This window comes from Schistocerca piceifrons, unplaced genomic scaffold (genome assembly GCF_021461385.2).
Source record: "Schistocerca piceifrons isolate TAMUIC-IGC-003096 unplaced genomic scaffold, iqSchPice1.1 HiC_scaffold_538, whole genome shotgun sequence".
Lineage (NCBI taxonomy): Eukaryota > Metazoa > Arthropoda > Insecta > Orthoptera > Acrididae > Schistocerca > Schistocerca piceifrons.
In genome coordinates this window covers 1-216,532 of record NW_025728775.1, presented here as the reverse complement: position 1 = coordinate 216,532, position 216,532 = coordinate 1, and the positions used below count along the sequence as shown (strand labels likewise).

At 50.3% G+C, this 216,532-nt stretch overlaps 2 protein-coding genes and 323 non-coding genes across 325 annotated transcripts; 91 read left to right on the top strand and 234 right to left on the bottom strand.

Moving 5' to 3' along the window:
* Positions 1–1,020: 1,020 nt before the first annotated feature.
* Positions 1,021–1,093, bottom strand: Trnav-aac. Its single transcript has one exon. It is a non-coding gene; the product is annotated as a tRNA-Val (tRNA).
* A 158-nt stretch (positions 1,094–1,251) lies between these two features.
* Trnav-cac lies at positions 1,252–1,324 on the bottom strand. The gene has a single exon. It is a non-coding gene; the product is annotated as a tRNA-Val (tRNA).
* Positions 1,325–7,448: 6,124 nt separating this feature from the next.
* Positions 7,449–7,521, bottom strand: Trnav-aac. Its single transcript has one exon. It is a non-coding gene; the product is annotated as a tRNA-Val (tRNA).
* Positions 7,522–7,679: 158 nt separating this feature from the next.
* Trnav-cac lies at positions 7,680–7,752 on the bottom strand. Its single transcript has one exon. It is a non-coding gene; the product is annotated as a tRNA-Val (tRNA).
* A 6,142-nt stretch (positions 7,753–13,894) lies between these two features.
* On the bottom strand, positions 13,895–13,967 carry Trnav-aac. Its single transcript has one exon. It is a non-coding gene; the product is annotated as a tRNA-Val (tRNA).
* A 158-nt stretch (positions 13,968–14,125) lies between these two features.
* Trnav-cac lies at positions 14,126–14,198 on the bottom strand. The gene has a single exon. It is a non-coding gene; the product is annotated as a tRNA-Val (tRNA).
* An 8,295-nt stretch (positions 14,199–22,493) lies between these two features.
* Positions 22,494–22,566, bottom strand: Trnav-aac. Its single transcript has one exon. It is a non-coding gene; the product is annotated as a tRNA-Val (tRNA).
* Positions 22,567–22,724: 158 nt separating this feature from the next.
* Trnav-cac lies at positions 22,725–22,797 on the bottom strand. Its single transcript has one exon. It is a non-coding gene; the product is annotated as a tRNA-Val (tRNA).
* A 6,497-nt stretch (positions 22,798–29,294) lies between these two features.
* Trnav-aac lies at positions 29,295–29,367 on the bottom strand. Its single transcript has one exon. It is a non-coding gene; the product is annotated as a tRNA-Val (tRNA).
* A 158-nt stretch (positions 29,368–29,525) lies between these two features.
* Positions 29,526–29,598, bottom strand: Trnav-cac. The gene has a single exon. It is a non-coding gene; the product is annotated as a tRNA-Val (tRNA).
* A 6,014-nt stretch (positions 29,599–35,612) lies between these two features.
* Trnav-aac lies at positions 35,613–35,685 on the bottom strand. Its single transcript has one exon. It is a non-coding gene; the product is annotated as a tRNA-Val (tRNA).
* Positions 35,686–35,843: 158 nt separating this feature from the next.
* On the bottom strand, positions 35,844–35,916 carry Trnav-cac. The gene has a single exon. It is a non-coding gene; the product is annotated as a tRNA-Val (tRNA).
* A 469-nt stretch (positions 35,917–36,385) lies between these two features.
* Positions 36,386–36,457, top strand: Trnap-agg. The gene has a single exon. It is a non-coding gene; the product is annotated as a tRNA-Pro (tRNA).
* A 185-nt stretch (positions 36,458–36,642) lies between these two features.
* On the bottom strand, positions 36,643–36,715 carry Trnav-cac. The gene has a single exon. It is a non-coding gene; the product is annotated as a tRNA-Val (tRNA).
* A 366-nt stretch (positions 36,716–37,081) lies between these two features.
* Trnav-aac lies at positions 37,082–37,154 on the bottom strand. Its single transcript has one exon. It is a non-coding gene; the product is annotated as a tRNA-Val (tRNA).
* A 732-nt stretch (positions 37,155–37,886) lies between these two features.
* On the top strand, positions 37,887–37,959 carry Trnav-cac. The gene has a single exon. It is a non-coding gene; the product is annotated as a tRNA-Val (tRNA).
* Positions 37,960–43,280: 5,321 nt separating this feature from the next.
* Positions 43,281–43,353, bottom strand: Trnav-aac. Its single transcript has one exon. It is a non-coding gene; the product is annotated as a tRNA-Val (tRNA).
* A 158-nt stretch (positions 43,354–43,511) lies between these two features.
* Trnav-cac lies at positions 43,512–43,584 on the bottom strand. The gene has a single exon. It is a non-coding gene; the product is annotated as a tRNA-Val (tRNA).
* A 366-nt stretch (positions 43,585–43,950) lies between these two features.
* Trnav-aac lies at positions 43,951–44,023 on the bottom strand. The gene has a single exon. It is a non-coding gene; the product is annotated as a tRNA-Val (tRNA).
* A 708-nt stretch (positions 44,024–44,731) lies between these two features.
* On the top strand, positions 44,732–44,803 carry Trnap-agg. The gene has a single exon. It is a non-coding gene; the product is annotated as a tRNA-Pro (tRNA).
* A 193-nt stretch (positions 44,804–44,996) lies between these two features.
* On the bottom strand, positions 44,997–45,069 carry Trnav-aac. Its single transcript has one exon. It is a non-coding gene; the product is annotated as a tRNA-Val (tRNA).
* Positions 45,070–45,227: 158 nt separating this feature from the next.
* Positions 45,228–45,300, bottom strand: Trnav-cac. Its single transcript has one exon. It is a non-coding gene; the product is annotated as a tRNA-Val (tRNA).
* Positions 45,301–45,666: 366 nt separating this feature from the next.
* Positions 45,667–45,739, bottom strand: Trnav-aac. The gene has a single exon. It is a non-coding gene; the product is annotated as a tRNA-Val (tRNA).
* Positions 45,740–47,819: 2,080 nt separating this feature from the next.
* Trnav-aac lies at positions 47,820–47,892 on the bottom strand. The gene has a single exon. It is a non-coding gene; the product is annotated as a tRNA-Val (tRNA).
* A 158-nt stretch (positions 47,893–48,050) lies between these two features.
* Positions 48,051–48,123, bottom strand: Trnav-cac. Its single transcript has one exon. It is a non-coding gene; the product is annotated as a tRNA-Val (tRNA).
* A 469-nt stretch (positions 48,124–48,592) lies between these two features.
* On the top strand, positions 48,593–48,664 carry Trnap-agg. The gene has a single exon. It is a non-coding gene; the product is annotated as a tRNA-Pro (tRNA).
* Positions 48,665–48,857: 193 nt separating this feature from the next.
* Trnav-aac lies at positions 48,858–48,930 on the bottom strand. Its single transcript has one exon. It is a non-coding gene; the product is annotated as a tRNA-Val (tRNA).
* A 158-nt stretch (positions 48,931–49,088) lies between these two features.
* On the bottom strand, positions 49,089–49,161 carry Trnav-cac. The gene has a single exon. It is a non-coding gene; the product is annotated as a tRNA-Val (tRNA).
* A 469-nt stretch (positions 49,162–49,630) lies between these two features.
* On the top strand, positions 49,631–49,702 carry Trnap-agg. Its single transcript has one exon. It is a non-coding gene; the product is annotated as a tRNA-Pro (tRNA).
* A 193-nt stretch (positions 49,703–49,895) lies between these two features.
* Positions 49,896–49,968, bottom strand: Trnav-aac. Its single transcript has one exon. It is a non-coding gene; the product is annotated as a tRNA-Val (tRNA).
* Positions 49,969–50,126: 158 nt separating this feature from the next.
* Positions 50,127–50,199, bottom strand: Trnav-cac. Its single transcript has one exon. It is a non-coding gene; the product is annotated as a tRNA-Val (tRNA).
* A 488-nt stretch (positions 50,200–50,687) lies between these two features.
* Trnap-agg lies at positions 50,688–50,759 on the top strand. The gene has a single exon. It is a non-coding gene; the product is annotated as a tRNA-Pro (tRNA).
* A 193-nt stretch (positions 50,760–50,952) lies between these two features.
* Positions 50,953–51,025, bottom strand: Trnav-aac. The gene has a single exon. It is a non-coding gene; the product is annotated as a tRNA-Val (tRNA).
* Positions 51,026–51,183: 158 nt separating this feature from the next.
* Trnav-cac lies at positions 51,184–51,256 on the bottom strand. The gene has a single exon. It is a non-coding gene; the product is annotated as a tRNA-Val (tRNA).
* Positions 51,257–52,373: 1,117 nt separating this feature from the next.
* Trnap-agg lies at positions 52,374–52,445 on the top strand. Its single transcript has one exon. It is a non-coding gene; the product is annotated as a tRNA-Pro (tRNA).
* Positions 52,446–52,638: 193 nt separating this feature from the next.
* Positions 52,639–52,711, bottom strand: Trnav-aac. Its single transcript has one exon. It is a non-coding gene; the product is annotated as a tRNA-Val (tRNA).
* Positions 52,712–52,869: 158 nt separating this feature from the next.
* Positions 52,870–52,942, bottom strand: Trnav-cac. The gene has a single exon. It is a non-coding gene; the product is annotated as a tRNA-Val (tRNA).
* A 488-nt stretch (positions 52,943–53,430) lies between these two features.
* Positions 53,431–53,502, top strand: Trnap-agg. Its single transcript has one exon. It is a non-coding gene; the product is annotated as a tRNA-Pro (tRNA).
* Positions 53,503–53,695: 193 nt separating this feature from the next.
* Trnav-aac lies at positions 53,696–53,768 on the bottom strand. The gene has a single exon. It is a non-coding gene; the product is annotated as a tRNA-Val (tRNA).
* A 158-nt stretch (positions 53,769–53,926) lies between these two features.
* Positions 53,927–53,999, bottom strand: Trnav-cac. Its single transcript has one exon. It is a non-coding gene; the product is annotated as a tRNA-Val (tRNA).
* Positions 54,000–55,135: 1,136 nt separating this feature from the next.
* Positions 55,136–55,207, top strand: Trnap-agg. The gene has a single exon. It is a non-coding gene; the product is annotated as a tRNA-Pro (tRNA).
* Positions 55,208–55,400: 193 nt separating this feature from the next.
* Positions 55,401–55,473, bottom strand: Trnav-aac. Its single transcript has one exon. It is a non-coding gene; the product is annotated as a tRNA-Val (tRNA).
* Positions 55,474–55,631: 158 nt separating this feature from the next.
* On the bottom strand, positions 55,632–55,704 carry Trnav-cac. Its single transcript has one exon. It is a non-coding gene; the product is annotated as a tRNA-Val (tRNA).
* Positions 55,705–56,070: 366 nt separating this feature from the next.
* Positions 56,071–56,143, bottom strand: Trnav-aac. Its single transcript has one exon. It is a non-coding gene; the product is annotated as a tRNA-Val (tRNA).
* Positions 56,144–58,223: 2,080 nt separating this feature from the next.
* Positions 58,224–58,296, bottom strand: Trnav-aac. Its single transcript has one exon. It is a non-coding gene; the product is annotated as a tRNA-Val (tRNA).
* A 158-nt stretch (positions 58,297–58,454) lies between these two features.
* Trnav-cac lies at positions 58,455–58,527 on the bottom strand. The gene has a single exon. It is a non-coding gene; the product is annotated as a tRNA-Val (tRNA).
* A 469-nt stretch (positions 58,528–58,996) lies between these two features.
* On the top strand, positions 58,997–59,068 carry Trnap-agg. Its single transcript has one exon. It is a non-coding gene; the product is annotated as a tRNA-Pro (tRNA).
* A 193-nt stretch (positions 59,069–59,261) lies between these two features.
* Trnav-aac lies at positions 59,262–59,334 on the bottom strand. Its single transcript has one exon. It is a non-coding gene; the product is annotated as a tRNA-Val (tRNA).
* Positions 59,335–59,492: 158 nt separating this feature from the next.
* Positions 59,493–59,565, bottom strand: Trnav-cac. Its single transcript has one exon. It is a non-coding gene; the product is annotated as a tRNA-Val (tRNA).
* A 488-nt stretch (positions 59,566–60,053) lies between these two features.
* Trnap-agg lies at positions 60,054–60,125 on the top strand. The gene has a single exon. It is a non-coding gene; the product is annotated as a tRNA-Pro (tRNA).
* A 193-nt stretch (positions 60,126–60,318) lies between these two features.
* On the bottom strand, positions 60,319–60,391 carry Trnav-aac. Its single transcript has one exon. It is a non-coding gene; the product is annotated as a tRNA-Val (tRNA).
* A 158-nt stretch (positions 60,392–60,549) lies between these two features.
* Positions 60,550–60,622, bottom strand: Trnav-cac. The gene has a single exon. It is a non-coding gene; the product is annotated as a tRNA-Val (tRNA).
* Positions 60,623–60,988: 366 nt separating this feature from the next.
* Trnav-aac lies at positions 60,989–61,061 on the bottom strand. The gene has a single exon. It is a non-coding gene; the product is annotated as a tRNA-Val (tRNA).
* A 2,080-nt stretch (positions 61,062–63,141) lies between these two features.
* Positions 63,142–63,214, bottom strand: Trnav-aac. The gene has a single exon. It is a non-coding gene; the product is annotated as a tRNA-Val (tRNA).
* A 158-nt stretch (positions 63,215–63,372) lies between these two features.
* On the bottom strand, positions 63,373–63,445 carry Trnav-cac. The gene has a single exon. It is a non-coding gene; the product is annotated as a tRNA-Val (tRNA).
* A 469-nt stretch (positions 63,446–63,914) lies between these two features.
* Positions 63,915–63,986, top strand: Trnap-agg. Its single transcript has one exon. It is a non-coding gene; the product is annotated as a tRNA-Pro (tRNA).
* Positions 63,987–64,179: 193 nt separating this feature from the next.
* Positions 64,180–64,252, bottom strand: Trnav-aac. The gene has a single exon. It is a non-coding gene; the product is annotated as a tRNA-Val (tRNA).
* A 158-nt stretch (positions 64,253–64,410) lies between these two features.
* Trnav-cac lies at positions 64,411–64,483 on the bottom strand. Its single transcript has one exon. It is a non-coding gene; the product is annotated as a tRNA-Val (tRNA).
* A 469-nt stretch (positions 64,484–64,952) lies between these two features.
* Positions 64,953–65,024, top strand: Trnap-agg. The gene has a single exon. It is a non-coding gene; the product is annotated as a tRNA-Pro (tRNA).
* A 193-nt stretch (positions 65,025–65,217) lies between these two features.
* Positions 65,218–65,290, bottom strand: Trnav-aac. Its single transcript has one exon. It is a non-coding gene; the product is annotated as a tRNA-Val (tRNA).
* A 158-nt stretch (positions 65,291–65,448) lies between these two features.
* Positions 65,449–65,521, bottom strand: Trnav-cac. Its single transcript has one exon. It is a non-coding gene; the product is annotated as a tRNA-Val (tRNA).
* A 488-nt stretch (positions 65,522–66,009) lies between these two features.
* Trnap-agg lies at positions 66,010–66,081 on the top strand. The gene has a single exon. It is a non-coding gene; the product is annotated as a tRNA-Pro (tRNA).
* Positions 66,082–66,274: 193 nt separating this feature from the next.
* On the bottom strand, positions 66,275–66,347 carry Trnav-aac. Its single transcript has one exon. It is a non-coding gene; the product is annotated as a tRNA-Val (tRNA).
* Positions 66,348–66,505: 158 nt separating this feature from the next.
* Positions 66,506–66,578, bottom strand: Trnav-cac. The gene has a single exon. It is a non-coding gene; the product is annotated as a tRNA-Val (tRNA).
* A 1,136-nt stretch (positions 66,579–67,714) lies between these two features.
* On the top strand, positions 67,715–67,787 carry Trnap-agg. Its single transcript has one exon. It is a non-coding gene; the product is annotated as a tRNA-Pro (tRNA).
* A 192-nt stretch (positions 67,788–67,979) lies between these two features.
* Positions 67,980–68,052, bottom strand: Trnav-aac. The gene has a single exon. It is a non-coding gene; the product is annotated as a tRNA-Val (tRNA).
* Positions 68,053–68,210: 158 nt separating this feature from the next.
* On the bottom strand, positions 68,211–68,283 carry Trnav-cac. Its single transcript has one exon. It is a non-coding gene; the product is annotated as a tRNA-Val (tRNA).
* A 488-nt stretch (positions 68,284–68,771) lies between these two features.
* Positions 68,772–68,843, top strand: Trnap-agg. Its single transcript has one exon. It is a non-coding gene; the product is annotated as a tRNA-Pro (tRNA).
* A 193-nt stretch (positions 68,844–69,036) lies between these two features.
* Positions 69,037–69,109, bottom strand: Trnav-aac. Its single transcript has one exon. It is a non-coding gene; the product is annotated as a tRNA-Val (tRNA).
* Positions 69,110–69,267: 158 nt separating this feature from the next.
* On the bottom strand, positions 69,268–69,340 carry Trnav-cac. The gene has a single exon. It is a non-coding gene; the product is annotated as a tRNA-Val (tRNA).
* A 366-nt stretch (positions 69,341–69,706) lies between these two features.
* Trnav-aac lies at positions 69,707–69,779 on the bottom strand. Its single transcript has one exon. It is a non-coding gene; the product is annotated as a tRNA-Val (tRNA).
* Positions 69,780–71,862: 2,083 nt separating this feature from the next.
* Trnav-aac lies at positions 71,863–71,935 on the bottom strand. The gene has a single exon. It is a non-coding gene; the product is annotated as a tRNA-Val (tRNA).
* Positions 71,936–72,093: 158 nt separating this feature from the next.
* Trnav-cac lies at positions 72,094–72,166 on the bottom strand. Its single transcript has one exon. It is a non-coding gene; the product is annotated as a tRNA-Val (tRNA).
* Positions 72,167–72,532: 366 nt separating this feature from the next.
* Trnav-aac lies at positions 72,533–72,605 on the bottom strand. The gene has a single exon. It is a non-coding gene; the product is annotated as a tRNA-Val (tRNA).
* A 913-nt stretch (positions 72,606–73,518) lies between these two features.
* LOC124754856 lies at positions 73,519–74,404 on the top strand. Its single transcript, XM_047249035.1, is given in 1 exon segment — positions 73,519–74,404. A coding segment is annotated over 1 exon segment (546 nt). The 3' UTR covers positions 74,065–74,404.
* A 281-nt stretch (positions 74,405–74,685) lies between these two features.
* Positions 74,686–74,758, bottom strand: Trnav-aac. The gene has a single exon. It is a non-coding gene; the product is annotated as a tRNA-Val (tRNA).
* A 158-nt stretch (positions 74,759–74,916) lies between these two features.
* On the bottom strand, positions 74,917–74,989 carry Trnav-cac. The gene has a single exon. It is a non-coding gene; the product is annotated as a tRNA-Val (tRNA).
* Positions 74,990–75,477: 488 nt separating this feature from the next.
* Trnap-agg lies at positions 75,478–75,549 on the top strand. Its single transcript has one exon. It is a non-coding gene; the product is annotated as a tRNA-Pro (tRNA).
* A 193-nt stretch (positions 75,550–75,742) lies between these two features.
* On the bottom strand, positions 75,743–75,815 carry Trnav-aac. Its single transcript has one exon. It is a non-coding gene; the product is annotated as a tRNA-Val (tRNA).
* A 158-nt stretch (positions 75,816–75,973) lies between these two features.
* On the bottom strand, positions 75,974–76,046 carry Trnav-cac. Its single transcript has one exon. It is a non-coding gene; the product is annotated as a tRNA-Val (tRNA).
* A 488-nt stretch (positions 76,047–76,534) lies between these two features.
* Positions 76,535–76,606, top strand: Trnap-agg. The gene has a single exon. It is a non-coding gene; the product is annotated as a tRNA-Pro (tRNA).
* A 193-nt stretch (positions 76,607–76,799) lies between these two features.
* On the bottom strand, positions 76,800–76,872 carry Trnav-aac. Its single transcript has one exon. It is a non-coding gene; the product is annotated as a tRNA-Val (tRNA).
* A 158-nt stretch (positions 76,873–77,030) lies between these two features.
* Trnav-cac lies at positions 77,031–77,103 on the bottom strand. The gene has a single exon. It is a non-coding gene; the product is annotated as a tRNA-Val (tRNA).
* A 469-nt stretch (positions 77,104–77,572) lies between these two features.
* On the top strand, positions 77,573–77,644 carry Trnap-agg. The gene has a single exon. It is a non-coding gene; the product is annotated as a tRNA-Pro (tRNA).
* A 193-nt stretch (positions 77,645–77,837) lies between these two features.
* On the bottom strand, positions 77,838–77,910 carry Trnav-aac. Its single transcript has one exon. It is a non-coding gene; the product is annotated as a tRNA-Val (tRNA).
* Positions 77,911–78,068: 158 nt separating this feature from the next.
* On the bottom strand, positions 78,069–78,141 carry Trnav-cac. The gene has a single exon. It is a non-coding gene; the product is annotated as a tRNA-Val (tRNA).
* A 366-nt stretch (positions 78,142–78,507) lies between these two features.
* On the bottom strand, positions 78,508–78,580 carry Trnav-aac. Its single transcript has one exon. It is a non-coding gene; the product is annotated as a tRNA-Val (tRNA).
* A 158-nt stretch (positions 78,581–78,738) lies between these two features.
* Trnav-cac lies at positions 78,739–78,811 on the bottom strand. Its single transcript has one exon. It is a non-coding gene; the product is annotated as a tRNA-Val (tRNA).
* Positions 78,812–79,177: 366 nt separating this feature from the next.
* On the bottom strand, positions 79,178–79,250 carry Trnav-aac. The gene has a single exon. It is a non-coding gene; the product is annotated as a tRNA-Val (tRNA).
* Positions 79,251–79,408: 158 nt separating this feature from the next.
* On the bottom strand, positions 79,409–79,481 carry Trnav-cac. Its single transcript has one exon. It is a non-coding gene; the product is annotated as a tRNA-Val (tRNA).
* Positions 79,482–79,847: 366 nt separating this feature from the next.
* Trnav-aac lies at positions 79,848–79,920 on the bottom strand. Its single transcript has one exon. It is a non-coding gene; the product is annotated as a tRNA-Val (tRNA).
* A 158-nt stretch (positions 79,921–80,078) lies between these two features.
* Positions 80,079–80,151, bottom strand: Trnav-cac. The gene has a single exon. It is a non-coding gene; the product is annotated as a tRNA-Val (tRNA).
* Positions 80,152–80,814: 663 nt separating this feature from the next.
* Positions 80,815–83,244, top strand: LOC124754852 (vacuolar protein sorting-associated protein 26B-like). The gene has a single exon (XM_047249030.1). The coding sequence runs from the start codon at positions 80,854–80,856 to the stop codon at positions 81,940–81,942; it is 1,089 nt and encodes a 362-aa protein (XP_047104986.1). The 5' UTR covers positions 80,815–80,853; the 3' UTR covers positions 81,943–83,244.
* Positions 83,245–83,518: 274 nt separating this feature from the next.
* Trnav-aac lies at positions 83,519–83,591 on the bottom strand. The gene has a single exon. It is a non-coding gene; the product is annotated as a tRNA-Val (tRNA).
* Positions 83,592–83,749: 158 nt separating this feature from the next.
* Trnav-cac lies at positions 83,750–83,822 on the bottom strand. Its single transcript has one exon. It is a non-coding gene; the product is annotated as a tRNA-Val (tRNA).
* A 366-nt stretch (positions 83,823–84,188) lies between these two features.
* Trnav-aac lies at positions 84,189–84,261 on the bottom strand. Its single transcript has one exon. It is a non-coding gene; the product is annotated as a tRNA-Val (tRNA).
* A 158-nt stretch (positions 84,262–84,419) lies between these two features.
* Positions 84,420–84,492, bottom strand: Trnav-cac. Its single transcript has one exon. It is a non-coding gene; the product is annotated as a tRNA-Val (tRNA).
* A 6,755-nt stretch (positions 84,493–91,247) lies between these two features.
* Positions 91,248–91,320, bottom strand: Trnav-aac. The gene has a single exon. It is a non-coding gene; the product is annotated as a tRNA-Val (tRNA).
* A 158-nt stretch (positions 91,321–91,478) lies between these two features.
* Positions 91,479–91,551, bottom strand: Trnav-cac. Its single transcript has one exon. It is a non-coding gene; the product is annotated as a tRNA-Val (tRNA).
* A 488-nt stretch (positions 91,552–92,039) lies between these two features.
* On the top strand, positions 92,040–92,111 carry Trnap-agg. The gene has a single exon. It is a non-coding gene; the product is annotated as a tRNA-Pro (tRNA).
* A 193-nt stretch (positions 92,112–92,304) lies between these two features.
* On the bottom strand, positions 92,305–92,377 carry Trnav-aac. Its single transcript has one exon. It is a non-coding gene; the product is annotated as a tRNA-Val (tRNA).
* Positions 92,378–92,535: 158 nt separating this feature from the next.
* Trnav-cac lies at positions 92,536–92,608 on the bottom strand. Its single transcript has one exon. It is a non-coding gene; the product is annotated as a tRNA-Val (tRNA).
* Positions 92,609–93,096: 488 nt separating this feature from the next.
* Positions 93,097–93,168, top strand: Trnap-agg. Its single transcript has one exon. It is a non-coding gene; the product is annotated as a tRNA-Pro (tRNA).
* A 193-nt stretch (positions 93,169–93,361) lies between these two features.
* Positions 93,362–93,434, bottom strand: Trnav-aac. The gene has a single exon. It is a non-coding gene; the product is annotated as a tRNA-Val (tRNA).
* Positions 93,435–93,592: 158 nt separating this feature from the next.
* On the bottom strand, positions 93,593–93,665 carry Trnav-cac. Its single transcript has one exon. It is a non-coding gene; the product is annotated as a tRNA-Val (tRNA).
* A 488-nt stretch (positions 93,666–94,153) lies between these two features.
* Positions 94,154–94,225, top strand: Trnap-agg. Its single transcript has one exon. It is a non-coding gene; the product is annotated as a tRNA-Pro (tRNA).
* Positions 94,226–94,418: 193 nt separating this feature from the next.
* Positions 94,419–94,491, bottom strand: Trnav-aac. The gene has a single exon. It is a non-coding gene; the product is annotated as a tRNA-Val (tRNA).
* Positions 94,492–94,649: 158 nt separating this feature from the next.
* Trnav-cac lies at positions 94,650–94,722 on the bottom strand. The gene has a single exon. It is a non-coding gene; the product is annotated as a tRNA-Val (tRNA).
* Positions 94,723–95,210: 488 nt separating this feature from the next.
* On the top strand, positions 95,211–95,282 carry Trnap-agg. Its single transcript has one exon. It is a non-coding gene; the product is annotated as a tRNA-Pro (tRNA).
* Positions 95,283–95,475: 193 nt separating this feature from the next.
* On the bottom strand, positions 95,476–95,548 carry Trnav-aac. Its single transcript has one exon. It is a non-coding gene; the product is annotated as a tRNA-Val (tRNA).
* Positions 95,549–95,706: 158 nt separating this feature from the next.
* Trnav-cac lies at positions 95,707–95,779 on the bottom strand. Its single transcript has one exon. It is a non-coding gene; the product is annotated as a tRNA-Val (tRNA).
* Positions 95,780–101,735: 5,956 nt separating this feature from the next.
* Trnav-aac lies at positions 101,736–101,808 on the bottom strand. The gene has a single exon. It is a non-coding gene; the product is annotated as a tRNA-Val (tRNA).
* Positions 101,809–101,966: 158 nt separating this feature from the next.
* Trnav-cac lies at positions 101,967–102,039 on the bottom strand. Its single transcript has one exon. It is a non-coding gene; the product is annotated as a tRNA-Val (tRNA).
* A 402-nt stretch (positions 102,040–102,441) lies between these two features.
* Positions 102,442–102,513, top strand: Trnap-agg. Its single transcript has one exon. It is a non-coding gene; the product is annotated as a tRNA-Pro (tRNA).
* Positions 102,514–102,707: 194 nt separating this feature from the next.
* Positions 102,708–102,780, bottom strand: Trnav-aac. Its single transcript has one exon. It is a non-coding gene; the product is annotated as a tRNA-Val (tRNA).
* A 158-nt stretch (positions 102,781–102,938) lies between these two features.
* Trnav-cac lies at positions 102,939–103,011 on the bottom strand. Its single transcript has one exon. It is a non-coding gene; the product is annotated as a tRNA-Val (tRNA).
* Positions 103,012–103,413: 402 nt separating this feature from the next.
* On the top strand, positions 103,414–103,485 carry Trnap-agg. The gene has a single exon. It is a non-coding gene; the product is annotated as a tRNA-Pro (tRNA).
* A 194-nt stretch (positions 103,486–103,679) lies between these two features.
* Positions 103,680–103,752, bottom strand: Trnav-aac. Its single transcript has one exon. It is a non-coding gene; the product is annotated as a tRNA-Val (tRNA).
* A 158-nt stretch (positions 103,753–103,910) lies between these two features.
* Positions 103,911–103,983, bottom strand: Trnav-cac. The gene has a single exon. It is a non-coding gene; the product is annotated as a tRNA-Val (tRNA).
* Positions 103,984–104,385: 402 nt separating this feature from the next.
* Positions 104,386–104,457, top strand: Trnap-agg. The gene has a single exon. It is a non-coding gene; the product is annotated as a tRNA-Pro (tRNA).
* A 194-nt stretch (positions 104,458–104,651) lies between these two features.
* Trnav-aac lies at positions 104,652–104,724 on the bottom strand. Its single transcript has one exon. It is a non-coding gene; the product is annotated as a tRNA-Val (tRNA).
* A 158-nt stretch (positions 104,725–104,882) lies between these two features.
* Trnav-cac lies at positions 104,883–104,955 on the bottom strand. Its single transcript has one exon. It is a non-coding gene; the product is annotated as a tRNA-Val (tRNA).
* Positions 104,956–105,357: 402 nt separating this feature from the next.
* On the top strand, positions 105,358–105,429 carry Trnap-agg. The gene has a single exon. It is a non-coding gene; the product is annotated as a tRNA-Pro (tRNA).
* A 194-nt stretch (positions 105,430–105,623) lies between these two features.
* Trnav-aac lies at positions 105,624–105,696 on the bottom strand. The gene has a single exon. It is a non-coding gene; the product is annotated as a tRNA-Val (tRNA).
* Positions 105,697–105,854: 158 nt separating this feature from the next.
* Positions 105,855–105,927, bottom strand: Trnav-cac. The gene has a single exon. It is a non-coding gene; the product is annotated as a tRNA-Val (tRNA).
* Positions 105,928–106,329: 402 nt separating this feature from the next.
* On the top strand, positions 106,330–106,401 carry Trnap-agg. Its single transcript has one exon. It is a non-coding gene; the product is annotated as a tRNA-Pro (tRNA).
* Positions 106,402–106,595: 194 nt separating this feature from the next.
* Positions 106,596–106,668, bottom strand: Trnav-aac. The gene has a single exon. It is a non-coding gene; the product is annotated as a tRNA-Val (tRNA).
* Positions 106,669–106,826: 158 nt separating this feature from the next.
* On the bottom strand, positions 106,827–106,899 carry Trnav-cac. Its single transcript has one exon. It is a non-coding gene; the product is annotated as a tRNA-Val (tRNA).
* Positions 106,900–107,301: 402 nt separating this feature from the next.
* Positions 107,302–107,373, top strand: Trnap-agg. Its single transcript has one exon. It is a non-coding gene; the product is annotated as a tRNA-Pro (tRNA).
* Positions 107,374–107,567: 194 nt separating this feature from the next.
* On the bottom strand, positions 107,568–107,640 carry Trnav-aac. Its single transcript has one exon. It is a non-coding gene; the product is annotated as a tRNA-Val (tRNA).
* A 158-nt stretch (positions 107,641–107,798) lies between these two features.
* Positions 107,799–107,871, bottom strand: Trnav-cac. The gene has a single exon. It is a non-coding gene; the product is annotated as a tRNA-Val (tRNA).
* Positions 107,872–108,240: 369 nt separating this feature from the next.
* Positions 108,241–108,313, bottom strand: Trnav-aac. The gene has a single exon. It is a non-coding gene; the product is annotated as a tRNA-Val (tRNA).
* A 158-nt stretch (positions 108,314–108,471) lies between these two features.
* On the bottom strand, positions 108,472–108,544 carry Trnav-cac. Its single transcript has one exon. It is a non-coding gene; the product is annotated as a tRNA-Val (tRNA).
* A 402-nt stretch (positions 108,545–108,946) lies between these two features.
* On the top strand, positions 108,947–109,018 carry Trnap-agg. Its single transcript has one exon. It is a non-coding gene; the product is annotated as a tRNA-Pro (tRNA).
* Positions 109,019–109,212: 194 nt separating this feature from the next.
* Trnav-aac lies at positions 109,213–109,285 on the bottom strand. Its single transcript has one exon. It is a non-coding gene; the product is annotated as a tRNA-Val (tRNA).
* A 158-nt stretch (positions 109,286–109,443) lies between these two features.
* Trnav-cac lies at positions 109,444–109,516 on the bottom strand. Its single transcript has one exon. It is a non-coding gene; the product is annotated as a tRNA-Val (tRNA).
* Positions 109,517–109,918: 402 nt separating this feature from the next.
* Trnap-agg lies at positions 109,919–109,990 on the top strand. Its single transcript has one exon. It is a non-coding gene; the product is annotated as a tRNA-Pro (tRNA).
* A 194-nt stretch (positions 109,991–110,184) lies between these two features.
* On the bottom strand, positions 110,185–110,257 carry Trnav-aac. The gene has a single exon. It is a non-coding gene; the product is annotated as a tRNA-Val (tRNA).
* A 158-nt stretch (positions 110,258–110,415) lies between these two features.
* Positions 110,416–110,488, bottom strand: Trnav-cac. The gene has a single exon. It is a non-coding gene; the product is annotated as a tRNA-Val (tRNA).
* Positions 110,489–116,839: 6,351 nt separating this feature from the next.
* Positions 116,840–116,912, bottom strand: Trnav-aac. Its single transcript has one exon. It is a non-coding gene; the product is annotated as a tRNA-Val (tRNA).
* A 158-nt stretch (positions 116,913–117,070) lies between these two features.
* On the bottom strand, positions 117,071–117,143 carry Trnav-cac. Its single transcript has one exon. It is a non-coding gene; the product is annotated as a tRNA-Val (tRNA).
* Positions 117,144–117,545: 402 nt separating this feature from the next.
* Trnap-agg lies at positions 117,546–117,617 on the top strand. The gene has a single exon. It is a non-coding gene; the product is annotated as a tRNA-Pro (tRNA).
* A 194-nt stretch (positions 117,618–117,811) lies between these two features.
* Trnav-aac lies at positions 117,812–117,884 on the bottom strand. The gene has a single exon. It is a non-coding gene; the product is annotated as a tRNA-Val (tRNA).
* Positions 117,885–118,042: 158 nt separating this feature from the next.
* Positions 118,043–118,115, bottom strand: Trnav-cac. Its single transcript has one exon. It is a non-coding gene; the product is annotated as a tRNA-Val (tRNA).
* Positions 118,116–123,983: 5,868 nt separating this feature from the next.
* Trnav-aac lies at positions 123,984–124,056 on the bottom strand. Its single transcript has one exon. It is a non-coding gene; the product is annotated as a tRNA-Val (tRNA).
* A 158-nt stretch (positions 124,057–124,214) lies between these two features.
* Trnav-cac lies at positions 124,215–124,287 on the bottom strand. The gene has a single exon. It is a non-coding gene; the product is annotated as a tRNA-Val (tRNA).
* Positions 124,288–124,690: 403 nt separating this feature from the next.
* Positions 124,691–124,762, top strand: Trnap-agg. Its single transcript has one exon. It is a non-coding gene; the product is annotated as a tRNA-Pro (tRNA).
* A 194-nt stretch (positions 124,763–124,956) lies between these two features.
* Positions 124,957–125,029, bottom strand: Trnav-aac. Its single transcript has one exon. It is a non-coding gene; the product is annotated as a tRNA-Val (tRNA).
* Positions 125,030–125,187: 158 nt separating this feature from the next.
* Positions 125,188–125,260, bottom strand: Trnav-cac. The gene has a single exon. It is a non-coding gene; the product is annotated as a tRNA-Val (tRNA).
* Positions 125,261–125,640: 380 nt separating this feature from the next.
* Trnaa-agc lies at positions 125,641–125,712 on the top strand. The gene has a single exon. It is a non-coding gene; the product is annotated as a tRNA-Ala (tRNA).
* A 724-nt stretch (positions 125,713–126,436) lies between these two features.
* Positions 126,437–126,509, bottom strand: Trnav-aac. Its single transcript has one exon. It is a non-coding gene; the product is annotated as a tRNA-Val (tRNA).
* A 158-nt stretch (positions 126,510–126,667) lies between these two features.
* On the bottom strand, positions 126,668–126,740 carry Trnav-cac. Its single transcript has one exon. It is a non-coding gene; the product is annotated as a tRNA-Val (tRNA).
* Positions 126,741–127,120: 380 nt separating this feature from the next.
* Positions 127,121–127,192, top strand: Trnaa-agc. Its single transcript has one exon. It is a non-coding gene; the product is annotated as a tRNA-Ala (tRNA).
* Positions 127,193–127,909: 717 nt separating this feature from the next.
* Positions 127,910–127,982, bottom strand: Trnav-aac. Its single transcript has one exon. It is a non-coding gene; the product is annotated as a tRNA-Val (tRNA).
* Positions 127,983–128,140: 158 nt separating this feature from the next.
* Trnav-cac lies at positions 128,141–128,213 on the bottom strand. Its single transcript has one exon. It is a non-coding gene; the product is annotated as a tRNA-Val (tRNA).
* A 402-nt stretch (positions 128,214–128,615) lies between these two features.
* Trnap-agg lies at positions 128,616–128,687 on the top strand. The gene has a single exon. It is a non-coding gene; the product is annotated as a tRNA-Pro (tRNA).
* Positions 128,688–128,881: 194 nt separating this feature from the next.
* Positions 128,882–128,954, bottom strand: Trnav-aac. The gene has a single exon. It is a non-coding gene; the product is annotated as a tRNA-Val (tRNA).
* Positions 128,955–129,112: 158 nt separating this feature from the next.
* Positions 129,113–129,185, bottom strand: Trnav-cac. Its single transcript has one exon. It is a non-coding gene; the product is annotated as a tRNA-Val (tRNA).
* Positions 129,186–129,587: 402 nt separating this feature from the next.
* Trnaa-agc lies at positions 129,588–129,659 on the top strand. Its single transcript has one exon. It is a non-coding gene; the product is annotated as a tRNA-Ala (tRNA).
* A 723-nt stretch (positions 129,660–130,382) lies between these two features.
* On the bottom strand, positions 130,383–130,455 carry Trnav-aac. Its single transcript has one exon. It is a non-coding gene; the product is annotated as a tRNA-Val (tRNA).
* Positions 130,456–130,613: 158 nt separating this feature from the next.
* Trnav-cac lies at positions 130,614–130,686 on the bottom strand. Its single transcript has one exon. It is a non-coding gene; the product is annotated as a tRNA-Val (tRNA).
* A 402-nt stretch (positions 130,687–131,088) lies between these two features.
* Positions 131,089–131,160, top strand: Trnap-agg. The gene has a single exon. It is a non-coding gene; the product is annotated as a tRNA-Pro (tRNA).
* Positions 131,161–131,354: 194 nt separating this feature from the next.
* Trnav-aac lies at positions 131,355–131,427 on the bottom strand. Its single transcript has one exon. It is a non-coding gene; the product is annotated as a tRNA-Val (tRNA).
* Positions 131,428–131,585: 158 nt separating this feature from the next.
* Trnav-cac lies at positions 131,586–131,658 on the bottom strand. The gene has a single exon. It is a non-coding gene; the product is annotated as a tRNA-Val (tRNA).
* A 380-nt stretch (positions 131,659–132,038) lies between these two features.
* On the top strand, positions 132,039–132,110 carry Trnaa-agc. The gene has a single exon. It is a non-coding gene; the product is annotated as a tRNA-Ala (tRNA).
* A 726-nt stretch (positions 132,111–132,836) lies between these two features.
* Trnav-aac lies at positions 132,837–132,909 on the bottom strand. The gene has a single exon. It is a non-coding gene; the product is annotated as a tRNA-Val (tRNA).
* A 158-nt stretch (positions 132,910–133,067) lies between these two features.
* Trnav-cac lies at positions 133,068–133,140 on the bottom strand. The gene has a single exon. It is a non-coding gene; the product is annotated as a tRNA-Val (tRNA).
* Positions 133,141–133,520: 380 nt separating this feature from the next.
* On the top strand, positions 133,521–133,592 carry Trnaa-agc. The gene has a single exon. It is a non-coding gene; the product is annotated as a tRNA-Ala (tRNA).
* A 742-nt stretch (positions 133,593–134,334) lies between these two features.
* On the bottom strand, positions 134,335–134,407 carry Trnav-aac. Its single transcript has one exon. It is a non-coding gene; the product is annotated as a tRNA-Val (tRNA).
* A 158-nt stretch (positions 134,408–134,565) lies between these two features.
* On the bottom strand, positions 134,566–134,638 carry Trnav-cac. Its single transcript has one exon. It is a non-coding gene; the product is annotated as a tRNA-Val (tRNA).
* Positions 134,639–135,040: 402 nt separating this feature from the next.
* Trnap-agg lies at positions 135,041–135,112 on the top strand. Its single transcript has one exon. It is a non-coding gene; the product is annotated as a tRNA-Pro (tRNA).
* A 194-nt stretch (positions 135,113–135,306) lies between these two features.
* Positions 135,307–135,379, bottom strand: Trnav-aac. Its single transcript has one exon. It is a non-coding gene; the product is annotated as a tRNA-Val (tRNA).
* Positions 135,380–135,537: 158 nt separating this feature from the next.
* Positions 135,538–135,610, bottom strand: Trnav-cac. Its single transcript has one exon. It is a non-coding gene; the product is annotated as a tRNA-Val (tRNA).
* Positions 135,611–136,012: 402 nt separating this feature from the next.
* Positions 136,013–136,084, top strand: Trnap-agg. The gene has a single exon. It is a non-coding gene; the product is annotated as a tRNA-Pro (tRNA).
* Positions 136,085–136,278: 194 nt separating this feature from the next.
* Trnav-aac lies at positions 136,279–136,351 on the bottom strand. The gene has a single exon. It is a non-coding gene; the product is annotated as a tRNA-Val (tRNA).
* Positions 136,352–136,509: 158 nt separating this feature from the next.
* On the bottom strand, positions 136,510–136,582 carry Trnav-cac. Its single transcript has one exon. It is a non-coding gene; the product is annotated as a tRNA-Val (tRNA).
* A 380-nt stretch (positions 136,583–136,962) lies between these two features.
* Trnaa-agc lies at positions 136,963–137,034 on the top strand. The gene has a single exon. It is a non-coding gene; the product is annotated as a tRNA-Ala (tRNA).
* Positions 137,035–137,769: 735 nt separating this feature from the next.
* Trnav-aac lies at positions 137,770–137,842 on the bottom strand. Its single transcript has one exon. It is a non-coding gene; the product is annotated as a tRNA-Val (tRNA).
* A 158-nt stretch (positions 137,843–138,000) lies between these two features.
* On the bottom strand, positions 138,001–138,073 carry Trnav-cac. The gene has a single exon. It is a non-coding gene; the product is annotated as a tRNA-Val (tRNA).
* A 402-nt stretch (positions 138,074–138,475) lies between these two features.
* Trnap-agg lies at positions 138,476–138,547 on the top strand. Its single transcript has one exon. It is a non-coding gene; the product is annotated as a tRNA-Pro (tRNA).
* A 194-nt stretch (positions 138,548–138,741) lies between these two features.
* On the bottom strand, positions 138,742–138,814 carry Trnav-aac. Its single transcript has one exon. It is a non-coding gene; the product is annotated as a tRNA-Val (tRNA).
* A 158-nt stretch (positions 138,815–138,972) lies between these two features.
* On the bottom strand, positions 138,973–139,045 carry Trnav-cac. Its single transcript has one exon. It is a non-coding gene; the product is annotated as a tRNA-Val (tRNA).
* Positions 139,046–139,447: 402 nt separating this feature from the next.
* Positions 139,448–139,519, top strand: Trnap-agg. The gene has a single exon. It is a non-coding gene; the product is annotated as a tRNA-Pro (tRNA).
* A 194-nt stretch (positions 139,520–139,713) lies between these two features.
* Positions 139,714–139,786, bottom strand: Trnav-aac. The gene has a single exon. It is a non-coding gene; the product is annotated as a tRNA-Val (tRNA).
* A 158-nt stretch (positions 139,787–139,944) lies between these two features.
* Positions 139,945–140,017, bottom strand: Trnav-cac. Its single transcript has one exon. It is a non-coding gene; the product is annotated as a tRNA-Val (tRNA).
* A 402-nt stretch (positions 140,018–140,419) lies between these two features.
* On the top strand, positions 140,420–140,491 carry Trnap-agg. Its single transcript has one exon. It is a non-coding gene; the product is annotated as a tRNA-Pro (tRNA).
* A 194-nt stretch (positions 140,492–140,685) lies between these two features.
* Trnav-aac lies at positions 140,686–140,758 on the bottom strand. Its single transcript has one exon. It is a non-coding gene; the product is annotated as a tRNA-Val (tRNA).
* Positions 140,759–140,916: 158 nt separating this feature from the next.
* Positions 140,917–140,989, bottom strand: Trnav-cac. Its single transcript has one exon. It is a non-coding gene; the product is annotated as a tRNA-Val (tRNA).
* A 380-nt stretch (positions 140,990–141,369) lies between these two features.
* Positions 141,370–141,441, top strand: Trnaa-agc. Its single transcript has one exon. It is a non-coding gene; the product is annotated as a tRNA-Ala (tRNA).
* Positions 141,442–142,170: 729 nt separating this feature from the next.
* Trnav-aac lies at positions 142,171–142,243 on the bottom strand. Its single transcript has one exon. It is a non-coding gene; the product is annotated as a tRNA-Val (tRNA).
* A 158-nt stretch (positions 142,244–142,401) lies between these two features.
* Positions 142,402–142,474, bottom strand: Trnav-cac. The gene has a single exon. It is a non-coding gene; the product is annotated as a tRNA-Val (tRNA).
* A 380-nt stretch (positions 142,475–142,854) lies between these two features.
* On the top strand, positions 142,855–142,926 carry Trnaa-agc. Its single transcript has one exon. It is a non-coding gene; the product is annotated as a tRNA-Ala (tRNA).
* Positions 142,927–143,649: 723 nt separating this feature from the next.
* On the bottom strand, positions 143,650–143,722 carry Trnav-aac. The gene has a single exon. It is a non-coding gene; the product is annotated as a tRNA-Val (tRNA).
* A 158-nt stretch (positions 143,723–143,880) lies between these two features.
* On the bottom strand, positions 143,881–143,953 carry Trnav-cac. The gene has a single exon. It is a non-coding gene; the product is annotated as a tRNA-Val (tRNA).
* Positions 143,954–144,355: 402 nt separating this feature from the next.
* Positions 144,356–144,427, top strand: Trnap-agg. Its single transcript has one exon. It is a non-coding gene; the product is annotated as a tRNA-Pro (tRNA).
* A 194-nt stretch (positions 144,428–144,621) lies between these two features.
* Trnav-aac lies at positions 144,622–144,694 on the bottom strand. The gene has a single exon. It is a non-coding gene; the product is annotated as a tRNA-Val (tRNA).
* Positions 144,695–144,852: 158 nt separating this feature from the next.
* Trnav-cac lies at positions 144,853–144,925 on the bottom strand. Its single transcript has one exon. It is a non-coding gene; the product is annotated as a tRNA-Val (tRNA).
* Positions 144,926–145,305: 380 nt separating this feature from the next.
* Positions 145,306–145,377, top strand: Trnaa-agc. The gene has a single exon. It is a non-coding gene; the product is annotated as a tRNA-Ala (tRNA).
* Positions 145,378–146,115: 738 nt separating this feature from the next.
* Positions 146,116–146,188, bottom strand: Trnav-aac. Its single transcript has one exon. It is a non-coding gene; the product is annotated as a tRNA-Val (tRNA).
* Positions 146,189–146,346: 158 nt separating this feature from the next.
* Trnav-cac lies at positions 146,347–146,419 on the bottom strand. The gene has a single exon. It is a non-coding gene; the product is annotated as a tRNA-Val (tRNA).
* Positions 146,420–146,821: 402 nt separating this feature from the next.
* Trnap-agg lies at positions 146,822–146,893 on the top strand. The gene has a single exon. It is a non-coding gene; the product is annotated as a tRNA-Pro (tRNA).
* Positions 146,894–147,087: 194 nt separating this feature from the next.
* On the bottom strand, positions 147,088–147,160 carry Trnav-aac. Its single transcript has one exon. It is a non-coding gene; the product is annotated as a tRNA-Val (tRNA).
* A 158-nt stretch (positions 147,161–147,318) lies between these two features.
* Trnav-cac lies at positions 147,319–147,391 on the bottom strand. The gene has a single exon. It is a non-coding gene; the product is annotated as a tRNA-Val (tRNA).
* A 380-nt stretch (positions 147,392–147,771) lies between these two features.
* On the top strand, positions 147,772–147,843 carry Trnaa-agc. Its single transcript has one exon. It is a non-coding gene; the product is annotated as a tRNA-Ala (tRNA).
* A 722-nt stretch (positions 147,844–148,565) lies between these two features.
* On the bottom strand, positions 148,566–148,638 carry Trnav-aac. Its single transcript has one exon. It is a non-coding gene; the product is annotated as a tRNA-Val (tRNA).
* Positions 148,639–148,796: 158 nt separating this feature from the next.
* Trnav-cac lies at positions 148,797–148,869 on the bottom strand. Its single transcript has one exon. It is a non-coding gene; the product is annotated as a tRNA-Val (tRNA).
* Positions 148,870–149,271: 402 nt separating this feature from the next.
* Trnap-agg lies at positions 149,272–149,343 on the top strand. The gene has a single exon. It is a non-coding gene; the product is annotated as a tRNA-Pro (tRNA).
* Positions 149,344–149,537: 194 nt separating this feature from the next.
* On the bottom strand, positions 149,538–149,610 carry Trnav-aac. The gene has a single exon. It is a non-coding gene; the product is annotated as a tRNA-Val (tRNA).
* Positions 149,611–149,768: 158 nt separating this feature from the next.
* Positions 149,769–149,841, bottom strand: Trnav-cac. Its single transcript has one exon. It is a non-coding gene; the product is annotated as a tRNA-Val (tRNA).
* A 380-nt stretch (positions 149,842–150,221) lies between these two features.
* Trnaa-agc lies at positions 150,222–150,293 on the top strand. The gene has a single exon. It is a non-coding gene; the product is annotated as a tRNA-Ala (tRNA).
* A 743-nt stretch (positions 150,294–151,036) lies between these two features.
* Positions 151,037–151,109, bottom strand: Trnav-aac. Its single transcript has one exon. It is a non-coding gene; the product is annotated as a tRNA-Val (tRNA).
* Positions 151,110–151,267: 158 nt separating this feature from the next.
* On the bottom strand, positions 151,268–151,340 carry Trnav-cac. Its single transcript has one exon. It is a non-coding gene; the product is annotated as a tRNA-Val (tRNA).
* A 380-nt stretch (positions 151,341–151,720) lies between these two features.
* Trnaa-agc lies at positions 151,721–151,792 on the top strand. The gene has a single exon. It is a non-coding gene; the product is annotated as a tRNA-Ala (tRNA).
* Positions 151,793–152,524: 732 nt separating this feature from the next.
* Trnav-aac lies at positions 152,525–152,597 on the bottom strand. Its single transcript has one exon. It is a non-coding gene; the product is annotated as a tRNA-Val (tRNA).
* A 158-nt stretch (positions 152,598–152,755) lies between these two features.
* Positions 152,756–152,828, bottom strand: Trnav-cac. The gene has a single exon. It is a non-coding gene; the product is annotated as a tRNA-Val (tRNA).
* A 1,182-nt stretch (positions 152,829–154,010) lies between these two features.
* Trnav-aac lies at positions 154,011–154,083 on the bottom strand. Its single transcript has one exon. It is a non-coding gene; the product is annotated as a tRNA-Val (tRNA).
* Positions 154,084–154,241: 158 nt separating this feature from the next.
* Positions 154,242–154,314, bottom strand: Trnav-cac. Its single transcript has one exon. It is a non-coding gene; the product is annotated as a tRNA-Val (tRNA).
* Positions 154,315–161,391: 7,077 nt separating this feature from the next.
* On the bottom strand, positions 161,392–161,464 carry Trnav-aac. Its single transcript has one exon. It is a non-coding gene; the product is annotated as a tRNA-Val (tRNA).
* Positions 161,465–161,622: 158 nt separating this feature from the next.
* Trnav-cac lies at positions 161,623–161,695 on the bottom strand. The gene has a single exon. It is a non-coding gene; the product is annotated as a tRNA-Val (tRNA).
* A 1,182-nt stretch (positions 161,696–162,877) lies between these two features.
* On the bottom strand, positions 162,878–162,950 carry Trnav-aac. Its single transcript has one exon. It is a non-coding gene; the product is annotated as a tRNA-Val (tRNA).
* Positions 162,951–163,108: 158 nt separating this feature from the next.
* Positions 163,109–163,181, bottom strand: Trnav-cac. Its single transcript has one exon. It is a non-coding gene; the product is annotated as a tRNA-Val (tRNA).
* Positions 163,182–163,561: 380 nt separating this feature from the next.
* On the top strand, positions 163,562–163,633 carry Trnaa-agc. Its single transcript has one exon. It is a non-coding gene; the product is annotated as a tRNA-Ala (tRNA).
* A 728-nt stretch (positions 163,634–164,361) lies between these two features.
* On the bottom strand, positions 164,362–164,434 carry Trnav-aac. The gene has a single exon. It is a non-coding gene; the product is annotated as a tRNA-Val (tRNA).
* Positions 164,435–164,592: 158 nt separating this feature from the next.
* On the bottom strand, positions 164,593–164,665 carry Trnav-cac. The gene has a single exon. It is a non-coding gene; the product is annotated as a tRNA-Val (tRNA).
* A 380-nt stretch (positions 164,666–165,045) lies between these two features.
* Trnaa-agc lies at positions 165,046–165,117 on the top strand. The gene has a single exon. It is a non-coding gene; the product is annotated as a tRNA-Ala (tRNA).
* A 732-nt stretch (positions 165,118–165,849) lies between these two features.
* On the bottom strand, positions 165,850–165,922 carry Trnav-aac. The gene has a single exon. It is a non-coding gene; the product is annotated as a tRNA-Val (tRNA).
* A 158-nt stretch (positions 165,923–166,080) lies between these two features.
* Trnav-cac lies at positions 166,081–166,153 on the bottom strand. Its single transcript has one exon. It is a non-coding gene; the product is annotated as a tRNA-Val (tRNA).
* Positions 166,154–166,533: 380 nt separating this feature from the next.
* On the top strand, positions 166,534–166,605 carry Trnaa-agc. Its single transcript has one exon. It is a non-coding gene; the product is annotated as a tRNA-Ala (tRNA).
* A 726-nt stretch (positions 166,606–167,331) lies between these two features.
* Positions 167,332–167,404, bottom strand: Trnav-aac. The gene has a single exon. It is a non-coding gene; the product is annotated as a tRNA-Val (tRNA).
* Positions 167,405–167,562: 158 nt separating this feature from the next.
* On the bottom strand, positions 167,563–167,635 carry Trnav-cac. Its single transcript has one exon. It is a non-coding gene; the product is annotated as a tRNA-Val (tRNA).
* Positions 167,636–168,015: 380 nt separating this feature from the next.
* On the top strand, positions 168,016–168,087 carry Trnaa-agc. Its single transcript has one exon. It is a non-coding gene; the product is annotated as a tRNA-Ala (tRNA).
* Positions 168,088–168,814: 727 nt separating this feature from the next.
* Positions 168,815–168,887, bottom strand: Trnav-aac. The gene has a single exon. It is a non-coding gene; the product is annotated as a tRNA-Val (tRNA).
* Positions 168,888–169,045: 158 nt separating this feature from the next.
* On the bottom strand, positions 169,046–169,118 carry Trnav-cac. Its single transcript has one exon. It is a non-coding gene; the product is annotated as a tRNA-Val (tRNA).
* A 380-nt stretch (positions 169,119–169,498) lies between these two features.
* On the top strand, positions 169,499–169,570 carry Trnaa-agc. The gene has a single exon. It is a non-coding gene; the product is annotated as a tRNA-Ala (tRNA).
* A 729-nt stretch (positions 169,571–170,299) lies between these two features.
* Positions 170,300–170,372, bottom strand: Trnav-aac. Its single transcript has one exon. It is a non-coding gene; the product is annotated as a tRNA-Val (tRNA).
* A 158-nt stretch (positions 170,373–170,530) lies between these two features.
* Trnav-cac lies at positions 170,531–170,603 on the bottom strand. Its single transcript has one exon. It is a non-coding gene; the product is annotated as a tRNA-Val (tRNA).
* A 1,183-nt stretch (positions 170,604–171,786) lies between these two features.
* Trnav-aac lies at positions 171,787–171,859 on the bottom strand. The gene has a single exon. It is a non-coding gene; the product is annotated as a tRNA-Val (tRNA).
* A 158-nt stretch (positions 171,860–172,017) lies between these two features.
* On the bottom strand, positions 172,018–172,090 carry Trnav-cac. The gene has a single exon. It is a non-coding gene; the product is annotated as a tRNA-Val (tRNA).
* A 380-nt stretch (positions 172,091–172,470) lies between these two features.
* Positions 172,471–172,542, top strand: Trnaa-agc. The gene has a single exon. It is a non-coding gene; the product is annotated as a tRNA-Ala (tRNA).
* Positions 172,543–173,271: 729 nt separating this feature from the next.
* On the bottom strand, positions 173,272–173,344 carry Trnav-aac. The gene has a single exon. It is a non-coding gene; the product is annotated as a tRNA-Val (tRNA).
* A 158-nt stretch (positions 173,345–173,502) lies between these two features.
* Trnav-cac lies at positions 173,503–173,575 on the bottom strand. Its single transcript has one exon. It is a non-coding gene; the product is annotated as a tRNA-Val (tRNA).
* Positions 173,576–173,955: 380 nt separating this feature from the next.
* On the top strand, positions 173,956–174,027 carry Trnaa-agc. Its single transcript has one exon. It is a non-coding gene; the product is annotated as a tRNA-Ala (tRNA).
* A 734-nt stretch (positions 174,028–174,761) lies between these two features.
* On the bottom strand, positions 174,762–174,834 carry Trnav-aac. The gene has a single exon. It is a non-coding gene; the product is annotated as a tRNA-Val (tRNA).
* Positions 174,835–174,992: 158 nt separating this feature from the next.
* Trnav-cac lies at positions 174,993–175,065 on the bottom strand. Its single transcript has one exon. It is a non-coding gene; the product is annotated as a tRNA-Val (tRNA).
* A 380-nt stretch (positions 175,066–175,445) lies between these two features.
* On the top strand, positions 175,446–175,517 carry Trnaa-agc. The gene has a single exon. It is a non-coding gene; the product is annotated as a tRNA-Ala (tRNA).
* Positions 175,518–176,250: 733 nt separating this feature from the next.
* Positions 176,251–176,323, bottom strand: Trnav-aac. The gene has a single exon. It is a non-coding gene; the product is annotated as a tRNA-Val (tRNA).
* Positions 176,324–176,481: 158 nt separating this feature from the next.
* Trnav-cac lies at positions 176,482–176,554 on the bottom strand. The gene has a single exon. It is a non-coding gene; the product is annotated as a tRNA-Val (tRNA).
* A 380-nt stretch (positions 176,555–176,934) lies between these two features.
* Trnaa-agc lies at positions 176,935–177,006 on the top strand. The gene has a single exon. It is a non-coding gene; the product is annotated as a tRNA-Ala (tRNA).
* A 732-nt stretch (positions 177,007–177,738) lies between these two features.
* Positions 177,739–177,811, bottom strand: Trnav-aac. The gene has a single exon. It is a non-coding gene; the product is annotated as a tRNA-Val (tRNA).
* A 158-nt stretch (positions 177,812–177,969) lies between these two features.
* Trnav-cac lies at positions 177,970–178,042 on the bottom strand. Its single transcript has one exon. It is a non-coding gene; the product is annotated as a tRNA-Val (tRNA).
* A 380-nt stretch (positions 178,043–178,422) lies between these two features.
* On the top strand, positions 178,423–178,494 carry Trnaa-agc. The gene has a single exon. It is a non-coding gene; the product is annotated as a tRNA-Ala (tRNA).
* Positions 178,495–179,246: 752 nt separating this feature from the next.
* Trnav-aac lies at positions 179,247–179,319 on the bottom strand. Its single transcript has one exon. It is a non-coding gene; the product is annotated as a tRNA-Val (tRNA).
* Positions 179,320–179,477: 158 nt separating this feature from the next.
* Positions 179,478–179,550, bottom strand: Trnav-cac. The gene has a single exon. It is a non-coding gene; the product is annotated as a tRNA-Val (tRNA).
* Positions 179,551–179,930: 380 nt separating this feature from the next.
* Trnaa-agc lies at positions 179,931–180,002 on the top strand. Its single transcript has one exon. It is a non-coding gene; the product is annotated as a tRNA-Ala (tRNA).
* Positions 180,003–180,755: 753 nt separating this feature from the next.
* On the bottom strand, positions 180,756–180,828 carry Trnav-aac. The gene has a single exon. It is a non-coding gene; the product is annotated as a tRNA-Val (tRNA).
* A 158-nt stretch (positions 180,829–180,986) lies between these two features.
* Positions 180,987–181,059, bottom strand: Trnav-cac. The gene has a single exon. It is a non-coding gene; the product is annotated as a tRNA-Val (tRNA).
* A 380-nt stretch (positions 181,060–181,439) lies between these two features.
* On the top strand, positions 181,440–181,511 carry Trnaa-agc. Its single transcript has one exon. It is a non-coding gene; the product is annotated as a tRNA-Ala (tRNA).
* A 735-nt stretch (positions 181,512–182,246) lies between these two features.
* Positions 182,247–182,319, bottom strand: Trnav-aac. Its single transcript has one exon. It is a non-coding gene; the product is annotated as a tRNA-Val (tRNA).
* Positions 182,320–182,477: 158 nt separating this feature from the next.
* Positions 182,478–182,550, bottom strand: Trnav-cac. The gene has a single exon. It is a non-coding gene; the product is annotated as a tRNA-Val (tRNA).
* A 380-nt stretch (positions 182,551–182,930) lies between these two features.
* Positions 182,931–183,002, top strand: Trnaa-agc. Its single transcript has one exon. It is a non-coding gene; the product is annotated as a tRNA-Ala (tRNA).
* Positions 183,003–183,737: 735 nt separating this feature from the next.
* Trnav-aac lies at positions 183,738–183,810 on the bottom strand. Its single transcript has one exon. It is a non-coding gene; the product is annotated as a tRNA-Val (tRNA).
* Positions 183,811–183,968: 158 nt separating this feature from the next.
* Trnav-cac lies at positions 183,969–184,041 on the bottom strand. Its single transcript has one exon. It is a non-coding gene; the product is annotated as a tRNA-Val (tRNA).
* A 380-nt stretch (positions 184,042–184,421) lies between these two features.
* Trnaa-agc lies at positions 184,422–184,493 on the top strand. Its single transcript has one exon. It is a non-coding gene; the product is annotated as a tRNA-Ala (tRNA).
* Positions 184,494–185,226: 733 nt separating this feature from the next.
* Trnav-aac lies at positions 185,227–185,299 on the bottom strand. Its single transcript has one exon. It is a non-coding gene; the product is annotated as a tRNA-Val (tRNA).
* A 158-nt stretch (positions 185,300–185,457) lies between these two features.
* Trnav-cac lies at positions 185,458–185,530 on the bottom strand. Its single transcript has one exon. It is a non-coding gene; the product is annotated as a tRNA-Val (tRNA).
* Positions 185,531–185,910: 380 nt separating this feature from the next.
* On the top strand, positions 185,911–185,982 carry Trnaa-agc. The gene has a single exon. It is a non-coding gene; the product is annotated as a tRNA-Ala (tRNA).
* A 733-nt stretch (positions 185,983–186,715) lies between these two features.
* On the bottom strand, positions 186,716–186,788 carry Trnav-aac. Its single transcript has one exon. It is a non-coding gene; the product is annotated as a tRNA-Val (tRNA).
* A 158-nt stretch (positions 186,789–186,946) lies between these two features.
* On the bottom strand, positions 186,947–187,019 carry Trnav-cac. Its single transcript has one exon. It is a non-coding gene; the product is annotated as a tRNA-Val (tRNA).
* Positions 187,020–187,399: 380 nt separating this feature from the next.
* On the top strand, positions 187,400–187,471 carry Trnaa-agc. Its single transcript has one exon. It is a non-coding gene; the product is annotated as a tRNA-Ala (tRNA).
* A 733-nt stretch (positions 187,472–188,204) lies between these two features.
* Positions 188,205–188,277, bottom strand: Trnav-aac. The gene has a single exon. It is a non-coding gene; the product is annotated as a tRNA-Val (tRNA).
* A 158-nt stretch (positions 188,278–188,435) lies between these two features.
* On the bottom strand, positions 188,436–188,508 carry Trnav-cac. The gene has a single exon. It is a non-coding gene; the product is annotated as a tRNA-Val (tRNA).
* A 380-nt stretch (positions 188,509–188,888) lies between these two features.
* Positions 188,889–188,960, top strand: Trnaa-agc. The gene has a single exon. It is a non-coding gene; the product is annotated as a tRNA-Ala (tRNA).
* A 733-nt stretch (positions 188,961–189,693) lies between these two features.
* Trnav-aac lies at positions 189,694–189,766 on the bottom strand. Its single transcript has one exon. It is a non-coding gene; the product is annotated as a tRNA-Val (tRNA).
* Positions 189,767–189,924: 158 nt separating this feature from the next.
* On the bottom strand, positions 189,925–189,997 carry Trnav-cac. Its single transcript has one exon. It is a non-coding gene; the product is annotated as a tRNA-Val (tRNA).
* A 380-nt stretch (positions 189,998–190,377) lies between these two features.
* Trnaa-agc lies at positions 190,378–190,449 on the top strand. The gene has a single exon. It is a non-coding gene; the product is annotated as a tRNA-Ala (tRNA).
* Positions 190,450–191,194: 745 nt separating this feature from the next.
* On the bottom strand, positions 191,195–191,267 carry Trnav-aac. The gene has a single exon. It is a non-coding gene; the product is annotated as a tRNA-Val (tRNA).
* A 158-nt stretch (positions 191,268–191,425) lies between these two features.
* On the bottom strand, positions 191,426–191,498 carry Trnav-cac. Its single transcript has one exon. It is a non-coding gene; the product is annotated as a tRNA-Val (tRNA).
* A 380-nt stretch (positions 191,499–191,878) lies between these two features.
* Trnaa-agc lies at positions 191,879–191,950 on the top strand. Its single transcript has one exon. It is a non-coding gene; the product is annotated as a tRNA-Ala (tRNA).
* A 742-nt stretch (positions 191,951–192,692) lies between these two features.
* Positions 192,693–192,765, bottom strand: Trnav-aac. The gene has a single exon. It is a non-coding gene; the product is annotated as a tRNA-Val (tRNA).
* A 158-nt stretch (positions 192,766–192,923) lies between these two features.
* On the bottom strand, positions 192,924–192,996 carry Trnav-cac. The gene has a single exon. It is a non-coding gene; the product is annotated as a tRNA-Val (tRNA).
* A 380-nt stretch (positions 192,997–193,376) lies between these two features.
* Positions 193,377–193,448, top strand: Trnaa-agc. The gene has a single exon. It is a non-coding gene; the product is annotated as a tRNA-Ala (tRNA).
* A 734-nt stretch (positions 193,449–194,182) lies between these two features.
* On the bottom strand, positions 194,183–194,255 carry Trnav-aac. The gene has a single exon. It is a non-coding gene; the product is annotated as a tRNA-Val (tRNA).
* Positions 194,256–194,413: 158 nt separating this feature from the next.
* On the bottom strand, positions 194,414–194,486 carry Trnav-cac. The gene has a single exon. It is a non-coding gene; the product is annotated as a tRNA-Val (tRNA).
* A 380-nt stretch (positions 194,487–194,866) lies between these two features.
* Positions 194,867–194,938, top strand: Trnaa-agc. The gene has a single exon. It is a non-coding gene; the product is annotated as a tRNA-Ala (tRNA).
* A 733-nt stretch (positions 194,939–195,671) lies between these two features.
* Trnav-aac lies at positions 195,672–195,744 on the bottom strand. Its single transcript has one exon. It is a non-coding gene; the product is annotated as a tRNA-Val (tRNA).
* Positions 195,745–195,902: 158 nt separating this feature from the next.
* On the bottom strand, positions 195,903–195,975 carry Trnav-cac. The gene has a single exon. It is a non-coding gene; the product is annotated as a tRNA-Val (tRNA).
* A 380-nt stretch (positions 195,976–196,355) lies between these two features.
* On the top strand, positions 196,356–196,427 carry Trnaa-agc. The gene has a single exon. It is a non-coding gene; the product is annotated as a tRNA-Ala (tRNA).
* Positions 196,428–197,160: 733 nt separating this feature from the next.
* Trnav-aac lies at positions 197,161–197,233 on the bottom strand. The gene has a single exon. It is a non-coding gene; the product is annotated as a tRNA-Val (tRNA).
* A 158-nt stretch (positions 197,234–197,391) lies between these two features.
* On the bottom strand, positions 197,392–197,464 carry Trnav-cac. The gene has a single exon. It is a non-coding gene; the product is annotated as a tRNA-Val (tRNA).
* Positions 197,465–197,844: 380 nt separating this feature from the next.
* On the top strand, positions 197,845–197,916 carry Trnaa-agc. The gene has a single exon. It is a non-coding gene; the product is annotated as a tRNA-Ala (tRNA).
* Positions 197,917–198,661: 745 nt separating this feature from the next.
* On the bottom strand, positions 198,662–198,734 carry Trnav-aac. The gene has a single exon. It is a non-coding gene; the product is annotated as a tRNA-Val (tRNA).
* A 158-nt stretch (positions 198,735–198,892) lies between these two features.
* On the bottom strand, positions 198,893–198,965 carry Trnav-cac. Its single transcript has one exon. It is a non-coding gene; the product is annotated as a tRNA-Val (tRNA).
* A 380-nt stretch (positions 198,966–199,345) lies between these two features.
* Trnaa-agc lies at positions 199,346–199,417 on the top strand. The gene has a single exon. It is a non-coding gene; the product is annotated as a tRNA-Ala (tRNA).
* A 742-nt stretch (positions 199,418–200,159) lies between these two features.
* Positions 200,160–200,232, bottom strand: Trnav-aac. The gene has a single exon. It is a non-coding gene; the product is annotated as a tRNA-Val (tRNA).
* A 158-nt stretch (positions 200,233–200,390) lies between these two features.
* Trnav-cac lies at positions 200,391–200,463 on the bottom strand. Its single transcript has one exon. It is a non-coding gene; the product is annotated as a tRNA-Val (tRNA).
* Positions 200,464–200,843: 380 nt separating this feature from the next.
* On the top strand, positions 200,844–200,915 carry Trnaa-agc. Its single transcript has one exon. It is a non-coding gene; the product is annotated as a tRNA-Ala (tRNA).
* Positions 200,916–201,649: 734 nt separating this feature from the next.
* Positions 201,650–201,722, bottom strand: Trnav-aac. The gene has a single exon. It is a non-coding gene; the product is annotated as a tRNA-Val (tRNA).
* A 158-nt stretch (positions 201,723–201,880) lies between these two features.
* On the bottom strand, positions 201,881–201,953 carry Trnav-cac. The gene has a single exon. It is a non-coding gene; the product is annotated as a tRNA-Val (tRNA).
* Positions 201,954–202,333: 380 nt separating this feature from the next.
* On the top strand, positions 202,334–202,405 carry Trnaa-agc. The gene has a single exon. It is a non-coding gene; the product is annotated as a tRNA-Ala (tRNA).
* A 733-nt stretch (positions 202,406–203,138) lies between these two features.
* Positions 203,139–203,211, bottom strand: Trnav-aac. Its single transcript has one exon. It is a non-coding gene; the product is annotated as a tRNA-Val (tRNA).
* Positions 203,212–203,369: 158 nt separating this feature from the next.
* On the bottom strand, positions 203,370–203,442 carry Trnav-cac. The gene has a single exon. It is a non-coding gene; the product is annotated as a tRNA-Val (tRNA).
* Positions 203,443–203,822: 380 nt separating this feature from the next.
* Positions 203,823–203,894, top strand: Trnaa-agc. The gene has a single exon. It is a non-coding gene; the product is annotated as a tRNA-Ala (tRNA).
* A 741-nt stretch (positions 203,895–204,635) lies between these two features.
* Positions 204,636–204,708, bottom strand: Trnav-aac. The gene has a single exon. It is a non-coding gene; the product is annotated as a tRNA-Val (tRNA).
* A 158-nt stretch (positions 204,709–204,866) lies between these two features.
* Trnav-cac lies at positions 204,867–204,939 on the bottom strand. The gene has a single exon. It is a non-coding gene; the product is annotated as a tRNA-Val (tRNA).
* Positions 204,940–205,319: 380 nt separating this feature from the next.
* Positions 205,320–205,391, top strand: Trnaa-agc. Its single transcript has one exon. It is a non-coding gene; the product is annotated as a tRNA-Ala (tRNA).
* Positions 205,392–206,132: 741 nt separating this feature from the next.
* On the bottom strand, positions 206,133–206,205 carry Trnav-aac. Its single transcript has one exon. It is a non-coding gene; the product is annotated as a tRNA-Val (tRNA).
* A 158-nt stretch (positions 206,206–206,363) lies between these two features.
* On the bottom strand, positions 206,364–206,436 carry Trnav-cac. The gene has a single exon. It is a non-coding gene; the product is annotated as a tRNA-Val (tRNA).
* A 380-nt stretch (positions 206,437–206,816) lies between these two features.
* Trnaa-agc lies at positions 206,817–206,888 on the top strand. Its single transcript has one exon. It is a non-coding gene; the product is annotated as a tRNA-Ala (tRNA).
* A 734-nt stretch (positions 206,889–207,622) lies between these two features.
* Trnav-aac lies at positions 207,623–207,695 on the bottom strand. Its single transcript has one exon. It is a non-coding gene; the product is annotated as a tRNA-Val (tRNA).
* A 158-nt stretch (positions 207,696–207,853) lies between these two features.
* Trnav-cac lies at positions 207,854–207,926 on the bottom strand. The gene has a single exon. It is a non-coding gene; the product is annotated as a tRNA-Val (tRNA).
* A 380-nt stretch (positions 207,927–208,306) lies between these two features.
* On the top strand, positions 208,307–208,378 carry Trnaa-agc. Its single transcript has one exon. It is a non-coding gene; the product is annotated as a tRNA-Ala (tRNA).
* Positions 208,379–209,118: 740 nt separating this feature from the next.
* Trnav-aac lies at positions 209,119–209,191 on the bottom strand. Its single transcript has one exon. It is a non-coding gene; the product is annotated as a tRNA-Val (tRNA).
* Positions 209,192–209,349: 158 nt separating this feature from the next.
* On the bottom strand, positions 209,350–209,422 carry Trnav-cac. Its single transcript has one exon. It is a non-coding gene; the product is annotated as a tRNA-Val (tRNA).
* A 380-nt stretch (positions 209,423–209,802) lies between these two features.
* Trnaa-agc lies at positions 209,803–209,874 on the top strand. Its single transcript has one exon. It is a non-coding gene; the product is annotated as a tRNA-Ala (tRNA).
* Positions 209,875–210,613: 739 nt separating this feature from the next.
* Trnav-aac lies at positions 210,614–210,686 on the bottom strand. Its single transcript has one exon. It is a non-coding gene; the product is annotated as a tRNA-Val (tRNA).
* A 158-nt stretch (positions 210,687–210,844) lies between these two features.
* Positions 210,845–210,917, bottom strand: Trnav-cac. Its single transcript has one exon. It is a non-coding gene; the product is annotated as a tRNA-Val (tRNA).
* A 380-nt stretch (positions 210,918–211,297) lies between these two features.
* Trnaa-agc lies at positions 211,298–211,369 on the top strand. Its single transcript has one exon. It is a non-coding gene; the product is annotated as a tRNA-Ala (tRNA).
* A 736-nt stretch (positions 211,370–212,105) lies between these two features.
* Trnav-aac lies at positions 212,106–212,178 on the bottom strand. The gene has a single exon. It is a non-coding gene; the product is annotated as a tRNA-Val (tRNA).
* Positions 212,179–212,336: 158 nt separating this feature from the next.
* On the bottom strand, positions 212,337–212,409 carry Trnav-cac. The gene has a single exon. It is a non-coding gene; the product is annotated as a tRNA-Val (tRNA).
* A 380-nt stretch (positions 212,410–212,789) lies between these two features.
* Positions 212,790–212,861, top strand: Trnaa-agc. Its single transcript has one exon. It is a non-coding gene; the product is annotated as a tRNA-Ala (tRNA).
* A 733-nt stretch (positions 212,862–213,594) lies between these two features.
* Trnav-aac lies at positions 213,595–213,667 on the bottom strand. The gene has a single exon. It is a non-coding gene; the product is annotated as a tRNA-Val (tRNA).
* A 158-nt stretch (positions 213,668–213,825) lies between these two features.
* Positions 213,826–213,898, bottom strand: Trnav-cac. The gene has a single exon. It is a non-coding gene; the product is annotated as a tRNA-Val (tRNA).
* A 380-nt stretch (positions 213,899–214,278) lies between these two features.
* Trnaa-agc lies at positions 214,279–214,350 on the top strand. The gene has a single exon. It is a non-coding gene; the product is annotated as a tRNA-Ala (tRNA).
* Positions 214,351–215,097: 747 nt separating this feature from the next.
* Trnav-aac lies at positions 215,098–215,170 on the bottom strand. The gene has a single exon. It is a non-coding gene; the product is annotated as a tRNA-Val (tRNA).
* Positions 215,171–215,328: 158 nt separating this feature from the next.
* Trnav-cac lies at positions 215,329–215,401 on the bottom strand. The gene has a single exon. It is a non-coding gene; the product is annotated as a tRNA-Val (tRNA).
* Between the last annotated feature and the right edge of the window lie 1,131 nt (positions 215,402–216,532).

The following is a 216,532-nucleotide window of genomic DNA, read 5'->3' as shown; positions in this document are numbered from 1 at the left end:
TAAATAATTTGGTTCCCACCAATGTACGACTGCACCGTATTGGTCTTTCTGACACGGACACCTGTACTCGGTGTGGTCTCGTGGATACCCTTGAACATCGATTCACCTGCTGTGGGCACCTTGCTAATTGGCGTTGGCTCAGGAAACAACTTGCCTTTGTCACTACGTCTGCTGAAGCCGCTTATACTATTGACATCATCGTCCGGCCCGATTCTTCCTTTTTTCCGCGAACGAAGCTCCATACCGTCATGTGGTTGATTGGCCATTTCGTACATTTTGTCAACAGTTGTCATGAAGAGGATGGACACCTAGCGTTTCGGCAGTACATGCTTACTGCTTACTGGCAGCGCTTGCGATTGCCAGGCCTCCGAGATGATTTTGCCAATATGCTTAGCCTGACATTTGAAAGAGAGGGTGTTGGCTAAGGTCACCTGTGTGAGCCATTTTCTTTTATACTGTTTCTGGATTTGCCGCCTTTATGTATGTTTCTTCTCTACACCAGGACTGAAGTTTCCGTGTTTTTTTTTTTTTTTTTTTTAATCTTTATTTCACAAAGCAGTCTACATTATATAGTCATGTTTTAGGATTTTAATTTCAGTAGTGTACTTCTTTTGAAGTGGCTGTGTTGTGGATGTTCCTTAATATTTTTTTTTCAATAGATATATTTGTTAGAGGAATAATAATTACGCTTTCATTTGCTCATAGTGAGTTGAAACTGAATTGCAAGCATTAAAAAAAAAAAAAAAAAAAAAAAAAAAAAAAAAAAAAAGGGGTATGATTCCTGCTTAGGGTGCAGGAGGTCCCGGGTTCAAATCCCGGACGAGCCCTAGCGTTTTGTGCAAACTGGTCGCACGTAGGTGGCTGAGTCAGCGCAAAAAGCTGCCCGTCAGTGTAAAGTGAATTTCATACTTGGTGTAAAGAAATGACCGTCTGGTCCGACGTATGAAGGTGATTGCCAAGCTTTAGGTACAGAACGTGGCAAATGCTTGTCGGTATGTCTTGTTTAAAGTGATGAAAAAGTGTTTCCGCCCGGGATCGAACCGGGGACCTTCTGCGTGTTAGGCAGACGTGATAACCGCTACACCACGGAAACTACTGCTTTCGTTCTTGCTTCTCAGAGAACTTGTAGCAAGGTTGCCATCGTAACTTAAAAATTTAGTAAATGCGGCACTTGCATGACGAAGGTACATGTAGCAGATCCACACACGACGTGGCTCACTCGAGTAATATGCGTCATAGGCAGGAAAATACTGTTCCCGCCCGGGATCGAACCGGGGACCTTCTGCGTGTGAAGCAGACGTGATAACCGCTACACTACGGAAACGACGGATACGCTCTGTCCATCCTTGTACACTCGAAGACGCCTCAGCCTTTCTCCCGTCCGCGCATGCACACACCATAGTTCATTTGACAGCCTGAAACCCATCGTAGCCGAGGGCTCAACAAGTATTCGGGGTGCTCGAGAGGGTGTATGTCGTAGCATCCCCAACGAGATAGCGGCGTTTCGCGCAGTCGTTATTGCAAGTCACATCAGCGAAAACAATCACCTCCTTAGCAGCAGGCAGTGCGCACCCGGCGGCAGCTCTACATGAAGATGCCAATAGCCCTGGAAGGCCGCCGACCGCGGGCCACGGCACCTCCGAGAACGGTGCTGCCCGTGACCCACGGTGTCGCCACACAGTCTGTCGAAGAACAGCACTGCCGGCAGAAAGCACCTTCCCCATCCCGCCAGCCGCACCAGATTCAAAGAGCACCCTGGACGACTTCGAGGGATGCAGTTTGCTGAAATAATTGGCGTTCACGCTGTCACAGGGCTCGTTGGTCTAGGGGTACGCAGTTCCGCTTTAGACGCCGTGCAGTGTGGACGTGCCTAGTCTTCCGTTCCGCCGTAGCGTTACGTATAGTGGACTATAGCTTTTGTTTACGTGTTGTGTTGCAACTTCTGTGAGTGTTTCTCCGTCGTTGTTTAGTACCTTGTGTTACTTTCTGTCCTTATTTCAGTGTGTTGTGTGTAGCGGTTTCGACCGCATATTTTGAAAATGTCGTCCCAGGTTATTCCTCGTCAGGCTACAGTTAGTTTTACTTTTGACAAGTCAACCCGCCATGTGCAACCTAGTTCCCTTGAGATTCATGATTGGTTGGTAGATACCTTTGGTGTTCATTCGGATCAGGTGCATACTGCTTATTTTGATACAGAACTGTATGTTTTCTTTGTTAAGTTTATGGACCCACTTCAGGTTGATAAAATTCTTTCTAAATATGGTCATCAAGTTCTCTTTCGGCATCAGGATGATTCTGTAAGTACCGTGCTGCTTTCCAATGCTTCCATCACGTATACCAATGTTCGTGTTTACAACCTTCCACCGGAGGTGGATAATGTCTATCTTAAGGAGGGTCTACAAAAGTATGGTGATGTAAAGAGCATTCGCCTTGAACGCTGGTCAAGCCAACATCGCCTGCAATGTTACAGTGGTATTCGTTCAGTCGAAATGCACGTTAAGCAGAATATTCCATCTCACCTGCAGATCGGTGGATATCGTGTCCATGTAACATATAGTGGTCAGGTTGGCACCTGTTTTTTGTGCAATGAAAGTGGTCACGTGCGTACCGACTGTCCGCGGAGGGTTTTCGTTTTAAAAAATTCTCTCGAACAGCGTCGCAAGTTAACGGTCGCTGACCTCGTTGCAGGTGGTTCTGCTCTTGGTGTAGCACAGTCCAGTGGTAGTAGCGCTCCGCCACAGGTTTTGCGCACCCCTGACACAGAATTTCCTCCTTTGCGTGCTAAATCTGATGTTGTTCCGTCTGTCCCTCAGGTGGGTGTGCCACTTTTGAATAATAAGAGGCGTCGCCCACACGATGGAAATAGTACGGATGAGGATCTCCCTGAGATGCCCCAGTCCGAGCGACCGGCATCCTCCGAGCCACTGTGTACTGTAGCTGCTCCCTGCTCTCCTGAGGTAACGGTTACGGTGGCGGCTGCTGGCGCCCCTCCGGCCTCCGACGCAGCTTCTCTCGAGTCGGATCGTCGGTCGGGCCTGTTGGCGCCGTCTTCCGAACCGACTTCGATGTCACAACAAGTGGAGCCGCGACAACTTCCTGCTTCGCTGCCCCATACCTCTGCCAGCGGAGCTGCTCCGCTTCCGTCCAACTTTGCGGCCTCGGACCTTCCTGCTCACGATTCGCCTCCGTGCAGTCCATGTTTGCCGGAAGCTAGTGTAAGTGTTGACCATTCCGTTTTGTCGGAGTTTCCCCCCGCGACCCCGGATCCCGCATGTGGACCGGCGCGGGTGGTGTCGGATACAGAACTTGACCCTCCTACGTCACCGGCGGCTGAAGCCTCCTTGCCCGTCAGCCGACGCAAGTTACGCGTTCAGCCGAACGTTAATGCTGTTCGTAAAAAACCGAAGCGTAAGGGATCCGCGGAACGGGGTACCAGTCCCCCTCCCTCGGATGCCTCCGTCTCCTCTGCTATGGACTGTGACGTTGGTGCGTCGGTGTAGGTGATTTCCTTTCTCGCTTTTCTCTCTATGGTTCAAGCATACACCTTTCTTACCTTAAATCTTAACCGTATTGAGTCCGACGTTCGCATTGCCTCTTTGCGGCAGTTTATTTACGACGCCTGTGCGGACGTAGTGTTCTTGCAGGAAGTGTTGTTTTCTGATCTCTCTCTACCTGGATTTCAAACTGTTTTTAATGTCGCGCCGGAATATTCAACAGGAACTGCTCTTTTCTTTCGAGAGGGCATTCCTATTACTGACATTGAATTCCTTGACTCTGGCCGTGGGATTGGTTGTCGTCTTTTTGATCTCCGCCTCGTTATTTTGTATGCCCCCTCTGGTTCGGGTCACGCTGTGGCTCGCTCGCGCTTTTATAAAGAAGAGCTTATTTATCTTTTGCGCCAGAGTCCTCGGAGTCTCCTGCTCGGAGGCGATTTTAACTGTGTTTTACGCCCTGAAGACCAGTCCCCCAATTTTAATTATTGCCGTGATTTACATGACTTAGTTCGTACGATGCATCTGCGTGATGTTTGGGAACACAAATATCCAACCCTGGTGAAATATACGTTTTTTACCGCGTCCTCATGCAGTAGACTCGACAGATTCTATTTATCTGATTTTTTATGTGATAAAATTCTTTCTGTCGATGTTATTCCTACTAGTTTTTCTGACCATTGTGCTTTTACTGCAACTGTAAATCTTAGTCACCAACCTGCAAAACTTTATCGTTCCCAGTGGATGTTAAATGTTTCCCACCTTGCCGACAGTGCTATGGATGATGTTATAAGTGGCGTGTGGGAGCGATGTCTTCGCTCTGTCCCGCGATACCCCTCCTTGCTGGTTTGGTGGACTGCGTTTGCCAAGCCCAAGATTCGTCAGACTTTGATTTTTTACTGTGCTGCAAGGGCGCGTGATTTTAAGAACACGTATGAATATTACTACTCTGTCCTGCGTGAACTATATGACGCAGCGGGTACCTCTCCTCTGCGGATCCATGATGTTCGTCGTATTAAAGCCAAGCTCTTGAGCCTTAAACGACGACAGATGGATGGTCTGCGAGTTAAGTCGAAACCTCACTCTCTTGTTGAAGGAGAACTGACATCCTTGTACCACCTGCTACGGCATCACACTCGTCGTCGTCGCTCCTTCATCTCTTCTCTTACGGTGGATGATGGACGGCAGCTTATTGCACAGGAGGAAATGATCTGTGCTCTTCACCAGTATTACACTAGTCTCTATTCTGCCGATGATTCTGGTGAGTCTCTTTCGGATGATGTCTTTGGGGATCTAACTGCGACGATCGCGCCTGACGCGAACGGCGAATTTCTCCGGGAGTTCCAGGTAGATGAGGTTTTCGATTTTATTGCTCGCTCTCCGTCCAGTAAATCGCCGGGTCCAGACGGCCTGCCTAAAGAATTTTATCTCCGTTTTTGGCCTCTTTTGGGTGGCATTTTTACGCAGATTTTAAATGAGATTGTCAGGGGGATGGATGTGCCTGCCGATTTTAAAGTAGGGAAAATTGTTTTAATTCCGAAGTCTTCTGGTCGTTTATCTGCTGCCAATCTTCGTCCGCTCACATTGCTGAATTTTGACTACAAGACAGCTGCTAGAGCGCTCAATAGCCGGTTGTCCTCTCTGCTTCGGGGTGTGATTGGTGCACATCAATGTTGTTTTCATGATAGATGTATTCTGACACCAGTAGCCGAATATCGGGATGTTGTCTCGGTTGCGGCGGTTACAAACGTACATTGTGCCTTTGCCTTCCTTGATTTTCATAAGGCTTTTGATCACGTCAGTCATGTGTTTTTAGATCGTGTTTTAGGTACAATAGGTTTTAACGCTTCATCACGTGGTGTTCTTGGCAATTTGTATAGGGGAATAACAGCTAGGGTGTCAGTCAATGGGCAGCTGACGCCGCCCATTGCTATCCGCCGCGGAGTGCCTCAGGGTAGTCCGCTCTCTATGTCTTTATTCGTATTGTCCCTGGAACCGCTGCTTCGGACTATCGCTCTCAAGCTTCAGGGTATGTCCCTCTCTGGTGGGAAGCTCTCGGTTAAGGCATATGCGGATGATGTCGTTGTTCTCCTCCGTCAACGTGATGATATCCCGTTGTTGAAAGGGGCAGTTGATGCATACTGTCGTGTCTCTGGAGCGCGTCTCAATCAGGGTAAATGTAAGTTCCTTGATATTCGAGGATTTCGCGATGCTGACGTCCCTTGGGCCACTGTTGTCGATCGCCATACGTCCTTGGGGATTATCATTGATCGGTGTCCTCTAAAAATGGCGGCTCTCAATTGGAAGTCGGTCACCGAGAAGATACAGGGGGCTCTGATGGTCCATGAGCAGCGCTCTGCTACCATTTTGCAAAAAGTCAGAATTTTAGACACCTACGTTCTATGTAAAGCTTATTATGTTGCTCAGCTGTTCCCACTTCCCATGATGGTGGCGAAAAGGTTGCGCCAATTGTCTAGCAGGTTTATATGGAAGGGCCATCTATTCAAGTTACGTTACGAGGTAATGACGAAGCCGCGTATCTCCGGAGGCTTGGGCCTCTCTGACATTACTCGCAAGGCGTCTGCTTTGTACGTCCGCCGAACGACTCTAATTGTTACGCAAGAAGTGACTTCGATTACATCCAGGCTTTTTACTGTTGTGCGTCCGGCGAGCCTTGCTCCACCTGTCGATGTCGGACGCCTAAATTTTAAGTTGAAACACATTCGGGAATTTTACATTGCGGTGAGTTACCTCGGTGACGTCTTCTTGCGGCGACCGGTGCCAACGACCAAGGGCTTGATTGCCCGCTGGGAGGGGCTGGCCGGTCCCAATCCAATAGAACTGGCGTCTCCATCTGTGTCCTGGAGGAACGTCTGGAAGAATGTTAGTCTGCCGATCCACTCTATGGCCGTGGCGTCCACGTGGTATAGGGTAATAAATAATTTGGTTCCCACCAATGTACGACTGCACCGTATTGGTCTTTCTGACACGGACACCTGTACTCGGTGTGGTCTCGTGGATACCCTTGAACATCGATTCACCTGCTGTGGGCACCTTGCTAATTGGCGTTGGCTCAGGAAACAACTTGCCTTTGTCACTACGTCTGCTGAAGCCGCTTATACTATTGACATCATCGTCCGGCCCGATTCTTCCTTTTTTCCGCGAACGAAGCTCCATACCGTCATGTGGTTGATTGGCCATTTCGTACATTTTGTCAACAGTTGTCATGAAGAGGATGGACACCTAGCGTTTCGGCAGTACATGCTTACTGCTTACTGGCAGCGCTTGCGATTGCCAGGCCTCCGAGATGATTTTGCCAATATGCTTAGCCTGACATTTGAAAGAGAGGGTGTTGGCTAAGGTCACCTGTGTGAGCCATTTTCTTTTATACTGTTTCTGGATTTGCCGCCTTTATGTATGTTTCTTCTCTACACCAGGACTGAAGTTTCCGTGTTTTTTTTTTTTTTTTTTTTAATCTTTATTTCACAAAGCAGTCTACATTATATAGTCATGTTTTAGGATTTTAATTTCAGTAGTGTACTTCTTTTGAAGTGGCTGTGTTGTGGATGTTCCTTAATATTTTTTTTTCAATAGATATATTTGTTAGAGGAATAATAATTACGCTTTCATTTGCTCATAGTGAGTTGAAACTGAATTGCAAGCATTAAAAAAAAAAAAAAAAAAAAAAAAAAAAAAAAAAAAAAAAGGGGTATGATTCCTGCTTAGGGTGCAGGAGGTCCCGGGTTCAAATCCCGGACGAGCCCTAGCGTTTTGTGCAAACTGGTCGCACGTAGGTGGCTGAGTCAGCGCAAAAAGCTGCCCGTCAGTGTAAAGTGAATTTCATACTTGGTGTAAAGAAATGACCGTCTGGTCCGACGTATGAAGGTGATTGCCAAGCTTTAGGTACAGAACGTGGCAAATGCTTGTCGGTATGTCTTGTTTAAAGTGATGAAAAAGTGTTTCCGCCCGGGATCGAACCGGGGACCTTCTGCGTGTTAGGCAGACGTGATAACCGCTACACCACGGAAACTACTGCTTTCGTTCTTGCTTCTCAGAGAACTTGTAGCAAGGTTGCCATCGTAACTTAAAAATTTAGTAAATGCGGCACTTGCATGACGAAGGTACATGTAGCAGATCCACACACGACGTGGCTCACTCGAGTAATATGCGCCATAGGCAGGAAAATACTGTTCCCGCCCGGGATCGAACCGGGGACCTTCTGCGTGTGAAGCAGACGTGATAACCGCTACACTACGGAAACGACGGATACGCTCTGTCCATCCTTGTACACTCGAAGACGCCTCAGCCTTTCTCCCGTCCGCGCATGCACACACCATAGTTCATTTGACAGCCTGAAACCCATCGTAGCCGAGGGCTCAACAAGTATTCGGGGTGCTCGAGAGGGTGTATGTCGTAGCATCCCCAACGAGATAGCGGCGTTTCGCGCAGTCGTTATTGCAAGTCACATCAGCGAAAACAATCACCTCCTTAGCAGCAGGCAGTGCGCACCCGGCGGCAGCTCTACATGAAGATGCCAATAGCCCTGGAAGGCCGCCGACCGCGGGCCACGGCACCTCCGAGAACGGTGCTGCCCGTGACCCACGGTGTCGCCACACAGTCTGTCGAAGAACAGCACTGCCGGCAGAAAGCACCTTCCCCATCCCGCCAGCCGCACCAGATTCAAAGAGCACCCTGGACGACTTCGAGGGATGCAGTTTGCTGAAATAATTGGCGTTCACGCTGTCACAGGGCTCGTTGGTCTAGGGGTACGCAGTTCCGCTTTAGACGCCGTGCAGTGTGGACGTGCCTAGTCTTCCGTTCCGCCGTAGCGTTACGTATAGTGGACTATAGCTTTTGTTTACGTGTTGTGTTGCAACTTCTGTGAGTGTTTCTCCGTCGTTGTTTAGTACCTTGTGTTACTTTCTGTCCTTATTTCAGTGTGTTGTGTGTAGCGGTTTCGACCGCATATTTTGAAAATGTCGTCCCAGGTTATTCCTCGTCAGGCTACAGTTAGTTTTACTTTTGACAAGTCAACCCGCCATGTGCAACCTAGTTGCCTTGAGATTCATGATTGGTTGGTAGATACCTTTGGTGTTCATTCGGATCAGGTGCATACTGCTTATTTTGATACAGAACTGTATGTTTTCTTTGTTAAGTTTATGGACCCACTTCAGGTTGATAAAATTCTTTCTAAATATGGTCATCAAGTTCTCTTTCGGCATCAGGATGATTCTGTAAGTACCGTGCTGCTTTCCAATGCTTCCATCACGTATACCAATGTTCGTGTTTACAACCTTCCACCGGAGGTGGATAATGTCTATCTTAAGGAGGGTCTACAAAAGTATGGTGATGTAAAGAGCATTCGCCTTGAACGCTGGTCAAGCCAACATCGCCTGCAATGTTACAGTGGTATTCGTTCAGTCGAAATGCACGTTAAGCAGAATATTCCATCTCACCTGCAGATCGGTGGATATCGTGTCCATGTAACATATAGTGGTCAGGTTGGCACCTGTTTTTTGTGCAATGAAAGTGGTCACGTGCGTACCGACTGTCCGCGGAGGGTTTTCGTTTTAAAAAATTCTCTCGAACAGCGTCGCAAGTTAACGGTCGCTGACCTCGTTGCAGGTGGTTCTGCTCTTGGTGTAGCACAGTCCAGTGGTAGTAGCGCTCCGCCACAGGTTTTGCGCACCCCTGACACAGAATTTCCTCCTTTGCGTGCTAAATCTGATGTTGTTCCGTCTGTCCCTCAGGTGGGTGTGCCACTTTTGAATAATAAGAGGCGTCGCCCACACGATGGAAATAGTACGGATGAGGATCTCCCTGAGATGCCCCAGTCCGAGCGACCGGCATCCTCCGAGCCACTGTGTACTGTAGCTGCTCCCTGCTCTCCTGAGGTAACGGTTACGGTGGCGGCTGCTGGCGCCCCTCCGGCCTCCGACGCAGCTTCTCTCGAGTCGGATCGTCGGTCGGGCCTGTTGGCGCCGTCTTCCGAACCGACTTCGATGTCACAACAAGTGGAGCCGCGACAACTTCCTGCTTCGCTGCCCCATACCTCTGCCAGCGGAGCTGCTCCGCTTCCGTCCAACTTTGCGGCCTCGGACCTTCCTGCTCACGATTCGCCTCCGTGCAGTCCATGTTTGCCGGAAGCTAGTGTAAGTGTTGACCATTCCGTTTTGTCGGAGTTTCCCCCCGCGACCCCGGATCCCGCATGTGGACCGGCGCGGGTGGTGTCGGATACAGAACTTGACCCTCCTACGTCACCGGCGGCTGAAGCCTCCTTGCCCGTCAGCCGACGCAAGTTACGCGTTCAGCCGAACGTTAATGCTGTTCGTAAAAAACCGAAGCGTAAGGGATCCGCGGAACGGGGTACCAGACCCCCTCCCTCGGATGCCTCCGTCTCCCCTGCTATGGACTGTGACGTTGGTGCGTCGGTGTAGGTGATTTCCTTTCTCGCTTTTCTCTCTATGGTTCAAGCATACACCTTTCTTACCTTAAATCTTAACCGTATTGAGTCCGACGTTCGCATTGCCTCTTTGCGGCAGTTTATTTACGACGCCTGTGCGGACGTAGTGTTCTTGCAGGAAGTGTTGTTTTCTGATCTCTCTCTACCTGGATTTCAAACTGTTTTTAATGTCGCGCCGGAATATTCAACAGGAACTGCTCTTTTCTTTCGAGAGGGCATTCCTATTACTGACATTGAATTCCTTGACTCTGGCCGTGGGATTGGTTGTCGTCTTTTTGATCTCCGCCTCGTTATTTTGTATGCCCCCTCTGGTTCGGGTCACGCTGTGGCTCGCTCGCGCTTTTATAAAGAAGAGCTTATTTATCTTTTGCGCCAGAGTCCTCGGAGTCTCCTGCTCGGAGGCGATTTTAATTGTGTTTTACGCCCTGAAGACCAGTCCCCCAATTTTAATTATTGCCGTGATTTACATGACTTAGTTCGTACGATGCATCTGCGTGATGTTTGGGAACACAAATATCCAACCCTGGTGAAATATACGTTTTTTACCGCGTCCTCATGCAGTAGACTCGACAGATTCTATTTATCTGATTTTTTATGTGATAAAATTCTTTCTGTCGATGTTATTCCTACTAGTTTTTCTGACCATTGTGGTTTTACTGCAACTGTAAATCTTAGTCACCAACCTGCAAAACTTTATCGTTCCCAGTGGATGTTAAATGTTTCCCACCTTGCCGACAGTGCTATGGATGATGTTATAAGTGGCGTGTGGGAGCGATGTCTTCGCTCTGTCCCGCGATACCCCTCCTTGCTGGTTTGGTGGACTGCGTTTGCCAAGCCCAAGATTCGTCAGACTTTGATTTTTTACTGTGCTGCAAGGGCGCGTGATTTTAAGAACACGTATGAATATTACTACTCTGTCCTGCGTGAACTATATGACGCAGCGGGTACCTCTCCTCTGCGGATCCATGATGTTCGTCGTATTAAAGCCAAGCTCTTGAGCCTTAAACGACGACAGATGGATGGTCTGCGAGTTAAGTCGAAACCTCACTCTCTTGTTGAAGGAGAACTGACATCCTTGTACCACCTGCTACGGCATCACACTCGTCGTCGTCGCTCCTTCATCTCTTCTCTTACGGTGGATGATGGACGGCAGCTTATTGCACAGGAGGAAATGATCTGTGCTCTTCACCAGTATTACACTAGTCTCTATTCTGCCGATGATTCTGGTGAGTCTCTTTCGGATGATGTCTTTGGGGATCTAACTGCGACGATCGCGCCTGACGCGAACGGCGAATTTCTCCGGGAGTTCCAGGTAGATGAGGTTTTCGATTTTATTGCTCGCTCTCCGTCCAGTAAATCGCCGGGTCCAGACGGCCTGCCTAAAGAATTTTATCTCCGTTTTTGGCCTCTTTTGGGTGGCATTTTTACGCAGATTTTAAATGAGATTGTCAGGGGGATGGATGTGCCTGCCGATTTTAAAGTAGGGAAAATTGTTTTAATTCCGAAGTCTTCTGGTCGTTTATCTGCTGCCAATCTTCGTCTGCTCACATTGCTGAATTTTGACTACAAGACAGCTGCTAGAGCGCTCAATAGCCGGTTGTCCTCTCTGCTTCGGGGTGTGATTGGTGCACATCAATGTTGTTTTCATGATAGATGTATTCTGACACCAGTAGCCGAATATCGGGATGTTGTCTCGGTTGCGGCGGTTACAAACGTACATTGTGCCTTTGCCTTCCTTGATTTTCATAAGGCTTTTGATCACGTCAGTCATGTGTTTTTAGATCGTGTTTTAGGTACAATAGGTTTTAACGCTTCATCACGTGGTGTTCTTGGCAATTTGTATAGGGGAATAACAGCTAGGGTGTCAGTCAATGGGCAGCTGACGCCGCCCATTGCTATCCGCCGCGGAGTGCCTCAGGGTAGTCCGCTCTCTATGTCTTTATTCGTATTGTCCCTGGAACCGCTGCTTCGGACTATCGCTCTCAAGCTTCAGGGTATGTCCCTCTCTGGTGGGAAGCTCTCGGTTAAGGCATATGCGGATGATGTCGTTGTTCTCCTCCGTCAACGTGATGATATCCCGTTGTTGAAAGGGGCAGTTGATGCATACTGTCGTGTCTCTGGAGCGCGTCTCAATCAGGGTAAATGTAAGTTCCTTGATATTCGAGGATTTCGCGATGCTGACGTCCCTTGGGCCACTGTTGTCGATCGCCATACGTCCTTGGGGATTATCATTGATCGGTGTCCTCTAAAAATGGCGGCTCTCAATTGGAAGTCGGTCACCGAGAAGATACAGGGGGCTCTGATGGTCCATGAGCAGCGCTCTGCTACCATTTTGCAAAAAGTCAGAATTTTAGACACCTACGTTCTATGTAAAGCTTATTATGTTGCTCAGCTGTTCCCACTTCCCATGATGGTGGCGAAAAGGTTGCGCCAATTGTCTAGCAGGTTTATATGGAAGGGCCATCTATTCAAGTTACGTTACGAGGTAATGACGAAGCCGCGTATCTCCGGAGGCTTGGGCCTCTCTGACATTACTCGCAAGGCGTCTGCTTTGTACGTCCGCCGAACGACTCTAATTGTTACGCAAGAAGTGACTTCGATTACATCCAGGCTTTTTACTGTTGTGCGTCCGGCGAGCCTTGCTCCACCTGTCGATGTCGGACGCCTAAATTTTAAGTTGAAACACATTCGGGAATTTTACATTGCGGTGAGTTACCTCGGTGACGTCTTCTTGCGGCGACCGGTGCCAACGACCAAGGGCTTGATTGCCCGCTGGGAGGGGCTGGCCGGTCCCAATCCAATAGAACTGGCGTCTCCATCTGTGTCCTGGAGGAACGTCTGGAAGAATGTTAGTCTGCCGATCCACTCTATGGCCGTGGCGTCCACGTGGTATAGGGTAATAAATAATTTGGTTCCCACCAATGTACGACTGCACCGTATTGGTCTTTCTGACACGGACACCTGTACTCGGTGTGGTCTCGTGGATACCCTTGAACATCGATTCACCTGCTGTGGGCACCTTGCTAATTGGCGTTGGCTCAGGAAACAACTTGCCTTTGTCACTACGTCTGCTGAAGCCGCTTATACTATTGACATCATCGTCCGGCCCGATTCTTCCTTTTTTCCGCGAACGAAGCTCCATACCGTCATGTGGTTGATTGGCCATTTCGTACATTTTGTCAACAGTTGTCATGAAGAGGATGGACACCTAGCGTTTCGGCAGTACATGCTTACTGCTTACTGGCAGCGCTTGCGATTGCCAGGCCTCCGAAATGATTTTGCCAATATGCTTAGCCTGACATTTGAAAGAGAGGGTGTTGGCTAAGGTCACCTGTGTGAGCCATTTTCTTTTATACTGTTTCTGGATTTGCCGCCTTTATGTATGTTTCTTCTCTACACCAGGACTGAAGTTTCCGTGTTTTTTTTTTTTTTTTTTTTTAATCTTTATTTCACAAAGCAGTCTACATTATATAGTCATGTTTTAGGATTTTAATTTCAGTAGTGTACTTCTTTTGAAGTGGCTGTGTTGTGGATGTTCCTTAATATTTTTTTTTCAATAGATATATTTGTTAGAGGAATAATAATTACGCTTTCATTTGCTCATAGTGAGTTGAAACTGAATTGCAAGCATTAAAAAAAAAAAAAAAAAAAAAAAAAAAAAAAAAAAAAAAAAAAAAAAAAAAAAAAAAGGGGTATGATTCCTGCTTAGGGTGCAGGAGGTCCCGGGTTCAAATCCCGGACGAGCCCTAGCGTTTTGTGCAAACTGGTCGCACGTAGGTGGCTGAGTCAGCGCAAAAAGCTGCCCGTCAGTGTAAAGTGAATTTCATACTTGGTGTAAAGAAATGACCGTCTGGTCCGACGTATGAAGGTGATTGCCAAGCTTTAGGTACAGAACGTGGCAAATGCTTGTCGGTATGTCTTGTTTAAAGTGATGAAAAAGTGTTTCCGCCCGGGATCGAACCGGGGACCTTCTGCGTGTTAGGCAGACGTGATAACCGCTACACCACGGAAACTACTGCTTTCGTTCTTGCTTCTCAGAGAACTTGTAGCAAGGTTGCCATCGTAACTTAAAAATTTAGTAAATGCGGCACTTGCATGACGAAGGTACATGTAGCAGATCCACACACGACGTGGCTCACTCGAGTAATATGCGTCATAGGCAGGAAAATACTGTTCCCGCCCGGGATCGAACCGGGGACCTTCTGCGTGTGAAGCAGACGTGATAACCGCTACACTACGGAAACGACGGATACGCTCTGTCCATCCTTGTACACTCGAAGACGCCTCAGCCTTTCTCCCGTCCGCGCATGCACACACCATAGTTCATTTGACAGCCTGAAACCCATCGTAGCCGAGGGCTCAACAAGTATTCGGGGTGCTCGAGAGGGTGTATGTCGTAGCATCCCCAACGAGATAGCGGCGTTTCGCGCAGTCGTTATTGCAAGTCACATCAGCGAAAACAATCACCTCCTTAGCAGCAGGCAGTGCGCACCCGGCGGCAGCTCTACATGAAGATGCCAATAGCCCTGGAAGGCCGCCGACCGCGGGCCACGGCACCTCCGAGAACGGTGCTGCCCGTGACCCACGGTGTCGCCACACAGTCTGTCGAAGAACAGCACTGCCGGCAGAAAGCACCTTCCCCATCCCGCCAGCCGCACCAGATTCAAAGAGCACCCTGGACGACTTCGAGGGATGCAGTTTGCTGAAATAATTGGCGTTCACGCTGTCACAGGGCTCGTTGGTCTAGGGGTACGCAGTTCCGCTTTAGACGCCGTGCAGTGTGGACGTGCCTAGTCTTCCGTTCCGCCGTAGCGTTACGTATAGTGGACTATAGCTTTTGTTTACGTGTTGTGTTGCAACTTCTGTGAGTGTTTCTCCGTCGTTGTTTAGTACCTTGTGTTACTTTCTGTCCTTATTTCAGTGTGTTGTGTGTAGCGGTTTCGACCGCATATTTTGAAAATGTCGTCCCAGGTTATTCCTCGTCAGGCTACAGTTAGTTTTACTTTTGACAAGTCAACCCGCCATGTGCAACCTAGTTCCCTTGAGATTCATGATTGGTTGGTAGATACCTTTGGTGTTCATTCGGATCAGGTGCATACTGCTTATTTTGATACAGAACTGTATGTTTTCTTTGTTAAGTTTATGGACCCACTTCAGGTTGATAAAATTCTTTCTAAATATGGTCATCAAGTTCTCTTTCGGCATCAGGATGATTCTGTAAGTACCGTGCTGCTTTCCAATGCTTCCATCACGTATACCAATGTTCGTGTTTACAACCTTCCACCGGAGGTGGATAATGTCTATCTTAAGGAGGGTCTACAAAAGTATGGTGATGTAAAGAGCATTCGCCTTGAACGCTGGTCAAGCCAACATCGCCTGCAATGTTACAGTGGTATTCGTTCAGTCGAAATGCACGTTAAGCAGAATATTCCATCTCACCTGCAGATCGGTGGATATCGTGTCCATGTAACATATAGTGGTCAGGTTGGCACCTGTTTTTTGTGCAATGAAAGTGGTCACGTGCGTACCGACTGTCCGCGGAGGGTTTTCGTTTTAAAAAATTCTCTCGAACAGCGTCGCAAGTTAACGGTCGCTGACCTCGTTGCAGGTGGTTCTGCTCTTGGTGTAGCACAGTCCAGTGGTAGTAGCGCTCCGCCACAGGTTTTGCGCACCCCTGACACAGAATTTCCTCCTTTGCGTGCTAAATCTGATGTTGTTCCGTCTGTCCCTCAGGTGGGTGTGCCACTTTTGAATAATAAGAGGCGTCGCCCACACGATGGAAATAGTACGGATGAGGATCTCCCTGAGATGCCCCAGTCCGAGCGACCGGCATCCTCCGAGCCACTGTGTACTGTAGCTGCTCCCTGCTCTCCTGAGGTAACGGTTACGGTGGCGGCTGCTGGCGCCCCTCCGGCCTCCGACGCAGCTTCTCTCGAGTCGGATCGTCGGTCGGGCCTGTTGGCGCCGTCTTCCGAACCGACTTCGATGTCACAACAAGTGGAGCCGCGACAACTTCCTGCTTCGCTGCCCCATACCTCTGCCAGCGGAGCTGCTCCGCTTCCGTCCAACTTTGCGGCCTCGGACCTTCCTGCTCACGATTCGCCTCCGTGCAGTCCATGTTTGCCGGAAGCTAGTGTAAGTGTTGACCATTCCGTTTTGTCGGAGTTTCCCCCCGCGACCCCGGATCCCGCATGTGGACCGGCGCGGGTGGTGTCGGATACAGAACTTGACCCTCCTACGTCACCGGCGGCTGAAGCCTCCTTGCCCGTCAGCCGACGCAAGTTACGCGTTCAGCCGAACGTTAATGCTGTTCGTAAAAAACCGAAGCGTAAGGGATCCGCGGAACGGGGTACCAGTCCCCTCCCTCGGATGCCTCCGTCTCCCCTGCTATGGACTGTGACGTTGGTGCGTCGGTGTAGGTGATTTCCTTTCTCGCTTTTCTCTCTATGGTTCAAGCATACACCTTTCTTACCTTAAATCTTAACCGTATTGAGTCCGACGTTCGCATTGCCTCTTTGCGGCAGTTTATTTACGACGCCTGTGCGGACGTAGTGTTCTTGCAGGAAGTGTTGTTTTCTGATCTCTCTCTACCTGGATTTCAAACTGTTTTTAATGTCGCGCCGGAATATTCAACAGGAACTGCTCTTTTCTTTCGAGAGGGCATTCCTATTACTGACATTGAATTCCTTGACTCTGGCCGTGGGATTGGTTGTCGTCTTTTTGATCTCCGCCTCGTTATTTTGTATGCCCCCTCTGGTTCGGGTCACACTGTGGCTCGATTGCGCTTTTATAAAGAAGAGCTTATTTATCTTTTGCGCCAGAGTCCTCGGAGTCTCCTGCTCGGAGGCGATTTTAATTGTGTTTTACGCCCTGCAGACCAGTCCCCCAATTTTAATTATTGCCGTGATTTACATGACTTAGTTCGTACGATGCATCTACGTGATGTTTGGGAACACAAATATCCAACCCTGGTGAAATATACGTTTTTTACCGCGTCCTCATGCAGTAGACTCGACAGATTCTATTTATCTGATTTTTTATGTGATAAAATTCTTTCTGTCGATGTTATTCCTACTAGTTTTTCTGACCATTGTGGTTTTACTGCAACTGTAAATCTTAGTCACCAACCTGCAAAACTTTATCGTTCCCAGTGGATGTTAAATGTTTCCCACCTTGCCGACAGTGCTATGGATGATGTTATAAGTGGCGTGTGGGAGCGATGTCTTCGCTCTGTCCCGCGATACCCCTCCTTGCTGGTTTGGTGGACTGCGTTTGCCAAGCCCAAGATTCGTCAGACTTTGATTTTTTACTGTGCTGCAAGGGCGCGTGATTTTAAGAACACGTATGAATATTACTACTCTGTCCTGCGTGAACTATATGACGCAGCGGGTACCTCTCCTCTGCGGATCCATGATGTTCGTCGTATTAAAGCCAAGCTCTTGAGCCTTAAACGACGACAGATGGATGGTCTGCGAGTTAAGTCGAAACCTCACTCTCTTGTTGAAGGAGAACTGACATCCTTGTACCACCTGCTACGGCATCACACTCGTCGTCGTCGCTCCTTCATCTCTTCTCTTACGGTGGATGATGGACGGCAGCTTATTGCACAGGAGGAAATGATCTGTGCTCTTCACCAGTATTACACTAGTCTCTATTCTGCCGATGATTCTGGTGAGTCTCTTTCGGATGATGTCTTTGGGGATCTAACTGCGACGATCGCGCCTGACGCGAACGGCGAATTTCTCCGGGAGTTCCAGGTAGATGAGGTTTTCGATTTTATTGCTCGCTCTCCGTCCAGTAAATCGCCGGGTCCAGACGGCCTGCCTAAAGAATTTTATCTCCGTTTTTGGCCTCTTTTGGGTGGCATTTTTACGCAGATTTTAAATGAGATTGTCAGGGGGATGGATGTGCCTGCCGATTTTAAAGTAGGGAAAATTGTTTTAATTCCGAAGTCTTCTGGTCGTTTATCTGCTGCCAATCTTCGTCCGCTCACATTGCTGAATTTTGACTACAAGACAGCTGCTAGAGCGCTCAATAGCCGGTTGTCCTCTCTGCTTCGGGGTGTGATTGGTGCACATCAATGTTGTTTTCATGATAGATGTATTCTGACACCAGTAGCCGAATATCGGGATGTTGTCTCGGTTGCGGCGGTTACAAACGTACATTGTGCCTTTGCCTTCCTTGATTTTCATAAGGCTTTTGATCACGTCAGTCATGTGTTTTTAGATCGTGTTTTAGGTACAATAGGTTTTAACGCTTCATCACGTGGTGTTCTTGGCAATTTGTATAGGGGAATAACAGCTAGGGTGTCAGTCAATGGGCAGCTGACGCCGCCCATTGCTATCCGCCGCGGAGTGCCTCAGGGTAGTCCGCTCTCTATGTCTTTATTCGTATTGTCCCTGGAACCGCTGCTTCGGACTATCGCTCTCAAGCTTCAGGGTATGTCCCTCTCTGGTGGGAAGCTCTCGGTTAAGGCATATGCGGATGATGTCGTTGTTCTCCTCCGTCAACGTGATGATATCCCGTTGTTGAAAGGGGCAGTTGATGCATACTGTCGTGTCTCTGGAGCGCGTCTCAATCAGGGTAAATGTAAGTTCCTTGATATTCGAGGATTTCGCGATGCTGACGTCCCTTGGGCCACTGTTGTCGATCGCCATACGTCCTTGGGGATTATCATTGATCGGTGTCCTCTAAAAATGGCGGCTCTCAATTGGAAGTCGGTCACCGAGAAGATACAGGGGGCTCTGATGGTCCATGAGCAGCGCTCTGCTACCATTTTGCAAAAAGTCAGAATTTTAGACACCTACGTTCTATGTAAAGCTTATTATGTTGCTCAGCTGTTCCCACTTCCCATGATGGTGGCGAAAAGGTTGCGCCAATTGTCTAGCAGGTTTATATGGAAGGGCCATCTATTCAAGTTACGTTACGAGGTAATGACGAAGCCGCGTATCTCCGGAGGCTTGGGCCTCTCTGACATTACTCGCAAGGCGTCTGCTTTGTACGTCCGCCGAACGACTCTAATTGTTACGCAAGAAGTGACTTCGATTACATCCAGGCTTTTTACTGTTGTGCGTCCGGCGAGCCTTGCTCCACCTGTCGATGTCGGACGCCTAAATTTTAAGTTGAAACACATTCGGGAATTTTACATTGCGGTGAGTTACCTCGGTGACGTCTTCTTGCGGCGACCGGTGCCAACGACCAAGGGCTTGATTGCCCGCTGGGAGGGGCTGGCCGGTCCCAATCCAATAGAACTGGCGTCTCCATCTGTGTCCTGGAGGAACGTCTGGAAGAATGTTAGTCTGCCGATCCACTCTATGGCCGTGGCGTCCACGTGGTATAGGGTAATAAATAATTTGGTTCCCACCAATGTACGACTGCACCGTATTGGTCTTTCTGACACGGACACCTGTACTCGGTGTGGTCTCGTGGATACCCTTGAACATCGATTCACCTGCTGTGGGCACCTTGCTAATTGGCGTTGGCTCAGGAAACAACTTGCCTTTGTCACTACGTCTGCTGAAGCCGCTTATACTATTGACATCATCGTCCGGCCCGATTCTTCCTTTTTTCCGCGAACGAAGCTCCATACCGTCATGTGGTTGATTGGCCATTTCGTACATTTTGTCAACAGTTGTCATGAAGAGGATGGACACCTAGCGTTTCGGCAGTACATGCTTACTGCTTACTGGCAGCGCTTGCGATTGCCAGGCCTCCGAGATGATTTTGCCAATATGCTTAGCCTGACATTTGAAAGAGAGGGTGTTGGCTAAGGTCACCTGTGTGAGCCATTTTCTTTTATACTGTTTCTGGATTTGCCGCCTTTATGTATGTTTCTTCTCTACACCAGGACTGAAGTTTCCGTGTTTTTTTTTTTTTTTTTTTTTAATCTTTATTTCACAAAGCAGTCTACATTATATAGTCATGTTTTAGGATTTTAATTTCAGTAGTGTACTTCTTTTGAAGTGGCTGTGTTGTGGATGTTCCTTAATATTTTTTTTTCAATAGATATATTTGTTAGAGGAATAATAATTACGCTTTCATTTGCTCATAGTGAGTTGAAACTGAATTGCAAGCATTAAAAAAAAAAAAAAAAAAAAAAAAAAAAAAAAAAAAATGCATTGTCAGGGGGATGGATGTGCCTGCCGATTTTAAAGTAGGGAAAATTGTTTTAATCCCGAAGTCCTCTGGTCGTTTATCTGCTGCCAATCTTCGTCCGCTCACATTGCTGAATTTTGACTATAAGGCAGCTGCTAGAGCGCTCAATAGCCGGTTGTCTTCTCTGCTTCGGGGTGTGATTGGTGCACATCAATGTTGTTTTCATGATAGATCTATTCTGACACCAGTAGCCGAATATCGGGATGTTGTCTCGGTTGCGGCGGTTACAAACGTACATTGTGCCTTTGCCTTCCTTGATTTTTATAAGGCTTTTGATCACGTCAGTCATGTGTTTTTAGATCGTGTTTTAGGTACAATAGGTTTTAACGCTTCATCACGTGGTGTTCTTGGCAATTTGTATAGGGGAATAACAGCTCGGGTGTCAGTCAATGGGCAGCTGACGCCGCCCATTGCTATCCGCCGCGGAGTGCCTCAGGGTAGTCCGCTCTCTATGTCTTTATTCGTACTGTCCCTGGAACCGCTGCTTCGGACTATTGCTCTCAAGCTTCAGGGTATGTCCCTCTCTGGTGGGAAGCTCTCTGTTAAGGCATATGCGGATAATGTCGTTGTTCTCCTCCGTCAACGTGATGATATCCCGTTGTTGAAAGGGGCAGTTGATGCATACTGTCGTGTCTCTGGAGCGCGTCTCAATCAGGGTAAATGTAAGTTCCTTGATATTCGAGGATTTCGCGATGCTGACGTCCCTTGGGCCACTTTTGTCGATCGCCATACGTCCTTGGGGATTATCATTGATCGGTGTCCTCTAAAAATGGCGGCTCTCAATTGGAAATCTGTCACCGAGAAGATACAGGGGGCTCTGATGGTCCATGAGCAGCGCTCTGCTACCATTTTGCAAAAAGTCAGAATTTTAGACACCTACGTTCTATGTAAAGCTTATTATGTTGCTCAGCTGTTCCCACTTCCCATGATGGTGGCGAAAAGGTTGCGCCAATTGTCTAGCAGGTTTATATGGAAGGGCCATCTATTCAAGTTACGTTACGAGGTAATGACGAAACCGCGTCTCTCCGGAGGCTTGGGCCTCTCTGACATTACTCGCAAGGCGTCTGCTTTGTACGTCCGCCGAACGACTCTAATTGTTACGCAAGAAGTGACTTCAATTACATCCAGGCTTTTTACTGTTGTGCGTCCGGCGAGCCTTGCTCCACCTGTCGATGTCGGACGCCTAAATTTTAAGTTGAAACACATTCGGGAATTTTACATTGCGGTGAGTTACCTCGGTGACGTCTTCTTGCGGCGACCGGTCCCAACGACCAAGGGCTTGATTGCCCGCTGGGAGGGGCTGGCCGGTCCCAATCCAATAGAACTGGCGTCTCCATCTGTGTCCTGGAGGAACGTCTGGAAGAACGTTAGTCTGCCGATCCACTCTATGGCCGTGGCGTCCACGTGGTATAGGGTAATAAATAATTTGGTTCCCACCAATGTACGACTGCACCGTATTGGTCTTTCTGACACGGACACCTGTACTCGGTGTGGTCTCCTGGATACCCTTGAACATCGATTCACCTGCTGTGGGCACCTTGCTAATTGGCGTTGGCTCAGGAAACAACTTGCTTTTGTCACTAGGTCTGCTGAAGCCGCTTATACTATTGACATCATCGTCCGGCCCGATTCTTCCTTTTTTCCGCGGACGAAGCTCCATACCGTCATGTGGTTGATTGGCCATTTCGTACATTTTGTCAACAGTTGTCATGAAGAGGATGGACACCTAGCGTTTCGGTAGTACATGCTTACTGCTTACTGGCAGCGCTTGCGATTGCCAGGCCTCCGAGATGATTTTGCCAATATGCTTAGCCTGACATTTGAGAGAGAGGGTGTTGGCTAAGGTCACCTGTGTGAGCCATTTTCTTTTATACTGTTTCTGGATTTGCCGCCTTTATATATGTTTCTTCTCTACACCAGGACTGAAGTTTTCGTGTTTTAATCTTTATTTCAGTCAGCAGTCTACATTATATAGTCATGTTTTAGGATTTTAATTTCAGTACTGTAAAAAAAAAAAAAAAAAAAAAAAGTGGCTAGGATACCTGGCTCTCACCCAGGAGGCCCGGGTTCGATTCCCGGTACCGGAAAAGCGCGTTTTTGTTGCTCAAAAAAAAAAAAAAAAAAAAAAAAAAATGGGTATGATTCCTGCTTAGGGTGCAGGAGGTCCCGGGTTCAAATCCCGGACGAGCCCTAGCGTTTTGTGCAAACTGGTCGCACGTAGGTGGCTGAGTCAGCGCATAAAGCTGCCCGTCAGTGTAAAGTGAATTTCATACTTGGTGTAAAGAAATGACCGTCTGGTCCGACGTATGAAGGTGATTGCCAAGCTTTAGGTACAGAACGTGGCAAATGCTTGTCGGTATGTCTTGTTTAAAGTGATGAAAAAGTGTTTCCGCCCGGGATCGAACCGGGGACCTTCTGCGTGTTAGGCAGACGTGATAACCGCTACACCACGGAAACTACTGCTTTCGTTCTTGCTTCTCAGAGAACTTGTAGCAAGGTTGCCATCGTAACTTAAAAATTCAGTAAATGCGGCACTTGCATGACGAAGGTACATGTAGCAGGTCCACACACGACGTGGCTCACTCGAGTAGTATGCGACATAGGCAGGAAAATACTGTTCCCGCCCGGGATCGAACCGGGGACCTTCTGCGTGTGAAGCAGACGTGATAACCGCTACACTACGGAAACGACGGATACGCTTTGTCCATCCTTGTACACTCGAAGACGCCTCAGCCTTTCTCCCGTCCGCGCATGCACACACCATAGTTCATTTGACAGCCTGAAACCCATCGTAGCCGAGGGCTCAACAAGTATTCGGGGTGCTCGAGAGGGTGTATGTCGTAGCATCCCCAACGAGATAGCGGCGTTTCGCGCAGTCGTTATTGCAAGTCACATCAGCAAAAACAATCACCTCCTTAGCAGCAGGCAGTGCGCACCCGGCGGCAGCTCTACATGAAGATGCCAATAGCCCTGGAAGGCCGCCGACCGCGGGCCACGGCACCTCCGAGAACGGTGCTGCCCGTGACCCACGGTGTCGCCACACAGTCTGTCGAAGAACAGCACTGCCGGCAGAAAGCACCTTCCCCATCCCGCCAGCCGCACCAGATTCAAAGAGCACCCTGGACGACTTCGAGGGATGCAGTTTGCTGAAATAATTGGCGTTCACGCTGTCACAGGGCTCGTTGGTCTAGGGAGTTCCGCTTGAGACGCGACAGCGATCGCACGTGCTGTGTATTCGATCCGCCGTTTCCCTCGGGTTGTGACTATTTACTTTCTGTGTGTGACGTTTCTTTGTCTTCTTTTCTTCGTTGTTTCGTCGCCTTAGTGTTTGTGTTGTGTCTTGTGTTGTATAGCGGCTCTTGCCGCATTAAAGTGTTATGGCTTCCCGGTTGTTTCCGCGGAAGTGTGCTCTCAGTTTTCAGTTTAACAAGGCTACCAGGAATGTTCAACCAACTTCGTTGGAAATTCACGAATGGATTGTGGATACGATTGGCATTACATCGGACCAGGTACATACGGCGTATTTTGACACAGAACTTTACTGCTTTTTTGTGAAATTGTTGAACCCGGTTTTGCTAGATAAGATTTTACTTAAACATGGTGAGCAAGTGTCGTTCCGTCATAGAGATGGTTCTGTTAGCAGTGTTACTGTTTCAAATGCTGAAATTACGTATACCACAGTTCGGGTTTATAATTTACCCCCTGAAGTTGAAAACAGTTACCTCAAGGAAGCTTTGCTTGGTTATGGTACCGTTCGGTCAATTCGAAATGAACGTTGGTCTGCACAACATAAGCTGCAATGTTATAATGGTGTCAGATCGGTTGAAATGCATATTAAGTCGAACATACCGTCCCATCTGGTTGTATGTGGTTATCGTGTTCATCTTACTTATGAGGGGCAAGTTGGTACGTGTTTTCTATGTAATGAAAATGGTCATGTTCGTGCTAATTGCCCTAAGCGGGTGTTTGTGCTTAAAAATGGGCTAGCACAACGCCGCAAATTAACGGTTGCCGATCTTGTGCCAGCAGCTTCCTCCACTGTCTCGTGTCAGCCTCCTGCAGTAGATTCTTCACAACGGGTGACACCTTCCTCTGATGCAGGTTTTCCCCCGTTACCCACTCGCCCAGATGTATCGGCTGCTTCTACACCGATCCCGTCTGTTTCCAATAACAAACGCCGTCGTGCTAGTGATACCGGTAGCACTGATGACGAAGCTGCTGTTTCGCAGCCGGTTTGCGGATCTGACGAGAGACTTCCGGAATCTCCCATGCTTGTTTTGGATTCTGTTCCCACTGTGTCTCCTGCTTTGCCTGATGACGTCAAACTTGCTGCCACGCCGTCGGCGCAAGAGTCCCAACATTCGGTCGAGGTGGTGTTGACATCCCCCCCGACACAGGCATCACCACATGTTGACGACACTTCGGTGCAGACAGCTGTTTGTCGGAAAATCGCTTCTAGAACTGCGCGCTCCGCTTCAGCGGATTCCAACCCTATCTCTCCACCTCCTACACTTCCAATACCTACACCTTCTGATGCCGGTGCCGATGTTCCTGATGCATTTTTCCCCTTGCTTGCTCCTTCTTCTGATTCCTCTCGCCCTGCTAATCCTTCGGATGCCTTGGTTGACGTGCCTGATCTCGAACCCCCCACTCCACCTGCTCTTGAATCTGGTGTGCATCAGATACGCCGTCGGGTGAAAGTGCCCCCCAATCTTCACGCGGTGCGGAAAAAACACAAGCATGCAAAGGATGACTCTGATTCCGTTGATTCCGGGCAATCACCCTCTGCCATGTCTGATGTTGATGATCTGGATGTCGTTGCTTCTAATGTGGTGTAATTAGGGTTCATTTTCCCTTTTGTTTTGTTGATGTTGCAGGCGTACACGTTTATTACCTTAAATATAAATAGCATTCAATCTGCTCTGAAGTTAGCGTCTCTGCAGCAGTTCATTTATGACTCTGCAGCTGATGTTGTTTTCCTGCAGGAAGTCTCCGTTGCACACCTGTTTGTTCCTGGCTTTCGCACTATTCTAAATTTTGCGCCTGAGTTTTCCACAGGTACTGCCTTACTAATTCGTGACGGTATCCCCGTTACCGAAATTGAGCTCTTAGACTCGGGAAGGGGTATTGGTTGTCGGTTATTTGACACAACCTTGGTTAATATTTACGCCCCCTCTGGTTCCAGCAAACGGCAGGAAAGGTCTCGTTTTTATAAAGAGGATCTGATTTATCTTTTACGCAAAAATCCTGCGACTTTGATATTGGGGGGTGATTTTAATTGTGTATTACAAGCTAAGGACCAATCGCCTCATTTTAATTATTGTTTCGAGCTACATTCTCTTGTACGTCAACTACGACTACGCGATGCGTGGGAGGTTAAACACCCCACTTTAGTTAAATTTACATTTTTTACTGCCACGTCAAGTAGTCGACTGGACCGATTGTATATTTCTGATCCCCTTAGTGTTTCTGTTTTAAATGTAGATGTTATTCCAGCCAGTTTTACGGATCATTGTGCCCTTGCGGTTATAATTAATTTGGAGCGTCAGCCTCTTAAACTTTATCGGCCGCTGTGGAAATTAAATGTCTCCTTGCTCGATGACCCTGACATCGAACCTCTAATACAGACGGCGTGGGACATGTGTTTACGTTCTCTGCGATACTATCCGTCTAAGCTTCACTGGTGGATCCACTGTGCGAAGCCAAAACTACGTCGCACTTTAATGTCCTACAGTTATAATAGAGCGCGAGATCTGAAACCGACTTTTGAGTATTATTATTCGGTGCTTCGCGAACTTTATGATACTTCTCGAATGACAGGTGCCCACCTTTCTGAGATTCGGAAAATTAAAGCCAAGCTCCTTAGTATTAAACGGCTTCAGATGGAAGGATTGAAGATTAAATCTAAACCGCCGTCCACCTTAGCACATGAAATGACTTCCATGTACCACCTGTTTCGTCACCACAAGAACCGTCGACGTGTATTGATTGACGGCCTTATGGCAGCTGATGGTTGCCGGCTTACCTTACAGAATCAAATAACCCATGAACTTACCTGCTACTATGAGACCTTATATGCTGTGGCTGATTCTGATCCGCTTGATGTTGATGAGATTTTAACTGCTATCCCATCAGTTTTAACAGAGGACCATAATGTGGAATTTTTAGCTCCTTTTACTGCAGACGAAATTTCAGCTTTCATTGCTTGTTCACCATCTCACAAATCTCCTGGTCCGGATGGCCTTCCTAAGGAATTTTTTGTTCGCTTTTGGACTATTATAGGGCCTGTTTTTACGGATATTGTAAATGAAATCTTGAATGGTGGCACAATTCCAGCCGATTTCAAGAGAGGTACGGTTGTCCTGATACCAAAATCTGCTGGTTTGAAGACAGCTAGTGACTTTCGTCCTTTAACCCTTTTAAATTTTGATTATAAGACGGCTGCTAGGGCTGTTAATGCACGTCTATCCCTCTTGCTTACACCTGTGATAACTCCTTGTCAAAGCTGCTTTCCAGGGCGCTCCATATTGACTCCTCTGGCGGGGTATCGTGATGTCGTGTCGATTGTCGCTGTCACCAATATTTCCTGTGCGCTTTTATTTGTTGATTTTAGTAAGGCTTTTGATCGTGTGTCCCATTCGTTTTTAGAGCTTCTGCTGCGCCGACTCGGTTTTAATGAAAAGGCGCTGCTGGTACTTAAGAATATGACGACTGTTATTTCTGCTAAGATTGACATTAATGGCCAGCTAACGAAGGTCATTGATATTAAACGTGGCGTCCCGCAAGGTAGCCCTTTATCCATGACCCTTTATGCTCTCTCCCTTCAACCACTCCTCTCTCGTCTCAACTCGACACTTCGTGGTCTTACGATTTCTGGGGTTACCCTGACAGCAACAGCTTATGCTGATGATTTGGTTGTTTTGCTTCGTTCCGCCGCCGAAGTGCCGCAGTTGAAAATGGAACTAGATAAATTTTCTGCGGCCTCCGGCTCTCGTCTCAACCCCCGTAAAAGCAAACTTCTGAATTTGCGGGGCTTTGAAAATGTGGTTGTTCCGTGGGTTACGGCTGTTGAACACCATACACATTTAGGCATCTATCTTGAACGGTGTCCTCTTCGTATGGCTGCAAAAAATTGGCAAGTGGCCATTTCCAAGCTTCAAGGTGTTTTATTCGAACACTCATGGCGTTCGATACCGCTACTGCAAAAAAAGCGTGTATTAGACACTTATGTTTTATGTAAAGTATTTTACGTTGCTCAGTTGTTTCCGCTTCCAAGAATGCAGGGTGCAAAAATGGTCCAGCTTATCATCAGATATATTTGGCGGGGGCACATTTTTAAATTACGTTGTGATGTTCTTACGAAGCCGCGTCTTGCGGGCGGCTTGTCGTTCACCGATGTCCGTGTCAAGGCTGCGGCCCTTTATGTTAAGTGCACCCTCCATCTTTTATTTTCTGAGTCCCCGACTGTTACTTCGCGATTATTCCATGTCGTTCGTCCTGCGAGCTTGTCACCGCCTATTAACGTAGGGCCTCTAAATGCGAAGCTACGGCATGTTCGGGACTTCTACATTGAGATTAGTTATCTGGATCTCCACATCCAACGTCGTCCTGTTTTTACTATGCGAACACTGCTTGACAAATGGCACAGGTCTTCTTCTTCCATCCCGATTGTTTTGCAATATCCCCGTTTTAATTGGCGTCACATATGGACGAATATTAGCTTACCCGTTCATTCAGCACCTGTTGCCTCCCTATGGTATAAGGTAGTTCACCAGCTGATTCCTACGAATGAACGACTTCATCGCATAGGTTTAAGTGTCTCTCCGCTTTGTCAAACGTGTGGTTGTGTTGATACACTCCAACACCGATTTACCTGCGCTGACCGTCTTCGCATGTGGTACTGGCTGCGCCGACGATTGGCGTTACTCACCAGGAGCTCGGAATCGGCATTTACAACTGATATTCTCTGCTGGCCGGACACGGTTTTTTATCCCGGGACAAAGAACAATACCATTATGTGGCTTCTTGGCCGTTACATTTTTGCAGTGGTTGATGGTGATGGTATTTCCGATTTTATTTCGTTTATTGGTTACATGCTTCATGAGTACTGGACGCAACAATCTTTCCCACATCTTAAGAGGGACTTTGCGAATATGCTTAGTATTGTCTTCGAAAAGCAGGGGATTGGTTAAGTTTCCACTTCTCTTGATCGCTCCTGCGCCAGTTACATTAATGGCACCGGTATCGGGGCATACTGATCTCACTTCACGATAGGGAAAGCATTCTCGCTAGCTCTTACTTATTTTGCTTTCCTGCCAAGCTTTTACCTGTTTGGATAGACACTGCATCACAAGCCCCGTGTCCACATATAAGTATCATAAGACTCTGAACCAAGGGAAATTACTACGTATTGGTGCCACTGTGCTTCAGTGCAGGGAGGAGGAGACGTCATGGCCAGGCCTCGGATTTCGACCCCTGCCCAACGCGCCTCCCCCGAGCTGCAATGGGTCAACACAGTGAAAGAAATACAAAAAGAAAAAAAATGGATAAAGCATAAAAAAAATGGATAAGGCGTCGGACTTCGTACAAAAAAAAAAAAAAATGGATAAGGCATCGGTCTCCTAAACCGGGGATTGTGGGTTCGAGTCCCACCAGAGGTAAAAAAAAAAAAAAAAAAAAAAAAAAAAAAAAAAAAAAAAAAAAAAAAAAGGGGTATGATTCCTGCTTAGGCTGCAGGAGGTCCCGGGTTCAAATCCCGGACGAGCCCTAGCGTTTTGTGCAAACTGATCGCACGTCAAAAAAAAAAAAAAATAAAAAAAAAGGGGTATGATTCCTGCTTAGGGTGCAGGAGGTCCCGGGTTCAAATCCCGGACGAGCCCTAGCGTTTTGTGCAAACTGATCGCACGTCAAAAAAAAAAAAAAAATAAAAAAAAAGGGGTATGATTCCTGCTTAGGGTGCAGGAGGTCCCGGGTTCAAATCCCGGACGAGCCCTAGCGTTTTGTGCAAACTGGTCGCACGTAGGTGGCTGAGTCAGCGCAAAAAGCTGCCCGTCAGTGTAAAGTGAATTTCATACTTGGTGTAAAGAAATGACCGTCTGGTCCGACGTATGAAGGTGATTGCCAAGCTTTAGGTACAGAACGTGGCAAATGCTTGTCGGTATGTCTTGTTTAAAGTGATGAAAAAGTGTTTCCGCCCGGGATCGAACCGGGGACCTTCTGCGTGTTAGGCAGACGTGATAACCGCTACACCACGGAAACTACTGCTTTCGTTCTTGCTTCTCAGAGAACTTGTAGCAAGGTTGCCATCGTAACTTAAAAATTCAGTAAATGCGGCACTTGCATGACGAAGGTACATGTAGCAGATCCACACGCGACGTGGCTCACTCGAGTAGTATGCGACATAGGCAGGAAAATACTGTTCCCGCCCGGGATCGAACCGGGGACCTTCTGCGTGTGAAGCAGACGTGATAACCGCTACACTACGGAAACGACGGATACGCTCTGTCCATCCTTGTACACTCGAAGACGCCTCAGCCTTTCTCCCGTCCGCGCATGCACACACCATAGTTCATTTGACAGCCTGAAACCCATCGTAGCCGAGGGCTCAACAAGTATTCGGGGTGCTCGAGAGGGTGTATGTCGTAGCATCCCCAACGAGATAGCGGCGTTTCGCGCAGTCGTTATTGCAAGTCACATCAGCAAAAACAATCACCTCCTTAGCAGCAGGCAGTGCGCACCCGGCGGCAGCTCTACATGAAGATGCCAATAGCCCTGGAAGGCCGCCGACCGCGGGCCACGGCACCTCCGAGAACGGTGCTGCCCGTGACCCACGGTGTCGCCACACAGTCTGTCGAAGAACAGCACTGCCGGCAGAAAGCACCTTCCCCATCCCGCCAGCCGCACCAGATTCAAAGAGCACCCTGGACGACTTCGAGGGATGCAGTTTGCTGAAATAATTGGCGTTCACGCTGTCACAGGGCTCGTTGGTCTAGGGGTACAAGTTCCGCTTTAGACGCCGTGCAGTGTGGACGTGCCTAGTCTTCCGCTCCGCCGTAGCGTTACGTATAGTGGACTATCGTTTTTGTTACGTGTTGTGTTGCAACTTCTGAGAGTGTTTCTCCGTCGTTGTTTCGTACCTTGTGTTACTTTCTGTCCTTATTTCAGTGTTTTTTGTGTAGCGGTTTCGACCGCATATTTTGAAAATGTCGTCCCAGGTTATTCCTCGTCAGGCTACAGTTAGTTTTGCTTTTGACAAGTCAACCCGCCATGTGCAACCTAGTTCTCTTGAGATTCATGATTGGTTGGTAGATACCTTTGGTGTTCATTCGGATCAGGTGCACACTGCTTATTTTGATACCGAACTGTATGTTTTCTTTGTTAAGTTTATGGACCCACTTCAGGTTGATAAAATTCTTTCTAAATATGGTCATCAAGTTCTCTTTCGGCATCGGGATGATTCTGTAAGTACCGTGCTGCTTTCCAATGCTTCCATCACGTATACCAATGTTCGTGTTTACAACCTTCCACCGGAGGTGGATAATGTCTATCTTAAGGAGGGTCTACAGAAGTATGGTGATGTAAAGAGCATTCGCCTTGAACGCTGGTCAAGCCAACATCGCCTGCAATGTTACAGTGGTATTCGTTCAGTCGAAATGCACGTTAAGCAGAATATTCCATCTCACCTGCAGATCGGTGGATATCGTGTCCATGTAACATATAGTGGTCAGGTTGGCACCTGTTTTTTGTGCAATGAAAGTGGTCACGTGCGTACCGACTGTCCGCGGAGAGTTTTTGTTTTAAAAAATTCTCTCGAACAGCGTCGCAAGTTAACGGTCGCTGACCTCGTTGCAGGTGGTTCTGCTCTTGGTGTAGCACAGTCCAGTGGTAGTAGCGCCCCGCCACAGGTTTTGCGCACCCCTGATACAGAATTTCCTCCTTTGCGTGCTAAATCTGATGTTGTTCCGTCTGTCCCTCAGGTGGGTGTGCCACTTTTGAATAATAAGAGGCGTCGCCCACACGATGGAAATAGTACGGATGAGGATCTCCCTGAGATGCCCCAGTCCGAGCGACCGGCATCCTCCGAGCCACTGTGTACTGTAGCTGCTCCCTGCCCTCCTGAGGTAGCGGTTCCGGTGGCGGCTGCTGGCGCCCCTCCGGCCTCCGACGCAGCTTCTCTCGAGTCGGGTCGTCGGTCGGGCCTGTTGGCGCCGTCTTCCGAACCGACTTCGATGTCACAACAAGTGGAGCCGCGACAACTTCCTGCTTCGCTGCCCCATACCTCTGCCAGCGGAGCTGCTCCGCTTCCTTCCAACTCTGCGGCCTCGGACCTTCCTGCTCCCGTTTCGCCTCCGTGCAGTCCATGTTTGCCGGAAGCTAGTGCAGGTGTTGACCATTCCGTTTTTTCGGATGTTTCCCCCGCGACCCCGGATCCCGCATGTGGACCGGCGCGGGTGGTGTCGGATACAGAACTTGACCCTCCTACGTCACCGGCGGCTGAAGTTTCCTTGCCCGTCAGCCGACGCAAGTTACGCGTTCAGCCGAACGTTAATGCTGTTCGTAAAAAACCGAAACGTAAGGGATCCGCGGAACGGGGTAGCAGTCCCCCTCCCTCGGATGCCTCCGTCACCCCTGCTATGGACTGTGACGCTGGTGCGTCGGTGTAGGTGATTTGATTTCTCGCTTTTCTCTCTATGGTTCAAGCATACACCTTTCTTACCTTAAATGTTAACCGTATTGAGTCCGACGTTCGCATTGCCTCTTTGCGGCAGTTTATTTACGACGCCTGTGCGGACGTAGTGTTTTTGCAGGAAGTGTTGTTTTCTGATCTCTCTCTACCTGGATTTCAAACTGTTTTTAATGTCGCGCCGCAATATTCAACAGGAACTGCTCTTTTCTTTCGAGAGGGCATTCCTATTACTGACATTGAATTCCTTGACTCTGGCCGTGGGATTGGTTGTCGTCTTTTTGATCTCCGCCTCGTTGTTTTGTATGCCCCCTCTGGTTCGGGTCACACTGTGGCTCGATCGCGATTTTATAAAGAAGAGCTTATTTATCTTTTGCGCCAGAGTCCTCGGAGTCTCCTGCTCGGAGGCGATTTTAATTGTGTTTTACGCCCTGCAGACCAGTCCCCCAATTTTAATTATTGCCGTGATTTACATGACTTAGTTCGTACGATGCATCTGCGTGATGTTTGGGAACACAAATATCCAACCCTGGTGAAATATACGTTTTTTACCGCGTCCTCATGCAGTAGACTCGACAGATTCTATTTATCTGATTTTTTATGTGATAAAATTCTTTCTGTCGATGTTATTCCTACTAGTTTTTCTGACCATTGTGCTTTTACTGCAACTGTAAATCTTAGTCGCCAACCTGCAAAACTTTATCGTTCCCAGTGGATGTTAAATGTTTCCCACCTTGCCGACAGTGCTATGGATGATGTTATAAGTGGCGTGTGGGAGCGATGTCTTCGCTCTGTCCCGCGATACCCCTCCTTGCTGGTTTGGTGGACTGCGTTTGCCAAGCCCAAGATTCGTCAGACTTTGATTTTCTACTGTGCTGCTAGGACGCGTGATTTTAAGAACACGTATGAATATTACTACTCTGTCCTGCGTGAACTATATGACGCGGCGGGTACCTCTCCACTGCGGATCCATGATGTTCGTCGTATTAAAGCCAAGCTCTTGAGCCTTAAACGACGACAGATGGATGGTCTGCGAGTTAAGTCGAAACCTCACTCTCTTGTTGAAGGTGAACTGACATCCTTGTACCACCTGCTACGGCATCAGACTCGTCGTCGTCGCTCCTTCATCTCTTCTCTTACGGTGGATGATGGGCGACAGCTTAGTGCACAGGAGGAAATGGTTCGTGCTCTTCATCAGTATTACACTAGTCTCTATTCTGCCGATGATTCTGGTGAGTCTCTTTCGGATGATGTCTTTGGGGATCTAACTGCGACGATCGCGCCTGACGCGAACGGCGAATTTCTCCGGGAGTTCCAGGTAGATGATGTTTTCGATTTTATTGCTCGCTCTCCGTCCAGTAAATCGCCGGGTCCAGACGGCCTGCCTAAAGAATTTTATCTCCGTTTTTGGCCTCTTTTGGGTGGCATTTTTACGCAGATTTTAAATGAGATTGTCAGAGGGATGGATGTGCCTGCCGATTTTAAAGTAGGGAAAATTGTTTTAATTCCGAAGTCCTCTGGTCGTTTATCTGCTGCCAATCTTCGTCCGCTCACATTGCTGAATTTTGACTATAAGACAGCCGCTAGAGCGCTCAATAGCCGGCTGTCTTCTCTGCTTCGGGGTGTGATTGGTGCACATCAATGTTGTTTTCATGATAGATCTATTCTGACACCAGTAGCCGAATATCGGGATGTTGTCTCGGTTGCGGCGGTTACAAACGTACATTGTGCCTTTGCCTTCCTTGATTTTTATAAGGCTTTTGATCACGTCAGTCATGTGTTTTTAGATCGTGTTTTAGGTACAATAGGTTTTAACGCTTCATCACGTGGTGTTCTTGGCAATTTGTACAGGGGAATAACAGCTCGGGTGTCAGTCAATGGGCAGCTGACGCCGCCCATTGCTATCCGCCGCGGAGTGCCTCAGGGTAGTCCGCTCTCTATGTCTTTATTCGTTTTGTCCCTGGAACCGCTGCTTCGGACTATTGCTCTCAAGCTTCAGGGTATGTCCCTCTCTGGTGGGAAGCTCTCGGTTAAGGCATATGCGGATGATGTCGTTGTTCTCCTCCGTCAACGAGATGATATCCCGTTGTTGAAAGGGGCAGTTGATGCATACTGTCGTGTCTCTGGAGCGCGTCTCAATCAGGGTAAATGTAAGTTCCTTGATATTCGAGGATTTCGCGATGCTGACGTCCCTTGGGCCACTTTTGTCGATCGCCATACGTCCTTGGGGATTATCATTGATCGGTGTCCTCTAAAAATGGCGGCTCTCAATTGGAAATCTGTCGCCGAGAAGATACAGGGGGCTCTGATGGTCCATGAGCAGCGCTCTGCTACCATTTTGCAAAAAGTCCGCATTTTAGACACCTACGTCCTATGTAAAGCTTATTATGTTGCTCAGCTGTTCCCACTTCCCATGATGGTGGCGAAAAGGTTGCGCCAATTGTCTAGCAGGTTTATATGGAAGGGCCATCTATTCAAGTTACGTTACGAGGTAATGACGAAACCGCGTCTCTCCGGAGGCTTGGGCCTCTCTGACATTACTCGCAAGGCGTCTGCTTTGTACGTCCGCCGAACGACTCTAATTGTTACGCAAGAAGTGACTTCAATTACATCCAGGCTTTTTACTGTTGTGCGTCCGGCGAGCCTTGCTCCACCTGTCGATGTCGGACGCCTAAATTTTAAGTTGAAACACATTCGGGAATTTTACATTGCGGTGAGTTACCTCGGTGACGTCTTCTTGCGGCGACCGGTGCCAACGACCAAGAGCTTGATTGCCCGCTGGGAGGGGCTGGCCAGTCCCAATCCAATAGAACTGGCGTCTCCATCCGTGTCCTGGAGGAACGTCTGGAAGAACGTTAGTCTGCCGATCCACTCTATGGCCGTGGCGTCCACGTGGTATAGGGTAATAAATAATTTGGTTCCCACCAACGTACGACTGCACCGTATTGGTCTTTCTGACACAGACACCTGTACTCGGTGTGGTCTCCTGGATACCCTTGAACATCGATTCACCTGCTGTGGGCACCTTGCTAATTGGCGTTGGCTCAGGAAACAACTTGCTTTTGTCACTAGGTCTGCTGAAGCCGCTTATACTATTGACATCATCGTCCGGCCCGATTCTTCCTTTTTTCCGCGGACGAAGCTCCATACCGTCATGTGGTTGATTGGCCATTTCGTACATTTTGTCAACAGTTGTCATGAAGAGGATGGACACCTAGCGTTTCGGCAGTACATGCTTACTGCTTACTGGCAGCGCTTGCGATTGCCAGGCCTCCGAGATGATTTTGCCAATATGCTTAGCCTGACATTTGAAAGAGAGGGTGTTGGCTAAGGTCACCTGTGTGAGCCATTTTCTTTTATACTGTTTCTGAATTTGCCGCCTTTATGTATGCTTCTTCTCTACACCAGGACTGAAGTTTTCGTGTTTTAACCTTTATTTCAGTAAGCAGATAATTCTTAAAAAAAAAAAAAAAAAAAAAAAGCTGGGAGAGCGTTAGACTGAAGATCTAAAGGTCCGTGGTTCGATCCCGGGTTTCGGCAGGTATTCATTTTGATGCGAAAAAAAAAAAGGGGTATGATTCCTGCTTAGGGTGCAGGAGGTCCCGGGTTCAAATCCCGGACGAGCCCTAGCGTTTTGTGCAAACTGGTCGCACGTAGGTGGCTGAGTCAGCGCAAAAAGCTGCCCGTCAGTGTAAAGTGAATTTCATACTTGGTGTAAAGAAATGACCGTCTGGTCCGACGTATGAAGGTGATTGCCAAGCTTTAGGTACAGAACGTGGCAAATGCTTGTCGGTATGTCTTGTTTAAAGTGATGAAAAAGTGTTTCCGCCCGGGATCGAACCGGGGACCTTCTGCGTGTTAGGCAGACGTCATAACCGCTACACCACGGAAACTACTGCTTTCGTTCTTGCTTCTCAGAGAACTTGTAGCAAGGTTGCCATCGTAACTTAAAAATTCAGTAAATGCGGCACTTGCATGACGAAGGTACATGTAGCAGATCCACACACGACGTGGCTCACTCGAGTAGTATGCGACATAGGCAGGAAAATACTGTTCCCGCCCGGGATCGAACCGGGGACCTTCTGCGTGTGAAGCAGACGTGATAACCGCTACACTACGGAAACGACGGATACGCTCTGTCCATCCTTGTACACTCGAAGACGCCTCAGCCTTTCTCCCGTCCGCGCGTTCACACACCATAGTTCATTTGACAGCCTGAAACCCATCGTAGCCGAGGGCTCAACAAGTATTCGGGGTGCTCGAGAGGGTGTATGTCGTAGCATCCCCAACGAGATAGCGGCGTTTCGCGCAGTCGTTATTGCAAGTCACATCAGCAAAAACAATCACCTCCTTAGCAGCAGGCAGTGCGCACCCGGCGGCAGCTCTACATGAAGATGCCAATAGCCCTGGAAGGCCGCCGACCGCGGGCCACGGCACCTCCGAGAACGGTGCTGCCCGTGACCCACGGTGTCGCCACACAGTCTGTCGAAGAACAGCACTGCCGGCAGAAAGCACCTTCCCCATCCCGCCAGCCGCACCAGATTCAAAGAGCACCCTGGACGACTTCGAGGGATGCAGTTTGCTGAAATAATTGGCTCGTTGGTCTAGGGGTATGATTCCTGCTTAGGGTGCAGGAGGTCCCGGGTTCAAATCCCGGACGAGCCCTAGCGTTTTGTGCAAACTGGTCGCACGTAGGTGGCTGAGTCAGCGCAAAAAGCTGCCCCTCAGTGTAAAGTGAATTTCATACTTGGTGTAAAGAAATGACCGTCTGGTCCGACATATGAAGGTGATTGCCAAGCTTTAGGTACAGAACGTGGCAAATGTAGTATGCGACATAGGCAGGAAAATACTGTTCCCGCCCGGGATCGAACCGGGGACCTTCTGCGTGTGAAGCAGACGTGATAACCGCTACACTACGGAAACGACGGATACGCTCTGTCCATCCTTGTACACTCGAAGACGCCTCAGCCTTTCTCCCGTCCGCGCATGCACACACCATAGTTCATTTGACAGCCTGAAACCCATCGTAGCCGAGGGCTCAACAAGTATTCGGGGTGCTCGAGAGGGTGTATGTCGTAGCATCCCCAACGAGATAGCGGCGTTTCGCGCAGTCGTTATTGCAAGTCACATCAGCGAAAACAATCACCTCCTTAGCAGCAGGCAGTGCGCACCCGGCGGCAGGTGTAAAGAAATGACCGTCTGGTCCGACGTATGAAGGTGATTGCCAAGCTTTAGGTACAGAACGTGGCAAATGCTTGCCGGCATGTCTTGTTTAAAGTGATGAAAAAGTGTTTCCGCCCGGGATCGAACCGGGGACCTTCTGCGTGTTAGGCAGACGTGATAACCGCTACACCACGGAAACCACTGCTTTCGTTCTTGCTTCTCAGAGAACTTGTAGCAAGGTTGCCATCGTAACTTAAAAATTCAGTAAATGCGGCACTTGCATGACGAAGGTACATGTAGCAGATCCACACACGACGTGGCTCACTCGAGTAGTATGCGACATAGGCAGGAAAATACTGTTCCCGCCCGGGGACCTTCTGCGTGTGAAGCAGACGTGATAACCGCTACACTACGGAAACGACGGATACGCTCTGTCCATCCTTGTACACTCGAAGACGCCTCAGCCTTTCTCCCGTCCGCGCATGCACACACCATAGTTCATTTGACAGCCTGAAACCCATCGTAGCCGAGGGCTCAACAAGTATTCGGGGTGCTCGAGAGGGTGTATGTCGTAGCATCCCCAACGAGATAGCGGCGTTTCGCGCAGTCGTTATTGCAAGTCACATCAGCAAAAACAATCACCTCCTTAGCAGCAGGCAGTGCGCACCCGGCGGCAGCTCTACATGAAGATGCCAATAGCCCTGGAAGGCCGCCGACCGCGGGCCACGGCACCTCCGAGAACGGTGCTGCCCGTGACCCACGGTGTCGCCACACAGTCTGTCGAAGAACAGCACTGCCGGCAGAAAGCACCTTCCCCATCCCGCCAGCCGCACCAGATTCAAAGAGCACCCTGGACGACTTCGAGGGATGCAGTTTGCTGAAATAATTGGCGTTCACGCTGTCACAGGGCTCGTTGGTCTAGGGGTACGTCGTTTCCGTAGTGTAGCGGTTATCACGTCTGCTTCACACGCAGAAGGTCCCCGGTACGATCCCGGGCGGGATCAGTATTTTCCTGCCTATGTCGCATACTACTCGAGTGAGCCACGTCGTGAGTGGATCTGCTACATGTACCTTCGTCATGCGTAGTTCCGCTTTAGACGCCGTGCAGTGTGGACGTGCCTAGTCTTCCGCTCCGCCGTAGCGTTACGTATAGTGGACTATCGTTTTTGTTTACGTGTTGTGTTGCAACTTCTGTGAGTGTTTCTCCGTCGTTGTTTCGTACCTTGTGTTACTTTCTGTCCTTATTTCAGTGTTTTTTGTGTAGCGGTTTCGACCGCATATTTTGAAAATGTCGTCCCAGGTTATTCCTCGTCAGGCTACAGTTAGTTTTGCTTTTGACAAGTCAACCCGCCATGTGCAACCTAGTTCTCTTGAGATTCATGATTGGTTGGTAGATACCTTTGGTGTTCATTCGGATCAGGTGCACACTGCTTATTTTGATACCGAACTGTATGTATTCTTTGTTAAGTTTATGGACCCACTTCAGGTTGATAAAATTCTTTCTAAATATGGTCATCAAGTTCTCTTTCGGCATCGGGATGATTCTGTAAGTACCGTGCTGCTTTCCAATGCTTCCATCACGTATACCAATGTTCGTGTTTACAACCTTCCACCGGAGGTGGATAATGTCTATCTTAAGGAGGGTCTACAGAAGTATGGTGATGTAAAGAGCATTCGCCTTGAACGCTGGTCAAGCCAACATCGCCTGCAATGTTACAGTGGTATTCGTTCAGTCGAAATGCACGTTAAGCAGAATATTCCATCTCACCTGCAGATCGGTGGATATCGTGTCCATGTAACATATAGTGGTCAGGTTGGCACCTGTTTTTTGTGCAATGAAAGTGGTCACGTGCGTACCGACTGTCCGCGGAGAGTTTTTGTTTTAAAAAATTCTCTCGAACAGCGTCGCAAGTTAACGGTCGCTGACCTCGTTGCAGGTGGTTCTGCTCTTGGTGTAGCACAGTCCAGTGGTAGTAGCGCCCCGCCACAGGTTTTGCGCACCCCTGATACAGAATTTCCTCCTTTGCGTGCTAAATCTGATGTTGTTCCGTCTGTCCCTCAGGTGGGTGTGCCACTTTTGAATAATAAGAGGCGTCGCCCACACGATGGAAATAGTACGGATGAGGATCTCCCTGAGATGCCCCAGTCCGAGCGACCGGCATCCTCCGAGCCACTGTGTACTGTAGCTGCTCCCTGCCCTCCTGAGGTAGCGGTTCCGGTGGCGGCTGCTGGCGCCCCTCCGGCCTCCGACGCAGCTTCTCTCGAGTCGGGTCGTCGGTCGGGCCTGTTGGCGCCGTCTTCCGAACCGACTTCGATGTCACAACAAGTGGAGCCGCGACAACTTCCTGCTTCGCTGCCCCATACCTCTGCCAGCGGAGCTGCTCCGCTTCCTTCCAACTCTGCGGCCTCGGACCTTCCTGCTCACGTTTCGCCTCCGTGCAGTCCATGTTTGCCGGAAGCTAGTGCAGGTGTTGACCATTCCGTTTTGTCGGATGTTTCCCCCGCGACCCCGGATCCCGCATGTGGACCGGCGCGGGTGGTGTCGGATACAGAACTTGACCCTCCTACGTCACCGGCGGCTGAAGTTTCCTTGCCCGTCAGCCGACGCAAGTTACGCGTTCAGCCGAACGTTAATGCTGTTCGTAAAAAACCGAAACGTAAGGGATCCGCGGAACGGGGTAGCAGTCCCCCTCCCTCGGATGCCTCTGTCACCCCTGCTATGGACTGTGACGCTGGTGCGTAGGTGTAGGTGATTTGTTTTCTCGCTTTTCTCTCTATGGTTCAAGCATACACCTTTCTTACCTTAAATGTTAACCGTATTGAGTCCGACGTTCGCATTGCCTCTTTGCGGCAGTTTATTTACGACGCCTGTGCGGACGTAGTGTTTTTGCAGGAAGTGTTGTTTTCTGATCTCTCTCTACCTGGATTTCAAACTGTTTTTAATGTCGCGCCGGAATATTCAACAGGAACTGCTCTTTTCTTTCGAGAGGGCATTCCTATTACTGACATTGAATTCCTTGACTCTGGCCGTGGGATTGGTTGTCGTCTTTTTGATCTCCGCCTCGTTGTTTTGTATTCCCCCTCTGGTTCGGGTCACACTGTGGCTCGATCGCGCTTTTATAAAGAAGAGCTTATTTATCTTTTGCGCCAGAGTCCTCGGAGTCTCCTGCTCGGAGGCGATTTTAATTGTGTTTTACGCCCTGCAGACCAGTCCCCCAATTTTAATTATTGCCGTGATTTACATGACTTAGTTCGTGCGATGCATCTGCGTGATGTTTGGGAACACAAATATCCAACCCTGGTGAAATATACGTTTTTTACCGCGTCCTCATGCAGTAGACTCGACAGATTCTATTTATCTGATTTTTTATGTGATAAAATTCTTTCTGTCGATGTTATTCCTACTAGTTTTTCTGACCATTGTGCTTTTACTGCAACTGTAAATCTTAGTCGCCAATCTGCAAAACTTTATCGTTCCCAGTGGATGTTAAATGTTTCCCACCTTGCCGACAGTGCTATGGATGATGTTATAAGTGGCGTGTGGGAGCGATGTCTTCGCTCTGTCCCGCGATACCCCTCCTTGCTGGTTTGGTGGACTGCGTTTGCCAAGCCCAAGATTCGTCAGACTTTGATTTTCTACTGTGCTGCTAGGACGCGTGATTTCAAGAACACGTATGAATATTACTACTCTGTCCTGCGTGAACTATATGACGCGGCGGGTACCTCTCCACTGCGGATCCATGATGTTCGTCGTATTAAAGCCAAGCTCTTGAGCCTTAAACGACGACAGATGGATGGTCTGCGAGTTAAGTCGAAACCTCACTCTCTTGTTGAAGGTGAACTGACATCCTTGTACCACCTGCTACGGCATCAGACTCGTCGTCGTCGCTCCTTCATCTCTTCTCTTACGGTGGATGATGGGCGACAGCTTATTGCACAGGAGGAAATGGTTCGTGCTCTTCATCAGTATTACACTAGTCTATATTCTGCCGATGATTCTGGTGAGTCTCTTTCGGATGATGTCTTTGGGGATCTAACTGCGACGATCGCGCCTGACGCGAACGGCGAATTTCTCCGGGAGTTCCAGGTAGATGATGTTTTCGATTTTATTGCTCGCTCTCCGTCCAGTAAATCGCCGGGTCCAGACGGCCTGCCTAAAGAATTTTATCTCCGTTTTTGGCCTCTTTTGGGTGACATTTTTACGCAGATTTTAAATGAGATTGTCAGGGGGATGGATGTGCCTGCCGATTTTAAAGTAGGGAAAATTGTTTTAATCCCGAAGTCCTCTGGTCGTTTATCTGCTGCCAATCTTCGTCCGCTCACATTGCTGAATTTTGACTATAAGACAGCTGCTAGAGCGCTCAATAGCCGGTTGTCTTCTCTGCTTCGGGGTGTGATTGGTGCACATCAATGTTGTTTTCATGATAGATCTATTCTGACACCAGTAGCCGAATATCGGGATGTTGTCTCGGTTGCGGCGGTTACAAACGTACATTGTGCCTTTGCCTACCTTGATTTTTATAAGGCTTTTGATCACGTCAGTCATGTGTTTTTAGATCGTGTTTTAGGTACAATAGGTTTTAACGCTTCATCACGTGGTGTTCTTGGCAATTTGTATAGGGGAATAACAGCTCGGGTGTCAGTCAATGGGCAGCTGACGCCGCCCATTGCTATCCGCCGCGGAGTGCCTCAGGGTAGTCCGCTCTCTATGTCTTTATTCGTATTGTCCCTGGAACCGATGCTTCGGACTATTGCTCTCAAGCTTCAGGGTATGTCCCTCTCTGGTGGGAAGCTCTCTGTTAAGGCATATGCGGATGATGTCGTTGTTCTCCTCCGTCAACGTGATGATATCCCGTTGTTGAAAGGGGCGGTTGATGCATACTGTCGTGTCTCTGGAGCGCGTCTCAATCAGGGTAAATGTAAGTTCCTTGATATTCGAGGATTTCGCGATGCTGACGTCCCTTGGGCCACTTTTGTCGATCGCCATACGTCCTTGGGGATTATCATTGATCGGTGTCCTCTAAAAATGGCGGCTCTCAATTGGAAATCTGTCACCGAGAAGATACAGGGGGCTCTGATGGTCCATGAGCAGCGCTCTGCTACCATTTTGCAAAAAGTCAGAATTTTAGACACCTACGTTCTATGTAAAGCTTATTATGTTGCTCAGCTGTTCCCACTTCCCATGATGGTGGCGAAAAGGTTGCGCCAATTGTCTAGCAGGTTTATATGGAAGGGCCATCTATTCAAGTTACGTTACGAGGTAATGACGAAACCGCGTCTCTCCGGAGGCTTGGGCCTCTCTGACATTACTCGCAAGGCGTCTGCTTTGTACGTCCGCCGAACGACTCTAATTGTTACGCAAGAAGTGACTTCAATTACATCCAGGCTTTTTACTGTTGTGCGTCCGGAGAGCCTTGCTCCACCTGTCGATGTCGGACGCCTAAATTTTAAGTTGAAACACATTCGGGAATTTTACATTGCGGTGAGTTACCTCGGTGACGTCTTCTTGCGGCGACCGGTGCCAACGACCAAGGGCTTGATTGCCCGCTGGGAGGGGCTGGCCGGTCCCAATCCAATAGAACTGGCGTCTCCATCTGTGTCCTGGAGGAACGTCTGGAAGAACGTTAGTCTGCCGATCCACTCTATGGCCGTGGCGTCCACGTGGTATAGGGTAATAAATAATTTGGTTCCCACCAATGTACGACTGCACCGTGTTGGTCTTTCTGACACGGACACCTGTACTCGGTGTGGTCTCCTGGATACCCTTGAACATCGATTCACCTGCTGTGGGCACCTTGCTAATTGGCGTTGGCTCAGGAAACAACTTGCTTTTGTCACTAGGTCTGCTGAAGCCGCTTATACTATTGACATCATCGTCCGGCCCGATTCTTCCTTTTTTCCGCGGACGAAGCTCCATACCGTAATGTGGTTGATTGGCCATTTCGTACATTTTGTCAACAGTTGTCATGAAGAGGATGGACACCTAGCGTTTCGGCAGTACATGCTTACTGCTTACTGGCAGCGCTTGCGATTGCAATAAAAGAAAAAAAAAAAAAAAAAAAAAAAAAAAAAAAGGGGTATGATTCCTGCTTAGGGTGCAGGAGGTCCTGGGTTCAAATCCCGGACGAGCCCTAGCGTTTTGTGCAAACTGGTCGCACGTAGGTGGCTGAGTCAGCGCAAAAAGCTGCCCGTCAGTGTAAAGTGAATTTCATACTTGGTGTAAAGAAATGACCGTCTGGTCCGACATATGAAGGTGATTGCCAAGCTTTAGGTACAGAACGTGGCAAATGCTTGTCGGTATGTCTTGTTTAAAGTGATGAAAAAGTGTTTCTGCCCGGGATCGAACCGGGGACCTTCTGCGTGTTAGGCAGACGTGATAACCGCTACACCACGGAAGCTACTGCTTTTGTTCTTGCTTCTCAGAGAACTTGTAGCAAGGTTGCCATCGTAACTTAAAAATTCAGTAAATGCGGCACTTGCATGACGAAGGTACATGTAGCAGATCCACACACGACGTGGCTCACTCGAGTAGTATGCGACATAGGCAGGAAAATACTGTTCCCGCCCGGGATCGAACCGGGGACCTTCTGCGTGTGAAGCAGACGTGATAACCGCTACACTACGGAAACGACGGATACGCTCTGTCCATCCTTGTACACTCGAAGACGCCTCAGCCTTTCTCCCGTCCGCGCATGCACACACCATAGTTCATTTGACAGCCTGAAACCCATCGTAGCCGAGGGCTCAACAAGTATTCGGGGTGCTCGAGAGGGTGTATGTCGTAGCATCCCCAACGAGATAGCGGCGTTTCGCGCAGTCGTTATTGCAAGTCACATCAGCGAAAACAATCACCTCCTTAGCAGCAGGCAGTGCGCACCCGGCGGCAGGTGTAAAGAAATGACCGTCTGGTCCGACGTATGAAGGTGATTGCCAAGCTTTAGGTACAGAACGTGGCAAATGCTTGCCGGCATGTCTTGTTTAAAGTGATGAAAAAGTGTTTCCGCCCGGGATCGAACCGGGGACCTTCTGCGTGTTAGGCAGACGTGATAACCGCTACACCACGGAAACCACTGCTTTCGTTCTTGCTTCTCAGAGAACTTGTAGCAAGGTTGCCATCGTAACTTAAAAATTCAGTAAATGCGGCACTTGCATGACGAAGGTACATGTAGCAGATCCACACACGACGTGGCTCACTCGAGTAGTATGCGACATAGGCAGGAAAATACTGTTCCCGCCCGGGGACCTTCTGCGTGTGAAGCAGACGTGATAACCGCTACACTACGGAAACGACGGATACGCTCTGTCCATCCTTGTACACTCGAAGACGCCTCAGCCTTTCTCCCGTCCGCGCATGCACACACCATAGTTCATTTGACAGCCTGAAACCCATCGTAGCCGAGGGCTCAACAAGTATTCGGGGTGCTCGAGAGGGTGTATGTCGTAGCATCCCCAACGAGATAGCGGCGTTTCGCGCAGTCGTTATTGCAAGTCACATCAGCAAAAACAATCACCTCCTTAGCAGCAGGCAGTGCGCACCCGGCGGCAGCTCTACATGAAGATGCCAATAGCCCTGGAAGGCCGCCGACCGCGGGCCACGGCACCTCCGAGAACGGTGCTGCTCGTGACCCACGGTGTCGCCACACAGTCTGTCGAAGAACAGCACTGCCGGCAGAAAGCACCTTCCCCATCCCGCCAGCCGCACCAGATTCAAAGAGCACCCTGGACGACTTCGAGGGATGCAGTTTGCTGAAATAATTGGCGTTCACGCTGTCACAGGGCTCGTTGGTCTAGGGGTATGATTCCTGCTTAGGGTGCAGGAGGTCCCGGGTTCAAATCCCGGACGAGCCCTAGCGTTTTGTGCAAACTGGTCGCACGTAGGTGGCTGAGTCAGCGCAAAAAGCTGCCCGTCAGTGTAAAGTGAATTTCATACTTGGTGTAAAGAAATGACCGTCTGGTCCGACATATGAAGGTGATTGCCAAGCTTTAGGTACAGAACGTGGCAAATGCTTGTCGGTATGTCTTGTTTAAAGTGATGAAAAAGTGTTTCCGCCCGGGATCGAACCGTGGACCTTCTGCGTGTTAGGCAGACGTGATAACCGCTACACCACGGAAACTACTGCTTTCGTTCTTGCTTCTCAGAGAACTTGTAGCAAGGTTGCCATCGTAACTTAAAAATTCAGTAAATGCTGCACTTGCATGACGAAGGTACATGTAGCAGATCCACACGCGACGTGGCTCACTCGAGTAGTATGCGGCATAGGCAGGAAAATACTGTTCCCGCCCGGGATCGAACCGGGTACCTTCTGCGTGTGAAGCAGACGTGATAACCGCTACACTACGGAAACGACGGATACGCTCTGTCCATCCTTGTACACTCGAAGACGCCTCAGCCTTTCTCCCGTCCGCGCATGCACACACCATAGTTCATTTGACAGCCTGAAACCCATCGTAGCCGAGGGCTCAACAAGTATTCGGGGTGCTCGAGAGGGTGTATGTCGTAGCATCCCCAACGAGATAGCGGCGTTTCGCGCAGTCGTTATTGCAAGTCACATCAGCGAAAACAATCACCTCCTTAGCAGCAGGCAGTGCGCACCCGGCGGCAGGTGTAAAGAAATGACCGTCTGGTCCGACGTATGAAGGTGATTGCCAAGCTTTAGGTACAGAACGTGGCAAATGCTTGCCGGCATGTCTTGTTTAAAGTGATGAAAAAGTGTTTCCGCCCGGGATCGAACCGGGGACCTTCTGCGTGTTAGGCAGACGTGATAACCGCTACACCACGGAAACCACTGCTTTCGTTCTTGCTTCTCAGAGAACTTGTAGCAAGGTTGCCATCGTAACTTAAAAATTCAGTAAATGCGGCACTTGCATGACGAAGGTACATGTAGCAGATCCACACACGACGTGGCTCACTCGAGTAGTATGCGACATAGGCAGGAAAATAGTGTTCCCGCCCGGGGACCTTCTGCGTGTGAAGCAGACGTGATAACCGCTACACTACGGAAACGACGGATACGCTCTGTCCATCCTTGTACACTCGAAGACGCCTCAGCCTTTCTCCCGTCCGCGCATGCACACACCATAGTTCATTTGACAGCCTGAAACCCATCGTAGCCGAGGGCTCAACAAGTATTCGGGGTGCTCGAGAGGGTGTATGTCGTAGCATCCCCAACGAGATAGCGGCGTTTCGCGCAGTCGTTATTGCAAGTCACATCAGCAAAAACAATCACCTCCTTAGCAGCAGGCAGTGCGCACCCGGCGGCAGCTCTACATGAAGATGCCAATAGCCCTGGAAGGCCGCCGACCGCGGGCCACGGCACCTCCGAGAACGGTGCTGCCCGTGACCCACGGTGTCGCCACACAGTCTGTCGAAGAACAGCACTGCCGGCAGAAAGCACCTTCCCCATCCCGCCAGCCGCACCAGATTCAAAGAGCACCCTGGACGACTTCGAGGGATGCAGTTTGCTGAAATAATTGGCGTTCACGCTGTCACAGGGCTCGTTGGTCTAGGGGTACAAACACGTGGTTATCAGTGGTGTTTACAGTGAACTAGTGTGAGTGAAGTATGGCAGGTAGTCAGGTACTCAGTTACAAGTAACAACTGCAAAGGCGAGGCAACGTAACGTAATATGAACACACTATGCTTCATCGAGTGTATATCTGAACTGAAGTGAAAATATATTTCATATTCCTCAAAATCATGAGGCAAAATGTCGAGTCATCTGCTCCCGAAAGTGAGTGTCGTCGAAAGGGTGATGTTAAAAAGTACATGAAAAACAAATGGCGACAAGAAACCTTCAACAAGAAACTTAAAGTCGAGAAGTGGGAAGAGAAGAAACAGAAGACAGCGTTACGGAAGTACTATAAACAACTTCGAAAAGAAGATCCTGGGAAAAATTATTTCCATCCGGCCGACAAGCGTCGAAACCACCGAAGTAGCGAAGACAACGACCCGGGAGTCTCTTCACAAACAGCTAACAGGGACTCAAGTACTCTATCTCTAAAGAAGCATAAAGCAAGTGCCTTTAAACGAGCATTACAAACATTTGAGGAGAAACAAAGAGAAAAAGAGGCTAAGGTGAAAATGATAGAGCAACAGTTGATGCAGAAACAGGAAAGATTAAAACAGTACAAAAGTAAACGCACTGAAAATTTTAAAAAACTGTCCTTAAAAACTGCACGTGGTCAACCTGTTATGTCAGGTCGCATACAGATGCTTTTAAGTAAAATTGAAAAAGATGGATAATCTGTGTGTGAAAAATGTGGTTTTTTATTTCAGTGTTCTATTACTATTGTTGTGAAAAATCTTCTGAATACCGGAAGATATAATTCAGTAAAAAGACTGGTGCGTGTGTGCATGCGTGCGTGCACACTTTTCACACTTTTTCAGAAATTTTTTTCGCTTATGTTCATGTACTAAGTTAGCATAAGTTGTAAGATAGGCTGAAAATGTCTATATCTTAACCAATAATTTCAAAAAGCTGAAATACTGTATTTTGTATGTGCTGTTACTGGCAGTTGGAGTGATGGAGCACCATTTGAGGAAAAAAAGCACATTCTGTAAATAAAAAGTACCTTCTTGTTCAAAAAAAAAAAAAAAAAAAAAAAAAAAAAAAGGGGTATGATTCCTGCTTAGGGTGCAGGAGGTCCCGGGTTCAAATCCCGGACGAGCCCTAGCGTTTTGTGCAAACTGGTCGCACGTAGGTGGCTGAGTCAGCGCAAAAAGCTGCCCGTCAGTGTAAAGTGAATTTCATACTTGGTGTAAAGAAATGACCGTCTGGTCCGACATATGAAGGTGATTGCCAAGCTTTAGGTACAGAACGTGGCAAATGCTTGTCGGTATGTCTTGTTTAAAGTGATGAAAAAGTGTTTCCGCCCGGGATCGAACCGTGGACCTTCTGCGTGTTAGGCAGACGTGATAACCGCTACACCACGGAAACTACTGCTTTCGTTCTTGCTTCTCAGAGAACTTGTAGCAAGGTTGCCATCGTAACTTAAAAATTCAGTAAATGCGGCACTTGCATGACGAAGGTACATGTAGCAGATCCACACGCGACGTGGCTCACTCGAGTAGTATGCGACATAGGCAGGAAAATACTGTTCCCGCCCGGGATCGAACCGGGGACCTTCTGCGTGTGAAGCAGACGTGATAACCGCTACACTACGGAAACGACGGATACGCTCTGTCCATCCTTGTACACTCGAAGACGCCTCAGCCTTTCTCCCGTCCGCGCATGCACACACCATAGTTCATTTGACAGCCTGAAACCCATCGTAGCCGAGGGCTCAACAAGTATTCGGGGTGCTCGAGAGGGTGTATGTCGTAGCATCCCCAACGAGATAGCGGCGTTTCGCGCAGTCGTTATTGCAAGTCACATCAGCAAAAACAATCACCTCCTTAGCAGCAGGCAGTGCGCACCCGGCGGCAGCTCTACATGAAGATGCCAATAGCCCTGGAAGGCCGCCGACCGCGGGCCACGGCACCTCCGAGAACGGTGCTGCCCGTGACCCACGGTGTCGCCACACAGTCTGTCGAAGAACAGCACTGCCGGCAGAAAGCACCTTCCCCACCCCGCCAGCCGCACCAGATTCAAAGAGCACCCTGGACGACTTCGAGGGATGCAGTTTGCTGAAATAATTGGCTCGTTGGTCTAGGGGTATGATTCCTGCTTAGGGTGCAGGAGGTCCCGGGTTCAAATCCCGGACGAGCCCTAGCGTTTTGTGCAAACTGGTCGCACGTAGGTGGCTGAGTCAGCGCAAAAAGCTGCCCGTCAGTGTAAAGTGAATTTCATACTTGGTGTAAAGAAATGACCGTCTGGTCCGACATATGAAGGTGATTGCCAAGCTTTAGGTACAGAACGTGGCAAATGCTTGTCGGTATGTCTTGTTTAAAGTGATGAAAAAGTGTTTCTGCCCGGGATCGAACCGGGGACCTTCTGCGTGTTAGGCAGACGTGATAACCGCTACACCACGGAAACTACTGCTTTCGTTCTTGCTTCTCAGAGAACTTGTAGCAAGGTTGCCTACGTAACTTAAAAAATCAGTAAATGCGGCACTTGCATGACGAAGGTACATGTAGCAGATCCACACACGACGTGGCTCACTCGAGTAGTATGCGACATAGGCAGGAAAATACTGTTCCCGCCCGGGATCGAACCGGGGACCTTCTGCGTGTGAAGCAGACGTGATAACCGCTACACTACGGAAACGACGGATACGCTCTGTCCATCCTTGTACACTCGAAGACGCCTCAGCCTTTCTCCCGTCCGCGCATGCACACACCATAGTTCATTTGACAGCCTGAAACCCATCGTAGCCGAGGGCTCAACAAGTATTCGGGGTGCTCGAGAGGGTGTATGTCGTAGCATCCCCAACGAGATAGCGGCGTTTCGCGCAGTCGTTATTGCAAGTCACATCAGCAAAATCAATCACCTCCTTAGCAGCAGGCAGTGCGCACCCGGCGGCAGCTCTACATGAAGATGCCAATAGCCCTGGAAGGCCGCCGACCGCGGGCCACGGCACCTCCGAGAACGGTGCTGCCCGTGACCCACGGTGTCGCCACACAGTCTGTCGAAGAACAGCACTGCCGGCAGAAAGCACCTTCCCCATCCCGCCAGCCGCACCAGATTCAAAGAGCACCCTGGACGACTTCGATGGATGCAGTTTGCTGAAATAATTGGCTCGTTGGTCTAGGGGTATGATTCCTGCTTAGGGTGCAGGAGGTCCCGGGTTCAAATCCCGGACGAGCCCTAGCGTTTTGTGCAAACTGGTCGCACGTAGGTGGCTGAGTCAGCGCAAAAAGCTGCCCGTCAGTGTAAAGTGAATTTCATACTTGGTGTAAAGAAATGACCGTCTGGTCCGACATATGAAGGTGATTGCCAAGCTTTAGGTACAGAACGTGGCAAATGCTTGTCGGTATGTCTTGTTTAAAGTGATGAAAAAGTGTTTCTGCCCGGGATCGAACCGGGGACCTTCTGCGTGTTAGGCAGACGTGATAACCGCTACACCACGGAAACTACTGCTTTCGTTCTTGCTTCTCAGAGAACTTGTAGCAAGGTTGCCATCGTAACTTAAAAATTCAGTAAATGCGGCACTTGCATGACGAAGGTACATGTAGCAGATCCACACACGACGTGGCTCACTCGAGTAGTATGCGACATAGGCAGGAAAATACTGTTCCCGCCCGGGATCGAACCGGGGACCTTCTGCGTGTGAAGCAGACGTGATAACCGCTACACTACGGAAACGACGGATACGCTCTGTCCATCCTTGTACACTCGAAGACGCCTCAGCCTTTCTCCCGTCCGCGCATGCACACACCATAGTTCATTTGACAGCCTGAAACCCATCGTAGCCGAGGGCTCAACAAGTATTCGGGGTGCTCGAGAGGGTGTATGTCGTAGCATCCCCAACGAGATAGCGGCGTTTCGCGCAGTCGTTATTGCAAGTCACATCAGCAAAAACAATCACCTCCTTAGCAGCAGGCAGTGCGCACCCAGCGGCAGCTCTACATGAAGATGCCAATAGCCCTGGAAGGCCGCCGACCGCGGGCCACGGCACCTCCGAGAACGGTGCTGCCCGTGACCCACGGTGTCGCCACACAGTCTGTCGAAGAACAGCACTGCCGGCAGAAAGCACCTTCCCCATCCCGCCAGCCGCACCAGATTCAAAGAGCACCCTGGACGACTTCGAGGGATGCAGTTTGCTGAAATAATTGGCGTTCACGCTGTCACAGGGCTCGTTGGTCTAGGGGTATGATTCCTGCTTAGGGTGCAGGAGGTCCTGGGTTCAAATCCCGGACGAGCCCTAGCGTTTTGTGCAAACTGGTCGCACGTAGGTGGCTGAGTCAGCGCAAAAAGCTGCCCGTCAGTGTAAAGTGAATTTCATACTTGGTGTAAAGAAATGACCGTCTGGTCCGACATATGAAGGTGATTGCCAAGCTTTAGGTACAGAACGTGGCAAATGCTTGTCGGTATGTCTTGTTTAAAGTGATGAAAAAGTGTTTCTGCCCGGGATCGAACCGGGGACCTTCTGCGTGTTAGGCAGACGTGATAACCGCTACACCACGGAAGCTACTGCTTTCGTTCTTGCTTCTCAGAGAACTTGTAGCAAGGTTGCCATCGTAACTTAAAAATTCAGTAAATGCGGCACTTGCATGACGAAGGTACATGTAGCAGATCCACACACGACGTGGCTCACTCGAGTAGTATGCGACATAGGCAGGAAAATACTGTTCCCGCCCGGGATCGAACCGGGGACCTTCTGCGTGTGAAGCAGACGTGATAACCGCTACACTACGGAAACGACGGATACGCTCTGTCCATCCTTGTACACTCGAAGACGCCTCAGCCTTTCTCCCGTCCGCGCATGCACACACCATAGTTCATTTGACAGCCTGAAACCCATCGTAGCCGAGGGCTCAACAAGTATTCGGGGTGCTCGAGAGGGTGTATGTCGTAGCATCCCCAACGAGATAGCGGCGTTTCGCGCAGTCGTTATTGCAAGTCACATCAGCGAAAACAATCACCTCCTTAGCAGCAGGCAGTGCGCACCCGGCGGCAGGTGTAAAGAAATGACCGTCTGGTCCGACGTATGAAGGTGATTGCCAAGCTTTAGGTACAGAACGTGGCAAATGCTTGCCGGCATGTCTTGTTTAAAGTGATGAAAAAGTGTTTCCGCCCGGGAACCTTCTGCGTGTTAGGCAGACGTGATAACCGCTACACCACGGAAACCACTGCTTTCGTTCTTGCTTCTCAGAGAACTTGTAGCAAGGTTGCCATCGTAACTTAAAAATTCAGTAAATGCGGCACTTGCATGACGAAGGTACATGTAGCAGATCCACACACGACGTGGCTCACTCGAGTAGTATGCGACATAGGCAGGAAAATACTGTTCCCGCCCGGGGACCTTCTGCGTGTGAAGCAGACGTGATAACCGCTACACTACGGAAACGACGGATACGCTCTGTCCATCCTTGTACACTCGAAGACGCCTCAGCCTTTCTCCCGTCCGCGCATGCACACACCATAGTTCATTTGACAGCCTGAAACCCATCGTAGCCGAGGGCTCAACAAGTATTCGGGGTGCTCGAGAGGGTGTATGTCGTAGCATCCCCAACGAGATAGCGGCGTTTCGCGCAGTCGTTATTGCAAGTCACATCAGCAAAATCAATCACCTCCTTAGCAGCAGGCAGTGCGCACCCGGCGGCAGCTCTACATGAAGATGCCAATAGCCCTGGAAGGCCGCCGACCGCGGGCCACGGCACCTCCGAGAACGGTGCTGCCCGTGACCCACGGTGTCGCCACACAGTCTGTCGAAGAACAGCACTGCCGGCAGAAAGCACCTTCCCCATCCCGCCAGCCGCACCAGATTCAAAGAGCACCCTGGACGACTTCGATGGATGCAGTTTGCTGAAATAATTGGCTCGTTGGTCTAGGGGTATGATTCCTGCTTAGGGTGCAGGAGGTCCCGGGTTCAAATCCCGGACGAGCCCTAGCGTTTTGTGCAAACTGGTCGCACGTAGGTGGCTGAGTCAGCGCAAAAAGCTGCCCGTCAGTGTAAAGTGAATTTCATACTTGGTGTAAAGAAATGACCGTCTGGTCCGACATATGAAGGTGATTGCCAAGCTTTAGGTACAGAACGTGGCAAATGCTTGTCGGTATGTCTTGTTTAAAGTGATGAAAAAGTGTTTCTGCCCGGGATCGAACCGGGGACCTTCTGCGTGTTAGGCAGACGTGATAACCGCTACACCACGGAAACTACTGCTTTCGTTCTTGCTTCTCAGAGAACTTGTAGCAAGGTTGCCATCGTAACTTAAAAATTCAGTAAATGCGGCACTTGCATGACGAAGGTACATGTAGCAGATCCACACACGACGTGGCTCACTCGAGTAGTATGCGACATAGGCAGGAAAATACTGTTCCCGCCCGGGATCGAACCGGGGACCTTCTGCGTGTGAAGCAGACGTGATAACCGCTACACTACGGAAACGACGGATACGCTCTGTCCATCCTTGTACACTCGAAGACGCCTCAGCCTTTCTCCCGTCCGCGCATGCACACACCATAGTTCATTTGACAGCCTGAAACCCATCGTAGCCGAGGGCTCAACAAGTATTCGGGGTGCTCGAGAGGGTGTATGTCGTAGCATCCCCAACGAGATAGCGGCGTTTCGCGCAGTCGTTATTGCAAGTCACATCAGCAAAAACAATCACCTCCTTAGCAGCAGGCAGTGCGCACCCAGCGGCAGCTCTACATGAAGATGCCAATAGCCCTGGAAGGCCGCCGACCGCGGGCCACGGCACCTCCGAGAACGGTGCTGCCCGTGACCCACGGTGTCGCCACACAGTCTGTCGAAGAACAGCACTGCCGGCAGAAAGCACCTTCCCCATCCCGCCAGCCGCACCAGATTCAAAGAGCACCCTGGACGACTTCGAGGGATGCAGTTTGCTGAAATAATTGGCGTTCACGCTGTCACAGGGCTCGTTGGTCTAGGGGTATGATTCCTGCTTAGGGTGCAGGAGGTCCTGGGTTCAAATCCCGGACGAGCCCTAGCGTTTTGTGCAAACTGGTCGCACGTAGGTGGCTGAGTCAGCGCAAAAAGCTGCCCGTCAGTGTAAAGTGAATTTCATACTTGGTGTAAAGAAATGACCGTCTGGTCCGACATATGAAGGTGATTGCCAAGCTTTAGGTACAGAACGTGGCAAATGCTTGTCGGTATGTCTTGTTTAAAGTGATGAAAAAGTGTTTCTGCCCGGGATCGAACCGGGGACCTTCTGCGTGTTAGGCAGACGTGATAACCGCTACACCACGGAAGCTACTGCTTTCGTTCTTGCTTCTCAGAGAACTTGTAGCAAGGTTGCCATCGTAACTTAAAAATTCAGTAAATGCGGCACTTGCATGACGAAGGTACATGTAGCAGATCCACACACGACGTGGCTCACTCGAGTAGTATGCGACATAGGCAGGAAAATACTGTTCCCGCCCGGGATCGAACCGGGGACCTTCTGCGTGTGAAGCAGACGTGATAACCGCTACACTACGGAAACGACGGATACGCTCTGTCCATCCTTGTACACTCGAAGACGCCTCAGCCTTTCTCCCGTCCGCGCATGCACACACCATAGTTCATTTGACAGCCTGAAACCCATCGTAGCCGAGGGCTCAACAAGTATTCGGGGTGCTCGAGAGGGTGTATGTCGTAGCATCCCCAACGAGATAGCGGCGTTTCGCGCAGTCGTTATTGCAAGTCACATCAGCGAAAACAATCACCTCCTTAGCAGCAGGCAGTGCGCACCCGGCGGCAGGTGTAAAGAAATGACCGTCTGGTCCGACGTATGAAGGTGATTGCCAAGCTTTAGGTACAGAACGTGGCAAATGCTTGCCGGCATGTCTTGTTTAAAGTGATGAAAAAGTGTTTCCGCCCGGGAACCTTCTGCGTGTTAGGCAGACGTGATAACCGCTACACCACGGAAACCACTGCTTTCGTTCTTGCTTCTCAGAGAACTTGTAGCAAGGTTGCCATCGTAACTTAAAAATTCAGTAAATGCGGCACTTGCATGACGAAGGTACATGTAGCAGATCCACACACGACGTGGCTCACTCGAGTAGTATGCGACATAGGCAGGAAAATACTGTTCCCGCCCGGGGACCTTCTGCGTGTGAAGCAGACGTGATAACCGCTACACTACGGAAACGACGGATACGCTCTGTCCATCCTTGTACACTCGAAGACGCCTCAGCCTTTCTCCCGTCCGCGCATGCACACACCATAGTTCATTTGACAGCCTGAAACCCATCGTAGCCGAGGGCTCAACAAGTATTCGGGGTGCTCGAGAGGGTGTATGTCGTAGCATCCCCAACGAGATAGCGGCGTTTCGCGCAGTCGTTATTGCAAGTCACATCAGCAAAAACAATCACCTCCTTAGCAGCAGGCAGTGCGCACCCGGCGGCAGCTCTACATGAAGATGCCAATAGCCCTGGAAGGCCGCCGACCGCGGGCCACGGCACCTCCGAGAACGGTGCTGCTCGTGACCCACGGTGTCGCCACACAGTCTGTCGAAGAACAGCACTGCCGGCAGAAAGCACCTTCCCCATCCCGCCAGCCGCACCAGATTCAAAGAGCACCCTGGACGACTTCGAGGGATGCAGTTTGCTGAAATAATTGGCGTTCACGCTGTCACAGGGCTCGTTGGTCTAGGGGTATGATTCCTGCTTAGGGTGCAGGAGGTCCCGGGTTCAAATCCCGGACGAGCCCTAGCGTTTTGTGCAAACTGGTCGCACGTAGGTGGCTGAGTCAGCGCAAAAAGCTGCCCGTCAGTGTAAAGTGAATTTCATACTTGGTGTAAAGAAATGACCGTCTGGTCCGACATATGAAGGTGATTGCCAAGCTTTAGGTACAGAACGTGGCAAATGCTTGTCGGTATGTCTTGTTTAAAGTGATGAAAAAGTGTTTCCGCCCGGGATCGAACCGTGGACCTTCTGCGTGTTAGGCAGACGTGATAACCGCTACACCACGGAAACTACTGCTTTCGTTCTTGCTTCTCAGAGAACTTGTAGCAAGGTTGCCATCGTAACTTAAAAATTCAGTAAATGCTGCACTTGCATGACGAAGGTACATGTAGCAGATCCACACGCGACGTGGCTCACTCGAGTAGTATGCGGCATAGGCAGGAAAATACTGTTCCCGCCCGGGATCGAACCGGGTACCTTCTGCGTGTGAAGCAGACGTGATAACCGCTACACTACGGAAACGACGGATACGCTCTGTCCATCCTTGTACACTCGAAGACGCCTCAGCCTTTCTCCCGTCCGCGCATGCACACACCATAGTTCATTTGACAGCCTGAAACCCATCGTAGCCGAGGGCTCAACAAGTATTCGGGGTGCTCGAGAGGGTGTATGTCGTAGCATCCCCAACGAGATAGCGGCGTTTCGCGCAGTCGTTATTGCAAGTCACATCAGCGAAAACAATCACCTCCTTAGCAGCAGGCAGTGCGCACCCGGCGGCAGGTGTAAAGAAATGACCGTCTGGTCCGACGTATGAAGGTGATTGCCAAGCTTTAGGTACAGAACGTGGCAAATGCTTGCCGGCATGTCTTGTTTAAAGTGATGAAAAAGTGTTTCCGCCCGGGATCGAACCGGGGACCTTCTGCGTGTTAGGCAGACGTGATAACCGCTACACCACGGAAACCACTGCTTTCGTTCTTGCTTCTCAGAGAACTTGTAGCAAGGTTGCCATCGTAACTTAAAAATTCAGTAAATGCGGCACTTGCATGACGAAGGTACATGTAGCAGATCCACACACGACGTGGCTCACTCGAGTAGTATGCGACATAGGCAGGAAAATAGTGTTCCCGCCCGGGGACCTTCTGCGTGTGAAGCAGACGTGATAACCGCTACACTACGGAAACGACGGATACGCTCTGTCCATCCTTGTACACTCGAAGACGCCTCAGCCTTTCTCCCGTCCGCGCATGCACACACCATAGTTCATTTGACAGCCTGAAACCCATCGTAGCCGAGGGCTCAACAAGTATTCGGGGTGCTCGAGAGGGTGTATGTCGTAGCATCCCCAACGAGATAGCGGCGTTTCGCGCAGTCGTTATTGCAAGTCACATCAGCAAAAACAATCACCTCCTTAGCAGCAGGCAGTGCGCACCCGGCGGCAGCTCTACATGAAGATGCCAATAGCCCTGGAAGGCCGCCGACCGCGGGCCACGGCACCTCCGAGAACGGTGCTGCCCGTGACCCACGGTGTCGCCACACAGTCTGTCGAAGAACAGCACTGCCGGCAGAAAGCACCTTCCCCATCCCGCCAGCCGCACCAGATTCAAAGAGCACCCTGGACGACTTCGAGGGATGCAGTTTGCTGAAATAATTGGCGTTCACGCTGTCACAGGGCTCGTTGGTCTAGGGGTACAAACACGTGGTTATCAGTGGTGTTTACAGTGAACTAGTGTGAGTGAAGTATGGCAGGTAGTCAGGTACTCAGTTACAAGTAACAACTGCAAAGGCGAGGCAACGTAACGTAATATGAACACACTATGCTTCATCGAGTGTATATCTGAACTGAAGTGAAAATATATTTCATATTCCTCAAAATCATGAGGCAAAATGTCGAGTCATCTGCTCCCGAAAGTGAGTGTCGTCGAAAGGGTGATGTTAAAAAGTACATGAAAAACAAATGGCGACAAGAAACCTTCAACAAGAAACTTAAAGTCGAGAAGTGGGAAGAGAAGAAACAGAAGACAGCGTTACGGAAGTACTATAAACAACTTCGAAAAGAAGATCCTGGGAAAAATTATTTCCATCCGGCCGACAAGCGTCGAAACCACCGAAGTAGCGAAGACAACGACCCGGGAGTCTCTTCACAAACAGCTAACAGGGACTCAAGTACTCTATCTCTAAAGAAGCATAAAGCAAGTGCCTTTAAACGAGCATTACAAACATTTGAGGAGAAACAAAGAGAAAAAGAGGCTAAGGTGAAAATGATAGAGCAACAGTTGATGCAGAAACAGGAAAGATTAAAACAGTACAAAAGTAAACGCACTGAAAATTTTAAAAAACTGTCCTTAAAAACTGCACGTGGTCAACCTGTTATGTCAGGTCGCATACAGATGCTTTTAAGTAAAATTGAAAAAGATGGATAATCTGTGTGTGAAAAATGTGGTTTTTTATTTCAGTGTTCTATTACTATTGTTGTGAAAAATCTTCTGAATACCGGAAGATATAATTCAGTAAAAAGACTGGTGCGTGTGTGCATGCGTGCGTGCACACTTTTCACACTTTTTCAGAAATTTTTTTCGCTTATGTTCATGTACTAAGTTAGCATAAGTTGTAAGATAGGCTGAAAATGTCTATATCTTAACCAATAATTTCAAAAAGCTGAAATACTGTATTTTGTATGTGCTGTTACTGGCAGTTGGAGTGATGGAGCACCATTTGAGGAAAAAAAGCACATTCTGTAAATAAAAAGTACCTTCTTGTTCAAAAAAAAAAAAAAAAAAAAAAAAAAAAAAAGGGGTATGATTCCTGCTTAGGGTGCAGGAGGTCCCGGGTTCAAATCCCGGACGAGCCCTAGCGTTTTGTGCAAACTGGTCGCACGTAGGTGGCTGAGTCAGCGCAAAAAGCTGCCCGTCAGTGTAAAGTGAATTTCATACTTGGTGTAAAGAAATGACCGTCTGGTCCGACATATGAAGGTGATTGCCAAGCTTTAGGTACAGAACGTGGCAAATGCTTGTCGGTATGTCTTGTTTAAAGTGATGAAAAAGTGTTTCCGCCCGGGATCGAACCGTGGACCTTCTGCGTGTTAGGCAGACGTGATAACCGCTACACCACGGAAACTACTGCTTTCGTTCTTGCTTCTCAGAGAACTTGTAGCAAGGTTGCCATCGTAACTTAAAAATTCAGTAAATGCGGCACTTGCATGACGAAGGTACATGTAGCAGATCCACACGCGACGTGGCTCACTCGAGTAGTATGCGACATAGGCAGGAAAATACTGTTCCCGCCCGGGATCGAACCGGGGACCTTCTGCGTGTGAAGCAGACGTGATAACCGCTACACTACGGAAACGACGGATACGCTCTGTCCATCCTTGTACACTCGAAGACGCCTCAGCCTTTCTCCCGTCCGCGCATGCACACACCATAGTTCATTTGACAGCCTGAAACCCATCGTAGCCGAGGGCTCAACAAGTATTCGGGGTGCTCGAGAGGGTGTATGTCGTAGCATCCCCAACGAGATAGCGGCGTTTCGCGCAGTCGTTATTGCAAGTCACATCAGCAAAAACAATCACCTCCTTAGCAGCAGGCAGTGCGCACCCGGCGGCAGCTCTACATGAAGATGCCAATAGCCCTGGAAGGCCGCCGACCGCGGGCCACGGCACCTCCGAGAACGGTGCTGCCCGTGACCCACGGTGTCGCCACACAGTCTGTCGAAGAACAGCACTGCCGGCAGAAAGCACCTTCCCCACCCCGCCAGCCGCACCAGATTCAAAGAGCACCCTGGACGACTTCGATGGATGCAGTTTGCTGAAATAATTGGCTCGTTGGTCTAGGGGTATGATTCCTGCTTAGGGTGCAGGAGGTCCCGGGTTCAAATCCCGGACGAGCCCTAGCGTTTTGTGCAAACTGGTCGCACGTAGGTGGCTGAGTCAGCGCAAAAAGCTGCCCGTCAGTGTAAAGTGAATTTCATACTTGGTGTAAAGAAATGACCGTCTGGTCCGACATATGAAGGTGATTGCCAAGCTTTAGGTACAGAACGTGGCAAATGCTTGTCGGTATGTCTTGTTTAAAGTGATGAAAAAGTGTTTCTGCCCGGGATCGAACCGGGGACCTTCTGCGTGTTAGGCAGACGTGATAACCGCTACACCACGGAAACTACTGCTTTCGTTCTTGCTTCTCAGAGAACTTGTAGCAAGGTTGCCTACGTAACTTAAAAAATCAGTAAATGCGGCACTTGCATGACGAAGGTACATGTAGCAGATCCACACACGACGTGGCTCACTCGAGTAGTATGCGACATAGGCAGGAAAATACTGTTCCCGCCCGGGATCGAACCGGGGACCTTCTGCGTGTGAAGCAGACGTGATAACCGCTACACTACGGAAACGACGGATACGCTCTGTCCATCCTTGTACACTCGAAGACGCCTCAGCCTTTCTCCCGTCCGCGCATGCACACACCATAGTTCATTTGACAGCCTGAAACCCATCGTAGCCGAGGGCTCAACAAGTATTCGGGGTGCTCGAGAGGGTGTATGTCGTAGCATCCCCAACGAGATAGCGGCGTTTCGCGCAGTCGTTATTGCAAGTCACATCAGCAAAATCAATCACCTCCTTAGCAGCAGGCAGTGCGCACCCGGCGGCAGCTCTACATGAAGATGCCAATAGCCCTGGAAGGCCGCCGACCGCGGGCCACGGCACCTCCGAGAACGGTGCTGCCCGTGACCCACGGTGTCGCCACACAGTCTGTCGAAGAACAGCACTGCCGGCAGAAAGCACCTTCCCCATCCCGCCAGCCGCACCAGATTCAAAGAGCACCCTGGACGACTTCGAGGGATGCAGTTTGCTGAAATAATTGGCGTTCACGCTGTCACAGGGCTCGTTGGTCTAGGGGTATGATTCCTGCTTAGGGTGCAGGAGGTCCCGGGTTCAAATCCCGGACGAGCCCTAGCGTTTTGTGCAAACTGGTCGCACGTAGGTGGCTGAGTCAGCGCAAAAAGCTGCCCGTCAGTGTAAAGTGAATTTCATACTTGGTGTAAAGAAATGACCGTCTGGTCCGACATATGAAGGTGATTGCCAAGCTTTAGGTACAGAACGTGGCAAATGCTTGTCGGTATGTCTTGTTTAAAGTGATGAAAAAGTGTTTCCGCCCGGGATCGAACCGTGGACCTTCTGCGTGTTAGGCAGACGTGATAACCGCTACACCACGGAAACTACTGCTTTCGTTCTTGCTTCTCAGAGAACTTGTAGCAAGGTTGCCATCGTAACTTAAAAATTCAGTAAATGCTGCACTTGCATGACGAAGGTACATGTAGCAGATCCACACGCGACGTGGCTCACTCGAGTAGTATGCGGCATAGGCAGGAAAATACTGTTCCCGCCCGGGATCGAACCGGGTACCTTCTGCGTGTGAAGCAGACGTGATAACCGCTACACTACGGAAACGACGGATACGCTCTGTCCATCCTTGTACACTCGAAGACGCCTCAGCCTTTCTCCCGTCCGCGCATGCACACACCATAGTTCATTTGACAGCCTGAAACCCATCGTAGCCGAGGGCTCAACAAGTATTCGGGGTGCTCGAGAGGGTGTATGTCGTAGCATCCCCAACGAGATAGCGGCGTTTCGCGCAGTCGTTATTGCAAGTCACATCAGCGAAAACAATCACCTCCTTAGCAGCAGGCAGTGCGCACCCGGCGGCAGGTGTAAAGAAATGACCGTCTGGTCCGACGTATGAAGGTGATTGCCAAGCTTTAGGTACAGAACGTGGCAAATGCTTGCCGGCATGTCTTGTTTAAAGTGATGAAAAAGTGTTTCCGCCCGGGATCGAACCGGGGACCTTCTGCGTGTTAGGCAGACGTGATAACCGCTACACCACGGAAACCACTGCTTTCGTTCTTGCTTCTCAGAGAACTTGTAGCAAGGTTGCCATCGTAACTTAAAAATTCAGTAAATGCGGCACTTGCATGACGAAGGTACATGTAGCAGATCCACACACGACGTGGCTCACTCGAGTAGTATGCGACATAGGCAGGAAAATAGTGTTCCCGCCCGGGGACCTTCTGCGTGTGAAGCAGACGTGATAACCGCTACACTACGGAAACGACGGATACGCTCTGTCCATCCTTGTACACTCGAAGACGCCTCAGCCTTTCTCCCGTCCGCGCATGCACACACCATAGTTCATTTGACAGCCTGAAACCCATCGTAGCCGAGGGCTCAACAAGTATTCGGGGTGCTCGAGAGGGTGTATGTCGTAGCATCCCCAACGAGATAGCGGCGTTTCGCGCAGTCGTTATTGCAAGTCACATCAGCAAAAACAATCACCTCCTTAGCAGCAGGCAGTGCGCACCCGGCGGCAGCTCTACATGAAGATGCCAATAGCCCTGGAAGGCCGCCGACCGCGGGCCACGGCACCTCCGAGAACGGTGCTGCCCGTGACCCACGGTGTCGCCACACAGTCTGTCGAAGAACAGCACTGCCGGCAGAAAGCACCTTCCCCATCCCGCCAGCCGCACCAGATTCAAAGAGCACCCTGGACGACTTCGAGGGATGCAGTTTGCTGAAATAATTGGCGTTCACGCTGTCACAGGGCTCGTTGGTCTAGGGGTACAAACACGTGGTTATCAGTGGTGTTTACAGTGAACTAGTGTGAGTGAAGTATGGCAGGTAGTCAGGTACTCAGTTACAAGTAACAACTGCAAAGGCGAGGCAACGTAACGTAATATGAACACACTATGCTTCATCGAGTGTATATCTGAACTGAAGTGAAAATATATTTCATATTCCTCAAAATCATGAGGCAAAATGTCGAGTCATCTGCTCCCGAAAGTGAGTGTCGTCGAAAGGGTGATGTTAAAAAGTACATGAAAAACAAATGGCGACAAGAAACCTTCAACAAGAAACTTAAAGTCGAGAAGTGGGAAGAGAAGAAACAGAAGACAGCGTTACGGAAGTACTATAAACAACTTCGAAAAGAAGATCCTGGGAAAAATTATTTCCATCCGGCCGACAAGCGTCGAAACCACCGAAGTAGCGAAGACAACGACCCGGGAGTCTCTTCACAAACAGCTAACAGGGACTCAAGTACTCTATCTCTAAAGAAGCATAAAGCAAGTGCCTTTAAACGAGCATTACAAACATTTGAGGAGAAACAAAGAGAAAAAGAGGCTAAGGTGAAAATGATAGAGCAACAGTTGATGCAGAAACAGGAAAGATTAAAACAGTACAAAAGTAAACGCACTGAAAATTTTAAAAAACTGTCCTTAAAAACTGCACGTGGTCAACCTGTTATGTCAGGTCGCATACAGATGCTTTTAAGTAAAATTGAAAAAGATGGATAATCTGTGTGTGAAAAATGTGGTTTTTTATTTCAGTGTTCTATTACTATTGTTGTGAAAAATCTTCTGAATACCGGAAGATATAATTCAGTAAAAAGACTGGTGCGTGTGTGCATGCGTGCGTGCACACTTTTCACACTTTTTCAGAAATTTTTTTCGCTTATGTTCATGTACTAAGTTAGCATAAGTTGTAAGATAGGCTGAAAATGTCTATATCTTAACCAATAATTTCAAAAAGCTGAAATACTGTATTTTGTATGTGCTGTTACTGGCAGTTGGAGTGATGGAGCACCATTTGAGGAAAAAAAGCACATTCTGTAAATAAAAAGTACCTTCTTGTTCAAAAAAAAAAAAAAAAAAAAAAAAAAAAAAAGGGGTATGATTCCTGCTTAGGGTGCAGGAGGTCCCGGGTTCAAATCCCGGACGAGCCCTAGCGTTTTGTGCAAACTGGTCGCACGTAGGTGGCTGAGTCAGCGCAAAAAGCTGCCCGTCAGTGTAAAGTGAATTTCATACTTGGTGTAAAGAAATGACCGTCTGGTCCGACATATGAAGGTGATTGCCAAGCTTTAGGTACAGAACGTGGCAAATGCTTGTCGGTATGTCTTGTTTAAAGTGATGAAAAAGTGTTTCCGCCCGGGATCGAACCGTGGACCTTCTGCGTGTTAGGCAGACGTGATAACCGCTACACCACGGAAACTACTGCTTTCGTTCTTGCTTCTCAGAGAACTTGTAGCAAGGTTGCCATCGTAACTTAAAAATTCAGTAAATGCGGCACTTGCATGACGAAGGTACATGTAGCAGATCCACACGCGACGTGGCTCACTCGAGTAGTATGCGACATAGGCAGGAAAATACTGTTCCCGCCCGGGATCGAACCGGGGACCTTCTGCGTGTGAAGCAGACGTGATAACCGCTACACTACGGAAACGACGGATACGCTCTGTCCATCCTTGTACACTCGAAGACGCCTCAGCCTTTCTCCCGTCCGCGCATGCACACACCATAGTTCATTTGACAGCCTGAAACCCATCGTAGCCGAGGGCTCAACAAGTATTCGGGGTGCTCGAGAGGGTGTATGTCGTAGCATCCCCAACGAGATAGCGGCGTTTCGCGCAGTCGTTATTGCAAGTCACATCAGCAAAAACAATCACCTCCTTAGCAGCAGGCAGTGCGCACCCGGCGGCAGCTCTACATGAAGATGCCAATAGCCCTGGAAGGCCGCCGACCGCGGGCCACGGCACCTCCGAGAACGGTGCTGCCCGTGACCCACGGTGTCGCCACACAGTCTGTCGAAGAACAGCACTGCCGGCAGAAAGCACCTTCCCCACCCCGCCAGCCGCACCAGATTCAAAGAGCACCCTGGACGACTTCGATGGATGCAGTTTGCTGAAATAATTGGCTCGTTGGTCTAGGGGTATGATTCCTGCTTAGGGTGCAGGAGGTCCCGGGTTCAAATCCCGGACGAGCCCTAGCGTTTTGTGCAAACTGGTCGCACGTAGGTGGCTGAGTCAGCGCAAAAAGCTGCCCGTCAGTGTAAAGTGAATTTCATACTTGGTGTAAAGAAATGACCGTCTGGTCCGACATATGAAGGTGATTGCCAAGCTTTAGGTACAGAACGTGGCAAATGCTTGTCGGTATGTCTTGTTTAAAGTGATGAAAAAGTGTTTCTGCCCGGGATCGAACCGGGGACCTTCTGCGTGTTAGGCAGACGTGATAACCGCTACACCACGGAAACTACTGCTTTCGTTCTTGCTTCTCAGAGAACTTGTAGCAAGGTTGCCTACGTAACTTAAAAAATCAGTAAATGCGGCACTTGCATGACGAAGGTACATGTAGCAGATCCACACACGACGTGGCTCACTCGAGTAGTATGCGACATAGGCAGGAAAATACTGTTCCCGCCCGGGATCGAACCGGGGACCTTCTGCGTGTGAAGCAGACGTGATAACCGCTACACTACGGAAACGACGGATACGCTCTGTCCATCCTTGTACACTCGAAGACGCCTCAGCCTTTCTCCCGTCCGCGCATGCACACACCATAGTTCATTTGACAGCCTGAAACCCATCGTAGCCGAGGGCTCAACAAGTATTCGGGGTGCTCGAGAGGGTGTATGTCGTAGCATCCCCAACGAGATAGCGGCGTTTCGCGCAGTCGTTATTGCAAGTCACATCAGCAAAATCAATCACCTCCTTAGCAGCAGGCAGTGCGCACCCGGCGGCAGCTCTACATGAAGATGCCAATAGCCCTGGAAGGCCGCCGACCGCGGGCCACGGCACCTCCGAGAACGGTGCTGCCCGTGACCCACGGTGTCGCCACACAGTCTGTCGAAGAACAGCACTGCCGGCAGAAAGCACCTTCCCCATCCCGCCAGCCGCACCAGATTCAAAGAGCACCCTGGACGACTTCGATGGATGCAGTTTGCTGAAATAATTGGCTCGTTGGTCTAGGGGTATGATTCCTGCTTAGGGTGCAGGAGGTCCCGGGTTCAAATCCCGGACGAGCCCTAGCGTTTTGTGCAAACTGGTCGCACGTAGGTGGCTGAGTCAGCGCAAAAAGCTGCCCGTCAGTGTAAAGTGAATTTCATACTTGGTGTAAAGAAATGACCGTCTGGTCCGACATATGAAGGTGATTGCCAAGCTTTAGGTACAGAACGTGGCAAATGCTTGTCGGTATGTCTTGTTTAAAGTGATGAAAAAGTGTTTCTGCCCGGGATCGAACCGGGGACCTTCTGCGTGTTAGGCAGACGTGATAACCGCTACACCACGGAAACTACTGCTTTCGTTCTTGCTTCTCAGAGAACTTGTAGCAAGGTTGCCATCGTAACTTAAAAATTCAGTAAATGCGGCACTTGCATGACGAAGGTACATGTAGCAGATCCACACACGACGTGGCTCACTCGAGTAGTATGCGACATAGGCAGGAAAATACTGTTCCCGCCCGGGATCGAACCGGGGACCTTCTGCGTGTGAAGCAGACGTGATAACCGCTACACTACGGAAACGACGGATACGCTCTGTCCATCCTTGTACACTCGAAGACGCCTCAGCCTTTCTCCCGTCCGCGCATGCACACACCATAGTTCATTTGACAGCCTGAAACCCATCGTAGCCGAGGGCTCAACAAGTATTCGGGGTGCTCGAGAGGGTGTATGTCGTAGCATCCCCAACGAGATAGCGGCGTTTCGCGCAGTCGTTATTGCAAGTCACATCAGCAAAAACAATCACCTCCTTAGCAGCAGGCAGTGCGCACCCAGCGGCAGCTCTACATGAAGATGCCAATAGCCCTGGAAGGCCGCCGACCGCGGGCCACGGCACCTCCGAGAACGGTGCTGCCCGTGACCCACGGTGTCGCCACACAGTCTGTCGAAGAACAGCACTGCCGGCAGAAAGCACCTTCCCCATCCCGCCAGCCGCACCAGATTCAAAGAGCACCCTGGACGACTTCGAGGGATGCAGTTTGCTGAAATAATTGGCGTTCACGCTGTCACAGGGCTCGTTGGTCTAGGGGTATGATTCCTGCTTAGGGTGCAGGAGGTCCTGGGTTCAAATCCCGGACGAGCCCTAGCGTTTTGTGCAAACTGGTCGCACGTAGGTGGCTGAGTCAGCGCAAAAAGCTGCCCGTCAGTGTAAAGTGAATTTCATACTTGGTGTAAAGAAATGACCGTCTGGTCCGACATATGAAGGTGATTGCCAAGCTTTAGGTACAGAACGTGGCAAATGCTTGTCGGTATGTCTTGTTTAAAGTGATGAAAAAGTGTTTCTGCCCGGGATCGAACCGGGGACCTTCTGCGTGTTAGGCAGACGTGATAACCGCTACACCACGGAAGCTACTGCTTTCGTTCTTGCTTCTCAGAGAACTTGTAGCAAGGTTGCCATCGTAACTTAAAAATTCAGTAAATGCGGCACTTGCATGACGAAGGTACATGTAGCAGATCCACACACGACGTGGCTCACTCGAGTAGTATGCGACATAGGCAGGAAAATACTGTTCCCGCCCGGGATCGAACCGGGGACCTTCTGCGTGTGAAGCAGACGTGATAACCGCTACACTACGGAAACGACGGATACGCTCTGTCCATCCTTGTACACTCGAAGACGCCTCAGCCTTTCTCCCGTCCGCGCATGCACACACCATAGTTCATTTGACAGCCTGAAACCCATCGTAGCCGAGGGCTCAACAAGTATTCGGGGTGCTCGAGAGGGTGTATGTCGTAGCATCCCCAACGAGATAGCGGCGTTTCGCGCAGTCGTTATTGCAAGTCACATCAGCGAAAACAATCACCTCCTTAGCAGCAGGCAGTGCGCACCCGGCGGCAGGTGTAAAGAAATGACCGTCTGGTCCGACGTATGAAGGTGATTGCCAAGCTTTAGGTACAGAACGTGGCAAATGCTTGCCGGCATGTCTTGTTTAAAGTGATGAAAAAGTGTTTCCGCCCGGGAACCTTCTGCGTGTTAGGCAGACGTGATAACCGCTACACCACGGAAACCACTGCTTTCGTTCTTGCTTCTCAGAGAACTTGTAGCAAGGTTGCCATCGTAACTTAAAAATTCAGTAAATGCGGCACTTGCATGACGAAGGTACATGTAGCAGATCCACACACGACGTGGCTCACTCGAGTAGTATGCGACATAGGCAGGAAAATACTGTTCCCGCCCGGGGACCTTCTGCGTGTGAAGCAGACGTGATAACCGCTACACTACGGAAACGACGGATACGCTCTGTCCATCCTTGTACACTCGAAGACGCCTCAGCCTTTCTCCCGTCCGCGCATGCACACACCATAGTTCATTTGACAGCCTGAAACCCATCGTAGCCGAGGGCTCAACAAGTATTCGGGGTGCTCGAGAGGGTGTATGTCGTAGCATCCCCAACGAGATAGCGGCGTTTCGCGCAGTCGTTATTGCAAGTCACATCAGCAAAAACAATCACCTCCTTAGCAGCAGGCAGTGCGCACCCGGCGGCAGCTCTACATGAAGATGCCAATAGCCCTGGAAGGCCGCCGACCGCGGGCCACGGCACCTCCGAGAACGGTGCTGCCCGTGACCCACGGTGTCGCCACACAGTCTGTCGAAGAACAGCACTGCCGGCAGAAAGCACCTTCCCCATCCCGCCAGCCGCACCAGATTCAAAGAGCACCCTGGACGACTTCGAGGGATGCAGTTTGCTGAAATAATTGGCGTTCACGCTGTCACAGGGCTCGTTGGTCTAGGGGTACGATTCCTGCTTAGGGTGCAGGAGGTCCCGGGTTCAAATCCCGGACGAGCGCTAGCGTTTTGTGCAAACTGGTCGCACGTAGGTGGCTGAGTCAGCGCAAAAAGCTGCCCGTCAGTGTAAAGTGAATTTCATACTTGGTGTAAAGAAATGACCGTCTGGTCCGACATATGAAGGTGATTGCCAAGCTTTAGGTACAGAACGTGGCAAATGCTTGTCGGTATGTCTTGTTTAAAGTGATGAAAAAGTGTTTCTGCCCGGGATCGAACCGGGGACCTTCTGCGTGTTAGGCAGACGTGATAACCGCTACACCACGGAAACTACTGCTTTCGTTCTTGCTTCTCAGAGAACTTGTAGCAAGGTTGCCATCGTAACTTAAAAATTCAGTAAATGCGGCACTTGCATGACGAAGGTACATGTAGCAGATCCACACACGACGTGGCTCACTCGAGTAGTATGCGACATAGGCAGGAAAATACTGTTCCCGCCCGGGATCGAACCGGGGACCTTCTGCGTGTGAAGCAGACGTGATAACCGCTACACTACGGAAACGGCGGATACGCTCTGTCCATCCTTGTACACTCGAAGACGCCTCAGCCTTTCTCCCGTCCGCGCATGCACACACCATAGTTCATTTGACAGCCTGAAACCCATCGTAGCCGAGGGCTCAACAAGTATTCGGGGTGCTCGAGAGGGTGTATGTCGTAGCATCCCCAACGAGATAGCGGCGTTTCGCGCAGTCGTTATTGCAAGTCACATCAGCAAAAACAATCACCTCCTTAGCAGCAGGCAGTGCGCACCCGGCGGCAGCTCTACATGAAGATGCCAATAGCCCTGGAAGGCCGCCGACCGCGGGCCACGGCACCTCCGAGAACGGTGCTGCCCGTGACCCACGGTGTCGCCACACAGTCTGTCGAAGAACAGCACTGCCGGCAGAAAGCACCTTCCCCATCCCGCCAGCCGCACCAGATTCAAAGAGCACCCTGGACGACTTCGAGGGATGCAGTTTGCTGAAATAATTGGCGTTCACGCTGTCACAGGGCTCGTTGGTCTAGGGGTATGATTCCTGCTTAGGGTGCAGAAGGTCCTGGGTTCAAATCCCGGACGAGCCCTAGCGTTTTGTGCAAACTGGTCGCACGTAGGTGGCTGAGTCAGCGCAAAAAGCTGCCCGTCAGTGTAAAGTGAATTTCATACTTGGTGTAAAGAAATGACCGTCTGGTCCGACATATGAAGGTGATTGCCAAGCTTTAGGTACAGAACGTGGCAAATGCTTGTCGGTATGTCTTGTTTAAAGTGATGAAAAAGTGTTTCTGCCCGGGATCGAACCGGGGACCTTCTGCGTGTTAGGCAGACGTGATAACCGCTACACCACGGAAACTACTGCTTTCGTTCTTGCTTCTCAGAGAACTTGTAGCAAGGTTGCCATCGTAACTTAAAAATTCAGTAAATGCGGCACTTGCATGACGAAGGTACATGTAGCAGATCCACACACGACGTGGCTCACTCGAGTAGTATGCGACATAGGCAGGAAAATACTGTTCCCGCCCGGGATCGAACCGGGGACCTTCTGCGTGTGAAGCAGACGTGATAACCGCTACACTACGGAAACGACGGATACGCTCTGTCCATCCTTGTACACTCGAAGACGCCTCAGCCTTTCTCCCGTCCGCGCATGCACACACCATAGTTCATTTGACAGCCTGAAACCCATCGTAGCCGAGGGCTCAACAAGTATTCGGGGTGCTCGAGAGGGTGTATGTCGTAGCATCCCCAACGAGATAGCGGCGTTTCGCGCAGTCGTTATTGCAAGTCACATCAGCGAAAACAATCACCTCCTTAGCAGCAGGCAGTGCGCACCCGGCGGCAGGTGTAAAGAAATGACCGTCTGGTCCGACGTATGAAGGTGATTGCCAAGCTTTAGGTACAGAACGTGGCAAATGCTTGCCGGCATGTCTTGTTTAAAGTGATGAAAAAGTGTTTCCGCCCGGGATCGAACCGGGGACCTTCTGCGTGTTAGGCAGACGTGATAACCGCTACACCACGGAAACCACTGCTTTCGTTCTTGCTTCTCAGAGAACTTGTAGCAAGGTTGCCATCGTAACTTAAAAATTCAGTAAATGCGGCACTTGCATGACGAAGGTACATGTAGCAGATCCACACACGACGTGGCTCACTCGAGTAGTATGCGACATAGGCAGGAAAATAGTGTTCCCGCCCGGGGACCTTCTGCGTGTGAAGCAGACGTGATAACCGCTACACTACGGAAACGACGGATACGCTCTGTCCATCCTTGTACACTCGAAGACGCCTCAGCCTTTCTCCCGTCCGCGCATGCACACACCATAGTTCATTTGACAGCCTGAAACCCATCGTAGCCGAGGGCTCAACAAGTATTCGGGGTGCTCGAGAGGGTGTATGTCGTAGCATCCCCAACGAGATAGCGGCGTTTCGCGCAGTCGTTATTGCAAGTCACATCAGCAAAAACAATCACCTCCTTAGCAGCAGGCAGTGCGCACCCGGCGGCAGCTCTACATGAAGATGCCAATAGCCCTGGAAGGCCGCCGACCGCGGGCCACGGCACCTCCGAGAACGGTGCTGCCCGTGACCCACGGTGTCGCCACACAGTCTGTCGAAGAACAGCACTGCCGGCAGAAAGCACCTTCCCCATCCCGCCAGCCGCACCAGATTCAAAGAGCACCCTGGACGACTTCGAGGGATGCAGTTTGCTGAAATAATTGGCGTTCACGCTGTCACAGGGCTCGTTGGTCTAGGGGTACAAACACGTGGTTATCAGTGGTGTTTACAGTGAACTAGTGTGAGTGAAGTATGGCAGGTAGTCAGGTACTCAGTTACAAGTAACAACTGCAAAGGCGAGGCAACGTAACGTAATATGAACACACTATGCTTCATCGAGTGTATATCTGAACTGAAGTGAAAATATATTTCATATTCCTCAAAATCATGAGGCAAAATGTCGAGTCATCTGCTCCCGAAAGTGAGTGTCGTCGAAAGGGTGATGTTAAAAAGTACATGAAAAACAAATGGCGACAAGAAACCTTCAACAAGAAACTTAAAGTCTAGAAGTGGGAAGAGAAGAAACAGAAGACAGCGTTACGGAAGTACTATAAACAACTTCGAAAAGAAGATCCTGGGAAAAATTATTTCCATCCGGCCGACAAGCGTCGAAACCACCGAAGCAGCGAAGACAACGACCCGGGAGTCTCTTCACAAACAGCTAACAGGGACTCAAGTACTCTATCTCTAAAGAAGCATAAAGCAAGTGCCTTTAAACGAGCATTACAAACATTTGAGGAGAAACAAAGAGAAAAAGAGGCTAAGGTGAAAATGATAGAGCAACAGTTGATGCAGAAACAGGAAAGATTAAAACAGTACAAAAGTAAACGCACTGAAAATTTTAAAAAACTGTCCTTAAAAACTGCACGTGGTCAACCTGTTATGTCAGGTCGCATACAGATGCTTTTAAGTAAAATTGAAAAAGATGGATAATCTGTGTGTGAAAAATGTGGTTTTTTATTTCAGTGTTCTATTACTATTGTTGTGAAAAATCTTCTGAATACCGGAAGATATAATTCAGTAAAAAGACTGGTGCGTGTGTGCATGCGTGCGTGCACACTTTTCACACTTTTTCAGAAATTTTTTTCGCTTATGTTCATGTACTAAGTTAGCATAAGTTGTAAGATAGGCTGAAAATGTCTATATCTTAACCAATAATTTCAAAAAGCTGAAATACTGTATTTTGTATGTGCTGTTACTGGCAGTTGGAGTGATGGAGCACCATTTGAGGAAAAAAAGCACATTCTGTAAATAAAAAGTACCTTCTTGTTCAAAAAAAAAAAAAAAAAAAAAAAAAAAAAAAAAAGGGGTATGATTCCTGCTTAGGGTGCAGGAGGTCCCGGGTTCAAATCCCGGACGAGCCCTAGCGTTTTGTGCAAACTGGTCGCACGTAGGTGGCTGAGTCAGCGCAAAAAGCTGCCCGTCAGTGTAAAGTGAATTTCATACTTGGTGTAAAGAAATGACCGTCTGGTCCGACATATGAAGGTGATTGCCAAGCTTTAGGTACAGAACGTGGCAAATGCTTGTCGGTATGTCTTGTTTAAAGTGATGAAAAAGTGTTTCCGCCCGGGATCGAACCGTGGACCTTCTGCGTGTTAGGCAGACGTGATAACCGCTACACCACGGAAACTACTGCTTTCGTTCTTGCTTCTCAGAGAACTTGTAGCAAGGTTGCCATCGTAACTTAAAAATTCAGTAAATGCGGCACTTGCATGACGAAGGTACATGTAGCAGATCCACACGCGACGTGGCTCACTCGAGTAGTATGCGCCATAGGCAGGAAAATACTGTTCCCGCCCGGGATCGAACCGGGGACCTTCTGCGTGTGAAGCAGACGTGATAACCGCTACACTACGGAAACGACGGATACGCTCTGTCCATCCTTGTACACTCGAAGACGCCTCAGCCTTTCTCCCGTCCGCGCATGCACACACCATAGTTCATTTGACAGCCTGAAACCCATCGTAGCCGAGGGCTCAACAAGTATTCGGGGTGCTCGAGAGGGTGTATGTCGTAGCATCCCCAACGAGATAGCGGCGTTTCGCGCAGTCGTTATTGCAAGTCACATCAGCGAAAACAATCACCTCCTTAGCAGCAGGCAGTGCGCACCCGGCGGCAGGTGTAAAGAAATGACCGTCTGGTCCGACGTATGAAGGTGATTGCCAAGCTTTAGGTACAGAACGTGGCAAATGCTTGCCGGCATGTCTTGTTTAAAGTGATGAAAAAGTGTTTCCGCCCGGGATCGAACCGGGGACCTTCTGCGTGTTAGGCAGACGTGATAACCGCTACACCACGGAAACCACTGCTTTCGTTCTTGCTTCTCAGAGAACTTGTAGCAAGGTTGCCATCGTAACTTAAAAATTCAGTAAATGCGGCACTTGCATGACGAAGGTACATGTAGCAGATCCACACACGACGTGGCTCACTCGAGTAGTATGCGACATAGGCAGGAAAATAGTGTTCCCGCCCGGGGACCTTCTGCGTGTGAAGCAGACGTGATAACCGCTACACTACGGAAACGACGGATACGCTCTGTCCATCCTTGTACACTCGAAGACGCCTCAGCCTTTCTCCCGTCCGCGCATGCACACACCATAGTTCATTTGACAGCCTGAAACCCATCGTAGCCGAGGGCTCAACAAGTATTCGGGGTGCTCGAGAGGGTGTATGTCGTAGCATCCCCAACGAGATAGCGGCGTTTCGCGCAGTCGTTATTGCAAGTCACATCAGCAAAAACAATCACCTCCTTAGCAGCAGGCAGTGCGCACCCGGCGGCAGCTCTACATGAAGATGCCAATAGCCCTGGAAGGCCGCCGACCGCGGGCCACGGCACCTCCGAGAACGGTGCTGCCCGTGACCCACGGTGTCGCCACACAGTCTGTCGAAGAACAGCACTGCCGGCAGAAAGCACCTTCCCCATCCCGCCAGCCGCACCAGATTCAAAGAGCACCCTGGACGACTTCGAGGGATGCAGTTTGCTGAAATAATTGGCGTTCACGCTGTCACAGGGCTCGTTGGTCTAGGGGTACAAACACGTGGTTATCAGTGGTGTTTACAGTGAACTAGTGTGAGTGAAGTATGGCAGGTAGTCAGGTACTCAGTTACAAGTAACAACTGCAAAGGCGAGGCAACGTAACGTAATATGAACACACTATGCTTCATCGAGTGTATATCTGAACTGAAGTGAAAATATATTTCATATTCCTCAAAATCATGAGGCAAAATGTCGAGTCATCTGCTCCCGAAAGTGAGTGTCGTCGAAAGGGTGATGTTAAAAAGTACATGAAAAACAAATGGCGACAAGAAACCTTCAACAAGAAACTTAAAGTCTAGAAGTGGGAAGAGAAGAAACAGAAGACAGCGTTACGGAAGTACTATAAACAACTTCGAAAAGAAGATCCTGGGAAAAATTATTTCCATCCGGCCGACAAGCGTCGAAACCACCGAAGCAGCGAAGACAACGACCCGGGAGTCTCTTCACAAACAGCTAACAGGGACTCAAGTACTCTATCTCTAAAGAAGCATAAAGCAAGTGCCTTTAAACGAGCATTACAAACATTTGAGGAGAAACAAAGAGAAAAAGAGGCTAAGGTGAAAATGATAGAGCAACAGTTGATGCAGAAACAGGAAAGATTAAAACAGTACAAAAGTAAACGCACTGAAAATTTTAAAAAACTGTCCTTAAAAACTGCACGTGGTCAACCTGTTATGTCAGGTCGCATACAGATGCTTTTAAGTAAAATTGAAAAAGATGGATAATCTGTGTGTGAAAAATGTGGTTTTTTATTTCAGTGTTCTATTACTATTGTTGTGAAAAATCTTCTGAATACCGGAAGATATAATTCAGTAAAAAGACTGGTGCGTGTGTGCATGCGTGCGTGCACACTTTTCACACTTTTTCAGAAATTTTTTTCGCTTATGTTCATGTACTAAGTTAGCATAAGTTGTAAGATAGGCTGAAAATGTCTATATCTTAACCAATAATTTCAAAAAGCTGAAATACTGTATTTTGTATGTGCTGTTACTGGCAGTTGGAGTGATGGAGCACCATTTGAGGAAAAAAAGCACATTCTGTAAATAAAAAGTACCTTCTTGTTCAAAAAAAAAAAAAAAAAAAAAAAAAAAAAAAGGGGTATGATTCCTGCTTAGGGTGCAGGAGGTCCCGGGTTCAAATCCCGGACGAGCCCTAGCGTTTTGTGCAAACTGGTCGCACGTAGGTGGCTGAGTCAGCGCAAAAAGCTGCCCGTCAGTGTAAAGTGAATTTCATACTTGGTGTAAAGAAATGACCGTCTGGTCCGACGTATGAAGGTGATTGCCTAGCTTTAGGTACAGAACGTGGCAAATGCTTGTCGGTATGTCTTGTTTAAAGTGATGAAAAAGTGTTTCTGCCCGGGATCGAACCGGGGACCTTCTGCGTGTTAGGCAGACGTGATAACCGCTACACCACGGAAACTACTGCTTTCGTTCTTGCTTCTCAGAGAACTTGTAGCAAGGTTGCCATCGTAACTTAAAAATTCAGTAAATGCGGCACTTGCATGACGAAGGTACATGTAGCAGATCCACACACGACGTGGCTCACTCGAGTAGTATGCGACATAGGCAGGAAAATACTGTTCCCGCCCGGGATCGAACCGGGGACCTTCTGCGTGTGAAGCAGACGTGATAACCGCTACACTACGGAAACGACGGATACGCTCTGTCCATCCTTGTACACTCGAAGACGCCTCAGCCTTTCTCCCGTCCGCGCATGCACACACCATAGTTCATTTGACAGCCTGAAACCCATCGTAGCCGAGGGCTCAACAAGTATTCGGGGTGCTCGAGAGGGTGTATGTCGTAGCATCCCCAACGAGATAGCGGCGTTTCGCGCAGTCGTTATTGCAAGTCACATCAGCAAAAACAATCACCTCCTTAGCAGCAGGCAGTGCGCACCCGGCGGCAGCTCTACATGAAGATGCCAATAGCCCTGGAAGGCCGCCGACCGCGGGCCACGGCACCTCCGAGAACGGTGCTGCCCGTGACCCACGGTGTCGCCACACAGTCTGTCGAAGAACAGCACTGCCGGCAGAAAGCACCTTCCCCATCCCGCCAGCCGCACCAGATTCAAAGAGCACCCTGGACGACTTCGAGGGATGCAGTTTGCTGAAATAATTGGCGTTCACTCTGTCACAGGGCTCGTTGGTCTAGGGGTATGATTCCTGCTTAGGGTGCAGGAAGTCCCGGGTTCAAATCCCGGACGAGCCCTAGCGTTTTGTGCAAACTGGTCGCACGTAGGTGGCTGAGTCAGCGCAAAAAGCTGCCCGTCAGTGTAAAGTGAATTTCATACTTGGTGTAAAGAAATGACCGTCTGGTCCGACATATGAAGGTGATTGCCAAGCTTTAGGTACAGAACGTGGCAAATGCTTGTCGGTATGTCTTGTTTAAAGTGATGAAAAAGTGTTTCCGCCCGGGATCGAACCGTGGACCTTCTGCGTGTTAGGCAGACGTCATAACCGCTACACCACGGAAACTACTGCTTTCGTTCTTGCTTCTCAGAGAACTTGTAGCAAGGTTGCCATCGTAACTTAAAAATTCAGTAAATGCGGCACTTGCATGACGAAGGTACATGTAGCAGATCCACACGCGACGTGGCTCACTCGAGTAGTATGCGACATAGGCAGGAAAATACTGTTCCCGCCCGGGATCGAACCGGGAACCTTCTACGTGTGAAGCAGACGTGATAACCGCTACACTACGGAAACGACGGATACGCTCTGTCCATCCTTGTACACTCGAAGACGCCTCAGCCTTTCTCCCGTCCGCGCATGCACACACCATAGTTCATTTGACAGCCTGAAACCCATCGTAGCCGAGGGCTCAACAAGTATTCGGGGTGCTCGAGAGGGTGTATGTCGTAGCATCCCCAACGAGATAGCGGCGTTTCGCGCAGTCGTTATTGCAAGTCACATCAGCAAAAACAATCACCTCCTTAGCAGCAGGCAGTGCGCACCCGGCGGCAGCTCTACATGAAGATGCCAATAGCCCTGGAAGGCCGCCGACCGCGGGCCACGGCACCTCCGAGAACGGTGCTGCCCGTGACCCACGGTGTCGCCACACAGTCTGTCGAAGAACAGCACTGCCGGCAGAAAGCACCTTCCCCATCCCGCCAGCCGCACCAGATTCAAAGAGCACCCTGGACGACTTCGAGGGATGCAGTTTGCTGAAATAATTGGCGTTCACTCTGTCACAGGGCTCGTTGGTCTAGGGGTATGATTCCTGCTTAGGGTGCAGGAAGTCCCGGGTTCAAATCCCGGACGAGCCCTAGCGTTTTGTGCAAACTGGTCGCACGTAGGTGGCTGAGTCAGCGCAAAAAGCTGCCCGTCAGTGTAAAGTGAATTTCATACTTGGTGTAAAGAAATGACCGTCTGGTCCGACATATGAAGGTGATTGCCAAGCTTTAGGTACAGAACGTGGCAAATGCTTGTCGGTATGTCTTGTTTAAAGTGATGAAAAAGTGTTTCCGCCCGGGATCGAACCGTGGACCTTCTGCGTGTTAGGCAGACGTCATAACCGCTACACCACGGAAACTACTGCTTTCGTTCTTGCTTCTCAGAGAACTTGTAGCAAGGTTGCCATCGTAACTTAAAAATTCAGTAAATGCGGCACTTGCATGACGAAGGTACATGTAGCAGATCCACACGCGACGTGGCTCACTCGAGTAGTATGCGACATAGGCAGGAAAATACTGTTCCCGCCCGGGATCGAACCGGGAACCTTCTACGTGTGAAGCAGACGTGATAACCGCTACACTACGGAAACGACGGATACGCTCTGTCCATCCTTGTACACTCGAAGACGCCTCAGCCTTTCTCCCGTCCGCGCATGCACACACCATAGTTCATTTGACAGCCTGAAACCCATCGTAGCCGAGGGCTCAACAAGTATTCGGGGTGCTCGAGAGGGTGTATGTCGTAGCATCCCCAACGAGATAGCGGCGTTTCGCGCAGTCGTTATTGCAAGTCACATCAGCAAAAACAATCACCTCCTTAGCAGCAGGCAGTGCGCACCCGGCGGCAGCTCTACATGAAGATGCCAATAGCCCTGGAAGGCCGCCGACCGCGGGCCACGGCACCTCCGAGAACGGTGCTGCCCGTGACCCACGGTGTCGCCACACAGTCTGTCGAAGAACAGCACTGCCGGCAGAAAGCACCTTCCCCATCCCGCCAGCCGCACCAGATTCAAAGAGCACCCTGGACGACTTCGAGGGATGCAGTTTGCTGAAATAATTGGCTCGTTGGTCTAGGGGTATGATTCCTGCTTAGGGTGCAGGAGGTCCCGGGTTCAAATCCCGGACGAGCCCTAGCGTTTTGTGCAAACTGGTCGCACGTAGGTGGCTGAGTCAGCGCAAAAAGCTGCCCGTCAGTGTAAAGTGAATTTCATACTTGGTGTAAAGAAATGACCGTCTGGTCCGACATATGAAGGTGATTGCCAAGCTTTAGGTACAGAACGTGGCAAATGCTTGTCGGTATGTCTTGTTTAAAGTGATGAAAAAGTGTTTCTGCCCGGGATCGAACCGGGAACCTTCTGCGTGTTAGGCAGACGTGATAACCGCTACACCACGGAAACTACTGCTTTCGTTCTTGCTTCTCAGAGAACTTGTAGCAAGGTTGCCATCGTAACTTAAAAATTCAGTAAATGCGGCACTTGCATGACGAAGGTACATGTAGCAGATCCACACACGACGTGGCTCACTCGAGTAGTATGCGACATAGGCAGGAAAATACTGTTCCCGCCCGGGATCGAACCGGGGACCTTCTGCGTGTGAAGCAGACGTGATAACCGCTACACTACGGAAACGACGGATACGCTCTGTCCATCCTTGTACACTCGAAGACGCCTCAGCCTTTCTCCCGTCCGCGCATGCACACACCATAGTTCATTTGACAGCCTGAAACCCATCGTAGCCGAGGGCTCAACAAGTATTCGGGGTGCTCGAGAGGGTGTATGTCGTAGCATCCCCAACGAGATAGCGGCGTTTCGCGCAGTCGTTATTGCAAGTCACATCAGCGAAAACAATCACCTCCTTAGCAGCAGGCAGTGCGCACCCGGCTGCAGGTGTAAAGAAATGACCGTCTGGTCCGACGTATGAAGGTGATTGCCAAGCTTTAGGTACAGAACGTGGCAAATGCTTGTCGGCATGTCTTGTTTAAAGTGATGAAAAAGTGTTTCCGCCCGGGATCGAACCGGGGACCTTCTGCGTGTTAGGCAGACGTGATAACTGCTCCACCACGGAAACTACTGCTTTCGTTCTTGCTTCTCAGAGAACTTGTAGCAAGGTTGCCATCGTAACTTAAAAATTCAGTAAATGCGACACTTGCATGACGAAGGTACATGTAGCAGATCCACACACGACGTGGCTCACTCGAGTAGTATGCGACATAGGCAGGAAAATACTGTTCCCGCCCGGGATCGAACCGCGGACCTTCTGCGTGTGAAGCAGACGTGATAACCGCTACACTACGGAAACGACGGATACGCTGTGTCCATCCTTGTACACTCGAAGACGCCTCAGCCTTTCTCCCGTCCGCGCATGCACACACCATAGTTCATTTGACAGCCTGAAACCCATCGTAGCCGAGGGCTCAACAAGTATTCGGGGTGCTCGAGAGGGTGTACGTCGTAGCATCCCCAACGAGATAGCGGCGTTTCGCGCAGTCGTTATTGCAAGTCACATCAGCAAAAACAATCACCTCCTTAGCAGCAGGCAGTGCGCACCCGGCGGCAGGTGTAAAGAAATGACCGTCTGGTCCGACGTATGAAGGTGATTGCCAAGCTTTAGGTCCAGAACGTGGCAAATGCTTGTCGGCATGTCTTGTTTAAAGTGATGAAAAAGTGTTTCCGCCCGGGATCGAACCGGGGACCTTCTGCGTGTTAGGCAGACGTGATAACCGCTACACCACGGAAACTACTGCTTTCGTTCTTGCTTCTCAGAGAACTTGTAGCAAGGTTGCCATCGTAACTTAAAAATTCAGTAAATGCGACACTTGCATGACGAAGGTACATGTAGCAGATCCACACACGACGTGGCTCACTCGAGTAGTATGCGACATAGGCAGGAAAATACTGTTCCCGCCCGGGATCGAACCGCGGACCTTCTGCGTGTGAAGCAGACGTGATAACCGCTACACTACGGAAACGACGGATACGCTGTGTCCATCCTTGTACACTCGAAGACGCCTCAGCCTTTCTCCCGTCCGCGCATGCACACACCATAGTTCATTTGACAGCCTGAAACCCATCGTAGCCGAGGGCTCAACAAGTATTCGGGGTGCTCGAGAGGGTGTACGTCGTAGCATCCCCAACGAGATAGCGGCGTTTCGCGCAGTCGTTATTGCAAGTCACATCAGCAAAAACAATCACCTCCTTAGCAGCAGGCAGTGCGCACCCGGCGGCAGGTGTAAAGAAATGACCGTCTGGTCCGACGTATGAAGGTGATTGCCAAGCTTTAGGTACAGAACGTGGCAAATGCTTGTCGGCATGTCTTGTTTAAAGTGATGAAAAAGTGTTTCCGCCCGGGATCGAACCGGGGACCTTCTGCGTGTTAGGCAGACGTGATAACCGCTACACCACGGAAACCACTGCTTTCGTTCTTGCTTCTCAGAGAACTTGTAGCAAGGTTGCCATCGTAACTTAAAAATTCAGTAAATGCGACACTTGCATGACGAAGGTACATGTAGCAGATCCACACACGACGTGGCTCACTCGAGTAGTATGCGACATAGGCAGGAAAATACTGTTCCCGCCCGGGATCGAACCGCGGACCTTCTGCGTGTGAAGCAGACGTGATAACCGCTACACTACGGAAACGACGGATACGCTGTGTCCATCCTTGTACACTCGAAGACGCCTCAGCCTTTCTCCCGTCCGCGCATGCACACACCATAGTTCATTTGACAGCCTGAAACCCATCGTAGCCGAGGGCTCAACAAGTATTCGGGGTGCTCGAGAGGGTGTACGTCGTAGCATCCCCAACGAGATAGCGGCGTTTCGCGCAGTCGTTATTGCAAGTCACATCAGCAAAAACAATCACCTCCTTAGCAGCAGGCAGTGCGCACCCGGCGGCAGCAAAAACAATCACCTCCTTAGCAGCAGGCAGTGCGCACCCGGCGGCAGCTCTACATGAAGATGCCAATAGCCCTGGAAGGCCGCCGACCGCGGGCCACGGCACCTCCGAGAACGGTGCTGCCCGTGACCCACGGTGTCGCCACACAGTCTGTCGAAGAACAGCACTGCCGGCAGAAAGCACCTTCCCCATCCCGCCAGCCGCACCAGACTCAAAGAGCACCCTGGACGACTTCGAGGGATGCAGTTTGCTGAAATAATTGGCGTTCACGCTGTCACAGGGCTCGTTGGTCTAGGGGTATGATTCCTGCTTAGGGTGCAGGAGGTCCCATGTGGAGGGTGTTGTGGCTGATGTAGTTATGTACTTGCAAAGTTTTACAAAGCGGTAGTTGTCTCGGTTCCCAAGCTTTTCATTTCCTGCTCACTGAATTCAACGCAGGAAACACAATGAGCTTCTTTGGATTTGGGCAGAGTGCTGAGATTGACATTGTTTTAGATGGCACAGAGAACCGTAAAATGGCAGATATCAAGTCGGAGGATGGGAAAAAAGAGAGACATTATCTTTTTTACGATGGAGAGACTGTATCTGGGAAGGTGAATGTAACCCTGCAAAAGTATGGCTCAAAGCTGGAACACCAAGGAATAAAAATAGAATTCATTGGTCAGATTGAACTCTATTATGACAGAGGCAATCATCATGAGTTCACATCTCTAGTCAAAGAACTAGCTCGTCCTGGTGAACTTATGCAAAATATGTCCTATGCTTTTGAGTTCCTTAACGTTGAAAAGCCTTTCGAGTCGTACACTGGTTCAAATGTACGACTTCGGTATTTTTTGAGAGTTACTATTGTGAGAAGGCTTTCAGACATAATTAAGGAAATGGATATTGTTGTTCACACCTTATCTTGCTACCCAGAAATGAACAACAGCATAAAAATGGAAGTTGGCATAGAAGACTGCTTACATATAGAATTTGAGTACAATAAATCAAAGTATCATTTAAAAGACGTTATAGTGGGAAAGATATACTTTTTGCTTGTGCGCATAAAAATCAAACATATGGAGATTGCAATAATCAAAAGGGAAACCACAGGATCTGGACCAAACACATTCACAGAAAATGAAACTATAGCAAAATATGAAATAATGGATGGAGCTCCAGTCAGAGGAGAGAGCATTCCAATAAGAGTATTTCTTGCCGGCTATGATCTTACTCCTACAATGAGAGATATTAACAAAAAATTTTCAGTGCGGTATTATTTGAATCTCGTGCTTAAGGATGAAGAAGATCGCCGTTATTTCAAGCAACAGGAAATAACATTATGGCGAAAGGGTGAAAAAACTCGAAAAAATCTTCAAACATCCTCAAGGACATCACCCCAACTGCCTCATGCAATTCCAGGAACTCAGGAACACACCTCCAACCAACCAATTGAAGATATGAAACGAGAAGACGAAGACAAGGGTACAGTGTCAGGTGCTGAGAATGATTTGAGAAGGAAAGCGGCTGTTGATGGTGACAAGGCTGATGACTGACTGCACAAAAGCCAGATTGTGTAAAGTACTATGCAGATATGTTCACATGCTCCCATTCCTGATGCACATGGTCATGTGAAATATGTAACTGTGCTTAAGAACTTCGAGTATTTACTACTGGGAGTGCTGTTCTCATTACTCAGTGACTCTGTACATAGCACACATTTGTTGTAACTACATTCAGTGTGCAGTATGTATCAATTTTGTCCTACAAATACTGTGTTTTTCTTGTATGATGTATTGCATATATGTGCCATTATCTTCAGGAGATGTGAAATCTGTCTGTATAGTCTTTTACAAAGCAGCTTTTAGTAAAAGAATGTTGTTCTCTAAATATTTTGTTATGTGAAAAGACAGCAATCAAATCAGTGCTGCTGTTGAAATGTTATAACTCGAAGTGGGATTTATACATTCTGGATAACATTATGATTCAATATATACATATTGAATGACATCATGATTCAAAAAGGAAAAATTGAGCCTTTTATGAAAGTAGTTTTTTTTGAAGTGTTATTTTATACCAGTGTCTGGCACTACTTTCTTTTTGCAGTGTTGCTGATGTGATGATGATGTCCTTTATGTGTGTTTATGTATTTTGGTAGTTTTTCTCTGTTTTATTTGAAAGAGTTCTGTATGTTTTATTGAAAATGTATTGTTTTCAATATTTTGTTACTTTGTCTGTACTTTATGGTTATCTCTCTTTCATTCTAAATATGTTATTTATGCCCTGTAATTGGTTGAGAACATAAATAAGATGAAATTGTAAAGTAAATAATGTTTTAGCTTGTCATCATTGCAGTTAATACTCGTGGAAGAGTCAAGAATAATTATATTGTGTCTGTTGATTTGCGGAGAATGTTAGAACTTCAAGATGTAAGTGGTGAAAGCAACAATATTTTAACATGTTGCAGAATGTTAAACTATGTAGAGAGTTACCTAGAGAGAGCCTCAGAGTTATATTTTCAGTTTCCACTGTCTCAGTAACTGTGAATGTGCATGTTTGAGAAATGATATGTAACATATATGTTGAGGAAGTAACTAAACTGTACAGTAATATATGTTGCTTATTAAAGCAATTTTCATAGCAGACTAAGTAATTTCAATGTTATATTGCATTGTGATTAATATCTTTCTTGTATTCAGAGAAGTGTGAGTGTGTGTGTGTGTGTGTGTGTGTGTGTGTGTGTGTGTGTGTGTGTGTGTGTGTAGTAAAATGAAATGCTGTTATAGTCATACCAAGGTACACCACATGTATCTGAGTGGGAATCTATTTGGAAGTTAAATAGATCTGTTTGTATTTTTTTTTAAAAAAAAAAAAAAAAAAAGGGGTATGATTCCTGCTTAGGGTGCAGGAGGTCCCGGGTTCAAATCCCGGACGAGCCCTAGCGTTTTGTGCAAACTGGTCGCACGTAGGTGGCTGAGTCAGCGCAAAAAGCTGCCCGTCAGTGTAAAGTGAATTTCATACTTGGTGTAAAGAAATGACCGTCTGGTCCGACGTATGAAGGTGATTGCCAAGCTTTAGGTACAGAACGTGGCAAATGCTTGTCGGTATGTCTTGTTTAAAGTGATGAAAAAGTGTTTCTGCCCGGGAACGAACCGGGGACCTTCTGCGTGTTAGGCAGACGTGATAACCGCTACACCACGGAAACTACTGCTTTCGTTCTTGCTTCCCAGAGAACTTGTAGCAAGGTTGCCATCGTAACTTAAAAATTCAGTAAATGCGGCACTTGCATGACGAAGGTACATGTAGCAGATCCACACACGACGTGGCTCACTCGAGTAGTATGCGACATAGGCAGGAAAATACTGTTCCCGCCCGGGATCGAACCGGGGACCTTCTGCGTGTGAAGCAGACGTGATAACCGCTACACTACGGAAACGACGGATACGCTGTGTCCATCCTTGTACACTCGAAGACGCCTCAGCCTTTCTCCCGTCCGCGCATGCACACACCATAGTTCATTTGACAGCCTGAAACCCATCGTAGCCGAGGGCTCAACAAGTATTCGGGGTGCTCGAGAGGGTGTATGTCGTAGCATCCCCAACGAGATAGCGGCGTTTCGCGCAGTCGTTATTGCAAGTCACATCAGCGAAAACAATCACCTCCTTAGCAGCAGGCAGTGCGCACCCGGCGGCAGGTGTAAAGAAATGACCGTCTGGTCCGACGTATGAAGGTGATTGCCAAGCTTTAGGTACAGAACGTGGCAAATGCTTGTCGGTATGTCTTGTTTAAAGTGATGAAAAAGTGTTTCCGCCCGGGATCGAACCGGGGACCTTCTGCGTGTTAGGCAGACGTGATAACCGCTACACCACGGAAACTACTGCTTTCGTTCTTGCTTCTCAGAGAACTTGTAGCAAGGTTGCCATCGTAACTTAAAAATTCAGTAAATGCGGCACTTGCATGACGAAGGTACATGTAGCAGATCCACACACGACGTGGCTCACTCGAGTAGTATGCGACATAGGCAGGAAAATACTGTTCCCGCCCGGGATCGAACCGGGGACCTTCTGCGTGTGAAGCAGACGTGATAACCGCTACACTACGGAAACGACGGATACGCTCTGTCCATCCTTGTCCACTCGAAGACGCCTCAGCCTTTCTCCCGTCCGCGCATGCACACACCATAGTTCATTTGACAGCCTGAAACCCATCGTAGCCGAGGGCTCAACAAGTATTCGGGGTGCTCGAGAGGGTGTATGTCGTAGCATCCCCAACGAGATAGCGGCGTTTCGCGCAGTCGTTATTGCAAGTCACATCAGCAAAAACAATCACCTCCTTAGCAGCAGGCAGTGCGCACCCGGCGGCAGCTCTACATGAAGATGCCAATAGCCCTGGAAGGCCGCCGACCGCGGGCCACGGCACCTCCGAGAACGGTGCTGCCCGTGACCCACGGTGTCGCCACACAGTCTGTCGAAGAACAGCACTGCCGGCAGAAAGCACCTTCCCCATCCCGCCAGCCGCACCAGATTCAAAGAGCACCCTGGACGACTTCGAGGGATGCAGTTTGCTGAAATAATTGGCGTTCACGCTGTCACAGGGCTCGTTGGTCTAGGGGTTCAGTTCCGCTTTAGACGCCGTGCAGTGTGGACGTGCCTTGTCTTCCGCTCCGCCGTAGCGTTACGTATAGTGGACTATCGTTTTTGTTTACGTGTTGTGTTGCAACTTCTGTGAGTGTTTCTCCGTCGTTGTTTCGTACCTTGTGTTACTTTCTGTCCTTATTTCAGTGTTTTTTTGTGTAGCGGTTTCGACCGCATATTTTGAAAATGTCGTCCCAGGTTATTCCTCGTCAGGCTACAGTTAGTTTTGCTTTTGACAAGTCAACCCGCCATGTGCAACCTAGTTCTCTTGAGATTCATGATTGGTTGGTAGATACCTTTGGTGTTCATTCGGATCAGGTGCACACTGCTTATTTTGATACCGAACTGTATGTTTTCTTTGTTAAGTTTATGGACCCACTTCAGGTTGATAAAATTCTTTCTAAATATGGTCATCAAGTTCTCTTTCGGCATCGGGATGATTCTGTAAGTACCGTGCTGCTTTCCAATGCTTCCATCACGTATACCAATGTTCGTGTTTACAACCTTCCACCGGAGGTGGATAATGTCTATCTTAAGGAGGGTCTACAGAAGTATGGTGATGTAAAGAGCATTCGCCTTGAACGCTGGTCAAGCCAACATCGCCTGCAATGTTACAGTGGTATTCGTTCAGTCGAAATGCACGTTAAGCAGAATATTCCATCTCACCTGCAGATCGGTGGATATCGTGTCCATGTAACATATAGTGGTCAGGTGGGCACCTGTTTTTTGTGCAATGAAAGTGGTCACGTGCGTACCGACTGTCCGCGGAGAGTTTTTGTTTTAAAAAATTCTCTCGAACAGCGTCGCAAGTTAACGGTCGCTGACCTCGTTGCAGGTGGTTCTGCTCTTGGTGTAGCACAGTCCAGTGGTAGTAGCGCCCCTCCACAGGTTTTGCGCACCCCTGATACAGAATTTCCTCCTTTGCGTGCTAAATCTGATGTTGTTCCGTCTGTCCCTCAGGTGGGTGTGCCACTTTTGAATAATAAGAGGCGTCGCCCACACGATGGAAATAGTACGGATGAGGATCTCCCTGAGATGCCCCAGTCCGAGCGACCGGCATCCTCCGAGCCACTGTGTACTGTAGCTGCTCCCTGCCCTCCTGAGGTAGCGGTTCCGGTGGCGGCTGCTGGCGCCCCTCCGGCCTCCGACGCAGCTTCTCTCGAGTCGGGTCGTCGGTCGGGCCTGTTGGCGCCGTCTTCCGAACCGACTTCGATGTCACAACAAGTGGAGCCGCGACAACTTCCTGCTTCGCTGCCCCATACCTCTGCCAGCGGAGCTGCTCCGCTTCCTTCCAACTCTGCGGCCTCGGACCTTCCTGCTCACGTTTCGCCTCCGTGCAGTCCATGTTTGCCGGAAGCTAGTGCAGGTGTTGACCATTCCGTTTTGTCGGATGTTTCCCCCGCGACCCCGGATCCCGCATGTGGACCGGCGCGGGTGGTGTCGGATACAGAACTTGACCCTCCTACGTCACCGGCGGCTGAAGCTTCCTTGCCCGTCAGCCGACGCAAGTTACGCGTTCAGCCGAACGTTAATGCTGTTCGTAAAAAACCGAAACGTAAGGGATCCGCGGAACGGGGTAGCAGTCCCCCTCCCTCGGATGCCTCCGTCACCCCTGCTATGGACTGTGACGCTGGTGCGTCGGTGTAGGTGATTTGTTTTCTCGCTTTTCTCTCTATGGTTCAAGCATACACCTTTCTTACCTTAAATGTTAACCGTATTGAGTCCGACGTTCGCATTGCCTCTTTGCGGCAGTTTATTTACGACGCCTGTGCGGACGTAGTGTTTTTGCAGGAAGTGTTGTTTTCTGATCTCTCTCTACCTGGATTTCAAACTGTTTTTAATGTCGCGCCGGAATATTCAACAGGAACTGCTCTTTTCTTTCGAGAGGGCATTCCTATTACTGACATTGAATTCCTTGACTCTGGCCGTGGGATTGGTTGTCGTCTTTTTGATCTCCGCCTCGTTGTTTTGTATGCCCCCTCTGGTTCGGGTCTCACTGTGGCTCGATCGCGCTTTTATAAAGAAGAGCTTATTTATCTTTTGCGCCAGAGTCCTCGGAGTCTCCTGCTCGGAGGCGATTTTAATTGTGTTTTACGCCCTGCAGACCAGTCCCCCAATTTTAATTATTGCCGTGATTTACATGACTTAGTTCGTACGATGCATCTGCGTGATGTTTGGGAACACAAATATCCAACCCTGGTGAAATATACGTTTTTTACCGCGTCCTCATGCAGTAGACTCGACAGATTCTATTTATCTGATTTTTTATGTGATAAAATTCTTTCTGTCGATGTTATTCCTACTAGTTTTTCTGACCATTGTGCTTTTACTGCAACTGTAAATCTTAGTCACCAACCTGCAAAACTTTATCGTTCCCAGTGGATGTTAAATGTTTCCCACCTTGCCGACAGTGCTATGGATGATGTTATAAGTGGCGTGTGGGAGCGATGTCTTCGCTCTGTCCCGCGATACCCCTCCTTGCTGGTTTGGTGGACTGCGTTTGCCAAGCCCAAGATTCGTCAGACTTTGATTTTCTACTGTGCTGCTAGGACGCTTGATTTTAAGAACACGTATGAATATTACTACTCTGTCCTGCGTGAACTATATGACGCGGCGGGTACCTCTCCACTGCGGATCCATGATGTTCGTCGTATTAAAGCCAAGCTCTTGAGCCTTAAACGACGACAGATGGATGGTCTGCGAGTTAAGTCGAAACCTCACTCTCTTGTTGAAGGTGAACTGACATCCTTGTACCACCTGCTACGGCATCAGACTCGTCGTCGTCGCTCCTCATCTCTTCTCTTACGGTGGATGATGGGCGACAGCTTAGTGCACAGGAGGAAATGGTTCGTGCTCTTCATCAGTATTACACTAGTCTCTATTCTGCCGATGATTCTGGTGAGTCTCTTTCGGATGATGTCTTTGGGGATCTAACTGCGACGATCGCGCCTGACGCGAGCGGCGAATTTCTCCGGGAGTTCCAGGTAGATGATGTTTTCGATTTTATTGCTCGCTCTCCGTCCAGTAAATCGCCGGGTCCAGACGGCCTGCCTAAAGAATTTTATCTCCGTTTTTGGCCTCTTTTGGGTGGCATTTTTACGCAGATTTTAAATGAGATTGTCAGAGGGATGGATGTGCCTGCCGATTTTAAAGTAGGGAAAATTGTTTTAATTCCGAAGTCCTCTGGTCGTTTATCTGCTGCCAATCTTCGTCCGCTCACATTGCTGAATTTTGACTACAAGACAGCTGCTAGAGCGCTCAATAGCCGGTTGTCCTCTCTGCTTCGGGGTGTGATTGGTGCACATCAATGTTGTTTTCATGATAGATCTATTCTGACACCAGTAGCCGAATATCGGGATGTTGTCTCGGTTGCGGCGGTTACAAACGTACATTGTGCCTTTGCCTTCCTTGATTTTTATAAGGCTTTTGATCACGTCAGTCATGTGTTTTTAGATCGTGTTTTAGGTACAATAGGTTTTAACGCTTCATCACGTGGTGTTCTTGGCAATTTGTACAGGGGAATAACAGCTCGGGTGTCAGTCAATGGGCAGCTGACGCCGCCCATTGCTATCCGCCGCGGAGTGCCTCAGGGTAGTCCGCTCTCTATGTCTTTATTCGTTTTGTCCCTGGAACCGCTGCTTCGGACTATTGCTCTCAAGCTTCAGGGTATGTCCCTCTCTGGTGGGAAGCTCTCGGTTAAGGCATATGCGGATGATGTCGTTGTTCTCCTCCGTCAACGAGATGATATCCCGTTGTTGAAAGGGGCAGTTGATGCATACTGTCGTGTCTCTGGAGCGCGTCTCAATCAGGGTAAATGTAAGTTCCTTGATATTCGAGGATTTCGCGATGCTGACGTCCCTTGGGCCACTTTTGTCGATCGCCATACGTCCTTGGGGATTATCATTGATCGGTGTCCTCTAAAAATGGCGGCTCTCAATTGGAAATCTGTCACCGAGAAGATACAGGGGGCTCTGATGGTCCATGAGCAGCGCTCTGCTACCATTTTGCAAAAAGTCAGAATTTTAGACACCTACGTCCTATGTAAAGCTTATTATGTTGCTCAGCTGTTCCCACTTCCCATGATGGTGGCGAAAAGGTTGCGCCAATTGTCTAGCAGGTTTATATGGAAGGGCCATCTATTCAAGTTACGTTACGAGGTAATGACGAAACCGCGTCTCTCCGGAGGCTTGGGCCTCTCTGACATTACTCGCAAGGCGTCTGCTTTGTACGTCCGCCGAACGACTCTAATTGTTACGCAAGAAGTGACTTCAATTACATCCAGGCTTTTTACTGTTGTGCGTCCGGCGAGCCTTGCTCCACCTGTCGATGTCGGACGCCTAAATTTTAAGTTGAAACACATTCGGGAATTTTACATAGCGGTGAGTTACCTCGGTGACGTCTTCTTGCGGCGACCGGTGCCAACGACCAAGAGCTTGATTGCCCGCTGGGAGGGGCTGGCCAGTCCCAATCCAATAGAACTGGCGTCTCCATCCGTGTCCTGGAGGAACGTCTGGAAGAACGTTAGTCTGCCGATCCACTCTATGGCCGTGGCGTCCACGTGGTATAGGGTAATAAATAATTTGGTTCCCACCAACGTACGACTGCACCGTGTTGGTCTTTCTGACACGGACACCTGTACTCGGTGTGGTCTCCTGGATACCCTTGAACATCGATTCACCTGCTGTGGGCACCTTGCTAATTGGCGTTGGCTCAGGAAACAACTTGCTTTTGTCACTAGGTCTGCTGAAGCCGCTTATACTATTGACATCATCGTCCGGCCCGATTCTTCCTTTTTTCCGCGGACGAAGCTCCATACCGTCATGTGGTTGATTGGCCATTTCGTACATTTTGTCAACAGTTGTCATGAAGAGGATGGACACCTAGCGTTTCGGCAGTACATGCTTACTGCTTACTGGCAGCGCTTGCGATTGCCAGGCCTCCGAGATGATTTTGCCAATATGCTTAGCCTGACATTTGAAAGAGAGGGTGTTGGCTAAGGTCACCTGTGTGAGCCATTTTCTTTTATACTGTTTCTGAATTTGCCGCCTTTATGTATGTTTCTTCTCTACACCAGGACTGAAGTTTTCGTTTTTTAACCTTTATTTCAGTAAGCAGTCTACATTATATAGTCACGTTTTAGGATTTTAATTTCAGTACTGCACTTCTTTTGAAGTGGCTGTGTGGTGGATATTCTTTAATATTTTTTTCAATAGATATATTCGTTTCGAGTGGTAGAGTGTCTGCTTCAAAAAAAAAAAAAAAAAAAAAAAAAAAAAAAAAAAAAAAAAAAAAAAAAAAGGGGTATGATTCCTGCTTAGGGAAAAAATACTAAAAAAAAAAAAAAAAAAGTGGCAGAGCGCTGGTCTAGTAAACCAGAGGTTGTGAGTTCGATCCTCACAGGAGGCAAAAGAATTTTGTAACAGCCCCTTCTAACGTAGATCTTTCGAAAAAAAGCGGTCAAGGAAAAAAAAAGATTATGAATGGGTGCGGTATTTAAGAAATGCTCTCGCAAATGAATAGTGCGAATGGTGCTATTAAAGTAGGCACCAGAAACTGCTGCTTTTGGCAGTCTCCGGAGAATGCCGACGTGGAATACTTAGTTCTTGTGATGTATTTTCTACCCCTGGTAGAGACCCTCGCGGTTGTCGTCGTCGTCGGCGCCGCCGCCGCTTTGGTAATAGCGGCAACTCGCCATTGTATGACATAGGGTGAGGTACCTTCTGAAAGCGACTGAGATGGCAGTAAGCGATTGAAGCTGATTTGCAACCTCTTGTTTGATCATCGTCACAAGGGCTTGAATGTAACTTGCGATGGGACACAGCAAGAAGTAGCGTCGCCTTTTTAGTACTGAAATTGGAGATGGAGAATTGCGTCAAAGATGGGAAATTCATTCCGGCAAGCGTACAAATGGCGACAATGAGGTGTGTGTGGGGAAGCATATTGCGCCAGTAAAAAAAAAAAAAAAAAAAAAAAAAAGGGGTATGATTCCTGCTTAGGGTGCAGGAGGTCCCGGGTTCAAATCCCGCACGAGCCCTAGCGTTTTGTGCAAACTGGTCGCACGTAGGTGGCTGAGTCAGCGCAAAAAGCTGCCCGTCAGTGTAAAGTGAATTTCATACTTGGTGTAAAGAAATGACCGTCTGGTCCGACGTATGAAGGTGATTGCCAAGCTTTAGGTACAGAACGTGGCAAATGCTTGTCGGTATGTCTTGTTTAAAGTGATGAAAAAGTGTTTCCGCCCGGGATCGAACCGGGGACCTTCTGCGTGTTAGGCAGACGTGATAACCGCTACACCACGGAAACTACTGCTTTCGTTCTTGCTTCTCAGAGAACTTGTAGCAAGGTTGCCATCGTAACTTAAAAATTCAGTAAATGCGGCACTTGCATGACGAAGGTACATGTAGCAGATCCACACACGACGTGGCTCACTCGAGTAGTATGCGACATAGGCAGGAAAATACTGTTCCCGCCCGGGATCGAACCGGGGACCTTCTGCGTGTGAAGCAGACGTGATAACCGCTACACTACGGAAACGACGGGTACGCTCTGTCCAGCATTGTACACTCGAAGACGCCTCAGCCTTTCTCCCGTCCGCGCATGCACACACCATAGTTCATTTGACAGCCTGAAACCCATCGTAGCCGAGGGCTCAACAAGTATTCGGGGTGCTCGAGAGGGTGTACGTCGTAGCATCCCCAACGAGATAGCGGCGTTTCGCGCAGTCGTTATTGCAAGTCACATCAGCAAAAACAATCACCTCCTTAGCAGCAGGCAGTGCGCACCCGGCGGCAGCTCTACATGAAGATGCCAATAGCCCTGGAAGGCCGCCGACCGCGGGCCACGGCACCTCCGAGAACGGTGCTGCCCGTGACCCACGGTGTCGCCACACAGTCTGTCGAAGAACAGCACTGCCGGCAGAAAGCACCTTCCCCATCCCGCCAGCCGCACCAGATTCAAAGAGCACCCTGGACGACTTCGAGGGATGCAGTTTGCTGAAATAATTGGCGTTCACGCTGTCACAGGGCTCGTTGGTCTAGGGGTATGATTCCTGCTTAGGGTGCAGGAGGTCCCGGGTTCAAATCCCGGACGAGCCCTAGCGTTTTGTGCAAACTGGTCGCACGTAGGTGGCTGAGTCAGCGCAAAAAGCTGCCCGTCAGTGTAAAGTGAATTTCATACTTGGTGTAAAGAAATGACCGTCTGGTCCGACGTATGAAGGTGATTGCCAAGCTTTAGGTACAGAACGTGGCAAATGCTTGTCGGTATGTCTTGTCTAAAGTGATGAAAAAGTGTTTCCGCCCGGGATCGAACCGGGGACCTTCTGCGTGTTAGGCAGACGTGATAACCGCTACACCACGGAAACTACTGCTTTCGTTCTTGCTTCTCAGAGAACTTGTAGCAAGGTTGCCATCGTAACTTAAAAATTCAGTAAATGCGGCACTTGCATGACGAAGGTACATGTAGCAGATCCACACACGACGTGGCTCACTCGAGTAGTATGCGACATAGGCAGGAAAATACTGTTCCCGCCCGGGATCGAACCGGGGACCTTCTGCGTGTGAAGCAGACGTGATAAGCGCTACACTACGGAAACGACGGATACGCTCTGTCCATCCTTGTACACTCGAAGACGCCTCAGCCTTTCTCCCGTCCGCGCATGCACACACCATAGTTCATTTGACAGCCTGAAACCCATCGTAGCCGAGGGCTCAACAAGTATTCGGGATGCTCGAGAGGGTGTATGTCGTAGCATCCCCAACGAGATAGCGGCGTTTCGCGCAGTCGTTATTGCAAGTCACATCAGCAAAAACAATCACCTCCTTAGCAGCAGGCAGTGCGCACCCGGCGGCAGCTCTACATGAAGATGCCAATAGCCCTGGAAGGCCGCCGACCGCGGGCCACGGCACCTCCGAGAACGGTGCTGCCCGTGACCCACGGTGTCGCCACACAGTCTGTCGAAGAACAGCACTGCCGGCAGAAAGCACCTTCCCCATCCCGCCAGCCGCACCAGATTCAAAGAGCACCCTGGACGACTTCGAGGGATGCAGTTTGCTGAAATAATTGGCGTTCACGCTGTCACAGGGCTCGTTGGTCTAGGGGTATGATTCCTGCTTAGGGTGCAGGAGGTCCCGGGTTCAAATCCCGGACGAGCCCTAGCGTTTTGTGCAAACTGGTCGCACGTAGGTGGCTGAGTCAGCGCAAAAAGCTGCCCGTCAGTGTAAAGTGAATTTCATACTTGGTGTAAAGAAATGACCGTCTGGTCCGACGTATGAAGGTGATTGCCAAGCTTTAGGTACAGAACGTGGCAAATGCTTGTCGGTATGTCTTGTTTAAAGTGATGAAAAAGTGTTTCCGCCCGGGATCGAACCGGGGACCTTCTGCGTGTTAGGCAGACGTGATAACCGCTACACCACGGAAACTACTGCTTTCGTTCTTGCTTCTCAGAGAACTTGTAGCAAGGTTGCCATCGTAACTTAAAAATTCAGTAAATGCGGCACTTGCATGACGAAGGTACATGTAGCAGATCCGCACACGACGTGGCTCACTCGAGTAGTATGCGACATAGGCAGGAAAATACTGTTCCCGCCCGGGATCGAACCGGGGACCTTCTGCGTGTGAAGCAGACGTGATAAGCGCTACACTACGGAAACGACGGATACGCTCTGTCCATCCTTGTACACTCGAAGACGCCTCAGCCTTTCTCCCGTCCGCGCATGCACACACCATAGTTCATTTGACAGCCTGAAACCCATCGTAGCCGAGGGCTCAACAAGTATTCGGGGTGCTCGAGAGGGTGTATGTCGTAGCATCCCCAACGAGATAGCGGCGTTTCGCGCAGTCGTTATTGCAAGTCACATCAGCAAAAACAATCACCTCCTTAGCAGCAGGCAGTGCGCACCCGGCGGCAGCTCTACATGAAGATGCCAATAGCCCTGGAAGGCCGCCGACCGCGGGCCACGGCACCTCCGAGAACGGTGCTGCCCGTGACCCACGGTGTCGCCACACAGTCTGTCGAAGAACAGCACTGCCGGCAGAAAGCACCTTCCCCATCCCGCCAGCCGCACCAGATTCAAAGAGCACCCTGGACGACTTCGAGGGATGCAGTTTGCTGAAATAATTGGCGTTCACGCTGTCACAGGGCTCGTTGGTCTAGGGGTATGATTCCTGCTTAGGGTGCAGGAGGTCCCGGGTTCAAATCCCGCACGAGCCCTAGCGTTTTGTGCAAACTGGTCGCACGTAGGTGGCTGAGTCAGCGCAAAAAGCTGCCCGTCAGTGTAAAGTGAATTTCATACTTGGTGTAAAGAAATGACCGTCTGGTCCGACGTATGAAGGTGATTGCCAAGCTTTAGGTACAGAACGTGGCAAATGCTTGTCGGTATGTCTTGTTTAAAGTGATGAAAAAGTGTTTCCGCCCGGGATCGAACCGGGGACCTTCTGCGTGTTAGGCAGACGTGATAACCGCTACACCACGGAAACTACTGCTTTCGTTCTTGCTTCTCAGAGAACTTGTAGCAAGGTTGCCATCGTAACTTAAAAATTCAGTAAATGCGGCACTTGCATGACGAAGGTACATGTAGCAGATCCACACACGACGTGGCTCACTCGAGTAGTATGCGACATAGGCAGGAAAATACTGTTCCGGCCCGGGATCGAACCGGGGACCTTCTGCGTGTGAAGCAGACGTGATAACCGCTACACTACGGAAACGACGGATACGCTCTGTCCATCCTTGTACACTCGAAGACGCCTCAGCCTTTCTCCCGTCCGCGCATGCACACACCATAGTTCATTTGACAGCCTGAAACCCATCGTAGCCGAGGGCTCAACAAGTATTCGGGGTGCTCGAGAGGGTGTATGTCGTAGCATCCCCAACGAGATAGCGGCGTTTCGCGCAGTCGTTATTGCAAGTCACATCAGCAAAAACAATCACCTCCTTAGCAGCAGGCAGTGCGCACCCGGCGGCAGCTCTACATGAAGATGCCAATAGCCCTGGAAGGCCGCCGACCGCGGGCCACGGCACCTCCGAGAACGGTGCTGCCCGTGACCCACGGTGTCGCCACACAGTCTGTCGAAGAACAGCACTGCCGGCAGAAAGCACCTTCCCCATCCCGCCAGCCGCACCAGATTCAAAGAGCACCCTGGACGACTTCGAGGGATGCAGTTTGCTGAAATAATTGGCGTTCACGCTGTCACAGGGCTCGTTGGTCTAGGGGTATGATTCCTGCTTAGGGTGCAGGAGGTCCCGGGTTCAAATCCCGGACGAGCCCTAGCGTTTTGTGCAAACTGGTCGCACGTAGGTGGCTGAGTCAGCGCAAAAAGCTGCCCGTCAGTGTAAAGTGAATTTCATACTTGGTGTAAAGAAATGACCGTCTGGTCCGACGTATGAAGGTGATTGCCAAGCTTTAGGTACAGAACGTGGCAAATGCTTGTCGGTATGTCTTGTTTAAAGTGATGAAAAAGTGTTTCCGCCCGGGATCGAACCGGGGACCTTCTGCGTGTTAGGCAGACGTGATAACCGCTACACCACGGAAACTACTGCTTTCGTTCTTGCTTCTCAGAGAACTTGTAGCAAGGTTGCCATCGTAACTTAAAAATTCAGTAAATGCGGCACTTGCATGACGAAGGTACATGTAGCAGATCCACAAACGACGTGGCTCACTCGAGTAGTATGCGACATAGGCAGGAAAATACTGTTCCCGCCCGGGATCGAACCGGGGACCTTCTGCGTGTGAAGCAGACGTGATAACCGCTACACTACGGAAACGACGGATACGCTCTGTCCATCCTTGTACACTCGAAGACGCCTCAGCCTTTCTCCCGTCCGCGCATGCACACACCATAGTTCATTTGACAGCCTGAAACCCATCGTAGCCGAGGGCTCAACAAGTATTCGGGGTGCTCGAGAGGGTGTATGTCGTAGCATCCCCAACGAGATAGCGGCGTTTCGCGCAGTCGTTATTGCAAGTCACATCAGCAAAAACAATCACCTCCTTAGCAGCAGGCAGTGCGCACCCGGCGGCAGCTCTACATGAAGATGCCAATAGCCCTGGAAGGCCGCCGACCGCGGGCCACGGCACCTCCGAGAACGGTGCTGCCCGTGACCCACGGTGTCGCCACACAGTCTGTCGAAGAACAGCACTGCCGGCAGAAAGCACCTTCCCCATCCCGCCAGCCGCACCAGATTCAAAGAGCACCCTGGACGACTTCGAGGGATGCAGTTTGCAGAAATAATTGGCGTTCACGCTGTCACAGGGCTCGTTGGTCTAGGGGTAAGTTCCGCTTTAGACGCCGTGCAGTGTGGACGTGCCTAGTCTTCCGCTCCGCCGTAGCGTTACGTATAGTGGACTATCGTTGTTTACGTGTTGTGTTGCAACTTCTGTGAGTGTTTCTCCGACGTTGTTTCGTACCTTGTGTTACTTTCTGTCCTTATTTCAGTGTGTTGTGTGTAGCGGTTTCGACCGCCTATTTTGAAAATGTCGTCCCAGGTTATTCCTCGTCAGGCTACAGTTAGTTTTACTTTCGACAAGTCAACCCGCAATGTGCAACCTAGTTCCCTTGAGATTCATGATTGGTTGGTAGATACCTTTGGTGTTCATTCGGATCAGGTGCACACTGCTTATTTTGATGCCGAACTGTATGTTTTCTTTGTTAAGTTCATGGACCCACTTCAGGTTGATAAAATTCTTTCTAAATATGGTCATCAAGTTCTCTTTCGGCATCGGGATGATTCTGTAAGTACCGTTCTGCTTTCCAATGCTTCCATCACGTATACCAATGTTCGTGTTTACAACCTTCCACCGGAGGTGGATAATGTCTATCTTAAGGAGGGTCTACAGAAGTATGGTGATGTAAAGAGCATTCGCCTTGAACGCTGGTCAAGCCAACATCGCCTGCAATGTTACAGTGGTATTCGTTCAGTCGAAATGCACGTTAAGCAGAATATTCCATCTCATCTGCAGATCGGTGGATATCGTGTCCATGTAACATATAGTGGTCAGGTGGGCACCTGTTTTTTGTGCAATGAAAGTGGTCACGTGCGTACCGACTGTCCGCGGAGAGTTTTTGTTTTAAAAAATTCTCTCGAACAGCGTCGCAAGTTAACGGTCGCTGACCTCGTTGCAGGTGGTTCTGCTCTTGGTGTAGCACAGTCCAGTGGTAGTAGCGCCCCGCCACAGGTTTTGCGCACCCCTGACGCAGAATTTCCTCCTTTGCGTGCTAAATCTGATGTTGTTCCGTCTGTCCCTCAGGTGGGTGTGCCACTTTTGAATAATAAGAGGCGTCGCCCACACGATGGAAATAGTACGGATGAGGATCTCCCTGAGATGCCCCAGTCCGAGCGACCGGCATCCTCCGAGCCACTGTGTACTGTAGCTGCTCCCTGCCCTCCTGAGGTAGCGGTTCCGGTGGCGGCTGCTGGCGCCCCTCCGGCCTCCGACGCAGCTTCTCTCGAGTCGGGTCGTCGGTCGGGCCTGTTGGCGCCGTCTTCCGAACCGACTTCGATGTCACAACAAGTGGAGCCGCGACAACTTCCTGCTTCGCTGCCCCATACCTCTGCCAGCGGAGCTGCTCCGCTTCCTTCCAACTCTGCGGCCTCGGACCTTCCTGCTCACGTTTCGCCTCCGTGCAGTCCATGTTTGCCGGAAGCTAGTGCAGGTGTTGACCATTCCGTTTTGTCGGATGTTTCCCCCGCGACCCCGGATCCCCCATGTGGACCGGCGCGGGTGGTGTCGGATACAGAACTTGACCCTCCTACGTCACCGGCGGCTGAAGTTTCCTTGCCCGTCAGCCGACGCAAGTTACGCGTTCAGCCGAACGTTAATGCTGTTCGTAAAAAACCGAAACGTAAGGGATCCGCGGAACGGGGTAGCAGTCCCCCTCCCTCGGATGCCTCTGTCACCCCTGCTATGGACTGTGACGCTGGTGCGTCGGTGTAGGTGATTTGTTTTCTCGCTTTTCTCTCTATGGTTCAAGCATACACCTTTCTTACCTTAAATGTTAACCGTATTGAGTCCGACGTTCGCATTGCCTCTTTGCGGCAGTTTATTTACGACGCCTGTGCGGACGTAGTGTTTTTGCAGGAAGTGTTGTTTTCTGATCTCTCTCTACCTGGATTTCAAACTGTTTTTAATGTCGCGCCGGAATATTCAACAGGAACTGCTCTTTTCTTTCGAGAGGGCATTCCTATTACTGACATTGAATTCCTTGACTCTGGCCGTGGGATTGGTTGTCGTCTTTTTGATCTCCGCCTCGTTGTTTTGTATGCCCCCTCTGGTTCGGGTCACACTGTGGCTCGATCGCGCTTTTATAAAGAAGAGCTTATTTATCTTTTGCGCCAGAGTCCTCGGAGTCTCCTGCTCGGAGGCGATTTTAATTGTGTTTTACGCCCTGCAGACCAGTCCCCCAATTTTAATTATTGCCGTGATTTACATGACTTAGTTCGTACGATGCATCTGCGTGATGTTTGGGAACACAAATATCCAACCCTGGTGAAATATACGTTTTTTACCGCGTCCTCATGCAGTAGACTCGACAGATTCTATTTATCTGATTTTTTATGTGATAAAATTCTTTCTGTCGATGTTATTCCTACTAGTTTTTCTGACCATTGTGCTTTTACTGCAACTGTAAATCTTAGTCGCCAACCTGCAAAACTTTATCGTTCCCAGTGGATGTTAAATGTTTCCCACCTTGCCGACAGTGCTATGGATGATGTTATAAGTGGCGTGTGGGAGCGATGTCTTCGCTCTGTCCCGCGATACCCCTCCTTGCTGGTTTGGTGGACTGCGTTTGCCAAGCCCAAGATTCGTCAGACTTTGATTTTCTACTGTGCTGCTAGGACGCGTGCTTTTAAGAACACGTATGAATATTACTACTCTGTCCTGCGTGAACTATATGACGCGGCGGGTACCTCTCCACTGCGGATCCATGATGTTCGTCGTATTAAAGCCAAGCTCTTGAGCCTTAAACGACGACAGATGGATGGTCTGCGAGTTAAGTCGAAACCTCACTCTCTTGTTGAAGGTGAACTGACATCCTTGTACCACCTGCTACGGCATCAGACTCGTCGTCGTCGCTCCTTCATCTCTTCTCTTACGGTGGATGATGGGCGACAGCTTATTGCACAGGAGGAAATGGTTCGTGCTCTTCATCAGTATTACACTAGTCTATATTCTGCCGATGATTCTGGTGAGTCTCTTTCGGATGATGTCTTTGGGGATCTAACTGCGACGATCGCGCCTGACGCGAACGGCGAATTTCTCCGGGAGTTCCAGGTAGATGATGTTTTCGATTTTATTGCTCGCTCTCCGTCCAGTAAATCGCCGGGTCCAGACGGCCTGCCTAAAGAATTTTATCTCCGTTTTTGGCCTCTTTTGGGTGGCATTTTTACGCAGATTTTAAATGAGATTGTCAGGGGGATGGATGTGCCTGCCGATTTTAAAGTAGGGAAAATTGTTTTAATCCCGAAGTCCTCTGGTCGTTTATCTGCTGCCAATCTTCGTCCGCTCACATTGCTGAATTTTGACTATAGGACAGCTGCTAGAGCGCTCAATAGCCGGTTGTCTTCTCTGCTTCGGGGTGTGATTGGTGTACATCAATGTTGTTTTCATGATAGATCTATTCTGACACCAGTAGCCGAATATCGGGATGTTGTCTCGGTTGCGGCGGTTACAAACGTACATTGTGCCTTTGCCTTCCTTGATTTTTATAAGGCTTTTGATCACGTCAGTCATGTGTTTTTAGATCGTGTTTTAGGTACAATAGGTTTTAACGCTTCATCACGTGGTGTTCTTGGCAATTTGTATAGGGGAATAACAGCTCGGGTGTCAGTCAATGGGCAGCTGACGCCGCCCATTGCTATCCGCCGCGGAGTGCCTCAGGGTAGTCCGCTCTCTATGTCTTTATTCGTATTGTCCCTGGAACCGCTGCTTCGGACTATTGCTCTCAAGCTTCAGGGTATGTCCCTCTCTGGTGGGAAGCTCTCTGTTAAGGCATATGCGGATGATGTCGTTGTTCTCCTCCGTCAACGTGATGATATCCCGTTGTTGAAAGGGGCGGTTGATGCATACTGTCGTGTCTCTGGAGCGCGTCTCAATCAGGGTAAATGTAAGTTCCTTGATATTCGAGGATTTCGCGATGCTGACGTCCCTTGGGCCACTTTTGTCGATCGCCATACGTCCTTGGGGATTATCATTGATCGGTGTCCTCTAAAAATGGCGGCTCTCAATTGGAAATCTGTCACCGAGAAGATACAGGGGGCTCTGATGGTCCATGAGCAGCGCTCTGCTACCATTTTGCAAAAAGTCAGAATTTTAGACACCTACGTTCTATGTAAAGCTTATTATGTTGCTCAGCTGTTCCCACTTCCCATGATGGTGGCGAAAAGGTTGCGCCAATTGTCTAGCAGGTTTATATGGAAGGGCCATCTATTCAAGTTACGTTACGAGGTAATGACGAAACCGCGTCTCTCCGGAGGCTTGGGCCTCTCTGACATTACTCGCAAGGCGTCTGCTTTGTACGTCCGCCGAACGACTCTAATTGTTACGCAAGAAGTGACTTCAATTACATCCAGACTTTTTACTGTTGTGCGTCCGGCGAGCCTTGCTCCACCTGTCGATGTCGGACGCCTAAATTTTAAGTTGAAACACATTCGGGAATTTTACATTGCGGTGAGTTACCTCGGTGACGTCTTCTTGCGGCGACCGGTGCCAACGACCAAGGGCTTGATTGCCCGCTGGGAGGGGCTGGCCGGTCCCAATCCAATAGAACTGGCGTCTCCATCTGTGTCCTGGAGGAACGTCTGGAAGAACGTTAGTCTGCCGATCCACTCTATGGCCGTGGCGTCCACGTGGTATAGGGTAATAAATAATTTGGTTCCCACCAATGTACGACTGCACCATATTGGTCTTTCTGACACGGACACCTGTACTCGGTGTGGTCTCCTGGATACCCTTGAACATCGATTCACCTGCTGTGGGCACCTTGCTAATTGGCGTTGGCTCAGGAAACAACTTGCTTTTGTCACTAGGTCTGCTGAAGCCGCTTATACTATTGACATCATCGTCCGGCCCGATTCTTCCTTTTTTCCGCGGACGAAGCTCCATACCGTCATGTGGTTGATTGGCCATTTCGTACATTTTGTCAACAGTTGTCATGAAGAGGATGGACACCTAGCGTTTCGGCAGTACATGCTTACTGCTTACTGGCAGCGCTTGCGATTGCCAGGCCTCCGAGATGATTTTGCCAATATGCTTAGCCTGACATTTGAAAGAGAGGGTGTTGGCTAAGGTCACCTGTGTGAGCCATTTTCTTTTATACTGTTTCTGGATTTGCCGCCTTTATATATGTTTCTTCTCTACACCAGGACTGAAGTTTTCGTGTTTTAATCTTTATTTCAGCCAGCAGTCTACATTATATAGTCATGTTTTAGGATTTTAATTTCAGTACTGAAAAAAAAAAAAAAAAAAAAAGGGGTATGATTCCTGCTTAGGGTGCAGGAGGTCCCGGGTTCAAATCCCGGACGAGCCCTAGCGTTTTGTGCCATCTGATCGCACGTCAGTGGCTGAGTCAGCGCAAAAAGCTCGCCGTCAATATTATATGAATTTCTTATTCGATGTGAGCAATTGACACTCGGGTCCGACGCGTGAAGGCGATTACGAAGGCTTCGGGTACAGATGGTAGCAGGTGCATGTTAGTACGTCTTGCTTAAAGTGATGAAAAAGTGTTTCCGCCCGGGATCGAACCGGGGACCTTCTGCGTGTTAGCCAGACGTGATAACCGCTACACCACGGAAACTGCTTGTGTGCACCTTACTTCACAGACAACTTGTAGTGATGTTGCCATCGTAACTAAAAAATTCAATAAATGTGGTACTTGCAAAACGAAGGGACATGCAGCAGATCCACACACGACGTGGCTCATTGGAGGACAATACGACATAGGCAGGAAAATACTGTTCCCGCCCGGGATCGAACCGGAGACCTTCTGCGTGTGAAGCAGACGTGATAACCGCTACACTACGGAAACGACGGACACGAGGAGTCCGTCCTTGTTCACTCGAACTTGCCTCAGACTTTCTCTCGTCCGCGAATGCACACACGACAGTTCTTTTGTCAGCCTGGAACCCATCACAGCCGAGGGCTCAAGAAGTCTTCGGGGTGCTCGAGAGGGTGTCTGCCGTAGCACCCCTAACGAGATAGCGGCGTTTCGCGCAGTCGTTATTGCAAGTCATATCAGCAAAAGCAATCACTTTCTCAGCAGCAGGCAGTGCGAGCCAAGCGGCAGCTCTACATGAAGGTACCAATAGCCCAGGAAGGCCGCCGACCGCGGGAATTCGCGCCTCCCACATCCCGCCAGCGTACACGAGACTTCCAGGGCACCCTGGACGACATCGAGGGACTGGAGTAATTGGCATTCGCCGCGTCACACGGCTCGTTGGTCTAGGGGTATGATTCCTGCTTAGGGTGCAGGAGGTCCCGGGTTCAAATCCCGGACGAGCCCTAGCGTTTTGTGCCATCTGATCGCACGTCAGTGGCTGAGTCAGCGCAAAAAGCTCGCCGTCAATATTATATGAATTTCTTATTCGATGTGAGCAATTGACATTTGGGTCCGACGCGTGAAGGCGATTACGAAGGCTTCGGGTACAGATGGTAGCAGGTGCATGTTAGTACGTCTTGCTTAAAGTGATGAAAAAGTGTTTCCGCCTGGGATCGAACCGGGGACCTTCTGCGTGTTAGGCAGACGTGATAACCGCTACACCACGGAAACTGCTTGTGTGCACCTTACTTCACAGACAACTTGTAGTGATGTTGCCATCGTAACTAAAAAATTCAATAAATGTGGTACTTGCAAAACGAAGGGACATGCAGCAGATCCACACACGACGTGGCTCATTGGAGGACAATACGACATAGGCAGGAAAATACTGTTCCCGCCCGGGATCGAACCGGAGACCTTCTGCGTGTGAAGCAGACGTGATAACCGCTACACTACGGAAACGACGGACACGAGGAGTCCGTCCTTGTTCACTCGAACTTGCCTCAGACTTTCTCTCGTCCGCGAATGCACACACGACAGTTCTTTTGTCAGCCTGGAACCCATCACAGCCGAGGGCTCAAGAAGTCTTCGGGGTGCTCGAGAGGGTGTCTGCCGTAGCACCCCTAACGAGATAGCGGCGTTTCGCGCAGTCGTTATTGCAAGTCATATCAGCAAAAGCAATCACTTTCTCAGCAGCAGGCAGTGCGAGCCAAGCGGCAGCTCTACATGAAGGTACCAATAGCCCAGGAAGGCCGCCGACCGCGGGAATTCGCGCCTCCCACATCCCGCCAGCGTACACGAGACTTCCAGGGCACCCTGGACGACATCGAGGGACTGGAGTAATTGGCATTCGCCGCGTCACACGGCTCGTTGGTCTAGGGGTATGATTCCTGCTTAGGGTGCAGGAGGTCCCGGGTTCAAATCCCGGACGAGCCCTAGCGTTTTGTGCCATCTGATCGCACGTCAGTGGCTGAGTCAGCGCAAAAAGCTCGCCGTCAATATTATATGAATTTCTTATTCGATGTGAGCAATTGACACTCGGGTCCGACGCGTGAAGGCGATTACGAAGGCTTCGGGTACAGATGGTAGCAGGTGCATGTTAGTACGTCTTGCTTAAAGTGATGAAAAAGTGTTTCCGCCTGGGATCGAACCGGGGACCTTCTGCGTGTTAGGCAGACGTGATAACCGCTACACCACGGAAACTGCTTGTGTGCACCTTACTTCACAGACAACTTGTAGTGATGTTGCCATCGTAACTAAAAAATTCAATAAATGTGGTACTTGCAAAACGAAGGGACATGCAGCAGATCCACACACGACGTGGCTCATTGGAGGACAATACGACATAGGCAGGAAAATACTGTTCCCGCCCGGGATCGAACCGGAGACCTTCTGCGTGTGAAGCAGACGTGATAACCGCTACACTACGGAAACGACGGACACGAGGAGTCCGTCCTTGTTCACTCGAACTTGCCTCAGACTTTCTCTCGTCCGCGAATGCACACACGACAGTTCTTTTGTCAGCCTGGAACCCATCACAGCCGAGGGCTCAAGAAGTCTTCGGGGTGCTCGAGAGGGTGTCTGCCGTAGCACCCCTAACGAGATAGCGGCGTTTCGCGCAGTCGTTATTGCAAGTCATATCAGCAAAAGCAATCACTTTCTCAGCAGCAGGCAGTGCGAGCCAAGCGGCAGCTCTACATGAAGGTACCAATAGCCCAGGAAGGCCGCCGACCGCGGGAATTCGCGCCGCCCACATCCCGCCAGCGTACACGAGACTTCCAGGGCACCCTGGACGACATCGAGGGACTGGAGTAATTGGCATTCGCCGCGTCACACGGCTCGTTGGTCTAGGGGTATGATTCCTGCTTAGGGTGCAGGAGGTCCCGGGTTCAAATCCCGGACGAGCCCTAGCGTTTTGTGCCATCTGATCGCACGTCAGTGGCTGAGTCAGCGCAAAAAGCTCGCCGTCAATATTATATGAATTTCTTATTCGATGTGAGCAATTGACACTCGGGTCCGACGCGTGAAGGCGATTACGAAGGCTTCGGGTACAGATGGTAGCAGATGCATGTTAGTACGTCTTGCTTAAAGTGATGAAAAAGTGTTTCCGCCCGGGATCGAACCGGGGACCGTCTGCGTGTTAGGCAGACGTGATAACCGCTACACCACGGAAACTGCTCGTGTGCACCTTACTTCACAGACAACTTGTAGTGATGTTGCCATCGTAACTAAAAAATTCAATAAATGTGGTACTTGCAAAACGAAGGGACATGCAGCAGATCCACACACGACGTGGCTCATTGGAGGACAATACGACATAGGCGGGAAAATACTGTTCCCGCCCGGGATCGAAATGGGGACCTTCTGCGTGTGAAGCAGACGTGATAACCGCTACACTACGGAAACGACGGACCCGAGGAGTCCATCCTTGTTCACTCGAACTTGCCTCAGACTTTCTCTCGTCCGCGAATGCACACACGACAGTTCTTTTGTCAGCCTGGAACCCATCACAGCCGAGGGCTCAAGAAGCCTTCGGGGTGCTCGAGAGGGCGTCTGCCGTAGCACCCCTAACGAGATAGCGGCGTTTCGCGCAGTCGTTATTGCAAGTCATATCAGCAAAAGCAATCACTTTCTCAGCAGCAGGCAGTGCGAGCCAAGCGGCAGCTCTACATGAAGGTACCAATAGCCCAGGAAGGCCGCCGACCGCGGGAATTCGCGCCGCCCCCATCCCGCCAGCGTACACGAGACTTCCAGGGCACCCTGGACGACATCGAGGGACTGGAGTAATTGGCAGTCGCCGTGTCACAGGGCTCGTTGGTCTAGGGGTATGATTCCTGCTTAGGGTGCAGGAGGTCGCGGGTTCAAATCCCGGTCGAGCCTTAGCGTTTTGTGCAAACTGATCGCACGTCAGTGGCTGAGTCAGCGCAAAAAGCTCGCCGTCAATATCAAATGAATTTCTTATTCGATGTGAGCAATTGACACTCGGGTCCGACGCGTGAAGGCGATTACGAAGGCTTCGGGTACAGATGGTAGCAGATGCATGTTAGTACGTCTTGCTTAAAGTGATGAAAAAGTGTTTCCGCCCGGGATCGAACCGGGGACCTTCTGCGTGTTAGGCAGACGTGATAACCGCTACACCACGGAAACTGCTTGTGTGCACCTTACTTCACAGACAACTTGTAGTGATGTTGCCATCGTAACTAAAAAATTCAATAAATGTGGTACTTGCAAAACGAAGGGACATGCAGCAGATCCACACACGACGTGGCTCATTGGAGGACAATACGACATAGGCAGGAAAATACTGTTCCCGCCCGGGATCGAACCGGGGACCTTCTGCGTGTGAAGCAGACGTGATAACCGCTACACTACGGAAACGACGGACCCGAGGAGTCCATCCTTATTCACTCGAACTTGCCTCAGACTTTCTCTCGTCCGCGAATGCACACACGACAGTTCTTTTGTCAGCCTGGAACCCATCACAGCCGAGGGCTCAAGAAGTCTTCGGAGTGCTCGAGAGGGTGTCTGCCGTAGCACCCGTAACGAGATAGCGTCGTTTCGCGCAGTCGTTATTGCAAGTCATATCAGCAAAAGCAATCACTTTCTCAGCAGCAGGCAGTGCGAGCCAAGCGGCAGCTCTACATGAAGGTACCAATAGCCCAGGAAGGCCGCCGACCGCGGGAATTCGCGCCGCCCACATCCCGCCAGCGTACACGAGACTTCCAGGGCACCCTGGACGACATCGAGAGACTGGAGTAATTGGCATTCGCCGCGTCACACGGCTCGTTGGTCTAGGGGTATGATTCCTGCTTAGGGTGCAGGAGGTCCCGGGTTCAAATCCCAGACGAGCCCTAGCGTTTTGTGCCATCTGATCGCACGTCAGTGGCTGAGTCAGCGCAAAAAGCTCGCCGTCAATATTATATGAATTTCTTATTCGATGTGAGCAATTGACACTCGGGTCCGACGCGTGAAGGCGATTACGAAGGCTTCGGGTACAGATGGTAGCAGGTGCATGTTAGTACGTCTTGCTTAAAGTGATGAAAAAGTGTTTCCGCCTGGGATCGAACCGGGGACCTTCTGCGTGTTAGGCAGACGTGATAACCGCTACACCACGGAAACTGGTTGTGTGCACCTTACTTCACAGACAACTTGTAGTGATGTTGCCATCGTAACTAAAAAATTCAATAAATGTGGTACTTGCAAAACGAAGGGACATGCAGCAGATCCACACACGACGTGGCTCATTGGAGGACAATACGACATAGGCAGGAAAATACTGTTCCCGCCCGGGATCGAACCGGAGACCTTCTGCGTGTGAAGCAGACGTGATAACCGCTACACTACGGAAACGACGGACACGAGGAGACCGTCCTTGTTCACTCGAACTTGCCTCAGACTTTCTCTCGTCCGCGAATGCACACACGACAGTTCTTTTGTCAGCCTGGAACCCATCACAGCCGAGGGCTCAAGAAGTCTTCGGGGTGCTCGAGAGGGTGTCTGCCGTAGCACCCCTAACGAGATAGCGGCGTTTCGCGCAGTCGTTATTGCAAGTCATATCAGCAAAAGCAATCACTTTCTCAGCAGCAGGCAGTGCGAGCCAAGCGGCAGCTCTACATGAAGGTACCAATAGCCCAGGAAGGCCGCCGACCGCGGGAATTCGCGCCGCCCACATCCCGCCAGCGTACACGAGACTTCCAGGGCACCCTGGACGACATCGAGGGACTGGAGTAATTGGCATTCGCCGCGTCACACGGCTCGTTGGTCTAGGGGTATGATTCCTGCTTAGGGTGCAGGAGGTCCCGGGTTCAAATCCCGGACGAGCCCTAGCGTTTTGTGCCATCTGATCGCACGTCAGTGGCTGAGTCAGCGCAAAAAGCTCGCCGTCAATATTATATGAATTTCTTATTCGATGTGAGCAATTGACACTCGGGTCCGACGCGTGAAGGCGATTACGAAGGCTTCGGGTACAGATGGTAGCAGGTGCATGTTAGTACGTCTTGCTTAAAGTGATGAAAAAGTGTTTCCGCCTGGGATCGAACCGGGGACCTTCTGCGTGTTAGGCAGACGTGATAACCGCTACACCACGGAAACTGCTTGTGTGCACCTTACTTCACAGACAACTTGTAGTCATGTTGCCATCGTAACTAAAAAATTCAATAAATGTGGTACTTGCAAAACGAAGGGACTTGCAGCAGATCCACACACGACGTGGCTCATTGGAGGACAATACGACATAGGCAGGAAAATACTGTTCCCGCCCGGGATCGAACCGGAGACCTTCTGCGTGTGAAGCAGACGTGATAACCGCTACACTACGGAAACGACGGACCCGAGGAGTCCGTCCTTGTTCACTCGAACTTGCCTCAGACATTCTCTCGTCCGCGAATGCACACACGACAGTTCTTTTGTCAGCCTGGAACCCATCACAGCCGAGGGCTCAAGAAGTCTTCGGGGTGCTGGAGAGGGTGTCTGCCGTAGCACCCCTAACGAGATAGCGGCGTTTCGCGCAGTCGTTATTGCAAGTCATATCAGCAAAAGCAATCACTTTCTCAGCAGCAGGCAGTGCGAGCCAAGCGGCAGCGATGTGAGCAATTGACACTCGGGTCCGACGCGTGAAGGCGATTACGAAGGCTTCGGGTACAGATGGTAGCAGGTGCATGTTAGTACGTCTTGCTTAAAGTGATGAAAAAGTGTTTCCGCCTGGGATCGAACCGGGGACCTTCTGCGTGTTAGGCAGACGTGATAACCGCTACACCACGGAAACTGCTTGTGTGCACCTTACTTCACAGACAACTTGTAGTGATGTTGCCATCGTAACTAAAAAATTCAATAAATGTGGTACTTGCAAAACGAAGGGACTTGCAGCAGATCCACACACGACGTGGCTCATTGGAGGACAATACGACATAGGCAGGAAAATACTGGTCCCGCCCGGGATCGAACCGGAGACCTTCTGCGTGTGAAGCAGACGTGATAACCGCTACACTACGGAAACGACGGACCCGAGGAGTCCGTCCTTGTTCACTCGAACTTGCCTCAGACATTCTCTCGTCCGCGAATGCACACACGACAGTTCTTTTGTCAGCCTGGAACCCATCACAGCCGAGGGCTCAAGAAGCCTTCGGGGTGCTGGAGAGGGTGTCTGCCGTAGCACCCCTAACGAGATAGCGGCGTTTCGCGCAGTCGTTATTGCAAGTCATATCAGCAAAAGCAATCACTTTCTCAGCAGCAGGCAGTGCGAGCCAAGCGGCAGCTCTACATGAAGGTACCAATAGCCCAGGAAGGCCGCCGACCGCGGGAATTCGCGCCGCCCCCATCCCGCCAGCGTACACGAGACTTCGAGGGCACCCTGGACGACATCGAGGGACTGGAGTAATTGGCATTCGCCGTGTCACAGGGCTCGTTGGTCTAGGGGTATGATTCCTGCTTAGGCTGCAGGAGGTCCCGGGTTCAAATCCCGGACGAGCCCTAGTGTTTTGTGCAAACTGATCGCACGTCAGTGGCTGAGTCAGCGCAAAAAGCTCGCCGTCAATATCAAATGAATTTCATATTCGATGTGAGCAATTGACACTCGGGTCCGACGCGTGAAGGCGATTACGAAGGCTTCGGGTACAGATGGTAGCAGATGCATGTTAGTACGTCTTGCTTAAAGTGATGAAAAAGTGTTTCCGCCCGGGATCGAACCGGGGACCGTCTGCGTGTTAGGCAGACGTGATAACCGCTACACCACGGAAACTGCTCGTGTGCACCTTACTTCACAGACAACTTGTAGTGATGTTGCCATCGTAACTAAAAAATTCAATAAATGTGGTACTTGCAAAACGAAGGGACATGCAGCAGATCCACACACGACGTGGCTCATTGGAGGACAATACGACATAGGCGGGAAAATACTGTTCCCGCCCGGGATCGAAATGGGGACCTTCTGCGTGTGAAGCAGACGTGATAACCGCTACACTACGGAAACGACGGACCCGAGGAGTCCATCCTTGTTCACTCGAACTTGCCTCAGACTTTCTCTCGTCCGCGAATGCACACACGACAGTTCTTTTGTCAGCCTGGAACCCATCACAGCCGAGGGCTCAAGAAGCCTTCGGGGTGCTCGAGAGGGCGTCTGCCGTAGCACCCCTAACGAGATAGCGGCGTTTCGCGCAGTCGTTATTGCAAGTCATATCAGCAAAAGCAATCACTTTCTCAGCAGCAGGCAGTGCGAGCCAAGCGGCAGCTCTACATGAAGGTACCAATAGCCCAGGAAGGCCGCCGACCGCGGGAATTCGCGCCGCCCCCATCCCGCCAGCGTACACGAGACTTCCAGGGCACCCTGGACGACATCGAGGGACTGGAGTAATTGGCAGTCGCCGTGTCACAGGGCTCGTTGGTCTAGGGGTATGATTCCTGCTTAGGGTGCAGAAGGTCCCGGGTTCAAATCCTGGACGAGCCTTAGCGTTTTGTGCAAACTGATCGCACGTCAGTGGCTGAGTCAGCGCAAAAAGCTCGCCGTCAATATCAAATGAATTTCTTATTCGATGTGAGCAATTGACACTCGGGTCCGACGCGTGAAGGCGATTACGAAGGCTTCGGGTACAGATGGTAGCAGATGCATGTTAGTACGTCTTGCTTAAAGTGATGAAAAAGTGTTTCCGCCCGGGATCGAACCGTGGACCTTCTGCGTGTTAGGCAGACGTGATAACCGCTACACCACGGAAACTGCTTGTGTGCACCTTACTTCACAGACAACTTGTAGTGATGTTGCCATCGTAACTAAAAAATTCAATAAATGTGGTACTTGCAAAACGAAGGGACATGCAGCAGATCCACACACGACGTGGCTCATTGGAGGACAATACGACATAGGCAGGAAAATACTGTTCCCGCCCGGGATCGAACCGGGGACCTTCTGCGTGTGAAGCAGACGTGATAACCGCTACACTACGGAAACGACGGACCCGAGGAGTCCATCCTTGTTCACTCGAACTTGCCTCAGACTTTCTCTCGTCCGCGAATGCACACACGACAGTTCTTTTGTCAGCCTGGAACCCATCACAGCCGAGGGCTCAAGAAGTCTTCGGAGTGCTCGAGAGGGTGTCTGCCGTAGCACCCGTAACGAGATAGCGTCGTTTCGCGCAGTCGTTATTGCAAGTCATATCAGCAAAAGCAATCACTTTCTCAGCAGCAGGAGGTGCGAGCCAAGCGGCAGCTCTACATGAAGGTACCAATAGCCCAGGAAGGCCGCCGACCGCGGGAATTCGCGCCGCCCCCATCCCGCCAGCGTACACGAGACTTCCAGGCCACCCTGGACGACATCGAGGGACTGGAGTAATTGGCATTCGCCGTGTCACAGGGCTCGATGGTCTAGGGGTAAGTTCCGCTTTAGACGCCGTGCAGTGTGGACGTGCCTAGTCTTCCGCTCCGCCGTAGCGTTACGTATAGTGGACTATCTTTTTTGTTTACGTGTTGTGTTGCTACTTCTGTGAGTGTTTCTCCGTCGTTGTTTCGTACCTTGTGTTTTTTTTTCTGTCCTTATTTCAGTGTTTTTTGTGTAGCGGTTTCGACCGCATATTTTGAAAATGTCGTCCCAGGTTATTCCTCGTCAGGCTACAGTTAGTTTTGCTTTTGACAAGTCAACCCGCCATGTGCAACCTAGTTCTCTTGAGATTCATGATTGGTTGGTAGATACCTTTGGTGTTCATTCGGATCAGGTGCACACTGCTTATTTTGATACCGAACTGTATGTTTTCTTTGTTAAGTTTATGGACCCACTTCAGGTTGATAAAATTCTTTCTAAATATGGTCATCAAGTTCTCTTTCGGCATCGGGATGATTCTGTAAGTACCGTGCTGCTTTCCAATGCTTCCATCACGTATACCAATGTTCGTGTTTACAACCTTCCACCGGAGGTGGATAATGTCTATCTTAAGGAGGGTCTACAGAAGTATGGTGATGTAAAGAGCATTCGCCTTGAACGCTGGTCAAGCCAACATCGCCTGCAATGTTACAGTGGTATTCGTTCAGTCGAAATGCACGTTAAGCAGAATATTCCATCTCACCTGCAGATCGGTGGATATCGTGTCCATGTAACATATAGTGGTCAGGTTGGCACCTGTTTTTTGTGCAATGAAAGTGGTCACGTGCGTACCGACTGTCCGCGGAGAGTTTTTGTTTTAAAAAATTCTCCCGAACAGCGTCGCAAGTTAACGGTCGCTGACCTCGTTGCAGGTGGTTCTGCTCTTGGTGTAGCACAGTCCAGTGGTAGTAGCGCCCCGCCACAGGTTTTGCGCACCCCTGATACAGAATTTCCTCCTTTGCGTGCTAAATCTGATGTTGTTCCGTCTGTCCCTCAGGTGGGTGTGCCACTTTTGAATAATAAGAGGCGTCGCCCACACGATGGAAATAGTACGGATGAGGATCTCCCTGAGATTCCCCAGTCCGAGCGACCGGCATCCTCCGAGCCACTGTGTACTGTAGCTGCTCCCTGCCCTCCTGAGGTAGCGGTTCCGGTGGGGGCTGCTGGCGCCCCTCCGGCCTCCGACGCAGCTTCTCTCGAGTCGGGTCGTCGGTCGGGCCTGTTGGCGCCGTCTTCCGAACCGACTTCGATGTCACAACAAGTGGAGCCGCGACAACTTCCTGCTTCGCTGCCCCATACCTCTGCCAGCGGAGCTGCTCCGCTTCCTTCCAACTCTGCGGCCTCGGACCTTCCTGCTCACGTTTCGCCTCCGTGCAGTCCATGTTTGCCGGAAGCTAGTGCAGGTGTTGACCATTCCGTTTTGTCGGATGTTTCCCCCGCGACCCCGGATCCCGCATGTGGACCGGCGCGGGTGGTGTCGGATACAGAACTTGACCCTCCTACGTCACCGGCGGCTGAAGTTTCCTTGCCCGTCAGCCGACGCAAGTTACGCGTTCAGCCGAACGTTAATGCTGTTCGTAAAAAACCGAAACGTAAGGGATCCGCGGAACGGGGTAGCAGTCCCCCTCCCTCGGATGCCTCCGTCACCCCTGCTATGGACTGTGACGCTGGTGCGTCGGTGTAGGTGATTTGTTTTCTCGCTTTTCTCTCTATGGTTCAAGCATACACCTTTCTTACCTTAAATGTTAACCGTATTGAGTCCGACGTTCGCATTGCCTCTTTGCGGCAGTTTATTTACGACGCCTGTGCGGACGTAGTGTTTTTGCAGGAAGTGTTGTTTTCTGATCTCTCTCTACCTGGATTTCAAACTGTTTTTAATGTCGCGCCGGAATATTCAACAGGAACTGCTCTTTTCTTTCGAGAGGGCATTCCTATTACTGACATTGAATTCCTTGACTCTGGCCGTGGGATTGGTTGTCGTCTTTTTGATCTCCGCCTCGTTGTTTTGTATGCCCCCTCTGGTTCGGGTCACACTGTGGCTCGATCGCGCTTTTATAAAGAAGAGCTTATTTATCTTTTGCGCCAGAGTCCTCGGAGTCTCCTGCTCGGAGGCGATTTTAATTGTGTTTTACGCCCTGCAGACCAGTCCCCCAATTTTAATTATTGCCGTGATTTACATGACTTAGTTCGTACGATGCATCTGCGTGATGTTTGGGAACACAAATATCCAACCCTGGTGAAATATACGTTTTTTACCGCGTCCTCATGCAGTAGACTCGACAGATTCTATTTATCTGATTTTTTATGTGATAAAATTCTTTCTGTCGATGTTATTCCTACTAGTTTTTCTGACCATTGTGCTTTTACTGCCACTGTAAATCTTAGTCGCCAACCTGCAAAACTTTATCGTTCCCAGTGGATGTTAAATGTTTCCCACCTTGCCGACAGTGCTATGGATGATGTTATAAGTGGCGTGTGGGAGCGATGTCTTCGCTCTGTCCCGCGATACCCCTCCTTGCTGGTTTGGTGGACTGCGTTTGCCAAGCCCAAGATTCGTCAGACTTTGATTTTCTACTGTGCTGCTAGGACGCGTGATTTTAAGAACACGTATGAATATTACTACTCTGTCCTGCGTGAACTATATGACGCGGCGGGTACCTCTCCACTGCGGATCCATGATGTTCGTCGTATTAAAGCCAAGCTCTTGAGCCTTAAACGACGACAGATGGATGGTCTGCGAGTTAAGTCGAAACCTCACTCTCTTGTTGAAGGTGAACTGACATCCTTGTACCACCTGCTACGGCATCAGACTCGTCGTCGTCGCTCCTTCATCTCTTCTCTTACGGTGGATGATGGGCGACAGCTTATTGCACAGGAGGAAATGGTTCGTGCTCTTCATCAGTATTACACTAGTCTATATTCTGCCGATAATTCTGGTGAGTCTCTTTCGGAGGATGTCTTTGGGGATCTAACTGCGACGATCGCGCCTGACGCGAACGGCGAATTTCTCCGGGAGTTCCAGGTAGATGATGTTTTCGATTTTATTGCTCGCTCTCCGTCCAGTAAATCGCCGGGTCCAGACGGCCTGCCTAAAGAATTTTATCTCCGTTTTTGGCCTCTTTTGGGTGGCATTTTTACGCAGATTTTAAATGAGATTGTCAGGGGGATGGATGTGCCTGCCGATTTTAAAGTAGGGAAAATTGTTTTAATCCCGAAGTCCTCTGGTCGTTTCTCTGCTGCCAATCTTCGTCCGCTCACATTGCTGAATTTTGACTATAAGACAGCTGCTAGAGCGCTCAATAGCCGGTTGTCTTCTCTGCTTCGGGGTGTGATTGGTGCACATCAATGTTGTTTTCATGATCGATCTATTCTGACACCAGTGGCCGAATATCGGGATGTTGTCTCGGTTGCGGCGGTTACAAACGTACATTGTGCCTTTGCCTTCCTAGATTTTTATAAGGCTTTTGATCACGTCAGTCATGTGTTTTTAGATCGTGTTTTAGGTACAATAGGTTTTAACGCTTCATCACGTGGTGTTCTTGGCAATTTGTATAGGGGAATAACAGCTCGGGTGTCAGTCAATGGGCAGCTGACGCCGCCCATTGCTATCCGACGCGGAGTGCCTCAGGGTAGTCCGCTCTCTATGTCTTTATTCGTATTGTCCCTGGAACCGCTGCTTCGGACTATTGCTCTCAAGCTTCAGGGTATGTCCCTCTCTGGTGGGAAGCTCTCTGTTAAGGCATATGCGGATGATGTCGTTGTTCTCCTCCGTCAACGTGATGATATCCCGTTGTTGAAAGGGGCAGTTGATGCATACTGTCGTGTCTCTGGAGCACGTCTCAATCAGGGTAAATGTAAGTTCCTTGATATTCGAGGATTTCGCGATGCTGACGTCCCTTGGGCCACTTTTGTCGATCGCCATACGTCCTTGGGGATTATCATTGCTCGGTGTCCTCTAAAAATGGCGGCTCTCAATTGGAAATCTGTCACCGAGAAGATACAGGGGGCTCTGATGGTCCATGAGCAGCGCTCTGCTACCATTTTGCAAAAAGTCAGAATTTTAGACACCTACGTTCTATCTAAAGCTTATTTTGTTGCTCAGCTGTTCCCACTTCCCATGATGGTGGCGAAAAGGTTGCGCCAATTGTCTAGCAGGTTTATATGGAAGGGCCATCTATTCAAGTTACGTTACGAGGTAATGACGAAACCGCGTCTCTCCGGAGGCTTGGGCCTCTCTGACATTACTCGCAAGGCGTCTGCTTTGTACGTCCGCCGAACGACTCTAATTGTTACGCAAGAAGTGACTTCGATTACATCCAGACTTTTTACTGTTGTGCGTCCGGCGAGCCTTGCTCCACCTGTCGATGTCGGACGCCTAAATTTTAAGTTGAAACACATTCGGGAATTTTACATTGCGGTGAGTTACCTCGGTGACGTCTTCTTGCGGCGACCGGTGCCAACGACCAAGGCCTTGATTGCCCGCTGGGAGGGGCTGGCCAGTCCCAATCCAATAGAACTGGCGTCTCCATCTGTGTCCTGGAGGAACGTCTGGAAGAACGTTAGTCTGCCGATCCACTCTATGGCCGTGGCGTCCACGTGGTATAGGGTAATAAATAATTTGGTTCCCACCAATGTACGACTGCACCGTATTGGTCTTTCTGACACGGACACCTGTACTCGGTGTGGTCTCCTGGATACCCTTGAACATCGATTCACCTGCTGTGGGCACCTTGCTAATTGGCGTTGGCTCAGGAAACAACTTGCTTTTGTCACTAGGTCTGCTGAAGCCGCTTATACTATTGACATCATCGTCCGGCCCGATTCTTCCTTTTTTCCGCGGACGAAGCTCCATACCGTCATGTGGTTGATTGGCCATTTCGTACATTTTGTCAACAGTTGTCATGAAGAGGATGGACACCTAGCGTTTCGGCAGTACATGCTTACTGCTTACTGGCAGCGCTTGCGATTGCCAGGCGTCCGAGATGATTTTGCCAATATGCTTAGCCTGACATTTGAAAGAGAGGGTGTTGGCTAAGGTCACCTGTGTGAGCCATTTTCTTTTATACTGTTTCTGGATTTGCCGCCTTTATGTATGTTTCTTCTCTACGCCAGGACTGAAGTTTTCGTGTTTTAATCTTTATTTCAGTAAGCAGTCTACATTATATAGTCATGTTTTAGGATTTTAATTTCAGTACTGTACTTCTTTTGAAGTGGCTGTGTGGTGGATATTCTTTAATATTTTTTTCAATAGATATATTCGTTCGAGTGGTAGAGTAAAAAAAAAAAAAAAAAAAAACAAAAAAAGTGGCTAGGATACCTGGCTTTCAAAAAAACAAAAAAAAACAAAAAAAAGGGGTATATTAAAAAAAAAAAAGTGGTATGATTCCTGCTTTGGGTGCAGGAGGTCCCGGGTTCAAATCCCGGACGAGCCCTGCCATTTTGACCGTGCTGAAGAGTAGGTGGAACTCAGTCCCGGTTGCAGCTCCTCAATGAAGAGTAGACGCCTGTTATAGCACGTGGATATAACAAGAATGCGGCACCAGTAAAGTACGTAGGTGGAATTCGATAGAAACGCAGACGGTAATTTTGCATGCAACGGAAAACAAGGTTGTCTTTGCGGAATATGTGCACCGTGAGTGGAGATTCAGCTTAATTGTGCGATAGTCTACCCTTAAAAAAAAAAAAAAAAAAAAGGGGGTATGATTCCTGCTTAGGCTGCAGGAGGTCCCGGGTTCAAATCCCGGACGTGCCCTAGCGTTTTGTGCAAACTGATCGCACGTCAGTGGCTGAGTCAGCGCAAAAAGCTCGCCGTCAATATCAAATGAATTTCATATTCGATGTGAGCAATTGACACTCGGGTCCGACGCGTGAAGGCGATTACGAAGGCTTCGGGTACAGATGGTAGCAGATGCATGTTAGTACGTCTTGCTTAAAGTGATGAAAAAGTGTTTCCGCCCGGGATCGAACCGGGGACCTTCTGCGTGTTAGGCAGACGTGATAACCGCTACACCACGGAAACTGCTCGTGTGCACCTTACTTCACAGACAACTTGTAGTGATGTTGCCATCGTAACTAAAAAATTCAATAAATGTGGTAGTTGCAAAACGAAGGGACATGCAGCAGATCCACACACGACGTGGCTCATTGGAGGACAATACGACATAGGCGGGAAAATACTGTTCCCGCCCGGGATCGAAATGGGGACCTTCTGCGTGTGAAGCAGACGTGATAACCGCTACACTACGGAAACGACGGACCCGTGGAGTCCATCCTTCTTCACTCGAACTTGCCTCAGACTTTCTCTCGTCCGCGAATGCACACACGACAGTTCTTTTGTCAGCCTGGAACCCATCACAGCCGAGGGCTCAAGAAGTCTTCGGAGTGCTCGAGAGGGTGTCTGCCGTAGCACCCCTAACGAGATAGCGGCGTTTCGCGCAGTCGTTATTGCAAGTCATATCAGCAAAAGCAATCACTTTCTCAGCAGCAGGCAGTGCGAGCCAAGCGGCAGCTCTACATGAAGGTACCAATAGCCCAGGAAGGCCGCCGACCGCGGGAATTCGCGCCGCCCCCATCCCGCCAGCGTACACGAGACTTCCAGGGCACCCTGGACGACATCGAGGGACTGGAGTAATTGGCATTCGCCGTGTCACAGGGCTCGTTGGTCTAGGGGTATGATTCCTGCTTAGGGTGCGGGAGGTCCCGGGTTCAAATCCCGGACGAGCCATAGCGTTTTGTGCAAACTGATCGCACGTCAGTGGCTGAGTCAGCGCAAAAAGCTCGCCGTCAATATCAAATGAATTTCTTATTCGATGTGAGCAATTGACACTCGGGTCCGACGCGTGAAGGCGATTACAAAGGCTTCGGGTACAGATGGTAGCAGATGCATGTTAGTACGTCTTGCTTAAAGTGATGAAAAAGTGTTTCCGCCCGGGATCGAACCGGGGACCTTCTGCGTGTTAGGCAGACGTGATAACCGCTACACCACGGAAACTGCTTGTGTGCACCTTACTTCACAGACAACTTGTAGTGATGTTGCCATCGTAACTAAAAAATTCAATAAATGTGGTACTTGCAAAACGAAGGGACATGCAGCAGATCCACACACGACGTGGCTCATTGGAGGACAATACGACATAGGCAGGAAAATATTGTTCCCGCCCGGGATCGAACCGGGGACCTTCTGCGTGTGAAGCAGACGTGATAACCGCTACACTACGGAAACGACGGAACCGAGGAGTCCATCCTTGTTCACTCGAATTTGCCTCAGACTTCCTCTCGTCCGCGAATGCACACACGACAGTTCTTTTGTCAGCCTGGAACCCATCACAGCCGAGGGCTCAAGAAGTCTTCGGGGTGCTCGAGAGGGTGTCTGCCGTAGCACCCCTAACGAGATAGCGGCGTTTCGCGCAGTCGTTATTGCAAGTCATATCAGCAAAAGCAATCACTTTCTCAGCAGCAGGCAGTGCGAGCCAAGCGGCAGCTCTACATGAAGGTACCAATAGCCCAGGAAGGCCGCCGACCGCGGGAATTCGCGCCGCCCCCATCCCGCCAGCGTACACGAGACTTCCAGGGCACCCTGGACGACATCGAGGGACTGGAGTAATTGGCATTCGCCGTGTCACAGGGCTCGTTGGTCTAGGGGTAGTTCCGCTTTAGACGCCGTGCAGTGTGGACGTGCCTAGTCTTCCGCTCCGCCGTAGCGTTACGTATAGTGGACTATCGTTTTTGTTACGTGTTGTGTTGCAACTTCTGAGAGTATTTCTCCGTCGTTGTTTCGTACCTTGTGTTACTTTCTGTCCTTATTTCAGTGTTTTTTGTGTAGCTGTTTCGACCGCATATTTTGAAAATGTCGTCCCAGGTTATTCCTCGTCAGGCTACAGTTAGTTTTGCTTTTGACAAGTCAACCCGCCATGTGCAACCTAGTTCTCTTGAGATTCATGATTGGTTGGTAGATACCTTTGGTGTTCATTCGGATCAGGTGCACACTGCTTATTTTGATACCGAACTGTATGTTTTCTTTGTTAAGTTTATGGACCCACTTCAGGTTGATAAAATTCTTTCTAAATATGGTCATCAAGTTCTCTTTCGGCATCGGGATGATTCTGTAAGTACCGTGCTGCTTTCCAATGCTTCCATCACGTATACCAATGTTCGTGTTTACAACCTTCCACCGGAGGTGGATAATGTCTATCTTAAGGAGGGTCTACAGAAGTATGGTGATGTAAAGAGCATTCGCCTTGAACGCTGGTCAAGCCAACATCGCCTGCAATGTTACAGTGGTATTCGTTCAGTCGAAATGCACGTTAAGCAGAATATTCCATCTCACCTGCAGATCGGTGGATATCGTGTCCATGTAACATATAGTGGTCAGGTTGGCACCTGTTTTTTGTGCAATGAAAGTGGTCACGTGCGTACCGACTGTCCGCGGAGAGTTTTTGTTTTAAAAAATTCTCTCGAACAGCGTCGCAAGTTAACGGTCGCTGACCTCGTTGCAGGTGGTTCTGCTCTTGGTGTAGCACAGTCCAGTGGTAGTAACGCCCCGCCACAGGTTTTGCGCACCCCTGATACAGAATTTCCTCCTTTGCGTGCTAAATCTGATGTTGTTCCGTCTGTCCCTCAGGTGGGTGTGCCACTTTTGAATAATAAGAGGCGTCGCCCACACGATGGAAATAGTACGGATGAGGATCTCCCTGAGATGCCCCAGTCCGAGCGACCGGCATCCTCCGAGCCACTGTGTACTGTAGCTGCTCCCTGCCCTCCTGAGGTAGCGGTTCCGGTGGCGGCTGCTGGCGCCCCTCCGGCCTCCGACGCAGCTTCTCTCGAGTCGGGTCGTCGGTCGGGCCTGTTGGCGCCGTCTTCCGAACCGACTTCGATGTCACAACAAGTGGAGCCGCGACAACTTCCTGCTTCGCTGCCCCATACCTCTGCCAGCGGAGCTGCTCCGCTTCTTTCCAACTCTGCGGCCTCGGACCTTCCTGCTCACGTTTCGCCTCCGTGCAGTCCATGTTTGCCGGAAGCTAGTGCAGGTGTTGACCATTCCGTTTTGTCGGATGTTTCCCCCGCGACCCCGGATCCCGCATGTGGACCGGCGCGGGTGGTGTCGGATACAGAACTTGACCCTCCTACGTCACCGGCGGCTGAAGTTTCCTTGCCCGTCAGCCGACGCAAGTTACGCGTTCAGCCGAACGTTAATGCTGTTCGTAAAAAACCGAAGCGTGAGGGATCCGCGGAACGGGGTAGCAGTCCCCCTCCCTCGGATGCCTCCGTCACCCCTGCTATGGACTGTGACGCTGGTGCGTCGGTGTAGGTGATTTCCTTTTTCGCTTTTCTCTCTATGGTTCAAGCATACACCTTTCTTACCTTAAATCTTAACCGTATTGAGTCCGACGTTCGCATTGCCTCTTTGCGGCAGTTTATTTACGACGCCTGTGCGGACGTAGTGTTCTTGCAGGAAGTGTTGTTTTCTGATCTCTCTCTACCTGGATTTCAAACTGTTCTTAATGTCGCGCCGGAATATTCAACAGGAACTGCTCTTTTCTTTCGAGAGGGCATTCCTATTACTGACTTTGAATTCCTTGACTCTGGCCGTGGGATTGGTTGTCGTCTTTTTGATCTCCGCCTCGTTGTTTTGTATGCCCCCTCTGGTTCGGGTCACACTGTGGCTCGATCGCGCTTTTATAAAGAAGAGCTTATTTATCTTTTGCGCCAGAGTCCTCGGAGTCTCCTGCTCGGAGGCGATTTTAATTGTGTTTTACGCCCTGAAGACCAGTCCCCCAATTTTAATTATTGCCGTGATTTACATGACTTAGTTCGTACGATGCATCTGCGTGATGTTTGGGAACACAAATATCCAACCCTGGTGAAATATACGTTTTTTACCGCGTCCTCATGCAGTAGACTCGACAGATTCTATTTATCTGATTTTTTATGTGATAAAATTCTTTCTGTCGATGTTATTCCTACTAGTTTTTCTGACCATTGTGCTTTTACTGCAACTGTAAATCTTAGTCACCAACCTGCAAAACTTTATCGTTCCCAGTGGATGTTAAATGTTTCCCACCTTGCCGACAGTGCTATGGATGATGTTATAAGTGGCGTGTGGGAGCGATGTCTTCGCTCTGTCCCGCGATACCCCTCCTTGCTGGTTTGGTGGACTGCGTTTGCCAAGCCCAAGATTCGTCAGACTTTGATTTTTTACTGTGCTGCAAGGGCGCGTGATTTTAAGAACACGTATGAATATTACTACTCTGTCCTGCGTGAACTATATGACGCAGCGGGTACCTCTCCTCTGCGGATCCATGATATTCGTCGTATTTAAGCCAAGCTCTTGAGCCTTAAACGACGACAGATGGATGGTCTGCGAGTTAAGTCGAAACCTCACTCTCTTGTTGAAGGTGAACTGACATCCTTGTACCACCTGCTACGGCATCAGACTCGTCGTCGCCGCTCCTTCATCTCTTCTCTTACGGTGGATGATGGGCGACAGCTTATTGCACAGGAGGAAATGGTTCGTGCTCTTCATCAGTATTACACTAGTCTATATTCTGCCGATGATTCTGTTGAGTCTCTTTCGGATGATGTCTTTGGGGATCTCTGCGACGATCGCGCCTGACGCGAACGGCGAATTTCTCCGGGAGTTCCAGGTAGATGAGGTTTTCGATTTTATTGCTCGCTCTCCGTCCAGTAAATCGCCGGGTCCAGACGGCCTGCCTAAAGAATTTTATCTCCGTTTTTGGCCTCTTTTGGGTGGCATTTTTACGCAGATTTTAAATGAGATTGTCAGGGGGATGGATGTGCCTGCCGATTTTAAAGTAGGGAAAATTGTTTTAATTCCGAAGTCTTCTGGTCGTTTATCTGCTGCCAATCTTCGTCCGCTCACATTGCTGAAGTTTGACTACAAGACAGCTGCTAGAGCGCTCAATAGCCGGTTGTCCTCTCTGCTTCGGGGTGTGATTGGTGCACATCAATGTTGTTTTCATGATAGATCTATTCGGACACCAGTAGCCGAATATCGGGATGTTGTCTCGGTTGCGGCGGTTACAAACGTACATTGTGCCTTTGCCTTCCTTGATTTTCATAAGGCTTTTGATCACGTCAGTCATGTGTTTTTAGATCGTGTTTTAGGTACAATAGGTTTTAACGCTTCATCACGTGGTGTTCTTGGCAATTTGTATAGGGGAATAATAGCTCGGGTGTCAGTCAATGGGCAGCTGACGCCGCCCATTGCTATCCGCCGCGGAGTGCCTCAGGGTAGTCCGCTCTCTATGTCTTTATTCGTATTGTCCCTGGAACCGCTGCTTCGGACTATTGCTCTCAAGCTTCAGGGTATGTCCCTCTCTGGTGGGAAGCTCTCGGTTAAGGCATATGCGGATGATGTCGTTGTTCTCCTCCGTCAGCGTGATGATATCCCGTTGTTGAAAGGGGCAGTTGATGCATACTGTCGTGTCTCTGGAGCGCGTCTCAATCAGGGTAAATGTAAGTTTCTTGATATTCGAGGATTTCGCGATGCTGACGTCCCTTGGGCCACTGTTGTCGATCGCCATACGTCCTTGGGGATTATCATTGATCGGTGTCCTCTAAAAATGGCGGCTCTCAATTGGAAATCGGTCACCGAGAAGATACAGGGGGCTCTGATGGTCCATGAGCAGCGCTCTGCTACCATTTTGCAAAAAGTCAGGATTTTAGACACCTACGTTCTATGTAAAGCTTATTATGTTGCTCAGCTGTTCCCACTTCCCATGATGGTGGCGAAAAGGTTGCGCCAATTGTCTAGCAGGTTTATATGGAAGGGCCATCTATTCAAGTTACGTTACGAGGTAATGACGAAACCGCGTATCTCCGGAGGCTTGGGCCTCTCTGACATTACTCGCAAGGCGTCTGCTTTGTACGTCCGCCGAACGACTCTAATTGTTACGCAAGAAGTGACTTCGATTACATCCAGGCTTTTTACTGTTGTGCGTCCGGCGAGCCTTGCTCCACCTGTCGATGTCGGACGCCTAAATTTTAAGTTGAAACACATTCGGGAATTTTACATTGCGGTGAGTTACCTCGGTGACGTCTTCTTGCGGCGACCGGTGCCAACGACCAAGGGCTCGATTGCCCGCTGGGAGGGGCTGGCCGGTCTCAATCCAATAGAACTGGCGTCTCCATCTGTGTCCTGGAGGAACGTCTGGAAGAATGTTAGTCTGCCGATCCACTCTATGGCCGTGGCGTCCACGTGGTATAGGGTAATAAATAATTTGGTTCCCACCAATGTACGACTGCACCGTATTGGTCTTTCTGACACGGACACCTGTACTCGGTGTGGTCTCGTGGATACCCTTGAACATCGATTCACCTGCTGTGGGCACCTTGCTAATTGGCGTTGGCTCAGGAAACAACTTGCCTTTGTCACTAGGTCTGCTGAAGCCGCTTATACTATTGACATCATCGTCCGGCCCGATTCTTCCTTTTTTCCGCGAACGAAGCTCCATACCGTCATGTGGTTGATTGGCCATTTCGTACATTTTGTCAACAGTTGTCATGAAGAGGATGGACACCTACCGTTTCGGCAGTACATGCTTACTGCTTACTGGCAGCGCTTGCGATTGCCAGGCGTCCGAGATGATTTTGCCAATATGCTTAGCCTGACATTTGAAAGAGAGGGTGTTGGCTAAGGTCACCTGTGTGAGCCATTTTCTTTTATACTGTTTCTGGATTTGCCGCCTTTATATATGTTTCTTCTCTACACCAGGACTGAAGTTTTCGTGTTTTAATCTTTATTTCAGTCAGCAGTCTACATTATATAGTCATGTTTTAGGATTTTAATATCAGTACTGTAAAAAAAAAAAAAAAAAAAAGGGTATGATTCCTGCTTAGGGTGCAGTAGGTCCCGGGTTCAAATCCCGGACGAGCCCTAGCGTTTTGTGCAAACTGATCGCACGTCAGTGGCTGAGTCAGCGCAAAAAGCTCGCCGTCAATATCAAATGAATTTCTTATTCGATGTGAGCAATTGACACTCGGGTCCGACGCGTGAAGGCGATTACGAAGGCTTCGGGTACAGATGGTAGCAGATGCATATTAGTACGTCTTGCTTAAAGTGATGAAAAAGTGTTTCCGCCCAGGATCGAACCGGGGACCTTCTGCGTGTTAGGCAGACGTGATAACCGCTACACCACGGAAACTGCTTGTGTGCACCTTACTTCACAGACAACTTGTAGTGATGTTGCCATCGTAACTAAAAAATTCAATAAATGTGGTACTTGTAAAACGAAGGGACATGTAGCAGATCCACACACGACGTGGCTCATTGGAGGACAATACGACATAGGCAGGAAAATACTGTTCCCGCCCGGGATCGAACCGTGGACGTTCTGCGTGTGAAGCAGACGTGATAACCGCTACACTACGGAAACGACGGACCCGAGGAGTCCATCCTTGTTCACTCGAAATTGCCTCAGACTTTCTCTCGTCCGCGAATGCACACACGACAGTTCTTTTGTCAGCCTGGAACCCATCACAGCCGAGGGCTCAAGAAGTCTTCGGGGTGCTCGAGAGGGTGTCTGCCGTAGCACCCCTAACGAGATAGCGGCGTTTTCGCGCAGGCGTTATTGCAAGTCATATCAGCAAAAGCAATCACTTTCTCAGCAGCAGGCAGTGCGAGCCAAGCGGCAGCTCTACATGAAGGTACCAATAGCCCAAGAAGGCCGCCGACCGCGGGAATTCGCGCCGCCCCCATCCCGCCAGCGTACACGAGACTTCCAGGGCACCCTGGACGACATCGAGGGACTGGAGTAATTGGCATTCGCCGTGTCACAGGGCTCGTTGGTCTAGGGGTATGATTCCTGCTTAGGGTGCAGGAGGTCCCGGGTTCAAATCCCGGACGAGCCCTAGCGTTTTGTGCAAACTGATCGCACGTCAGTGGCTGAGTCAGCGCAAAAAGCTCGCCGTCAATATCAAATGAATTTCTTATTCGATGTGAGCAATTGACACTCGGGTCCGACGCGTGAAGGCGATTACGAAGGCTTCGGGTACAGATGGTAGCAGATGCATGTTAGTACGTCTTGCTTAAAGTGATGAAAAAGTGTTTCCGCCCGGGATCGAACCGGGGACCTTCTGCGTGTTAGGCAGACGTGATAACCGCTACACCACGGAAACTGCTTGTGTGCACCTTACTTCACAGACAACTTGTAGTGATGTTATGATCGTAACTAAAAAATTCAATAAATGTGGTACTTGCAAAACGAGGGGACATGCAGCAGATCCACACACGACGTGGCTCATTGGAGGACAATACGACATAGGCAGGAAAATACTGTTCCCGCCCGGGATCGAACCGGGGACCTTCTGCGTGTGAAGCAGACGTGATAACCGCTACACTACGGAAACGACGAACCCGACGAGTCCATCCTTCTTCACTCAAACTTGCCTCAGCCTTTCTATCGTCGGCGAATGCACACACGACAGATCTAATGTCAGCCTGGAACCCATCACAGCCGAGGGCTCAAGAAGTCTTCGGGGTGCTCGAGAGGGTGTCTGCCGTAGCACCCTTAACGAGATAGCGGCGTTTCGCGCGGTCGTTATTGCAAGTCATATCAGCAAAAGCAATCACTTTCTCAGCAGCAGGCAGTGCGATCCCAGCGGCAGCTCTACATGAGGGTACCGATAGCCCAGGAGGGCCGCCCCCATCCCGCCAGCGTACACGAGACTTCCAGGGCACCCTGGACGACATCGAGGGACTGGAGTAATTGGCAATCGCCGTGTCATAGGGCTCGTTGGTCTAGGGGTATGATTCCTGCTTAGCGTGCAGAAGGTCCCGGGTTCAAATCCCGAACGAGCCCTAGCGTTTTGTGCAAACTGATCGCACGTCAGTGGCTGAGTCAGCGCAAAAAGCTCGCCGTCAATATCAAATGAACTTCTTATTCGATGTGAACAATTGACACTCTGGTCCGACGCGTTAAAAAAAAAAAAAAAAAAGTGGCTAGGGTACCTGGCTCTCACCCAGGAGGAACGGGTTCGATTCCCGGTACCGGAAATGCGCATTTTGTTGCTCCTCTTATGCGACTTGGCCCGACTTAGCTCGACTGACGCTACGCTGACGCTTGCAGAAAACTACGTTAAGTACGATTCGTGGTAACAAGTGACGGCGAGAGCGATGCGACACCTGTCCACCTCTTATCGAGGCACCTAACTGTGGTCAACAAAGCTGGAGGACTGCAAGACTTTGCCACGGGGGTTGAATGCAGCTAACCACACTGCTTAGTGTCCTAACAGCGGAGACAGGTTCAAAAAAAAAAAAAAAAAAAAAAAAGATGGGTATGATTCCTGCTTAGGGTGCAGGAGGTCCCGGGTTCAAATCCCGGACGAGCCCTCGCGTTTTGTGCAGACTGAACGCACGTCAGTGGCTGAGTCAGCGCAAAAAGCTCGCCGTCAATATCAAACGAATTTCTTATTCGACGTGAGCAATTGACACTCTGGTCCGACGCGTGAAGGCGATTACGAAGGTTTCGGGTACAGATGGTAGCAGATGCATGTTAGTAAGTCTTGCTCAAAGTGATGAAAAAGTGTTTCCGCCCGGGATCGAACCGGGGACCTTCTGCGTGTTAGACAGACGTGATAACCGCTACAGCACGGAAACTGCTTGTGTGCACCGTCCTTCACAGACAACTTGTAGTGATGTTGCCATCGTAACTAAAAAATTCAATGAATGTGGTACTTGCTAAACGAAGGGACGTGCGGCAGATCCACACACGAAGTGGCTCATTGGAGGACAATACGACATAGGCAGGAAAATACTGTTCCCGCCCGGGATAGAACCGGGGACCTTCTGCGTGTGAAGCAGACGTGATAACCGCTACACTACGGAAACGACGGACCCGACGAGTTCATCCTTTTTCACTCAAACTGGCCTCAGCCTTTCTATCGTCGGCGAATGCACACACGACAGATCTAATGTCAGCCTGGAACCCATCACAGCCGAGGGCTCAAGAAGTCTTCGGGGTGCTCGAGAGGGTGTCTGCCGTAGCACCCTTAACGAGATAGCGGCGTTTCGCGCGGTCGTTATTGCAAGTCATATCAGCAAAAGCAATCACTTTCTCAGCAGCAGGCAGTGCGAGCCCAGCGGCAGCTCTACATGAGGGTACCGATAGCCCAGGAGGGCCGTCCCCATCCCGCCAGCGTACACGAGACTTCCAGGGCACCCTGGACGACATCGAGGGACTGGAGTAATTGGCAATCGCCGTGTCATAGGGCTCGTTGGTCTAGGGGTATGATTCCTGCTTAGCGTGCAGAAGGTCCCGGGTTCAAACCCCGAACGAGCCCTAGCGTTTTGTGCAAACTGATCGCACGTCAGTGGCTGAGTCAGCGCAAAAAGCTCGCCGTCAATATCAAATGAACTTCTTATTCGATGTGAACAATTGACACTCTGGTCCAACGCGTTAAAAAAAAAAAAAAAAAAAAAAGTGGCTAGGGTACCTGGCTCTCACCCAGGAGGAACGGGTTCGATTCCCGGTACCGGAAATGCGCATTTTGTTGCTCATCTTATGCGACTTGGCCCGACTTAGCTCGACTGACGCTTGCAGAAAACTACGTTAAGTACGATTCGTGGTAACAAGTGACGGCGAGAGCGATGCGACACCTGTCCACCTCTTATCGAGGCACCTAACTGTGGTCAACAAAGCTGGAGGACTGCAAGACACTGCCACGGGGGTTGAATGCAGCTAACCACACTGCTTAGTGTCCTAACAGCGGAGACAGGTTCAAAAAAAAAAAAAAAAAAAAAAAAGATGGGTATGATTCCTGCTTAGGGTGCAGGAGGTCCCGGGTTCAAATCCCGGACGAGCCCTAGCGTTTTGTGCAAACTGATCGCACGTCAGTGGCTGAGTCAGCGCAAAAAGCTCGCCGTCAATATCAAATGAATTTCTTATTCGATGTGAGCAATTGACACTCGGGTCCGACGCGTGAAGGCGATTACGAAGGCTTCGGGTACAGATGGTAGCAGATGCATGTTAGTACGTCTTGCTTAAAGTGATGAAAAAGTGTTTCCGCCCGGGATCGAACCGGGGACCTTCTGCGTGTTAGGCAGACGTGATAACAGCTACACCACGGAAACTGCTTGTGTGCACCTTACATCACAGACAACTTGTAGTGATGTTGCCATCGTAACTAAAAAATTCAATAAATGTGGTACTTGCAAAACGAAGGGACATGTAGCAGATCCACACACGACGTGGCTCATTGGAGGACAATACGACATAGGCAGGAAAATACTGTTCCCGCCCGGGATCGAACCGGGGACCTTCTGCGTGTGAAGCAGACGTGATAACCGCTACACTACGGAAACGACGGACCAGAGGAGTCCATCCTTGTTCACTCGAACTTGCCTCAGACTTTCTCTCGTCCGCGAATGCACACACGACAGTTCTTTTGTCAGCCTGGAACCCATCACAGCCGAGGGCTCAAGAAGTCTTCGGGGTGCTCGAGAGGGTGTCTGCCGTAGCACCCCTAACGAGATAGCGGCGTTTCGCGCAGTCGTTATTGCAAGTCATATCAGCAAAAGCAATCACTTTCTCAGCAGCAGGCACTGCGAGCCAAGCGGCAGCTCTACATGAAGGTACCAATAGCCCAAGAAGGCCGCCGACCGCGGGAATTCGCGCCGCCCCCATCCCGCCAGCGTACACGAGACTTCCAGGGCACCCTGGACGACATCGAGGGACAGGAGTAATTGGCATTCGCCGTGTCACAGGGCTCGTTGGTCTAGGGGTATGATTCCTGCTTAGGGTGCAGGAGGTCCCGGGTTCAAATCCCGGACGAGCCCTAGCGTTTTGTGCAAACTGATCGCACGTCAGTGGCTGAGTCAGCGCAAAAAGCTCGCCGTCAATATCAAATGAATTTCTTATTCGATGTGAGCAATTGACACTCGGGTCCGACGCGTGAAGGCGATTACGAAGGCTTCGGGTACAGATGGTAGCAGATGCATGTTAGTACGTCTTGCTTAAAGTGATGAAAAAGTGTTTCCGCCCGGGATCGAACCGGGGACCTTCTGCGTGTTAGGCAGACGTGATAACCGCTACACCACGGAAACTGCTTGTGTGCACCTTACTTCACAGACAACTTGTAGTGATGTTATGATCGTAACTAAAAAATTCAATAAATGTGGTACTTGCAAAACGAGGGGACATGCAGCAGATCCACACACGAAGTGGCTCATTGGAGGACAATACGACATAGGCAGGAAAATACTGTTCCCGCCCGGGATCGAACCGGGGACCTTCTGCGTGTGAAGCAGACGTGATAACCGCTACACTACGGAAACGACGGACCCGACGAGTCCATCCTTTTTCACTCAAACTTGCCTCAGCCTTTCTATCGTCGGCGAATGCACACACGACAGATCTAATGTCAGCCTGGAACCCATCACAGCCGAGGGCTCAAGAAGTCTTCGGGGTGCTCGAGAGGGTGTCTGCCGTAGCACCCTTAACGAGATAGCGGCGTTTCGCGCGGTCGTTATTGCAAGTCATATCAGCAAAAGCAATCACTTTCTCAGCAGCAGGCAGTGCGAGCCAAGCGGCAGCTCTACATGAAGGTACCAATAGCCCAAGAAGGCCGCCGACCGCGGGAATTCGCGCCGCCCCCATCCCGCCAGCGTACACGAGACTTCCAGGGCACCCTGGACGACATCGAGGGACTGGAGTAATTGGCAATCGCCGTGTCATAGGGCTCGTTGGTCTAGGGGTATGATTCCTGCTTAGCGTGCAGAAGGTCCCGGGTTCAAATCCCGAACGAGCCCTAGCGTTTTGTGCAAACTGATCGCACGTCAGTGGCTGAGTCAGCGCAAAAAGCTCGCCGTCAATATCAAATGAACTTCTTATTCGATGTGAACAATTGACACTCTGGTCCGACGCGTTAAAAAAAAAAAAAAAAAAAAGTGGCTAGGGTACCTGGCTCTCACCCAGGAGGAACGGGTTCGATTCCCGGTACCGGAAATGCGCATTTTGTTGCTCATCTTATGCGACTTGGCCCGACTTAGCTCGACTGACGCTACGCTGACGCTTGCAGAAAACTACGTTAAGTACGATTCGTGGTAACAAGTGACGGCGAGAGCGATGCGACACCTGTCCACCTCTTATCGAGGCACCTAACTGTGGTCAACAAAGCTGGAGGACTGCAAGACACTGCCACGGGGGTTGAATGCAGCTAACCACACTGCTTAGTGTCCTAACAGCGGAGACAGGTTCAAAAAAAAAAAAAAAAAAAAAGATGGGTATGATTCCTGCTTAGGGTGCAGGAGGTCCCGGGTTCAAATCCCGGACGAGCCCTAGCGTTTTGTGCAAACTGATCGCACGTCAGTGGCTGAGTCAGCGCAAAAAGCTCGCCGTCAATATCAAATGAATTTCTTATTCGATGTGAGCAATTGACACTCGGGTCCGACGCGTGAAGGCGATTACGAAGGCTTCGGGTACAGATGGTAGCAGATGCATGTTAGTACGTCTTGCTTAAAGTGATGAAAAAGTGTTTCCGCCCGGGATCGAACCGGGGACCTTCTGCGTGTTAGGCAGACGTGATAACAGCTACACCACGGAAACTGCTTGTGTGCACCTTACATCACAGACAACTTGTAGTGATGTTGCCATAGTAACTAAAAAATTCAATAAATGTGGTACTTGCAAAACGAAGGGACATGTAGCAGATCCACACACGACGTGGCTCATTGGAGGACAATACGACATAGGCAGGAAAATACTGTTCCCGCCCGGGATCGAACCGGGGACCTTCTGCGTGTGAATCAGACGTGATAACCGCTACACTACGGAAACGACGGACCAGAGGAGTCCATCCTTGTTCACTCGAACTTGCCTCAGACTTTCTCTCGTCCGCGAATGCACACACGACAGTTCTTTTGTCAGCCTGGAACCCATCACAGCCGAGGGCTCAAGAAGTCTTCGGGGTGCTCGAGAGGGTGTCTGCCGTAGCACCCCTAACGAGATAGCGGCGTTTCGCGCAGTCGTTATTGCAAGTCATATCAGCAAAAGCAATCACTTTCTCAGCAGCAGGCAGTGCGAGCCAAGCGGCAGCTCTACATGAAGGTACCAATAGCCCAAGAAGGCCGCCGACCGCGGGAATTCGCGCCGCCCCCATCCCGCCAGCGTACACGAGACTTCCAGGGCACCCTGGACGACATCGAGGGACTGGAGTAATTGGCATTCGCCGTGTCACAAGGCTCGTTGGTCTAGGGGTATGATTCCTGCTTAGGGTGCAGGAGGTCCCGGGTTCAAATCCCGGACGAGCCCTAGCGTTTTGTGCAAACTGATCGCACGTCAGTGGCTGAGTCAGCGCAAAAAGCTCGCCGTCAATATCAAATGAATTTCTTATTCGATGTGAGCAATTGACACTCGGGTCCGACGCGAGAAGGCGATTACGAAGGCTTCGGGTACAGATGGTAGCAGATGCATGTTAGTACGTCTTGCTTAAAGTGATGAAAAAGTGTTTCCGCCCGGGATCGAACCGGGGACCTTCTGCGTGTTAGGCAGACGTGATAACCGCTACACCACGGAAACTGCTTGTGTGCACCTTACTTCACAGACAACTTGTAGTGATGTTATGATCGTAACTAAAAAATTCAATAAATGTGGTACTTGCAAAACGAGGGGACATGCAGCAGATCCACACACGAAGTGGCTCATTGGAGGACAATACGACATAGGCAGGAAAATACTGTTCCCGCCCGGGATCGAACCGGGGACCTTCTGCGTGTGAAGCAGACGTGATAACCGCTACACTACGGAAACGACGGACCCGACGAGTCCATCCTTTTTCACTCAAACTTGCCTCAGCCTTTCTATCGTCGGCGAATGCACACACGACAGATCTAATGTCAGCCTGGAACCCATCACAGCCGAGGGCTCAAGAAGTCTTCGGGGTGCTCGAGAGGGTGTCTGCCGTAGCACCCTTAACGAGATAGCGGCGTTTCGCGCGGTCGTTATTGCAAGTCATATCAGCAAAAGCAATCACTTTCTCAGCAGCAGGCAGTGCGAGCCCAGCGGCAGCTCTACATGAGGGTACCGATAGCCCAGGAGGGCCGCCCCCATCCCGCCAGCGTACACGAGACTTCCAGGGCACCCTGGACGACATCGAGGGACTGGAGTAATTGGCAATCGCCGTGTCATAGGGCTCGTTGGTCTAGGGGTATGATTCCTGCTTAGCGTGCAGAAGGTCCCGGGTTCAAATCCCGAACGAGCCCTAGCGTTTTGTGCAAACTGATCGCACGTCAGTGGCTGAGTCAGCGCAAAAAGCTCGCCGTCAATATCAAATGAACTTCTTATTCGATGTGAACAATTGACACTCTGGTCCGACGCGTTAAAAAAAAAAAAAAAAAAAAAGTGGCTAGGGTACCTGGCTCTCACCCAGGAGGAACGGGTTCGATTCCCGGTACCGGAAATGCGCATTTTGTTGCTCATCTTATGCGACTTGGCCCGACTTAGCTCGACTGACGCTACGCTGACGCTTGCAGAAAACTACGTTAAGTACGATTCGTGGTAACAAGTGACGGCGAGAGCGATGCGACACCTGTCCACCTCTTATCGAGGCACCTAACTGTGGTCAACAAAGCTGGAGGACTGCAAGACACTGCCACGGGGGTTGAATGCAGCTAACCACACTGCTTAGTGTCCTAACAGCGGAGACAGGTTCAAAAAAAAAAAAAAAAAAAAAAAGATGGGTATGATTCCTGCTTAGGGTGCAGGAGGTCCCGGGTTCAAATCCCGGACGAGCCCTAGCGTTTTGTGCAAACTGATCGCACGTCAGTGGCTGAGTCAGCGCAAAAAGCTCGCCGTCAATATCAAATGAATTTCTTATTCGATGTGAGCAATTGACACTCGGGTCCGACGCGTGAAGGCGATTACGAAGGCTTCGGGTACAGATGGTAGCAGATGCATGTTAGTACGTCTTGCTTAAAGTGATGAAAATGTGTTTCCGCCCGGGATCGAACCGGGGACCTTCTGCGTGTTAGGCAGACGTGATAACCGCTACACCACGGAAACTGCTTGTGTGCACCTTACTTCACAGACAACTTGTAGTGATGTTATGATCGTAACTAAAAAATTCAATAAATGTGGTACTTGCAAAACGAGGGGACATGCAGCAGATCCACACACGAAGTGGCTCATTGGAGGACAATACGACATAGGCAGGAAAATACTATTCCCGCCCGGGATCGAACCGGGGACCTTCTGCGTGTGAAGCAGACGTGATAACCGCTACACTACGGAAACGACGGACCCGACGAGTCCATCCTTTTTCACTCAAACTTGCCTCAGCCTTTCTATCGTCGGCGAATGCACACACGGCAGATCTAATGTCAGCCTGGAACCCATCACAGCCGAGGGCTCAAGAAGTCTTCGGGGTGCTCGAGAGGGTGTCTGCCGTAGCACCCTTAACGAGATAGCGGCGTTTCGCGCGGTCGTTATTGCAAGTCATATCAGCAAAAGCAATCACTTTCTCAGCAGCAGGCAGTGCGAGCCCAGCGGCAGCTCTACATGAGGGTACCGATAGCCCAGGAGGGCCGCCCCCATCCCGCCAGCGTACACGAGACTTCCAGGGCACCCTGGACGACATCGAGGGACTGGAGTAATTGGCAATCGCCGTGTCATAGGGCTCGTTGGTCTAGGGGTATGATTCCTGCTTAGCGTGCAGAAGGTCCCGGGTTCAAATCCCGAACGAGCCCTAGCGTTTTGTGCAAACTGATCGCACGTCAGTGGCTGAGTCAGCGCAAAAAGCTCGCCGTCAATATCAAATGAACTTCTTATTCGATGTGAACAATTGACACTCTGGTCCGACGCGTTAAAAAAAAAAAAAAAAAAAGTGGCTAGGGTACCTGGCTCTCACCCAGGAGGAACGGGTTCGATTCCCGGTACCGGAAATGCGCATTTTGTTGCTCATCTTATGCGACTTGGCCCGACTTAGCTCGACTGACGCTACGCTGACGCTTGCAGAAAACTACGTTAAGTACGATTCGTGGTAACAAGTGACGGCGAGAGCGATGCGACACCTGTCCACCTCTTATCGAGGCACCTAACTGTGGTCAACAAAGCTGGAGGACTGCAAGACACTGCCACGGGGGTTGAATGCAGCTAACCACACTGCTTAGTGTCCTAACAGCGGAGACAGGTTCAAAAAAAAAAAAAAAAAAAAAAAAAAAAAAAAAAAAAAAAAGATGGGTATGATTCCTGCTTAGGGTGCAGGAGGTCCCGGGTTCAAATCCCGGACGAGCCCTAGCGTTTTGTGCAAACTGATCGCACGTCAGTGGCTGAGTCAGCGCAAAAAGCTCGCCGTCAATATCAAATGAATTTCTTATTCGATGTGAGCAATTGACACTCGGGTCCGACGCGTGAAGGCGATTACGAAGGCTTCGGGTACAGATGGTAGCAGATGCATGTTAGTACGTCTTGCTTAAAGTGATGAAAAAGTGTTTCCGCCCGGGATCGAACCGGGGACCTTCTGCGTGTTAGGCAGACGTGATAACAGCTACACCACGGAAACTGCTTGTGTGCACCTTACATCACAGACAACTTGTAGTGATGTTGCCATCGTAACTAAAAAATTCAATAAATGTGGTACTTGCAAAACGAAGGGACATGTAGCAGATCCACACACGACGTGGCTCATTGGAGGACAATACGACATAGGCAGGAAAATACTGTTCCCGCCCGGGATCGAACCGGGGACCTTCTGCGTGTGAAGCAGACGTGATAACCGCTACACTACGGAAACGACGGACCAGAGGAGTCCATCCTTGTTCACTCGAACTTGCCTCAGACTTTCTCTCGTCCGCGAATGCACACACGACAGTTCTTTTGTCAGCCTGGAACCCATCACAGCCGAGGGCTCAAGAAGTCTTCGGGGTGCTCGAGAGGGTGTCTGCCGTAGCACCCCTAACGAGATAGCGGCGTTTCGCGCAGTCGTTATTGCAAGTCATATCAGCAAAAGCAATCACTTTCTCAGCAGCAGGCAGTGCGAGCCAAGCGGCAGCTCTACATGAAGGTACCAATAGCCCAAGAAGGCCGCCGACCGCGGGAATTCGCGCCGCCCCCATCCCGCCAGCGTACACGAGACTTCCAGGGCACCCTGGACGACATCGAGGGACTGGAGTAATTGGCATTCGCCGTGTCACAAGGCTCGTTGGTCTAGGGGTATGATTCCTGCTTAGGGTGCAGGAGGTCCCGGGTTCAAATCCCGGACGAGCCCTAGCGTTTTGTGCAAACTGATCGCACGTCAGTGGCTGAGTCAGCGCAAAAAGCTCGCCGTCAATATCAAATGAATTTCTTATTCGATGTGAGCAATTGACACTCGGGTCCGACGCGTGAAGGCGATTACGAAGGCTTCGGGTACAGATGGTAGCAGATGCATGTTAGTACGTCTTGCTTAAAGTGATGAAAAAGTGTTTCCGCCCGGGATCGAACCGGGGACCTTCTGCGTGTTAGGCAGACGTGATAACAGCTACACCACGGAAACTGCTTGTGTGCACCTTACATCACAGACAACTTGTAGTGATGTTGCCATCGTAACTAAAAAATTCAATAAATGTGGTACTTGCAAAACGAAGGGACATGTAGCAGATCCACACACGACGTGGCTCATTGGAGGACAATACGACATAGGCAGGAAAATACTGTTCCCGCCCGGGATCGAACCGGGGACCTTCTGCGTGTGAAGCAGACGTGATAACCGCTACACTACGGAAACGACGGACCAGAGGAGTCCATCCTTGTTCACTCGAACTTGCCTCAGACTTTCTCTCGTCCGCGAATGCACACACGACAGTTCTTTTGTCAGCCTGGAACCCATCACAGCCGAGGGCTCAAGAAGTCTTCGGGGTGCTCGAGAGGGTGTCTGCCGTAGCACCCCTAACGAGATAGCGGCGTTTCGCGCAGTCGTTATTGCAAGTCATATCAGCAAAAGCAATCACTTTCTCAGCAGCAGGCAGTGCGAGCCAAGCGGCAGCTCTACATGAAGGTACCAATAGCCCAAGAAGGCCGCCGACCGCGGGAATTCGCGCCGCCCCCATCCCGCCAGCGTACACGAGACTTCCAGGGCACCCTGGACGACATCGAGGGACTGGAGTAATTGGCATTCGCCGTGTCACAAGGCTCGTTGGTCTAGGGGTATGATTCCTGCTTAGGGTGCAGGAGGTCCCGGGTTCAAATCCCGGACGAGCCCTAGCGTTTTGTGCAAACTGATCGCACGTCAGTGGCTGAGTCAGCGCAAAAAGCTCGCCGTCAATATCAAATGAATTTCTTATTCGATGTGAGCAATTGACACTCGGGTCCGACGCGTGAAGGCGATTACGAAGGCTTCGGGTACAGATGGTAGCAGATGCATGTTAGTACGTCTTGCTTAAAGTGATGAAAATGTGTTTCCGCCCGGGATCGAACCGGGGACCTTCTGCGTGTTAGGCAGACGTGATAACCGCTACACCACGGAAACTGCTTGTGTGCACCTTACTTCACAGACAACTTGTAGTGATGTTATGATCGTAACTAAAAAATTCAATAAATGTGGTACTTGCAAAACGAGGGGACATGCAGCAGATCCACACACGAAGTGGCTCATTGGAGGACAATACGACATAGGCAGGAAAATACTATTCCCGCCCGGGATCGAACCGGGGACCTTCTGCGTGTGAAGCAGACGTGATAACCGCTACACTACGGAAACGACGGACCCGACGAGTCCATCCTTTTTCACTCAAACTTGCCTCAGCCTTTCTATCGTCGGCGAATGCACACACGGCAGATCTAATGTCAGCCTGGAACCCATCACAGCCGAGGGCTCAAGAAGTCTTCGGGGTGCTCGAGAGGGTGTCTGCCGTAGCACCCTTAACGAGATAGCGGCGTTTCGCGCGGTCGTTATTGCAAGTCATATCAGCAAAAGCAATCACTTTCTCAGCAGCAGGCAGTGCGAGCCCAGCGGCAGCTCTACATGAGGGTACCGATAGCCCAGGAGGGCCGCCCCCATCCCGCCAGCGTACACGAGACTTCCAGGGCACCCTGGACGACATCGAGGGACTGGAGTAATTGGCAATCGCCGTGTCATAGGGCTCGTTGGTCTAGGGGTATGATTCCTGCTTAGCGTGCAGAAGGTCCCGGGTTCAAATCCCGAACGAGCCCTAGCGTTTTGTGCAAACTGATCGCACGTCAGTGGCTGAGTCAGCGCAAAAAGCTCGCCGTCAATATCAAATGAACTTCTTATTCGATGTGAACAATTGACACTCTGGTCCGACGCGTTAAAAAAAAAAAAAAAAAAAGTGGCTAGGGTACCTGGCTCTCACCCAGGAGGAACGGGTTCGATTCCCGGTACCGGAAATGCGCATTTTGTTGCTCATCTTATGCGACTTGGCCCGACTTAGCTCGACTGACGCTACGCTGACGCTTGCAGAAAACTACGTTAAGTACGATTCGTGGTAACAAGTGACGGCGAGAGCGATGCGACACCTGTCCACCTCTTATCGAGGCACCTAACTGTGGTCAACAAAGCTGGAGGACTGCAAGACACTGCCACGGGGGTTGAATGCAGCTAACCACACTGCTTAGTGTCCTAACAGCGGAGACAGGTTCAAAAAAAAAAAAAAAAAAAAAAAAAAAAAAAAAAGATGGGTATGATTCCTGCTTAGGGTGCAGGAGGTCCCGGGTTCAAATCCCGGACGAGCCCTAGCGTTTTGTGCAAACTGATCGCACGTCAGTGGCTGAGTCAGCGCAAAAAGCTCGCCGTCAATATCAAATGAATTTCTTATTCGATGTGAGCAATTGACACTCGGGTCCGACGCGTGAAGGCGATTACGAAGGCTTCGGGTACAGATGGTAGCAGATGCATGTTAGTACGTCTTGCTTAAAGTGATGAAAAAGTGTTTCCGCCCGGGATCGAACCGGGGACCTTCTGCGTGTTAGGCAGACGTGATAACAGCTACACCACGGAAACTGCTTGTGTGCACCTTACATCACAGACAACTTGTAGTGATGTTGCCATCGTAACTAAAAAATTCAATAAATGTGGTACTTGCAAAACGAAGGGACATGTAGCAGATCCACACACGACGTGGCTCATTGGAGGACAATACGACATAGGCAGGAAAATACTGTTCCCGCCCGGGATCGAACCGGGGACCTTCTGCGTGTGAAGCAGACGTGATAACCGCTACACTACGGAAACGACGGACCAGAGGAGTCCATCCTTGTTCACTCGAACTTGCCTCAGACTTTCTCTCGTCCGCGAATGCACACACGACAGTTCTTTTGTCAGCCTGGAACCCATCACAGCCGAGGGCTCAAGAAGTCTTCGGGGTGCTCGAGAGGGTGTCTGCCGTAGCACCCCTAACGAGATAGCGGCGTTTCGCGCAGTCGTTATTGCAAGTCATATCAGCAAAAGCAATCACTTTCTCAGCAGCAGGCAGTGCGAGCCAAGCGGCAGTTCTACATGAAGGTACCAATAGCCCAAGAAGGCCGCCGACCGCGGGAATTCGCGCCGCCCCCATCCCGCCAGCGTACACGAGACTTCCAGGGCACCCTGGACGACATCGAGGGACTGGAGTAATTGGCATTCGCCGTGTCACAAGGCTCGTTGGTCTAGGGGTATGATTCCTGCTTAGGGTGCAGGAGGTCCCGGGTTCAAATCCCGGACGAGCCCTAGCGTTTTGTGCAAACTGATCGCACGTCAGTGGCTGAGTCAGCGCAAAAAGCTCGCCGTCAATATCAAATGAATTTCTTATTCGATGTGAGCAATTGACACTCGGGTCCGACGCGTGAAGGCGATTACGAAGGCTTCGGGTACAGATGGTAGCAGATGCATGTTAGTACGTCTTGCTTAAAGTGATGAAAAAGTGTTTCCGCCCGGGATCGAACCGGGGACCTTCTGCGTGTTAGGCAGACGTGATAACAGCTACACCACGGAAACTGCTTGTGTGCACCTTACATCACAGACAACTTGTAGTGATGTTGCCATCGTAACTAAAAAATTCAATAAATGTGGTACTTGCAAAACGAAGGGACATGTAGCAGATCCACACACGACGTGGCTCATTGGAGGACAATACGACATAGGCAGGAAAATACTGTTCCCGCCCGGGATCGAACCGGGGACCTTCTGCGTGTGAAGCAGACGTGATAACCGCTACACTACGGAAACGACGGACCAGAGGAGTCCATCCTTGTTCACTCGAACTTGCCTCAGACTTTCTCTCGTCCGCGAATGCACACACGACAGTTCTTTTGTCAGCCTGGAACCCATCACAGCCGAGGGCTCAAGAAGTCTTCGGGGTGCTCGAGAGGGTGTCTGCCGTAGCACCCCTAACGAGATAGCGGCGTTTCGCGCAGTCGTTATTGCAAGTCATATCAGCAAAAGCAATCACTTTCTCAGCAGCAGGCAGTGCGAGCCAAGCGGCAGCTCTACATGAAGGTACCAATAGCCCAAGAAGGCCGCCGACCGCGGGAATTCGCGCCGCCCCCATCCCGCCAGCGTACACGAGACTTCCAGGGCACCCTGGACGACATCGAGGGACTGGAGTAATTGGCATTGGCCGTGTCACAAGGCTCGTTGGTCTAGGGGTATGATTCCTGCTTAGGGTGCAGGAGGTCCCGGGTTCAAATCCCGGACGAGCCCTAGCGTTTTGTGCAAACTGATCGCACGTCAGTGGCTGAGTCAGCGCAAAAAGCTCGCCGTCAATATCAAATGAATTTCTTATTCGATGTGAGCAATTGACACTCGGGTCCGACGCGTGAAGGCGATTACGAAGGCTTCGGGTACAGATGGTAGCAGATGCATGTTAGTACGTCTTGCTTAAAGTGATGAAAAAGTGTTTCCGCCCGGGATCGAACCGGGGACCTTCTGCGTGTTAGGCAGACGTGATAACAGCTACACCACGGAAACTGCTTGTGTGCACCTTACATCACAGACAACTTGTAGTGATGTTGCCATCGTAACTAAAAAATTCAATAAATGTGGTACTTGCAAAACGAAGGGACATGTAGCAGATCCACACACGACGTGGCTCATTGGAGGACAATACGACATAGGCAGGAAAATACTGTTCCCGCCCGGGATCGAACCGGGGACCTTCTGCGTGTGAAGCAGACGTGATAACCGCTACACTACGGAAACGACGGACCAGAGGAGTCCATCCTTGTTCACTCGAACTTGCCTCAGACTTTCTCTCGTCCGCGAATGCACACACGACAGTTCTTTTGTCAGCCTGGAACCCATCACAGCCGAGGGCTCAAGAAGTCTTCGGGGTGCTCGAGAGGGTGTCTGCCGTAGCACCCCTAACGAGATAGCGGCGTTTCGCGCAGTCGTTATTGCAAGTCATATCAGCAAAAGCAATCACTTTCTCAGCAGCAGGCAGTGCGAGCCAAGCGGCAGCTCTACATGAAGGTACCAATAGCCCAAGAAGGCCGCCGACCGCGGGAATTCGCGCCGCCCCCATCCCGCCAGCGTACACGAGACTTCCAGGGCACCCTGGACGACATCGAGGGACTGGAGTAATTGGCATTCGCCGTGTCACAAGGCTCGTTGGTCTAGGGGTATGATTCCTGCTTAGGGTGCAGGAGGTCCCGGGTTCAAATCCCGGACGAGCCCTAGCGTTTTGTGCAAACTGATCGCACGTCAGTGGCTGAGTCAGCGCAAAAAGCTCGCCGTCAATATCAAATGAATTTCTTATTCGATGTGAGCAATTGACACTCGGGTCCGACGCGTGAAGGCGATTACGAAGGCTTCGGGTACAGATGGTAGCAGATGCATGTTAGTACGTCTTGCTTAAAGTGATGAAAAAGTGTTTCCGCCCGGGATCGAACCGGGGACCTTCTGCGTGTTAGGCAGACGTGATAACCGCTACACCACGGAAACTGCTTGTGTGCACCTTACTTCACAGACAACTTGTAGTGATGTTATGATCGTAACTAAAAAATTCAATAAATGTGGTACTTGCAAAACGAGGGGACATGCAGCAGATCCACACACGAAGTGGCTCATTGGAGGACAATACGACATAGGCAGGAAAATACTGTTCCCGCCCGGGATCGAACCGGGGACCTTCTGCGTGTGAAGCAGACGTGATAACCGCTACACTACGGAAACGACGGACCCGACGAGTCCATCCTTTTTCACTCAAACTTGCCTCAGCCTTTCTATCGTCGGCGAATGCACACACGACAGATCTAATGTCAGCCTGGAACCCATCACAGCCGAGGGCTCAAGAAGTCTTCGGGGTGCTCGAGAGGGTGTCTGCCGTAGCACCCTTAACGAGATAGCGGCGTTTCGCGCGGTCGTTATTGCAAGTCATATCAGCAAAAGCAATCACTTTCTCAGCAGCAGGCAGTGCGAGCCCAGCGGCAGCTCTACATGAGGGTACCGATAGCCCAGGAGGGCCGCCCCCATCCCGCCAGCGTACACGAGACTTCCAGGGCACCCTGGACGACATCGAGGGACTGGAGTAATTGGCAATCGCCGTGTCATAGGGCTCGTTGGTCTAGGGGTATGATTCCTGCTTAGCGTGCAGAAGGTCCCGGGTTCAAATCCCGAACGAGCCCTAGCGTTTTGTGCAAACTGATCGCACGTCAGTGGCTGAGTCAGCGCAAAAAGCTCGCCGTCAATATCAAATGAACTTCTTATTCGATGTGAACAATTGACACTCTGGTCCGACGCGTTAAAAAAAAAAAAAAAAAAAAGTGGCTAGGGTACCTGGCTCTCACCCAGGAGGAACGGGTTCGATTCCCGGTACCGGAAATGCGCATTTTGTTGCTCATCTTATGCGACTTGGCCCGACTTAGCTCGACTGACGCTACGCTGACGCTTGCAGAAAACTACGTTAAGCACGATTCGTGGTAACAAGTGACGGCGAGAGCGATGCGACACCTGTCCACCTCTTATCGAGGCACCTAACTGTGGTCAACAAAGCTGGAGGACTGCAAGACACTGCCACGGGGGTTGAATGCAGCTAACCACACTGCTTAGTGTCCTAACAGCGGAGACAGGTTCAAAAAAAAAAAAAAAAAAAAAAAAAAAGATGGGTATGATTCCTGCTTAGGGTGCAGGAGGTCCCGGGTTCAAATCCCGGACGAGCCCTAGCGTTTTGTGCAAACTGATCGCACGTCAGTGGCTGAGTCAGCGCAAAAAGCTCGCCGTCAATATCAAATGAATTTCTTATTCGATGTGAGCAATTGACACTCGGGTCCGACGCGTGAAGGCGATTACGAAGGCTTCGGGTACAGATGGTAGCAGATGCATGTTAGTACGTCTTGCTTAAAGTGATGAAAAAGTGTTTCCGCCCGGGATCGAACCGGGGACCTTCTGCGTGTTAGGCAGACGTGATAACCGCTACACCACGGAAACTGCTTGTGTGCACCTTACTTCACAGACAACTTGTAGTGATGTTATGATCGTAACTAAAAAATTCAATAAATGTGGTACTTGCAAAACGAGGGGACATGCAGCAGATCCACACACGAAGTGGCTCATTGGAGGACAATACGACATAGGCAGGAAAATACTGTTCCCGCCCGGGATCGAACCGGGGACCTTCTGCGTGTGAAGCAGACGTGATAACCGCTACACTACGGAAACGACGGACCCGACGAGTCCATCCTTTTTCACTCAAACTTGCCTCAGCCTTTCTATCGTCGGCGAATGCACACACGACAGATCTAATGTCAGCCTGGAACCCATCACAGCCGAGGGCTCAAGAAGTCTTCGGGGTGCTCGAGAGGGTGTCTGCCGTAGCACCCTTAACGAGATAGCGGCGTTTCGCGCGGTCGTTATTGCAAGTCATATCAGCAAAAGCAATCACTTTCTCAGCAGCAGGCAGTGCGAGCCCAGCGGCAGCTCTACATGAGGGTACCGATAGCCCAGGAGGGCCGCCCCCATCCCGCCAGCGTACACGAGACTTCCAGGGCACCCTGGACGACATCGAGGGACTGGAGTAATTGGCAATCGCCGTGTCATAGGGCTCGTTGGTCTAGGGGTATGATTCCTGCTTAGCGTGCAGAAGGTCCCGGGTTCAAATCCCGAACGAGCCCTAGCGTTTTGTGCAAACTGATCGCACGTCAGTGGCTGAGTCAGCGCAAAAAGCTCGCCGTCAATATCAAATGAACTTCTTATTCGATGTGAACAATTGACACTCTGGTCCGACGCGTTAAAAAAAAAAAAAAAAAAAGTGGCTAGGGTACCTGGCTCTCACCCAGGAGGAACGGGTTCGATTCCCGGTACCGGAAATGCGCATTTTGTTGCTCATCTTATGCGACTTGGCCCGACTTAGCTCGACTGACGCTACGCTGACGCTTGCAGAAAACTACGTTAAGTACGATTCGTGGTAACAAGTGACGGCGAGAGCGATGCGACACCTGTCCACCTCTTATCGAGGCACCTAACTGTGGTCAACAAAGCTGGAGGACTGCAAGACACTGCCACGGGGGTTGAATGCAGCTAACCACACTGCTTAGTGTCCTAACAGCGGAGACAGGTTCAAAAAAAAAAAAAAAAAAAAAAGATGGGTATGATTCCTGCTTAGGGTGCAGGAGGTCCCGGGTTCAAATCCCGGACGAGCCCTAGCGTTTTGTGCAAACTGATCGCACGTCAGTGGCTGAGTCAGCGCAAAAAGCTCGCCGTCAATATCAAATGAATTTCTTATTCGATGTGAGCAATTGACACTCGGGTCCGACGCGTGAAGGCGATTACGAAGGCTTCGGGTACAGATGGTAGCAGATGCATGTTAGTACGTCTTGCTTAAAGTGATGAAAAAGTGTTTCCGCCTGGGATCGAACCGGGGACCTTCTGCGTGTTAGGCAGACGTGATAACAGCTACACCACGGAAACTGCTTGTGTGCACCTTACATCACAGACAACTTGTAGTGATGTTGCCATCGTAACTAAAAAATTCAATAAATGTGGTACTTGCAAAACGAAGGGACATGTAGCAGATCCACACACGACGTGGCTCATTGGAGGACAATACGACATAGGCAGGAAAATACTGTTCCCGCCCGGGATCGAACCGGGGACCTTCTGCGTGTGAAGCAGACGTGATAACCGCTACACTACGGAAACGACGGACCAGAGGAGTCCATCCTTGTTCACTCGAACTTGCCTCAGACTTTCTCTCGTCCGCGAATGCACACACGACAGTTCTTTTGTCAGCCTGGAACCCATCACAGCCGAGGGCTCAAGAAGTCTTCGGGGTGCTCGAGAGGGTGTCTGCCGTAGCACCCCTAACGAGATAGCGGCGTTTCGCGCAGTCGTTATTGCAAGTCATATCAGCAAAAGCAATCACTTTCTCAGCAGCAGGCAGTGCGAGCCAAGCGGCAGCTCTACATGAAGGTACCAATAGCCCAAGAAGGCCGCCGACCGCGGGAATTCGCGCCGCCCCCATCCCGCCAGCGTACACGAGACTTCCAGGGCACCCTGGACGACATCGAGGGACAGGAGTAATTGGCATTCGCCGTGTCACAGGGCTCGTTGGTCTAGGGGTATGATTCCTGCTTAGGGTGCAGGAGGTCCCGGGTTCAAATCCCGGACGAGCCCTAGCGTTTTGTGCAAACTGATCGCACGTCAGTGGCTGAGTCAGCGCAAAAAGCTCGCCGTCAATATCAAATGAATTTCTTATTCGATGTGAGCAATTGACACTCGGGTCCGACGCGTGAAGGCGATTACGAAGGCTTCGGGTACAGATGGTAGCAGATGCATGTTAGTACGTCTTGCTTAAAGTGATGAAAAAGTGTTTCCGCCCGGGATCGAACCGGGGACCTTCTGCGTGTTAGGCAGACGTGATAACCGCTACACCACGGAAACTGCTTGTGTGCACCTTACTTCACAGACAACTTGTAGTGATGTTATGATCGTAACTAAAAAATTCAATAAATGTGGTACTTGCAAAACGAGGGGACATGCAGCAGATCCACACACGAAGTGGCTCATTGGAGGACAATACGACATAGGCAGGAAAATACTGTTCCCGCCCGGGATCGAACCGGGGACCTTCTGCGTGTGAAGCAGACGTGATAACCGCTACACTACGGAAACGACGGACCCGACGAGTCCATCCTTTTTCACTCAAACTTGCCTCAGCCTTTCTATCGTCGGCGAATGCACACACGACAGATCTAATGTCAGCCTGGAACCCATCACAGCCGAGGGCTCAAGAAGTCTTCGGGGTGCTCGAGAGGGTGTCTGCCGTAGCACCCTTAACGAGATAGCGGCGTTTCGCGCGGTCGTTATTGCAAGTCATATCAGCAAAAGCAATCACTTTCTCAGCAGCAGGCAGTGCGAGCCCAGCGGCAGCTCTACATGAGGGTACCGATAGCCCAGGAGGGCCGCCCCCATCCCGCCAGCGTACACGAGACTTCCAGGGCACCCTGGACGACATCGAGGGACTGGAGTAATTGGCAATCGCCGTGTCATAGGGCTCGTTGGTCTAGGGGTATGATTCCTGCTTAGCGTGCAGAAGGTCCCGGGTTCAAATCCCGAACGAGCCCTAGCGTTTTGTGCAAACTGATCGCACGTCAGTGGCTGAGTCAGCGCAAAAAGCTCGCCGTCAATATCAAATGAACTTCTTATTCGATGTGAACAATTGACACTCTGGTCCGACGCGTTAAAAAAAAAAAAAAAAAAAAAGTGGCTAGGGTACCTGGCTCTCACCCAGGAGGAACGGGTTCGATTCCCGGTACCGGAAATGCGCATTTTGTTGCTCATCTTATGCGACTTGGCCCGACTTAGCTCGACTGACGCTACGCTGACGCTTGCAGAAAACTACGTTAAGTACGATTCGTGGTAACAAGTGACGGCGAGAGCGATGCGACACCTGTCCACCTCTTATCGAGGCACCTAACTGTGGTCAACAAAGCTGGAGGACTGCAAGACACTGCCACGGGGGTTGAATGCAGCTAACCACACTGCTTAGTGTCCTAACAGCGGAGACAGGTTCAAAAAAAAAAAAAAAAAAAAAAAAAAAAAAAAAAAGATGGGTATGATTCCTGCTTAGGGTGCAGGAGGTCCCGGGTTCAAATCCCGGACGAGCCCTAGCGTTTTGTGCAAACTGATCGCACGTCAGTGGCTGAGTCAGCGCAAAAAGCTCGCCGTCAATATCAAATGAATTTCTTATTCGATGTGAGCAATTGACACTCGGGTCCGACGCGTGAAGGCGATTACGAAGGCTTCGGGTACAGATGGTAGCAGATGCATGTTAGTACGTCTTGCTTAAAGTGATGAAAAAGTGTTTCCGCCCGGGATCGAACCGGGGACCTTCTGCGTGTTAGGCAGACGTGATAACAGCTACACCACGGAAACTGCTTGTGTGCACCTTACATCACAGACAACTTGTAGTGATGTTGCCATCGTAACTAAAAAATTCAATAAATGTGGTACTTGCAAAACGAAGGGACATGTAGCAGATCCACACACGACGTGGCTCATTGGAGGACAATACGACATAGGCAGGAAAATACTGTTCCCGCCCGGGATCGAACCGGGGACCTTCTGCGTGTGAAGCAGACGTGATAACCGCTACACTACGGAAACGACGGACCAGAGGAGTCCATCCTTGTTCACTCGAACTTGCCTCAGACTTTCTCTCGTCCGCGAATGCACACACGACAGTTCTTTTGTCAGCCTGGAACCCATCACAGCCGAGGGCTCAAGAAGTCTTCGGGGTGCTCGAGAGGGTGTCTGCCGTAGCACCCCTAAGGAGATAGCGGCGTTTCGCGCAGTCGTTATTGCAAGTCATATCAGCAAAAGCAATCACTTTCTCAGCAGCAGGCAGTGCGAGCCAAGCGGCAGCTCTACATGAAGGTACCAATAGCCCAAGAAGGCCGCCGACCGCGGGAATTCGCGCCGCCCCCATCCCGCCAGCGTACACGAGACTTCCAGGGCACCCTGGACGACATCGAGGGACAGGAGTAATTGGCATTCGCCGTGTCACAGGGCTCGTTGGTCTAGGGGTATGATTCCTGCTTAGGGTGCAGGAGGTCCCGGGTTCAAATCCCGGACGAGCCCTAGCGTTTTGTGCAAACTGATCGCACGTCAGTGGCTGAGTCAGCGCAAAAAGCTCGCCGTCAATATCAAATGAATTTCTTATTCGATGTGAGCAATTGACACTCGGGTCCGACGCGTGAAGGCGATTACGAAGGCTTCGGGTACAGATGGTAGCAGATGCATGTTAGTACGTCTTGCTTAAAGTGATGAAAAAGTGTTTCCGCCCGGGATCGAACCGGGGACCTTCTGCGTGTTAGGCAGACGTGATAACCGCTACACCACGGAAACTGCTTGTGTGCACCTTACTTCACAGACAACTTGTAGTGATGTTATGATCGTAACTAAAAAATTCAATAAATGTGGTACTTGCAAAACGAGGGGACATGCAGCAGATCCACACACTAAGTGGCTCATTGGAGGACAATACGACATAGGCAGGAAAATACTGTTCCCGCCCGGGATCGAACCGGGGACCTTCTGCGTGTGAAGCAGACGTGATAACCGCTACACTACGGAAACGACGGACCCGACGAGTCCATCCTTTTTCACTCAAACTTGCCTCAGCCTTTCTATCGTCGGCGAATGCACACACGACAGATCTAATGTCAGCCTGGAACCCATCACAGCCGAGGGCTCAAGAAGTCTTCGGGGTGCTCGAGAGGGTGTCTGCCGTAGCACCCTTAACGAGATAGCGGCGTTTCGCGCGGTCGTTATTGCAAGTCATATCAGCAAAAGCAATCACTTTCTCAGCAGCAGGCAGTGCGAGCCCAGCGGCAGCTCTACATGAGGGTACCGATAGCCCAGGAGGGCCGCCCCCATCCCGCCAGCGTACACGAGACTTCCAGGGCACCCTGGACGACATCGAGGGACTGGAGTAATTGGCAATCGCCGTGTCATAGGGCTCGTTGGTCTAGGGGTATGATTCCTGCTTAGCGTGCAGAAGGTCCCGGGTTCAAATCCCGAACGAGCCCTAGCGTTTTGTGCAAACTGATCGCACGTCAGTGGCTGAGTCAGCGCAAAAAGCTCGCCGTCAATATCAAATGAACTTCTTATTCGATGTGAACAATTGACACTCTGGTCCGACGCGTTAAAAAAAAAAAAAAAAAAAGTGGCTAGGGTACCTGGCTCTCACCCAGGAGGAACGGGTTCGATTCCCGGTACCGGAAATGCGCATTTTGTTGCTCATCTTATGCGACTTGGCCCGACTTAGCTCGACTGACGCTACGCTGACGCTTGCAGAAAACTACGTTAAGTACGATTCGTGGTAACAAGTGACGGCGAGAGCGATGCGACACCTGTCCACCTCTTATCGAGGCACCTAACTGTGGTCAACAAAGCTGGAGGACTGCAAGACACTGCCACGGGGGTTGAATGCAGCTAACCACACTGCTTAGTGTCCTAACAGCGGAGACAGGTTCAAAAAAAAAAAAAAAAAAAAAGATGGGTATGATTCCTGCTTAGGGTGCAGGAGGTCCCGGGTTCAAATCCCGGACGAGCCCTAGCGTTTTGTGCAAACTGATCGCACGTCAGTGGCTGAGTCAGCGCAAAAAGCTCGCCGTCAATATCAAATGAATTTCTTATTCGATGTGAGCAATTGACACTCGGGTCCGACGCGTGAAGGCGATTACGAAGGCTTCGGGTACAGATGGTAGCAGATGCATGTTAGTACGTCTTGCTTAAAGTGATGAAAAAGTGTTTCCGCCCGGGATCGAACCGGGGACCTTCTGCGTGTTAGGCAGACGTGATAACAGCTACACCACGGAAACTGCTTGTGTGCACCTTACATCACAGACAACTTGTAGTGATGTTGCCATCGTAACTAAAAAATTCAATAAATGTGGTACTTGCAAAACGAAGGGACATGTAGCAGATCCACACACGACGTGGCTCATTGGAGGACAATACGACATAGGCAGGAAAATACTGTTCCCGCCCGGGATCGAACCGGGGACCTTCTGCGTGTGAAGCAGACGTGATAACCGCTACACTACGGAAACGACGGACCAGAGGAGTCCATCCTTGTTCACTCGAACTTGCCTCAGACTTTCTCTCGTCCGCGAATGCACACACGACAGTTCTTTTGTCAGCCTGGAACCCATCACAGCCGAGGGCTCAAGAAGTCTTCGGGGTGCTCGAGAGGGTGTCTGCCGTAGCACCCCTAACGAGATAGCGGCGTTTCGCGCAGTCGTTATTGCAAGTCATATCAGCAAAAGCAATCACTTTCTCAGCAGCAGGCAGTGCGAGCCAAGCGGCAGCTCTACATGAAGGTACCAATAGCCCAAGAAGGCCGCCGACCGCGGGAATTCGCGCCGCCCCCATCCCGCCAGCGTACACGAGACTTCCAGGGCACCCTGGACGACATCGAGGGACTGGAGTAATTGGCATTCGCCGTGTCACAAGGCTCGTTGGTCTAGGGGTATGATTCCTGCTTAGGGTGCAGGAGGTCCCGGGTTCAAATCCCGGACGAGCCCTAGCGTTTTGTGCAAACTGATCGCACGTCAGTGGCTGAGTCAGCGCAAAAAGCTCGCCGTCAATATCAAATGAATTTCTTATTCGATGTGAGCAATTGACACTCGGGTCCGACGCGTGAAGGCGATTACGAAGGCTTCGGGTACAGATGGTAGCAGATGCATGTTAGTACGTCTTGCTTAAAGTGATGAAAAAGTGTTTCCGCCCGGGATCGAACCGGGGACCTTCTGCGTGTTAGGCAGACGTGATAACCGCTACACCACGGAAACTGCTTGTGTGCACCTTACTTCACAGACAACTTGTAGTGATGTTATGATCGTAACTAAAAAATTCAATAAATGTGGTACTTGCAAAACGAGGGGACATGCAGCAGATCCACACACGAAGTGGCTCATTGGAGGACAATACGACATAGGCAGGAAAATACTGTTCCCGCCCGGGATCGAACCGGGGACCTTCTGCGTGTGAAGCAGACGTGATAACCGCTACACTACGGAAACGACGGACCCGACGAGTCCATCCTTTTTCACTCAAACTTGCCTCAGCCTTTCTATCGTCGGCGAATGCACACACGGCAGATCTAATGTCAGCCTGGAACCCATCACAGCCGAGGGCTCAAGAAGTCTTCGGGGTGCTCGAGAGGGTGTCTGCCGTAGCACCCTTAACGAGATAGCGGCGTTTCGCGCGGTCGTTATTGCAAGTCATATCAGCAAAAGCAATCACTTTCTCAGCAGCAGGCAGTGCGAGCCCAGCGGCAGCTCTACATGAGGGTACCGATAGCCCAGGAGGGCCGCCCCCATCCCGCCAGCGTACACGAGACTTCCAGGGCACCCTGGACGACATCGAGGGACTGGAGTAATTGGCAATCGCCGTGTCATAGGGCTCGTTGGTCTAGGGGTATGATTCCTGCTTAGCGTGCAGAAGGTCCCGGGTTCAAATCCCGAACGAGCCCTAGCGTTTTGTGCAAACTGATCGCACGTCAGTGGCTGAGTCAGCGCAAAAAGCTCGCCGTCAATATCAAATGAACTTCTTATTCGATGTGAACAATTGACACTCTGGTCCGACGCGTTAAAAAAAAAAAAAAAAAAAAAGTGGCTAGGGTACCTGGCTCTCACCCAGGAGGAACGGGTTCGATTCCCGGTACCGGAAATGCGCATTTTGTTGCTCATCTTATGCGACTTGGCCCGACTTAGCTCGACTGACGCTACGCTGACGCTTGCAGAAAACTACGTTAAGTACGATTCGTGGTAACAAGTGACGGCGAGAGCGATGCGACACCTGTCCACCTCTTATCGAGGCACCTAACTGTGGTCAACAAAGCTGGAGGACTGCAAGACACTGCCACGGGGGTTGAATGCAGCTAACCACACTGCTTAGTGTCCTAACAGCGGAGACAGGTTCAAAAAAAAAAAAAAAAAAAAAAAAAAAAAAAAAAAAAAAAGATGGGTATGATTCCTGCTTAGGGTGCAGGAGGTCCCGGGTTCAAATCCCGGACGAGCCCTAGCGTTTTGTGCAAACTGATCGCACGTCAGTGGCTGAGTCAGCGCAAAAAGCTCGCCGTCAATATCAAATGAATTTCTTATTCGATGTGAGCAATTGACACTCGGGTCCGACGCGTGAAGGCGATTACGAAGGCTTCGGGTACAGATGGTAGCAGATGCATGTTAGTACGTCTTGCTTAAAGTGATGAAAAAGTGTTTCCGCCCGGGATCGAACCGGGGACCTTCTGCGTGTTAGGCAGACGTGATAACCGCTACACCACGGAAACTGCTTGTGTGCACCTTACTTCACAGACAACTTGTAGTGATGTTATGATCGTAACTAAAAAATTCAATAAATGTGGTACTTGCAAAACGAGGGGACATGCAGCAGATCCACACACGAAGTGGCTCATTGGAGGACAATACGACATAGGCAGGAAAATACTGTTCCCGCCCGGGATCGAACCGGGGACCTTCTGCGTGTGAAACAGACGTGATAACCGCTACACTACGGAAACGACGGACCCGACGAGTCCATCCTTTTTCACTCAAACTTGCCTCAGCCTTTCTATCGTCGGCGAATGCACACACGACAGATCTAATGTCAGCCTGGAACCCATCACAGCCGAGGGCTCAAGAAGTCTTCGGGGTGCTCGAGAGGGTGTCTGCCGTAGCACCCTTAACGAGATAGCGGCGTTTCGCGCGGTCGTTATTGCAAGTCATATCAGCAAAAGCAATCACTTTCTCAGCAGCAGGCAGTGCGAGCCCAGCGGCAGCTCTACATGAGGGTACCGATAGCCCAGGAGGGCCGCCCCCATCCCGCCAGCGTACACGAGACTTCCAGGGCACCCTGGACGACATCGAGGGACTGGAGTAATTGGCAATCGCCGTGTCATAGGGCTCGTTGGTCTAGGGGTATGATTCCTGCTTAGCGTGCAGAAGGTCCCGGGTTCAAATCCCGAACGAGCCCTAGCGTTTTGTGCAAACTGATCGCACGTCAGTGGCTGAGTCAGCGCAAAAAGCTCGCCGTCAATATCAAATGAACTTCTTATTCGATGTGAACAATTGACACTCTGGTCCGACGCGTTAAAAAAAAAAAAAAAAAAGTGGCTAGGGTACCTGGCTCTCACCCAGGAGGAACGGGTTCGATTCCCGGTACTGGAAATGCGCATTTTGTTGCTCATCTTATGCGACTTGGCCCGACTTAGCTCGACTGACGCTACGCTGACGCTTGCAGAAAACTACGTTAAGTACGATTCGTGGTAACAAGTGACGGCGAGAGCGATGCGACACCTGTCCACCTCTTATCGAGGCACCTAACTGTGGTCAACAAAGCTGGAGGACTGCAAGACACTGCCACGGGGGTTGAATGCAGCTAACCACACTGCTTAGTGTCCTAACAGCGGAGACAGGTTCAAAAAAAAAAAAAAAAAAAAAAAAAGAAAAAAGATGGGTATGATTCCTGCTTAGGGTGCAGGAGGTCCCGGGTTCAAATCCCGGACGAGCCCTAGCGTTTTGTGCAAACTGATCGCACGTCAGTGGCTGAGTCAGCGCAAAAAGCTCGCCGTCAATATCAAATGAATTTCTTATTCGATGTGAGCAATTGACACTCGGGTCCGACGCGTGAAGGCGATTACGAAGGCTTCGGGTACAGATGGTAGCAGATGCATGTTAGTACGTCTTGCTTAAAGTGATGAAAAAGTGTTTCCGCCCGGGATCGAACCGGGGACCTTCTGCGTGTTAGGCAGACGTGATAACCGCTACACCACGGAAACTGCTTGTGTGCACCTTACTTCACAGACAACTTGTAGTGATGTTATGATCGTAACTAAAAAATTCAATAAATGTGGTACTTGCAAAACGAGGGGACATGCAGCAGATCCACACACGAAGTGGCTCATTGGAGGACAATACGACATAGGCAGGAAAATACTGTTCCCGCCCGGGATCGAACCGGGGACCTTCTGCGTGTGAAGCAGACGTGATAACCGCTACACTACGGAAACGACGGACCCGACGAGTCCATCCTTTTTCACTCAAACTTGCCTCAGCCTTTCTATCGTCGGCGAATGCACACACGACAGATCTAATGTCAGCCTGGAACCCATCACAGCCGAGGGCTCAAGAAGTCTTCGGGGTGCTCGAGAGGGTGTCTGCCGTAGCACCCTTAACGAGATAGCGGCGTTTCGCGCGGTCGTTATTGCAAGTCATATCAGCAAAAGCAATCACTTTCTCAGCAGCAGGCAGTGCGAGCCCAGCGGCAGCTCTACATGAGGGTACCGATAGCCCAGGAGGGCCGCCCCCATCCCGCCAGCGTACACGAGACTTCCAGGGCACCCTGGACGACATCGAGGGACTGGAGTAATTGGCAATCGCCGTGTCATAGGGCTCGTTGGTCTAGGGGTATGATTCCTGCTTAGCGTGCAGAAGGTCCCGGGTTCAAATCACGAACGAGCCCTAGCGTTTTGTGCAAACTGATCGCACGTCAGTGGCTGAGTCAGCGCAAAAAGCTCGCCGTCAATATCAAATGAACTTCTTATTCGATGTGAACAATTGACACTCTGGTCCGACGCGTTAAAAAAAAAAAAAAAAAAAAGTGGCTAGGGTACCTGGCTCTCACCCAGGAGGAACGGGTTCGATTCCCGGTACCGGAAATGCGCATTTTGTTGCTCATCTTATGCGACTTGGCCCGACTTAGCTCGACTGACGCTACGCTGACGCTTGCAGAAAACTACGTTAAGTACGATTCGTGGTAACAAGTGACGGCGAGAGCGATGCGACACCTGTCCACCTCTTATCGAGGCACCTAACTGTGGTCAACAAAGCTGGAGGACTGCAAGACACTGCCACGGGGGTTGAATGCAGCTAACCACACTGCTTAGTGTCCTAACAGCGGAGACAGGTTCAAAAAAAAAAAAAAAAAAAAAAAAAAAAGATGGGTATGATTCCTGCTTAGGGTGCAGGAGGTCCCGGGTTCAAATCCCGGACGAGCCCTAGCGTTTTGTGCAAACTGATCGCACGTCAGTGGCTGAGTCAGCGCAAAAAGCTCGCCGTCAATATCAAATGAATTTCTTATTCGATGTGAGCAATTGACACTCGGGTCCGACGCGTGAAGGCGATTACGAAGGCTTCGGGTACAGATGGTAGCAGATGCATGTTAGTACGTCTTGCTTAAAGTGATGAAAAAGTGTTTCCGCCCGGGATCGAACCGGGGACCTTCTGCGTGTTAGGCAGACGTGATAACCGCTACACCACGGAAACTGCTTGTGTGCACCTTACTTCACAGACAACTTGTAGTGATGTTATGATCGTAACTAAAAAATTCAATAAATGTGGTACTTGCAAAACGAGGGGACATGCAGCAGATCCACACACGAAGTGGCTCATTGGAGGACAATACGACATAGGCAGGAAAATACTGTTCCCGCCCGGGATCGAACCGGGGACCTTCTGCGTGTGAAGCAGACGTGATAACCGCTACACTACGGAAACGACGGACCCGACGAGTCCATCCTTTTTCACTCAAACTTGCCTCAGCCTTTCTATCGTCGGCGAATGCACACACGACAGATCTAATGTCAGCCTGGAACCCATCACAGCCGAGGGCTCAAGAAGTCTTCGGGGTGCTCGAGAGGGTGTCTGCCGTAGCACCCTTAACGAGATAGCGGCGTTTCGCGCGGTCGTTATTGCAAGTCATATCAGCAAAAGCAATCACTTTCTCAGCAGCAGGCAGTGCGAGCCCAGCGGCAGCTCTACATGAGGGTACCGATAGCCCAGGAGGGCCGCCCCCATCCCGCCAGCGTACACGAGACTTCCAGGGCACCCTGGACGACATCGAGGGACTGGAGTAATTGGCAATCGCCGTGTCATAGGGCTCGTTGGTCTAGGGGTACAGTTCCGCTTTAGACGCCGTGCAGTGTGGACGTGCCTAGTCTTCCGCTCCGCCGTAGCGTTACGTATAGTGGACTATCTTTTTTGTTACGTGTTGTGTTGCAACTTCTGAGAGTGTTTCTCCGTCGTTGTTTCGTACCTTGTGTTACTTTCTGTCCGTATTTCAGTGTTTTTTTTGTGTAGCGGTTTCGACCGCATATTTTGAAAATGTCGTCCCAGGTTATTCCTCGTCAGGCTACAGTTAGTTTTGCTTTTGACAAGTCAACCCGCCATGTGCAACCTAGTTCTCTTGAGATTCATGATTGGTTGGTAGATACCTTTGGTGTTCATTCGGATCAGGTGCACACTGCTTATTTTGATACCGAACTGTATGTTTTCTTTGTTAAGTTTATGGACCCACTTCAGGTTGATAAAATTCTTTCTAAATATGGTCATCAAGTTCTTTTTCGGCATCGGGATGATTCTGTAAGTACCGTGCTGCTTTCCAATGCTTCCATCACGTATACCAATGTTCGTGTTTACAACCTTCCACCGGAGGTAGATAATGTCTATCTTAAGGAGGGTCTACAGAAGTATGGTGATGTAAAGAGCATTCGCCTTGAACGCTGGTCAAGCCAACATCGCCTGCAATGTTACAGTGGTATTCGTTCAGTCGAAATGCACGTTAAGCAGAATATTCCATCTCACCTGCAGATCGGTGGATATCGTGTCCATGTAACATATAGTGGTCAGGTTGGTACCTGTTTTTTGTGCAATGAAAGTGGTCACGTGCGTACCGACTGTCCGCGGAGAGTTTTTGTTTTAAAAAATTCTCTCGAACAGCGTCGCAAGTTAACGGTCGCTGACCTCGTTGCTGGTGGTTCTGCTCTTGGTGTAGCACAGTCCAGTGGTAGTAGCGCCCCTCCACAGGTTTTGCGCACCCCTGATACAGAATTTCCTCCTTTGCGTGCTAAATCTGATGTTGTTCCGTCTGTCCCTCAGGTGGGTGTGCCACTTTTGAATAATAAGAGGCGTCGCCCACACGATGGAAATAGTACGGATGAGGATCTCCCTGAGATGCCCCAGTCCGAGCGACCGGCATCCTCCGAGCCACTGTGTACTGTAGCTGCTCCCTGCCCTCCTGAGGTAGCGGTTCCGGTGGCGGCTGCTGGCGCCCCTCCGGCCTCCGACGCAGCTTCTCTCGAGTCGGGTCGTCGGTCGGGCCTGTTGGCGCCGTCTTCCGAACCGACTTCGATGTCACAACAAGTGGAGCCGCGACAACTTCCTGCTTCGCTGCCCCATACCTCTGCCAGCGGAGCTGCTCCGCTTCCTTCCAACTCTGCGGCCTCGGACCTTCCCGCTCACGTTTCGCCTCCGTGCAGTCCATGTTTGCCGGAAGCTAGTGCAGGTGTTGACCATTCCGTTTTGTCGGATGTTTCCCCCGCGACCCCCGATCCCGCATGTGGACCGGCGCGGGTGGTGTCGGATACAGAACTTGACCCTCCTACGTCACCGGCGGCTGAAGCTTCCTTGCCCGTCAGCCGACGCAAGTTACGCGTTCAGCCGAACGTTAATGCTGTTCGTAAAAAACCGAAACGTAAGGGATCCGCGGAACGGGGTAGCAGTCCCCCTCCCTCGGATGCCTCCGTCACCCCTGCTATGGACTGTGACGCTGGTGCGTCGGTGTAGGTGATTTGTTTTCTCGCTTTTCTCTCTATGGTTCAAGCATACACCTTTCTTACCTTAAATGTTAACCGTATTGAGTCCGACGTTCGCATTGCCTCTTTGCGGCAGTTTATTTACGACGCCTGTGCGGACGTAGTGTTTTTGCAGGAAGTGTTGTTTTCTGATCTCTCTCTACCTGGATTTCAAACTGTTTTTAATGTCGCGCCGGAATATTCAACAGGAACTGCTCTTTTCTTTCGAGAGGGCATTCCTATTACTGACATTGAATTCCTTGACTCTGGCCGTGGGATTGGTTGTCGTCTTTTTGATCTCCGCCTCGTTGTTTTGTATGCCCCCTCTGGTTCGGGTCACACTGTGGCTCGATCGCGCTTTTATAAAGAAGAGCTTATTTATCTTTTGCGCCAGAGTCCTCGGAGTCTCCTGCTCGGAGGCGATTTTAATTGTGTTTTACGCCCTGCAGACCAGTCCCCCAATTTTAATTATTGCCGTGATTTACATGACTTAGTTCGTACGATGCATCTGCGTGATGTTTGGGAACACAAATATCCAACCCTGGTGAAATATACGTTTTTTACCGCGTCCTCATGCAGTAGACTCGACAGATTCTATTTATCTGATTTTTTATGTGATAAAATTCTTTCTGTCGATGTTATTCCTACTAGTTTTTCTGACCATTGTGCTTTTACTGCAACTGTAAATCTTAGTCGCCAACCTGCAAAACTTTATCGTTCCCAGTGGATGTTAAATGTTTCCCACCTTGCCGACAGTGCTATGGATGATGTTATAAGTGGCGTGTGGGAGCGATGTCTTCGCTCTGTCCCGCGATACCCCTCCTTGCTGGTTTGGTGGACTGCGTTTGCCAAGCCCAAGATTCGTCAGACTTTGATTTTCTACTGTGCTGCTAGGACGCGTGATTTTAAGAACACGTATGAATATTACTACTCTGTCCTGCGTGAACTATATGACGCGGCGGGTACCTCTCCACTGCGGATCCATGATGTTCGTCGTATTAAAGCCAAGCTCTTGAGCCTTAAACGACGACAGATGGATGGTCTGCGAGTTAAGTCGAAACCTCACTCTCTTGTTGAAGGTGAACTGACATCCTTGTACCACCTGCTACGGCATCAGACTCGTCGTCGTCGCTCCTTCATCTCTTCTCTTACGGTGGATGATGGGCGACAGCTTAGTGCACAGGAGGAAATGGTTCGTGCTCTTCATCAGTATTACACTAGTCTCTATTCTGCCGATGATTCTGGTGAGTCTCTTTCGGATGATGTCTTTGGGGATCTAACTGCGACGATCGCGCCTGACGCGAACGGCGAATTTCTCCGGGAGTTCCAGGTAGATGATGTTTTCGATTTTATTGCTCGCTCTCCGTCCAGTAAATCGCCGGGTCCAGACGGCCTGCCTAAAGAATTTTATCTCCGTTTTTGGCCTCTTTTGGGTGGCATTTTTACGCAGATTTTAAATGAGATTGTCAGGGGGATGGATGTGCCTGCCGATTTTAAAGTAGGGAAAATTGTTTTAATTCCGAAGTCCTCTGGTCGTTTATCTGCTGCCAATCTTCGTCCGCTCACATTGCTGAATTTTGACTATAAGACAGCTGCTAGAGCGCTCAATAGCCGGTTGTCTTCTCTGCTTCGGGGTGTGATTGGTGCACATCAATGTTGTTTTCATGATAGATCTATTCTGACACCAGTAGCCGAATATCGGGATGTTGTCTCGGTTGCGGCGGTTACAAACGTACATTGTGCCTTTGCCTTCCTTGATTTTTATAAGGCTTTTGATCACGTCAGTCATGTGTTTTTAGATCGTGTTTTAGGTACAATAGGTTTTAACGCTTCATCACGTGGTGTTCTTGGCAATTTGTATAGGGGAATAACAGCTCGGGTGTCAGTCAATGGGCAGCTGACGCCGCCCATTGCTATCCGCCGCGGAGTGCCTCAGGGTAGTCCGCTCTCTATGTCTTTATTCGTATTGTCCCTGGAACCGCTGCTTCGGACTATTGCTCTCAAGCTTCAGGGTATGTCCCTCTCTGGTGGGAAGCTCTCGGTTAAGGCATATGCCGATGATGTCGTTGTTCTCCTCCGTCAACGAGATGATATCCCGTTGTTGAAAGGGGCAGTTGATGCATACTGTCGTGTCTCTGGAGCGCGTCTCAATCAGGGTAAATGTAAGTTCCTTGATATTCGAGGATTTCGCGATGCTGACGTCCCTTGGGCCACTTTTGTCGATCGCCATACGTCCTTGGGGATTATCATTGATCGGTGTCCTCTAAAAATGGCGGCTCTCAATTGGAAATCTGTCACCGAGAAGATACAGGGGGCTCTGATGGTCCATGAACAGCGCTCTGCTACCATTTTGCAAAAAGTCAGAATTTTAGACACCTACGTCCTATGTAAAGCTTATTATGTTGCTCAGCTGTTCCCACTTCCCATGATGGTGGCGAAAAGGTTGCGCCAATTGTCTAGCAGGTTTATATGGAAGGGCCATCTATTCAAGTTACGTTACGAGGTAATGACGAAATCGCGTCTCTCCGGAGGCTTGGGCCTCTCTGACATTGCTCGCAAGGCGTCTGCTTTGTACGTCCGCCGAACGACTCTAATTGTTACGCAAGAAGTGACTTCAATTACATCCAGGCTTTTTACTGTTGTGCGTCCGGCGAGCCTTGCTCCACCTGTCGATGTCGGACGCCTAAATTTTAAGTTGAAACACATTCGGGAATTTTACATTGCGGTGAGTTACCTCGGTGACGTCTTCTTGCGGCGACCGGTGCCAACGACCAAGGGCTTGATTGCCCGCTGGGAGGGGCTGGCCAGTCCCAATCCAATAGAACTGGCGTCTCCATCCGTGTCCTGGAGGAACGTCTGGAAGAACGTTAGTCTGCCGATCCACTCTATGGCCGTGGCGTCCACGTGGTATAGGGTAATAAATAATTTGGTTCCCACCAATGTACGACTGCACCGTATTGGTCTTTCTGACACGGACACCTGTACTCGGTGTGGTCTCCTGGATACCCTTGAACATCGATTCACCTGCTGTGGGCACCTTGCTAATTGGCGTTGGCTCAGGAAACAACTTGCTTTTGTCACTAGGTCTGCTGAAGCCGCTTATACTATTGACATCATCGTCCGGCCCGATTCTTCCTTTTTTCCGCGGACGAAGCTCCATACCGTAATGTGGTTGATTGGCCATTTCGTACATTTTGTCAACAGTTGTCATGAAGAGGATGGACACCTAGCGTTTCGGCAGTACATGCTTACTGCTTACTGGCAGCGCTTGCGATTGCCAGGCCTCCGAGATGATTTTGCCAATATGCTTAGCCTGACATTTGAAAGAGAGGGTGTTGGCTAAGGTCACCTGTGTGAGCCATTTTCTTTTATACTGTTTCTGGATTTGCCGCCTTTATGTATGTTTCTTCTCTACGCCAGGACTGAAGTTTTCGTGTTTTAACCTAAAAAAAAAAAAAAAAAAAAAAAAAAAAAAAAAAAAAAAAAAAGGGGTATGATTCCTGCTTTGGGTGCAGGAGGTCCCGGGTTCAAATCCCGGACGAGCCCTGCCATTTTGACCGTGCTGAAGAGTAGGTGGAACTCAGTCCCGGTTGCAGCTCCTCAATGAAGAGTAGACGCCTGTTATAGCACGTGGATATAACAAGAATGCGGCACCAGTAAAGTACGTAGGTGGAATTCGATAGAAACGCAGACGGTAATTTTGCATGCAACGGAAAACAAGGTTGTCTTTGCGGAATATGTGCACCGTGAGTGGAGATTCAGCTTAATTGTGCGACAGTCTACCCTCATCTTACTAGCGACGGCAACAACCAAGGGGTGGCATGTAAGATTGAGCGTGGCTAAGAGTTTCTCATTATTAGTTAGCATCACACTTTGACAGAGCTGTGACAAGGCGAGTAGGGTGAGCTCAGGAAAGCCAGTAGCAAGCGCACTTGAAGTAGCCCAGAAGAACCGGATTATAAATTTTGCCAGCCATAATGGAGCTAGGGGCGTTCTCAGTTACCAAATACCGGTGCAATAAGAGAGCAACAGTATTTGACAGTAAAATGACGCCCTATCCGTCTAGCATACGACATTGCTTGTCTCTGCATACGCGGACGTGAGGTCATCTCGGAAATGAAATCCGAAATATAGATTAAAATTGTTGTGTTCCCGCCCGGGATCGAACCGGGGACCTTCTGCGTGTAAAAAAAAAAAAAAAAAAAAAAAAAAGGGGTATGATTCCTGCTTAGCGTGCAGAAGGTCCCGGGTTCAAATCCCGAACGAGCCCTAGCGTTTTGTGCAAACTGATCGCACGTCAGTGGCTGAGTCAGCGCAAAAAGCTCGCCGTCAATATCAAATGAACTTCTTATTCGATGTGAACAATTGACACTCTGGTCCGACGCGTTAAAAAAAAAAAAAAAAAAGTGGCTAGGGTACCTGGCTCTCACCCAGGAGGAACGGGTTCGATTCCCGGTACCGGAAATGCGCATTTTGTTGCTCATCTTATGCGACTTGGCCCGACTTAGCTCGACTGACGCTACGCTGACGCTTGCAGAAAACTACGTTAAGCACGATTCGTGGTAACAAGTGACGGCGAGAGCGATGCGACACCTGTCCACCTCTTATCGAGGCACCTAACTGTGGTCAACAAAGCTGGAGGACTGCAAGACACTGCCACGGGGGTTGAATGCAGCTAACCACACTGCTTAGTGTCCTAACAGCGGAGACAGGTTCAAAAAAAAAAAAAAAAAAAAAAAAAGAAAAAAGATGGGTATGATTCCTGCTTAGGGTGCAGGAGGTCCCGGGTTCAAATCCCGGACGAGCCCTAGCGTTTTGTGCAAACTGATCGCACGTCAGTGGCTGAGTCAGCGCAAAAAGCTCGCCGTCAATATCAAATGAATTTCTTATTCGATGTGAGCAATTGACACTCGGGTCCGACGCGTGAAGGCGATTACGAAGGCTTCGGGTACAGATGGTAGCAGATGCATGTTAGTACGTCTTGCTTAAAGTGATGAAAAAGTGTTTCCGCCCGGGATCGAACCGGGGACCTTCTGCGTGTTAGGCAGACGTGATAACCGCTACACCACGGAAACTGCTTGTGTGCACCTTACTTCACAGACAACTTGTAGTGATGTTATGATCGTAACTAAAAAATTCAATAAATGTGGTACTTGCAAAACGAGGGGACATGCAGCAGATCCACACACGAAGTGGCTCATTGGAGGACAATACGACATAGGCAGGAAAATACTGTTCCCGCCCGGGATCGAACCGGGGACCTTCTGCGTGTGAAGCAGACGTGATAACCGCTACACTACGGAAACGACGGACCCGACGAGTCCATCCTTTTTCACTCAAACTTGCCTCAGCCTTTCTATCGTCGGCGAATGCACACACGACAGATCTAATGTCAGCCTGGAACCCATCACAGCCGAGGGCTCAAGAAGTCTTCGGGGTGCTCGAGAGGGTGTCTGCCGTAGCACCCTTAACGAGATAGCGGCGTTTCGCGCGGTCGTTATTGCAAGTCATATCAGCAAAAGCAATCACTTTCTCAGCAGCAGGCAGTGCGAGCCCAGCGGCAGCTCTACATGAGGGTACCGATAGCCCAGGAGGGCCGCCCCCATCCCGCCAGCGTACACGAGACTTCCAGGGCACCCTGGACGACATCGAGGGACTGGAGTAATTGGCAATCGCCGTGTCATAGGGCTCGTTGGTCTAGGGGTATGATTCCTGCTTAGCGTGCAGAAGGTCCCGGGTTCAAATCACGAACGAGCCCTAGCGTTTTGTGCAAACTGATCGCACGTCAGTGGCTGAGTCAGCGCAAAAAGCTCGCCGTCAATATCAAATGAACTTCTTATTCGATGTGAACAATTGACACTCTGGTCCGACGCGTTAAAAAAAAAAAAAAAAAAAAGTGGCTAGGGTACCTGGCTCTCACCCAGGAGGAACGGGTTCGATTCCCGGTACCGGAAATGCGCATTTTGTTGCTCATCTTATGCGACTTGGCCCGACTTAGCTCGACTGACGCTACGCTGACGCTTGCAGAAAACTACGTTAAGTACGATTCGTGGTAACAAGTGACGGCGAGAGCGATGCGACACCTGTCCACCTCTTATCGAGGCACCTAACTGTGGTCAACAAAGCTGGAGGACTGCAAGACACTGCCACGGGGGTTGAATGCAGCTAACCACACTGCTTAGTGTCCTAACAGCGGAGACAGGTTCAAAAAAAAAAAAAAAAAAAAAAAAAAAAGATGGGTATGATTCCTGCTTAGGGTGCAGGAGGTCCCGGGTTCAAATCCCGGACGAGCCCTAGCGTTTTGTGCAAACTGATCGCACGTCAGTGGCTGAGTCAGCGCAAAAAGCTCGCCGTCAATATCAAATGAATTTCTTATTCGATGTGAGCAATTGACACTCGGGTCCGACGCGTGAAGGCGATTACGAAGGCTTCGGGTACAGATGGTAGCAGATGCATGTTAGTACGTCTTGCTTAAAGTGATGAAAAAGTGTTTCCGCCCGGGATCGAACCGGGGACCTTCTGCGTGTTAGGCAGACGTGATAACCGCTACACCACGGAAACTGCTTGTGTGCACCTTACTTCACAGACAACTTGTAGTGATGTTATGATCGTAACTAAAAAATTCAATAAATGTGGTACTTGCAAAACGAGGGGACATGCAGCAGATCCACACACGAAGTGGCTCATTGGAGGACAATACGACATAGGCAGGAAAATACTGTTCCCGCCCGGGATCGAACCGGGGACCTTCTGCGTGTGAAGCAGACGTGATAACCGCTACACTACGGAAACGACGGACCCGACGAGTCCATCCTTTTTCACTCAAACTTGCCTCAGCCTTTCTATCGTCGGCGAATGCACACACGACAGATCTAATGTCAGCCTGGAACCCATCACAGCCGAGGGCTCAAGAAGTCTTCGGGGTGCTCGAGAGGGTGTCTGCCGTAGCACCCTTAACGAGATAGCGGCGTTTCGCGCGGTCGTTATTGCAAGTCATATCAGCAAAAGCAATCACTTTCTCAGCAGCAGGCAGTGCGAGCCCAGCGGCAGCTCTACATGAGGGTACCGATAGCCCAGGAGGGCCGCCCCCATCCCGCCAGCGTACACGAGACTTCCAGGGCACCCTGGACGACATCGAGGGACTGGAGTAATTGGCAATCGCCGTGTCATAGGGCTCGTTGGTCTAGGGGTATGATTCCTGCTTAGCGTGCAGAAGGTCCCGGGTTCAAATCCCGAACGAGCCCTAGCGTTTTGTGCAAACTGATCGCACGTCAGTGGCTGAGTCAGCGCAAAAAGCTCGCCGTCAATATCAAATGAACTTCTTATTCGATGTGAACAATTGACACTCTGGTCCGACGCGTTAAAAAAAAAAAAAAAAAAGTGGCTAGGGTACCTGGCTCTCACCCAGGAGGAACGGGTTCGATTCCCGGTACCGGAAATGCGCATTTTGTTGCTCATCTTATGCGACTTGGCCCGACTTAGCTCGACTGACGCTACGCTGACGCTTGCAGAAAACTACGTTAAGCACGATTCGTGGTAACAAGTGACGGCGAGAGCGATGCGACACCTGTCCACCTCTTATCGAGGCACCTAACTGTGGTCAACAAAGCTGGAGGACTGCAAGACACTGCCACGGGGGTTGAATGCAGCTAACCACACTGCTTAGTGTCCTAACAGCGGAGACAGGTTCAAAAAAAAAAAAAAAAAAAAAAAAAAAAGATGGGTATGATTCCTGCTTAGGGTGCAGGAGGTCCCGGGTTCAAATCCCGGACGAGCCCTAGCGTTTTGTGCAAACTGATCGCACGTCAGTGGCTGAGTCAGCGCAAAAAGCTCGCCGTCAATATCAAATGAATTTCTTATTCGATGTGAGCAATTGACACTCGGGTCCGACGCGTGAAGGCGATTACGAAGGCTTCGGGTACAGATGGTAGCAGATGCATGTTAGTACGTCTTGCTTAAAGTGATGAAAAAGTGTTTCCGCCCGGGATCGAACCGGGGACCTTCTGCGTGTTAGGCAGACGTGATAACCGCTACACCACGGAAACTGCTTGTGTGCACCTTACTTCACAGACAACTTGTAGTGATGTTATGATCGTAACTAAAAAATTCAATAAATGTGGTACTTGCAAAACGAGGGGACATGCAGCAGATCCACACACGAAGTGGCTCATTGGAGGACAATACGACATAGGCAGGAAAATACTGTTCCCGCCCGGGATCGAACCGGGGACCTTCTGCGTGTGAAGCAGACGTGATAACCGCTACACTACGGAAACGACGGACCCGACGAGTCCATCCTTTTTCACTCAAACTTGCCTCAGCCTTTCTATCGTCGGCGAATGCACACACGACAGATCTAATGTCAGCCTGGAACCCATCACAGCCGAGGGCTCAAGAAGTCTTCGGGGTGCTCGAGAGGGTGTCTGCCGTAGCACCCTTAACGAGATAGCGGCGTTTCGCGCGGTCGTTATTGCAAGTCATATCAGCAAAAGCAATCACTTTCTCAGCAGCAGGCAGTGCGAGCCCAGCGGCAGCTCTACATGAGGGTACCGATAGCCCAGGAGGGCCGCCCCCATCCCGCCAGCGTACACGAGACTTCCAGGGCACCCTGGACGACATCGAGGGACTGGAGTAATTGGCAATCGCCGTGTCATAGGGCTCGTTGGTCTAGGGGTATGATTCCTGCTTAGCGTGCAGAAGGTCCCGGGTTCAAATCCCGAACGAGCCCTAGCGTTTTGTGCAAACTGATCGCACGTCAGTGGCTGAGTCAGCGCAAAAAGCTCGCCGTCAATATCAAATGAACTTCTTATTCGATGTGAACAATTGACACTCTGGTCCGACGCGTTAAAAAAAAAAAAAAAAAAAGTGGCTAGGGTACCTGGCTCTCACCCAGGAGGAACGGGTTCGATTCCCGGTACCGGAAATGCGCATTTTGTTGCTCATCTTATGCGACTTGGCCCGACTTAGCTCGACTGACGCTACGCTGACGCTTGCAGAAAACTACGTTAAGTACGATTCGTGGTAACAAGTGACGGCGAGAGCGATGCGACACCTGTCCACCTCTTATCGAGGCACCTAACTGTGGTCAACAAAGCTGGAGGACTGCAAGACACTGCCACGGGGGTTGAATGCAGCTAACCACACTGCTTAGTGTCCTAACAGCGGAGACAGGTTCAAAAAAAAAAAAAAAAAAAAAAAAAAAAAAAGATGGGTATGATTCCTGCTTAGGGTGCAGGAGGTCCCGGGTTCAAATCCCGGACGAGCCCTAGCGTTTTGTGCAAACTGATCGCACGTCAGTGGCTGAGTCAGCGCAAAAAGCTCGCCGTCAATATCAAATGAATTTCTTATTCGATGTGAGCAATTGACACTCGGGTCCGACGCGTGAAGGCGATTACGAAGGCTTCGGGTACAGATGGTAGCAGATGCATGTTAGTACGTCTTGCTTAAAGTGATGAAAAAGTGTTTCCGCCCGGGATCGAACCGGGGACCTTCTGCGTGTTAGGCAGACGTGATAACCGCTACACCACGGAAACTGCTTGTGTGCACCTTACTTCACAGACAACTTGTAGTGATGTTATGATCGTAACTAAAAAATTCAATAAATGTGGTACTTGCAAAACGAGGGGACATGCAGCAGATCCACACACGAAGTGGCTCATTGGAGGACAATACGACATAGGCAGGAAAATACTGTTCCCGCCCGGGATCGAACCGGGGACCTTCTGCGTGTGAAGCAGACGTGATAACCGCTACACTACGGAAACGACGGACCCGACGAGTCCATCCTTTTTCACTCAAACTTGCCTCAGCCTTTCTATCGTCGGCGAATGCACACACGACAGATCTAATGTCAGCCTGGAACCCATCACAGCCGAGGGCTCAAGAAGTCTTCGGGGTGCTCGAGAGGGTGTCTGCCGTAGCACCCTTAACGAGATAGCGGCGTTTCGCGCGGTCGTTATTGCAAGTCATATCAGCAAAAGCAATCACTTTCTCAGCAGCAGGCAGTGCGAGCCCAGCGGCAGCTCTACATGAGGGTACCGATAGCCCAGGAGGGCCGCCCCCATCCCGCCAGCGTACACGAGACTTCCAGGGCACCCTGGACGACATCGAGGGACTGGAGTAATTGGCAATCGCCGTGTCATAGGGCTCGTTGGTCTAGGGGTATGATTCCTGCTTAGCGTGCAGAAGGTCCCGGGTTCAAATCCCGAACGAGCCCTAGCGTTTTGTGCAAACTGATCGCACGTCAGTGGCTGAGTCAGCGCAAAAAGCTCGCCGTCAATATCAAATGAACTTCTTATTCGATGTGAACAATTGACACTCTGTCCGACGCGTTAAAAAAAAAAAAAAAAAAGTGGCTAGGGTACCTGGCTCTCACCCAGGAGGAACGGGTTCGATTCCCGGTACCGGAAATGCGCATTTTGTTGCTCATCTTATGCGACTTGGCCCGACTTAGCTCGACTGACGCTACGCTGACGCTTGCAGAAAACTACGTTAAGCACGATTCGTGGTAACAAGTGACGGCGAGAGCGATGCGACACCTGTCCACCTCTTATCGAGGCACCTAACTGTGGTCAACAAAGCTGGAGGACTGCAAGACACTGCCACGGGGGTTGAATGCAGCTAACCACACTGCTTAGTGTCCTAACAGCGGAGACAGGTTCAAAAAAAAAAAAAAAAAAAAAAAAAAAGATGGGTATGATTCCTGCTTAGGGTGCAGGAGGTCCCGGGTTCAAATCCCGGACGAGCCCTAGCGTTTTGTGCAAACTGATCGCACGTCAGTGGCTGAGTCAGCGCAAAAAGCTCGCCGTCAATATCAAATGAATTTCTTATTCGATGTGAGCAATTGACACTCGGGTCCGACGCGTGAAGGCGATTACGAAGGCTTCGGGTACAGATGGTAGCAGATGCATGTTAGTACGTCTTGCTTAAAGTGATGAAAAAGTGTTTCCGCCCGGGATCGAACCGGGGACCTTCTGCGTGTTAGGCAGACGTGATAACCGCTACACCACGGAAACTGCTTGTGTGCACCTTACTTCACAGACAACTTGTAGTGATGTTATGATCGTAACTAAAAAATTCAATAAATGTGGTACTTGCAAAACGAGGGGACATGCAGCAGATCCACACACGAAGTGGCTCATTGGAGGACAATACGACATAGGCAGGAAAATACTGTTCCCGCCCGGGATCGAACCGGGGACCTTCTGCGTGTGAAGCAGACGTGATAACCGCTACACTACGGAAACGACGGACCCGACGAGTCCATCCTTTTTCACTCAAACTTGCCTCAGCCTTTCTATCGTCGGCGAATGCACACACGACAGATCTAATGTCAGCCTGGAACCCATCACAGCCGAGGGCTCAAGAAGTCTTCGGGGTGCTCGAGAGGGTGTCTGCCGTAGCACCCTTAACGAGATAGCGGCGTTTCGCGCGGTCGTTATTGCAAGTCATATCAGCAAAAGCAATCACTTTCTCAGCAGCAGGCAGTGCGAGCCCAGCGGCAGCTCTACATGAGGGTACCGATAGCCCAGGAGGGCCGCCCCCATCCCGCCAGCGTACACGAGACTTCCAGGGCACCCTGGACGACATCGAGGGACTGGAGTAATTGGCAATCGCCGTGTCATAGGGCTCGTTGGTCTAGGGGTATGATTCCTGCTTAGCGTGCAGAAGGTCCCGGGTTCAAATCCCGAACGAGCCCTAGCGTTTTGTGCAAACTGATCGCACGTCAGTGGCTGAGTCAGCGCAAAAAGCTCGCCGTCAATATCAAATGAACTTCTTATTCGATGTGAACAATTGACACTCTGGTCCGACGCGTTAAAAAAAAAAAAAAAAAAAAAGTGGCTAGGGTACCTGGCTCTCACCCAGGAGGAACGGGTTCGATTCCCGGTACCGGAAATGCGCATTTTGTTGCTCATCTTATGCGACTTGGCCCGACTTAGCTCGACTGACGCTACGCTGACGCTTGCAGAAAACTACGTTAAGTACGATTCGTGGTAACAAGTGACGGCGAGAGCGATGCGACACCTGTCCACCTCTTATCGAGGCACCTAACTGTGGTCAACAAAGCTGGAGGACTGCAAGACACTGCCACGGGGGTTGAATGCAGCTAACCACACTGCTTAGTGTCCTAACAGCGGAGACAGGTTCAAAAAAAAAAAAAAAAAAAAAAAAGATGGGTATGATTCCTGCTTAGGGTGCAGGAGGTCCCGGGTTCAAATCCCGGACGAGCCCTAGCGTTTTGTGCAAACTGATCGCACGTCAGTGGCTGAGTCAGCGCAAAAAGCTCGCCGTCAATATCAAATGAATTTCTTATTCGATGTGAGCAATTGACACTCGGGTCCGACGCGTGAAGGCGATTACGAAGGCTTCGGGTACAGATGGTAGCAGATGCATGTTAGTACGTCTTGCTTAAAGTGATGAAAAAGTGTTTCCGCCCGGGATCGAACCGGGGACCTTCTGCGTGTTAGGCAGACGTGATAACCGCTACACCACGGAAACTGCTTGTGTGCACCTTACTTCACAGACAACTTGTAGTGATGTTATGATCGTAACTAAAAAATTCAATAAATGTGGTACTTGCAAAACGAGGGGACATGCAGCAGATCCACACACGAAGTGGCTCATTGGAGGACAATACGACATAGGCAGGAAAATACTGTTCCCGCCCGGGATCGAACCGGGGACCTTCTGCGTGTGAAGCAGACGTGATAACCGCTACACTACGGAAACGACGGACCCGACGAGTCCATCCTTTTTCACTCAAACTTGCCTCAGCCTTTCTATCGTCGGCGAATGCACACACGACAGATCTAATGTCAGCCTGGAACCCATCACAGCCGAGGGCTCAAGAAGTCTTCGGGGTGCTCGAGAGGGTGTCTGCCGTAGCACCCTTAACGAGATAGCGGCGTTTCGCGCGGTCGTTATTGCAAGTCATATCAGCAAAAGCAATCACTTTCTCAGCAGCAGGCAGTGCGAGCCCAGCGGCAGCTCTACATGAGGGTACCGATAGCCCAGGAGGGCCGCCCCCATCCCGCCAGCGTACACGAGACTTCCAGGGCACCCTGGACGACATCGAGGGACTGGAGTAATTGGCAATCGCCGTGTCATAGGGCTCGTTGGTCTAGGGGTATGATTCCTGCTTAGCGTGCAGAAGGTCCCGGGTTCAAATCCCGAACGAGCCCTAGCGTTTTGTGCAAACTGATCGCACGTCAGTGGCTGAGTCAGCGCAAAAAGCTCGCCGTCAATATCAAATGAACTTCTTATTCGATGTGAACAATTGACACTCTGGTCCGACGCGTTAAAAAAAAAAAAAAAAAAAGTGGCTAGGGTACCTGGCTCTCACCCAGGAGGAACGGGTTCGATTCCCGGTACCGGAAATGCGCATTTTGTTGCTCATCTTATGCGACTTGGCCCGACTTAGCTCGACTGACGCTACGCTGACGCTTGCAGAAAACTACGTTAAGCACGATTCGTGGTAACAAGTGACGGCGAGAGCGATGCGACACCTGTCCACCTCTTATCGAGGCACCTAACTGTGGTCAACAAAGCTGGAGGACTGCAAGACACTGCCACGGGGGTTGAATGCAGCTAACCACACTGCTTAGTGTCCTAACAGCGGAGACAGGTTCAAAAAAAAAAAAAAAAAAAAAAAAAAAAGATGGGTATGATTCCTGCTTAGGGTGCAGGAGGTCCCGGGTTCAAATCCCGGACGAGCCCTAGCGTTTTGTGCAAACTGATCGCACGTCAGTGGCTGAGTCAGCGCAAAAAGCTCGCCGTCAATATCAAATGAATTTCTTATTCGATGTGAGCAATTGACACTCGGGTCCGACGCGTGAAGGCGATTACGAAGGCTTCGGGTACAGATGGTAGCAGATGCATGTTAGTACGTCTTGCTTAAAGTGATGAAAAAGTGTTTCCGCCCGGGATCGAACCGGGGACCTTCTGCGTGTTAGGCAGACGTGATAACCGCTACACCACGGAAACTGCTTGTGTGCACCTTACTTCACAGACAACTTGTAGTGATGTTATGATCGTAACTAAAAAATTCAATAAATGTGGTACTTGCAAAACGAGGGGACATGCAGCAGATCCACACACGAAGTGGCTCATTGGAGGACAATACGACATAGGCAGGAAAATACTGTTCCCGCCCGGGATCGAACCGGGGACCTTCTGCGTGTGAAGCAGACGTGATAACCGCTACACTACGGAAACGACGGACCCGACGAGTCCATCCTTTTTCACTCAAACTTGCCTCAGCCTTTCTATCGTCGGCGAATGCACACACGACAGATCTAATGTCAGCCTGGAACCCATCACAGCCGAGGGCTCAAGAAGTCTTCGGGGTGCTCGAGAGGGTGTCTGCCGTAGCACCCTTAACGAGATAGCGGCGTTTCGCGCGGTCGTTATTGCAAGTCATATCAGCAAAAGCAATCACTTTCTCAGCAGCAGGCAGTGCGAGCCCAGCGGCAGCTCTACATGAGGGTACCGATAGCCCAGGAGGGCCGCCCCCATCCCGCCAGCGTACACGAGACTTCCAGGGCACCCTGGACGACATCGAGGGACTGGAGTAATTGGCAATCGCCGTGTCATAGGGCTCGTTGGTCTAGGGGTATGATTCCTGCTTAGCGTGCAGCAGGTCCCGGGTTCAAATCCCGAACGAGCCCTAGCGTTTTGTGCAAACTGATCGCACGTCAGTGGCTGAGTCAGCGCAAAAAGCTCGCCGTCAATATCAAATGAACTTCTTATTCGATGTGAACAATTGACACTCTGGTCCGACGCGTTAAAAAAAAAAAAAAAAAAGTGGCTAGGGTACCTGGCTCTCACCCAGGAGGAACGGGTTCGATTCCCGGTACCGGAAATGCGCATTTTGTTGCTCATCTTATGCGACTTGGCCCGACTTAGCTCGACTGACGCTACGCTGACGCTTGCAGAAAACTACGTTAAGTACGATTCGTGGTAACAAGTGACGGCGAGAGCGATGCGACACCTGTCCACCTCTTATCGAGGCACCTAACTGTGGTCAACAAAGCTGGAGGACTGCAAGACACTGCCACGGGGGTTGAATGCAGCTAACCACACTGCTTAGTGTCCTAACAGCGGAGACAGGTTCAAAAAAAAAAAAAAAAAAAAAAAAAAAAAAAGATGGGTATGATTCCTGCTTAGGGTGCAGGAGGTCCCGGGTTCAAATCCCGGACGAGCCCTAGCGTTTTGTGCAAACTGATCGCACGTCAGTGGCTGAGTCAGCGCAAAAAGCTCGCCGTCAATATCAAATGAATTTCTTATTCGATGTGAGCAATTGACACTCGGGTCCGACGCGTGAAGGCGATTACGAAGGCTTCGGGTACAGATGGTAGCAGATGCATGTTAGTACGTCTTGCTTAAAGTGATGAAAAAGTGTTTCCGCCCGGGATCGAACCGGGGACCTTCTGCGTGTTAGGCAGACGTGATAACCGCTACACCACGGAAACTGCTTGTGTGCACCTTACTTCACAGACAACTTGTAGTGATGTTATGATCGTAACTAAAAAATTCAATAAATGTGGTACTTGCAAAACGAGGGGACATGCAGCAGATCCACACACGAAGTGGCTCATTGGAGGACAATACGACATAGGCAGGAAAATACTGTTCCCGCCCGGGATCGAACCGGGGACCTTCTGCGTGTGAAGCAGACGTGATAACCGCTACACTACGGAAACGACGGACCCGACGAGTCCATCCTTTTTCACTCAAACTTGCCTCAGCCTTTCTATCGTCGGCGAATGCACACACGACAGATCTAATGTCAGCCTGGAACCCATCACAGCCGAGGGCTCAAGAAGTCTTCGGGGTGCTCGAGAGGGTGTCTGCCGTAGCACCCTTAACGAGATAGCGGCGTTTCGCGCGGTCGTTATTGCAAGTCATATCAGCAAAAGCAATCACTTTCTCAGCAGCAGGCAGTGCGAGCCCAGCGGCAGCTCTACATGAGGGTACCGATAGCCCAGGAGGGCCGCCCCCATCCCGCCAGCGTACACGAGACTTCCAGGGCACCCTGGACGACATCGAGGGACTGGAGTAATTGGCAATCGCCGTGTCATAGGGCTCGTTGGTCTAGGGGTATGATTCCTGCTTAGCGTGCAGAAGGTCCCGGGTTCAAATCCCGAACGAGCCCTAGCGTTTTGTGCAAACTGATCGCACGTCAGTGGCTGAGTCAGCGCAAAAAGCTCGCCGTCAATATCAAATGAACTTCTTATTCGATGTGAACAATTGACACTCTGGTCCGACGCGTTAAAAAAAAAAAAAAAAAAAAGTGGCTAGGGTACCTGGCTCTCACCCAGGAGGAACGGGTTCGATTCCCGGTACCGGAAATGCGCATTTTGTTGCTCATCTTATGCGACTTGGCCCGACTTAGCTCGACTGACGCTACGCTGACGCTTGCAGAAAACTACGTTAAGCACGATTCGTGGTAACAAGTGACGGCGAGAGCGATGCGACACCTGTCCACCTCTTATCGAGGCACCTAACTGTGGTCAACAAAGCTGGAGGACTGCAAGACACTGCCACGGGGGTTGAATGCAGCTAACCACACTGCTTAGTGTCCTAACAGCGGAGACAGGTTCAAAAAAAAAAAAAAAAAAAAAAAAAAAGATGGGTATGATTCCTGCTTAGGGTGCAGGAGGTCCCGGGTTCAAATCCCGGACGAGCCCTAGCGTTTTGTGCAAACTGATCGCACGTCAGTGGCTGAGTCAGCGCAAAAAGCTCGCCGTCAATATCAAATGAATTTCTTATTCGATGTGAGCAATTGACACTCGGGTCCGACGCGTGAAGGCGATTACGAAGGCTTCGGGTACAGATGGTAGCAGATGCATGTTAGTACGTCTTGCTTAAAGTGATGAAAAAGTGTTTCCGCCCGGGATCGAACCGGGGACCTTCTGCGTGTTAGGCAGACGTGATAACCGCTACACCACGGAAACTGCTTGTGTGCACCTTACTTCACAGACAACTTGTAGTGATGTTATGATCGTAACTAAAAAATTCAATAAATGTGGTACTTGCAAAACGAGGGGACATGCAGCAGATCCACACACGAAGTGGCTCATTGGAGGACAATACGACATAGGCAGGAAAATACTGTTCCCGCCCGGGATCGAACCGGGGACCTTCTGCGTGTGAAGCAGACGTGATAACCGCTACACTACGGAAACGACGGACCCGACGAGTCCATCCTTTTTCACTCAAACTTGCCTCAGCCTTTCTATCGTCGGCGAATGCACACACGACAGATCTAATGTCAGCCTGGAACCCATCACAGCCGAGGGCTCAAGAAGTCTTCGGGGTGCTCGAGAGGGTGTCTGCCGTAGCACCCTTAACGAGATAGCGGCGTTTCGCGCGGTCGTTATTGCAAGTCATATCAGCAAAAGCAATCACTTTCTCAGCAGCAGGCAGTGCGAGCCCAGCGGCAGCTCTACATGAGGGTACCGATAGCCCAGGAGGGCCGCCCCCATCCCGCCAGCGTACACGAGACTTCCAGGGCACCCTGGACGACATCGAGGGACTGGAGTAATTGGCAATCGCCGTGTCATAGGGCTCGTTGGTCTAGGGGTATGATTCCTGCTTAGCGTGCAGAAGGTCCCGGGTTCAAATCCCGAACGAGCCCTAGCGTTTTGTGCAAACTGATCGCACGTCAGTGGCTGAGTCAGCGCAAAAAGCTCGCCGTCAATATCAAATGAACTTCTTATTCGATGTGAACAATTGACACTCTGGTCCGACGCGTTAAAAAAAAAAAAAAAAAAAAAAAGTGGCTAGGGTACCTGGCTCTCACCCAGGAGGAACGGGTTCGATTCCCGGTACCGGAAATGCGCATTTTGTTGCTCCTCTTATGCGACTTGGCCCGACTTAGCTCGACTGACGCTACGCTGACGCTTGCAGAAAACTACGTTAAGTACGATTCGTGGTAACAAGTGACGGCGAGAGCGATGCGACACCTGTCCACCTCTTATCGAGGCACCTAACTGTGGTCAACAAAGCTGGAGGACTGCAAGACTTTGCCACGGGGGTTGAATGCAGCTAACCACACTGCTTAGTGTCCTAACAGCGGAGACAGGTTCAAAAAAAAAAAAAAAAAAAAAAAAAAAAAGATGGGTATGATTCCTGCTTAGGGTGCAGGAGGTCCCGGGTTCAAATCCCGGACGAGCCCTAGCGTTTTGTGCAAACTGATCGCACGTCAGTGGCTGAGTCAGCGCAAAAAGCTCGCCGTCAATATCAAATGAATTTCTTATTCGATGTGAGCAATTGACACTCGGGTCCGACGCGTGAAGGCGATTACGAAGGCTTCGGGTACAGATGGTAGCAGATGCATGTTAGTACGTCTTGCTTAAAGTGATGAAAAAGTGTTTCCGCCCGGGATCGAACCGGGGACCTTCTGCGTGTTAGGCAGACGTGATAACCGCTACACCACGGAAACTGCTTGTGTGCACCTTACTTCACAGACAACTTGTAGTGATGTTATGATCGTAACTAAAAAATTCAATAAATGTGGTACTTGCAAAACGAGGGGACATGCAGCAGATCCACACACGAAGTGGCTCATTGGAGGACAATACGACATAGGCAGGAAAATACTGTTCCCGCCCGGGATCGAACCGGGGACCTTCTGCGTGTGAAGCAGACGTGATAACCGCTACACTACGGAAACGACGGACCCGACGAGTCCATCCTTTTTCACTCAAACTTGCCTCAGCCTTTCTATCGTCGGCGAATGCACACACGACAGATCTAATGTCAGCCTGGAACCCATCACAGCCGAGGGCTCAAGAAGTCTTCGGGGTGCTCGAGAGGGTGTCTGCCGTAGCACCCTTAACGAGATAGCGGCGTTTCGCGCGGTCGTTATTGCAAGTCATATCAGCAAAAGCAATCACTTTCTCAGCAGCAGGCAGTGCGAGCCCAGCGGCAGCTCTACATGAGGGTACCGATAGCCCAGGAGGGCCGCCCCCATCCCGCCAGCGTACACGAGACTTCCAGGGCACCCTGGACGACATCGAGGGACTGGAGTAATTGGCAATCGCCGTGTCATAGGGCTCGTTGGTCTAGGGGTATGATTCCTGCTTAGCGTGCAGAAGGTCCCGGGTTCAAATCCCGAACGAGCCCTAGCGTTTTGTGCAAACTGATCGCACGTCAGTGGCTGAGTCAGCGCAAAAAGCTCGCCGTCAATATCAAATGAACTTCTTATTCGATGTGAACAATTGACACTCTGGTCCGACGCGTTAAAAAAAAAAAAAAAAAAAAGTGGCTAGGGTACCTGGCTCTCACCCAGGAGGAACGGGTTCGATTCCCGGTACCGGAAATGCGCATTTTGTTGCTCCTCTTATGCGACTTGGCCCGACTTAGCTCGACTGACGCTACGCTGACGCTTGCAGAAAACTACGTTAAGTACGATTCGTGGTAACAAGTGACGGCGAGAGCGATGCGACACCTGTCCACCTCTTATCGAGGCACCTAACTGTGGTCAACAAAGCTGGAGGACTGCAAGACTTTGCCACGGGGGTTGAATGCAGCTAACCACACTGCTTAGTGTCCTAACAGCGGAGACAGGTTCAAAAAAAAAAAAAAAAAAAAAAAAAAAAAAAGATGGGTATGATTCCTGCTTAGGGTGCAGGAGGTCCCGGGTTCAAATCCCGGACGAGCCCTAGCGTTTTGTGCAAACTGATCGCACGTCAGTGGCTGAGTCAGCGCAAAAAGCTCGCCGTCAATATCAAATGAATTTCTTATTCGATGTGAGCAATTGACACTCGGGTCCGACGCGTGAAGGCGATTACGAAGGCTTCGGGTACAGATGGTAGCAGATGCATGTTAGTACGTCTTGCTTAAAGTGATGAAAAAGTATTTCCGCCCGGGATCGAACCGGGGACCTTCTGCGTGTTAGGCAGACGTGATAACCGCTACACCACGGAAACTGCTTGTGTGCACCTTACTTCACAGACAACTTGTAGTGATGTTATGATCGTAACTAAAAAATTCAATAAATGTGGTACTTGCAAAACGAGGGGACATGCAGCAGATCCACACACGAAGTGGCTCATTGGAGGACAATACGACATAGGCAGGAAAATACTGTTCCCGCCCGGGATCGAACCGGGGACCTTCTGCGTGTGAAGCAGACGTGATAACCGCTACACTACGGAAACGACGGACCCGACGAGTCCATCCATTTTCACTCAAACTTGCCTCAGCCTTTCTATCGTCGGCGAATGCACACACGACAGATCTAATGTCAGCCTGGAACCCATCACAGCCGAGGGCTCAAGAAGTCTTCGGGGTGCTCGAGAGGGTGTCTGCCGTAGCACCCCTAACGAGATAGCGGCGTTTCGCGCAGTCGTTATTGCAAGTCATATCAGCAAAAGCAATCACTTTCTCAGCAGCAGGCAGTGCGAGCCCAGCGGCAGCTCTACATGAGGGTACCGATAGCCCAGGAGGGCCGCCCCCATCCCGCCAGCGTACACGAGACTTCCAGGGCACCCTGGACGACATCGAGGGACTGGAGTAATTGGCAATCGCCGTGTCATAGGGCTCGTTGGTCTAGGGGTATGATTCCTGCTTAGCGTGCAGAAGGTCCCGGGTTCAAATCCCGAACGAGCCCTAGCGTTTTGTGCAAACTGATCGCACGTCAGTGGCTGAGTCAGCGCAAAAAGCTCGCCGTCAATATCAAATGAACTTCTTATTCGATGTGAACAATTGACACTCTGGTCCGACGCGTTAAAAAAAAAAAAAAAAAAAAGTGGCTAGGGTACCTGGCTCTCACCCAGGAGGAACGGGTTCGATTCCCGGTACCGGAAATGCGCATTTTGTTGCTCCTCTTATGCGACTTGGCCCGACTTAGCTCGACTGACGCTACGCTGACGCTTGCAGAAAACTACGTTAAGTACGATTCGTGGTAACAAGTGACGGCGAGAGCGATGCGACACCTGTCCACCTCTTATCGAGGCACCTAACTGTGGTCAACAAAGCTGGAGGACTGCAAGACTTTGCCACGGGGGTTGAATGCAGCTAACCACACTGCTTAGTGTCCTAACAGCGGAGACAGGTTCAAAAAAAAAAAAAAAAAAAAAAAAAAAAAAGATGGGTATGATTCCTGCTTAGGGTGCAGGAGGTCCCGGGTTCAAATCCCGGACGAGCCCTAGCGTTTTGTGCAAACTGATCGCACGTCAGTGGCTGAGTCAGCGCAAAAAGCTCGCCGTCAATATCAAATGAATTTCTTATTCGATGTGAGCAATTGACACTCGGGTCCGACGCGTGAAGGCGATTACGAAGGCTTCGGGTACAGATGGTAGCAGATGCATGTTAGTACGTCTTGCTTAAAGTGATGAAAAAGTATTTCCGCCCGGGATCGAACCGGGGACCTTCTGCGTGTTAGGCAGACGTGATAACCGCTACACCACGGAAACTGCTTGTGTGCACCTTACTTCACAGACAACTTGTAGTGATGTTATGATCGTAACTAAAAAATTCAATAAATGTGGTACTTGCAAAACGAGGGGACATGCAGCAGATCCACACACGAAGTGGCTCATTGGAGGACAATACGACATAGGCAGGAAAATACTGTTCCCGCCCGGGATCGAACCGGGGACCTTCTGCGTGTGAAGCAGACGTGATAACCGCTACACTACGGAAACGACGGACCCGACGAGTCCATCCATTTTCACTCAAACTTGCCTCAGCCTTTCTATCGTCGGCGAATGCACACACGACAGATCTAATGTCAGCCTGGAACCCATCACAGCCGAGGGCTCAAGAAGTCTTCGGGGTGCTCGAGAGGGTGTCTGCCGTAGCACCCCTAACGAGATAGCGGCGTTTCGCGCAGTCGTTATTGCAAGTCATATCAGCAAAAGCAATCACTTTCTCAGCAGCAGGCAGTGCGAGCCCAGCGGCAGCTCTACATGAGGGTACCGATAGCCCAGGAGGGCCGCCCCCATCCCGCCAGCGTACACGAGACTTCCAGGGCACCCTGGACGACATCGAGGGACTGGAGTAATTGGCAATCGCCGTGTCATAGGGCTCGTTGGTCTAGGGGTATGATTCCTGCTTAGCGTGCAGAAGGTCCCGGGTTCAAATCCCGAACGAGCCCTAGCGTTTTGTGCAAACTGATCGCACGTCAGTGGCTGAGTCAGCGCAAAAAGCTCGCCGTCAATATCAAATGAACTTCTTATTCGATGTGAACAATTGACACTCTGGTCCGACGCGTTAAAAAAAAAAAAAAAAAAAAGTGGCTAGGGTACCTGGCTCTCACCCAGGAGGAACGGGTTCGATTCCCGGTACCGGAAATGCGCATTTTGTTGCTCCTCTTATGCGACTTGGCCCGACTTAGCTCGACTGACGCTACGCTGACGCTTGCAGAAAACTACGTTAAGTACGATTCGTGGTAACAAGTGACGGCGAGAGCGATGCGACACCTGTCCACCTCTTATCGAGGCACCTAACTGTGGTCAACAAAGCTGGAGGACTGCAAGACTTTGCCACGGGGGTTGAATGCAGCTAACCACACTGCTTAGTGTCCTAACAGCGGAGACAGGTTCAAAAAAAAAAAAAAAAAAAAAAAAAAAAAAAAAAAAAAAAAAAAAAAAAAGATGGGTATGATTCCTGCTTAGGGTGCAGGAGGTCCCGGGTTCAAATCCCGGACGAGCCCTAGCGTTTTGTGCAAACTGATCGCACGTCAGTGGCTGAGTCAGCGCAAAAAGCTCGCCGTCAATATCAAATGAATTTCTTATTCGATGTGACCAATTGACACTCGGGTCCGACGCGTGAAGGCGATTACGAAGGCTTCGGGTACAGATGGTAGCAGATGCATGTTAGTACGTCTTGCTTAAAGTGATGAAAAAGTATTTCCGCCCGGGATCGAACCGGGGACCTTCTGCGTGTTAGGCAGACGTGATAACCGCTACACCACGGAAACTGCTTGTGTGCACCTTACTTCACAGACAACTTGTAGTGATGTTATGATCGTAACTAAAAAATTCAATAAATGTGGTACTTGCAAAACGAGGGGACATGCAGCAGATCCACACACGAAGTGGCTCATTGGAGGACAATACGACATAGGCAGGAAAATACTGTTCCCGCCCGGGATCGAACCGGGGACCTTCTGCGTGTGAAGCAGACGTGATAACCGCTACACTACGGAAACGACGGACCCGACGAGTCCATCCATTTTCACTCAAACTTGCCTCAGCCTTTCTATCGTCGGCGAATGCACACACGACAGATCTAATGTCAGCCTGGAACCCATCACAGCCGAGGGCTCAAGAAGTCTTCGGGGTGCTCGAGAGGGTGTCTGCCGTAGCACCCCTAACGAGATAGCGGCGTTTCGCGCAGTCGTTATTGCAAGTCATATCAGCAAAAGCAATCACTTTCTCAGCAGCAGGCAGTGCGAGCCCAGCGGCAGCTCTACATGAGGGTACCGATAGCCCAGGAGGGCCGCCCCCATCCCGCCAGCGTACACGAGACTTCCAGGGCAACCTGGACGACATCGAGGGACTGGAGTAATTGGCAATCGCCGTGTCATAGGGCTCGTTGGTCTAGGGGTATGATTCCTGCTTAGCGTGCAGAAGGTCCCGGGTTCAAATCCCGAACGAGCCCTAGCGTTTTGTGCAAACTGATCGCACGTCAGTGGCTGAGTCAGCGCAAAAAGCTCGCCGTCAATATCAAATGAACTTCTTATTCGATGTGAACAATTGACACTCTGGTCCGACGCGTTAAAAAAAAAAAAAAAAAAAAGTGGCTAGGGTACCTGGCTCTCACCCAGGAGGAACGGGTTCGATTCCCGGTACCGGAAATGCGCATTTTGTTGCTCCTCTTATGCGACTTGGCCCGACTTAGCTCGACTGACGCTACGCTGACGCTTGCAGAAAACTACGTTAAGTACGATTCGTGGTAACAAGTGACGGCGAGAGCGATGCGACACCTGTCCACCTCTTATCGAGGCACCTAACTGTGGTCAACAAAGCTGGAGGACTGCAAGACTTTGCCACGGGGGTTGAATGCAGCTAACCACACTGCTTAGTGTCCTAACAGCGGAGACAGGTTCAAAAAAAAAAAAAAAAAAAAAAAAAAAAAAAAAAAAAAAAAAAAAAAAAAAGATGGGTATGATTCCTGCTTAGGGTGCAGGAGGTCCCGGGTTCAAATCCCGGACGAGCCCTAGCGTTTTGTGCAAACTGATCGCACGTCAGTGGCTGAGTCAGCGCAAAAAGCTCGCCGTCAATATCAAATGAATTTCTTATTCGATGTGACCAATTGACACTCGGGTCCGACGCGTGAAGGCGATTACGAAGGCTTCGGGTACAGATGGTAGCAGATGCATGTTAGTACGTCTTGCTTAAAGTGATGAAAAAGTATTTCCGCCCGGGATCGAACCGGGGACCTTCTGCGTGTTAGGCAGACGTGATAACCGCTACACCACGGAAACTGCTTGTGTGCACCTTACTTCACAGACAACTTGTAGTGATGTTATGATCGTAACTAAAAAATTCAATAAATGTGGTACTTGCAAAACGAGGGGACATGCAGCAGATCCACACACGAAGTGGCTCATTGGAGGACAATACGACATAGGCAGGAAAATACTGTTCCCGCCCGGGATCGAACCGGGGACCTTCTGCGTGTGAAGCAGACGTGATAACCGCTACACTACGGAAACGACGGACCCGACGAGTCCATCCATTTTCACTCAAACTTGCCTCAGCCTTTCTATCGTCGGCGAATGCACACACGACAGATCTAATGTCAGCCTGGAACCCATCACAGCCGAGGGCTCAAGAAGTCTTCGGGGTGCTCGAGAGGGTGTCTGCCGTAGCACCCCTAACGAGATAGCGGCGTTTCGCGCAGTCGTTATTGCAAGTCATATCAGCAAAAGCAATCACTTTCTCAGCAGCAGGCAGTGCGAGCCCAGCGGCAGCTCTACATGAGGGTACCGATAGCCCAGGAGGGCCGCCCCCATCCCGCCAGCGTACACGAGACTTCCAGGGCACCCTGGACGACATCGAGGGACTGGAGTAATTGGCAATCGCCGTGTCATAGGGCTCGTTGGTCTAGGGGTATGATTCCTGCTTAGCGTGCAGAAGGTCCCGGGTTCAAATCCCGAACGAGCCCTAGCGTTTTGTGCAAACTGATCGCACGTCAGTGGCTGAGTCAGCGCAAAAAGCTCGCCGTCAATATCAAATGAACTTCTTATTCGATGTGAACAATTGACACTCTGGTCCGACGCGTTAAAAAAAAAAAAAAAAAAAAAAAGTGGCTAGGGTACCTGGCTCTCACCCAGGAGGAACGGGTTCGATTCCCGGTACCGGAAATGCGCATTTTGTTGCTCCTCTTATGCGACTTGGCCCGACTTAGCTCGACTGACGCTACGCTGACGCTTGCAGAAAACTACGTTAAGTACGATTCGTGGTAACAAGTGACGGCGAGAGCGATGCGACACCTGTCCACCTCTTATCGAGGCACCTAACTGTGGTCAACAAAGCTGGAGGACTGCAAGACTTTGCCACGGGGGTTGAATGCAGCTAACCACACTGCTTAGTGTCCTAACAGCGGAGACAGGTTCAAAAAAAAAAAAAAAAAAAAAAAAAAAAAAGATGGGTATGATTCCTGCTTAGGGTGCAGGAGGTCCCGGGTTCAAATCCCGGACGAGCCCTAGCGTTTTGTGCAAACTGATCGCACGTCAGTGGCTGAGTCAGCGCAAAAAGCTCGCCGTCAATATCAAATGAATTTCTTATTCGATGTGACCAATTGACACTCGGGTCCGACGCGTGAAGGCGATTACGAAGGCTTCGGGTACAGATGGTAGCAGATGCATGTTAGTACGTCTTGCTTAAAGTGATGAAAAAGTATTTCCGCCCGGGATCGAACCGGGGACCTTCTGCGTGTTAGGCAGACGTGATAACCGCTACACCACGGAAACTGCTTGTGTGCACCTTACTTCACAGACAACTTGTAGTGATGTTATGATCGTAACTAAAAAATTCAATAAATGTGGTACTTGCAAAACGAGGGGACATGCAGCAGATCCACACACGAAGTGGCTCATTGGAGGACAATACGACATAGGCAGGAAAATACTGTTCCCGCCCGGGATCGAACCGGGGACCTTCTGCGTGTGAAGCAGACGTGATAACCGCTACACTACGGAAACGACGGACCCGACGAGTCCATCCATTTTCACTCAAACTTGCCTCAGCCTTTCTATCGTCGGCGAATGCACACACGACAGATTTAATGTCAGCCTGGAACCCATCACAGCCGAGGGCTCAAGAAGTCTTCGGGGTGCTCGAGAGGGTGTCTGCCGTAGCACCCCTAACGAGATAGCGGCGTTTCGCGCAGTCGTTATTGCAAGTCATATCAGCAAAAGCAATCACTTTCTCAGCAGCAGGCAGTGCGAGCCCAGCGGCAGCTCTACATGAGGGTACCGATAGCCCAGGAGGGCCGCCCCCATCCCGCCAGCGTACACGAGACTTCCAGGGCACCCTGGACGACATCGAGGGACTGGAGTAATTGGCAATCGCCGTGTCATAGGGCTCGTTGGTCTAGGGGTATGATTCCTGCTTAGCGTGCAGAAGGTCCCGGGTTCAAATCCCGAACGAGCCCTAGCGTTTTGTGCAAACTGATCGCACGTCAGTGGCTGAGTCAGCGCAAAAAGCTCGCCGTCAATATCAAATGAACTTCTTATTCGATGTGAACAATTGACACTCTGGTCCGACGCGTTAAAAAAAAAAAAAAAAAAAAAAAAGTGGCTAGGGTACCTGGCTCTCACCCAGGAGGAACGGGTTCGATTCCCGGTACCGGAAATGCGCATTTTGTTGCTCCTCTTATGCGACTTGGCCCGACTTAGCTCGACTGACGCTACGCTGACGCTTGCAGAAAACTACGTTAAGTACGATTCGTGGTAACAAGTGACGGCGAGAGCGATGCGACACCTGTCCACCTCTTATCGAGGCACCTAACTGTGGTCAACAAAGCTGGAGGACTGCAAGACTTTGCCACGGGGGTTGAATGCAGCTAACCACACTGCTTAGTGTCCTAACAGCGGAGACAGGTTCAAAAAAAAAAAAAAAAAAAAAAAAAAAAAGATGGGTATGATTCCTGCTTAGGGTGCAGGAGGTCCCGGGTTCAAATCCCGGACGAGCCCTAGCGTTTTGTGCAAACTGATCGCACGTCAGTGGCTGAGTCAGCGCAAAAAGCTCGCCGTCAATATCAAATGAATTTCTTATTCGATGTGAGCAATTGACACTCGGGTCCGACGCGTGAAGGCGATTACGAAGGCTTCGGGTACAGATGGTAGCAGATGCATGTTAGTACGTCTTGCTTAAAGTGATGAAAAAGTGTTTCCGCCCGGGATCGAACCGGGGACCTTCTGCGTGTTAGGCAGACGTGATAACCGCTACACCACGGAAACTGCTTGTGTGCACCTTACTTCACAGACAACTTGTAGTGATGTTATGATCGTAACTAAAAAATTCAATAAATGTGGTACTTGCAAAACGAGGGGACATGCAGCAGATCCACACACGAAGTGGCTCATTGGAGGACAATACGACATAGGCAGGAAAATACTGTTCCCGCCCGGGATCGAACCGGGGACCTTCTGCGTGTGAAGCAGACGTGATAACCGCTACACTACGGAAACGACGGACCCGACGAGTCCATCCTTTTTCACTCAAACTTGCCTCAGCCTTTCTATCGTCGGCGAATGCACACACGACAGATCTAATGTCAGCCTGGAACCCATCACAGCCGAGGGCTCAAGAAGTCTTCGGGGTGCTCGAGAGGGTGTCTGCCGTAGCACCCTTAACGAGATAGCGGCGTTTCGCGCGGTCGTTATTGCAAGTCATATCAGCAAAAGCAATCACTTTCTCAGCAGCAGGCAGTGCGAGCCCAGCGGCAGCTCTACATGAGGGTACCGATAGCCCAGGAGGGCCGCCCCCATCCCGCCAGCGTACACGAGACTTCCAGGGCACCCTGGACGACATCGAGGGACTGGAGTAATTGGCAATCGCCGTGTCATAGGGCTCGTTGGTCTAGGGGTATGATTCCTGCTTAGCGTGCAGAAGGTCCCGGGTTCAAATCCCGAACGAGCCCTAGCGTTTTGTGCAAACTGATCGCACGTCAGTGGCTGAGTCAGCGCAAAAAGCTCGCCGTCAATATCAAATGAACTTCTTATTCGATGTGAACAATTGACACTCTGGTCCGACGCGTTAAAAAAAAAAAAAAAAAAAAGTGGCTAGGGTACCTGGCTCTCACCCAGGAGGAACGGGTTCGATTCCCGGTACCGGAAATGCGCATTTTGTTGCTCCTCTTATGCGACTTGGCCCGACTTAGCTCGACTGACGCTACGCTGACGCTTGCAGAAAACTACGTTAAGTACGATTCGTGGTAACAAGTGACGGCGAGAGCGATGCGACACCTGTCCACCTCTTATCGAGGCACCTAACTGTGGTCAACAAAGCTGGAGGACTGCAAGACTTTGCCACGGGGGTTGAATGCAGCTAACCACACTGCTTAGTGTCCTAACAGCGGAGACAGGTTCAAAAAAAAAAAAAAAAAAAAAAAAAAAAAAAGATGGGTATGATTCCTGCTTAGGGTGCAGGAGGTCCCGGGTTCAAATCCCGGACGAGCCCTAGCGTTTTGTGCAAACTGATCGCACGTCAGTGGCTGAGTCAGCGCAAAAAGCTCGCCGTCAATATCAAATGAATTTCTTATTCGATGTGAGCAATTGACACTCGGGTCCGACGCGTGAAGGCGATTACGAAGGCTTCGGGTACAGATGGTAGCAGATGCATGTTAGTACGTCTTGCTTAAAGTGATGAAAAAGTGTTTCCGCCCGGGATCGAACCGGGGACCTTCTGCGTGTTAGGCAGACGTGATAACCGCTACACCACGGAAACTGCTTGTGTGCACCTTACTTCACAGACAACTTGTAGTGATGTTATGATCGTAACTAAAAAATTCAATAAATGTGGTACTTGCAAAACGAGGGGACATGCAGCAGATCCACACACGAAGTGGCTCATTGGAGGACAATACGACATAGGCAGGAAAATACTGTTCCCGCCCGGGATCGAACCGGGGACCTTCTGCGTGTGAAGCAGACGTGATAACCGCTACACTACGGAAACGACGGACCCGACGAGTCCATCCTTTTTCACTCAAACTTGCCTCAGCCTTTCTATCGTCGGCGAATGCACACACGACAGATCTAATGTCAGCCTGGAACCCATCACAGCCGAGGGCTCAAGAAGTCTTCGGGGTGCTCGAGAGGGTGTCTGCCGTAGCACCCTTAACGAGATAGCGGCGTTTCGCGCGGTCGTTATTGCAAGTCATATCAGCAAAAGCAATCACTTTCTCAGCAGCAGGCAGTGCGAGCCCAGCGGCAGCTCTACATGAGGGTACCGATAGCCCAGGAGGGCCGCCCCCATCCCGCCAGCGTACACGAGACTTCCAGGGCACCCTGGACGACATCGAGGGACTGGAGTAATTGGCAATCGCCGTGTCATAGGGCTCGTTGGTCTAGGGGTATGATTCCTGCTTAGCGTGCAGAAGGTCCCGGGTTCAAATCCCGAACGAGCCCTAGCGTTTTGTGCAAACTGATCGCACGTCAGTGGCTGAGTCAGCGCAAAAAGCTCGCCGTCAATATCAAATGAACTTCTTATTCGATGTGAACAATTGACACTCTGGTCCGACGCGTTAAAAAAAAAAAAAAAAAAAAGTGGCTAGGGTACCTGGCTCTCACCCAGGAGGAACGGGTTCGATTCCCGGTACCGGAAATGCGCATTTTGTTGCTCCTCTTATGCGACTTGGCCCGACTTAGCTCGACTGACGCTACGCTGACGCTTGCAGAAAACTACGTTAAGTACGATTCGTGGTAACAAGTGACGGCGAGAGCGATGCGACACCTGTCCACCTCTTATCGAGGCACCTAACTGTGGTCAACAAAGCTGGAGGACTGCAAGACTTTGCCACGGGGGTTGAATGCAGCTAACCACACTGCTTAGTGTCCTAACAGCGGAGACAGGTTCAAAAAAAAAAAAAAAAAAAAAAAAAAAAAAAGATGGGTATGATTCCTGCTTAGGGTGCAGGAGGTCCCGGGTTCAAATCCCGGACGAGCCCTAGCGTTTTGTGCAAACTGATCGCACGTCAGTGGCTGAGTCAGCGCAAAAAGCTCGCCGTCAATATCAAATGAATTTCTTATTCGATGTGAGCAATTGACACTCGGGTCCGACGCGTGAAGGCGATTACGAAGGCTTCGGGTACAGATGGTAGCAGATGCATGTTAGTACGTCTTGCTTAAAGTGATGAAAAAGTGTTTCCGCCCGGGATCGAACCGGGGACCTTCTGCGTGTTAGGCAGACGTGATAACCGCTACACCACGGAAACTGCTTGTGTGCACCTTACTTCACAGACAACTTGTAGTGATGTTATGATCGTAACTAAAAAATTCAATAAATGTGGTACTTGCAAAACGAGGGGACATGCAGCAGATCCACACACGAAGTGGCTCATTGGAGGACAATACGACATAGGCAGGAAAATACTGTTCCCGCCCGGGATCGAACCGGGGACCTTCTGCGTGTGAAGCAGACGTGATAACCGCTACACTACGGAAACGACGGACCCGACGAGTCCATCCTTTTTCACTCAAACTTGCCTCAGCCTTTCTATCGTCGGCGAATGCACACACGACAGATCTAATGTCAGCCTGGAACCCATCACAGCCGAGGGCTCAAGAAGTCTTCGGGGTGCTCGAGAGGGTGTCTGCCGTAGCACCCTTAACGAGATAGCGGCGTTTCGCGCGGTCGTTATTGCAAGTCATATCAGCAAAAGCAATCACTTTCTCAGCAGCAGGCAGTGCGAGCCCAGCGGCAGCTCTACATGAGGGTACCGATAGCCCAGGAGGGCCGCCCCCATCCCGCCAGCGTACACGAGACTTCCAGGGCACCCTGGACGACATCGAGGGACTGGAGTAATTGGCAATCGCCGTGTCATAGGGCTCGTTGGTCTAGGGGTATGATTCCTGCTTAGCGTGCAGAAGGTCCCGGGTTCAAATCCCGAACGAGCCCTAGCGTTTTGTGCAAACTGATCGCACGTCAGTGGCTGAGTCAGCGCAAAAAGCTCGCCGTCAATATCAAATGAACTTCTTATTCGATGTGAACAATTGACACTCTGGTCCGACGCGTTAAAAAAAAAAAAAAAAAAAAGTGGCTAGGGTACCTGGCTCTCACCCAGGAGGAACGGGTTCGATTCCCGGTACCGGAAATGCGCATTTTGTTGCTCCTCTTATGCGACTTGGCCCGACTTAGCTCGACTGACGCTACGCTGACGCTTGCAGAAAACTACGTTAAGTACGATTCGTGGTAACAAGTGACGGCGAGAGCGATGCGACACCTGTCCACCTCTTATCGAGGCACCTAACTGTGGTCAACAAAGCTGGAGGACTGCAAGACTTTGCCACGGGGGTTGAATGCAGCTAACCACACTGCTTAGTGTCCTAACAGCGGAGACAGGTTCAAAAAAAAAAAAAAAAAAAAAAAAAAAAAAAGATGGGTATGATTCCTGCTTAGGGTGCAGGAGGTCCCGGGTTCAAATCCCGGACGAGCCCTAGCGTTTTGTGCAAACTGATCGCACGTCAGTGGCTGAGTCAGCGCAAAAAGCTCGCCGTCAATATCAAATGAATTTCTTATTCGATGTGAGCAATTGACACTCGGGTCCGACGCGTGAAGGCGATTACGAAGGCTTCGGGTACAGATGGTAGCAGATGCATGTTAGTACGTCTTGCTTAAAGTGATGAAAAAGTGTTTCCGCCCGGGATCGAACCGGGGACCTTCTGCGTGTTAGGCAGACGTGATAACCGCTACACCACGGAAACTGCTTGTGTGCACCTTACTTCACAGACAACTTGTAGTGATGTTATGATCGTAACTAAAAAATTCAATAAATGTGGTACTTGCAAAACGAGGGGACATGCAGCAGATCCACACACGAAGTGGCTCATTGGAGGACAATACGACATAGGCAGGAAAATACTGTTCCCGCCCGGGATCGAACCGGGGACCTTCTGCGTGTGAAGCAGACGTGATAACCGCTACACTACGGAAACGACGGACCCGACGAGTCCATCCTTTTTCACTCAAACTTGCCTCAGCCTTTCTATCGTCGGCGAATGCACACACGACAGATCTAATGTCAGCCTGGAACCCATCACAGCCGAGGGCTCAAGAAGTCTTCGGGGTGCTCGAGAGGGTGTCTGCCGTAGCACCCTTAACGAGATAGCGGCGTTTCGCGCGGTCGTTATTGCAAGTCATATCAGCAAAAGCAATCACTTTCTCAGCAGCAGGCAGTGCGAGCCCAGCGGCAGCTCTACATGAGGGTACCGATAGCCCAGGAGGGCCGCCCCCATCCCGCCAGCGTACACGAGACTTCCAGGGCACCCTGGACGACATCGAGGGACTGGAGTAATTGGCAATCGCCGTGTCATAGGGCTCGTTGGTCTAGGGGTATGATTCCTGCTTAGCGTGCAGAAGGTCCCGGGTTCAAATCCCGAACGAGCCCTAGCGTTTTGTGCAAACTGATCGCACGTCAGTGGCTGAGTCAGCGCAAAAAGCTCGCCGTCAATATCAAATGAACTTCTTATTCGATGTGAACAATTGACACTCTGGTCCGACGCGTTAAAAAAAAAAAAAAAAAAAAGTGGCTAGGGTACCTGGCTCTCACCCAGGAGGAACGGGTTCGATTCCCGGTACCGGAAATGCGCATTTTGTTGCTCCTCTTATGCGACTTGGCCCGACTTAGCTCGACTGACGCTACGCTGACGCTTGCAGAAAACTACGTTAAGTACGATTCGTGGTAACAAGTGACGGCGAGAGCGATGCGACACCTGTCCACCTCTTATCGAGGCACCTAACTGTGGTCAACAAAGCTGGAGGACTGCAAGACTTTGCCACGGGGGTTGAATGCAGCTAACCACACTGCTTAGTGTCCTAACAGCGGAGACAGGTTCAAAAAAAAAAAAAAAAAAAAAAAAAAAAAAAGATGGGTATGATTCCTGCTTAGGGTGCAGGAGGTCCCGGGTTCAAATCCCGGACGAGCCCTAGCGTTTTGTGCAAACTGATCGCACGTCAGTGGCTGAGTCAGCGCAAAAAGCTCGCCGTCAATATCAAATGAATTTCTTATTCGATGTGAGCAATTGACACTCGGGTCCGACGCGTGAAGGCGATTACGAAGGCTTCGGGTACAGATGGTAGCAGATGCATGTTAGTACGTCTTGCTTAAAGTGATGAAAAAGTATTTCCGCCCGGGATCGAACCGGGGACCTTCTGCGTGTTAGGCAGACGTGATAACCGCTACACCACGGAAACTGCTTGTGTGCACCTTACTTCACAGACAACTTGTAGTGATGTTATGATCGTAACTAAAAAATTCAATAAATGTGGTACTTGCAAAACGAGGGGACATGCAGCAGATCCACACACGAAGTGGCTCATTGGAGGACAATACGACATAGGCAGGAAAATACTGTTCCCGCCCGGGATCGAACCGGGGACCTTCTGCGTGTGAAGCAGACGTGATAACCGCTACACTACGGAAACGACGGACCCGACGAGTCCATCCATTTTCACTCAAACTTGCCTCAGCCTTTCTATCGTCGGCGAATGCACACACGACAGATCTAATGTCAGCCTGGAACCCATCACAGCCGAGGGCTCAAGAAGTCTTCGGGGTGCTCGAGAGGGTGTCTGCCGTAGCACCCCTAACGAGATAGCGGCGTTTCGCGCAGTCGTTATTGCAAGTCATATCAGCAAAAGCAATCACTTTCTCAGCAGCAGGCAGTGCGAGCCCAGCGGCAGCTCTACATGAGGGTACCGATAGCCCAGGAGGGCCGCCCCCATCCCGCCAGCGTACACGAGACTTCCAGGGCACCCTGGACGACATCGAGGGACTGGAGTAATTGGCAATCGCCGTGTCATAGGGCTCGTTGGTCTAGGGGTATGATTCCTGCTTAGCGTGCAGAAGGTCCCGGGTTCAAATCCCGAACGAGCCCTAGCGTTTTGTGCAAACTGATCGCACGTCAGTGGCTGAGTCAGCGCAAAAAGCTCGCCGTCAATATCAAATGAACTTCTTATTCGATGTGAACAATTGACACTCTGGTCCGACGCGTTATAAAAAAAAAAAAAAAAAAGTGGCTAGGGTACCTGGCTCTCACCCAGGAGGAACGGGTTCGATTCCCGGTACCGGAAATGCGCATTTTGTTGCTCCTCTTATGCGACTTGGCCCGACTTAGCTCGACTGACGCTACGCTGACGCTTGCAGAAAACTACGTTAAGTACGATTCGTGGTAACAAGTGACGGCGAGAGCGATGCGACACCTGTCCACCTCTTATCGAGGCACCTAACTGTGGTCAACAAAGCTGGAGGACTGCAAGACTTTGCCACGGGGGTTGAATGCAGCTAACCACACTGCTTAGTGTCCTAACAGCGGAGACAGGTTCAAAAAAAAAAAAAAAAAAAAAAAAAAAAAAAAAAAAAAAAAAAGATGGGTATGATTCCTGCTTAGGGTGCAGGAGGTCCCGGGTTCAAATCCCGGACGAGCCCTAGCGTTTTGTGCAAACTGATCGCACGTCAGTGGCTGAGTCAGCGCAAAAAGCTCGCCGTCAATATCAAATGAATTTCTTATTCGATGTGAGCAATTGACACTCGGGTCCGACGCGTGAAGGCGATTACGAAGGCTTCGGGTACAGATGGTAGCAGATGCATGTTAGTACGTCTTGCTTAAAGTGATGAAAAAGTATTTCCGCCCGGGATCGAACCGGGGACCTTCTGCGTGTTAGGCAGACGTGATAACCGCTACACCACGGAAACTGCTTGTGTGCACCTTACTTCACAGACAACTTGTAGTGATGTTATGATCGTAACTAAAAAATTCAATAAATGTGGTACTTGCAAAACGAGGGGACATGCAGCAGATCCACACACGAAGTGGCTCATTGGAGGACAATACGACATAGGCAGGAAAATACTGTTCCCGCCCGGGATCGAACCGGGGACCTTCTGCGTGTGAAGCAGACGTGATAACCGCTACACTACGGAAACGACGGACCCGACGAGTCCATCCATTTTCACTCAAACTTGCCTCAGCCTTTCTATCGTCGGCGAATGCACACACGACAGATCTAATGTCAGCCTGGAACCCATCACAGCCGAGGGCTCAAGAAGTCTTCGGGGTGCTCGAGAGGGTGTCTGCCGTAGCACCCCTAACGAGATAGCGGCGTTTCGCGCAGTCGTTATTGCAAGTCATATCAGCAAAAGCAATCACTTTCTCAGCAGCAGGCAGTGCGAGCCCAGCGGCAGCTCTACATGAGGGTACCGATAGCCCAGGAGGGCCGCCCCCATCCCGCCAGCGTACACGAGACTTCCAGGGCACCCTGGACGACATCGAGGGACTGGAGTAATTGGCAATCGCCGTGTCATAGGGCTCGTTGGTCTAGGGGTATGATTCCTGCTTAGCGTGCAGAAGGTCCCGGGTTCAAATCCCGAACGAGCCCTAGCGTTTTGTGCAAACTGATCGCACGTCAGTGGCTGAGTCAGCGCAAAAAGCTCGCCGTCAATATCAAATGAACTTCTTATTCGATGTGAACAATTGACACTCTGGTCCGACGCGTTAAAAAAAAAAAAAAAAAAAAGTGGCTAGGGTACCTGGCTCTCACCCAGGAGGAACGGGTTCGATTCCCGGTACCGGAAATGCGCATTTTGTTGCTCCTCTTATGCGACTTGGCCCGACTTAGCTCGACTGACGCTACGCTGACGCTTGCAGAAAACTACGTTAAGTACGATTCGTGGTAACAAGTGACGGCGAGAGCGATGCGACACCTGTCCACCTCTTATCGAGGCACCTAACTGTGGTCAACAAAGCTGGAGGACTGCAAGACTTTGCCACGGGGGTTGAATGCAGCTAACCACACTGCTTAGTGTCCTAACAGCGGAGACAGGTTCAAAAAAAAAAAAAAAAAAAAAAAAAAAAAAAAAAAAAAAAGATGGGTATGATTCCTGCTTAGGGTGCAGGAGGTCCCGGGTTCAAATCCCGGACGAGCCCTAGCGTTTTGTGCAAACTGATCGCACGTCAGTGGCTGAGTCAGCGCAAAAAGCTCGCCGTCAATATCAAATGAATTTCTTATTCGATGTGAGCAATTGACACTCGGGTCCGACGCGTGAAGGCGATTACGAAGGCTTCGGGTACAGATGGTAGCAGATGCATGTTAGTACGTCTTGCTTAAAGTGATGAAAAAGTATTTCCGCCCGGGATCGAACCGGGGACCTTCTGCGTGTTAGGCAGACGTGATAACCGCTACACCACGGAAACTGCTTGTGTGCACCTTACTTCACAGACAACTTGTAGTGATGTTATGATCGTAACTAAAAAATTCAATAAATGTGGTACTTGCAAAACGAGGGGACATGCAGCAGATCCACACACGAAGTGGCTCATTGGAGGACAATACGACATAGGCAGGAAAATACTGTTCCCGCCCGGGATCGAACCGGGGACCTTCTGCGTGTGAAGCAGACGTGATAACCGCTACACTACGGAAACGACGGACCCGACGAGTCCATCCATTTTCACTCAAACTTGCCTCAGCCTTTCTATCGTCGGCGAATGCACACACGACAGATCTAATGTCAGCCTGGAACCCATCACAGCCGAGGGCTCAAGAAGTCTTCGGGGTGCTCGAGAGGGTGTCTGCCGTAGCACCCCTAACGAGATAGCGGCGTTTCGCGCAGTCGTTATTGCAAGTCATATCAGCAAAAGCAATCACTTTCTCAGCAGCAGGCAGTGCGAGCCCAGCGGCAGCTCTACATGAGGGTACCGATAGCCCAGGAGGGCCGCCCCCATCCCGCCAGCGTACACGAGACTTCCAGGGCACCCTGGACGACATCGAGGGACTGGAGTAATTGGCAATCGCCGTGTCATAGGGCTCGTTGGTCTAGGGGTATGATTCCTGCTTAGCGTGCAGAAGGTCCCGGGTTCAAATCCCGAACGAGCCCTAGCGTTTTGTGCAAACTGATCGCACGTCAGTGGCTGAGTCAGCGCAAAAAGCTCGCCGTCAATATCAAATGAACTTCTTATTCGATGTGAACAATTGACACTCTGGTCCGACGCGTTAAAAAAAAAAAAAAAAAAAAAAAGTGGCTAGGGTACCTGGCTCTCACCCAGGAGGAACGGGTTCGATTCCCGGTACCGGAAATGCGCATTTTGTTGCTCCTCTTATGCGACTTGGCCCGACTTAGCTCGACTGACGCTACGCTGACGCTTGCAGAAAACTACGTTAAGTACGATTCGTGGTAACAAGTGACGGCGAGAGCGATGCGACACCTGTCCACCTCTTATCGAGGCACCTAACTGTGGTCAACAAAGCTGGAGGACTGCAAGACTTTGCCACGGGGGTTGAATGCAGCTAACCACACTGCTTAGTGTCCTAACAGCGGAGACAGGTTCAAAAAAAAAAAAAAAAAAAAAAAAAAAAAGATGGGTATGATTCCTGCTTAGGGTGCAGGAGGTCCCGGGTTCAAATCCCGGACGAGCCCTAGCGTTTTGTGCAAACTGATCGCACGTCAGTGGCTGAGTCAGCGCAAAAAGCTCGCCGTCAATATCAAATGAATTTCTTATTCGATGTGAGCAATTGACACTCGGGTCCGACGCGTGAAGGCGATTACGAAGGCTTCGGGTACAGATGGTAGCAGATGCATGTTAGTACGTCTTGCTTAAAGTGATGAAAAAGTGTTTCCGCCCGGGATCGAACCGGGGACCTTCTGCGTGTTAGGCAGACGTGATAACCGCTACACCACGGAAACTGCTTGTGTGCACCTTACTTCACAGACAACTTGTAGTGATGTTATGATCGTAACTAAAAAATTCAATAAATGTGGTACTTGCAAAACGAGGGGACATGCAGCAGATCCACACACGAAGTGGCTCATTGGAGGACAATACGACATAGGCAGGAAAATACTGTTCCCGCCCGGGATCGAACCGGGGACCTTCTGCGTGTGAAGCAGACGTGATAACCGCTACACTACGGAAACGACGGACCCGACGAGTCCATCCTTTTTCACTCAAACTTGCCTCAGCCTTTCTATCGTCGGCGAATGCACACACGACAGATCTAATGTCAGCCTGGAACCCATCACAGCCGAGGGCTCAAGAAGTCTTCGGGGTGCTCGAGAGGGTGTCTGCCGTAGCACCCTTAACGAGATAGCGGCGTTTCGCGCGGTCGTTATTGCAAGTCATATCAGCAAAAGCAATCACTTTCTCAGCAGCAGGCAGTGCGAGCCCAGCGGCAGCTCTACATGAGGGTACCGATAGCCCAGGAGGGCCGCCCCCATCCCGCCAGCGTACACGAGACTTCCAGGGCACCCTGGACGACATCGAGGGACTGGAGTAATTGGCAATCGCCGTGTCATAGGGCTCGTTGGTCTAGGGGTATGATTCCTGCTTAGCGTGCAGAAGGTCCCGGGTTCAAATCCCGAACGAGCCCTAGCGTTTTGTGCAAACTGATCGCACGTCAGTGGCTGAGTCAGCGCAAAAAGCTCGCCGTCAATATCAAATGAACTTCTTATTCGATGTGAACAATTGACACTCTGGTCCGACGCGTTAAAAAAAAAAAAAAAAAAAAGTGGCTAGGGTACCTGGCTCTCACCCAGGAGGAACGGGTTCGATTCCCGGTACCGGAAATGCGCATTTTGTTGCTCCTCTTATGCGACTTGGCCCGACTTAGCTCGACTGACGCTACGCTGACGCTTGCAGAAAACTACGTTAAGTACGATTCGTGGTAACAAGTGACGGCGAGAGCGATGCGACACCTGTCCACCTCTTATCGAGGCACCTAACTGTGGTCAACAAAGCTGGAGGACTGCAAGACTTTGCCACGGGGGTTGAATGCAGCTAACCACACTGCTTAGTGTCCTAACAGCGGAGACAGGTTCAAAAAAAAAAAAAAAAAAAAAAAAAAAAAAAGATGGGTATGATTCCTGCTTAGGGTGCAGGAGGTCCCGGGTTCAAATCCCGGACGAGCCCTAGCGTTTTGTGCAAACTGATCGCACGTCAGTGGCTGAGTCAGCGCAAAAAGCTCGCCGTCAATATCAAATGAATTTCTTATTCGATGTGAGCAATTGACACTCGGGTCCGACGCGTGAAGGCGATTACGAAGGCTTCGGGTACAGATGGTAGCAGATGCATGTTAGTACGTCTTGCTTAAAGTGATGAAAAAGTGTTTCCGCCCGGGATCGAACCGGGGACCTTCTGCGTGTTAGGCAGACGTGATAACCGCTACACCACGGAAACTGCTTGTGTGCACCTTACTTCACAGACAACTTGTAGTGATGTTATGATCGTAACTAAAAAATTCAATAAATGTGGTACTTGCAAAACGAGGGGACATGCAGCAGATCCACACACGAAGTGGCTCATTGGAGGACAATACGACATAGGCAGGAAAATACTGTTCCCGCCCGGGATCGAACCGGGGACCTTCTGCGTGTGAAGCAGACGTGATAACCGCTACACTACGGAAACGACGGACCCGACGAGTCCATCCTTTTTCACTCAAACTTGCCTCAGCCTTTCTATCGTCGGCGAATGCACACACGACAGATCTAATGTCAGCCTGGAACCCATCACAGCCGAGGGCTCAAGAAGTCTTCGGGGTGCTCGAGAGGGTGTCTGCCGTAGCACCCTTAACGAGATAGCGGCGTTTCGCGCGGTCGTTATTGCAAGTCATATCAGCAAAAGCAATCACTTTCTCAGCAGCAGGCAGTGCGAGCCCAGCGGCAGCTCTACATGAGGGTACCGATAGCCCAGGAGGGCCGCCCCCATCCCGCCAGCGTACACGAGACTTCCAGGGCACCCTGGACGACATCGAGGGACTGGAGTAATTGGCAATCGCCGTGTCATAGGGCTCGTTGGTCTAGGGGTATGATTCCTGCTTAGCGTGCAGAAGGTCCCGGGTTCAAATCCCGAACGAGCCCTAGCGTTTTGTGCAAACTGATCGCACGTCAGTGGCTGAGTCAGCGCAAAAAGCTCGCCGTCAATATCAAATGAACTTCTTATTCGATGTGAACAATTGACACTCTGGTCCGACGCGTTAAAAAAAAAAAAAAAAAAAAGTGGCTAGGGTACCTGGCTCTCACCCAGGAGGAACGGGTTCGATTCCCGGTACCGGAAATGCGCATTTTGTTGCTCCTCTTATGCGACTTGGCCCGACTTAGCTCGACTGACGCTACGCTGACGCTTGCAGAAAACTACGTTAAGTACGATTCGTGGTAACAAGTGACGGCGAGAGCGATGCGACACCTGTCCACCTCTTATCGAGGCACCTAACTGTGGTCAACAAAGCTGGAGGACTGCAAGACTTTGCCACGGGGGTTGAATGCAGCTAACCACACTGCTTAGTGTCCTAACAGCGGAGACAGGTTCAAAAAAAAAAAAAAAAAAAAAAAAAAAAAAAGATGGGTATGATTCCTGCTTAGGGTGCAGGAGGTCCCGGGTTCAAATCCCGGACGAGCCCTAGCGTTTTGTGCAAACTGATCGCACGTCAGTGGCTGAGTCAGCGCAAAAAGCTCGCCGTCAATATCAAATGAATTTCTTATTCGATGTGAGCAATTGACACTCGGGTCCGACGCGTGAAGGCGATTACGAAGGCTTCGGGTACAGATGGTAGCAGATGCATGTTAGTACGTCTTGCTTAAAGTGATGAAAAAGTATTTCCGCCCGGGATCGAACCGGGGACCTTCTGCGTGTTAGGCAGACGTGATAACCGCTACACCACGGAAACTGCTTGTGTGCACCTTACTTCACAGACAACTTGTAGTGATGTTATGATCGTAACTAAAAAATTCAATAAATGTGGTACTTGCAAAACGAGGGGACATGCAGCAGATCCACACACGAAGTGGCTCATTGGAGGACAATACGACATAGGCAGGAAAATACTGTTCCCGCCCGGGATCGAACCGGGGACCTTCTGCGTGTGAAGCAGACGTGATAACCGCTACACTACGGAAACGACGGACCCGACGAGTCCATCCATTTTCACTCAAACTTGCCTCAGCCTTTCTATCGTCGGCGAATGCACACACGACAGATCTAATGTCAGCCTGGAACCCATCACAGCCGAGGGCTCAAGAAGTCTTCGGGGTGCTCGAGAGGGTGTCTGCCGTAGCACCCCTAACGAGATAGCGGCGTTTCGCGCAGTCGTTATTGCAAGTCATATCAGCAAAAGCAATCACTTTCTCAGCAGCAGGCAGTGCGAGCCCAGCGGCAGCTCTACATGAGGGTACCGATAGCCCAGGAGGGCCGCCCCCATCCCGCCAGCGTACACGAGACTTCCAGGGCACCCTGGACGACATCGAGGGACTGGAGTAATTGGCAATCGCCGTGTCATAGGGCTCGTTGGTCTAGGGGTATGATTCCTGCTTAGCGTGCAGAAGGTCCCGGGTTCAAATCCCGAACGAGCCCTAGCGTTTTGTGCAAACTGATCGCACGTCAGTGGCTGAGTCAGCGCAAAAAGCTCGCCGTCAATATCAAATGAACTTCTTATTCGATGTGAACAATTGACACTCTGGTCCGACGCGTTATAAAAAAAAAAAAAAAAAAGTGGCTAGGGTACCTGGCTCTCACCCAGGAGGAACGGGTTCGATTCCCGGTACCGGAAATGCGCATTTTGTTGCTCCTCTTATGCGACTTGGCCCGACTTAGCTCGACTGACGCTACGCTGACGCTTGCAGAAAACTACGTTAAGTACGATTCGTGGTAACAAGTGACGGCGAGAGCGATGCGACACCTGTCCACCTCTTATCGAGGCACCTAACTGTGGTCAACAAAGCTGGAGGACTGCAAGACTTTGCCACGGGGGTTGAATGCAGCTAACCACACTGCTTAGTGTCCTAACAGCGGAGACAGGTTCAAAAAAAAAAAAAAAAAAAAAAAAAAAAAAAAAAAAAAAAAAAGATGGGTATGATTCCTGCTTAGGGTGCAGGAGGTCCCGGGTTCAAATCCCGGACGAGCCCTAGCGTTTTGTGCAAACTGATCGCACGTCAGTGGCTGAGTCAGCGCAAAAAGCTCGCCGTCAATATCAAATGAATTTCTTATTCGATGTGAGCAATTGACACTCGGGTCCGACGCGTGAAGGCGATTACGAAGGCTTCGGGTACAGATGGTAGCAGATGCATGTTAGTACGTCTTGCTTAAAGTGATGAAAAAGTATTTCCGCCCGGGATCGAACCGGGGACCTTCTGCGTGTTAGGCAGACGTGATAACCGCTACACCACGGAAACTGCTTGTGTGCACCTTACTTCACAGACAACTTGTAGTGATGTTATGATCGTAACTAAAAAATTCAATAAATGTGGTACTTGCAAAACGAGGGGACATGCAGCAGATCCACACACGAAGTGGCTCATTGGAGGACAATACGACATAGGCAGGAAAATACTGTTCCCGCCCGGGATCGAACCGGGGACCTTCTGCGTGTGAAGCAGACGTGATAACCGCTACACTACGGAAACGACGGACCCGACGAGTCCATCCATTTTCACTCAAACTTGCCTCAGCCTTTCTATCGTCGGCGAATGCACACACGACAGATCTAATGTCAGCCTGGAACCCATCACAGCCGAGGGCTCAAGAAGTCTTCGGGGTGCTCGAGAGGGTGTCTGCCGTAGCACCCCTAACGAGATAGCGGCGTTTCGCGCAGTCGTTATTGCAAGTCATATCAGCAAAAGCAATCACTTTCTCAGCAGCAGGCAGTGCGAGCCCAGCGGCAGCTCTACATGAGGGTACCGATAGCCCAGGAGGGCCGCCCCCATCCCGCCAGCGTACACGAGACTTCCAGGGCACCCTGGACGACATCGAGGGACTGGAGTAATTGGCAATCGCCGTGTCATAGGGCTCGTTGGTCTAGGGGTATGATTCCTGCTTAGCGTGCAGAAGGTCCCGGGTTCAAATCCCGAACGAGCCCTAGCGTTTTGTGCAAACTGATCGCACGTCAGTGGCTGAGTCAGCGCAAAAAGCTCGCCGTCAATATCAAATGAACTTCTTATTCGATGTGAACAATTGACACTCTGGTCCGACGCGTTAAAAAAAAAAAAAAAAAAAAGTGGCTAGGGTACCTGGCTCTCACCCAGGAGGAACGGGTTCGATTCCCGGTACCGGAAATGCGCATTTTGTTGCTCCTCTTATGCGACTTGGCCCGACTTAGCTCGACTGACGCTACGCTGACGCTTGCAGAAAACTACGTTAAGTACGATTCGTGGTAACAAGTGACGGCGAGAGCGATGCGACACCTGTCCACCTCTTATCGAGGCACCTAACTGTGGTCAACAAAGCTGGAGGACTGCAAGACTTTGCCACGGGGGTTGAATGCAGCTAACCACACTGCTTAGTGTCCTAACAGCGGAGACAGGTTCAAAAAAAAAAAAAAAAAAAAAAAAAAAAAAAAAAAAAAAAGATGGGTATGATTCCTGCTTAGGGTGCAGGAGGTCCCGGGTTCAAATCCCGGACGAGCCCTAGCGTTTTGTGCAAACTGATCGCACGTCAGTGGCTGAGTCAGCGCAAAAAGCTCGCCGTCAATATCAAATGAATTTCTTATTCGATGTGAGCAATTGACACTCGGGTCCGACGCGTGAAGGCGATTACGAAGGCTTCGGGTACAGATGGTAGCAGATGCATGTTAGTACGTCTTGCTTAAAGTGATGAAAAAGTATTTCCGCCCGGGATCGAACCGGGGACCTTCTGCGTGTTAGGCAGACGTGATAACCGCTACACCACGGAAACTGCTTGTGTGCACCTTACTTCACAGACAACTTGTAGTGATGTTATGATCGTAACTAAAAAATTCAATAAATGTGGTACTTGCAAAACGAGGGGACATGCAGCAGATCCACACACGAAGTGGCTCATTGGAGGACAATACGACATAGGCAGGAAAATACTGTTCCCGCCCGGGATCGAACCGGGGACCTTCTGCGTGTGAAGCAGACGTGATAACCGCTACACTACGGAAACGACGGACCCGACGAGTCCATCCATTTTCACTCAAACTTGCCTCAGCCTTTCTATCGTCGGCGAATGCACACACGACAGATCTAATGTCAGCCTGGAACCCATCACAGCCGAGGGCTCAAGAAGTCTTCGGGGTGCTCGAGAGGGTGTCTGCCGTAGCACCCCTAACGAGATAGCGGCGTTTCGCGCAGTCGTTATTGCAAGTCATATCAGCAAAAGCAATCACTTTCTCAGCAGCAGGCAGTGCGAGCCCAGCGGCAGCTCTACATGAGGGTACCGATAGCCCAGGAGGGCCGCCCCCATCCCGCCAGCGTACACGAGACTTCCAGGGCACCCTGGACGACATCGAGGGACTGGAGTAATTGGCAATCGCCGTGTCATAGGGCTCGTTGGTCTAGGGGTATGATTCCTGCTTAGCGTGCAGAAGGTCCCGGGTTCAAATCCCGAACGAGCCCTAGCGTTTTGTGCAAACTGATCGCACGTCAGTGGCTGAGTCAGCGCAAAAAGCTCGCCGTCAATATCAAATGAACTTCTTATTCGATGTGAACAATTGACACTCTGGTCCGACGCGTTAAAAAAAAAAAAAAAAAAAAAAAGTGGCTAGGGTACCTGGCTCTCACCCAGGAGGAACGGGTTCGATTCCCGGTACCGGAAATGCGCATTTTGTTGCTCCTCTTATGCGACTTGGCCCGACTTAGCTCGACTGACGCTACGCTGACGCTTGCAGAAAACTACGTTAAGTACGATTCGTGGTAACAAGTGACGGCGAGAGCGATGCGACACCTGTCCACCTCTTATCGAGGCACCTAACTGTGGTCAACAAAGCTGGAGGACTGCAAGACTTTGCCACGGGGGTTGAATGCAGCTAACCACACTGCTTAGTGTCCTAACAGCGGAGACAGGTTCAAAAAAAAAAAAAAAAAAAAAAAAAAAAAGATGGGTATGATTCCTGCTTAGGGTGCAGGAGGTCCCGGGTTCAAATCCCGGACGAGCCCTAGCGTTTTGTGCAAACTGATCGCACGTCAGTGGCTGAGTCAGCGCAAAAAGCTCGCCGTCAATATCAAATGAATTTCTTATTCGATGTGAGCAATTGACACTCGGGTCCGACGCGTGAAGGCGATTACGAAGGCTTCGGGTACAGATGGTAGCAGATGCATGTTAGTACGTCTTGCTTAAAGTGATGAAAAAGTGTTTCCGCCCGGGATCGAACCGGGGACCTTCTGCGTGTTAGGCAGACGTGATAACCGCTACACCACGGAAACTGCTTGTGTGCACCTTACTTCACAGACAACTTGTAGTGATGTTATGATCGTAACTAAAAAATTCAATAAATGTGGTACTTGCAAAACGAGGGGACATGCAGCAGATCCACACACGAAGTGGCTCATTGGAGGACAATACGACATAGGCAGGAAAATACTGTTCCCGCCCGGGATCGAACCGGGGACCTTCTGCGTGTGAAGCAGACGTGATAACCGCTACACTACGGAAACGACGGACCCGACGAGTCCATCCTTTTTCACTCAAACTTGCCTCAGCCTTTCTATCGTCGGCGAATGCACACACGACAGATCTAATGTCAGCCTGGAACCCATCACAGCCGAGGGCTCAAGAAGTCTTCGGGGTGCTCGAGAGGGTGTCTGCCGTAGCACCCTTAACGAGATAGCGGCGTTTCGCGCGGTCGTTATTGCAAGTCATATCAGCAAAAGCAATCACTTTCTCAGCAGCAGGCAGTGCGAGCCCAGCGGCAGCTCTACATGAGGGTACCGATAGCCCAGGAGGGCCGCCCCCATCCCGCCAGCGTACACGAGACTTCCAGGGCACCCTGGACGACATCGAGGGACTGGAGTAATTGGCAATCGCCGTGTCATAGGGCTCGTTGGTCTAGGGGTATGATTCCTGCTTAGCGTGCAGAAGGTCCCGGGTTCAAATCCCGAACGAGCCCTAGCGTTTTGTGCAAACTGATCGCACGTCAGTGGCTGAGTCAGCGCAAAAAGCTCGCCGTCAATATCAAATGAACTTCTTATTCGATGTGAACAATTGACACTCTGGTCCGACGCGTTAAAAAAAAAAAAAAAAAAAAGTGGCTAGGGTACCTGGCTCTCACCCAGGAGGAACGGGTTCGATTCCCGGTACCGGAAATGCGCATTTTGTTGCTCCTCTTATGCGACTTGGCCCGACTTAGCTCGACTGACGCTACGCTGACGCTTGCAGAAAACTACGTTAAGTACGATTCGTGGTAACAAGTGACGGCGAGAGCGATGCGACACCTGTCCACCTCTTATCGAGGCACCTAACTGTGGTCAACAAAGCTGGAGGACTGCAAGACTTTGCCACGGGGGTTGAATGCAGCTAACCACACTGCTTAGTGTCCTAACAGCGGAGACAGGTTCAAAAAAAAAAAAAAAAAAAAAAAAAAAAAAAGATGGGTATGATTCCTGCTTAGGGTGCAGGAGGTCCCGGGTTCAAATCCCGGACGAGCCCTAGCGTTTTGTGCAAACTGATCGCACGTCAGTGGCTGAGTCAGCGCAAAAAGCTCGCCGTCAATATCAAATGAATTTCTTATTCGATGTGAGCAATTGACACTCGGGTCCGACGCGTGAAGGCGATTACGAAGGCTTCGGGTACAGATGGTAGCAGATGCATGTTAGTACGTCTTGCTTAAAGTGATGAAAAAGTATTTCCGCCCGGGATCGAACCGGGGACCTTCTGCGTGTTAGGCAGACGTGATAACCGCTACACCACGGAAACTGCTTGTGTGCACCTTACTTCACAGACAACTTGTAGTGATGTTATGATCGTAACTAAAAAATTCAATAAATGTGGTACTTGCAAAACGAGGGGACATGCAGCAGATCCACACACGAAGTGGCTCATTGGAGGACAATACGACATAGGCAGGAAAATACTGTTCCCGCCCGGGATCGAACCGGGGACCTTCTGCGTGTGAAGCAGACGTGATAACCGCTACACTACGGAAACGACGGACCCGACGAGTCCATCCATTTTCACTCAAACTTGCCTCAGCCTTTCTATCGTCGGCGAATGCACACACGACAGATCTAATGTCAGCCTGGAACCCATCACAGCCGAGGGCTCAAGAAGTCTTCGGGGTGCTCGAGAGGGTGTCTGCCGTAGCACCCCTAACGAGATAGCGGCGTTTCGCGCAGTCGTTATTGCAAGTCATATCAGCAAAAGCAATCACTTTCTCAGCAGCAGGCAGTGCGAGCCCAGCGGCAGCTCTACATGAGGGTACCGATAGCCCAGGAGGGCCGCCCCCATCCCGCCAGCGTACACGAGACTTCCAGGGCACCCTGGACGACATCGAGGGACTGGAGTAATTGGCAATCGCCGTGTCATAGGGCTCGTTGGTCTAGGGGTATGATTCCTGCTTAGCGTGCAGAAGGTCCCGGGTTCAAATCCCGAACGAGCCCTAGCGTTTTGTGCAAACTGATCGCACGTCAGTGGCTGAGTCAGCGCAAAAAGCTCGCCGTCAATATCAAATGAACTTCTTATTCGATGTGAACAATTGACACTCTGGTCCGACGCGTTAAAAAAAAAAAAAAAAAAAAGTGGCTAGGGTACCTGGCTCTCACCCAGGAGGAACGGGTTCGATTCCCGGTACCGGAAATGCGCATTTTGTTGCTCCTCTTATGCGACTTGGCCCGACTTAGCTCGACTGACGCTACGCTGACGCTTGCAGAAAACTACGTTAAGTACGATTCGTGGTAACAAGTGACGGCGAGAGCGATGCGACACCTGTCCACCTCTTATCGAGGCACCTAACTGTGGTCAACAAAGCTGGAGGACTGCAAGACTTTGCCACGGGGGTTGAATGCAGCTAACCACACTGCTTAGTGTCCTAACAGCGGAGACAGGTTCAAAAAAAAAAAAAAAAAAAAAAAAAAAAAAAAAAAAAAAGATGGGTATGATTCCTGCTTAGGGTGCAGGAGGTCCCGGGTTCAAATCCCGGACGAGCCCTAGCGTTTTGTGCAAACTGATCGCACGTCAGTGGCTGAGTCAGCGCAAAAAGCTCGCCGTCAATATCAAATGAATTTCTTATTCGATGTGAGCAATTGACACTCGGGTCCGACGCGTGAAGGCGATTACGAAGGCTTCGGGTACAGATGGTAGCAGATGCATGTTAGTACGTCTTGCTTAAAGTGATGAAAAAGTATTTCCGCCCGGGATCGAACCGGGGACCTTCTGCGTGTTAGGCAGACGTGATAACCGCTACACCACGGAAACTGCTTGTGTGCACCTTACTTCACAGACAACTTGTAGTGATGTTATGATCGTAACTAAAAAATTCAATAAATGTGGTACTTGCAAAACGAGGGGACATGCAGCAGATCCACACACGAAGTGGCTCATTGGAGGACAATACGACATAGGCAGGAAAATACTGTTCCCGCCCGGGATCGAACCGGGGACCTTCTGCGTGTGAAGCAGACGTGATAACCGCTACACTACGGAAACGACGGACCCGACGAGTCCATCCATTTTCACTCAAACTTGCCTCAGCCTTTCTATCGTCGGCGAATGCACACACGACAGATCTAATGTCAGCCTGGAACCCATCACAGCCGAGGGCTCAAGAAGTCTTCGGGGTGCTCGAGAGGGTGTCTGCCGTAGCACCCCTAACGAGATAGCGGCGTTTCGCGCAGTCGTTATTGCAAGTCATATCAGCAAAAGCAATCACTTTCTCAGCAGCAGGCAGTGCGAGCCCAGCGGCAGCTCTACATGAGGGTACCGATAGCCCAGGAGGGCCGCCCCCATCCCGCCAGCGTACACGAGACTTCCAGGGCACCCTGGACGACATCGAGGGACTGGAGTAATTGGCAATCGCCGTGTCATAGGGCTCGTTGGTCTAGGGGTATGATTCCTGCTTAGCGTGCAGAAGGTCCCGGGTTCAAATCCCGAACGAGCCCTAGCGTTTTGTGCAAACTGATCGCACGTCAGTGGCTGAGTCAGCGCAAAAAGCTCGCCGTCAATATCAAATGAACTTCTTATTCGATGTGAACAATTGACACTCTGGTCCGACGCGTTAAAAAAAAAAAAAAAAAAAAGTGGCTAGGGTACCTGGCTCTCACCCAGGAGGAACGGGTTCGATTCCCGGTACCGGAAATGCGCATTTTGTTGCTCCTCTTATGCGACTTGGCCCGACTTAGCTCGACTGACGCTACGCTGACGCTTGCAGAAAACTACGTTAAGTACGATTCGTGGTAACAAGTGACGGCGAGAGCGATGCGACACCTGTCCACCTCTTATCGAGGCACCTAACTGTGGTCAACAAAGCTGGAGGACTGCAAGACTTTGCCACGGGGGTTGAATGCAGCTAACCACACTGCTTAGTGTCCTAACAGCGGAGACAGGTTCAAAAAAAAAAAAAAAAAAAAAAAAAAAAAAAAAAAAAAAGATGGGTATGATTCCTGCTTAGGGTGCAGGAGGTCCCGGGTTCAAATCCCGGACGAGCCCTAGCGTTTTGTGCAAACTGATCGCACGTCAGTGGCTGAGTCAGCGCAAAAAGCTCGCCGTCAATATCAAATGAATTTCTTATTCGATGTGAGCAATTGACACTCGGGTCCGACGCGTGAAGGCGATTACGAAGGCTTCGGGTACAGATGGTAGCAGATGCATGTTAGTACGTCTTGCTTAAAGTGATGAAAAAGTATTTCCGCCCGGGATCGAACCGGGGACCTTCTGCGTGTTAGGCAGACGTGATAACCGCTACACCACGGAAACTGCTTGTGTGCACCTTACTTCACAGACAACTTGTAGTGATGTTATGATCGTAACTAAAAAATTCAATAAATGTGGTACTTGCAAAACGAGGGGACATGCAGCAGATCCACACACGAAGTGGCTCATTGGAGGACAATACGACATAGGCAGGAAAATACTGTTCCCGCCCGGGATCGAACCGGGGACCTTCTGCGTGTGAAGCAGACGTGATAACCGCTACACTACGGAAACGACGGACCCGACGAGTCCATCCATTTTCACTCAAACTTGCCTCAGCCTTTCTATCGTCGGCGAATGCACACACGACAGATCTAATGTCAGCCTGGAACCCATCACAGCCGAGGGCTCAAGAAGTCTTCGGGGTGCTCGAGAGGGTGTCTGCCGTAGCACCCCTAACGAGATAGCGGCGTTTCGCGCAGTCGTTATTGCAAGTCATATCAGCAAAAGCAATCACTTTCTCAGCAGCAGGCAGTGCGAGCCCAGCGGCAGCTCTACATGAGGGTACCGATAGCCCAGGAGGGCCGCCCCCATCCCGCCAGCGTACACGAGACTTCCAGGGCACCCTGGACGACATCGAGGGACTGGAGTAATTGGCAATCGCCGTGTCATAGGGCTCGTTGGTCTAGGGGTATGATTCCTGCTTAGCGTGCAGAAGGTCCCGGGTTCAAATCCCGAACGAGCCCTAGCGTTTTGTGCAAACTGATCGCACGTCAGTGGCTGAGTCAGCGCAAAAAGCTCGCCGTCAATATCAAATGAACTTCTTATTCGATGTGAACAATTGACACTCTGGTCCGACGCGTTAAAAAAAAAAAAAAAAAAAAGTGGCTAGGGTACCTGGCTCTCACCCAGGAGGAACGGGTTCGATTCCCGGTACCGGAAATGCGCATTTTGTTGCTCCTCTTATGCGACTTGGCCCGACTTAGCTCGACTGACGCTACGCTGACGCTTGCAGAAAACTACGTTAAGTACGATTCGTGGTAACAAGTGACGGCGAGAGCGATGCGACACCTGTCCACCTCTTATCGAGGCACCTAACTGTGGTCAACAAAGCTGGAGGACTGCAAGACTTTGCCACGGGGGTTGAATGCAGCTAACCACACTGCTTAGTGTCCTAACAGCGGAGACAGGTTCAAAAAAAAAAAAAAAAAAAAAAAAAAAAAAAAGATGGGTATGATTCCTGCTTAGGGTGCAGGAGGTCCCGGGTTCAAATCCCGGACGAGCCCTAGCGTTTTGTGCAAACTGATCGCACGTCAGTGGCTGAGTCAGCGCAAAAAGCTCGCCGTCAATATCAAATGAATTTCTTATTCGATGTGAGCAATTGACACTCGGGTCCGACGCGTGAAGGCGATTACGAAGGCTTCGGGTACAGATGGTAGCAGATGCATGTTAGTACGTCTTGCTTAAAGTGATGAAAAAGTATTTCCGCCCGGGATCGAACCGGGGACCTTCTGCGTGTTAGGCAGACGTGATAACCGCTACACCACGGAAACTGCTTGTGTGCACCTTACTTCACAGACAACTTGTAGTGATGTTATGATCGTAACTAAAAAATTCAATAAATGTGGTACTTGCAAAACGAGGGGACATGCAGCAGATCCACACACGAAGTGGCTCATTGGAGGACAATACGACATAGGCAGGAAAATACTGTTCCCGCCCGGGATCGAACCGGGGACCTTCTGCGTGTGAAGCAGACGTGATAACCGCTACACTACGGAAACGACGGACCCGACGAGTCCATCCATTTTCACTCAAACTTGCCTCAGCCTTTCTATCGTCGGCGAATGCACACACGACAGATCTAATGTCAGCCTGGAACCCATCACAGCCGAGGGCTCAAGAAGTCTTCGGGGTGCTCGAGAGGGTGTCTGCCGTAGCACCCCTAACGAGATAGCGGCGTTTCGCGCAGTCGTTATTGCAAGTCATATCAGCAAAAGCAATCACTTTCTCAGCAGCAGGCAGTGCGAGCCCAGCGGCAGCTCTACATGAGGGTACCGATAGCCCAGGAGGGCCGCCCCCATCCCGCCAGCGTACACGAGACTTCCAGGGCACCCTGGACGACATCGAGGGACTGGAGTAATTGGCAATCGCCGTGTCATAGGGCTCGTTGGTCTAGGGGTATGATTCCTGCTTAGCGTGCAGAAGGTCCCGGGTTCAAATCCCGAACGAGCCCTAGCGTTTTGTGCAAACTGATCGCACGTCAGTGGCTGAGTCAGCGCAAAAAGCTCGCCGTCAATATCAAATGAACTTCTTATTCGATGTGAACAATTGACACTCTGGTCCGACGCGTTAAAAAAAAAAAAAAAAAAAAGTGGCTAGGGTACCTGGCTCTCACCCAGGAGGAACGGGTTCGATTCCCGGTACCGGAAATGCGCATTTTGTTGCTCCTCTTATGCGACTTGGCCCGACTTAGCTCGACTGACGCTACGCTGACGCTTGCAGAAAACTACGTTAAGTACGATTCGTGGTAACAAGTGACGGCGAGAGCGATGCGACACCTGTCCACCTCTTATCGAGGCACCTAACTGTGGTCAACAAAGCTGGAGGACTGCAAGACTTTGCCACGGGGGTTGAATGCAGCTAACCACACTGCTTAGTGTCCTAACAGCGGAGACAGGTTCAAAAAAAAAAAAAAAAAAAAAAAAAAAAAAAAAAAAAAGATGGGTATGATTCCTGCTTAGGGTGCAGGAGGTCCCGGGTTCAAATCCCGGACGAGCCCTAGCGTTTTGTGCAAACTGATCGCACGTCAGTGGCTGAGTCAGCGCAAAAAGCTCGCCGTCAATATCAAATGAATTTCTTATTCGATGTGAGCAATTGACACTCGGGTCCGACGCGTGAAGGCGATTACGAAGGCTTCGGGTACAGATGGTAGCAGATGCATGTTAGTACGTCTTGCTTAAAGTGATGAAAAAGTATTTCCGCCCGGGATCGAACCGGGGACCTTCTGCGTGTTAGGCAGACGTGATAACCGCTACACCACGGAAACTGCTTGTGTGCACCTTACTTCACAGACAACTTGTAGTGATGTTATGATCGTAACTAAAAAATTCAATAAATGTGGTACTTGCAAAACGAGGGGACATGCAGCAGATCCACACACGAAGTGGCTCATTGGAGGACAATACGACATAGGCAGGAAAATACTGTTCCCGCCCGGGATCGAACCGGGGACCTTCTGCGTGTGAAGCAGACGTGATAACCGCTACACTACGGAAACGACGGACCCGACGAGTCCATCCATTTTCACTCAAACTTGCCTCAGCCTTTCTATCGTCGGCGAATGCACACACGACAGATCTAATGTCAGCCTGGAACCCATCACAGCCGAGGGCTCAAGAAGTCTTCGGGGTGCTCGAGAGGGTGTCTGCCGTAGCACCCCTAACGAGATAGCGGCGTTTCGCGCAGTCGTTATTGCAAGTCATATCAGCAAAAGCAATCACTTTCTCAGCAGCAGGCAGTGCGAGCCCAGCGGCAGCTCTACATGAGGGTACCGATAGCCCAGGAGGGCCGCCCCCATCCCGCCAGCGTACACGAGACTTCCAGGGCACCCTGGACGACATCGAGGGACTGGAGTAATTGGCAATCGCCGTGTCATAGGGCTCGTTGGTCTAGGGGTATGATTCCTGCTTAGCGTGCAGAAGGTCCCGGGTTCAAATCCCGAACGAGCCCTAGCGTTTTGTGCAAACTGATCGCACGTCAGTGGCTGAGTCAGCGCAAAAAGCTCGCCGTCAATATCAAATGAACTTCTTATTCGATGTGAACAATTGACACTCTGGTCCGACGCGTTAAAAAAAAAAAAAAAAAAAAGTGGCTAGGGTACCTGGCTCTCACCCAGGAGGAACGGGTTCGATTCCCGGTACCGGAAATGCGCATTTTGTTGCTCCTCTTATGCGACTTGGCCCGACTTAGCTCGACTGACGCTACGCTGACGCTTGCAGAAAACTACGTTAAGTACGATTCGTGGTAACAAGTGACGGCGAGAGCGATGCGACACCTGTCCACCTCTTATCGAGGCACCTAACTGTGGTCAACAAAGCTGGAGGACTGCAAGACTTTGCCACGGGGGTTGAATGCAGCTAACCACACTGCTTAGTGTCCTAACAGCGGAGACAGGTTCAAAAAAAAAAAAAAAAAAAAAAAAAAAAAAAAAAAAAGATGGGTATGATTCCTGCTTAGGGTGCAGGAGGTCCCGGGTTCAAATCCCGGACGAGCCCTAGCGTTTTGTGCAAACTGATCGCACGTCAGTGGCTGAGTCAGCGCAAAAAGCTCGCCGTCAATATCAAATGAATTTCTTATTCGATGTGAGCAATTGACACTCGGGTCCGACGCGTGAAGGCGATTACGAAGGCTTCGGGTACAGATGGTAGCAGATGCATGTTAGTACGTCTTGCTTAAAGTGATGAAAAAGTATTTCCGCCCGGGATCGAACCGGGGACCTTCTGCGTGTTAGGCAGACGTGATAACCGCTACACCACGGAAACTGCTTGTGTGCACCTTACTTCACAGACAACTTGTAGTGATGTTATGATCGTAACTAAAAAATTCAATAAATGTGGTACTTGCAAAACGAGGGGACATGCAGCAGATCCACACACGAAGTGGCTCATTGGAGGACAATACGACATAGGCAGGAAAATACTGTTCCCGCCCGGGATCGAACCGGGGACCTTCTGCGTGTGAAGCAGACGTGATAACCGCTACACTACGGAAACGACGGACCCGACGAGTCCATCCATTTTCACTCAAACTTGCCTCAGCCTTTCTATCGTCGGCGAATGCACACACGACAGATCTAATGTCAGCCTGGAACCCATCACAGCCGAGGGCTCAAGAAGTCTTCGGGGTGCTCGAGAGGGTGTCTGCCGTAGCACCCCTAACGAGATAGCGGCGTTTCGCGCAGTCGTTATTGCAAGTCATATCAGCAAAAGCAATCACTTTCTCAGCAGCAGGCAGTGCGAGCCCAGCGGCAGCTCTACATGAGGGTACCGATAGCCCAGGAGGGCCGCCCCCATCCCGCCAGCGTACACGAGACTTCCAGGGCACCCTGGACGACATCGAGGGACTGGAGTAATTGGCAATCGCCGTGTCATAGGGCTCGTTGGTCTAGGGGTATGATTCCTGCTTAGCGTGCAGAAGGTCCCGGGTTCAAATCCCGAACGAGCCCTAGCGTTTTGTGCAAACTGATCGCACGTCAGTGGCTGAGTCAGCGCAAAAAGCTCGCCGTCAATATCAAATGAACTTCTTATTCGATGTGAACAATTGACACTCTGGTCCGACGCGTTAAAAAAAAAAAAAAAAAAAAGTGGCTAGGGTACCTGGCTCTCACCCAGGAGGAACGGGTTCGATTCCCGGTACCGGAAATGCGCATTTTGTTGCTCCTCTTATGCGACTTGGCCCGACTTAGCTCGACTGACGCTACGCTGACGCTTGCAGAAAACTACGTTAAGTACGATTCGTGGTAACAAGTGACGGCGAGAGCGATGCGACACCTGTCCACCTCTTATCGAGGCACCTAACTGTGGTCAACAAAGCTGGAGGACTGCAAGACTTTGCCACGGGGGTTGAATGCAGCTAACCACACTGCTTAGTGTCCTAACAGCGGAGACAGGTTCAAAAAAAAAAAAAAAAAAAAAAAAAAAAAAAAAAGATGGGTATGATTCCTGCTTAGGGTGCAGGAGGTCCCGGGTTCAAATCCCGGACGAGCCCTAGCGTTTTGTGCAAACTGATCGCACGTCAGTGGCTGAGTCAGCGCAAAAAGCTCGCCGTCAATATCAAATGAATTTCTTATTCGATGTGAGCAATTGACACTCGGGTCCGACGCGTGAAGGCGATTACGAAGGCTTCGGGTACAGATGGTAGCAGATGCATGTTAGTACGTCTTGCTTAAAGTGATGAAAAAGTATTTCCGCCCGGGATCGAACCGGGGACCTTCTGCGTGTTAGGCAGACGTGATAACCGCTACACCACGGAAACTGCTTGTGTGCACCTTACTTCACAGACAACTTGTAGTGATGTTATGATCGTAACTAAAAAATTCAATAAATGTGGTACTTGCAAAACGAGGGGACATGCAGCAGATCCACACACGAAGTGGCTCATTGGAGGACAATACGACATAGGCAGGAAAATACTGTTCCCGCCCGGGATCGAACCGGGGACCTTCTGCGTGTGAAGCAGACGTGATAACCGCTACACTACGGAAACGACGGACCCGACGAGTCCATCCATTTTCACTCAAACTTGCCTCAGCCTTTCTATCGTCGGCGAATGCACACACGACAGATCTAATGTCAGCCTGGAACCCATCACAGCCGAGGGCTCAAGAAGTCTTCGGGGTGCTCGAGAGGGTGTCTGCCGTAGCACCCCTAACGAGATAGCGGCGTTTCGCGCAGTCGTTATTGCAAGTCATATCAGCAAAAGCAATCACTTTCTCAGCAGCAGGCAGTGCGAGCCCAGCGGCAGCTCTACATGAGGGTACCGATAGCCCAGGAGGGCCGCCCCCATCCCGCCAGCGTACACGAGACTTCCAGGGCACCCTGGACGACATCGAGGGACTGGAGTAATTGGCAATCGCCGTGTCATAGGGCTCGTTGGTCTAGGGGTATGATTCCTGCTTAGCGTGCAGAAGGTCCCGGGTTCAAATCCCGAACGAGCCCTAGCGTTTTGTGCAAACTGATCGCACGTCAGTGGCTGAGTCAGCGCAAAAAGCTCGCCGTCAATATCAAATGAACTTCTTATTCGATGTGAACAATTGACACTCTGGTCCGACGCGTTAAAAAAAAAAAAAAAAAAAAGTGGCTAGGGTACCTGGCTCTCACCCAGGAGGAACGGGTTCGATTCCCGGTACCGGAAATGCGCATTTTGTTGCTCCTCTTATGCGACTTGGCCCGACTTAGCTCGACTGACGCTACGCTGACGCTTGCAGAAAACTACGTTAAGTACGATTCGTGGTAACAAGTGACGGCGAGAGCGATGCGACACCTGTCCACCTCTTATCGAGGCACCTAACTGTGGTCAACAAAGCTGGAGGACTGCAAGACTTTGCCACGGGGGTTGAATGCAGCTAACCACACTGCTTAGTGTCCTAACAGCGGAGACAGGTTCAAAAAAAAAAAAAAAAAAAAAAAAAAAAAAAGATGGGTATGATTCCTGCTTAGGGTGCAGGAGGTCCCGGGTTCAAATCCCGGACGAGCCCTAGCGTTTTGTGCAAACTGATCGCACGTCAGTGGCTGAGTCAGCGCAAAAAGCTCGCCGTCAATATCAAATGAATTTCTTATTCGATGTGAGCAATTGACACTCGGGTCCGACGCGTGAAGGCGATTACGAAGGCTTCGGGTACAGATGGTAGCAGATGCATGTTAGTACGTCTTGCTTAAAGTGATGAAAAAGTATTTCCGCCCGGGATCGAACCGGGGACCTTCTGCGTGTTAGGCAGACGTGATAACCGCTACACCACGGAAACTGCTTGTGTGCACCTTACTTCACAGACAACTTGTAGTGATGTTATGATCGTAACTAAAAAATTCAATAAATGTGGTACTTGCAAAACGAGGGGACATGCAGCAGATCCACACACGAAGTGGCTCATTGGAGGACAATACGACATAGGCAGGAAAATACTGTTCCCGCCCGGGATCGAACCGGGGACCTTCTGCGTGTGAAGCAGACGTGATAACCGCTACACTACGGAAACGACGGACCCGACGAGTCCATCCATTTTCACTCAAACTTGCCTCAGCCTTTCTATCGTCGGCGAATGCACACACGACAGATCTAATGTCAGCCTGGAACCCATCACAGCCGAGGGCTCAAGAAGTCTTCGGGGTGCTCGAGAGGGTGTCTGCCGTAGCACCCCTAACGAGATAGCGGCGTTTCGCGCAGTCGTTATTGCAAGTCATATCAGCAAAAGCAATCACTTTCTCAGCAGCAGGCAGTGCGAGCCCAGCGGCAGCTCTACATGAGGGTACCGATAGCCCAGGAGGGCCGCCCCCATCCCGCCAGCGTACACGAGACTTCCAGGGCACCCTGGACGACATCGAGGGACTGGAGTAATTGGCAATCGCCGTGTCATAGGGCTCGTTGGTCTAGGGGTATGATTCCTGCTTAGCGTGCAGAAGGTCCCGGGTTCAAATCCCGAACGAGCCCTAGCGTTTTGTGCAAACTGATCGCACGTCAGTGGCTGAGTCAGCGCAAAAAGCTCGCCGTCAATATCAAATGAACTTCTTATTCGATGTGAACAATTGACACTCTGGTCCGACGCGTTAAAAAAAAAAAAAAAAAAAAAGTGGCTAGGGTACCTGGCTCTCACCCAGGAGGAACGGGTTCGATTCCCGGTACCGGAAATGCGCATTTTGTTGCTCCTCTTATGCGACTTGGCCCGACTTAGCTCGACTGACGCTACGCTGACGCTTGCAGAAAACTACGTTAAGTACGATTCGTGGTAACAAGTGACGGCGAGAGCGATGCGACACCTGTCCACCTCTTATCGAGGCACCTAACTGTGGTCAACAAAGCTGGAGGACTGCAAGACTTTGCCACGGGGGTTGAATGCAGCTAACCACACTGCTTAGTGTCCTAACAGCGGAGACAGGTTCAAAAAAAAAAAAAAAAAAAAAAAAAAAAAAAAAAAAAAAAAAAAGATGGGTATGATTCCTGCTTAGGGTGCAGGAGGTCCCGGGTTCAAATCCCGGACGAGCCCTAGCGTTTTGTGCAAACTGATCGCACGTCAGTGGCTGAGTCAGCGCAAAAAGCTCGCCGTCAATATCAAATGAATTTCTTATTCGATGTGACCAATTGACACTCGGGTCCGACGCGTGAAGGCGATTACGAAGGCTTCGGGTACAGATGGTAGCAGATGCATGTTAGTACGTCTTGCTTAAAGTGATGAAAAAGTATTTCCGCCCGGGATCGAACCGGGGACCTTCTGCGTGTTAGGCAGACGTGATAACCGCTACACCACGGAAACTGCTTGTGTGCACCTTACTTCACAGACAACTTGTAGTGATGTTATGATCGTAACTAAAAAATTCAATAAATGTGGTACTTGCAAAACGAGGGGACATGCAGCAGATCCACACACGAAGTGGCTCATTGGAGGACAATACGACATAGGCAGGAAAATACTGTTCCCGCCCGGGATCGAACCGGGGACCTTCTGCGTGTGAAGCAGACGTGATAACCGCTACACTACGGAAACGACGGACCCGACGAGTCCATCCATTTTCACTCAAACTTGCCTCAGCCTTTCTATCGTCGGCGAATGCACACACGACAGATCTAATGTCAGCCTGGAACCCATCACAGCCGAGGGCTCAAGAAGTCTTCGGGGTGCTCGAGAGGGTGTCTGCCGTAGCACCCCTAACGAGATAGCGGCGTTTCGCGCAGTCGTTATTGCAAGTCATATCAGCAAAAGCAATCACTTTCTCAGCAGCAGGCAGTGCGAGCCCAGCGGCAGCTCTACATGAGGGTACCGATAGCCCAGGAGGGCCGCCCCCATCCCGCCAGCGTACACGAGACTTCCAGGGCACCCTGGACGACATCGAGGGACTGGAGTAATTGGCAATCGCCGTGTCATAGGGCTCGTTGGTCTAGGGGTATGATTCCTGCTTGTGTAGAAGGTCCCGGGTTCAAATCCCGGACGAGCCCAAGTATTTTGTGCAAACTGATCGCACGTCAGTGGCTGAGTCAGCGCAAAAAGCTCGCCGTCAATATCAAAAGAACTTCTTATTCGATGTGAACAATTGACACTCTGGTCCGACGCGTTAAAAAAAAAAAAAAAAAAAAAAAAAAGTGGCTAGGGTACCTGGCTCTCACCCAGGAGGAACGGGTTCGATTCCCGGTACCGGAAATGCGCATTTTGTTGCTCCTCTTATGCGACTTGGCCCGACTTAGCTCGACTGACGCTACGCTGACGCTTGCAGAAAACTACGTTAAGTACGATTCGTGGTAACAAGTGACGGCGAGAGCGATGCGACACCTGTCCACCTCTTATCGAGGCACCTAACTGTGGTCAACAAAGCTGGAGGACTGCAAGACATTGCCACGGGGGTTGAATGCAGCTAACCACACTGCTTAGTGTCCTAACAGCGGAGACAGGTTCAAAAAAAAAAAAAAAAAAAAGATGGGTATGATTCCTGCTTAGGGTGCAGGAGGTCCCGGGTTCAAATCCCGGACGAGCCCTAGCGTTTTGTGCAAACTGATCGCACGTCAGTGGCTGAGTCAGCGCAAAAAGCTCGCCGTCAATATCAAATGAATTTCTTATTCGATGTGAGCAATTGACACTCGGGTCCGACGCGTGAAGGCGATTACGAAGGCTTCGGGTACAGAT

What these genes read in the sequence shown, in the direction of transcription:
- LOC124754852 (XM_047249030.1), top strand. Translation starts at nt 80,854, where the DNA reads ATGAGCTTCTTTGGATTTGGGCAGAGTGCTGAGATTGACATTGTTTTA.